At 47.6% G+C, this 209905-nt stretch overlaps 5 protein-coding genes, 1 long non-coding RNA gene and 1 pseudogene across 19 annotated transcripts; 5 read left to right on the forward strand and 2 right to left on the reverse strand.

Moving 5' to 3' along the window:
* The first annotated feature begins 1561 nt into the window (after positions 1–1561).
* Positions 1562–2499, forward strand: LOC146396208 (UDP-glucuronosyltransferase 1A10-like). Its single transcript, XM_084999115.1, has one exon. It carries the CDS (start codon positions 1618–1620, stop codon positions 2497–2499), a length of 882 nt encoding a protein of 293 aa, XP_084855241.1. The 5' UTR covers positions 1562–1617.
* Positions 2500–14033: 11534 nt separating this feature from the next.
* On the forward strand, positions 14034–86972 carry UGT1A6 (UDP glucuronosyltransferase 1 family, polypeptide A6). 3 transcript variants are annotated; one of them, XM_005672294.4, is made up of 5 exons: positions 14034–14984; positions 82749–82880; positions 83486–83573; positions 83859–84078; positions 85773–86972. In XM_005672294.4, the coding sequence occupies exons 1-5, from the start codon at positions 14124–14126 to the stop codon at positions 86068–86070; spliced, it is 1599 nt and encodes a 532-aa protein (XP_005672351.2). In that variant the 5' UTR covers positions 14034–14123; the 3' UTR covers positions 86071–86972.
* LOC146396209 (UDP-glucuronosyltransferase 1A3 pseudogene) lies at positions 35900–36971 on the forward strand (annotated as a pseudogene).
* On the reverse strand, positions 49650–66198 carry LOC100739088 (dnaJ homolog subfamily B member 3). Of its 3 annotated transcripts, none has more exons than XM_084999116.1 (2): positions 65359–66194; positions 49650–50022 (listed from the first exon to the last, which is right to left on the reverse strand). In XM_084999116.1, exons 1-2 carry the CDS (start codon positions 66078–66080, stop codon positions 49980–49982), a joined length of 765 nt encoding a protein of 254 aa, XP_084855242.1. In that variant the 5' UTR covers positions 66081–66194; the 3' UTR covers positions 49650–49979. The 3 variants fall into 3 exon arrangements, with proteins under 3 accessions (XP_084855242.1, XP_084855243.1, XP_020930379.2); XM_084999117.1 differs by lacking the exon at positions 49650–50022 and adding an exon at positions 63311–63685 and having other exon boundaries at positions 65359–66185; XM_021074720.2 differs by lacking the exon at positions 49650–50022 and having other exon boundaries at positions 65095–66198.
* A 2661-nt stretch (positions 86973–89633) lies between the features above and the next one.
* On the forward strand, positions 89634–140679 carry MROH2A (maestro heat like repeat family member 2A). 9 transcript variants are annotated; one of them, XM_084999119.1, is made up of 44 exons: positions 89644–89918; positions 90509–90645; positions 91749–91917; positions 92760–92855; positions 93088–93269; positions 95350–95481; positions 95937–96099; positions 98183–98281; positions 98876–99027; positions 99553–99696; positions 101244–101336; positions 101565–101643; positions 101773–101886; positions 104888–104964; positions 105870–105989; positions 106272–106382; positions 108743–108890; positions 110539–110579; positions 111131–111272; positions 111523–111575; positions 111941–112048; positions 116952–117071; positions 117207–117329; positions 117989–118141; positions 119312–119434; positions 120480–120559; positions 122394–122502; positions 123295–123390; positions 125937–126041; positions 127454–127577; positions 128136–128254; positions 129035–129187; positions 130073–130227; positions 131379–131538; positions 131610–131797; positions 132211–132348; positions 133091–133217; positions 134612–134758; positions 134879–135061; positions 136701–136856; positions 138768–138899; positions 139505–139607; positions 139863–139928; positions 140457–140679. In XM_084999119.1, the coding sequence occupies exons 3-44, from the start codon at positions 91842–91844 to the stop codon at positions 140576–140578; spliced, it is 5112 nt and encodes a 1703-aa protein (XP_084855245.1). In that variant the 5' UTR covers positions 89644–89918; positions 90509–90645; positions 91749–91841; the 3' UTR covers positions 140579–140679. The 9 variants fall into 9 exon arrangements, 8 of the variants coding, with proteins under 8 accessions (XP_084855245.1, XP_084855244.1, XP_013840068.3 ...); XM_084999118.1 differs by having other exon boundaries at positions 89667–89833; positions 108743–108914; positions 133091–133205; XM_013984614.3 differs by having other exon boundaries at positions 89667–89833; positions 133091–133205.
* A 3516-nt stretch (positions 140680–144195) lies between these two features.
* HJURP (Holliday junction recognition protein) lies at positions 144196–160415 on the reverse strand. The gene is made up of 9 exons (XM_001925725.6): positions 160277–160415; positions 160033–160099; positions 157031–157086; positions 153969–154062; positions 151693–151757; positions 150186–150278; positions 148611–148689; positions 145954–147533; positions 144196–144484 (listed from the first exon to the last, which is right to left on the reverse strand). The coding sequence occupies exons 1-9, from the start codon at positions 160370–160372 to the stop codon at positions 144443–144445; spliced, it is 2172 nt and encodes a 723-aa protein (XP_001925760.3). The 5' UTR covers positions 160373–160415; the 3' UTR covers positions 144196–144442.
* A 173-nt stretch (positions 160416–160588) lies between these two features.
* Positions 160589–179525, forward strand: LOC146396210 (uncharacterized). Of its 2 annotated transcripts, XR_014829334.1 has the most exons (4): positions 160641–160768; positions 162852–163055; positions 176358–176558; positions 177295–179525. It is a non-coding gene; the product is annotated as an uncharacterized LOC146396210 (long non-coding RNA). The 2 variants fall into 2 exon arrangements; XR_014829335.1 differs by lacking the exon at positions 162852–163055 and having other exon boundaries at positions 160589–160768.
* Positions 179526–209905: the final 30380 nt, after the last annotated feature.

Consider the following 209905-nt stretch of genomic DNA (forward strand, 5'->3'; position numbering starts at 1 on the left):
CCATAATCAGATACACGAGAGATGCTCAGAAAAACAAAGTTTATTATACTCACAGGTCCTAGAGACAAGGCCATGGCCCAACCACCCAGGGCCACATGGGGGAAGCATGAGAAGGCCATAGACTGGGTGGCTTATGAACAACAGAAATTTATTTCTCATGATTCTAGAGGGTGGAAGTCCAAGGTCAGGTTGTCTTTCTCCATGTGAGGCATAGTGTGGGTACTGTGGGCGGAGGGTACCAACATGAAGGCAACGTATCCCCTGACCTCAAGGAGTGCTTGGGAGAGGGTGAGAGACAGATACAGAGGTTCCTGAAGGAGGGCACCAGGCCCACTGGGGTGAGGCCACAGCAGAGGTGTAAACAGAGGACTGTGGAGGTGGAAGGAAAAGAGAGGGGGGTTGCAGCAGAGTGCTTTGGGCAAGCACTGGGCAGGTGGCCACCCACAGTTTGTGACGTATCTAGAGAAAGCGCCATCCCATCCCATCTCTAGAATAGTCCATGTAGGTTGGACTGTCAATCATATGTCAACCTTCCAGGGGCCTTAGAGAGTTCAGAAATGGAATAAGACGAGCATAATGCCAGGGACTGCAGACACGCCTGTGGACCTCAAGTCCACTGCCAGTGAGGAGGTCAGGGACAAGGGGCTTCGCACCTTTCCTTGGACCCTGGGATGTCAATTACCCTCTAGGCAGAGAGTCTTTGGTAGTCTGAAGAGAAAATCCAAAAGGTCCTTCGGGAAACCTGCAAAAATACCATCTTTATTAACATTTACTTTCTTTTTTTTGTCTTTTTGCTATTTCTTGGGCCGCTCCCACGGCATATGGAGGTTCCCAGGCTAGGGGTCCAATCAGAGCTGTAGCCACCGGCCTATGCCAGAGCCACAGCAACGCGGGATCCGAGCCGTGTCTGCGACCTACACTACAGCTCACGGCAACGCCGGATCGTTAACCCACTGAGCAAGGGCAGGGACCGAACCCGCAACCTCATGGTTCCCAGTCGGATTCATTAACCACTGTGCCACGAAGGGAACTCCCACTTTCTTTTATATCTTTCTGAGTCCTCAGCTCCCAAAACTTTGCCTAGTAATTCTGTTTCTAAAAGGTTATTGCGGGGAGTTCCCATCGTGGCGCAGCAGAAACGAATCTGACTAGGAACCGTGAGGATGTGGGTTCAATCCCTGACCCCGGTCAGTGGGTTAAGGATCCGGGGTTGCTGTGAGCTGTGGTGTAGGTCACAGAGGCAGCTTGGATTTGGTGTTGCTGTGGCTGTGGTATAGGCTGGCAGCTGTAGCTCCGATTTGACCCCTAGCCTGGGAATGTCCATACGTTGCAGGTGTGGCCCTAAAAAAGCAATATATATATATATAAAAGGTAATTGCAATTGATCTCAAAGTCCATGCTCTCTGCCCGAGTCTCATGAGTCACTAGGTGTTTCAGTAAGTGTTATTCATTCATTATTGTTCTTATGAGTAAATCATTGGCAGTGAGTGCAGTTTTCTTTCCCACTGTATGTGTAACACCCTCTTCCGGGGCAGGTTTTGTGCCTGTATTTCTGTGGATCATATTACACTAGCTTAGAATCCAGGCAGCCGAATTGCTCCGGGCAGCGGTTATCTGATGGCTCCTGTGGTTTTAACCCGCTTCCTTCCTCTCTGTGTGTGTCTGCTGCTGTCCCCTGGTTTTGCCGAGGCAGGCAAGCTGCTGGTAGTACCCATGGATGGGAGCCACTGGTTTACCATGCGTTCGGTTGTGGAGAAACTCATCCACAGAGGACATGAGGTGGTCTTGGTCACACCAGAGGTGAGTTGGCAACTGACAAATTCATTCAATATGACAGTGAAGACTTACTCCACCACGTACACTCTGGAGGATTTGAATCGTGAGTTCCAGATCTTCTCTGATTTCCAGTGGAAAGCCCGGCAAATGAGTATGTTTTCTATGTTAATGAGTGAATCCACCAAATTTTTTGACTACTTTTTTTCACATTGTGGGAGTCTGTTTAATGACACCAAGCTGGTCAAATACATAGAAGAGAGTTCTTTCGATGCCGTGTTTCTAGATCCTTTTGATATGTGTGGCTTAATTGTAGCCAAGTATTTTTCCCTCCCGGCTGTGGTCTTCACCAGGGGACCATTTTGCCATCATCTGGAAGAGAGCACTCAGTGTCCCATGCCTCTTTCTTACGTTCCAAGAGAACTCTCAGCGTTCTCGGATGTCATGACTTTTGGGGAGCGATTGCGGAATCACATCTGGCACTTGGAGGAACGTTTGTTTTGCCACTATTTTGTAAAGAGAGCTTTAGAAATTGCCTCTGAGATTTTCCAGACGAAGGTCACAGCATACGATCTCTATAGCCAAGCATCAGTTTGGTTGCTGCGGACTGACTTTGTCTTGGACTATCCCAAACCCGTGATGCCCAACATGATCTTCATCGGAGGCATCAACTGCCACGAGGGAAAGCCATTGCCAAAGGTACGTTACTCTCCTGCCGCCTATTAAGAACAATCTGGGAGTTTCCGTCTCGGTGCAGCAGAAATGAATCCTGCTAGGAACCATGAGGTCGCGGGTGGGATCCCTGGCCTCGCTCAGTGGGTCAAGGACCCGGCATTGCTGTGAGCTGTGGTGCAGGTCACAGATGCGGCTCGGATCAGGTGTTGCTGTGGCTCTGGTGTAGGCCGGCAGCTACAGCTCCTATTCCACCCCTAGCCTGGGAACCTCCATAGGCCGTGGGCCTAAAAAGCAAAAAAAAAAAAAAAAAAAAAAAAAAAAAAAAAAAAAAAAAAAAAAAATCCGTTACAGTGGCTGGGTCACTGTGGAGATATGGGTTCCATCCCTAGCCCTGCACACTGGTTTAAAGGATCCGGCATTTCTGTAGGTGTGGTGTCAGTTGCAGCTGTGGCTTGGATTTTATCCCTGTTCTGGGAAATTCCCTATGCCGTGGTTGTGGCCATTAAGAAAATAATAATTATCTGGCTATGGACATTAAAAAAAGATTTCTAACTAAGCTGTTATTTGTCATTTATATCCTTGGCATTTGTAATTTTTTTTTTTCTGGTCGAACAACTTATTTTGTGCCAGTTCATTTAATTGTGTGTCATCAAATTTTATAAATCCGTCCTCTTTGATACGTATGTGTATACAATTGATGTGATTGTATATAACCTCCAGGCTGCATTTTTTAATACTGTTTTTGAAAAACACAGTAAGAAATGAAACTTGGGGAATTCCCATTGTGGTGCAGAGGAAACGAATCCAACTAACATCTTTGAGGTTGCTGGTTTGACCCCTGGCCAAATGCTCAGTGGGTTGAGGATCTGGCGTTGCCATGAGCTGTGGTGTAGGTCGCAGATACGGCTCGGACCTGGTGTTGCTGTGGCTGTGGTGTAGGCTGGTGGCCACAGCTCCAATTAGACCCCTAGTCTGGGAACCTCCACATGCCACGAGTGCAGCCCTAAAAAAAGAAAAAAATAATAATAAATAAAACATTGAAAAAACAAAAACACCAAAGGCTGTTGGATACAGCATAACTACAAAAGCAGATTTTCATCCAAAGACCCGTGGACCCTGTATGTATCTCCTGCCTTGTTTCAGGTGGACAGGCTTTCCCTTGGTAAAGTGCCCAGTTTGCTTGAGAACAGGAGTCGTAGTCTGAATTTCGTCTGTCTGATGGGAAGGAAACTCTATCGCTTGATGATAGAGTGTGTGTTGTACCTGTGTGTATGTGGGTGCGTGTAGGTGTGTGTGTGTGTGGGGGGGGTGGTGGCTGTGTCTTGGGTTCCACAGGGGGTTTTCTTAAGAATCCTCTATCACAGAATCTCCTTCAGTCCGTGCAGGGGGAGTCTAGGTCCCATTTGTTTATTTTTGTTTTTATTGTCCTAACTCTAAGAGGTGGATCTGAGAAGATGTTGCTGTTGTTTATGTTGGAGAGTGTTTGGCCTGTGTTTTCCTCTAAGAGTTTTATAGCGTCTGGTCTTATATCTAGGTCTTTGGTCCATTTTGAGTTTATTTTTGTATATGGTGTTAGGGAGTGTTCTAATTTCATTCTTTTCCATGTGGCTGTCCAGTTTTCCCAGCACTACTTATTGAACAGTGGTGTTCTCCATTGTATATTCTTGCATCCTTTGTCATAGATTAGTTGACTGTAGGTGTGTGGGTTTAATTCTGGGCTTTCTATCCTGTTCCACTGATCTATATTTCTGTCTTTGTGCCAATACCATACAGTTTTGATGACTGTTGCAGGGGGAGTCTATTCTGGGATGTAATAAATTCGTTAACCAGGATGGCAGGTCATCATTCAGGAGAACGTTAATGTAGTTTTTTTTTTTTTTTTGTCTTTTGTTGTTGTTGTTGCTATTTCTTGGGCCGCTCCCTCGGCATATGGAGGTTCCCAGGCTAGGGGTTGAATTGGAGCTGTAGCCACCGGCCTACGCCAAAGGCACAGCAACGCAGGATCCGAGCCGCGTCTGCAACCTACACCACAGCTCACGGCAACGCCGGATCCTTAACCCACTGAGCAAAGGCAGGGACCGAACCCGCAACCTCATGGTTCCTAGTCGGATTCGTTAACCACTGCGCCACGATGGGAACTCCAAATGTAGTTTTGAAGGGGAAAAAAAGAAATTGCTTTCAGTCCTTTTCAATTTTCAGTTGAGTCCCACCAGAATTGATTGTTGAGTCCAACTAGAAAGAATCCAGTTTCGGTTTCTGCATCTCAGGGCATTGTGCCAGCTCTGGGGAACTGGAGGCTGGATGAGTTTGCACAGCAGTAAAAGATGCCCTCTTCCTTATTGCTCTCAGGTTCTGGCTCCACTCCAAAATTCACATTGATCTGGTAGTGGGGGAAACCAATGTCTCCTACCAAGACTGTTTATTTCAACTTTTCATTATCAAAGTGTTCAAACATGCACAAAAGGATATATTTAGGGTAATGGACCTCCTATACACATCCTCAGCTTAAATAATTTTCACTATTTTGCTGTGCTTTTTTATCTATCTCTCTTTTCTCTTTATTAAAAACTGACTATCATTTTTAAAAGGAAGTTCTTGATTTGGTACTCCATTCCTAAATACTTCACAAAACATAAAAATTAGAAAAATTTGCTACTCATCCATATCATCATTATCATACCTAATTTTCTCTATCTTTTTAGGGTCGGCATATAGAGGTTCCCAGGCTAGGGGTCGGAGCTATAGCCCCTGGCCTATGCCACAACCACAGCAAGGCCATGCGACCTACACCACAGCTGATAGCAACACTGGATCCTTAACCCACTGAACGAGGCCAGGGATTGACCCTGTGTCCTCATGGATACTAGTCAGATTCATTTCTGCTGAGCCACAATGGGAACTCTGATAAATTCTTCAATACTTTAAAATTCTAGTCTATGATTAAATTTCCCCAGTAGTCTCAAAAAAACCTGTCTTTTACATATAGGTGAGTAGATTAGAACTGAGAATCTAGACATATACATCTATGGCCAATTAATTCTTTTTTTTACGATGATTTTTATTTTTTTCCTTTATAGTTGATTTATAGCATTCTGTCAATTTTCTACTATATAGCATGGTGATCCAGTTACGCATGCATGTATACATTCTTTTTCCTCACATTATCATGCTCCATCATAAGTGGCTAGACAGTTTCCAGTGCTACAGAACAGGATCTCATTGCTAATCCATTCCAAAGGCAATAGTCTGCAACTATTAACCCCAAGTTCCTGATCCGTCCCACTCCCTCCCTATCCCAACCACAAGTCTATTCTCCAAGTCCATGATTTTCTTTTCTGTGGAAAGGTCCATTTGTGCTTTATATTAGATTCCAGATATAAGTGATCTCACATGGCATTTGTTTTTCTCTTTCTGACTTACTTCACTCAGTATGAGAGTCTCTAGTTCCATCCATGTTGATGCAAATGGCATTATTTTGTTCTTTTTTGTGGCTGAGTAGGATTCCATTGTGTATATATACCACATCTTCCGAATCCAATCATCTGTTGATGGACATTTGGGATGTTTCCATGTCTTGGCTATTGTGAATAGAGCTGCAATGAACATGCGGGTGCATGTGTCTTTTTAAAGGAAAGTTTTGTCCAGATAGATGCCCAAGAGTGGGATTCCTGGGTCATATTGGTAGTTCTATGCATAGATTTCTAAGGTACCTCCATACTGTTCTCCATAGTGGTTGTACCAACTTACATTCCCACCAACAATGCAGGAGGGTTCCCTTTTCTCCACACCCCCTCCAGTGCTTGTTATTTGTGGACTTATTCATGATGGCCATTCTGACTGGTGTGAAGTGGTATCTTGTGGTAGTTTTGATTTTCATTTCTCTACTAATCAGTGATGTTGAGCATTTTTTCATGTGCTTGTTGGCCATCTGTACACCTTCTTTGGAGAAATGTCTATTCAGGTCTTTTGCCCATTTTTCCATTGGGTTGTTGGCTTTTTTGCTGTTGAGTTGTATAAGTTGTTTATATATTTAGAGATTAAGCCCTTGTCAGTTGCATCATTTGAAACTATTTTCTCCCATTCTGTAAGTTGTCTTTTTGGTTTCCTTTGCTGTGCGAAAGCAGTTAATTCTTCATAAACCTGTGAAAATTGTTCAGTGGGGAAAGAATAATCTTTTCAACCAATGGTGCTGAGGCAACTGGATATGCACATGCAAAAGGATGAAGCTGGACCCTTACCTCACACCATATGTAGGAATTAACTTCAAATGGGTCAAATAGCAGAGCTTTCATGCCTGCCTGCTTGCATCTCTCACAAGCATCCTATACTAATAAATCTATTTCTTGCTTATCAAAAAAATGGGTCAAAGACTTAAATATAAAAATTATAACTCATAGAAGAATACATTGGAGTAAATCTTCATGACTTTGGGTTTGACAGTGGTTTCTTAGATATAAGAACAAAAGCACAAGAAACAAGCAAGAAATAGATAAATAAATTTCATCAAGATGAAAAACTTCTATAAGTCACAGAGTATTAGCAAGATAGTGCAAAGATAACCCACAGAATAGGAAAAAGTATTTTCAAGTCATATATTTGATTGATTGATTGATCGATTGATTTTGCTTTTAGGGCCACACCTGCAGCACATGGAGGTTCCCAGGCTATGGGTCCATTTGGAGCTACAGTTGCCAGTCTATACCACAGCTACTGCAATGTGGGATCCAAGCCTCGTCTGCAACCTACACCACAGCTCGCAGCAAAGCCAGATCCTTAATCCACTGAGTGAGGCCAGGGATCAAACCTGCGTCCTCATAGTTCCTAGTTGGAACCATGCACCATGATGGGAACTCCAAGTCATGTATCTGATAAGGTTCTAGTGTTCAAAGTAGATAAAGAACTCAAACAACCCAATTAAAAAATGAAGTCATGGCATTCTCCTGTGGTGCAGCAGGTTAAGGATCCAGCACAGTCACTGTATCTGCTTGGGTCCCTACTTTGGTGTGGGTTATGTCCCTGGCCTGGGAACTTCCACATGCTCCAGGCACCACCAATAAACAAACCAACCAACCAACAAATAAATAAATGCATAAATAAATAAAAATGAGCAATAGAATTTGAATAGAATTTTCTCCAAAGAAGCTATTGAAATGGCTAAGAAGCACATGAAAAGATGCTCAGTATCGTTAATTACCACAGAAATGAAAATAAATTCAATGATGAGATACCATTTCACACCTAATATGATAACTGTACTGAACAAACAAACAAGCAAAAAGGAAAATAACAAGTGGCAAGAATGTGGAGACTTTGGAACCTTAAGACACTCCTGGTGGGAATATAAAATGGTGCTGCTTTTGTGAAAAGTGATTTGACAAATCCTCTGTAAGTGCAACAAAGAACTACCATATGACTCAGCAATTCCACTGCTGGGCATATGCCTAAAGGATTGAAAACAGGTACTGAAAGAAGACATTGTACAGGAATGTTCATAGCAGCCCTACTCACAAGAGCCAAATACCCATCAACTGGGAATGGATGAACAAAATGTGGTCTATTTATACACTGAGATAGTAACCATCCATAAGAATGAATGAAATACTGACACCTGCTACAATGTGTTGAACACGTAATTCTAAGTGAAGGAACCCAGACACACAAGAGCACATGTTGCCTGATTCCATTTACCTGAGATATCCAGAATAGGCGAATCCACAGAAACGTAAAGCAGATTAGCAGTTGCCAAAGGCAGGGGGATAGCAGAATGGGGAGACAACGCTTGATGGGAAAGGGGTTTTTCTTTTGGGGTGATGAAAATGTCCTGGGGCTAGATAGTGCTGATGGTTGCATAGCATTGTGACTCCTCAATTCTACTGAATTGTACCCTTTAAACTTCACAATGGTGAATTTTAGGTCATGTGCATGTAACCAACATTTTTTTTAATGAGAAAAAAAAAAGCCTTTTAACAACTGATTTGTTTGAATCAGGACACAAACATGTTTTCCACGTTGCATCCTTTCTTTTATCTGTCAACTCTTTCCTCTCGTTTACAAATTGCTCTGACTTGTAGTAAGTTGTGTCAGCATCCTGTACAATGCTTCATGTTCTAGTTGTCTGATTACTCTCTCGCAGTGGTGTATGACTTGTTCCTGTATACTGGAATTTAGTATAGACAGGATTGATCCAGGTTCCACTCTTCCACTAAGCACATCGATAGTACTGTGTACTTGGTATTGCATCACAGAAGACAGCCCACCTCTGGCTGTTCTGCTTTTGATGATTCTGACATTGATCTTGAGTGCAGAGTCTGCTTTGGCTTCCCAGAAGTCCCCAGGGAACCAGGACCAGGTGATGAAAATAGGTGAGCTTTGACAAATTTTAACCTGCAGTCTTGGTTTGGAATTGGGGAGTAAAGACAAGACATCATTGACACAGTTGACACAGCTCTGTGACGTCTAGCCCCTGCCGGCCTGGCCAGCCACATCTTCTTCCCTTGGTATGTTTCCGCCCTGGTGCCCACTTGCAGTCTGCCACAACACCCCACTTTGGGACCCTCATACCTGCTGTCCCTCTCTCTGGAATTTTGTTTCTCCCAGTCACAGCTGAGACAAATCTGCTTATCCTTTTCATTTTTGGTTTCAGTGATGCTTCCTTTGGGAAACTTCCTGGGACCCCCAGGTAAAGTCAAACACTCCAGTTATGGATTCTCATGGGGCCCAATATCACCCCCTTAAAAAATCGTCTATCACAACGGCAATCAATGTGTTCTCCGACAACTCTGTAGAGTGGTTATTACACCTCCCTGTGCTGTACGCTCCAGGTGGGAACCACATTTGGCTTTTCTCTTGCCCAATCTCTAGCTCTCAGCCTGGTGCCAGAAGCACATTAGCTGGATGAATGAAAATCCAGTTGGAATAAGAGGGTGTGACAAACAGTCTTGGCCTCCGAAGGTTGTTAAAGAGGAAGAAAGGCGCCTGCTCCATGTCAGACTCCTCAGCCTGTGGATTTTGCCCCTCCCATGATGAGTACCAAGAGACTTGCAGGATGGGATAAGCGAAAGGATTTGCCTGTGTCCTAGATTTCAGCCCAGTTGCTTTTCAGAAATTTGCATCTACCCTCGGTGTTAGGGAAGCGGGCAGAGGAGACTGGTTGCTGTAAAAGGGTCACATCACAAGTGAGAAATCGCTGGTGGCTGAGAGGAGTTTTAGGAACAAGAGGGTCTTCTATGTGGCAAGTAGTTTCAGTGCTGCATTGATACAGCTCCCACCGTGGGGACGCTTGGCCTTGAAAGAGCCTGGCATTTGCAGTTGCTACAGGGGGTGGCATCAAGGGGTTGAGTCTTGTGTTTGATCTGATATAAAAAGACCCTTAGCTGGGAACTTCCATATGCTAAGGGTGCGGCCCTGAAAAAAAAGAGAAAGAAAGAAAGAAAAGAAATTTAATCAATCAATCAATCTATCTATCTATGTCTTATAGGTCCAAGACCTGTTAGTCATGAGTTGCAGGTAATTCAAAGCGTCAGCCTTTTTAAACTTCCCCCTTCTTATCATGACCCCCTGCACACACATATGTTTACACGTCCCCTCTACCCAAAACGTCAGGTGTCCTGCCTTTAATTTGAGGAAATCCGAGGTTCCATCCCAGGATCCATCGCCTCCTCCCCAGGTGTATGTCCCAAGCTCAGTCACCGGGTCTTCGGGAGTCCCTGAGAAGAGGTTAACTTTCCCCTGGGCCCTCAGTGATGCCCCAGGACACCCCAGGCCCCGCAGTACCACCCAGGGCAGGCCTGGCCCTCCAGGCAGCTCAGTTTTAGGATCTCCCCTCCCTGACCCTCTGCAACTGGAAGACACTCTAGATTCTTCTTCCCGTTGTCCTATGTGTGCCCCCTCACAACTGCACCTCCCCCCCTGCCAAGCCCCTTCTCCAAACTCTATAAAGAAAAACTGTAAGGTTTATAACATTCTTCTAAATGTTTCCGTCTTCGTTGGCAAGGTTCGCCTCTGGCGATGTTTTCTAAGTGGTGTCAGTTCCTTTCCTCCATCTCCTGACTCCAGTGGATGTCCCTTGGGGCCTGCTGGGAAGAAGCACAGGCCCCATAGCCCAGCTTCCTATTTAGCAACTCCAAGCTCAGAGCAAGGCTCTGCCAGGAACCTCCGCAGAACGGGGCCTAGGCTGTAGGGTTTTTCACACACCTTGCTTCTCCCACCTCCACACCCTTGCCTTAGCCTTTCTCCCTCCAGGACTACAGTTCTTAGAAAGGACCTGCCCAGCCTCTGCCTACCGGGAGGGGTGGACCTGCCCCGTGCTCCCCTGGTGACCCTCTGGGGCTCTTTGTACCATCTAGATGGTCCCAGACCAAGAGGTTGCCCCCTCCTGTCTCTGATCACTGTGAGTGGGAGCCCCCGGGAGGCTGCATGCACATGCCTCTTGGCTGCATTTCTGGGGCCAGCCCTGGCAGTGCTGGGGTGACCCTTTTCATGCCATTCCCCCGTCCTCTTCTTTTCCGAGTCCCAACATGCTTCCCAAGCCCGTGGTGAGGGGGTGCCCCCTTTCATGCTGTTCCCCAGTCTTCTTCTTTTCCGAGTCCCAACATGCTTCCCGAGCCCACGGGCCCGGGTTAGGACAGGGCCTTGCATGCCTGTTCAGCTGTGCGTGACTAGCTCTGGGCGAGTCCGTTCCAGCCATGCTAGGCTCCACCTCTCACCACCTCTCACTGCCTTTAGCCCCTTGGACCTCCCTTGGCAAGGCGACAAATCAGGCCGAATTGGCGTGATCTCCCTGGGTATCAGGGAGGGTTGAGAAACCTGAAATTCCTGAATGGATCACATCCTTGGCTGATGGGTGGCAGGGCTAGAAGCCAAGTCCAAGCTCCCTGACTCCGAATCCAGGGCCCTCACCACGTGTTAGGTCCCACAGAGATGGGTGCACGTGAAATGGTGCATTTAAAGAACCATGCACTCTTTGGGGGGAAAAAGCTGGTCAGTGACACTAAGACTGTAATCTGTCACTTGCAAAGAATGTAAAACCATGTCACTTTCCTGACAAATTTTTTTTTTTTTTTTTGGTTCGGAGAAATAGAGCTATTTTTCTTTAAAGATGTTATCTATATTAACTTGTAACGGGTTTATTCTTGTTATGTGAAATAAATTGACTAGGAATGTATTTTTTTTAAATGTCAGTCAGTTTCTAAAATATCTCATTTGGGTAGATATAAGCCACTTAAAGAAATGTTTAGGGAGTTCCTGTCCTGGCTCAGTGGAAACGATTCTGACTAGGAACCATGAGGTTGTGGGTTCGATCCCTGGTCTCGTTCAGTGGGTTAAGGATCCGGCATTGCCATGAGCTGTGGTGTAGGTTGCAGACGCGGCTTGGATCCCGTGTTGCTGTGGCTGTGGTGTAGGCTGGTGGCTACGGCTCCGATTAGACCCCAAGCCTGGGAACCTCCATATGCCGAGGGAGTGGCCCCAGAAAAGGTAAAAAGACGAAAAAAAAAAAAAAAAAGAAAAGGAAAAAGAAAAAAGAAAAGAAAAGTTTAGGGGTCTTCAAACATTGTTGAGCATGTAAAGGAGTAAGTTAAGGATCTGGCATTGCTGCAGCAGCTATGTAGGTTTCAGGTGTGGCTCGGATGTGATCCCTGGCCTGAGAACTTCCCTATGCCACAAGTGCAGCTGAAAAAGAAAATGAAAAGAGTTTAAAGGAACCTCGAGGCTGAAAGGTCCAAGAACAGCTGATCTAGATGTGGCCAATTCTATTTTCCCCTCCGAAGCTGCAGAAGTTACCAAAAATATGTCCTGTCCATAGGCAGCAAGTCTCAAGTTTCTCACCTGGAGGAGGATGGTCAGACCTGCACCTGGAGTTTCACAGTTGCCTAAGATGATGTTGCAGGTCAAACTGTGTTCTCCCCAAAGATATGATGAGGTCCTAACACCTAGGCCCTCAGAATACGACCTTATTTGGAAATATGGTTGTTTGTTCAAATAAGATCTTTGGAGGGAGGGGTCTGGCCTAATATGGCTGGTGTCCTTATATAAAAGCGACATTTGCATGCCCACACATGCGCACGCGCAGACACACACACACACACACACACACACACACACACACACACACGCAGGGAGAAGGTGAGATAAGGTGAACATTAAGGCAGAGATGGGGAGTGGTGCTTGTTTGTGCCTACTGATGGCAAAGTTTGCCCGGAAACCATAAGAAGCTAGGCGGGAGCACGGAACACATTGTTCCTTGGCATCTCCAGAAGGAATTAACCTGGCTCCTTCTCAGGCATCCAGCCTCCCAGGAAGGGCAGAGGCCACCCTGTTCGTGGTCTTTGTTGCAGGGCCCTCAGGAGTGGAAAATTCCCTAAGACCTTGGGAAAGTATTTTCTAAACCAGAAAGTGCGGTGTGGTGTCTGGGGTCCCGAGGCGTCTGGGGTCCCGAGAATAGAGCCACATTTTTGTTTCAAGGGCTGGCTGATCCAAGTTACTGCCATCAAATTCCTGTCACCCAACGCTTTCTCTTGGTTTTCTATTTCTACATTTTCTTCTCTTTGAAAGTGTTTCCACCTCCTCTTCTGCCCACTTTCCTCCTGCTTTTATTTACCCCTTCTTGAATCCACGTGGCAGGGGCAGGAGTTTTCACTCCTTGAGGCTTTTGGAGGAGCTACTTTTTGCCCAGTGGAGTGGCCTTCAGTTCATGCATACAGATCCCAGCTGCCTGATCTGATCCAGAGGGTCCTGCCCCTGAGCACTCATGCTTGCAGATTAGTGGATTAACTCGCACATTCTCATGCCCCCCTACCCTCACCCTGGGAGGTGCAGATGCAACCCTACATGACAGATGTGGCCATTCAGATGCAGAGTGATGGGGTCGCACTCTTTGGAAGAGGCAGACAGACTCCAGAATTCCTTTTTTTTTTTTTTTTAAATAGTTATTTCCCCTTTTTACTTTTCATTTTTTTTTTTCATAATTCCTCTTCTTAACCACAAAGTGGGCACTGTGGTCTTAGAGCACAAATGCATTAGGGTGATTTTTTTGTCTCCTGATATAACAGGGAATCCCCCCTCCCCCGCCCCAGTAGCAGGGATGGTAGATCAGACTTCTCCATGCTGTGAAGCTTCCTGCAGTGCTCCCCCCGCCCCAGCCCCCAACTCCAACCCTCACTGTGGTAACCACGTAACCGTAACCGGGATATGGAGTGACTAGCTCCATTGTGTTGTTTTAAGCCATGAACTTGGCACCTGTTAACGCTTCCTTTTGGCGCTGAGAAAAGTTGACAAGTAAGTGGACAAGCAGTGACAGGTATTTATCCACAGATGGCATCACCGAGGCCACAGAATCTAGAGAGCTCAGGGTAGAGGGCTGCAGGGGGCCTCCAGGCACCCTCCGAGTTGTCCCCCAGTGGGAGAGGGAGAGACAGTTTGGTGGGGACGCAGAGAAATATAAACTCAGAAGCTTAGGCGAAAGCTGACACGGGGTGTGGTTACTGCAAGTTAGCCGTATGCTTTGAAAAGGTTAAATATTAATTTGGGTTCTTTTACAGAAAAGGACAATTCAGGGCAAGGAGAGGTAGGCTGGGTCTATGAAAATCACTGATTAGTTGAGGGAAAAGTTGCCAGGAGCTGTGTGGTTTGGAGCACGTAAACTGCTTATTCTTGTGACTACCTGTACAAGTTCCAGCATGGCCTGCCTTCTCCGGGCGTTTTGGGCAGTTTCTGCAGCGGTTCTCCTCTCAGCACTTTGGGGCACGGTTGCAGGGGACAGGCTGCTGGTGGTCCCTCAGGATGGAAGCCACTGGCTCAGCATGAAGGACATCGTTGTGCGGCTCAGTGAGAAAGGGCACGAGATCGTGGTGGTGGCGCCGGAAATCAACCTGCTTCTCACAGAATCCAAATACTACACCAGGAAGATCTATCCGGTGCCCTACGACCAGGAGGAGCTGGAGGGCCGTTACCGGTCTTTTGGAAGAAACCACTTTTCGGAGCGATGGTTGCTGAACGCCGCTCAGGTGGAGTACAGGAATAACATGATTGTGATCAACATGTACTTCCTCACCTGCCAGAGCCTCCTGAGGGACGCCGCCACCCTGAGCTTCCTCCGGGAGGCCAAGTTCGATGCCCTGTTCACAGACCCGGCCTTACCCTGCGGGGTGATCCTGGCCGAGTACCTGGGCCTGCCGTCCGTGTACCTCTTCAGGGGCTTCCCGTGCTCCCTGGAGAACACGTTCACCAGGACCCCAAGCCCCACGTCCTACGTCCCCAGGTACTACACTGCGTTCTCCGACCGGATGACTTTCCCCCAACGGGTGGCCAACTTCCTTACTAGGATCTTGGAGAATATCCTCCTTGACCTGCTGTATACTAAGTACGAAGACCTCGCACGTGATATCCTCAAGATAGAGGTGGACCTACCCGCCTTATATCGCAAGGCTGACATTTGGCTGATGAGATACGACTTTGTCTTTGAGTTTCCCCGACCTGTCATGCCCAACATGGTCTTCATTGGAGGGACCAACTGCAAGAAAGTGGGCGTCCTGTCTCAGGTGGGTGGTCTTCTTTCTTTCGGATGGACTGCCCTGGTTTTTCCTGGGCAGACATGGTTCTTACAGGCTCCGTTTTCCTCCTGTGTTTGGCTCCTGAGAGGGCTGCTGGAAGAAGGGAGGCCGGGCTGTTGGAGGGGCTTGTGGGAGGTCCGAGGGTGAGGTTTTGCATGATGCTGAGGCTTGGGATGAAGACAGGGGTCATGTCTGGCAATAGCAGGAGGTATCTTTAGCAAGGTGATCTGGACATGGTCACAGAGTCATAGAATGGGTCTTAGAAGTTTCCAGTCCAAATCCTACACTTACCTGTTGAAGAAGCAGGTAAGGCTAAGTCAAAAGGACACAGAGTTAAAAGGCCAGTCTGGATCGAAACCCATTCTCCCACCTCTGTGCATTGCTATTCCCTGGGGCCCTAAACCAGGGGTTAATACAGCATAGCCAGGGACCGCATCTGCCCAGAGGGCCTAGTTTCATGCTGCCCAGAGCGAAGAATGATCTTTAAAGGGATTTAAAAAACTTTTTTTTTATTAGAGTTGATTTACAACATTTTCTCAATTTCTGCTATACATCCAAGTGATCCAGTCATACATATGCATACATTCCTTCTCTCACGTTATCTTCTATCATGTTCTACCCCAAGCGATCAGCTTCCCGTGCTCTACAGCAGGACTAAAGGGATGTCATAAACAAAACAACAGCAATAAAAAGAACAAAGAATATGTGACAGAGAGATGTGGTCTGCTAACCTCTATCCAGTCCTTTACAGAAAAAGTGTGTTGACCTCTGACCTAAGGCAAGTGTCCTTAGACACCCTCTTGACAAATGGGGAAGAGGGCCCAGGTGCTACTCTAGAAAATAAAAGCTTCTGAGGTTTTTCTGGGTTTTTCGTTTTTGTTTCAAGTTAATAAATAATGCAATTCACTTTTGGTTATCAAAGCAACAATATTTACACTTTGGAAAGACTTCAGTTTCCACTTTCATATTAGAATTCCCTCTTTTTAAATGCACCTTGCATCAGAAAGAAAGCCTGGGAAGAAGTCCCAAAGACACCCCCCCCCCCCTCCCCGGCCTGACTTCGTTAACATCTGCTGATTTCTTTGTTGGTTGCAGCTACAGCAGCTGGCAGGGCCAGGGGAGATGAGCTTAATGAGACGGGTTTCGGGAAGCACAGGGCATGACATGGAAATTCTGAGTATTAGGAAAAGTTACCCAAGAAGGTAATCAACAAAAGTGTACTAAGAAACATTTGGCATATGAAGGAAAAAAAGTCATTTCTGGTACCTTGATACCGTTCATCCTATTTTTGCAAAAAGAGTTGTATTTAGCCATATTGGAAAACTGGTTCTCTTTCTCCTTCTGTCTGTCTATCTCTCTCCACCCCCATCACCTCCTGGAGCCCACCCATGCTTTCTCTGCTCGTATCTTCCCTCTTCATAAACACTTTATTTGTCTCACTCAAAAACAAACAAAACCCAAAAAACCTAAACTGGAAAAAAGGTGTTCTTTTTGAGCCCTGCAAGCTTTTATCTGGTATTCAGCTTACATTTGTATCTGAATTGTTATCACACGATGGCACCAAAGAGAACAGTCTTTACCACAAAACGTCATTGTCACCTTGTATTTCCAAGTATTAGGGATTAAAGAGATGGACGTCCATTTATTTTTTGACAAAGGATCAACCCACTTCAACACTGAAAAAATGTGTACTTGGGAGCGATGTTTTGCAACCGTAAGAAGGTAGTGGCCGTACAACATTGTGAATGTACTAGATGCCACTGAATTATTCACTTTGAAATGGTTAATTTGGTTATGTGACTTCATCTCAATAAATTATTTTTTAAAAAAAGATACATATGGCTCAGCGGTAACAAACCTGACTAGTAACCATGAGGATGCGAATTCGATCCCTGGCCTCATTCCGTGGGTTAAGGCTCCAGTATTGCTGTGAGCTGTGGGGTAGGTTGCAGAACCACCTTGGAGCCTGCTTTATGTGGCTGTGGTGTAGGCTGCCAGCTGCAGCACTGTTTGACCCCTAGCCTGGGAACTTCCATATGCTGTGGGAGTGGCCCTAAAAAAAAAAAAAAAAAACCCAGAAGATCCATATAGATCAGAAAAAAAAAAAAAGGGCCTGATTTATAGCTTAAAAAACAAAACAAAACAAACAAAAAAACAACAAAACACTCCTTAGTAGGCAAATAATGTGATCAGGCAATATATAAACACAGCACAAATAGCCCAGAAAAGTTTGAAAATACACTTGACTTCAGAAGTAATACAAAATTCAAGTTAATAAATAATGCAATTCACTTTTGCTTATCAAAGCAAGGCGTGTTTTACAGGTAACTATAAGCTGTTTTAAGCTGGCCCAGCTTAAAACGAATCCTCACATATTACTTTAAAACAGGTGCAGCAAAATCTTTGGGAAATCAGAGCTTGGTGGACCGTCCTTGCATAATGCTGTGATTTACAATCTAGGAAAGTGGGCCCAGACTGAGGGTACCTGGGGGCTCCCAGCCTCCCCCATGTGGGATCCTCCCCCTTCTGCCCACATTGGGATGACTTTGATCTCAGACCCTACTGCCCCCTCTGCCCAAGGAGGGACTCAGCTACCTCAGAGGGCTCCCCCATTGTTTCTGCCCAAGATGCTTTAGAAAAGCCCCTGGGCCACCTGGCTGGTGGTTCCCACTGGGAGACCCTCAGAGTCTGGGGGCAGCCCCAGATCTTCTGAAGGCACTTGTCCCGTCCCTGCCCAGGGCCTCTACTCCAGCCTTGTAGGCCTTGACACCTGACACCTGCTCTGCTACACTCTCTCAGGTGGCTCTCCCTCTGCCCAGAGAGGCTCTGATTCATGCCAGATGCTGGAACCCTCTCTCCATTGTCCTTCTTGCTTCTTAGCTGAGACCAGTCTATTCTTTGGTTAACCTCTTTTCCTATTGGGAGGCTCAGGTTTCAAAGGTCTCCATCCTAGAGGAGACTTCAGCTCTACACTTCATTATTAGAGGAGCTATTGGATCTGAAAAAGAATGGGTATATATGTATACGTATGGCTGATTCACTTTGCTGTCCGCCTGAAACCAACACAACATTTTAAGTTACCTATACTCCAATAAAATTTGTTTTTTAAAAATAGAAGTTCCCATTGTGGCTCAGCGGTATGAACCTGACTAGTATCCATGAGGATGTGGGTTTGATCCCTGGCCCCGCTCAGTGGGTTAAGGATCCAGTGTTGCTGTGAGCTGTGGTGTGTAAGCTGGCAGCTACAGCTCTGATTCGACCCCTAGCCTTGGAATTTCCATATGCTGTGGATGTGGCCATTAAACAAACAAACAAACAAACAAACAAAAAAACCCAACCATCTAACCACCCAAACAAAAAACAAAGTCCTACAAAGCACTTACCCACCTATTTTCCCAACAAGGAATCATTTGGCCCCAAGTAGCAAGCATGCTGAAGTCGATAAACACTGATCTGAATAAATTCCAAGTGAGTTTCAGTGACTTCTTTCCAGCAGGACCCTCAGCTGGGTGATGAGGGGCAGCAAAGATGCTTTGCCCACTCCCTGAGCTCATCTTGTCCCCCTAGAAGGGGTCTCTACAAGTAATACTTGCTCAGGCTTCCTGGTTGAACTGAAGATTGAATTTTAGGTAAGTCAGGAGAACAAAGCCCCAAAATGCCCAGTCATTCTTAGTAGGCACTTTTAAAAATCTTAGGCCAATGTCTAAAATGATTTAATGGTTTGGTTCTCTTCCAAAATCCCGTGTTTATCTTTATGACTGGTTATCTCAGAGGTTAATAGACACGTGGTATATTTTAACACTACTCTTTCTATTAATAAGTAATGTATAAAGAGTGGTTAAATGCTAGAATGAATTGGCATTAAAAAAGAGAGTATTCAGCATGAATATCTGAAAAACTAGAAGCTTTGTCAAAGAGATAATTCTAGAAGAGTGAGAAAAAGTGGGCTTAAAAAAGAAACTTTATTGAGTTGTGATTCATAAGCTATATGATTCATCACTTAAAGTTCAGTGGTTTTGGAGTATACTCGTAGATTTGTGCAAACATCACTACAACCAATTTTAGGACATTTTTCTCTTTCTTTCTTTCTTTCTTTCTCTCTCTCTCTTTCTTTTCTTTCTTTCTCCCTTTCTTTCTTTCTCTTTCTTTCTTTCTTTCTTTCTTTCTTTCTTTCTTTCTTTCTTTCTTTCTTTCTTTCTTTCTTTCTTCCTTCCTTCCTTCCTTCCTTCCTTCCTTCCTTCCTTCCTTCCTTCCTTCCTTCTTTCCTTCCTTCCTTTTTAGGGCCACACTCATGGCATATGGAAGTTCCCAGTCTAGGGGTGGAATCAGAGCTGCAGCCAGATCCAAATCATGTCTACGACCTACACTACAACTCATGGCAACACCAGATCCCTTAACTCAATGAGCGAGGCTGGGATTGAACCCACATCCTCATGGATACTTATTGGGTTCATTTCTGCTGAGCCCCAATGGGAACTCCTAGGACATTTTTCAATTACCATCAAAATGACCCTTTAGCATCCATGGTTACTCCCTAATCTCCCCTCTCCAAGCTCCTGGCAACCATTCCTTTCCCATCTCTATGGATTTGTTTATTCTGATCCTTTAATACAAATGGAATATGTAATAAATATGTGGCTGATTTTTTTCACGTAGCATATCTTCCAAGCTCATCCATGTTGTGACATTACTTTTGTTGTTGTTGTTAGATTAAGGAATTCCAGTGTTGTCACTTATTTTTAATGTTAATTTTTATTTTACATTGGAGTATAGTTGACTTGCAATGTTGTGTTCATTTCAAGTGTACAGGAAAGTGATTCAGTTATATACATATATCTATCTATCCTTTTTCAGATTCTTTTCTACATAGGTTATTATAGAATATTGAATCAAGTTCCTTGCACTACAAGTAGGTCTTTGTTGATTACTTGTTTTATATGTAGTAATGTGTATATGTTAATCCCAAACTCCTCATTTATCCCTCCCCCAACTCTCCTCTTTGGTAACCATAAATTTGTTTTCTAAGTCAGTGAGTCTGTTTCCATTTTATAAGTTGGTTCATTTGTATCATTTTTAAAGATTCCACATACGTGATATCAATGATATTTGTCTTTCTCTGTCTGACTTACGTCACTTAGTATGATAATCTCTAGGTCCATCCATGTTGCTGCAAATGGCCTTATTTCATTCTTTTTTGTGGGTGAGTAATATTCCATTGTATATATGTACCACATTTATACAGTTCCTCTTTATCCATTCTTCTCTTGATGTAGCATTATTTTTTATTGCTGAATAATATTTTGTTCTCTGGCTATACCAGAGAACTCTATATATTCTATACATGTACTTCTCAGTTGACAGACTTTTGAGTTATTTCCACTTTTTGGCTATTCTGAATAATACTGCTGTGAACATTTGTGTACAAGTTTTGTGTGGACATATGTTTTCACTTCTCTTGGGTATATACCTAGGAATGGAATTGCTGGATTGTATGAACTATATGTTTCATTTCTGAGGAACTTTTTTCAAGGTGGATGCACCAGTTTTGGGTATTGTGGTAAAATACACATAAAATAAAAATTACCAGGAGTTCCTGTCATAGCTCAGCAGAAATGAATCTGACTAGCATCCATGAGGATGCAGGTTCAATCCCTGGCCTCGCTCAGTGGGTTAAGGATCCCGCATTGCTGTGAGCTGTGGTATAGGTCACAGACATGGCTTGGATCTGATGCTGCTGTGGCTGTGGTGTAGGCTGGCAGCTATAGTTCTGATTTGACCCGTAGCCTGGGAAACGTCATATGCCATAGCCCTTAAAGACAAAAAATAAAAATAAAAAATTACCATTTTAAAGAGTGCATTCAGTGGCATTTAGTACATCCTTGATGTTTGTTTTATTTTTTTTTTATCTTTTTGCCTTTTCTAGGGCTGCTCCCTCAGCATATGGAGGTTCCCAGGCTAGGGGTCTAATTGGAGCTGTAGCCTCTGGCCTACACCACAGCCACAGAAACGCGGGATTTGAGCCACGTCTGCAACCTACACCACAGCTCACGGCAACGCCAGATCCTTAACCCACTGAGCAAGGCCAGGGATTGAACCCACAACCTCATGGTTGTAGTCGGATTTGTTAACCCCTGTGCCACGATGGGAACTCCAAGTACATCCTCGATGTTTTACGCCACCACCACTACCTAGTTCCAGAACATTTTCATCACCCCAAAGGGAAGCCACTTCTTCATCCATAGTCACTCCCCATTCACCCTCCCTGTGGCCTTTGGCCACCACTAAGCCACTTTCTGTGTCTATGGATTTTCCTGTTCTGCATATTCCGTAGAAATGGAATTATGAAATAGGTGGCCTTTTGTATCTGGCTTCTTAGCTTAATGTTTCGAGGTTCATCTATGTTGATAATAACCAGTAATAACCATCGTAGAAATGCATCATATTTTGTTTATCCATTCATCAGCTGAGGGACATTTGGGTTTGTACCTTTTGCTCTTGTGAAGAGTGCTGCTGTGGCATTTGTGTATAAGTGTGGACAAGTGTTTTCAATTATTTTGAGTATACACTCAGGAGTGGAATTGTTGGGTCACATGATGATTCTTGTTTAACTGATGGAGAGTTTTTTTCCCCAAAGTGGCTGCACCACTTTTTTCCCCACCAGCAATGTATGAATCAGCTGAGGATCTAATGGGCAGCCTGGTTAACTATAGTTAATAATATTGTATTATATACTTGAACTTTCTAAGAGAGTAGATATGAATGTTATCACAACAAAAAGAAATGATAATTAGGTGATGTGATGGAGCTGTTAACCAACCCAGTGTGCTCATCCTTTTGTAACATACACGTGTATCGAAGAATCATGTTGTTACACTTTATACCTACACATAAAAGGCTAATGCTTATTGTTTACTACACGCCAAGAACAATAAGGGTCCTCCTGCAAGTGCTGTTTTTAATTCACCAGTTTTCTGCAAGCTCTGTACATGGTAGTGCATGTATGTTTCTTTCACTCCATGAAACAGCACTGTGTGAATGCACCACTGTTCTTTTTTTTTATTATTAAAGCCCTTAATTTATTTTTTCATTTTTAAAAATTTTATTGAAGTACAGTTGATTTATAATGTTGTGATAATGTTTGTGTGCCGTATTTTAGATTCCACATATAAGTGATATCATACGGTATTTATCTTTCTCTTTCTGACTTACTTCACTTAGTATGAGACTCTCTAAGTCGGTCCATGTTGCTACAAGTGGCATTATTTTATTCCTTTTTTATGAATGAGCAGTATTCCATTGTGTATATGAACCACACACACCACTGCTCATTTAACCCCATTCTTATTCATGAGCATTTAATTTGTCCCTTTTCCTTTTTAACCTTAATATGCTTTAAAGTTCTCAGAATCTGGGTCTTCTCCATAGTCTGTCTCCCCTACTTCCCACAAACATAAGAGTTGAGTTATCCAAGAACCAGTCCATCTGTCTTGCCCAGGAGGCCTCTCCTTCCAGGACAGACCACAAGCCCAGTTTCTCTGGGTACAACTCCTCCAGGGCAGTGACCATGTCTTGAGCATCTTTGTACATCTAGCCAGTGCCTGGCTCATGGGAGGCAGTCAATAAATACACTTGAGCTGTTTTGAACACCAGACTATGTGCTGTTCCCAGACAACCCCAAGGATCCTTTGCTTAAGTTGGTTCTTCTATTGGTCCTTCCCCAAACAGGTTCCCTTCACTTGCGTATCGTTAACAGTTTACTCATGTTTTTAGCAGACCACGTCTTGTTGCACTTAAATGATTGTATTTATTTTCCCTTAAAGGCAAAGAACAGATCCTGTGTTCCTCCATATCCTTGGTACCTGGCATTGCACCTGTCCCACATTTGTGGAATTAAATGAACACAGAAGTGTCTGTGAGAACTGTTTCTTACTTTTTAAGAACTAGAAAAATAGAACACACAGAAAGGTACATCAAATATATATGCGCATTTTAACAGATCTGACATGAGTATCCTGTAACAATCACTCCTGTCAAGAAATAGAGGCTGTCGGTGCCGACACCTATCCTGGGTACCTGCCCTCCATCATACCTATTCTATCCTTGTTCGGACTTCTATAATGATTACTTCCTTGTTTTCTTTATGGTTTTGCTGTCCAACTGTGCAACTCTAAATAATATAGATGAGTTTCATTTGTTCGGGTATTTTACATAAATAGAATCATACTGGATTTTTTTCTTGCTTCTCTTGCTCAACTTTATGTTTGAGAGATTCGTGTTATGTGTTCTGTCAAGCTATAGTTTGTGCATTTTCAGTACTGAGTAATATTCCACTATATGAACATGCCGCAATCCTATTTATCCATGCTGCCGTTGATGGACTTGGGCTCTATCCAGCTTTTGACTACTGTGGACAATGCTACAATGAACATTGCTTTACACTGCGTGGACTTCTTTAGAAGACATACCTAGAGGTGGAGCTGCTGTGTTTTAGGGTATATATAACTTTCATTTGAAAAGATAGAGAAACATTTTCCAAAGTGGTTGTGTCAAATTAAATTCCCCACCCACCTTGTAGGAGAGTTCCTGTTGCCTTTTATCCTTGCCCTCACTTAGCATTGTCAAGTTTTGAAATTTTTGCTAATCTGGTGAGTGTGTAATGATAGCTCGTAGTTTCACTTGGCATTTCCCTGAGTACTCAAAGTATTGGTTATCTATACAACTAACAAGTTTGAGGATCTTTTCGCATGTTTATTAGTCACTTAGATTCCTCTTCTGCCCATGCAAATCTCTCTTGCCCATTTTCACACAGGGCTATTCATCTTCTTGTAGAAGTTATTCATGTAATCTGGATGCTAATTCTTTAGCAGTTATTAGTGTTGCAAATACATTCTTTCACTCCGCATCTTGCTTTTTACTTTTATTTGAACAAACTACAATAAGCATCCTTGAACATGCCTCCTTGTGCCCTGTATGGGCATTTCCATATGGTAGATGCCGGGAAGTGGACTTGTTCCATCATGTAAATTTTAAATGTTAATAAGTATTAGCAATGATTTCTCCCTCCGGCACTGTGTCAGTGTAGACTTTTCTTCACATCCTCGCCCATACTTGTCCTCAGAGGTTAGGTTTTTGCCAACCCAATAGTTGAAAAGTTATCTTGAGTTCATTTTAACTTGTATTTCCCTCACTAATTGTTTATCTTTAAAAAAAAATTAAATCGTTTGACTAATGAAGACAAGAGCTGGAGTTGACCTCCCTCACTTAATAGAACTGATGCACCCTCAGATCACTAAGCTCTTTGGGCAACCCCACCATATTCAGGACTCAGTGTATTTGTTGGAAGCCTTTTTTTGTTGCTTGCAGTTTTATTGGCTCAAATACTGAGACATCTCAGGACATGCTGGTCAGGTGTGACTTGCTCCAGGGATCAAACCATGACACCAGGGCTCCTTTTTCATCTTTAATTCTTATGTTTGCTTCCTTGGTGACGATGTGCTTCTCAGGGTCATGATATCCAAGCATCTGGGGCTAGAGGCTGAGTCCTTTTCCCAGGATTCCTAGTGAAGTCCTCCTGCCTCATTGGCTCTCACGAAGTCACATGTCCATCTCTGCACTAATCACTGTGGCCAAAGGAATGAGATGTGCTAATTCAGGACTACCTTCCGTGTTCTACCCTGGAGCAGCTAGTGGAGCCTTATGTGAAGTACATATGAAAGTCTAGGAGAGGCCACTGGCAGGAGTCACTTCCTAATGACTTTCCACACCGGGCCCCCTCAAGATGTTTTCAATTTAGATGTCATATTTTTCAGGACTAGTTTATCTTAGAAATCTATTATTGTAGCGATTTCTCTGTGTCCTAATTTAAGTTTCTTTTTTAGAAATGTGGGTGGGCACTAAATAGAAATATCCCCAGGGATGGATGATCTGTCAACTTTTAAGTCAATCATTTTGGGTTTATCAACATTTTGTATTTGGACTTTCTGACTTTTGTTCTCTTTTAGGTATTTTTTCCCCCAATTGTGACACTTGTAGATACTTTTAAATTTAAACTTGAAATTTAAAAATTTTACCAGTATGCAAAAGAAATATTATCACATATGGGTCTTTCTCTATGAAGGTTTCTTAGATTAGATAGACTTTTCCATGGTTGATTTTGGTCTTTAATAGGTAAAGAAAGTTTTATTCTTTCATGAGTGAATTATATCTTTTCAATTTGTGCTATTTTTTTCAAAAAATTAATGCTATTGAGGTATTTTTTACATGTGATAAAATGCATCATTTTGATTGTATATTTCTGAGTTATAATAATTTTATATGCCCATGTAACTAACACCACAGTCAAGATACGGGACACATCCGCCACCCCAATAACTGGCCTTGTGTTCTATCCCAGTCAACCAACAATTCCTTAGGCATCAGGCAACCACTGAGCTGATATCTGCCTCTGAGATTAGAATCATCTTTTCTAGAGTTTCATCTGAATGGGATTATACAACTATGAATGGAAAAAAGCTGCTGTGAATAGTTAAGTACATGTGTTTGTGTGAATAAATGGTTTCACATTCCTTGTGTGAATACTTAGAAGTAGGATTGCTGGGTTGTATGGGAAGATATGTATAACTTTACAAGAAAAAGCCAAACTGTTTTCTAAAGTGACTGAATTATTTTACATTCCTGCCAATAATGTCATAGAATTCCAGTTGTCCCACATTCTTGCTGACACTTGATACTGTCCTTCAAAAAACATTTTAACCACCCCTATGTAGTAGAATGTCATCGTGGTTTTAATTTGCATTTCTTTAAGACTGATGAGGATGACTATCTTTTTATGTGCTTATTGATTGCATGCTTATCTTTTTTAAAAAAGTGCCCCTTCAAGGCTTCCTCTTACTATTATTGGGGTATTTGTCCTCCTATTTTTGAGTTGTAAGCGTTCCTCATATGTTCCATATACAAGTCCTTTGTCAGATGTATATATTTGCTGCTGTTTTATCCTGGTGTGTGGTTTATATTTTTATATTTTAAAAATAATATATTTCAAAGAGTGAAAGTTTTAGAAATTCCCACTGTGGTGCTGGGGGTTAAGGACCAGTGTTGCACAGTGTGGCTCAGATTCTCTCCCTGGTCTGGGAACTTCTATATGTTGCAGGTATGGAAGAAAAAAAAAAAAAAAAAGCAAAAGTTTTAAATTTTGATGAAGGTCCATTCATCTACTTTTATTAGTTTGTATTTTTTGTGTCCTAAGAAACTTTTGCCCACCCTAAGGTGTGAAGGTTTGGTCCTATGTCTTCTTCGAAAAGTTGAATAAGTTGAGTTTAGTTTTTTTGTTTGTTTGTTTTTGCTTTGGCCATGCCTGTGGCATGCGGAAGAACCTGGGCCAGGGATCGAACCCATGTGACCTGAGCCCCAGCAGGGACAACACCAGAGCCTCCATCCACTGAGCTAGCAGCGAACTCCTAAGGTCTTTGGTCTTTACGTTCCGCTTTAGGAGCGTGGCGGTGGGGACCACCACCTCTCGGGGAGCAGGCGCGAGAGCTGCCTCTTTGTACTTCTGGCCTTTCTTTCAATCGCCACCGTAAGCTGATGGTTCCAAGTCCGTCCGTGGAGTCCAGACCCCTCCTCTGCTCCAGACGCGTGAAGCCAACTGCCTCCAGCATATCCCCCTGCTGGTTCACAGGCACCAGGAACACATCCTCGCCCCCCACAGCCCTGCTTCTCCCCAGGGCCGCCGTCTCCGCGAAGGTCCAGAGGCCCAGCTCTCCCCAGGGGCTCCGGGTTCCAGAAGTGCAGATGGAGACCAGCTGACCCCAGTGTCTAAAGAAGATGCCACTGCACTGAGATGGGAGAGAGGCCCTCTGCAGGCCTGTTCCTGCCCTCCCCCAACCCTCATCCACATTTCAATGGGTTTGGGGGACGAGTCTGGGGGCCGAAGAGTTTCGCCCATCGCTAAGGACCCTTCTCGAGCGCCCTGTCTATGCACAGCTCCCCAGCCCAGACCATCCTCCCCTGGGCGGTGAGGGATGCCCCCTGCTGCCCTGCCACCTCCTTCTCTGGGCCCATCCTTTGCGTGCTGCACCCTTGCCGTGTGCGCCCCCTTGTGGATGCGTCCCGAACTGCGTCTCACATCTGTTCTGCCTCCAGGGTGGCTCTGCAGGTTTTTTTGTTTTTTCTTTTTTTTTCCTTTTCTTTTTTCTTTTTTATGGCTGCACCCACAGCATATAGAAGTTCCCAGGCTAGGGGTCGCATTGGAGCTACATCTGCTGGCCTTCGCCATGGCCACAGCGACGTGGGATCTGGGCCATGTCTGTGAACTACACCACAGCTCGTGGCAATGCCGGATCCCTGACTCACTGATCAAGGCCGGGGATCAAACCCACATCCTCATGGGTGCTAGCTGGGTTCATTTCTGCTACACCACAATGGGAACTCCAGCTGCTCTGCCCTTTGATTCAGGCCCTCGCCTCACACAGCCGCGAATAGGACAACTGGGGGTCCGGGCTGACCCCTCCGAATTATTCCCTACTTCTTTGCAAAAGGGATTTTGAAAGAAACACAAACGTGGCCAAGCCACACCAACTTCGGTGGCTGTCCCAGGCTTCAGGATGAAGCTCAGGCCTCCACCTAGCAGGCGAGGTCCCTGGAGAGCTGGTCCCTGTTGTAGGTTGACTTGTGCCCCATCAAAAATAACCATAAAAAAAAAATTAAAAAAAAGGTCTGCTGACGTTCTGACCCCCAGCCTCTCAGAATGTGAGCATGTATGGACATAGGGCATTTACAGAGGTAGTCCAGTTGAACGAGGTCCCTTGGGTGGGCCCTAATTCAATACGCCTGGTGTCCTTATGAAAAGGAGAGATTTGGCCCCAGCGATGGACATGCACAGAAGCAAGACAGGGGAAAGGCCCACAGAGGAAAGAGGGGCAAAGAGGGGTGCATCTCTGAGGCAAGGGGGACCAAGGGTGCAGGCAAACACCAGACGCTGGGAGAAGCAGGGGCAGATTCTCCTTGAGAGGCTTCAGAGGGACCGCGGCCTCACTGGCACTTGGATGTGGACTCTGCCTCCAGCAGGTGGGACAGTGAATCCCTGTAGCTCTAAGTCGCCCGGTGTGGGGTGCTTTGTTACAGCAGCCCTAGAGGTGAATGCAACCCTCCCCGCTGTCATCTCCTGCTCGCACAGGCTCCGTGAGGGTCCCAGGTGTACCCTCTCTCACCGGTAGGAGTGCCTCCTGCCATGTCCGTGCTTCTGGGCGGCGGCAGGTGGGGGCCACCAAAGCCCCAAGTGTGGCTCGCCCTCTTGCAAACAGTCATAAAAACGGGTGTGCAGGCTCAGGCATGCAGCGTTTCGCCCCTCGCTTGGCAGCATAAAATGGGCCTTGGACTTGGACCTCTTCCTGATCCAGAGCCACCTCGCCTATGCCAGCATCATCGCCTTGTGTGGGAATACGCCTCCCTGTTTCAGGTTCAGAAACTGCTCTTTCGCCCTTGATTGAAGTGTGGGCATCGTGTGGCCCTTGGCCTACCGTAGCGTTCAATTTGTCCTCTGCGGGGAGGGGATGGGGTGTTTCTACTGCTGCACAGGAGGGATGCAGGTAGACCAGTCGCCCTCCCTGGGCCATCAGGGGAGAGGGACTGGCCGTGGAGGACCAGCGCCCACTAGTGCAGTTGATCTTGCTCTTGCTCAGCCCCACTGCCCCCTGGGGTGGTGCTGGCTTCCTGGGGGTGATGGGCTGACTGAGTTGCCGGCCATTGTCTGGCCACATGGGCACAAATGTGACGCGGATAATCTCCCTGGTAAGAGGGAGGAGCTGGGGCAATGGGCAAGAGCAGCGTAGGAGGGTGGGTGCTAAAAGGGTGGGGAAATTCTCCCTGGTCCTTGGCCAGCTAGGGCTTCCATGCCATCCGCTGTCTCCTTCATCCCTTTCAGCCTCTGCTGCTTTGGCTGGCTCTCCAGTGTCTTCAGATAGCCTGAAAAAGGCCTCGCAAGGGGTTGTGATCCTTCTGTGTAGGAATGCTGGCCTGAGAGGAGCCACTCCTCTATCAGCAGCCAGAACTACTTCCAGGTGAATTAAAAACCATTTTGGGGGGTCCTATTACAAATCCCCGTGAGATTTTGCTTGGCTTTGCTTTAACTGTGCAGCTGAATTTGGGGCAAGATCAAGATTCTTACAGTGTTAAATATTCCCACCCAGGAGGTATGCCTCTGCATGCATTTATTCTGGCCTAGATTTGTATCTCTAATTGGAACAGAGAAAACACCACCAGGCTTTCCAGTCCCCTCAGTGCAGAAATGATAGGATTTAACCTGGGATGGTGTTGCAGGATTCTTGTACAGAGAGGCGGGATACTGAGGCTTTTTGCCAGGAAGCAGCGATTATTCGTGCCGGCACTGGCTCAGCAAATTGATATCCAAAGGCTGAACCCCGAATGCAGTGGGGCGTGGTCATTTGCACCCTCGCTTATCTTTTTCTTTTACACTTTGGTCCCTTTGTCCCCCTTAGAAGAGGACCTACATTCTGCAGTTCTGGTTGGATGGTCTGTGTTACAAAGTTGCACATGGATACTGATGACGTCTTGCTGCGGCAGAGGTACACACGTGCACACAGATGCTGGTTAGGCCATGTTGCCTTCCCTGTGTTCTGGGAGGGCCCTCACCCCATTCCCCCCTTTGATGCTTGGACCCCCCCTTTGGGGTCAGAGAGCCTCCTCTTGGTTTAGGGGCTTATAGTTCCACCACATCATTACATGTGTGGCAGTTTTTCTTTCAACCATGGCCTCAATGAGGCTGGAGACAGACCTTATAACTAGGGAGGCTAGACAGGATAGGATCAGGCCAGCCCCCCAAATTAAAAACACAACACGCATGAGGGTTTTGAATCCCCCAGAAGTTGAACCCCATCCCCCAAATAACTTTTTAAGAACCGCCTGTAACCTGATGATGTGGTCTAACATATAGATGGGAGTACGGTATCCGTAAGGCCCTTCCTCTGCCCAGGTGGCTGGCCCATCGTCATGGACTAGATGTTTAGGAGGCCATTCGTCATCTTTCCAGTTGCCAACTTGGAGGGCACCCCGTTTTCTCTGGGTCTCCCCATCCTCCTGTACTTGGATTCCCACGTGGTCCCCTGTGGCAAGTGGGAGCAGGAAGAAGGATGGACGAATAATCCCAGCACACAAGATCCTGACCAGTTTCGGGGAGGCGGGCTGTTCCCCCACAGTGTAGTCCAGCCAGGGCCCGCCATTCTGTGTCTGCATCGCCCTCACCCCAGGCCTTTTGCTACCTTTTCAGTCGGCCCGAGCGGCTTCCGCCAACCCTACGGCAAAGATTAAGGCGAGGATCCCAACAGCAGGCAGGGACAAGGGGTGACAGTGCATCACAGTAAGAACTGCAGTAGCAAACAAACCAGTCTATTCATCCCGTCGGGTGGCCCACCCCTCAAGCTTCTGCCTTGTGCAGATTAGTCAGCCTCCGGAGTGACTCAAGCAGGGCGGCCATCCTCAACGATCTCTGGAGTCCCAATTCACTTGCTCCAGATGGTCAGCTTGCATGGTGTAGATGGATCCGAAGTGCATCTTCAGCCTTGGGAAGCCGGTTTCACGCTGCTGTGGTGAATCCAAGGGACCACCTCAGCTACCTTCACTGCAGTGGGGGTGGATAAAATGACAGTGAATGGACCCTCGGGAGGGGCTTCAGGGGTTGGACATTCTACTTTTTTTTCTCCCCATGCAGCATCTCCTGGTTTAAAGGGGTGGGCGTCTGTGGTCAAGCTCGCAGGTGGGTGTTCCCTAGCCCAATGCTGTATGGTGGTTAGGGTTGAGCCAAGCGCTTGTATCTGCTGCTTCATGGTAGTACTGCCCAGTTCCTTCAGATCACCTGGCATGCCCCTGATAATGGGAGGGGGGCATCTGCAAAGCATCTCATAAGGGGAGAACCCTGGCTGTCTGGTAGGGCTGGACCTAATTCTCAGCAGAGCCGTTGGCAACAGTGGGTCCCAGTGTGGTGGGTCTCCTGAGACAGGTTACCTGGTTGCAGTGTCAGAGTTCAGTTCATTCGCTCCACCTTCCCGGAGCTCTGGGGACGACATGTCCTGTGAAACTGCCAGGTGATCTTCGCCCCCTTGCCATCAATCGCACCACCGTAGCCATGAACGCTGGCCCATTATCCGATCCCATGGTGATTAGCATTCCAAATCGGGGAACGATTTCCTTTAGGAGAAATCAGGCCACGTTGTGTGCCTTCTCCGTGCGAGTAGGGCAGGCCTCTACCCAGCCTGAGGCTGTACACACAAAGGCTAGCAGATATTTACAGTCTCGGACTCGGGAAGCTCAGGGAAGGTCACAGCTCTATTTTTAAATGGGGCCCCTCCAACACGCTAAACTTCAGAGGTGGCCTTAGGTCTCTGCCATGGCCTCTCTAGGACTGTAGAGGCACCACTCTTCTTCTTGGGGGACCATGAGAGTCATGAGTTTTGCTCCTGGTGTTCCTAGGGTTAGGGCTGCTTGGCTGTGGGAGCCGAAAGTTATCTGGGCCTGTAGTTTTCCCAATAAGTCCCGATGCATCAAAGCCACAGGACCGTCAGGGAGGCATAGGAATTCATGAGCGACTTCCTGGCGGCCTAAGTTGCATCGTCGGGGCAGTAAGAAAGGAGGAGGGGTTTGGTCACCAGTGGCTCCCAAATAGTGGCTTGTCTCTGTGAGAGGGGGGCCCACGGGTTGGGTCGCCATAGAAAGTTCTGCCCCAGGGTCTACCATAAAGTCAGTGGGCCGGCCCCATGTGGTCATTTGGATCATGGGCTTCTTTTTATTTTATTTTATTTTTATTATTTGTAGAACTGCACCCAGGGCATATGGAGGTTCCCAGGCTAGGGGTCCAATTGGAGCTGTAGCCGCCAGCCTATACCAGAGCCACAACAAGCGGGATCCGAGCCACATCTTTGACTTACATCACAGTGCATGATGTAACCCACTGAGCGGGGCCAGGAATGGAACCCACAACCTCATGGTTCCTCATAGGATTCCTTAACCACTGAGCCACGACGGGAACTCCCTGGACCATGGGCTTCTGGGGACCTAACAGTACAGAGCCCCGTCTGTCCTAGTCTTCCTCATAGTTTCCCATGGCAGCCAGACCAACAAGGTTGTCTTCAGGGGCCTCGTATGGTCGCTGCACTGGTTGGTATCTTCCTTCAATCACCCGGCCCCTCCTCTTTCACCAGGGAGCTGGGTAATAATTCTCTGACCACTGGGGGCACTCGTTCTTCCAGTGACCTTCCGGGCGGAAGTGAGCACATTGATTTTGTGCCACTCTCATCCCTGGGCGAGGTGGCCCCTCTTGTTGGTTTCTTCTCTAACCTTGGCCCTGGCCCCTTGGGGCACCTCTCTGGGAGTGTCCCGATTGATCCATCAGGGCGGCGGTAAGCAGATCTGCCTTCTTTTTCATTTTCTGGTCTGCTTCTCATCATGCCTCTTGGTCTCAGTTGACAATATCTTCGTTGCAACCTCCAACAGTTGGCCGGCATTCATTCCAGCGAAGCCCTCCAGCTTTTGTAGCTCATGTCAGGGGTCTCCCTGGGCCTGGCCAATAAAGGCTGCATTAACCATCCATTGCTTCTCTGCGGCTTCTGGGTCGAAGGGAGTGTTAAGGCAGAACACTCTGCATAATCTCTCATAAAATTGGCTTGGGCTCCCTTCTGGTCCCTGGAGCACCTTGGAGGTTTGCTCATGTTCATAGCCTTTTTCCCTCCCTCTTTCATGCTGCTTAAAAGAGCCTCTTGGTGGAGTTCCCGTCGTGGCGCAGTGGTTAACGAATCCGACTAGGAACCATGAGGTTGCGGGTTCGGTCCCTGCCCTTGCTCAGTGGGTTAACGATCTGGCGTTGCCGTGAGCTGTGGTGTAGGTTGCAGACGCGGCTCAGATCCCGTGTGGCTGTGGCTCTGGCGTAGGCCGGTGGCTACAGCTCCGATTCAACCCCTAGCCTGGGAACCTCCATATGCCGCGGGAGCGGCCCAAGAACCAAGAGATAGCAACAACAACAACAACAAAAAGACAAAAGGACAAAAAAAAAAGAGCCTCTTGGTAGCGCTCGACCATTTGAAATTCCCGGGGATCATTGGGTCTGGTTGGGGATTTTTCTCTGGGACCTTGCTCTGGGCAGAAGCCTGTGCAGTCACTGTCCCTGCCAGGGCGTGTTTCTCCTCACTATTTTAAAGTGGCCTGAGGAATTTGGTGGCTTTCTTCAGTGCTAAACAGAGTCAAGAGTAGCTGGCCGCAATCAGTCCAGGTGGGCTTGCGGGGCTAGATGATGGATGGCATTAGATCAGTCATAGCCTGAGCTTTCTCCATGAATGAGGGAGTATGGGTCTTCTAGTTCAGGGGCTCAGTGATGGTAAAAGGCTGATATATGCAGGTATGTTGGCCCTCTTGTATTTGACCTTTCTGATCATAGTAGAGGGGCCCCCAAGTTTCCCTCAGTGGCATTTGTAAGGCACCTCGGTGCCTGTGAGGAGGGGGACTGCCAGCCGGGTCCTCCTGGTACCTCTTAGCACTGGTGGGATGGTAAAAACCCCAACGTCAGGTCAGGATCTCTCCAAAGAGAGCCACCGTAAGCCATATGAGGATTGCCATGGAACTGCGGGTCAGAACTCCACACGCGCTTCGGCCCTTGGTCGAGTCCGACCTCTCCTGTTGTCGGTCTCATTCACTCACAGTCACACAATGTCTCCAACCCGCTGGCCAGCGCCTTAGAGTTGTGGTTTTGTCTCCTGTGAGACGACCTGGGCAACTCTGGGAGGGGATCAGGCTCTCCTTCTGCCTTTCAGGGCCAGCTGACTAAACTGAACCAAGGTCCTTACCAGTCTGGCGGACGGTGCTCCCTTGATGGGTCCTGGGCCTTGCCGGATTCCGCTGTGCTCTCAGGGTCCTTGCCCCAGCACGCCGGGAGGGCTAGTCCACTATGGATCAATTGGTCCACTGGTGCCAGGCAAGGTCACCTCTCCTGGAAACCCAGGGGTCATATCCTAGCAACAAGGGAGGTGAAACCACTGTCTCTGAATCCTGGCCTAACCCCCAAGAAATGTTGCAGGATTCTCATACCGAGAGATGGGACACCGAGGCTTTTTGCCAGGAAGCAGCATTTATTTGTGCTGGCACTGGCTCAGTGGATTCACGTCCAAATGCTGAACCCTGAATGCAGTGGGGTGCTGTTGTATACACCCTTGGTTATTTTTTTCTTTTACACTTTGGTCCCTTTGTCCCCCTTAGAAGAGAACATACATTCTGCAGTTCTGGTTGGATGGTCTGTGTTACAAAGTTGCACATGGATACTGATGACGTCTTGCTGCGGCAGAGGTACACACGTGCACACAGATGCTGGTTAGGCCATGTTGCCTTCCCTTTGCTCTGGGAGGGCCCTTCCCACAGCAGAGGACAGAAACTGAGCCTTGAGGAAACCATGCAGTTATGTGGCCAGGGCAGAAAGCAGATCCAGAAAAAGAGGGCACAGATGTTGCTGTGGGAGAACCAGGATCCCGGGCTCACGGCCTATGAGGATGGTGAAACCAAGTGCTCCCTTGCACAGTGGCAGCTGGTGGGACACAGGCAGCATCTCAGCACACACGCACTTGCCCAGTGGTGGTGTCTGTGGTCAGTGTGGATCCTTAAGGGGGTAACTTTCTCCCAAAGGGAAACCTCAGCCTTGCCAGTCATGTGGCCCAGGACCGGATACCGCTCTGGCGGAAGCCATGGGTGCAGAAGGGAGTGTGCTCAGCGAGAGAGACAGCTGGGCAGCCCAGGAGCCCTCCCACATGGTGCCCAGGGCAGACAGGCTGGGGAGATATCAGCATCTTGCTGAGCACACATGGTCATGGGCATCACTCTCTGAAGCAGGGCCAGTCTCACAAGCACATGCAACCCAAGCAGTTGCGCAGGACTCTGCTGTTGAAGGGTCCTACAAGCCACGTGGCCCCACTGCTCTGCAAGAATCTGTCCTTATCAGGATGTAGGACTCTACGTGACTTTGGAGAAAAATCTGAACAGAAACTCTAGGTTCCTGTAAGGGCCCAGATTAATGTACACCCCGGTCCCTACACAGAGTAGCAGAAGACTGGAGCCTTTAGCATTCAGAAGAGGAATTCAGAGAGCCTGCTCTGAGGCCAGGGATGGCTCCCTCCCGTCCCATGGTGAGCAGGCCCTGGGGGATGGTGCACTCTGACCCCGCCGTGTCCTTGCTGAGGGTTTCCTTGCCCATTGATGCTTTTGATGACAGCAATTCTTCTTCCATGAGGTAGACAGGGATTCTCAACCACCCCTTCTGCTGTCTTCATCAAGGATCCTTCCAGATAGTTCCCCATCGGACACCTGCTTCCATAGACCCTCCCATGCACACTGGAAGAGCTGCCCTGGTGTGGAACAGGAACACAATGGACAGGGGGCCTCCCCTCCCTGCTGAGAGAAGCATGTTGGAGCAATGTCATATACCTTCCTGACAGTGCCCCGTGCTTACCTGTGAATGAGGGGAAGGAGTTTTAAGAGTTATCAGATAAGGTCCCAGCCAGCAGAGAGGTCCTGGTTGGGGACTGGGGTATAGGTAAGCCATCCGAGTTCAGTCACAGCCCCAGAGATCAGAGCTCATTCCAGGGTAGGAAGTGATCCAAGGGCATAAGCATGCAGAGCCTTGCTTTGGAGTTGGATACAAACCAAGAGAGTGAACTAGAATGCTCTCTGGAGGGAGCAGCAGAGTCAAATGAGTTCTTTGAAGATAAAGGGGACTGGTCTTTTCCCTGGGTGAAAGCAGACATAATGAAACATAGGGATGGATTTATCCTGTAATGATTAATGTAAGGAGGGCACACTGCCTGCCAATTACGTGCCGTTTTGCTTAAGTGCCTTAACGATAAGATAAGAAAGAAAAGACATATAGAAGGCACAGGCTGACCTGGAAGCCAGTTGTTTGCGGCTTCTGCTGAGATGGCCATGGGATTCCAGGCTCCCCTGCCGATGCTCGCTGGACTGCTGCTCTGCCTGTGCGTGGTCGTACCCTGGGCCGAGGGTGGGAAGGTGCTCGTGGTCCCCATGGAGGGCAGCCACTGGCTCAGCATGAGGAAGGCCGTGCAGGAGCTCCATGCCAGAGGCCACCAAGCAGTGGTCCTTTCGCCAGAGGTGAACATGCACATCAAGGCAGAGGACTTTTTCACTGTGCAAAGCTATGCCATTCCCTACACCCAGGACGAATTTGATGACCTCATGGTGGGCCATTTTCATCTGCTTTTTGAAAAAGTAAATTTTCTAACAATGTTTTGGACGACGATGGTATCTTTGAAAAAAGTGTTTTTGATGTTTGAAAGGTCTTGTGAGGAGCTATTAAATAACAAGGACCTGATCAGGGACCTGAACGCCAGTTCCTTCGACGTGGTTTTAACGGATCCTGTCTACCCCTGCGGGGCCGTGCTGGCTAAGTACCTGTCCATTCCTGCTGTGTTCTTTTTGCGCTCTCTTCCGTGTGACATAGATTTTGAGGGCACAGCATGCCCAAACCCTTTCTCGTATGTTCCGAGATTATTAACGATGAATTCAGACCACATGACATTCTTTCAAAGGGTCAAGAACATGCTCTACCCTCTGGCCCTGAGGTACATTTGCCATGTTTCTTTCACTCCTTATGGACAAATGGCTTCCAAGCTTCTGCAGAGAGAGGTGTCGCTGGTGGATGTCTTGAGCTCTGCATCCGTGTGGCTCTTCAGAGGAGACTTTGTGATGGATTACCCCCGGCCAATCATGCCCAACATGGTCTTCATTGGGGGTATAAACTGTGCCAACAGGAAGCCATTGTCTCAGGTCCGTATTGATGCGTTTCTTCGGTCAGTGTTTCAAGTGGGACACATTCAAAACCCCCTTACTTCCAGGTGCTTACTTATCTACTGAGATTTCTAAAAATTTCTGCCTCTCATTCTCCTTCTAAGAGCCTTTGGTGAGATGAATTGTTAAAGTGCCTGCAGCAGTGTAGTAAAGGTTTCCAATGGCCATGGAGAGGAATGACAGTCGGGGTTGAAGGTCTGTAATCGGACTAACAAGGAAAGGTGCCATTCTACCAAGACTGTCCTTTTGCACCGGTTGTAGGATTTTCTCCAGCTAGGTAGGAGCAGAGAACTTGATCTGTGAGCCCAGCCCTCAGGGGTTTTTACTTGAGGGTGTTCATTGGAGGGATGAAAGACCGAGGTAATTAATTGCATTGGTTGACCCGAATGTGCTGAGTGATCTTGTGTTGGAAGGGATTGAGGTGTGGTCACAGGAGACCTACCACGCAAAGGAAGCAGAAGTTTCAGGGAGGTCGATTAAATTAAGTGGAAGTGAGACACTTCTGGAGAGAGAAGCTGGGGTCTCTGTGATGAGAGAAGGAAATAATTGAGTGCAGCTTTTCAGAGAAGGAGTTGTGCTGATGAGAAATCTTCTGACCAGGAGTTGGTGTCTGGAGTATGCTGTAGGGCTGTAGCAGAGTTGGATGGCATGTCAGATGGGTCTTCTACGTGGGACACGGAAGGCATCAAATGATGGTAGTGTGAGCTAGAGAGGTGATGCAACGGAGCCCATCAATGCAGTGAAGGTGGGGGCAGTGACCGTGAGAAGTGGGTCTCAAAGAGGAAAGTTTTGTAGGAGAGGCTGCCTACATTAGCAAACCTACCCCACCAGGAGCCACCACACCCCAAGTTTCCACGATGGGAACTACTGCTTTCCTCACCATTTCAGAGTCTTCTCACATTGAGCCTGAATATTTGGGTCCAATTGAAGTAGGCCTCCTAGGGACAGGATTTGTTTCGTAATCCACTAAGGGAGCCATCGTTTTTGCCCAGATAGGTCATATTCGCTGAATTTATATTAAATTCTATGACCTTAGATTTCATAGTTTTTACATCCTTACTTTTATATCTCTCTTTGTTAATATGTGTGTATGATGGCAAAGGACTCAAGCTTTTCAATTTTCTTTTTGGTTCACCCCACAAGGGATCTATTTTCCTCGGTTTTCTTCTTTCTTTATGCAACTCAGTTGTCCAATTATAAACTACACATGTTATCTGTTAGGTTTGTAAATAGTGAAAAGAAGGAAGGCATTTAAAAAGTAATCAGAACCCTTTTTTAGTTTTGCATGTGACTGTCCTCTGTAGAGTGAGCTGTGTTGGTTCGAGTCGTCACATCCATTTTTCTCGCTGAATGTCATTGGGTGGGTGATCTAACCACTCTGGCCTTGATAAATCACAGCGAAGACCCAATAGATATTGTCTATTTTCCTTACGTTGAAAGTGCGGAGCAGGACAAGGTTTGTCACCTAGAGGCACTCAGTTGTGTTTGTGCCAATTTATTTATTACAGGGAATGTGATGTACATGGAAATCCTCCAGTATTATACGTGATAAGCACACCATTATCATTTCTGTTCCACTAAATTGTGTTTTACTTTGGAATTTTGTCACTCTTATTTATTTGGTTTGGTTTACCCTTGGATGCGACTCCGTTAAGCATTTATGGCACATTTTCTCAAAGCATGAGACATTAAAGTCTAAATCTTTTAGATGTTTGTTTCTTCTCCTTCTTAAGATTTATGACAGGTGGAATCATTGTTTGGTCTTCTCAAAGAAATAAGTTTTGTACGGGCTTATTCTTTTTTATTGCTTCCATTTTCGATTTCATTGATTCAGCTTATTTTTTTTAATTAGTGGTTTCATCTTTCCTTTGGAGTTTTGATAATTGTTTTTCTACTTTCCTTAGGTAGACATTAAGCTCCTTTCTCTTTTCTTAACAAGGAAGACTTGAAGGTCATAAACAAAACATCTTCTAGATGTCTTAGGTTTGGGTATAAATCACTCCCATTTTCTTTCCTTTTTTGAATGTCACTCCAGACTTGTTTTCACTCACCACCATGTGCTGAGGGTTGCAAGTCCATCTGTGCAGTCCAGACCCCTCCTCTGCTCCGGACTTGTCAAGTCATCTGCCTTGAACACATCTCCCTGGTGTTTCACAGGCACCAGGAACACATGCTCCTCCCTCCCCACAGCCCCACTTCTCCCCAGGGCTCTGGTCTCCGTGAAGCTAACACCATCCTCCCAGAGGTGCAGCTCTCCCCAAGGGTTCCAGGTTCCAAGTACATATGTTGTAGCCTAACACATGATCTATCCTGGACTCTGAAGGAATGTGTAGGCTACTACTTTTGGGTGGAATGTTCTGTTAAGTCTAATAGGTCTAATGTGTTGTTTAGGGTCAGGGTTTCCATAGTTTTCTGTCTGAAGGACATGTCCATTCATGTATGTGGGGTTCAAAAGTACCCTACTATTGTTGTTTACTGATTACTGTCCACTTCTCCTTTCGTGTGTGCTAATATTTTCTTTTTATATTTAGGTGCTCCTATGTTGGGGCCATATATTTTTACAATGGTTACATTTTATTCCTGGATTGATCCCTCGATCATTAGGGAGTGTCCTTCTTTGTCTTTTGTCATGGTCTTTTTCTCAAAGTCTGTTTGGTCTGGTGTAAGAGTACAACCCCAGCTTTTTGATTTCTGTTTGCACGGAATACTTTTTCCATCCCTCCACTTTCAGTCTGCATGTGTCTTTAGATCTGAAGTGAAGACATGTCTAGGTCCTGTTTTTGTATCATTTTAGCTACTCTGTGTCTTTCTGTTGTAGCATTTAGTCCATGTACATTAACAGTAACTATTGATAGATGCATTCTCATCACCATTTTATTTGGAGTTTTTGTTAATAGTTCTTTTTTGTTCCTTCTCCTTTTGCTTTTCTCTAGTCATTTGAAGACTGACTTTGGTGTTATGGATGGGTTTCTTTCTCTTTTTCCGTATCACAGATTTTTGGTTTGTGGTTACCATGAGGATTCTATATAGCAGTCTGTATATATGTGATGGTCAGTTGTTGATCTCCTAAGGTCAGACACATGTTAACAACACTGTATGTTTACTCTCCGTCCACAATTTATTGTTTTGACATCGTACTTCACATATTTTTTGTTTTGTGTATCCCTTAAATACTTACCGTGGATGTAGATGATGTTTTACAACTTTTGTCTTTTAATCTTTTTGTTCACTCAATACATGGTTGATATGTATAGTATGTATTTGCCTTTACCAATGAAATTTTTCCTCTTGTAATTTTGATATTTCTAGTTGTGCACGTTTCCACTTAGAGGCCACCCTTTCACATTTCTCATAAAGCTGGTTTTGTGGTGCTCAACTCTTAGCTTTCCCTTGTCTGCAAAACTTTTAGTCTCTCCTTTGACTCAATCTGAGTGAAAGCCTTGCCAGCTAGAGCACTTTTGGCTGTAGGTTTTTCGCTTTCATCCTTTAGATACACAGGGCCACTCCCTTCTGGCCTGTCGAGTTTCTGCCAAAAAATCAGCTGATAAACTTATGAGTTGGTTGTGGGGCCGGGAGTGTCCCAAAGCCTGTGCTGTCCTGCTGGGAGGTGGGACAAGGGCCCATGGGATCTCTGGGCTAGTGCTGGCGCACTGGTAGGTGGGCCTGGGTCCTGGGCCTTCTGGTGGACAAGCCAGGTCTTGGGCCTTCTGGTGGATGGGGCCAGACCCCAGGTGACTGGGGACTCAGGGGATCCTAAGGCAGTTGGCCATGGGTGCGTCTCTGTTCCTACTCAGCTAGCTCCTTGGCCTGGGGTATCCCAGTACTGGTGTTCACAGGTTGGTATTACTAGGGCTGATAAATAAGCAAGAGGGAGAGTCCAAAATGGCGCTTTCTAGCACCAGAGTCATCAGAGTAGAGTGGAGCTCCCCAAATGGCTCTTGCCAGTGTCGATATCCCCAGGATGACCTCCAGTTGCCTCGTGGCTCTCAGGGAGGCTCCCCGAGGTCAGCAGGTGGATCTGACCCAAGCTCCTTTCAGACTATGCCTTGTGCCCTGGGCCCAGGAATGTACAGTATTTTGTGTGCATCTTTTCAGAGTGAAGTCCCCTTAGATAGCTCCATCCTAACAAGGCTTATTTCTGATTGGGACACAAGTTGCATAGTAATGGGAGGAACGAGTTTTATAAGTAACTAGTGAGTCCAAAATTCAGCTGTATAGGCTAAAGATGGAGAGGATCCTATTTCGTTGATGAGGTCTTGGACTATTTCCCAGAGTGTAGTCTATGAGATTGCTGACTATAGTGATTGGTGGCAGTTGAAATCATCCTGAAAAGGGTTACAGAAGAGTGGGAGCAGAGGAGATGAATCTGTGTTTGCTGAGCAAGTAGGATGAAAAAGTGGAATTAGACATTCCTAAAGAGGCAAGGATTTGGGTGAGTGACTTTCCAGGATGAAAAAGGACTTCCTCCCTGGAGACAGAAGAGTGGACTCCTGGGGGAAAGAAGGCTGATTCTTGATGGTTATTTGAAGAAAGTACTCTCTCTTCTGAAGGCTGCTGTATGCGATAAGGTAGCGTAAAAACTGTTAAGAGTGGAGCTGTAGCGGGAAGGTGCTTGGCTATTTGGATTCTCCTGCGATGACCACAGGTCTGCAGGTCTCTTGGGGCTCACAGCAACAGGCCTCTCCCTGCTTGGTGTTTTCAGTGGGAATTCCATGGAGGGAATCCGGTGCAAGGGACTTCAGATGGTCATTTTTGCCCCAGAGGAAATAGATTTCTTCCGCTCTGAGAGTCCATTCTACATTGTCCCAGGAAGGAGGAATGCTGATAAACAGGCCAACCAACAGCCGTGTGACTTTTTTGAGCCAAGACATTGAAAAAAGAGTTTCCAATTTTGGAAAGTCTTTACAGAAAGTATGTTTCATTTCTGGAAAAGGGAAATTTCCCACTTAGCAGTACTAACCTAGAATACATCAGAACTGAATGCCGTCTTTGCCGTCAACCATGATCACTACCCAGAGCGGTCAACGACCCATGGCTTTTTTTTTTTTTTAGTTTTCCCACTGTACAGCAAGGGGGTCAGGTTATCCTTACATGTATACATTGCAATTACAGTTTTTCCCCCATCCTTTCTTCTGTTGCAACATGAGTATCTAGACATTGTTCTCAGTGCTATTCAGCAGGATCTCCTTGTAAATCTATTCTAGGTTGTGTCTGATAAGCCCAAGCTCCGGATCCCTCCCACTCCCTCCCCCTCCCATCAGGCAACCACAAGTCTCTTCTCCAAGTCCATGATTTTCTTTTCCGAGGAGATGTTCATTTGTGCTGGATATTAGATTCCAGTTATAAGTGATATCATATGGTATTTGTCTTTGTCTTTCTGGCTCATTTCACTCAGGATGAGATTCTCTAGTTCCATCCATGTTGCTGCAAATGGCATTATGTCATCCTTTTTTATGGCTGAGTAGTATTCCATTGTGTATATATACCACATCTTCCGAATCCAATCCTCTGTCGATGGACATTTGGATTGTTTCCATGTCCTGGCTATTGTGAATAGTGCTGCAGTGAACATGCGGGTGCATGTGTCTCTTTTAAGTAGAGCTTTGTCCGGATAGATGCCCAAGAGTGGGATTGCAGGGTCATATGGAAGTTCTATGTATAGATTTCTAAGGTATCTCCAAACTGTTCTCCATATTGGCTGTACCAGTTTACATTCCCACCAGCAGTGCAGGAGGGTTCCCTTTTCTCCACAGCCCCTCCAGCACTTGTTATTTGTGGATTTAGTAATGATGGCCATTCTGACTGGTGTGAGGTGGTATCTCATGGTAGTTTTGATTTGCATTTCTCTTCTAATCAGCGATGTTGAGCATTTTTTCATGTGTTTGCTGGCCATCTGTATATCTTCTTTGGAGAAATGTCTATTTAGGTCTTTTGCCCATTTTTCCATTGAGTGATTGGTTTTTTTGCTGTTGAGTTGTATAAGTTGCTTATATATTCTAGAGATTAAGCCCTTGTCAGTTGCATCATTTGAAACTATTTTCTCCCATTCTGTAATTGTCTTTTTGTTTTCTTTTTGTTTTCCTTTGCTGTGCAAAAGCTTGTCAGTTTGATGAGGTCCCATGGGTTTATTTTTGCTCTAATTTGGGGAGACTGACCTGAGAAAATATTCATGATGTTGATGTCAGAGAGTGTTTTGCCTATGTTTTCTTCTAGGAGTTTGATGGTGTCCTGTCGTATATTTAAGTCTTTCAGCCATTTGGAGTTTATTTTTGTGCATGGTGTGAGGGTGTGTTCTAGTTTCATTGCTTTGCATGCAGCTGTCCAGGTTTCCCAGCAATGCTTGCTGAATAGACTTTCTTTTTCCCATGTTATGTTCTTGCCTCCCTTGTCAAAGATTAATTGACCATAGGTGTCAGGGTTTATTTCTGGATTCTCTATTCTGTTCCATTGGTCTGTCTGTCTGTTTTGATACTGGTACCACACTGTTTTGATGACTGTGGCTTTGTAGTATTTCTTGAAGTCTGGGAGAGTTATGCCTCCTGCTTGGTTTTTGTTTCTCAGGATTGCTTTGGCGATTCTGGGTCTTTTGTTGTTCCATATAAATGTTTGGATTGTTTATTCTAGTTCTGTGAAAAATGTCATGGGTAATTGGATAGGGATTGCATTGAATCTGTAGATTGCTTCGGGTAGTATGGCCATTTTCACAATATTGATTTTCCCAATCCAGGAACATGGAATATCTTTCCATTTCTTTACATCTTCTTTGATTTCTTTGATTAAAGTTTTAGAGTTCTCGGCATATAGGTCCTTTACCTCCTTGGTCAGGTGTATTCCGAGGTATTTGATTTTGTGAGGTACAATTTTAAAAGGTATCGTATTTTTGTATTCCTTTTCTAATGTTTCATTGCTGGTATACAGAAATGCAACTGACTTCTGAATGTTAATCTTATATCCTGCCACTTTGCTGAATTTATTAATCAGTTCAAGTAGTTTTGGGGTTGAGTCCTTAGGGTTTTCTAGGTATAGTATCATGTCATCTGCATACAGTGACAGTTTGATCACTTCTCTTCCTATATGGATAACTTTTATTTCTTTTGTTTGTCGAATTGCTGTGGCTAAGACTTCCAAAACGATGTTGAAGAGCAGTGGTGAGAGTGGGCATCCCTGTCTTGTTCCAGATTTGAGTGAGAAGGCTTTCAGTTTTTCCCCATTGAGGATTATATTTGCTGTGGGTTTCTCATAAATGGCTTTGATTATATTCAGGAATGTTCCCTCTATACCCACTTTGGCGAGGGTCTTGATCATGAATGGATGTTGGACTTTGTCAGATGCTTTTTCTGCATCTATTGAGATGATCATACGATTTTTGACTTTTTTTTTGTTAATGTGGTGTATGATGCTGATTGATTTGCGTATGTTGAACCATCCTTGTGAACCTGGGATGAACCCAACCTGGTCATGGTGTATAATTTTTTTGGTATGTTGTTGGATTCGGTTGGCTAAGATTTTGTTGAGAATTTTTGCATCTATCTTCATCAATGATATTGGCCGATAGTTTTCTTTTTTGGTGGTATCTCTGTCTGGTTTTGGAATGAGGGTGATGGTGGCCTCATAGAATGTCTTTGGGAGTATTCCTTCTTCTTCAACCTTTTGAAAGAGTTTAAGGAGGATGGGCCCCAATTCCTCTTTATATGTTTGATAAAATTCACCTGTGAAGCCATCTGGTCCTGGACTTTTATTTGTAGGGAGTGATTTTATGACCTCTTCAATTTCATTTCTAGTGATGGGTCTGTTCAGTTGGTCTGTTTCTGCTTGATTCAGTTTTGACAGGCTGTAAGATTCTAGAAAATTGTCCATTTCTTCCAGATTGTCAAACTTGTTGCCATACAGTTGTTCATAGTATTCTCTTATGGTTTTTTGTATTTCTGCTGTATCCGTTGTGATTTCTCCTTTTTCATTTCTAATTTTGGTTATTTGGGTTCTTTCTCTCCTCTTTTTAGTGAGTCTGGCCAGGGGTTTGTCAATTTTGTTCACCTTTTCAAAGAACCAGCTCTTGGTTTTATTAATTTTCTCTATTGTTTTTTGAGTCTCTATTTTATTGATTTCTTCTTTGATCTTTATAATTTCCTTCCTTCTGCTGACTTTAGGACTTTTTTGTTCTTCTTTTTCTAATTCGTTTAGGTGGAGGGTTAAGTTGTCACTTTGGGATCTTTCTTCTTTTTTGAGAAAGGCCTGGATTGCTATAAATTTCCCTCTGAGCACTGCTTTCGCAGCATCCCATAGATTTTGAGAGGTTGTGTCTTCATTATCATTTGTTTCAAGGTAGTTTTTAATTTCCTTCTTGATTTCCTCGTTGACCCATTGGTTTTTTAGTAGCATGTTGTTTAGTCTCCATGGAGTAGGTTTTTTCTCTTTGCTTTTCCCATGGTTGATTTCTAATTTCATGGCATTGTGGTCAGAGAAGATACTTGAGATAATTTCTACGCTCCAAAATTTATTGAGATTCGCTTTGTGTCCCAATATGTGGTCGATTCTTGAAAATGTTCCATGAGCATTTGAGAAGAATGTGTATTCTGATTTTTTTGGATGTAGTGTCCTGAAGATATCAATTAAGTCTAACTTTTCTATTGTTTCCTTTAGGATCTCTGTTGCTTTATTGGTTTTCTGTCTAGAGGATCTGTCCATTGATGTGAGGGGGGTATTTAGGTCTCCTACTATGATTGTATTCTCATCAATATCTCCCTTTATGTCTGTTAATATTTGTTGTATGTATCTGGGTGCTCCTATATTTGGGGCATATATGTTGACGATAGTAACATCCTCTCCTTGGATGGATCCCTTAATCATTAAATAGTGTCCTTCTTTGTCTTTCTTTATGTCTTTTGTTTTAAAGTCTATTTTGTCTGATATGAGTGTTGCGACGCCTGCTTTTCTGTCATGTCTATTGGCGTGAAATATTTTTCCCCACCCTTTCGCTTTCAATCTATATGTATCTTTTGTCCTAAGGTGAGTTTCTTGTAGGCAGCATATTGAAGGTTTTTGCCTTTTTATCCACTCAGCCACTCTGTGTCTTTTGATTGGGGCATTCAGTCCATTGACATTTAAGGTGATAATTGATAGATGATTATTTATTGCCATTTGAACCTCGTGTTCCAGTTGATTCTGTGGTTCTCCATTCTTCCTTTCTTTCTTCTTTTTTTTTTTTTTTTTGGTTGGATGATCTCCTGTTATTATCTGCTTGAGTGTATTTCTTTTTGCAAATGCAATATTTGGTTTTGGCTTGTGGTTGCCCTGTTTTTTAAGTATGCTAACCCCTTCCCATAATTGTGTGTTTTAGCCTGATGGTCCTGTAAGTTCAAACCCTTCATTACTATATTAAAATTAAGAAGAGAGACATACATACAAACAAAAAGGGTTATTTACCTCCTAACATCCCTTGCCCACATTTTATGGTTTTGATGACTCTTTTTTATTTTTTCTTTTTAATTTTATTTTGTTTGAAGCATGCTCATGATTAAATCTGTATGCTGGCTTATTTGAGTGACTGCTCTCTGATTGCGGTTTCCTCAGTCCTAGTTCTTCCTCTTCTTCTTCTTTTTTTTTTCTTTTCTTTTTTCTTCCCTTTCCTTCCTTTCTTTTTGGTTTAGAGAAGCCCTTTCAATATTTCCTTTAACCTGGGTTTTGTGTTGCTGTATTCTTTAAGTTTTTGTTTGTTGGGAAAAATTTTTATTTCCCCTTCTATTTTAAATGATATTCTTGCTGGATAGAGTATTCTAGGTTGCATATTTTTTCCTTTGAGCACTTTAAATATCTCTTGCCATTCCCTCCTGGCCTGTAGTGTTTCTGTAGAGAAATCAGCTGATATTCTTATGGGGGTTCCCTTGTAGGTAACATTCTGTTTTTCTCTTGCTGCCTTGAGGATCCTCTCTTTATCACTAACTTTTGCCATTTTTATTATGATGTGTCTTGGTGTGGGTCTGTTTGGGTTCAGTTTGTTTGGGGCCCTCTGTGCTTCTTGTATCTTGAATCCAGTATCCTTTAGACTTGGGAAGTTTCCAGCAATAATTTCTTTAAATATATTTTCCATTCCCTTATCTTTTTCTACTCCTTCTGGAATTCCTATTATGCGTAGATTGGCCCGCTTTATATTATCCCATAGGTCTCTTATATTGCTTTCCAGTTTTTTGATTCGGTTTTCTGTCTGTTGACCAGATTGAGTGATTTCCATTATTCTATCTTCCATATCACTGATTCGTTCTTCTGCATTATTCATTCTGGTTTTTACTGCCCCTAGTTCAGTTTGCATCTCTGCAAATGAATGTTCTAGTTTTTCTTGGCTCCTCCTTATAATTTCTAGTTCCTTTCTGAGGGTATCTGCATTACTGTTCATATCTTCTCTTAATTCCTTCAGTATTTTCACTATTTCTCTTTTGAACTCCAGGTCTGTCTGACTGCAGAGATCTGTTTCATTGTTGACTGTTTTAGGTGAGTTCTCCCTTTGGTTTGACTGGGGGTGGTTTCTCAGATTCTTCATCTTGCTTGTTGTTTTCTTTCTCCTGAGGGAGTTGTACTCTCCGTTATCGGGCAGTGTTTGCCTTGTCACTGCCGTGGAATATTTCCTGAGGGCTGGTGTTGTTGGTCAATCTTTTTTGAGGCAGTGTGGCTTTTCTGGAGTGTTGATGGGGCTAACAGTGTTTCTTTGAAGCAAAGGAGGACTTCCTGAGGGCAGACAGGACTGGGAGGGCCACACCACGATGGTAGCAGATTTCACTTGGTCATGCAGAGCTTGCTCTGGTGTTTTTAGGCTGTGGGGTTCTTGCAAGGGGTTGGCGGTGTTGGGCAACTGCTCTTCAGGGGTGCATCACCCCCTGGGGGCTGGAGCAGCTATCTGGGTCACTGAGAACCTAAGAGGCTCTTCCCTAGGGCAGCCCAACTCAGAAGGACAGCTTGAGAATGTAGGCGGATCTTTTCACAGTCTGGCCGAGCTTGTTGCAGCTTTTCTGGGCTGCAGGGGCTCTTCCAGGGGGCTGGTGGTGCTGAGCAGCTATTCCTCGGGAGTGGGGCACCCCCTGGGGGCTTGGGCGGGTAGCAGGGCCGTTGGAAACTGAAGAGGCTCCTCCCCGGGGCAACCCGACTCAGAAAAACCGTCTGAGATCTTTTCCCGACTCGGCCAGGCTTGTTGCAGCTTTTTTGGGCTGCAGGGGGTCCTGCCTGGAGCTGGCAGTCCTATGCAGCTGGTCCACTAGAGCATCCCCTGGGGGCTTGGGCGGGTAGCAGGGCCGTTGGAAACCTAAGAGGTTCCTCCCCGGGGCAACCCGACTCAGAAAAACCTTCCGAGAATTAGGCCGATCTATTCACAGCCTGGCTAAGCTTGTTCTAGCTTTTCTGGGCTGCAGGCCTTTTCTCGGGGTCTGGTGGTGTTTGGTGCTGCTCTGCGGAAGTGTAGCCCCTCCAAAGGGCAAGCAGGCCTGTGCAGGGACAGCCCCTGCGGTGGTAGGCTTCAGGCAATTGTTGAGGCCAGCCCTCCTGGATGGCAGGCAGCCCCAGGTCCGGTGAGAGCGTAGGGCATGGCGGGGGTGGGGGGAGGGGATGCACTGGGAAGCACAGCTTTCAGCTAGCTAGCGGGCCTGTAAGCTTGCTGTGGCGTGGGGGGTATTCTATGGGGACCCACCCCTTCTTCTCTCCCCTCCCCAGCACGGGCGCAGACCAGGCACTTCTCCCAGGTTCCCTCTGATGCGGCTTTCCACTTCCCCGCTCCTAGAGTATTGCTCCCTTCCTCTGCGACAGCTTTGTTTTCCAGTCTCCCAGGCAGTCTCTGCCCTGTCAAATGGTTTCTAGACCTCCCAAGCAGTTTCCACTCTGCCCCGCCCCTCTAGCCCAGGGACTAATCTCTGGAGCCGAGGTCTCGGTGCCCAGCCCCCCCCCAGGCGTCCCCCGGCCCTTTCCCGGGGACTAACCTCTGGAGCCGAGGATTTGGTTCCCAGCCCCCACCCAGGCGTCTCAATTTTTGGTGACTGTGCCCGTAGTTCAGATGGTCCGTAGGGTTCTTGATCGGCTTTTCCGACTCCAACTTACTGCTACACTCTTCTCTGCATCTGGGGATTCCTCCGGTTCGTTTGATCTTTCGCCCGGTAGGTGACTTTCCAGGGTGCGGGATCCCTTTCTTCTCCGCAGTTCCCTTTCGGGAGCGCCCGTCCTGCTCGGATTCACCTTCTCTCACTCTCCTCTTTTCTCCCGTTCTGCCCAGTAATGTCACGAACTTCTTGCCGTTATTGGAGTTTAGGTTCCTCTGCCAGCGATTGGTTGCTGTTCTGTGCGAGTCATTTATTCTGTAGATGTGCTTTTTCTGTTGTGTTTGTGGGAGAGGGCGAGCGTGTCCCCCTACTCCTCCGCCATCTTGTCCTCTCTCCACCCATGGCTTCTAAGTCATGCTGGATTGCCAGACTCTTACCAGACTCAGCTGGAGACTTAGCTGACCCCTGAACGACGGGGACTTATTTTAACCAATTGTATAGATTCCAATGCACTTATTCTGCCGTATCCAGTGACATCATTTTCAATTTGTAATTAGCATAAGCACCATGAAACTGTGCACGCTCCTTCTTATCCCTTCAAAGCTCCCAATACCCCTTCTCTCTGCCTGCTCCCCACCCCTCCCGGCCCCCTCCACCACTATGAGTGTCTCCACTGGTGTGCGTTCCCTTGTCTGGCAAGCACGTGAACTCATTTTTGAAAAGCCCTAGTAGTCCTTGTGTTCTGACACTTCCCGTACAGAGTACATAAACAGCACTGCCCAGGCACCTCAGCACTGCCCAAGGACTTTATTTGATACGGTTTTGCCAGATTCTGTGTGCCCCTGCGGAAGAGTGGTAGCAGAATGTCTTTTCCTGCTGTGTGCTGCTTGCCTGTCGTTCCAGGTGGATTGGCTTTTCAAGGACCACAGGGTACCCAAACTCGATCTCAAAGATTCTCAGTTTGTGAACAATGTGCTCAGGCCACATGAGTTTTCTGTAAAGGACTTAGAACTTGCTTCATTTTCAGTCTGTCCAGTTTTTTTGTTTTTCCTTTTCTGCTTGCATGCCTTATACACACCTTTCCTTGGCGATGACCAAGGTGGATGGCACATTTGCGAATGGATTATCTTAAGGCGACCATGCTCAAAAAGACTTTAAGGCAGAACCTGTACCAAAAGAAAGCTACCCTCTTAGACCTGTGTGTGTTGCATTACTCAATCGCTATTCCAAACTTGCCATTATTCCAAGCCTTCCAATATTTCTGGCTTTTGTTCACCTATTTTGAAACGAGCTACATCCTGCACATGGCAATGGGACAGTGTCGTGTAGCCTTATGGAAACGGTTTTTCCATTTCCAGCAGTCCCAGTTGTAGCACCAATTTGAGTACAGGCTAGCCATGAGATTTGCATTATGGTTTTGACTCATCAGCACCAGTGTTCTTTTTTTTTAATTGGTTAAGTCAAGCGATCTGAATAGCGTCCTAAGATTGTTATTAACAAATTGTGTTACCATGAGGATTTCACCTAAGTATTTTGCACAAACCTTTGATTTATTTTATTTTATTTCATTTTATTTTCGTTTTTTTAGGGCTGCCCTGGGGGCATATGGAGGTTCCCAGGCCAGGGGTCAAATTGGAGCTGTAGCCACTGGCCTACACCAGAGCCACGGAACAGAGGATTCTAGCCTTGTCTGTGACCTACAGCACAGCTCACGGCAACGCCAGATCCTTAACCCAGCGAGCCACGCCCGGGATGGAACCTGCGTCCTCATGGATGCTGGTCAGGGTCATTACCCACTGAGCCACGATGGGACCCTCTGCCCAAGCCTTTGGAGGGACCCTGTTCCCGGCTAACACCGACATCAGTTCACTGAAACCAATTTTAGACTTTTGAACTCCAGATCTTTAAGAGAATAAATATGCATTGTTTCATGCCACCAAGTTTGTGGTAATTTGTTAAGAGCAGCCACAGGAAATGAAGACATCACCTTTTCCTGTTTCCCTGCTTTAAACAAGCCTCAGCTTAACACTATACCTAAATGGTTAACTCTTACTATGTCATCAGCACTTACGTGGAACTCAAACCCATCTTTAAGCCAGAAGTGCCATTAATGTATTCATATCTCTGACTACTTTGTGCTAAGAAAAATTTAAGTAAAACTGATTTAAAATGTAAGTAAACTTCAGGAGTTCCCCAGAGTTTGCTCAGAGGAAACAAATCTGACAAAGCACCCGTGAGGATGCAGGTTTGATCCGTAACCTTCCTCAGTGGGTTAAGCATCTGGCATTGCTGGTGAGCTGTGGTGTAGGTGACAGAAGCAGCTTGGATCCCGAGTTGCCATAGCTGTGTTGTAGGCTGGCAGCTACAGCTCTGATTTGACCCCTAGCCTGGGAACTTCCAAAGGCTGCAGGTGTGGCCCTAAAAAGACCAAAAAATACAATACAATACAATACAATACAATACAATACAATACAATACAATGCAATACAATGCAATACAATGCAATATGACAATAAATAAATAAAATGTAAGTAAACTTCAGAGCAAACCACTTGGCTCACTTCACACGAAATGGAAAGGCAAGGTTTGAGGTGCTATGGGGAACATTTTGTCTTAGTGCCATAATATAATCTCTGTGTGCCTCAGGATTATGTTTAATAGCAAAGTGCACAAAGACATTTATAACAGTTTCAAAGCAGAACAGAAGTCCTATTCTGTGGTCCCAACTGTAACAGCAAATAGGCCCTGTCGTGAACCATTCATAAATTCTTGAGTACAGTTGTTTTGAAAGCAAAGTTCACCTGCAATTGTGGGAAAAAAAAAAAAAGAGCAAAAGTTTTAAATTTTGATGAAGGTCCATTCATCTATTTTTAATAGTTTGTATTTTTTGTGTCCTAAGAAACTTTTGCCCACCCTAAGGTGTGAAGGTTTGGTCCTATGTCTTCTTCGAAAAGTTGAATAATTTGAGTTTAGTTTTTTTGTTTGTTTGTTTTTGCTTTGGCCATGCCTGTGGCATGCGGAAGAACCTGGGCCAGGGATCGAACCCATGTGACCTGAGCCCCAGCAGGGACAACACCAGAGCCTCCATCCACTGAGCTAGCAGCGAACTCCTAAGGTCTTTGGTCTTTACGTTCCGCTTTAGGAGCGTGGCGGTGGGGACCACCACCTCTCGGGGAGCAGGCGCGAGAGCTGCCTCTTTGTACTTCTGGCCTTTCTTTCAATCGCCACCGTAAGCTGATGGTTCCAAGTCCGTCCGTGGAGTCCAGACCCCTCCTCTGCTCCAGACGCGTGAAGCCAACTGCCTCCAGCATATCCCCCTGCTGGTTCACAGGCACCAGGAACACATCCTCGCCCCCCACAGCCCTGCTTCTCCCCAGGGCCGCCGTCTCCGCGAAGGTCCAGAGGCCCAGCTCTCCCCAGGGGCTCCGGGTTCCAGAAGTGCAGATGGAGACCAGCTGACCCCAGTGTCTAAAGAAGATGCCACTGCACTGAGATGGGAGAGAGGCCCTCTGCAGGCCTGTTCCTGCCCTCCCCCAACCCTCATCCACATTTCAATGGGTTTGGGGGACGAGTCTGGGGGCCGAAGAGTTTCGCCCATCGCTAAGGACCCTTCTCGAGCGCCCTGTCTATGCACAGCTCCCCAGCCCAGACCATCCTCCCCTGGGCGGTGAGGGATGCCCCCTGCTGCCCTGCCACCTCCTTCTCTGGGCCCATCCTTTGTGTGCTGCACCCTTGCCGTGTGCGCCCCCTTGTGGATGCGTCCCGAACTGCGTCTCACATCTGTTCTGCCTCCAGGGTGGCTCTGCAGGTTTTTTTGTTTTTTCTTTTTTTTTTCCTTTTCTTTTTTCTTTTTTAAGGCTGCACCCACAGCATATAGAAGTTCCCAGGCTAGGGGTCGCATTGGAGCTACATCTGCTGGCCTTCGCCATGGCCACAGCGACGTGGGATCTGGGCCATGTCTGTGAACTACACCACAGCTCGTGGCAATGCCGGATCCCTGACTCACTGATCAAGGCCGGGGATCAAACCCACATCCTCATGGGTGCTAGCTGGGTTCATTTCTGCTACACCACAATGGGAACTCCAGCTGCTCTGCCCTTTGATTCAGGCCCTCGCCTCACACAGCCGCGAATAGGACAACTGGGGGTCCGGGCTGACCCCTCTGAATTATTCCCTACTTCTTTGCAAAAGGGATTTTGAAAGAAACACAAACGTGGCCAAGCCACACCAACTTCGGTGGCTGTCCCAGGCTTCAGGATGAAGCTCAGGCCTCCACCTAGCAGGCGAGGTCCCTGGAGAGCTGGTCCCTGTTGTAGGTTGACTTGTGCCCCATCAAAAATAACCATAAAAAAAAAATTAAAAAAAAGGTCTGCTGACGTTCTGACCCCCAGCCTCTCAGAATGTGAGCATGTATGGACATAGGGCATTTACAGAAGTAGTCCAGTTGAACGAGGTGCCTTGGGTGGGCCCTAATTCAATACGCCTGGTGTCCTTATGAAAAGGAGAGATTTGGCCCCAGCGATGGACATGCACAGAAGCAAGACAGGGGAAAGGCCCACAGAGGGAAGAGGGGCAAAGAGGGGTGCATCTCTGACCCAAAGGGGACCAAGGGTGCAGGCAAACACCAGACGCTGGGAGAAGCAGGGGCAGATTCTCCTTGAGAGGCTTCAGAGGGACCGCGGCCTCACTGGCACTTGGATGTGGACTCTGCCTCCAGCAGGTGGGACAGTGAATCCCTGTAGCTCTAAGTCGCCCGGTGTTGGGTGCTTTGTTACAGCAGCCCTAGAGGTGAATGCAACCCTCCCCACTGTCATCTCCTGCTCGCACAGGCTCCGTGAGGGTCCCAGGTGTACCCTCTCTCACCGGTAGGAGTGCCTCCTGCCATGTCCGTGCTTCTGGGCGGCGGCAGGTGGGGGCCACCAAAGCCCCAAGTGTGGCTCGCCCTCTTGCAAACAGTCATAAAAACGGGTGTGCAGGCTCAGGCATGCAGCGTTTCGCCCCTCGCTTGGCAGCATAAAATGGGCCTTGGACTTGGACCTCTTCCTGATCCAGAGCCACCTCGCCTATGCCAGCATCATCGCCTTGTGTGGGAATACGCCTCCCTGTTTCAGGTTCAAAAACTGCTCTTTCGCCCTTGATTGAAGTGTGGGCATCGTGTGGCCCTTGGCCTACCGTAGCGTTCAATTTGTCCTCTGCGGGGAGGGGATGGGGTGTTTCTACTGCTGCACAGGAGGGATGCAGGTAGACCAGTCGCCCTCCCTGGGCCATCAGGGGAGAGGGACTGGCCGTGGAGGACCAGCGCCCACTAGTGCAGTTGATCTTGCTCTTGCTCAGCCCCACTGCCCCCTGGGGTGGTGCTGGCTTCCTGGGGGTGATGGGCTGACTGAGTTGCCGGCCATTGTCTGGCCACATGGGCACAAATGTGACGCGGATAATCTCCCTGGTAAGAGGGAGGAGCTGGGGCAATGGGCAAGAGCAGCGTAGGAGGGTGGGTGCTAAAAGGGTGGGGAAATTCTCCCTGGTCCTTGGCCAGCTAGGGCTTTCATGCCATCCGCTGTCTCCTTCATCCCTTTCAGCCTCTGCTGCTTTGGCTGGCTCTCCAGTGTCTTCAAATAGCCTGAAAAAGGCCTCGCAAGGGATTGTGATCCTTCTGTGTAGGAATGCTGGCCTGAGAGGAGCCACTCCTCTATCAGCAGCCAGAACTACTTCCAGGTGAATTAAAAACTATTTTGGGGGGTCCTATTACAAATCCCCGTGAGATTTTGCTTGGCTTTGCTTTAACTGTGCAGCTGAATTTGGGGCAAGATCAAGATTCTTACAGTGTTAACTATTCCCACCCAGGAGGTATGCCTCTGCATGCATTTATTCTGGCCTAGATTTGTATCTCTAATTGGAACAGAGAAAACACCACCAGGCTTTCCAGTCCCCTCAGTGCAGAAATGATAGGATTTAACCTGGGATGGTGTTGCAGGATTCTTGTACAGAGAGGCGGGATACTGAGGCTTTTTGCCAGGAAGCAGCGTTTATTTGGGCTGGCACTGGCTCAGCAAATTGATATCCAAAGGCGGAACCCCAAACACAGTGGGGTGCTGTTGTATACACCCTCGCTTATCTTTTTTTTTTTTACACTTTGGTCCCTTTGTCCCCCTTAGAAGAGGACCTACATTCTGCAGTTCTGGTTGGATGGTCTGTGTTACAAAGTTGCACATGGATACTGATGACGTCTTGCTGCGGCAGAGGTACACACGTGCACACAGATGCTGGTTAGGCCATGTTGCCTTCCCTTTGCTCTGGGAGGGCCCTTCCCACAGCAGAGGACAGGAACTGAGCCTTGAGGAAAACATGCAGTTATGTGGCCAGGGCAGAAAGCAGATCCAGAAAAAGAGGGCACAGATGTTGCTGTGGGAGAACCAGGATCCCGGGCTCACGGCCTATGAGGATGGTGAAACCAAGTGCTCCCTTGCACAGTGGCAGCTGGTGGGACACAGGCAGCATCTCAGCACACACGCACTTGCCCAGTGGTGGTGTCTGTGGTCAGTGTGGATCCTTAAGGGGGTAACTTTCTCCCAAAGGGAAACCTCAGCCTTGCCAGTCATGTGGCCCAGGACCGGATACCGCTCTGGCGGAAGCCATGGGTGCAGAAGGGAGTGTGCTCAGCGAGAGAGACAGCTGGGCAGCCCAGGAGCCCTCCCACATGGTGCCCAGGGCAGACAGGCTGGGGAGATATCAGCATCTTGCTGAGCACACATGGTCATGGGCATCACTCTCTGAAGCAGGGCCAGTCTCACAAGCACATGCAACCCAAGGTGTCACATAGGACTCCACTGCCAAAGGGTTCTCCAAGCCACATGGTCCCCCTGCTCTGCAGGAATCTGTCCTTATCAGGATGTAGGACTCTACGTGACTTTGGAGAAAAATCTGAACAGAAACTCTAGGTTCCTGTAAGGGCCCAGATTAATGTACACCCCGGTCCCTACACAGAGTAGCAGAAGACTGGAGCCTTTAGCATTCAGAAGAGGAATTCAGAGAGCCTGCTCTGAGGCCAGGGATGGCTCCCTCCCGTCCCATGGTGAGCAGGCCCTGGGGGATGGTGCACTCTGACCCCGCCGTGTCCTTGCTGAGGGTTTCCTTGCCCATTGATGCTTTTGATGACAGCAATTCTTCTTCCATGAGGTAGACAGGGATTCTCAACCACCCCTTCTGCTGTCTTCATCAAGGATCCTTCCAGATAGTTCCCCATCGGACACCTGCTTCCATAGACTCTCCCATGCACACTGGAAGAGCTGCCCTGGTGTGGAACAGGAACACAGTGGACAGGGGGCCTCCCCTCCCTGCTGAGAGAAGCACGTTGGAGCAATGTCATATACCTTCCTGACAGTGCCCCGTGCTTACCTGTGAATGAGGGGAAGGAGTTTTAAGAGTTATCAGATAAGGTCCCAGCCAGCAGAGAGGTCCTGGTTGGGGACTGGGGTATAGGTAAGTCATCCGAGTTCAGTCACAGCCCCAGAGATCAGAGCTCATTCCAGGGTAGGAAGTGATCCAAGGGCATAAGCATGCAGAGCCTTGCTTTGGAGTTGGATACAAACCAAGAGAGTGAACTGGGATGCTCCCCAGAGGGAGCAGCAGAGTCAAATGAGTTTTTTGAAGATAAAGGGGACTGGTCTTTTCCCTGGGTGAAAGCAGACATGATGAAACATAGGGATGGATTTATCCTGTAATGATTAATGTAAGGAGGGCACACTGCCTGCCAATTACGTGCCGTTTTGCTTATTTGTGCCTTCACGACAAGAAAGAAAACAAATATAGAAGGCACAGGCTGACCTGGAAGCCAGTTGTTTGCGGCTTCTGCTGAGATGGCCATGGGATTCCAGGCTCCCCTGCCGATGCTCGCTGGACTGCTGCTCTGCCTGTGCGTGGTCGTACCCTGGGCCGAGGGTGGGAAGGTGCTCGTGGTCCCCATGGAGGGCAGCCACTGGCTCAGCATGAGGAAGGCCGTGCAGGAGCTCCATGCCAGAGGCCACCAAGCAGTGGTCCTTTCGCCAGAGGTGAACATGCACATCAAGGCAGAGGACTTTTTCACTGTGAAAAGCTATGCCACTCCCTACACCCAGGACGAATTTGATGACCTCATGGTGGGCCATTTTCATCTGCTTTTTGAAAAAGTAAATTTTCTAACAATGTTTTGGACGACGATGGTATCTTTGAAAAAAGTGTTTTTGATGTTTGAAAGGTCTTGTGAGGAGCTATTAAATAACAAGGACCTGATCAGGGACCTGAACGCCAGTTCCTTCGACGTGGTTTTAACGGATCCTGTCTACCCCTGCGGGGCCGTGCTGGCTAAGTACCTGTCCATTCCTGCTGTGTTCTTTTTGCGCTCTCTTCCGTGTGACTTAGACTTTGAGGGCACAGCATGCCCAAACCCTTTCTCGTATGTTCCTAAATTATTAACGATGAATTCAGACCACATGACATTCTTTCAAAGGGTCAAGAACATGCTCTACCCTCTGGCCCTGAAGTACATTTGCCATGTTTTTGTCACTCCTTATGCCCAAATGGCTTCCAAGCTTCTGCAGAGAGAGGTGTCGCTGGTGGATGTCTTGAGCTCTGCATCCGTGTGGCTCTTCAGAGGAGACTTTGTGATGGATTACCCCCGGCCAATCATGCCCAACATGGTCTTCATTGGGGGTATAAACTGTGCCAACAGGAAGCCATTGTCTCAGGTCCGTATTGATGCGTTTCTTCGGTCAATGTTTCAAGTGGGACACATTCAAAACCCCCTTACTTCCAGGTGCTTACTTATCTACTGAGATTTCTAAAAATTTCTGCCTCTCATTCTCCTTCGAACAGCCTTTGGTGAGGTGAATTGTTAAAGTGCCTGCAGCAGTGTAGTAAAGGTTTCCAATGGCCACGGAGAGGAATGACAGTCGGGGTTGAAGGTCTGTAATCGGACTAACAAGCAAAGGTGCCATTCTACCAAGACTGTCCTTTTGCACCGGTTGTAGGATTTTCTCCAGCTAGGTAGGAGCAGAGAACTTGATCTGTGAGCCCAGCCCTCAGGGGTTTTTACTTGAGGGTGTTCATTGGAGGGATGAAAGACCGAGGTAATTAATTGCATTGGTTGACCCGAATGTGCTGAGTGATCTTGTGTTGGAAGGGATTGAGGTGTGGTCACAGGAGACCTACCACGCAAAGGAAGCAGAAGTTTCAGGGAGGTCGATTAAATTAAGTGGAAGTGAGACACTTCTGGAGAGAGAAGCTGGGGTCTCTGTGATGAGAGAAGGAAATAATTGAGTGCAGCTTTTCAGAGAAGGAGTTGTGCTGATGAGAAATCTTCTGACCAGGAGTTGGTGTCTGGAGTATGATGCAGAGTTGGATGGCATGTCAGATGGGTCTTCTACGTGGGACACGGAAGCCATCAAAAGATGGTGGTGTGGTCTAGAGAGGAGATGCAACGGAGCCCATCAATGCAGTGAAGGTAGGGGCAGTGACCGTGAGAAGTGGGTCTCAAAGAGGAAAGTTTTGTAGGAGAGGCTGCCTACATTAGCAAACCTACCCCACCAGGAGCCACCACACCCCAAGTTTCCACGATGGGAACTACTGCTTTCCTCACCATTTCAGAGTCTTCTCACATTGAGCCTGAATATTTGGGTCCAATTGAAGTAGGCCTCTTAGGGACAGGATTTGTTTCGTAATCCATTAAGGGAGCCATCTTTTTTGCCCAGATAGGTCATCTTCGCTGAATTTATATTAAATTCTATGACCTTAGATTTCATAGTTTTCATATTCTTACTTTTATATCTCTCTTTGTTAATGTGTGTGTATGATGGCAAAGGACTCAAGCTTTTCAATTTTCTTTTTGGTTCACCCCACAAGGGATCTATTTTCCTTGGTTTTCTTTTTTCTTTATGCAACTCATTTGTCCAATTATAAACTACACATGTTATCTATTAGGTTGGTAAAAAGTGAAAAGAAGGAAGGCATTTAAAAAGTAATCGGAACCCTTTTTAGTTTTTGTATGTGACTATAGTCTGTAGAGTGAGCTGTGTTGGTTCGAGTCGTCACATCCATTTTTCTCGCTGAATGTCATTGGGAGGGTGACCTAACCACTCTGGCCTTGATAAATCACAGCGAAGACCCAATAGATATTGTCTATTTTCCTTACGTTGAAAGTGCGGAGCAGGACAAGGTATGTCACCTAGAGGCACTCAGTTGTGTTTGTGCCAATTTATTTATTACAGGGAATGTGATGTACACGGAAATCCTCCAGTATTATACGTGATAAGCACACCATTATCATTTCTGTTCCACTAAATTGTGTTTTACTTTGGAATTTTGTCACTCTCATTTATTTGGTTTGGGTTACCCTTGGATGCGACTCAGTTAAGCATTTATGGCACATTTTCTCAAAGCATGAGACATTAAAGTCTAAATCTTTTAGATGTTTGTTTCTTCTCCTTCTTAAGATTTCTGACAGGTGGAATCATTGTTTGGTCTTCTCAAAGAAATAAGTTATGTATGGGCTTATTCTTTTTTACTGTTTCCATTTTCGATTTCATTGATTCAGCTTATTTTTTATTTTATTTATTTATTTATTTATTTATTTATTTATTTATTTATTTATTTATTTATTTATTTTTGTCTTTTTGCTATTTCGTGGGGTGTTCTCGCGGCATATGGAGGTTCCCAAGCTAGGGGCTGAATCGGAGCTATAGCTTCCAGCCTATGCCAGAGCCACAGCAACGCAGGATCCGAGCGGCGTCTGCAACCTACACCAGAGCTCACGGCAACACCGGATCGTTAACCCACTGAGCAAGGGCAGGGATCCAACCCACAACCTCATGGTTCCTAGTCTGACTCGTTAACCACTGCGCCAGGACTCCACAGTTTATTTTTTTAAGTTAGTGGTATCATCTTTCCTTTGGAGTTTTGATAATTGTTTTTCTACTTTCCTTAGGTAGACATTAAGCTCCTTTCTGTTTTCTTAACAAGGAAGACTTGAAGGTCATAAACAAAACATCTTCTAGATGTCTTAGGTTTGGGTATAAATCACTCCCATTTTCTTTCCTTTTTTGAATGTCACTCCAGACTTGTTTTCACTCACCACCATGTGCTGAGGGTTGCAAGTCCATCTGTGCAGTCCAGACCCCTCCTCTGCTCCGGACTTGTCAAGTCATCTGCCTTGAACAATCTCCCTGGTGTTTCACAGGCACCAGGAACACATGCTCCTCCCTCCCCACAGCCCCACTTCTCCCCAGGGCTCCGGTCTCCGTGAAGCTAACACCATCCTCCCAGAGGTGCAGCTCTCCCCAGGGGTTCCAGGTTCCAAGTACCTATGTTGTAGCCTAACACATGATCTATCCTGGACTCTGTCCCATGTGCACGTGAAGGAATGTGTAGGCTACTAGTTTTGGGTGGAATGTTCTGTTAAGTCTAAGAGGTCTAATGTGTTGGTTAGGGTCAGGGTTTCCATAGTTTTCTGTCTGAAGGACATGTCCATTCACGTATGTGGGGTTCAAAAGTACCCTACTATTGTTGTTTACTGATTACTGTCCACTTCTCCTTTCGTGTGTGCTAATATTTTCTTTTTGTATTTAGGTGCTCCTACGTTGGGGCCATATATTTTTACAATGGTTACATTTTATTCCTGGATTGATCCCTTGATCATTAGGGAGTGTCCTTCTTTGTCTTCTGTCATGGTCTTTTTCTCAAAGTCTGTTTGGTCTGGTGTAAGAGTACAACCCCGGCTTTTTGATTTCTGTTTGCACGGAATACTTTTTCCATCCCTCCACTTTCAGTCTGCATGTGTCTTTAGATCTGAAGTGAAGACATGTCTAGGTCCTGTTTTTGTATCATTTTAGCTACTCTGTGTCTTTCTGTTGAAGCATTTAGTCCATGTACAGTTAATGTAACTACTTGGAGTTTTTGTTAATAGTTCTTTTTTGTTCCTTCTCCTTTTGCTTTTCTCTAGTCATTTGAAGACTGACTTTGGTGTTATGGATGGGTTTCTTTCTCTTTTTCCGTATCACAGATTTTTGGTTTGTGGTTACCATGAGGTTTCTATATAGCAGTCTGTATATATGTGATGGTCAGTTGTTGATCTCCTAAGGTCAGACACATGTTAACAACACTGTATGTTTACTCTCCATCCACAATTTATTGTTTTGACATCGTATTTCACATATTTTTTATTTTGTGTATCCCTTAAATACTTACCGCAGATATAGATGATGTTTTACAACTTTTGTCTTTTAATCTTATTGCTCACTCGATACATGGTTGATATGTGTACTATATAGTTGCCTTTACCAATGAAATTTTTCCTCTTGTAATTTTGATATTTCTAGCTGTGTACATTTCCACTTAGAGGCTACCCTCTCACATTTCTCATAAAGCTGGTTTTGTGGTGCTCAACTCTTAGCTTTCCCTTGTCTGCAAAACTTTTAGTCTCTCCTTTGACTCAATCTGAGTGAAAGCCTTGCCAGCTAGAGCACTTTTGGCTGTAGGGTTTTCGCTTTCATCCTTTAGATACACAGGGCCACTCCTTTCTGGCCTGCAGAGTTGCTGCCAAAAAATCAGCTGATAAACTTATGAGTTGGTTGTGGGGCCAGGGGTGTCCCAATGCTTGTGCTGTCCTGCTGGGAGATGGGACAAGGGCCCATGGGATCTCTGGGCTAGTGCTGGCGCACTGGTAGGTGGGCCTGGGTCCTGGGCCTTCTGGTGGACAAGCCAGGTCTTGGGCCTTCTGGTGGATGGGGCCAGACCCCAGGTGACTGGGGACTCAGGGGATCCTAAGGCAGTTGGCCATGGGTGCGTCTCTGTTCCTACTCAGCTAGCTCCTTGGCCTGGGGTATCCCAGTACTGGTGTTCACAGGTTGGTATTACTAGGGCTGATAAATAAGCAAGAGGGAGAGTCCAAAATGGCGCTTTCTAGCACCAGAGTCATCAGAGTAGAGTGGAGCTCCCCAAATGGCTCTTGCCAGTGTCGATATCCCCAGGATGACCTCCAGTTGCCTCGTGGCTCTCAGGGAGGCTCCCCGAGGTCAGCAGGTGGATCTGACCCAAGCTCCTTTCAGACTACGCCTTGTGCCCTGGGCCCAGGAATGTACAATATTTTGTGTGCATCTTTTCAGAGTGAAGTCCCCTTAGATAGCTCCATCCTAACAAGGCTTATTTCTGATTGGGACACAAGTTGCATAGTAATGGGAGGAACGAGTTTTATAAGTAACTAGTGAGTCCAAAATTCAGCTGTATAGGCTAAAGATGGAGAGGATCCTATTTCGTTGATGAGGTCTTGGACTATTTCCCAGAGTGTAGTCTATGAGATTGCTGACTATAGTGATTGGTGGCAGTTGAAATCATCCTGAAAAGGGTTACAGAAGAGTGGGAGCAGAGGAGATGAATCTGTGTTTGCTGAGCAAGTAGGATGAAAAAGTGGAATTAGACATTCCTAAAGAGGCAAGGATTTGGGTGAGTGACTTTCCAGGATGAAAAAGGACTTCCTCCCTGGAGACAGAAGAGTGGACTCCTGGGGGAAAGAAGGCTGATTCTTGATGGTTATTTGAAGAAAGTACTCTCTCTTCTGAAGGCTGCTGTATGCGATAAGGTAGCGTAAAAACTGTTAAGAGTGGAGCTGTAGCGGGAAGGTGCTTGGCTATTTGGATTCTCCTGCGATGACCACAGGTCTGCAGGTCTCTTGGGGCTCACAGCAACAGGCCTCTCCCTGCTTGGTGTTTTCAGTGGGAATTCCATGGAGGGATCCGGTGCAAGGGACTTCAGATGGTCATTTTTGCCCCAGAGGAAATAGATTTCTTCCGCTCTGAGAGTCCATTCTACATTGTCCCAGGAAGGAGGAATGCTGATAAACAGGCCAACCAACAGCAGTGTGACTTTTCTGAGCCAAGACATTGAAAAAAGAGTTTCCAATTTTGGAAAGTCTTTACAGAAACTATGTTTCATTTCTGGAAAAGGGAAATTTCCCACTTAGCAGTACTAACCTAGAATACATCAGAACTGAAGGCCGTCTTTGCCGTCAACCATGATCACTACCCAGAGCGGTCAAAGACCCATGGCTTCTAAGTCATGCTGGATTGCCAGACTCTTACCAGACTCAGCTGGAGACTTAGCTGACCCCTGAACGACGGGGACTTATTTTAACCAATTGTATAGAGTCCAATGCACTTATTCTGCCATATCCAGTGACATCATTTTCAACTTGTAATTAGCATAAGCACCATGAAACTGTGCATGCTCCTTCTTATCCCTTCAAAGCTCCCAATACCCCTTCTCTCCCTGCTCCCCACCCCTCCCGGCCCCCTCCACCACCACGAATGTCTCCACTGGTGTGCGTTCCCTTGTCTGGCAAGCACGTGAACTCATTTTTGAAAAGCCCTAGTAGTCCTTGTGTTCTGACACTTCCCGTACAGAGTACATAAACAGCACTGCCCAGGCACCTCAGCACTGCCCAAGGACTTTATTTGATACGGTTTTGCCAGATTCTGTGTGCCCCTGCGGAAGAGTGGTAGCAGAATGTCTTTTCCTGCTGTGTGCTGCTTGCCTGTCGTTCCAGGTGGATTGGCTTTTCAAGGACCACAGGGTACCCAAACTCGATCTCAAAGATTCTCAGTTTGTGAACAATGTGCTCAGGCCACATGAGTTTTCTGTAAAGGACTTAGAACTTGCTCCATTTTCAGTCTGTCCAGTTTTATTGTTTTTCCTTTTCTGCTTGCATGCCTTATACACACCTTTCCTTGGCGATGACCAAGGTGGATGGCACATTTGCGAATGGATTATCTTAAGGCGACCATGCTCAAAAAGACTTTAAGGCAGAACCTGTACCAAAAGAAAGCTACCCTCTTAGACCTGTGTGTGTTGCATTACTCAATCGCTATTCCAAACTTGCCATTATTCCAAGCCTTCCAATATTTCTGGCTTTTGTTCACCTGTTTTGAAATGAGCTACATCCTGCACATGGCAATGGGACAGTGTCGTGTAGCCTTATGGAAACGGTTTTTCCATTTCCAGCAGTCCCAGTTGTAGCACCAATTTGAGTACAGGCTAGCCATGAGATTTGCATTATGGTTTTGACTCATCAGCACCAGTTTTTTTATGTTTTTAATTGGTTAAGTCAAGCGATCTGAATAGCGTCCTAAGAATGCTATTCACCAATTGTGTTACCATGAGGAATTCACTTAAGTATTTTGCCAAAGCCTTTGATTTATTTTATTTTTGTCTTTTAGGGCTGCCCTGGGGGCACATGGATGTTCCCAGGCCAGGGGTCAAATTGGAGCTGTAGCCGCTGGCCTACGCCAGAGCCATGGCAACAGGGGATTCTAGCCATGTCTGTGACCTACAGCACAGCTCACAGCAACGCCAGATCCTTAACCCAGCGAGCCACGCCCGGGATGGAACCTGCGTCCTCATGGATGCTGGTCAGGGTCATTACCCACTGAGCCACGATGGGACCCTCTGCCCAAGCCTTTGGAGGGACCCTGTTCCCGGCTAACACCGACATCAGTCCAGTGAAACCAATTTTAGACTTTTGAACTCCAGATCTTTAAGAGAATAAATATGCATTGTTTCATGCCACCAAGTTTGTGGTAATTTGTTAAGAGCAGCCACAGGAAATGAAGACATCACCTTTTCCTGTTTCCCTGCTTTAAACAAGCCTCAGCTTAACACTATACCTAAATGGTTAACTCTTACTATGTCATCAGCATTTACGTGGAACTCAAACCCATCTTTAAGCCAGAAGTGCCATTAATATACTCATATCTCTGACTACTTTGTGCTAAGAAAAATTTAAGTAAAACTGATTTAAAATGTAAGTAAACTTCAGGAGTTCCCCTCATGGCTCAGAGGAAACAAATCTGACTAGCACCCATGAGGACACAGGTTTGAAGCCTAGCGTTGGTCAGTGGGTTAAGCATCTGGCATTGCTGTGAGCTGTGGTGTAGGTGACAGAAGCAGCTCGGATCCCAAGTTGCCATAGCTGTGGTGTAGGCTGGCAGCTACAGCTCCGATTTGACCCCTAGCCTGGGAACTTCCAAAGGCTGCAGGTGTGGCCCTAAAAAGACAAATAAAATAAAATAAAAAATAAAATAAAATAAAATAAATAAAATAAAATAAATGTAAGTAAACTTCAGAGCAAACTACTTGGCTCACTTCAAATGAAATGGAAAGGCAAGGTTTAAGGTGATATGGTGAACATTTTGTCTTAGCACTATAATATAATCACTGTCTGCCTCAGGGTTATGTTTAGTAAATAGCAAAACGCACAAAGTTATTTATAACAGTTTTAAAGTAAAACAGAAGTCTTATTCTGTGGTCCCAACTGTAACAACAAATAGGCCTTGTCATGAACGGTTTATAAACTCTTGAGTACAGTTGTTTTGAAAGTAAAGTTCACCTGCTATCGTCAAAAAAAAAAAAAAAAAAAAAAAGAGAGAGAGAACATCCTTCTATTCCTCGAAATGTGCTGGAATTTAAATGTGGATCGGAATCACCTGGGGTCAATGCGCAGCAGCTCCTCTTTGCCATTTATTATCAGGGACTTTAACTCTCCGTCTTCGTCCACTTCTACCCTCTCTTGGCCATTCTCAATGGTTCGCTTGGTGGTGATCTTTTTGCCATTAATGATTTCGGTGGAAGTCGACACGGATTTAAAGGTGCCCCTCCCACCACCGCCACCACCACAAGACATGGAGAAGGAAGAAAGGCCCCCATTCCCCAAGGAAGCAAAGGAAGTAAATCCTGTATCAAAAGAAGAAACACCACCTCTGAATGCTGGAAATTCACTGAAGGTGGAGAAAAGGGGTGCAGACCCTCTGTTTCTGCTCACTCGGGAGCTCCTCCGACCCCCCATAATGTTCTCAAGAGGGTCTGGGAAGAAGTCAAAGGAAAACGGGTCCCAGCCCCCGAAGAACTCCCTGAAGACCTCGGCCGGGTCGCGGAAGCTGAAGACGCCCTCAGAGGGGCGTTCGAAGGGCCTGCCGCCGCCGCGGCCCTCCACTCCCGCCGTGCCGCAGCGGTCGTAGACGTCCCTTTTCTTGGCGTCGGACAAGACCTCGTAGGCCTGGGCCACCTGTTTGAACCTCCTCTCCGCCTCCTCCTTGTTCTCAGGGTTTTTGTCCGGGTGCCACTTGAGGGCCAGCTTGCGGTAGGCCTTCTTGATGGCCTCGGACGAGGCCTGGCGGGGCACGCCCAGCACCTCGTAGTAGTCCACCATGCCGGGCGGCCAGGCTCGGCCCAGGGGCCTCCGGCAACGCGAGCGCGGCGCCGGCAGCTGGGGGCGCGGGCAGGCCGGGCCGCCCGCGAGGAGCGCGCCTTGTGACGAAGCCCGAGTCTCATTGGCCGAGGCCGCGCGCCCAGAACGCAAAACGCACGTCCCAGGGCGAGGCCCCGCCCACTCGCCCCGCCCCGCCCACTCGCCCCGCCCACTTACTCGCCCCCACCCACTCGCTCCGCCCACTCACCCGCTCCGCCCACTCGCCCCACCCGCTCGCCCCGCCCACTCACTCGCTCCGCCCACTCGCTCCGCCCACTCGCCCGCCCCGCCCACTCACTCGCTCCGCCCACTCGCCCCCACCCACCCACTCGCTCCGCCCGCTCGGATACGGGCGGTGGCTCTGGCTGCTCAGGGAAAAAAATGCCGAGAAGGAGGCTTTACATCAGGCGTTCCTTCAGCCTGAGGTAGAGCTAGAGGAATAGGAATGAGTTTAGTCCCGCCGTGGGCTGAAGGACAGCCACATCGTTTGTCTAGGACAACGTTTCTCCAACTTTCTGGCCCTTAGGACCCTTTTGTTTTTGTTTGTGTGGGTTATATCTAGCAATACTTACTCCATTACATATTAAAATAATCAGTCAACCTAATAAACGTAAATGCATTACATGCTTATATATATGTGTATATATATATATAGTCTCTCGTCTTTTTAGGGCTGCACCTGTGGCATATGAAGGTTCCCAGGCTAGGGGTCGAATCGGAGCTGTAGCCGCCAGTCTGCACCACAGGCACAGCAACGCCAGATCCAAGGCTCAGCTGTGACCTACACCACAGCTCATGACAACGCGGCATCCTTAACCCGCTGAGCGAGGCCAGGGATCCAACTGCAGTCCTCATGGATCCTAGTCGGGTTTGTTAACCACTGAGCCACGGCAGGAATTCCATAAATTATATTAAAAAAATAAATTCAATGAAGAGTGGCATTTTAAACAATTTTTCCTACATGTATTTCTCTGGTTTAGTAGAAGCGCTACATTTCTCTATCTGCTCCTGCATCCAGTCTGCTGCTACACCACATGTCCTGTAGCCATGGGAAATACCACTGTACATGTAAGTGAGAATGAGAGGGGAAAAGTCAAATAGCATTATTATGGAAATAGTTTTAGCTTTGAAAAATTCTCTGAAGAATTCTTGGGGCTCCCCCAGTGCTCTAGTTTGTGAACTCTTGGTCTAGTATGCCAAAATGATTAAAACTTGTTGGCCATGTTAACATCGCTGTGGATAAACTTGGGGCATAGCGATTATTTCTACTAAAACTGCTCTATCCCAACCATGATTTTCTTTTTGGCATTTGTGACATCTGACTTCTGTCCACTTTCTCCTCATTCTCTGACCTCGTATTCTTTGCTTTGATAAATGAGGCAACACCAATAAAGGTCATTTAGTTCTAAGAGGAAATGATTAACCAATGAACTCTCAGCATTTCATCATAAAGGGTAACAGATCTAAAAGGGTGCACCATTTCACCAGGACAAAGTGCTCTCATATCACCTCCAGAGGCTGAAGCCCTGAACTTGGAACTTGGTAAGCATGTGATAAACGGTAGTAGGCAGCAGATTGGGAGTAGAGTCCAGTGTGAACAAAGCAGTATGGAAAAGTACAAGGTGTCTTTTGGCAGAGTTAGGTGACCCAGAATGGCAAAAGGGAAAGGGGCTGACAGAGGGGTCAGGCAGAGGGGCTAGAGATGAAGAATGAGTTTGGGCGGGTGGGCTGGGGTCCACGCCAAGGAGTTCTGAGGGCGAGGCTGAGAAGTCAGTTCTATCCTGGGCCCTAGAATCTGTTCACCAAGGTTTTAGGGGTGGTGGTGGCATGGGGCTGTTCTGGGAACAGCTGATGCAGAGAATTAAAAGGGGTAGGTAGGGATTAGGGGAAATTGAGAGCCCAGGCTGTAAAGCAGGACCCTGGTGGCTGGGTCTGAGAAACAGTGGTAGAATCATCTGGATTCAGCACTTGTTTGCTTGGATATGGGCCCTAGAACAAAAGGAGAAGGGATGTCACATCCTTACAGAAACATTTGAGTCTTACTGTCTGCAAAACTGTGGACAGCCACCTGAGGGAGAGTGATTCCAAACCTGAAACTGCACCTGTAGACGTGTGTGCGCGCGCACGTTTGTGAATATTTATCTCTCTGCAGATACAGGCAGAGACAGAGAGTCTTGTGACAGAGACAAATAGGCAAACTGCTAAAGAGTACGAGGCAGAATAAAGCAAAATTCTATAGAATATCAAGGATTTGTTTTCCCCTAGGAGGTCCCGCAAATTATCCAGAGGGCAGTGGAATAGTTCATGAACGTTTTAGTTTCGTAACAAGCAGATTCAATCTGATTCCATCAGAGGGGCTTGGAGTGTGTGGAGTGGTGGGTTTCTTGGTTATTGGCTTCAGCTTTAAAAGAAATCACCTTCCAGTCGGTTCCAAGAATGCTCTTGCGGATGCCCCACTTTTCAGCAGCCCCAAAGCTGGACCACATCGCCGTTCCACTCTGTATTTCCTTGGCTACTCATGTTCCTGCACCAGGGCACATCTTACCCTGCCCGGTAATTGCCTGTTTTTTGGTCCACCAGCACCCTCTTGGCAGGCACAGACCGTTTTCGATTTGGATTTCTGGCCCCAGCTCCTCACATCATCCTGGGAAGGCCAAGACTTCCCATAAATATTTGATGAGTGGGGGAATTAACAATGACTTTTGAGGGTCAGGTTTGCTCAGGTTTCAGGGCAGGAGCTTTGTTGAATTTCTTTGTAGTGGTTCTTGGTTGTAATTCTTGAGCGGTGGGTGTGGATTGCCTGCGATTCACATAAGTAAAGAACATTTCCTGGTCGCGGGCAGGATCATGATCCTAAACCATCCAAGTGCACAGAGATCTCACAAAGTTCAGAGGCTCTGTGTGATGCAGGAAAGCCATAAAATCATTACAGTCGTGATTGTGTATTTACAGCCCCATCGCCCTGTGTAATATGCAGATGAACTCTCACGACACGGAGACTTCAGAAGAGTCACTGCCCTTCACGTTTAAATCGGACTGTGAATTTCAGAACGGCAGATGAGTGCATCCTCGTGAGCCAAAGCATTGCTACCTCTTTTCTGCTCACTCAGAATCTCGGTCCTGGAGAACTGCTGAGTGCTTGGGGCAGGGCATGGAGGAGAGGGAGCTTCAGAGTGCATGGGTGTGGGCCTGTGCACAGGTGTGCACCCTTAATGAACACACACTAGACTGGAGGTCCGCAGAGGAAGGATGGTGGTACAGGGAGAAGGGACGCTAAGTACCTACTCTAAATGCCGGAAGGAGGGGGGCCCACATGACATCACAGCTTTAGTTTAGCAGTTTCTCCTCGAACTCCTAACAGATGCCCAGGTCTGGGTGGCCGGTGAGCTCCATGGTCATGTGAACTCTGTGTTTTCGTCCTTGGCTTGTACAAAATGATGATTGACCCCAAAAGGAAAGAGTGAGGTGCTTAGTTCTATCTGCCCCCCGATTTGCCCTTTCTTGGGAGGGGCATTTCCATTCAGCAACTACCATACTTGCTCCCCGACCCTTCTCCTGATGTTTTTTGAGCACTACCCAGTGCTGGGTGTTGCTGTTTGAGTACATTCTACTTAATCCCAAAGTCCTGCCATCCGCCATCTCTGTTCACTTTGACAGGGGGGGACTCACAGCTCTTCTTCCAACTTCCGGTTGGTTGTGTGTTTCCATCTCAGCCCTAATACCATTTTTCTGGGCCCTGCTAGAGGCCACGGGCCATTGTGGTTAAGAGGCAGGGCTTTCAGGCTTTCACACCCAGGGCCTGGGGCTCAGCTCTCCTGCTTAGGAAATGCAGGACACTGGCACATTACTTCGAGTCTCTGAGCTTGGCTGTCTTTGTTTGTAAAATAGGGATAAGCGTGTCAACCTGTGCGCGTAGTTCTGGAGGATCATGTAAGACGTGTTGTAAGGGACTTAGCACCGTACCGGGCACGTAGCACAGGCTCAGCCAATACAGACTCTTCTTTTGCCTTTGTTCATCTCGCCCCTTTGCCTTCAACCGATTATCAGAATTTCTCACAGTGCCTTCTTTCCCCGGACCTTGGGTCTGTGTGATGCGCACAGCTTACCTTTTGTTGCCTGATCTATTTTTTCTTCTTTATAGAATGTGCTTCTACTGCCTCCCTGAATGAATACAGGTCTGTCCTGAGAAAGGCCTTCCATAGGCATGGACTCAAGTTGGTCTTCCTTTCCCATCATTCTCTATTCCAGCAGTCTTCATTCCCACCTTCGCCTGTTAAGACACCATTCCAGTGTGTCTGTTCATCTGTTTAAATGGTCAGTTTGTCTCTCTAGAGGGACCATGAAATCCTGGGAGGTTGGAGACACATCTTCGTGGTCTCTGCTGGAGTTTCTAGGCCCTGGGTTGTGCCGGCATCATAGATATTGGCTGGAGGAATGAATCAGAAAATGATGCGGTGGCTGGGTGGAGCCTGGAGTGAGCTACAGAGAAGGATGTCCTTAAAACTTTCCGTGGGACAAAGGAGGCCTTAAAAATGCCATGTTCTTTCCCTTCTGAAAGGCATATTCAGCCTTCTAGTTCATTTCTGGAAAGGAAGTCTACCTCGTCATCTCATAGCCTCTTTTCTGCTCAGGTAACACTCTCTTGGTCCATGGAAATAGTAATCTAATGGATTTGAAAGTTCTTGGAGATGGTGAAGGAGGCTGAAAGGAAGTTCCCGGTGTGGCTCAGTGGTTAACAAACCCAACTCGCATCCATGAGGATGTGGGTTTGATCCTTGGCCTTGCTCAGTGGGTTAGGGATCTGGCGTTGCCGTGAGCTGTGCTGTAGGTTGCAGATGCGGCTCGAATCCTGCATTGCTGTGGCTGAGGTGTAAGCCAGCGGCTACAGCTCTGATTGGAACCCTAGCCTGGGAACCTCCATATGCCATGGGTGTGGCCCTAGAAAGAGAGAATAAATAAATAAATAAATAAATAGGCTGAAAGATACCTTCTGTATTTACTGAAGAATGTGATTTGGGAGTTCCCAACATGGCTCAGTGGTTAACGAACCCGACTAGGGACCATGAGGTTGCAGTTTCGATCCCTGGCCTCGCTTAGTGGGTTAGAGATCTGGCATTGCCGTGAGCTGTGGTGTAGGTCCCAGATGAGGCTCAGATCCCGTGTTGCTATGGCTGTGTAGGCCAGTAGCTACAGTTCCTATTCAACCCCTATTCAACCCCTAGCCTGGGAACCTCCATATGCCATGGGTGCGGCTCTAAAAAGACAAAAATAAATAAATACATACATACATACATACATAAGGGAGTTCCCCAGTGGTCTAGTGGTTAGAATTCAGTGCTTTTGCCACTGCAGCTGGGGTTCATTCCTTCATCTGGGAACTGAAATACCATCTCAAGCTGCTGCTTGCCACAGCAAAAAAAAAAAAAAAAAAAAAAAAAAAAGTGATTTTGTGGTTTGGGTGGTTGATAAAGAATTCCAGCCAGTTGAACTGTTCTTGCTTATGAAGAGACCCAGTAAAGTTCAGCCCTCTTTATCTCTAAAAGTAAACTTCCCGCTCCCTCTAGCTGACGGACAGCTGTAGTCATGTGACATAATCAAACATTAACTTGGTGGTACAATTTAGTTCTTGCGTTGTGTAAGTGGGTGAGGCAGACCTCCGGCAGGTGACAGTCTTGGTAGCCACGGCAGAGGCACCATGACAGCGGGGTCCCGGGGTCTACGACCACTCATCCTGGGCCTGCTACTGTGTGCGCTTGGCCCCACTGTGTCCTGGGGCGGGAAGCTCTTGGTGATCCCGGTTGAAGGCAGCCACTGGCTGAGCATGGTGGGCGTCATCCAGCAGCTGCAACAGAAGGGACACGACACAGTGGTCGTAGCGCCTGACGCCACCATGTACATTAAAGAAGGAGCATTTTACACCTTGAAGACGTACCCCGTGCCGTTCCGAAAGGAGGACCTGCGAGAGGCTTTTGTCAGCCTGGGGCATACCATTTTTGAGAATGATCCTTTCCTGCAACGCATGCTCAAAATATACAAGAAAGTCAAAAAGGACTCGGCTCTGCTTTTGTCCGCCTGCTCCCACTTACTGCACAACAAGGAGCTCATGGCCTCCCTGGCAGCAAGCGGCTTCGATGCCGTGTTCACAGACCCTTTCCTTCCCTGCGGCCCCATCGTGGCCCAGTACCTGGGTCTGCCTGCTGTGTTCTTCCTGAATGGATTGCCTTGCCAACTGGACTTTCAGGGTACCCAGTGCCCCAACCCACTGTCCTATGTGCCCAGGCCTCTGTCTGGTAACTCAGATCACATGACCTTCCTGGAGCGGGTGAAGAACATGCTTGTTGCCTTGTCAGAGGGCTTCCTCTGCAGTGCGGTTTACTCCCCGTATGCGCCCCTTGCCTCGGAAGTCCTTCAGAGAGACGTGACTGTCCAGGACCTTATGAGCTCTGCTTCTGTCTGGCTGATCAGAAATGACTTTGTGAATAATTACCCGAGGCCCATCATGCCCAATACAGTGTTTATTGGTGGGATCAACTGCGCTAGCAAAACCCCACTATCCCAGGTGTGTATTGAGTGGGAACTGTATAGCCTACATTCTTGCAAATCCTTTAGATGACCTTGCAGCAGGTGTGCTGAGGGCGCACTCTGGGGTAGTCTCAGACGCCCTCTCTTGTTCACCTCTATCTTCAAGTCTCCTAGGTCTGAGCACTAATTTATAACTATCTTTGGCAACATCTTCTGGGTGTTTTCATTTATTGGATACTTGAGGAAGGTGTACTTTGGCCGTTTTATTCTTTGTGTTCCAGTGGGTAGTAATCGATCAGGGGCAACATGTGTGAGATGCCTGGGCGCTGGGTTCAGCCTTCCTTGCAGAGAAGGAAATTGTGCAGTATCCACTTTGCTCATGATTGGGTCAGGCTCACAAGATTCAAGATTGCTGAATAATTCTTTGACATCTATAGACCCAGCAGGGAAAATTGCTTTCATGTTCCTGGTTAAAGTCCAGATATTCTGATAGGAAGCTGAATCCTGTTGTTCTGTTCCCTCTCATAAGCAAATAACCAGCCAGCCAGGTTCTGACAGTGGGCAGAAAGTTCATGCATCTCTCTCTCTTCGATGCTTATGGGTTAATTTTTTCCCCTACTGTATTGGAAGTATGCAAAGAAAAAAATATTATTCACATCCTCTTCCAAATCTCGAAGGAATCAGGGGGTCTCCTTCAAATGGGGATTTGGGAAGGAGTCTTCGAGAAGGTAATGTGTCAGTGGGCGTTCATTTATTTATTCTTTAAGTATGGGTTGAGGATCCACTGGGAGCCTAGGCACTTTCCAGGGCTTGGGTCTGTCTCCCACTAAGGGGCTGTCATCACTTTTGGAGAGCGATGAATCTTATTTCCAGTGGAACTCCAGAATGATTCATATTTTATTTTTTTATTATTTTTTAATGTCTTTTTTATTACTTAATAATTTTTATTACATTTATAGATGTACAACAATCATCACAACCAAATTTTACAGCATGTCCATCCCAAACCTTCAGTACATCCCCCCACCCCCAACCTGTCTCATTTGGAAACCCTAAGTTTTTCAGTCTGTGAGTCAGTATCCGTTCTGCAAAGAAGTTCACTGTGTCCTTTTTTAGATTCCACATGTAAAAGTGATAGCATTTGATGTTTGTGTCTCATTGTCTGACTGACTTAGCATGATAATTTCTAGGTCCATCCATGTTGCTGCAAATGCTGTTATTTCTCTCCTTTTAATGGCTGAGTAATATTCCATTGTGTATAACTACCACCTCTGCTTGATCCACTCCTCTGTCGATAGATACTTAGGTTGTTTCCATGTCTTGGCTATTGCATAGAGTGCTGCAATGAACACTGGAGTACAAGTGTCTTTTCGAGTCATAGTTTTCTCTGGATAGATGCCCAGGAGTGGGATTGCTGGATCAAATGATAGTTCTATTTTTAGTTTTCTGAGGAATCTCCATATTGTTTTTCACAGGGGTTGCACCAATTTACATTCCCACCAACAGTGTAATAGGGTTCCTTTTTCTCCACTGGGTTTTTTTTTTTAACCTATTTAAGAGTCTTTATCATTTCAAAGGGGATTTCAACAAATTCACATCTACCGTGATAAGTTTATATTTGATTTACTTCCATCATTTCTATTTACTATTTCTTTTTGCCTTTTTATTTTTTTTTGTTTTTTTATTACTCAAGTGAATTTATCACATCTGTAGTTGTATTGCCTTTTTTTTTTTTTTTTTTTAAGGGCGGTATCCATGGCATATCGAGGTTCCCAGGCTAGGGGTCGAATCAGAGCTGTAGCTGCCGGACTACGCCACAGCCACAGCAACTTGGGATCTGAGCTGCATCTGCAACCTACAGCACAGCTTACAACAATGCCGGATCCTTAACCCATGAGTGAGGCTGGGGGTTGAACCTGTGTCCTCATGGATGCTAGTCAGATGCATTTCCATTGAGCCATGACGGGAACTCTCATATCTGTTTACTATTAATTGCATTTATTGCTAACGCATTTATTTTTATTCACTCCTTCTTGCTGTATTAATAAAATCTAAAATTCTATTTTTCCTACTAATTAAAAATTTTTATTCTACATTAACTTTGCTCATAATTACCTATTTTTAAATCATGAAAAGTCCATATATTTCCATTAAAAAATAATATGACTTTATGCCATCCTGTTATCCAGCCACTTTCCCTTTGGTTACTGTACTGGACTTGGTTCTGTGCTACCCAGATCCCCCCTCAAGGAGGGGAGGTTGCTCATCATTACAAGCGTGGTCCGCAGACACCTCTGGCTTCCAGCCCTTTCAGGGTCTGCCTCTGCAGAGAGCTACCTCACCCTGGGCCCTGGCCTCCCTGGGGCTGCACACAGCCCATGAATGAGTGATGGGCTAGCTTCTCACTGAGTTGGCCTGGGATTTGGGAGTCCTTCAGAGAAGTCTGAGTTCTTCCTTTACTTGCCAGATTGTGCTTCCTCTTCCCTCCTCTCAAAAGTTGTGTTAGTCTCTAAACTGCCTGGCTTAAAATGACAGAAATTTATCCTCTCACAGTTTTGCAGGCTAAGAGTCCAGATCAACATATTGGCAGAGCCCTGCTCCCTCAAGGCTCTGGACTGCGTTCTTTCTTTCCTCCTCCTGGCTTCTGATGGTGGCCCTTGTATCCTTTAAATACAGCTGCCTCACTCCAGTCTCTGCCTCTGTCATCCCCCCATGCATTTCTGTTTCCACGGGCCATTTTCCTTTTATATGAATACCTGTCATGTTGGATCAGAGTCCAACCCAGTGACCTTAGTTCAATTACCTCTGCTAAGAGTCTATTTACAAATAAGGTCATGTTCACAGGTACTGGGTGTTAGGACTTCATATCTTTTTGTGGGACACATTTCAGCACCTAACATGGGTACTGACTCCTAAAAACATCTTGCACCCCAAATTCTGTCCCAGTGCCTGCTTCCTGAGAGCCCAAACAAGGACATCTCTTCCTCATCCCCAAGAGGAGATACAGGGAATATTTTTATTCTCTCACTGACTGTTCCATCATGAGCCACTAAATATCTCCTCTTAGGTGACATGGCTCTTCTTATTGATCAATGGATAGTTCATGGTCACATTATCATTGGACTTGACTGTAAGTATTATAAGGTTTGCTGCTCATCATCATTTCTTTAGCTCTTCATCTCCTCCCATCTGAACACCTTTGTGCTGACTCAATTTTCATTCAGTTGAAACCCTTCTCAAGTAGTTTCCTCAGAAGTGGCACATGGATAGTCTACTTTGCATCATTCACATTTTAAATGACCACATAAAGGTCATAGCAAGCAGAAACTTTGGGGAGCAAGAAGAGCACCAGATGAGAAATCAGATGCCCCAATCCATGCATCTACCTCACTGCTGTGAGACCGGGTTCCCCTGTGCGGCTCTGATTCCTCCCCTGTAAAGTGGACAGAGAGATCTCAAAGATCTCGTGGCAATGAGATTCTGATACCCCATGGCCCATTGGACCCATTTGGGTTTGGTGGGGTGGTCTGGTGAAGAAAGAAGGAGATGCTGATTTTCTGAAAGTAAGATGAGAAAACCTAGCTGTATAGAAAACCATCAGTGTGTCTCTTTTAGACAGAGGAAAAGGAAGGGGCAAAATATCATAAAACCAATGGGCATATCTCAGGGCAAAGGAAAGAAAACTGCCAGCACTTCCAAGGAGATTTTCGTTTCATCACTTTGCATTATGTTTGCTATTTTATTTTAATTTTTTTTTTTGTTTGGCCCACGGTCTTTATTTAAATGATTTCCTTCTTTATTTAGGATGTTAAATGGGATAGGCTACATCAACTACCTTTCTTGATATCATTTTTACGTCATTAAGTGATATATTGTTTCCCTTTTGTGAATGACTACATGTTGGTTGCTGCCTTGTTTGGGGCAAAGAAGCTTAGGTGTGAGAATGTCCCAGTAATTTTACCTGATAGTGGCTCTCTTTGTTCTATTTATTTATTTAGTCTTTTTTAGGACCGCACCCTCAGCATATGGAGTTCCCAGGCTAGGGGTCCAATTAGAGCTGTAGCCTCTGGCCTACACCACAGCCACAGCAAGGCAGGATCTGAGCCACGTCTGCAACCTACACCACATCTCACAGCGATGCCAGGTCTTTAATCCACTGAGCAAGGCCAGGGATCAAACCTGTGTCCTCATGGATACTAGTCAGGTTGGTTAACTGCTGAGCCATGAGGGGAACTCCTCTTTGTTCTATTTAAAATGCTTTTAATTTGAAATTTCACTTTTTTGGATCTTAATATCACCAATGCTGTATAGTTTTTGTTTACATTTCCCTAGTGCCTCTTCAGTACTCCATATCTTCAAGTTTTCTTCTTTTTATTTAAATACATGGAACCAACATTCATAATTGGGTCAGGCAGATTCCTTTGATAGTTGAATTTTGCTTGTTTGCACTTAACAATCAATAGATTTGATTATACTCTTCCAGTTTATTTTTATTTTGCATTGTCATCTGCCCCCTTTTTGAGTTTGGCTGGTCTGTCACGTTGCTATTATCTTTCCTCCCCTTTATTAATTAAAGAAAGCTACTCTGCAGCTCCCTTTCTCTAGAAGGGACCACCCCCTTTCCAATGATCTTGGTAAAAGTCCTGAGCTTTTCAAGAACAAAGATAAACAAATTTATTTGGCCATGGGAGTCTGTGGACAACCTTTGGGATGCCTGAATGAATAAAGACGGCAGAACAGCCTGGAGGGCCAAGGCCTAGAACTCAAGAATTTCAAGATGTTAATCTTCTATCAGGGTGGGGGACCATTTTTGGGGACATGTAGACATTCAGAGATACTATCCATGTATACGTGTTGGGTGTGAGGAGCAGAGCCCAACAGAGAATAGACTTGAAGTGATGAGGAGAAGAAAGAGTGGTGAGCAAGAAGGCTTTCAATGTTCGTAAGTGGCTCTGTGTGTAGAAAGATAAGCAACATGTTTCCAGCATACTAATGAGGCTTCTTGCAAAACAAAATGCATTGGGAAGGGAAAATCTAATAAAAGCTTGGAACTAAAAATACTAAGCTGTCTGCAAAAGTCAGGACTTATATTAAAAGTCTACTTGGAATGGGCAAGTATTTTCACTTGGGGGGAGGAGTCATATTTTTGGAACAGGATCAGGGTGGGGGATCAAGATTTATTTCATTTAACACGTTGCTTTGCTCTTTGGCCAATCCAGAGACTGTGAAGTCAGGGAAAGGTGAAGGGGAAGTTTTGCCAAGTAGGGATGACCTCCCCTTTACTGAATCCCATAAGAGCTGGCCCGGACTCCACACTGGCCAAGATAACACAATCTCTGTAGTTTGCCCTACTGTGATCTGTAGATGAACTTGCCCTTGAAACTCCAGCCAAGGGCTATTATTTATCTCTGGGTATTTTTGGCCCGGTTCCTTTTGCATGAATCACATCCTGCTGGTTGTTGAGTGGGTGTGGAAGGGTGTGCAAAGGAGGGAAACTGGACTTGGCCCTTTCTGGAGACAAGCTTAAAGTAAGAGTGGGCTTTAGGAAGGAGAGGAGGTCCTGGGAAGTTTAGGCAAGCTGTTTATCCTCACTCAGGAGAAGGAACCTGGTGCTGAGCTGTCTCTCCCCAAGAAAGAGGGAGGTGGTGTAGATCGTAGGGAGGAAGGATGTTGGGAAAACCACACTGGGGATGTTCTGGCCACAAACCAGAAATGCAGTGTGGCGGTGGGGAGGGTGATAGTGGCCTCACTGACCTTTCAGATGATCCTGACGGGAAAGGCACATTTTCTTTCCCATCAGAAAAATTATGGCTTTTCACATGCTGCTGGGCTTATTGTGCAGCCCTTGGTCTGTTCTTCCTTCCTCACTCCTTGGGTCGTATGGCCCAGAAGTTTCTTCAGAAAGTCCTATTGCCCCATCTTGAGCTTTGTCCTTAAGCAGCCAAGGCTGGAATGCCCGCAGGTGAGCTTTGCTGGATGCCCCCCTGAGACAATGGAGCAGCCTTAGAGTGGCAGCCTTCCCTGGATGACAGTGAGGGCATACTGATACAAGGACACAGCTACTATGAGCCAGAGATCTCAAAGGTGCGGGTGGACTACACTGTGGGGAGCCTGGGAGTAAGGCTGGTCAGTATTCGGGCTTTACAGGTCATGCTCAGCACCAAGCTTGTCAGGTATCTCTGAAAATCATGTGTGTGGAAACTTGGAGGAAGTCCCCTATCCCACACCCATGGTGGTCAGCATCTGGGGGTTTGTCCAGGACTGTAGTGGTTTTAACATGGAAAGTCCCAGAAAACCCCACAGTTCTAGGCAAACCCTACCATATTCCACAGCCAGCCTCACCAATGTCCTTGGCATTCTTTGGAGACATATAAAACCATTTGGAGACTATCAGGGAGTTAATTAGATCATTGATAACTGATGGTTGGGGGAAAATCGCCCTATTAAGCCTTGCTCTATTTCCTTTCATTGGCTTCCCCTGTGTATGTGCCCCTGCAGGTGGGTGCATGCAGGTGTGCCTGTGTGTTTCCTGAAGCCTGGAGCGCTCTGTACTTGGCTCTGAAGTTTGGGAACAGATCAGGCTGAGCTAAGATTACTAGGGTCAAGGGCTGCATGGATGGGCTTCCGTACTCTCTTCCTGAGACTCACCCCCCTACTCATCACCAGGTTCTCCTGTTCCAACCCTGTGGCTAAAGCAGCTGTTCTTCTGACTGAATTATTTTTGTTGCATCCTTTTCAGAGCTTTTGTTTGATGTCCATCCCTAAGTCTATTCCTTATTACTTTGGGGAGGAGGCTTCACCAGGTTGTAAACTGTAATGTGTATTTACTGGTTGGGATCCCTGCCAGCTCTGGTTCTCACCCCTGTACACATAGATATTTTCTAAAAGCCCATCTTCCTGCTTCATTCAAGGGAACCACAGATTGTTCATGTCCTAGCAGTTGTAAGATTTGTTGTTGACTGGAAAATCCATCACAGTTTACAATTCAAATACATCCAAACTCATTTGATTAAAAAACATTACTCCTTGATAAAAATGTTGACTTAATAGCAGTAGGATTCTGTTAGCAAAGGGAAGGACCTTGAATCCATTCAGCCCCCAGTTTTCTAACGACGCTGTTTCCTGTGCAGCCAGGGAACAACAGGCTGGTGTAATCTGCAGAGGGCTTGTCATGCAGCCGTCTGTCTGTTCTTCCTTCCTTATTCCTTGGGTCGGCTAGCCCAGAAGTTTCTTTGGAAAACCCCACTGCCTCATCTTGAGTTTTGTCCTTAAGAAGCCAAGGCTGGAATGCCTGCAGGTGAGCTTTGCCAGAGGCCCCGGGACAATGGAGCAGCCTTAGAGTGGCAGCCTTCCCTGGATGACATACTAATGTTAAGGAATCAGCTTCTGTGAAGGTTGAATGCTGGGTGGGTGAAGATTCTGCCTGTTCCTCCTTCCCACCAAGAGGCTTTGGTAGTCCGAGTTTCTTCCCAAGCCCTTGACCCGCTCTGAACTCCACGGAATGGGCTCAGATCACTGGCATATACTTGGCAAGGGTTTCCATCCCCTCTTGTATCATTCATGCCTAAGGAGGAATAGTTCGCTTTTTACAGTACATTATGGAACCAGCAAAAAAGATTCACACATATGTACGTCCTTCTTGCTAAAGCAGGCAGGTTGACTTAATGCTCTTTAGTAACTCCTCCCCAGGAAAGGTGGAATACATGGTTGACTGGTTAAATTTCAGCACTGAGTTGACATTGATATGATCTTCAATCAGCCAAGTGTATTGGCTGCCACATGGGAAACTCTTTAGGTTGCAGGGAAGCAAGAGTTGTCGAAGGATGTTCAATGCTCTTTGAAGTTTTTTCTTAATCGTGAGTCTAATCCTTAAACTCCCAACAGTTGCGTGCTTTGACTCCGTTCATTCTTTCACCATAAAAAGAACATTCAATGGTTAACAAAGGGGACATGTCGGGGATGGGAGGATGGACTGGGGATTTGGGATTGGCATATGCAGACTGAGGTATAGGGAATGATTGGCCAGCGGGGGCCTGCGGTACAGCATAAAGAACCCTACCCACTGTCTCCTGGGACTCTCCTACTCATTGCTTGCCTGTGCGTTGCAGCCACTGGTGGCATTTGTAGTTCCTCAACATTAACTGGGAACTGCGCATGGCTTCATGCAGTCCGTTCAGAATCTTGGGTCAGCAGTCATTTCCATCATTGCCAGCATGATATTGGATACGCAGGGATATTTGTTTTCAGACGTGTTCTTCATTGCCTGTGTTTCTTTGTCACTTTTATCTGCGATCTTACTCTAGTTGGGGACTCGTGGGCAAGGTGGGATGCTAAATTATTCTGCAAGACAAAGGAAAGAAATAAAACTTTCCAATGCAGAATGAGAAGTTTAAAGGACTGTGTCATGAGAATGGGCTGCACACAGCATTGGTTTGAAAACCTCCAATGTTTTTTTAAATTTAAAGTTTAGTCATTAGGGAAAAATAATAGTCTGGAGAGTTATTATATTTATATTTTGAAACGACCTATTTTAAAGTATAATGATAAGGACTATTTTAGCCTGTGTCTCTGTATTACTGAAGAATTCTGCTTTGAAATGGCCTAATTAATGACGAAGTTTAGAAAATTGCAACTGGTACATGCAGGTGATCGTAAACACAGCCAATAACAGAAATCTCTGCATCTGGCATTGAGATAATTTTCACAAAGTGTATCATAGGGGATATGGCCTTTTCTTTTTCTTAAAGCCAAAAACCAAAAAACAAAAAACTTTTGAGAGTGTAGAAGGGATTTTTTATATAGAATAAACAATGGCGTTTTAATAGGCAATCCCTTTTATAATAGGGAATATTTGAAAGACATTTTTATGAAGTCTCATTTTCACAAAAAGCAGGGTGTGTTCTGCTTTCTTTAGTGACGAGAGGTTACTGAGCAGTGACCCTCTTGAGCTTCTTTGACTCTTTGTTACCGAGTACTCTAATCCCTTAGGGACATGATTTTGTGGTAAAAACTTTCTGTACAGTTTTTCTTAAGAGTCCAGCTAATGCCTACAGTGTCCTGGAAATTGTAACTGCATATCTACAAAGGTAAATAAAAATGCTGCAAGAGGAATCCTTGATGTCTTTTAACTTTTGATTTAAAAAATATTAGAACATTGATTTTAAGTCTTATTTATGTGGAAAATTATCTCTGTAAGGAAATCTAAGTTGAAATAAAGAAAATTTGCCTAATTATAGTCATTGAAAGATTATGAGAGTAGTTTTTCTCCAGAGTAGGACCTTAAATAACATTTATGGGGTTTTTCGCATTAAATAAAATATGGACATGAAATTTCTCTGACCAAAAAACACCCCAAAACAAAACTCTACCTCATATTCTGTGATCATCCATGTGGGAAAAAAATCTGAGAGAGAATGGATATGTGCATACATACGACTGGGTCACTTTATTGTACAGCAGAAGTAATCACAACCTTGTAAATTAACTTCAACAAAACTTAAAGAAGAACATTCTAGAAGCCTTGAAAAGTCACACAGGTCTTCATCGTGGACTTCCTTGGAGCAGCAGTGCAGGAGCTTTAGAGTTGATAGAAAGCATTCTGAAATCCTCTTCGGACAGCTTTCCTCTCCTCCAGTGTTTCTTTCACTGAATCTGCTCTCTCCAAGTCGCCTTTCACCTTTCACCTTTCCCCCTTCCTTCCTTACTGCCTTTGGCTTTCTCCTCTAGCCGCTTCCCCCTCCCCCAAAGCCTTCTTTCTTCCAAGACTTTCTCAGCTGCGTGAAGCCCTGGGGAAGTGGATCTGGTCTTAACTCTGATTTCCATTCTTTTGGAAACTCAGCCCCTGGATTCAGCATCTCAAAGAAGAACCCAAGTGATAACTCTCTAAGGTAGGAGGCTTCCTCCTTGGGGATGGAAAGGAGTTAGGGATGGAGGGATGCCAAAACGCACAGTAATATTTTGTGTCTCTATAACACACACACACACACACACACACACACCCCTTTAATCACATTCTTAAGAGGAAGATACCTGATTCATCTCAAATGTATGCCGTCACCAAAGAACATGAGAAAAAAAATTAACTGGAAATTTCTCTTCTGCTTCTAGGAATTTGAAGCCTATGTAAATGCGTCTGGAGAACATGGAATTGTGGTTTTCTCTTTGGGGTCAATGGTCTCAGAGATTCCGGAGCAGAAAGCTATGGAAATTGCTGATGCTTTGGGCAAAATACCTCAGACAGTAAGACGATTCTTCTTTATCTTCATAAGAGTTCTAACCCCAGGTTTTAGTGTCTAAATTAATTCTCTGAGTTGGGCTTTAGTCTTGGGTTCCCCTGCCACTTCCCCATGATTAATCCAAAGTTGTTCTTCTTCATAATTTCACTCTCAACAACTCTGTTAAACCATGGTCCACTTCATGAGAAGGTCCCTTTCTCTCTAAATGACTCAATAGTATATTAAATAGAATTTTTTAAAGAGGAAAATGAACAAGATAATGTTTCTTCATATTGCATAAGAATATTTCTCTAAAAATCTGTTGGTTAGGACAATGGATTCATTTCTTATATTTCTACTTCTGTAGCTCTATACCCACTCATTAAGTAAACTTTCCTTTGATGTGCAGAAAACTGCAAAAATCATAAATGTGTAGATTGATGCATTTTTCCAAATTCACAAAGTGGAGGCACTCATGGACTCAAGCCTCTGGGACAAGACACAGAATGTTACCTGTCCCCCAGAAGCCTTGCCAAGGTTATATTCATTCAGAGGACTCCACTTTCTAGCAAATGCCTTGTTTTAAGAATCCTACTGTATTCCTAAACTCTGTTCTTTTGCTTCTGCAAGGTCCTCTGGCGCTACACTGGGCCTGCACCACCGAATCTTGCCAAGAATACAAAACTCGTCAAGTGGCTGCCCCAAAATGATCTGCTTGGTATGTGAGGAGGGTTTGATGTATAGCTCAAACCGAAGTTCAGTTAAGAAAGTGGCTTAGGCAGGGCTGTTCTAAAGGATCGTTTAGCTGGAAAACATCATGGCCAATGTGTCTCACACGGCTTTTTACCCAGTGGGGCATCTCAACTCACATTTTCATCTGCACACTTTTGCCAGGGTCACATATGGGTGGCAGGGGGTCCTTCGAGTACTTTAAGAACCTAGACGGTGCCCGATGTGAAACTCGGTGACTTGACCGCTGGCATCCCTCTGTTTTGCTCCTCAGGTCACCCAAAGGCTCGTGCCTTTATCACGCATTCCGGCTCCCATGGTATTTATGAAGGAATATGCAATGGTGTTCCCATGGTGATGATGCCCTTGTTTGGGGATCAGATGGATAATGCCAAGCGCATGGAGACCCGGGGAGCTGGAGTGACCTTGAACGTCCTGGAGATGACTTCTAAAGATTTGGAAAATGCCCTGAATACTGTCATCAAAGACAAAAGGTAAGGGAGAAGGTACCAAAATACTACTTGTATTTTGATCATAGCTTCACAAGAAATATTCAAATGTGAAAACAAATGCATTAAAATCTAATGTATAGGTAAGAAGATTTGGGGGTTATTATTATTCATTTTATAAAAAGGTGCTTTAATTCCTATATAATTTATCAGAGGAATGATTTTAAATATTATTTCCCCTGGTATACTTAAAACTCCAATGTATAAAAAAAAAGATGTCTGATCAATAAGTTCCTGCAAAGAGAGAAGTATTCCATTACAAGAAGCATAGTGCCCATAAGATTAAAAACAAACCAGGTCTGGAGTTCCCTTCATGGCTCAGTGGTTAACAAATCTGACTAGTATCCATGAGGTTGAGGGTTCAATCCCTGGCCTTGCTCAGTGGGTTAAGGAGCTGGCATTGCCATGAGCTGTGGTGTAGGTCACAGATGTGGCTCAGATCTGGCATTGCTGTGGCTGTGGTGTAGGCCGGCAGCTGTAGTTCCAATTCAAGCCCTAGCCTGGGAACCTCCATATGATATGGGTGCAGCCCTTTAAAAAATAAAAAGGCAAAACAAAACAAAACAAATGACTTGGTAGAGGTTCTCCAGTACATTATTATTTTAAAAAAGCTAATGAATCAGATTAAGCTATGAACTAATTTCATCTATGCATTTCTGAGCCACCTCTATCTGAATGTGAATCTCCATGTTCTAAGCTGGGACTGTACCTACACAAAATAAAGAGAAGTGGAAAAATATCCAACATCAGATTTTACAACCAGGCCATAATGAGTGCTCAATAAATATTGACTGAATGAATTAAAGTCCAAGAAGATCTATTTTGTATAAAAGAAGGTTTCTATAAAAGCAAGATATTTAACAGGATTTATGGCCAAATATTAATGGTACATTATAACGCTGTTTCCAAGTCAAATGATGGACGTGTTGAAGGATGGCAAGATCATAACTGCTCCTGCATAAGTGTCTTGCTTCTGTCTTTCTTCTTTTCTTTCTCTTTCCTTCTCCTCCCCCCCTTCTCCTCATCCTTCTCTTCATCCTCCTTCTCTTTCTTCTTCCAATGCATTCATATTAACGGTTGAAGCATCTTACTCATTTTGGATTTGAATGTTCTGACTCAGCTATTGACACAGTCCAAAATAAACAAGAATCCATTTTGCTTTAACAGGCTGTATAGACACTGCCTCATGCAAAATTTAGCACGTAAATGGTTTGATGTCTCAACAGTTGAATCAAAAGTATACCACCATCTTGGAGATGGCACTTAAGATGTATTTTACTTTGGTTAGATGTGATTGTTTGCAATCTTACTGAATGGGAAATCAGTAATAATTTCTGACATGACCTTTTCCTTTATTTCTTTATCTTGTTACCCAAAAAGTATGACCAAATTTCCTACAAAGTTATCATTAAAAAGAAAAGAAGAAAAGTAGGAAGCAGGTTTCAAATAATTTGAAGTTATGATTTTGGCTTCCAGTCTTCTTTCTTTATCTCTCTTTTTATTTTTTAGAGATAAAGTAGTGTGTGTGTGTGTGTGTGTGTGTGTGTGTTTCTGGTTACAATAGAAACTGCCAAGTTTGGAAAATCTGGTCGCGTTGCTAAAGCGGTAGCAAGCTTAGAAGGAGGGTAGTTCACTACTGCTGGTGTCCTAGGCACTCACACGACTGCCTTTGTATTTAGCTATAAGGAAAACATCATGCGCCTCTCCAGCCTTCACAAGGACCGCCCCATTGAGCCTCTAGACCTGGCTGTCTTCTGGGTGGAGTTCGTGATGAGGCACAAGGGGGCGCCCCATCTTCGCCCTGCGGCCCACGACCTCACCTGGTACCAGTACCACTCTTTGGATGTGATCGGCTTCCTCCTGGCGGTTGGACTGACGGTCGTCTTCATCGCCTTTAAGTGTTGTGTCTTCGCGTACCGGAAATGCTTTGGGAAAAAAGGGCGAGTGAAGAAATCTCACAAATCCAAGACACACTGAGAGGTTATAGCCATGCTATGTTTACTGAACCTTGCCATAAAGTGACACCTCAGAATGTTTTTAAAAAATGAAAATGATCTAATTGCTCGCCTATATAGAAAGAGATATTTAAATATCTTTTCTGCCCCCTCCAATATCTTTAATCTGGACCACACTTGTCATCTTTCAAATGACTCCATAGGAGAGCTGGGTAGGACCCTCTTTCAATCTGCAATACCTTTCCTACTTAGAAATGGGATCCATAGCTGCCCCCACCTAGGATGGCAACTCTAACCTCACCTTCTGGCATCTACAAATGATTATGATAGATTCCTTCACCAACAATGGTGGGTTAGAGGGAGTTCCCACTGTGGTTCATCAGTAACGAACCCAACTAGTATCCATGAGGATATGGGTTTGATCCCTGGCCTCGCTCAGTGGGTTAAGGATCTGGTATTGCCATGACCTGTGGTGTAGGTCACAGATGCAATTCAGATCCTGAATTGCTGTGGCTGTGGTGTAGACTGGCAGTTGCAGCTCCAATTCAACCCCTAGCCTGGGAACCTCCATATGCCATGCGTGTGGCTGTAAAAAGGGAAAAAAGAAAAAACAATTGTTGGTTCTAAATTATGATCATGCTTCACAGATAGTACTTTGTGCTTTTAAAGAAGGAAAAGTTTATTCTGTTTATGTGCTATTATATGAATGAACGGTACAGATTTTCCTGTATAGTGTGTACTTTGTGCCTTCGAGGGGAAAGAATGATGTGTAAAATCGGTGGGTGCTGTGTCTAAATCGATAATTATTGCTTGTACCCAATGGGTCTGAATTTGAAAAAAGCCCAAAGTATACTGTCTGGCAAATATGTTTTCTCTGATGTCTCCCATAATTAAAAACATATTAATAAATTCATATAAATTATATTTCTCAGATGGTCTCTTCATTGGTGTTGCATTTACTTATTGTTAAATCATATTTTCTCATTACAAAAGTCATGCTTGATTGTCATAGAAAATCTGAAAAATATAGAGGAGTGCACAACCACACAGAGGAAGTGAAATTCATCACGAATCATGTTGTCCAGAAATAACCACAGTTACTCTTTTGGCAAACACATACATTTATAAAGTATTTCAAATCTACCAAATCCACCTAGTGTTTTCTAACATTCTTTTTTTCATTCTATTGTGAATGTTCTCTCCAGGTCTTTATACAACATTTGACTTGTTTCTAGTGTCCAAGGAGTATTCTATTGCATGAAGAATATACCAGGAATATTTAACAACTGCTTCTGGGTGGACTCACGTTTATTTTCCTTTCTAAAAGAGATCTCACTGACTATCCTAGTAGCTAAGTCTTGGCACATATTCATGACTATTTCTGTGGGAACGAATCTTCAAGAAATCATGGTTGTCTCAGTTTCGGGTCCCTGAAGGTGAGGTTTCATGGGCATGTCGTGTATTTGGGAAGCGAAGGAAACCCTGAAGGGTGGTGGGGAGGGGGATGGGAGTGATCCAGTAAGGTGGCTCTCCCTGGGTGATTGGAGCTGAATACTGCTGGTCGATGCTGGAAGCCAGTGCAGAAAAGACACTAGACTTATCCCACCCAAGAGGCAAGGCCCTTGGGGATCTGAGCTCTTGTCCCTGTCAGTGATTGGCTGCTCCCAGCTGGTTTTAATTCTCTGCACTTCCAGCCATCCACGAGGGCAGGTAAGAGGGGTTTAAGATCCAGAGAGAGACAGAGAGAGGGAGAGAGAGAGAGTGCCCATGGGAGAGAAACGCAGGTGCGGTATTGGAGGTCTGGCCCTGTGCCCTGAGAGAGAAGAACACAGGGATGTGGGTGGGGCATGGGTGCATGGCTACACTGGGCAAATGGTCTAAGATACTCCCAATCTGCACCCAGAGAGGCTCCACCAGTGTTGAGAAAGCCAGATTCCCACTCCTCTTCAGTATAAAATAATACCTTGATTTAAAAAAATTATTTATTATTTAAAAAATTTATTTATTTATTTATTAGAGTGTAGTTGATTTATTGTGTTGTCTCAATGTCTATTGTACAGCATTAAAAAAAAAAAGAAACAGACTCACAGACCTTGAAGAACTTATGGTTACCAAAAGGGGCAGGAGGGAAGAGGGGAGAGAAGGACTGAAGGTATGGGATTGGCATATGCTCACTGAGGTATATGGATGACTGGCCAAATGGCACCTGCCATCTAGTACAGAAAACTCTACCCAGTATTCTGTGATAATTTGTGTGGGAAAGGAATCTGAAAGAGAATGGATGAGTGTATGTGTATAACCGAATCACTTTGTTGTATAGCAGAAATGACCACGTTATAAATCAGGAGTTCCTGTTGCGGCTCAGCAGTAATGAACCCGACTAGTATCTATGAGGATGCAGGTTCGATCCCTGGCCCCGCTCAGTGGGTTAAGGATCTGATGTTGCCATGAGCTGTGGTGTAGATGGGCAGCTGCAGCTCTGACTTGCCCCCCCTAGCCTGGGAATTTCCATGTGCCGCAGGTGCGGCACTAAAGAGACAAAAAAAAAAAAGAAACAAAAAAAACCATTATAAATCAATGACACTTAGAGAAAATTAAAAGAAAACATGGGAGTTAGATAGCAGTTGGATAATATTCAAAGTGCTGAGGAGGGGTGGAAATGCTACCTTGAAAAAAGGTATCAGGGAGTTTCTGTAGTGGTGCAGCAGAAAGGAATCCAAGACTAGGAAACATGAGGTTGCGGGTTTGATCCCTGGTGTCGCTCAGTGGGTTGAGGATCTGGCGTTGCCCTGAGTTGTGGGGTAGGTTGTAGATGTGGCTTGGATCCTGTGTTGCTGTGGCTGTGGTGTAGGCAGGCAGCTGTAGCCTGGGTATGGCCCTAAAAAGCAAAAAAAAAAAAAAAAAGTTATCAGTTTGATTGGTAAAAGTGGGATTTTGTTTTGTGTTATTATTATTATTGATTGAATTTTTTTCAAGCTTTGGAGCCATTTGTATATCTCTTCTGGAGAATAACTTTTCCTGTTTTCCTGTGGGGTATATTACCCTGAGGATTTGATAGGAGCACTTAACTGCATCACTGAGAATATGGCCTCTGCCCCATGTGTTTTTTTCCCCCCCACTTGTGCTTTGCCTTTAATTTTGTCCATATTTTTCCTGGTTGGTTGGTTTGCTTTGGGTTACACGTAGGAGTTTCAAGTGTGTGGGCTTCAAATTGGAGGTAGGCTCCTGGCTAAGCTAAGCTGTCTCTCACAGACCCATTTAGTCTTTCCCTAGGTGGCTTTTGCAACCCAAGCTACTCACACCAGTTCCCTCCCACCCCTCTGAACCCCAAGGTGTGGTGAGAACCCAACTTGGGATATCTTAAGCTAAAAAGATATCTGTTTGTAGAGCCTCCCTGGCCCCTCCCACCTGTGTGCCCTCTGGGTGCCCGCTTTACACCTCCTCCTCCGCAGCCATTCTCTCCTCAGTCCTGCGGATCCTCAACCCCCAGGCGCCGCAGGAGATGGACTGGATTCCCTCTTGCCGAGAGCCGAACTCCTGGGAGAAAGAACCTGATTGGTCTAGCTGGAACAGGTGGCCACTCCTTGTCCAATCAGAAGTGGCAGGGGGAGGGATTATAGACGGAAACCATGGCCGCCAGGAGCATGTAACTGGGGACTTAGTGGGTCAGGGAAGATGGAGCCTTATCAGCTGGGAGGTGCCCTCAAATATGTCTGCTACCTATATACAGTATTTCCATTTCACCCACTTTCTGCCTTGGCCCTTTCGTACATTTAAAGCCACAGGTGTCTATGAATAATATTTTCTTATTTTCAGGGTAGTTCCCATAGAAGCAGAGGTGGGAAGCTCAGTAGAGTGGTAGCACTAATGGTGGGTGAGTTTATGAATGTGAGTCTTATATTACTGTCATATTCAGAAAAATAATCTCATTTTCATTTTGGAAAACCAAGCAGATCCCTAAAACCAAAAAACATTCATTATAGGTCAATGCTACTGGGATCTCCCCAATCTCATCTTCCCGTGTCCTCTCTAGATAACATGTTCAGGGGCATCTCACTTTTAACCATTGATTATACTCATCATGTATGTAATTGTTTTAAAAAGGCCCCTTCCTCCACCCCTCCTGATAGCCACACCAGGCACAATGTGACTTTGCAGCTCTTCTAGCAAGAGTTGGAATCTAAATTCCCACCCCTTAAGTCTGGACTCATCTGTGACTGCCCTCAGTTGATAGAATGTGGTAGAGGTGATGGGTTCAGTTCAAGTCGACACCCTGAGAGGCCTTTGTGTGTCTGCCTGCTCTTCTGGAAACCTGCCCAGATGCTCTGACAACAACCTGGGCCAGCCCTACTGCTTGATGAGAGACACATGTCCTGATCACCCTAGTCACTTCAGCTGATAGCTAGCCTATAGCCAGGCATGTGTGAGAGGCCATCCCAGACCAGCCAACCCTCATCTAGCCCCCTGGCTGACCACAGATGCATGAATGAGTCTGGGTGTGCTTTGCTGGACATATCCCAGATCAACAGAACCACCCAGGTGACCCATAGACTTGTGAACAACAATCAACCGTTATTTCCAGTCATGAAGTTTTGAGGTAATTTTTTACACAGCAACGGCTAACCAATACATTCACTTTTGGCTCCAAGTCCATGATCTTTCATGTGTCAGGTATTCAGACTCTCAGAGGACAAAGGTGTGTCCCACCCACCTCTATTTCCACCACAACCTAGAGAGCCACACAGCAGGCACACAGTTGGGGTCTGTGGGGTGGAATTGCAACCATGTCACTTGAGCAATCTTTGACAAGGAGGCCTGGAACGGAGTGGGTAGAGGTAGGGCAGAGGGGGCTGTGAAAGAAGAGGCATGTGATAACTGCCTTCTGGTTTCTGTTCCATCGTGCTTAACATGTCTCAAAAGGGCAGACTGAGGAACAGTGTGTGAATTTTGTGGGAATAAATGTTTGGCACTAGATAGAGGAAGCTTGTTTTCTAACTTTCTGGATTCGGTGAAGTGGAAATGGGCTACTGAGATCATGAGCTCCTTGGTGTGAGAGGTGAAAAGCAGAGGCTGAGGCGGGCAGGACCGACATTGAATGGGAATTTTAATTACGCAGTCTTGGACCTAGGTGGCTCTAGGTCTTGTTCTGTTGCCCTGTAATGAATAGAAATTCATCATTCGATTGCTCAAACTTTTGATCTGGACCATCTCTCACAGTTACAAGTCACAGGGAATTTCTCTGGGCCGCACTTTTGGTTTAAGGAAAAAGGGTCACTGCCCTTTTACTAGGTGATGAATTTCTTTATCTTCTACATATTCCCATGATGGGACCACTCCACCCCATCCTGCAAACAGTCGGGTCCTTGGGGGAGAGGCGTCCCCTTCCTAGGACCCCTGTGTTGCCCCCATTCCCTCAAGCTGCCCTGACCACATCTCTCCACCTTGGGCTCCTAGGAGATTTGGCTCTGAATCACCCCATCCCTCCAATTTCCTTTCTACAAACAGGCCGCCATATCTCACCACACTCTCGAGTGACAGAAATGCTGAATGACAAAATAATACGGGTTTTTAAACACACATGGTGCTGTGCACTCCTCAAGGCCTTGGGTTCATAGAGCTCAAGGAGGCAGTTGACCTGAGAGTTCCAAGGGCCTAGGACCCAACGGTGATGATTCTAGTGAAACCCTCCCACCCTGCCAGGGGACCCGTAACTCCCCTTCTGAGTTACGACTGAGGAGCCCAAAGTTCTCATTTCTTGGTCAACCCATCCCACCTGTGTCCATATTCCCATTGATGCGTATCAAGCAGAGAACAGAGCTTTTTCTTGTGGTGTGTTTTTGTTCCATCCAGGAAAGGATTCTGAAAAAAGGTGAGTACTGAGGTCTCAGACTGGCTCCTTAAAGGATTTCCAAGCGGAAGGGAGCACAGGGTGGTGAAGGGCACTGGGATGGCGTTTGAGGACCTGGGACGAGGGGAGAAAGGATCTGGGAGCTCTTCATCCTCCATGGTGACATCTGTGTTTGTTAGCCCTTCCCAAACTACTGATGTTGAGAGAGCCCCTTGAGAAGAGTGATGAGAACTGCTGAGGTTGATTTCTCATTAATCATTAGTTTTCAGTGGCCAAAAAAAGGGGGAGGAAAGGTACTTCTTAGTCGAGTAGTTGTCTATCACCTTATGACAAACTACCAAACATAGTGGCTTAAAACAATACCCATTTATCATCTCACAGTTTGCAAGGTCAGGAGTCCGGGCACAGCTTAACAGGGTCATTTGCTTAGGGTCTCCTAGGTTACACTCAAGAGGTTGGCTAGGCTGTGTCCCTTCTGGAGCGCTGTCCTCTTCAAAGCTCATGTGGTTGTTGGCAGCATCCAGTTCCTTGTGGCTGTGGGACTGGGGCCCTCAGTTCCTTCCAACATGGCCCCCTCCATTGGCAGTTTACATCATGGCTGCTTACTTTCCAAGACCAGCATGAGAATCTCTCTCTAGTGTGCACAGATGGAGTCTTAAATGACACAGTGTGACCTTGGCAGTCATCCATCATGGGAGGTTCCCATCACATTTGTTTTATTCTGTTGGATAGAATATGGGGTTAACCAAGCCATGGGTTCTTCCCACACTCCAGGGGGTGCAGTTATGCAGGGTATGACTCCTTGGGGGTCATCTTAGGTTGTGTCAACACACCAGGAACTTTATAAATCTTATTTTCAAAAGAGTTTGAGGAAGAGATGGCAGAAGCAGCCATAGAATCAAGTGAGGACCCATCAGAGGAAACAGAGGAACTAGAACCTCTGGAACCAGAAGACAATGGTAAGAAAGTCACCCCCTTCCCTGCTCTCCTGCGTCATTTTAACCATTGACTCCTGGAGGGCAAGTCCCAGCCAAGGTCTCAGTCCCTCCATCTGTACAGTGGACAGTAAGTTCCTGCCCAGTCATGCCACAGGTGGAGCTAGAGCCGGGCAGGGGTCAGGATGACCAGGGCACAAGGGTCACCCCTTTTACTGGTCACCTTGGTATCACCCCTGTGCCATCTTTGTCCCAGGTACCTTTCAACAGGTCTCAAACCTCCTCAACATCATGGATGGCGAATCAGTGAAAACAGACACTGCTGGGGCAGGACTTGACATGCGGAAGATGCTGGCCTCGGTGATCATCACGGAGAAGGCCACCACCGAGCCCTCTGTGGTGATGAACGCTCTTATCCGCTGCCTGCAGGTGCCCGAGGTGAGGCCTCCTCCCCCCACAGCTGCTCCTATGAGCCCGGCCACCTGTGACTGCTTATGTGTCCACCCACTGCTCAGCACATGTTCGTGGATGTGGGGTGAGGTGCTGGGGTACAGAGATGGGCAAGACTGTGAGGTTCCCATTTCTCGAGGACTAGCTGGGGTCTGGGGCTCTCACGTGGTCTCCACGATCCTCTGTGTTCTGACAGTGGGCTTGGGAGTCATGGCCCTAGAGCAGGTGAGCTGAGTTATAAGGATGTGGAGCAGGTAGATGTGGGGCAGGGCAGAGACACACCAGACACAGGGTGCAGGGGCGCTTGGCCAGTGGGGAGACTCTTTACTGGGGCAGAGGCTGCAGTAGAGGGTGTTGACGGGAGTGATGGACAGGTAACTGAGATTGTGGTGGACCTTGTAGGACAGGGTAGAGTTTGGACCAGAGCATCAGCACCCTCTGAGCGCTTGTTAAAACTCAGATCTGGGGACCATGGTGAGAATTTCTGATTCAGTAGGTATGGGGCAGGGCCCAGGGGTCAGCATTTCTAGATGAGCTTCTGGGAGTGCTGCTGCTACTCCTCCACTGGAGACCACTCTTCCAGATCTCCTGAACTGTAGAATATCTTTTAGACTTTGGGGGTGGGTAGCAAAGGGGTTCCTTGTAGGAATTCTTTATGACAAGCTTTATTTTATAGAAAGATATGTGACAGCCACGAGGAAAGTGTGTTGGAGTCTGGGAGCAGAGGCAAGGGATTTGCAAAACAGACTTTTTAAATGTAGGCTCTGCTATTAGTCAGGTATAGTGAGACCAACAGCCCAGGAGGTGAAAAGAGAGTTTGTTACTAACTCACAGATGCCAAGAGGCAGGGGCTGCCATGCCGAGCAGTCACATAAGGAAGCACCAGGATTAGGAGGGAGGCAGAGGGTGTGAGGGGGAAATGTGAGCAGGAGTGTTGATTGTGGCTTCTCTGGGGGTGGATCGGGGGGACCCTGTGCTGACTGCCTGATACCCGCCTCTCTGAGTACGCTGGGCTGAAAATAATGAGAAGAGGGTGGATTCGCAGGCCACCCTGCAGGGCCAGCTGAATGAGCTGGACGGGAGGAGGAGAGGGGGAGGAGGTGGAGGTGGTGGAGTTGGGGTCAGAGTCTTGGGCGGTTTAAGGATGGTGGCTGCACCTGCCAGATGGGGTATTCATCATTCTGCATCCAATTGCAATGTGTGGGTTTTTTCCGCTACACCGTCAAGTCATTCTCCGACACCAGCTGGGTGTTGTCCAGTTCACCTCAATTCTGACACTGTCTGCGTGGAGATAGTGTCAGATCCCACAGGTTAAGGGCTCCGCCTGTTAAGAGCCCTCCCTTCTGGCCCCACTTCAGATGCCAATCGTAAGTCTGGCCAACTGGCTATAGATTGGAGTCCTCATGATCCTTTCCTTGGGGTCCATTAATTTCCTAGAGCGGCTCACAGAATGCAGAGAAACGTTTTATTTACTGGATCTCCAGTTTATTGTAAGAGGATTTAACTCAGGTACACCCAGATGGAAGAGATGCAGAGGGCAAGGGTGATGGGAAATGGCACGAAGCTTCCATGCTGTCTCCGGGCACCCCACTCTCCCCGCATCTCTGTGTGCACCAACCTGGAAGCTCTAGGAACCCCGTCCTTTTGGGTATTTATGGAGGAGGCCTCATTACAGAGGTACAGTTGGTTAAATCACTGGCCATTGGCTATCAATTCAACTTCCAGCCCCTCTCTCCTCGGTGAAGGTCAAGTGGTGGGAAAGAACGTTCCAGCCCTCTAATCCCATGATTGGTTCTCCTGCCCAGCAGTCCCCTTTCTTTGGTGTGGCCCAAAATTCATCTCATTAATGTAACAAAAGGCACCTTTGTCCCTCTTATCACTTAGTGGCTCTGTGCCAGAAATTGGACGAAGACCAGATTCCCATTAAAAATCACAATCTCACCAGTATCTAGGAGGAGGGCCGGTGGGAGGGAGAAGGGGGTGGGTTTGCGTGCTCAGGCAGGGCTGGCTCCGTCCCAGCCGTGCTGTCCCCGCCAGGACCCTCCCTCCCGCCATGCTTGTTTCCCAGATTTCTACTCAGCGCAAAATCAACATTTACAGCATCCTGCAGGAGATCATCCAGCAGGAGGGGGAGCTGGAGGAGCGCTGCGTCCAGAGGCTGGTGGCCATCGCGTCCAGGGAGATGAGGGACATCCTGGAGGTAGAAGAGCCCTGGGCTGGTGCCCTGCTCTGCCAACCCAGGGGCTGGGTCTTGGTCAGCGAGGCCCTTGTCCGGTTACCTCAAGGGTAGGCTGAGTGGCGTTCCCATCGCCGTTCGGATGTTAATGAACCCAATTAGCATCCATGAGGACACAGGTTCAGTCCCTGGCCTCGCTCAGTGGGTTGGGGATACAGCGTAGACGTGAGCTGTGGTGTAGATTGCAGATGCAGCTTGGATCCTGTGTTGCTGTGGCTGTGGTGTAGGCCGGGGGCCACAGCTCTGATTAGATCCCTAGCCTGGGAACCTCCATATGCCACAGGTGTGGCCCTAAAAAGACAAAAAAAAAAAAAAAAAAAAAAAAGGCTGAGCGTGTCTGAGGGGACCCAGGGGTAATGGAGCAGCTGGGGAGCAGCAGCTGCTGGTGACACCACATGTCCCTCACCTGCCCCCTGCAGATGGAGGGCTACCTGAGGGCAGAGGTGGCCAGTGACACCCTGGTGGCCCTGTCCCGGAACCACTTCAGCCTGGTCATGTATGAGCTGCAGCACCACCTCAAGCCCCTCAGCCTCACGGATGAATTTGTCATCCTCACCCTGGCAAAGCTGGCCAATGGCAACGGTAGGCACCGGGGGCCTCAGCCCTGAGTCTGGCCGGTTCAGGCTGCCCTCTGCTCCCACTGGGCCTTTGTCCTTGTCTCTGCCCCTATCCCCTTCCACGCATCTCTCTTCTTTTTTTAAATGGGAGTTCCCGGGCCGGGGATCGAACAGGTGCCTTTATAGAGACAAGCAGGATCATTAACCCGCAGCGCCACAGCCCCACAGCCGGAACTCGTACTCCTCTCTCTTCTTATCTTTCTCGGCCTTCCTCCTTTTCACGTCTGTGTGTCTCTGTCTCTCTCAGCTGCTAAGACTCTCTCTGTGTTTCTGCCTTCATTCCGATGTCTTCATTCCCGTCTTCTCCTCCACACCTCTCCCCTCCTCTGCTCTGGCTGCCTTGTCCTCTGTCTGCTCAGCCCCCCTTCTCCCTCCCTCTCTTTCATTCCACGAACCTGTGCTGAGCACCTGCTCCAGGCAGGCCTTGCAGGGGCTGCTGGACCACAGGTGAGAAAAACACTGGGAACCAGGAAACAAGAAAACAGATCATCCTAAAATGAGGTGGTAGTTATGGAGAGAGGAGACAGGCGGCTGTTTGAGATCAAGAAGTGGGGAGGGGACCTCATCTCTGTGGGGCCCTCACGGCGGTGGCGATACTTCCGCTCTGACCTGAAGGATCCAGTGAGGAGTATTTCTGTGAAGCAGAAATGAGGAAAGACATTCTGCACAGAGTGTGCAAAGGCCCTGCGGCAGGAGAAAGCTTGGTTCCTCTGGAGAACTGAGACGTCACCGTGGCTGGAGTTAGTGAGGGGAGATAGGCGGAAGAGGGGGTCCGAGAGCTAGGCGGAGCCTAGTGGTCGTGGTGAAGGGTCTGGACTTGGTTTGAGGGCCCCCAGGGAGCTGTGGAAGGATTTGAAGCTGCAGAGTTGCCTGATGAAACTTCCAGAAAGGCCATCCTTGCTGCTGTGAGGATGGAGAGGACATGGGAGGTGTGAAAGGTGACGGTGGCTCAGCCTGGGGACTCATTTGATGGACAGAAGTGGGCAACAAGACAGGGCCGTGGTCAGTGGACTCGCTGATGGCTTGGGTGTGAGAGGTAAAGGGACTGCCGGCTTTCAGGTCTGAGCAGCTGCGTGTACGGCGTGTTCCGTCTCCCGAGACAGGAAACACTGGGGAGAGAGAACTTGGGGCTCAAATGTTTCCTCTCGTGTGTGATGAGTTCGCATCCCCTGTGAGATGTCCAAGTGCAGAGTCAAGGGGCACTGGATGCGTGATGCTGAGGTCAGAGGGCAGGTCTGGGCTCATCCTCCAGGGGGGGCCCTCAGAGTGTTGCCCATGGTAGTTGACCCCAACGGAGTGAAAGCAGAGAGAGGAGGGAAAGGGCCAGCCTCCAGCCAGGAGAAGCCCCGAATCGGAGAAGACTTCTCCGGGGAACCGAATCAGGGGTGAGATGAGGACCACGTGGTGTCCTGGGGCCTTTGAGAAAGGGAGGGACTCGGGAGGGGCACAGGGGCCATTGTGGCCCGTCCTCTGGGGCACCTGAGAAGGCGGCTTGCAGGGGATGCGGGAGAGGTGGTGAGGACCCGAGGTGGGGGAGAGAAATGAGGGGCTCGGGTCAAGGGGGGGCGGCCTGTGTGCACCGAAGCCACAGCCTGAAGAGCGGCAGCGGTGGCAGGGGATGGGGTCCAGCCCGGAGGGGACTCTGAAAAGAGGAGCTGGCGGGGCCAGGGCCGGAGGCTAGGATGGTCTGTCACTGGACACCGCCTCTTTTTTCTCTCCCATCTCCCAGTTTCCTTCCTTCTTTGCTCTCTTCTTCTGCTGCCTGTGGCCTTTGTTGACTTCCTCACGCCCAATCTCTCTGTTTCTTATTTTTTATCCCAGAACTTTGGGGACACCCGTAGAGCCGGAGGCTTCTAGGGGAGCCCACATCCCGTCTCCCCTTCTCTTCCTCCTCCCTCCCCTCCCCTTTCCCCTCCTGCCCTCTGGCCCACCTCCTTCCCCTCTCATCTGCTTCAGGCTGCCCACACAAAGGGGGTTCCCTGGCTCTGTGCGGGGTGGGGGCGGCTGGAGGTGCGGGCTCATCCTCCACCCGTGCCCCCATCCCACAGTGTTTGAGTTCATGCCCTACATGGGCATCACGCTGGCCACCGTGTTCACGATGCTGAGGCTCGCCAACGAAGCCAAGATGCGTCAGGCGATCTGCAGTGGTACGTTTCCCACCTGGGCCTGCAGGTCTGGCCCATCCAGGTGTTGGGAGAGGAGGGAGGGGTGAACAGGTGGAGACAGAAGGCAATGGGAATAACAGGAGAGGGAGACCAGGAAAGTGTCTCCAGGTTGGGCTTGACTCGGGCAGGTTTTCGATGCCGTTTACATTGGACCACGTGGCCCCAGATTTTGATGACAATGTTTTTGTAGCTCAAACCTCCAATACTTGAGAAAAATAGGGCAAATGTCTTTGCTGCCCTCTGCCCTGGAATCTCCAGGATGTGAGTGAAAAGAGTCTTTTTCCAGGTCCTACCCTTGACCTAAGACTCAAGGGCAGGGTCCAGTCATACCTGTGCTCCTCCTTGGAGTGGGTCTGTCACACACGGACACACAGGGTAAAAATTAGGGAACCATGAAGGGGTTGGAAGAGCAGAGAGGGAGGGACGCAGGTGGAGATTTTTCCAGCAGCGTCTTTGGCCATCTCAGAAACCAGCTAGTTATAGAAGTGCATGAGCCCTCCATCCCGAGACGGTGGCCTGGGAAGGCGTTGTCTCGCCTCTGGCCCCTCTGGGCTCATTGCACATCCCCACGGGCAGCCATGGAGACCTTCTGCGAGACGGTGCAGTTTTACCTGCGGCACCTGGAGGACAGTGTGTACCCCGTGATGACCGAGGAGCAGTTTGCCATGAAGCTGTTCCCCATGTATCGCTATTTCGTGACCGTGTGGCTGAGGAACCACAACCTCGAGGTGAGACGTGTCCTGCCCAGGAGAGCTCCTGGGTCTCCTGTCGAGGTTCCCCAGCCTGCGGGGCTGGCAGGGCTGAGACGCCCCTGGACCCAGGGAGATGGTGGCCTGATTAATGGCAGAGCCGGGAGCTTGTGATACTGAACCACGTGGGCCCTGGTGCCTTGGGAGGCGACTTGATAAAGGCCCCAGGAATTGCTAGACGAGGGTCTTTGTTGGGTCCCTGCTACATGTGTGCTGGGTGCTGTCCGAGCAGTTTACCTGTGGGACCGATTTCCAGGCTGACTCTAGGCTGCTGGACTGTTTCATAAATGAGGAACCTGAGGCACACACAGAAAGCTTCAGTATCTGCCCAAGGTCACCTAAGTGACAGAACCAGGACTTGGGGGACAGTCTGGGCTCGCTGCCCACCTGGGGGTCCCCTGGACTTTACCTCTCAGGTCCCTTCTGCCACGCGTCCTGAATTCAGAGGCTAGGGTTGCCGGGGGTCCTGGGCCAAGGTGTCTGGAGACCCTGCTCCCGTGGTAGGTGAAGCTGGGGGTCATCAAGTCCCTGAAGCCCATGCTGAGCCTCCTCCTGCCCAACGATGACCTGCGGGAGCAGGTGTACGACTACATCCCCCTGCTGCTGGCGGAGTACCAGGGCAGCCTGGAGGCGCTCTTCATCACGCAGGTGAGGGGCTGGGTGGGCGGCCGCATGGGCTGGAGGCTGGGGGTATTTGGGATTCCCATGCATCCCGGGGGGGGGTGCATCTGGGGGGAGCCATGGGGCCTGGCTTTGATTGGCCCTCCAAGAAATGGATGCTGCCATTGCAGGTGGAAAGAACGAGATCCCGAAGGGTCTGGGAGGCCACGGTGAGGGCATGGGCTTTGTACCCATTTCCTAGGGCTGCGTAACAAAGACCCGTGAGGCAGGTGGCTTAAAACAACAGAAATTTGGGGTCTGGTGGTTCTGGAGGCCAGAAGTCCAAAATCAAGGTGTTGCAGAGTTCCTGTCTTGGGCTCAGCGGAAATGAATCTGACCAGTATCCATGAGGACACAGGTTCAATCCCTGGCCTTGATCAGTGGGTTAAGGATCTGGTATTGCCATGAGCTGTGGTGTAGCATACAGATCTAGCTCGGATCCCATGTTGCTGTGGTGGTGGTGTAGGCTGGCAGCTGCAGCTCCAATTCGACCCCTAGCCTGGGAACTTCCATATGCCGTGGGTGCGACAACAACAACAAAAATTCAAGGTCTTGGCAGGCGGTGCTCCTTCTGAAGGCTCTGGGGCAGAATCTGGCATCTTCCAGCTTCTGGTGGCTCCAGGCATTGTGTCACTGCAGTCTCCCCTCTGTCTTCACAAGCCTTTTTTGTGTTGCTCTCTGTGTCCTCGTCTCATAAGGACACCTGTCATTGGATTTAAGGCCAGCCTTAAACCCAGGGTGATCTCACCTCCAGATTCTTAACTAGTTATAGCACAAAGACCCCCTTTCCAAGTCAGGTCACACTCTGAGGTTCTGGGTGGACATGAATTTGGGGGGGACACCATTCAACCCCTGCCAGTCTCAAACCTGGGTGAGATGGAGCCTTTGCGAGGTTCTGAGTGGCGGCATGGCCCAGGCTGACATGGACCGTGAAAGGGTCTCACCGACAGACCAGGTGTGGCTCTTTGCTGTAAAGCTAGGAGCAGAAATGAGTGTGATGGAGCCACGTGTAGATCCTTCTGTCTAAAGATGGGGTTCACCTCCAGGTGAATAGGAGAGAAAGGGGAGAGGGGCCTTGAGTGCCATGCTCAGTAGCCCTGGCTCAGCACTGCCCAAGCTTTGCTGTGCACAGGAGTCACCTGGGGGCTGGTTGAAGCAGAGTTGGATTCAGAGGTCTGGGCAGCGCCTGAACGGCTGTGTTCCTCCCCTCCTTCCTCCCTTCCTTCCTTCCTTCCTTTCCACCCCACGGTATATGGAATTCCTGGGCCAGGGATCAAATCTAAGTCACAGTTGCAAACGACACCGTAGCTATGGCAACGCCAGATCCTTTAACCCACTGTGCTGGGCCAGGATTGAACCTGCATCATGGTGCTGCAGATATGCTGCTGATCCCATTGCGCCACAGTGGGTTCCATTTCTAACTAGCTCCCAGAGGATGCTGATAGATTCAGATCATGGAAAACACTGAGTAGCAAAAGTCTAGAGTTTGACCTTGAGTCGGTAGAAGGTCACCTGCCATTTCCCTCTTGCTGCAGGTCTTGAGGCAGATCCTGGAAATGTCGGTCACCACCAACACCCCTATCCCCCCAATGCAGCTGCACACCATCTTCACGGAGCTGCACGTCCAGGTGAGGCCAGCAGGCTCTGCCGGGTGTGGCATTCTTGGGGTGGGTCAGTGGGAATTGGGCTGCGGCTGGTGACGGGACGGGCCAGGGCCAAGGGTGAGATGATGGTGGAGCCCCTGTCTCGCTCCCGCCCACCTGCTTCCCGCTGGGTGCGAGGCAGTGGTGCTCCTGCACCTGCATCCCCTGCCCAGCTGCCTTCTGGCTCACCCTCCCTGCATGTCGCCTCCCCAGGTGTGCTCCAGGGCCCCCACCCAGCAGCAGTACAGCAGCCAGAACCTGACGGAGATTGTACACTGCTTCATAGCCCTTGGTGAGGTTCCCCCAGGGTCCCCTGGGAGCCCCCGCGGGAGTCCCATCCCCTCTGAGCACGGGGACAGGGCTGCCTGGTCCTGCTGCTCTGGCTCAGTGGGAGTGACTAAAGCCATCCTTCCGCCTGCAGCCCGCTCCTACCCCAAGGAGCTGATGAAGTTCTTCCTCAGCCAAATGGAGATGAGCAAGGAGGCCATCCGTGTGGGGACCCTGAACCTGATTAGGGCGGTGGTGAGCGCAGATGGTGAGCATGGCCAGGAGGGTGCGCAGGGGTCAGGGGAGGCCCTGGGTCACCCACGTCTGGACCTGCTTCATTTCCTCTTCCACAGACACTGCTGGGTGGGCCAAGGACTCACAGGTCTCAGCTGCTTCATGTTTTCTATCCTTGAACTTAAGCAACACTGCGTCCCACCCTCCACACCCTCGCCCCTCTCCATAAGCCTGAACCCCAGCTTCCACCTGGGTCTGAACTGCAAACTGTTTATCTGAATCCTAGTATAACCCCCAAAGCTAAATCAAAGCCTGACTATAAAGCCTACCATATAGACGTAGCCCTAAAGCCCCATTGACCATGTGGAAGCTGAGTCTGAAGCCCTGATTCTAAATCCCTAAGCCCAAACCCTAAACCTGGCCTTAATATCCAAAGGGAAATACTGTACCCAACAGCAGCAGCTCAGGGAACACCTTTGTGTGAATTTGACCAAGATGCCCCCTACTGGCAGCATGTGGTCATGCATGACTTACAAAGAGTGGGTGGCTTCAGTTCAGCCCTTCAACTGAGCGTCCTTGTGCAGTGTACAAACTGGACAACTGAATGTGAAGACACATCTGTTGACATTAAACCTCTCTCTTAAAGAAATGCAAATTTAAGAAACAGGGAGACCCTTCTTACTTATGGCCAGAGATGATAAAGATAATGTTTAGAATTGGCCTTGCCATTTTTTTGTAAGAGGCCAGATAACAAAAATACATTCAGCTTTGTAGGCCACGCGGTCTATGACAATTATGCAATTTGTATGCATAATTGTGCAATTTGTAGAGCAAAAGCAGTCATAGACTGCAGAGTGTGGCTGTGTTCTAATAAAATTTATCTACAAAAACAGGCTTTGGGCTGGGTTTAGCCTTAAGGCTATACTTTGCTATCTGCTGGTCTATTTTTATTATTTATTTTTTTGCTTTTTAGGGCTGCACCTGCAGCATATGGAAATTCCCAGGCTAGGGGTCAAATCAGAGCTACAGCTGCCAACCTACACCACAGCCACAGCAACGAAGGATCTGAACCGCATCTGCGACCTACACCACAGCTTGTGGCAATACTGGATCCTCAACCCACTGAGCGAGGCCAGAGATCAAACCCGAATCCTCATGGATCCTATTCGGGTTTGTTACCGCTCAGCCATGATGAACTCCTATCTGCTGGTCTAGAACACAAGAAACCAGCCCCTACTTCCTTGACAGGGGTGTAAACTGATAAACCATTTTGGGTGCTCAGTTGGATGGGGCCCAAAACATGGGCTCAACAACCTAACATTTTGTTAACTGTCTGGAGACAGATGGATAAAGATTCATGTTTTTGCGGAATTTGTGGAATTAATGATAATACTGCCACACAATGGAATATTATACCACCTAAACTTTTTCATGGAAAAGCTGCCCTCTATAAATTATAACAGTGTAGTAGGGGACAGCATATGTTGCATGACCTTCGTTATATGAGAGAAATCTTGGTGTTGATTTATGCATACAAGGGTTTAGAAGGTCACACCTAAACTGTTAGGAGTGGTTATCTTTTATTTTAATTTTGCAATGAACATATACTATTTTTATTTATTGATTGATTGATTGATTTACTTATTGCCCACAGCATGCAGTGGCTTGATGTGGGATTTCAGTTCCCAGACCAGAGACTGTATCCCAGGCTGCAGCAGTGAAAGCACTAAATCCTAACCACTAGACCACCAGGGAACTCCCTATGGTGTTTTTTTGTTTGTTTTTCTCTTTAGGGTCACACCTGTGGGATATGGAGGTTCCCAGGCTAGGGGTTGAATCAGAGCTGTAGTTGCTGGCCTACGCCACAGGCACAGCAACACCAGATCCAAGTCCCATCTGTGATCTACACCACAGCTCACAGCAATGCCAGATCCTTAACCCACGGAGTGAGGCCAGGGATCAAACCTGCATCCTCAGGATGCTAGTCAGATTCATTTCCACTGAGCCTATATAGGAACTCCCCTATACAGTTTTTATAATCAGAAAGAAAGGTTTCCATTTTGGAGATAAAAACTCTAAATTGTAATATTCTCCCTTGGGGTCTGAATACCTGCCACTTTATACCCTGAGCTCATTTCTTATTTTTCTGCCACCAGAATTGACTTCTAGTAACATCTAGCCTTGAGCATAGCATCAGCACAAGTGCCTAACTGTGATTCCATCCACACTGACCTCTCCAGAACTTTCTCTCTGCTCTTTTTAACCTCCCTTTATCTTCCTCCTTCAATCGAGCACAGAGGGGTTAGGTAATTTAGCCAAAGTCACACAGCTGGGATGTGCTGGAGCGAGAGTTTGAACCTGGGCTGCTTGGCCCTGGAGCTGTGCTTTGCAGCCCCCATGTGTCCGCTCTGTGTCTAGCACTGTGTGTCCAGCTGAGGAGACTAAAGCATTCTTAGGGGGAGACCCCGCCCTCAAAAAGAGTCACTAGGTTTAAAAGAGACACACAGAGAATTTCCCGTTGTGGCTCAGCGGTAACAAACCCGACTAGGATCCATGAGGACATGGGTTCGATATCTGGCATTGCTCAGTGGGTTAAGGATCTGGCATTGCCCTGAGCCATGGTGTAGGTTGCAGACAAGGCTTGGAGCCAGCGTTGCTGTGGCTGTGGTGTAGGCCAGCAGCTGTAGCTCTGATTTGACCCCCAGCCTGGGAACTTTCATATGCCACAGGTGCAGCTCCAAAAAGCAAAAAAAAAAAAAAAAAAAAAAAAAAAAGAGAGAGAGAGAGACACACACACACAGAGCAGAAGCCAGGGGAGTGAAGCATAATAAAAACTACATCCCCCTGTGCTGGGCTGGGCTGGGTGTTGAGAGCACAGAGATATGGGCAGGGCGGCTTCTGACGGAAGTGCCCCTGAGTTTGCGGGCCTGAGTCAGGCTCTCGGGAGGCCTGATGTGGACCAGGACCTCATGGAAGGTGGCTGGTGTGGCCTCGCCACCCCGGCCGGCAGATCTCCAGGCAGTTTCCTCTTTCAGAGCCCAGAATGAGTATCAGGACCATCTACCTGGCCACCCGGGTGGTCAAGAACACACTCTCTGATACCCGCTCCAAGGTAACAGGGCGGGCGCCCAGGAGAGGATGCACGTCAGGGCCTCTGCGGGGGGCAGGTGGGGGGCACGGGGGGGGCCCTTCTCCCACTAGCGGCACCCCTCCCTCCCCTCATCTCTGTGGGTGGAGCCCCTGGCCGCCTCCTCAAGCCAAGTCCTTTGATGACAAGCCCAGCGTCCCCGCCAGCCCTGTAGGGGAGCCTGAGGCCCTTGGAAGCTGTGGACCTGCTCCCGAGACCCTGACTAGGACCTGAAGTTTTCCAGTGAAGGGTTTCAGACACCACCCTGGAAGGAGGAGAGGCTGAGCAAACCCAGCTTCCGCTCAAGCTGCTTGGCTGGCGAGGGGTTTTATGAGGTCTTTCCCACATTAGAAAAAGCAAGTCTCCAAATCTGGGCTAAAAACCACAGTTCCAGCTCCTTGGCAGCCGGGGCTGCCTGAGTTTAGCTCCGCTTCTGGACGTGGACCCTGGGGAAATGCTGTTGAGCCCTCGGGTCTCAGGAAGGGGTGATCCGGGACGGGGGTCTGCACAGGGCTGGAGACGGGGGCAGAGCTGCCTTCAGTACCTGGAGGACCTCAAGGGAAGAGGGACACCCCCACGTATGAGCCCCTGGGTGCCTAGAATAAGAGGCTGGTTGTCCCCACTCAGGGACACCAGGTTAGAGCAGCCTACAGAGAAACAGGCGTGCTAGTGTCTCTGTCAGAGGGCTCAGACGAGGCTCCTGGGTGGGCGTGCTGCGGAGTGGGACCCCTGGATGAGGGCGGATGGTGGACAGAGAGGGCAGTAGCCAGGGGGTCCCTGAGGCCCCTTCCAGACCAGAGCACCCTCAATTCCAGCTGTCTCGTGTGGCAGGATTGGGTGTCGGATGCCGGACCGCTAAGTCCCGCCGTGTCTGCCCTCTGTCCCTTCAGGTGAGAATGGCTATCCTCCGAATCATCAGTCAGTTGGCCCTGTCTGGCTTCCAGGACAGGATCAAAGGCTGGGGCCTGAAGTATGTGTCCGTGCAGCTGACCTTATCCACCTACAAACTGGTGAGTGGCCCTGCCGGGCAGACCATGGAGCAGCTGGACTTTGGAAAGGCACCTGGTGGTGCAGAGGAGAGAATACTGCTCAGGGTGCCCAGTGCAAGCCCACGTGCGTGTCCATTCGCTTGAGTACCTGGACACACACAGCAAGGTGTAGGAGTCTAGGAAATACTGAAACACGTGCACAGCCCTGGGCTTCCTGGAGAGTCAGCCTCCAGGCATCGGGCCTCATGGGGGTGAGGAACCCACAGCCAGGACCACGACAAGCCCCTCGGTTCTGTGTTCCAGACAAATCACCGGGAAAGCTGTTACCAGAGGGACCTGGAGGAGAAGATGGTCCACAAGGTCACCATGGACACCGTGAGGGTCATCACCTCCTCTGTCAGTGGGATGACCAATGTGAGTGAGCCCCGCCCACCTGCCCCCGGGCCTGTGCTGATGGCTGGAGCCCATGCCTCGAGTCCACACTGCGCTGGGCTCGGGGACATGGTGCTGGCTCAGAATTCAGCAGCCTTGCTTCTCCCATTCTCACTACCTGGAATGGCAGGGGGGCCCTGATCTTCCAATTACCTGAGCTCTTGTCTTTCAAGATCTAGGCCCTTGATGGGAAATCAGTGCCCTCAGATGCCAGCACAAGGCACACGGTAGACCTAATAAGTATCAGTTGACTTATTGACCTAATAAGTTGACTTATCAAAGGTACTGTTGATCTGTCAACACATTTAAGGTAATGTGTTCATTATCTTAAAGCCCATTCAGTCTAGGGGTGTGTGTGTGTGTGCATGTGTGTGTGTGTGTAAATAAGTGATTTTAGTGGTTTAATTCCACAAATATTCAGTGAGTTCCTACAATGTGAAAGACACCAGGGCATACCCTGGGAGGGCTCAGTATGACCCTAAGATTTTCCATAGGCTTTAGGGGAAACACATGTGTCAACTTTTAATTGTAACACAATGTGACATAGCAATAAGAGAGGAAAAATTTACCATGACAGCATAAGGAGGGAGTCATGGTCTGTTAAGTGAGGCCATGGTCTAGATGGCCCCCATCCAGTGGCAGCTTATATTAATTACAGCAATAATAATAATAATATTAATAATAATACTACAATCCATTGGGCACCTACAGGTAGCAAGTGCTATACTAGATGTGCAATATGTAGAATCTCATTTAATTATCCCAACAACCCTGTGAGGTAAGGTCTATTATTACTACCCTGCTTTTGTAGATGAGAAAACTGGCTCTCCAAGGGACTCAGTAAGTTGCTCAAGAGTCTAAGTTGGTAAACAGTGGAGCCAGGATTAAAATTCTCTTTCTAGTTCACCATGCTGTCTCCCTGGGGTACCCCAGGAGCTAGGGATTCTAGTCCTGGTGGCTAGAACAAGTCAAACAATTTCAATTGTTAGCACAGGAGCTCACCCCAAAGAGTTAGGGGTGGGAATGGGGCTGAGTGGAACCAGGATTACCTGGGGGTGTTCCGTGATCACATGAGGAGATGGGAGATGGGAGGGTGAAGTTGGAGGCTAGAGATGCAGCTCTAAGGATCTGTCAAGAAATAGAACCAGGAGAGAGAGGCATATCGTTTGCTTTATTTCCAGGAATTGGCTTGTGCAATTGTGAAGGTTGGCAAGTCTGAAATCTATTTTTTATTTTTTATTCTTTTAATTACTCAATGAATTTTTATTACATTTATAGTTGTACAACAGTCATCACAACCAAATTTTATAGCATTTCCATCCCAAACTTTTAGTGCATCCCCCCACCCCCCCAATCTCTCTCCTTTGGAAACCATAAGGTTTTCTAAGTCTGTGAGTCAGTATCTGTTCTGCAAAGAAGTTCATTGTGTCCTTTTTCCAGAGTCCACATGTAAGTGATAACATTTGATGTTGGTACCTCATTGTCTGACTGACTTCACTTAGCATGATAATTTCTAGGGCCATCCATGTTGCTGCAAATGCTGTTATTTCATTCCCTTCAATGGCTGAGTAATATTCCATTGTGTATGTACCACATCTTCTTTATCCACTCCTCTGTCTCTGGACATTTAGGTTGTTTCCATGTCTTGCCTATTGTATATAGTGCTGCCATGAACATTGGAGTACATGCATCTTCTTGAGTCATGGTTTTCTCTGGACAGATGCCAAGTCTAAAATTTAGAGGGCAGGCTGGTGACCTGGAGACTCATGCAGCAGCTGAGGCTGCAGCCTCGAGGCAATCTGCTTCCTCAGGGAAACCTGTTTTTTGCTCTCAACTGATCGGATGAAGTCCACTGGTGTTGTCCAGATTAATCCCCTTTCTACATTCTGGACTTGCATCAGATTTACCAGACACCTTCATGGCCACATCTAGATTAGTGTTTGATGGATAACTGGGTACCTTCACTTGCCAAGCTGACACATGAATTGATCATGACAATTGACAAACATGGCTGGGTTTTCTGCCCGAGGTGCCCTCTAGAGGATTTGGGGTTGGAGGGCGGATCCAAGAGGTCAAAGAGGATGTGATGGGTGTGGGTTTGGGGTGAGGCCAGCAGGCACAGAGTGGGGGGTGCCCATGACTAGCTGACTCTTCCGGCCGTGTCTGGTGGGTACCGCTGGGATGGTTTTGACAGAGCCAGTCAGGGCTGTGGCAGTCACTGGGTCCGGGTGCGGTTCTGGAGAAGTGGGGGTGATGTGACACTGTAGGAGGAGCCTGACCCATCCCCTCAGGTGGCCACTGAATGCCTGGGCTAATTCTGCACCCACCCACCACCCCTGCAGGAGTTCTGGGTGAGGCTCCTGTGCTACATCATGGAGACAGACTACACAGAGGCCTTGACCCCCATCTGCATCAGCCTCACAAACCTGGCAGAACGCCAGCTTCACACCAAGGACGTGGAGGCCAATGCGACCAGCAAGGGCAGGCATGGTGGGCAGCATCCTTGGGCGGCAGGTGGGGCTGGGCAGCTGGGCCGCTCCATGCCTTGGGACCTTCCCACTTCTCTGGGGAGCACTGCAGGGTCCAAGTAGCCAGGCTGAAGGCCGCCCTCGCCATGTAGGAGGAGGTTAAGATCGTACAAACTTCTGGAGTTCCCATGTGGCTCAGCATAACAAACCCAACTAGTATCCATAAGGATGTGGGTTCAATCCTTGGCCCTGCTCAGTGGGTTAAGGATCTGGTGCTATCGTGAGCTGTGGTGTAGGTTGCAGATGCGGCTCGGATCCCCTGTGGCTGTGGCTGTGGTGTAGGCTGGCAGCTGCAGCTCTGATTAGACCCCTAGCCTGGGAACCTCCATATGCCGAGAGTGTGGCCCTAAAAAGACAAACACCACCACCACCAACAACAAAATTATACAATCTTCCTCTGGCAGCTGCCTGCCTCACATCTACCCACCCCCCCACCCTGCCCTGGGCTCACACCCCCTGCCCAGGCCTCACCTGCAGGGATCCTGGCTCAGGTCTTCTCCAGGTGTGAGCTCTCTGGGCCCCTGTGAGCCAGCTGGAGGAACTAGAGCCATCGCATCCAGTTCCTCCAGATTGAAATTTCAGAGCCCTTTCAGTCCTCTGAAATCACCCCCCACTGCCCTGCCCCCACAAAGGAGCATCATTAACACTGTATATGCAAGAAAGCAGCTAGGCTGAGCCACTTCCGGTGACACTGCTGTCCCAAGGAAGTTGCTCTCACGGGCCTGGGGCTTTGTAGATGGGCACAACCAGCGACCAGAGGTGACCGGGACCATTGCAGGACCTGGGGGCGGCAAAGGGCAGAGCCTGCTCGGAGCAGCCAGCTAGGCCACCCCGATGTCTTCCTCAGCCTCCACCCTGCCTCTGGGGCTGGGTGCTCCCCTGGGCTCCACCCCCCGCAGCTTCTCAGCAGGCCAGGCCCTCCCTCGCCCACTGGTCCCAGTGCTGTGAGTTTGCTTCTCATGGGCTCATTGCCTCCCAAAGCTTGCAGAGGGCTGTGAAGTGAGAGGAGTGGGTGTTCGACTTATTGTTGGCTCAACAAGATTCAGAGCAGGAGGAAAGCACCCTCACTGCGGTCCTGGTGTCTGCTACACGGTGGGCGTGTCCTGAAAACAGCATCTTCTAAGACCCAGGCCCCTAGGGCTCCCCTCTTCCCTTAAGCCAATTATAATGATGTTCTTTTTTTTTTTTCTTTTTTTCTTTTTGTCTTTTTGCCATTTCTTGGGCCGCTCCCACAGCATATGGAGATTCCCAGGCTAGGGCTTGAATCGGAGCTGTAGCTGCCAGCCTACGCCAGAGCCACAGCAACTCGGGATCCGAGCCGTGTCTGCAATCTACACCACAGCTCACAGCAATGCCGGATTGTTAACCCACTGAGCAAGGGCAGGGACCGAACCCGCAACCTCATGGTTCCTAGTCGGATTCGTTAACCACTGCGCCACGACGGGAACTCCAATATAATGATGTTCTTTATGGAACGTCCTCCCGCCTGGCCCATCTTCCATTCTGGGGGGCAAGTGGACACTGCTGGGAAAGCACCTTGCAGGGCAAAGTTTCTCCAGGGGCTCGGGAGCGGGGCCGCTTCAGCTGGGGTCGCATCTTCTTCTCCTCAGTGGACCTGCCTGCACCGCAGAAGCTGCTGGCCCGTCTCCTGGTGAGTGGCTCACATGGGCTGTCCCCTGGCCTGGCCAAGGCTGTGTCCTGTCACGTCTGTCCTTTGAGCTCCTAATTCCCAGAGTCTCCAGGGAGAGGAGGGAGCTGGATGCTCGGCAGGACAGAGCTTTCCAGGTCCCTGTTGTCCCTCTTGGGTAGATGTGGAGGGGCAACATGCTCCAAGATTTCTCTGTTGGGCCTTGAAAGGCCCCAAAGCACCTCTAGGACACTGCCAATAGCCTGCCCGTCCCTGGGGGTCCAGCTCAGTCCTATACCCATGGATCCTCCTCCTTGTGACCCTGGACACTAACCCAGGCTCCATGGCATCCGGGATCGGGGGAGCTCACAGTCTTGCCCCTCATCCTCTTCCTCCTGCAGCATCCTTTGCAGGGATGTTCTGCTCCCAGGGATCCTCGGAGCTCTGTTTGAAAACCACCCATCCCGTCCAGCTCTCCCTTTATGAGCATGGACAGCAAGGCTCCAGGGTGGGGAGTGAGGGGCCTGGGGCTGCCTAGCAGGGCAGGGTCCCACTGGAGTTGCCCTGCCCTCCAGGTGCTCATGTCCTCCCCATACAAGGGGGAGGGTCGCGGGATTGCCATGCTCAACCTTCTGCGGACCCTGAGCCAGAGCATCGCACCCTCCATGGCTGATATGTGGGAGCTGGAGATCCCGCTGCTGGTCAAGTACCTGGAAGGTGAGGGCCCCGGGGCGTGTTCCTGAACCAGCCCTCCTCAGTGTTTATGCCGGGTACCGACCGCATGGTCTGGACAGCAGGAGCGAGGCTCCGCGTGGCTGGCACAGCCTCTTGGGAAGGTGGGGAGGGAAAAGCATCACGTGGTGAGCCCATCCTGGGAGGGGCTCTGATGCGGGGCTGAGGAGGAGGCCCCGGGGTGGGGGGCGTGGAGAGCAGAAGCGACCAGCCCATGTGGCCCTTTTTTCTGCAGAACATACTGAGTTTACTTGGAATCAGAAGACTTGGGAGGATAAGCTGATTCAGGTAGAGGTGATCCCTCCTGCTGAGGCCAGTGGGGGTCGGGGGCGGGGCGGGGGGGGCAGAGACAGGGAGGTGGGGGAGGGCTCTAGGCGGGGTTGGCGGCCCTAAGGGGCGTGTTTTCCTTTTATCAGAAGATGTGGGGAGTAGAAGCGTGACCACAACAGGAAGGAGAGAGCCTTTTCTGGGGAACTGAGACCCAGGAAAGCAGCACCGGGCGACGCCCCTCCCCAGCAGCTCCCCAAGCCCACAGAACATAGCCTTGTGGGTGGAGTGATCTAGAGACTGGGGGCGGGGCCAGGGAGGGTCAGCAGTGCCCAAGGTCACACCCCCTTCCTGGAGCACCGCCCACTCACCCTCTTCCTCCCCAGTTTCTGAGAAACTCCCTCAAGAAGACTCGGGGTTCCAACTGGAGCCTGCGTCTGAGCAAAGAGCTAAACAACCAGATTGAGAGCTTCGACAGCCCCTCCCTGGAGAAGGTTGGTCCCCAGGGGCAGGGCCGTCCAGACAGGGAGGGGAACGCCGGGGATCGTCCACGGGAGAGGGTCACAGCTGGGTGTGACACCAGTTGTGCCTGTGGCTGTCTACAGGGTCCCGGGAGGAGAGATGGCTGGTCTAGACCAGTGGGTCTGCCTACGTTGTTTTGCTTTGTTTCCCCTTAGGGGCCTGCTTTGTTGGAGCTGGGCGTCTCTCCTCCACCACCAGCTCCCCATTCTTCCCACTTCACTCCCCACCCGAAGCCTTGTCATAATTGAGCCAACAGGTGGAAGGAGACGTCGGAACAGATTTTTGGTGGATAGTGAAAGGGATGAGGACATGACTAAACCACAGAAGGCCAAAGAGGGGAAGACGATAAGGCTCCGAGGTGAAAATAAGAGTGGGCAAGCTGGGGTGTGGAGCTCGACCCCCAAGTTCTAGAAAGGATGCCTTCTGCCAAACCCTGCTGCACACCTGTCCCCTCCCCCATGCCCATCTCACTGATTAGTTTTTCGCCCCTGGGTCATCCAGCTTCTGGCTCATGACACCTCATGTGCATATTTCATGGTGAAGGGGTCTTTAAAAAACTGTAAACATCGTTGAAAGTCAGAGGTCTCAATCAGTGGAAAACATTCACGTTCATGGACAGGAAGACAAAATAGTTAAGCTGTGACCCTCTCCAGTTTCTCTACAGATTCAGTATGACCCCTACCATCATCCTATTTGACTTTTTTTCCCTCCTGAGGTGGCCAAGGTGGTCCTAAAATTCATCTGGAAATGTAAGGGGCCCAGAAGAACCAATACAGTTATGGTTTAAAAATGAACCACGTTGGAGGGCCCAGGTTTTGTAGCTTCAAGAATTCTTATACAATTGCAGTAAATGAGACAGTGTGATACTGGCACTGGGATAGATAACAGATTGATGGAATAGAGTTGAGAGTCTGGAAATAAACCTCGCATTTACTGTCAATTGATTTTCAGCAAGAGTGCCAAGACTATTCATTGCGGAAAGTGTAGTCTTTTAAACAAATGATGCTGGGAAAACTGCAGAGCCATTTACGAAAGGATGAAGTTGGACCTGTTCCTCAAAACATACACAAAAATTAACTCAAAATGGATCATGGATCCAAACACGAAAGCTAAAACCATAAAATTCTTAGAACAAAGTGTAGGAGGAAATTTTCATAACCTTGGCTTGGGCAAAGCCTTCTGAGATAGGACACCAAAAGCACAAGTGATGAGAGAAAAAATAGAGAAAGTGAGCATCATCAAAACTAAAACATCTGGGAGTTCCTGTTGTGGGAGTTCAGCGGTAACCAAGACGATTAGAATCCATGAGGATGCTAGTTCAATCCCTGGCCTTGCTCAGTGGGTTAAGGATCTGGCGTTGCCCTGAGCTGTGGTGTAGGTCGCAGACGTGGCTCGGGTCCAGTGTTGCTGTGGCTGTGGTGTAGTATGGGAGCTGTAGCTCTGACTTGACCCCTAGCCTGGGAGCTTCCATATGCTGCAGGTGTGGCCCTAAAAAGACAAAAAACCAAACCAAACCAAACTAGTAAAAAATCCTATGCTGAAAACAGTACCATCGAGAAAGAGAGAAGAGGAGTTCCAGTCACGGCTCAGTGGTTAACGAATCTGACTAGGAACCATGAGGTTGCAGGTTCGATCCCTGGGCTTGCTCAGCGGGTTAAGGATCCAGCGTTGCTGTGAGCTATGGTGCAGATTGCAGACACAGCTCGGATCCCGAGTTGCTGTGGTTCTGGCGTAGGCCGGCAGCAACAGCTCCAATTAGACCCCTAGCCTGGGAACCTCCATATACCACGGGTGCAGCCCTAGAAAAGACAAAAAAAAAAAAAAAAGTGAGAAAACAGCCTAAAGAATGAGAGGCAGTATTTGCAAATCTAGTCCCCGATAAGGGACTTGTATCTAGAACATATAAAGAACTAAAATTCAATAATAAAATGACAAATAAGCCAATGTAAAAATGGGCAAACGGTCTGAATAGACATTTCTTCAAAAAAGATACACTAATGGCAAGTAATCAGATGAAAAAATATTCAATACTGTTACCGCTAGGGAAATGCAAAACAAAACCACAATAAGATATTACTCCATACCCACAAGAATGGCTAAAGACTGAATATAACAAGGGCTGGCATGAATATGGGAAAATTGGAACCCTTATATATTCTTGGAGTGAATACAAAATGGGGCAGCGTTTTTGAAAAACAGTTTGGCATTTCCTTGAAATATGAAATATGGAGTTACCGTATGACCTAGCGATTGCACTCTTAACTATGTATGCCTAAGAGAAATAAAAATACATGTCCGCACAAGATCTTGCACGTACGTGTTCACAGCAGTGTTATTCATATAGCCAAAAAGTGGAAAAAACTCAGATGTTCATCAATGGATGAATGGATAAACAAAATGTGTTATAGCCATACAATGGAATATTATTCTGCCATGAAACGGAATGAAATACTAATACATGGTACATAAAAGATGATCCTTGAGAACATTTTGCGAAGTGAAAGGAACACCGATGCAAAGAAATACAAAGTGAGTTTCCCGTCATGGCTCAGTGGAAACGAATCTGACTAGTATCCATGAGGACGCAGGTTCGATCCCAGGCCTCACTCAGTGGGTTAAGGATCCGGTGTTGCGGTGAGCTGGGGTGTAGGTTGCTGATGTGGCTCGGATCTGGCGTGGCTGTGGCTGTGACGGAGGCCAGCAGCTACAGCTCTGATTGGACCCCTAGCCTGGGAACCTCCATGTGCCGTGGGTGTGGCCCTAAAAAGGCAAACTAAAAAACAAACAAACAAATAACCAAAGGAACGCAAAGGACCACATATGGTATGATTCTAGTTGTTTGAAATCTCCCGAATGGGCAAATCTGTAGAGACAGAAGGTAGATGAATGGTTGCCAGGGACCCGGGGGGTGTGGAGGGACTGCCAGTGGGTGCGGGGTTTCTTTTGGGGGTGATGAAAGTGTTCTCAACTAGACTGTGAGCATGGCTGCCCAATTTTGTGAACATGCCACTGCATTTGTCAACTTTAAGTGGGTTAATGGAACAGCATACGAATTATATCTCAATAAAGATGTTTAAAACAAGATCTTTACAGGTGTCAACTGAATTTTGCATTTGTTCAGATATGTGCCCCTTATAGTTGCGGATGTAAAATAATGAATAACAAAGTAGATCTTCTGTAGCTAAACGCTATAGATTTGTGGGTGTAAGGTCTTATCAGGTGCCCACTTTAAAGAAACGTGTATATGGTACATAATATGCAAGTGCGTTTAATTCAACCATATTGTAATCACTCATCTAGCTTAACGGAAGTAAGTAAATGGCCCAGATAACTTAAAAAATCAATGTTGGACCCAGTGGCTGAAGGAATTTCATCAGGGCTCTTCCAGTTTCTTCATCACTCAGACTGGCATCCTCCAGGTGGGGGCAAAAGGGCTGACGCATCCTCCAGATTTATGAACTCCAAGAAAAGAGGCATTCTTTTCCAAAATGTATACGCAGAAATCATGATCTTTCCTATATGAACATAAACAAAAAAAATACAATATAATGAAAAAAGATCTCTTCCAAGTAGCAATACAAGGTAAAATATATAATCCCGTAAGATAGTGAATATATAATGCAGAGAACACCGCCCAATATTCTGTCATCATCTGTGTGGGAAAAGAATCGGAAAGAAAACGGACGTGTGCACATGTATTAACTGAATCACTTTGTTGGGCCGCAGAAAAGGATCACGAGCTTGTAACGCAACTTTGCTTCAATCAAAATTGAAAAAATGAAAACATAAAAGAAAATACGTGGAACCAAAGCGGAGAACTCCAAACTGCAAGGAGAAGCAGAAAGGCTGAAACAAACCTGGATAGGAAATAGACACAATCTCTGGCTCTTGGGTAGAAAGGCTCAGTGTTGTTTAGGGCCTCTTTTTTCTCAAGTTAATCTGCAATCCACTTTACTCCTAAATTCCCAAAAGGAGTTACTGTGAGAATTTGACAGTTTTATGGAATTTAAGACTATGTCCAGGTTCATCTGAGTGAACAAATTGTAAGCGAATAGCTGAGAGCACATTGAAAAAGAAGCACAGCAAAGAAGGATGTCTTCTCCCGGAAGAGATCAAAGCTGTACACGTACCAAATGAGATACAACCACGGAACAGCGGGAGGGGTATATTGATGTGTATTTTTAGAGTCTTAACGTGGAATAAGCCTTCATATGCATCCAAAGAAACCAAGACAGACCAAAGGCAAGAAAGGAGCTGTACTCTGTGAAAATGGAAATTTTCTGTGTGGACAAACGAAACGGCTATGAATAGAATCAAAGGGGAAATGAGACCTTGGGGAAGGAGACAACTGAGAGCGATCACCAGCTGGGGCTTCTGCCACACGGCGGCAGATTGATTCAGCTTACGCAAGAGAGAAATATGGCACCTGCTATTTGTAATATTCCTGCTCTTATAACCTGAATACTTATTTTTATTTTTATTTTATTTTATTTTTTTGCTTTTTAGGGCCGCACTCACGGCATATGGAGGTTCACAGGCTAGGGGTCTCATTGGCGCTGCAGCTGCCAGCCTACACCACAGCCACAGCAATGCAGGATCCCAGCCGCATCTGCGACCTACACCACAGCTCCCAGCAGCACTGGATCCTTAACCCACTGAGCGAGGCCAGGGATCGAACCTACAACCTCATGGTTCCTAGTCGGATTCGTTTCCGCTGCGCCATGATGGGGAACTCCTGAATACTTATTTTTAAAAATATACAAAATATCCTTTTTTTTAAAATGGAGAGGGATGAGCAGCGAAATCCCCCACGGCAGTGACTGCAAAGGACAGAGTGGGAGGCCTGAAGCTCCCTTTGTCCCTCTGCCTCTCCAGGGCTTCCTGTACCGGGCCTTGGGTCTCACCTTGGCCATGGGCCTGGAGGCTGACAAGGTGGAAGTGCTGCTGCTGGAGCTGCTGTACAGGACAGACTACAGCAACGACTTCGACCGTGAGGTGAAGGCGCCCTGCAGTCCCCTCTGGACCCTCGGGGGATGTGGTATGGGCACACCTGCGGTTGTGAGGAGGGGCGTCCCCGCCTGGCCCCCCTGGCCCGCCGCCCTCCCCCAGCCTGGCCGCCTGTCCCCGCAGGGCGTGATTCTGTGCTTCGGCCTGTGCGCCCGGGGCCAGGTAAAGACGGTGCTAAATGTGCTGCACGACTTTGAGGAGAGGATCCAGGAGTCGGAGCAGTCCTGGCAGATCGGCGCCTGGCGGGTAAGTCGCCCTGGCTCCACAATCAGGCCCCCAGGGGCCCCTCAGAACAGTGCTCTCAGGCCCCAACCCGGGCTCCTACCAGGCCACAGGAAGAAGCTCCCCTCTGTGTCTCCTTCAACACGTGAAGGGGGCCATTGGACCCAGGCAGCCGAAGGCCGGCCTCTGGAGGCTGCCTCTCCAGGGCCGGGGCAGCAGGGCGTGGTGCCCCAGGCTGCCGGAGCTCCAGGGAGCAACCCTCTGGATTCACCAATGCCTCAGGGTTTGGCCTTGACTCTTGGCCCTCCCTCCCCCGTGGGTTTGATGGCCTCTAACACCTCCTCCCCAAGAGCAGGTGCCCGGCAGGTGAAGATATGAAGGAGGGCACAGCATCTGCTGTTTGGTTAGAGTTAGGGTCAGGGTTAGGGGTTAGGGCTAGGGCTAGGGCTAGGGTTAGGGGTTAGGCTTAGGGTTAGGGTTAGGCCCTGGTCTGGCTTGCTCACCCCTGTACACCCAGGGCCTGCCATGTAGTAAGTGCTTGGTAAAGACGTGTTGGATGAATGAATAAATGAGTGAGCTTTTCAGGCACCCAGGAAACAATCAGCAGAAGGAACAGACCCGCCCTCCTCTCCGCGCCCCCCCCCCCCCCCCCCCCCCGGTTCTTCTTCCGGTCGGCCTCACAGAAGGACCATCCCTGGAGGCGGGAGACAGTGAAGGGCGCCCTCATGGTGCTGTACAGCTGTGTGGCCTCCTACTGCCACCCGCAGATGCTCCTCTCCTACGTGGACAACCCCATCACCACCAAGATCATTCACCACTACTCCAGCAGCTGCCAGGTAACCTCGTGACGTCAGGGAGCCCCACCACTCCTGGGAGATGCCCTCCTGAGCCAGGCCGGCAGAGAGTCACTGCATCGTTATCAGGGTCCCTCCTCCCCCCTCCCAGGGGACACCCAGGAGTCTCACCTGACACCCAGCATTTGGAAAGCCCGTTGCCCTAATCTGTGCTGTTCTCTGATGTGGGGTGCGGGGGTGGGCAGCCCTTCCCAAGGGCTGGGCAGAGTGAGGGTGCCTAAAGGCACAGGATGAGGCCCCCTACTCTTCCCAGCCTCTCTCACGCCCTCTACCCTCACCTCCACCCCCCCCCACCCCGACATTTGACCCAAGCCCTTACCTGAGGGACAAGAAGGGGGTTGTCTTCAGAGCTGCAAGGGGAATGGTTACTTTCTTAGAAAGGCAAGGAGGAGTAACCCCAGAGAATAAAGCAAAACATGACTTATTATTACCGTTTTGGGAAGTGCGGTAAAGTACACGTGATATGAAATTTGCCGTCACAGCCCTTGCTGAGCTCCCAGTTCACTGGTGTTAAGTACATTCAGACTATTGTGTGGTCATCACCACCATCAGTTTCCAGAACTCTCCATCTTCCTCAGCTGGAACTCGGTCCCCACGAGCACCAACTCCCCATTTCTCCTCCCCTCCCCGGCAACCGCCTTCGACTTCCCGTTGCTGTGAACCTGACGCTCCAGGTATCACGTGTAACTGGAAGCCTACAACAGCCATGCTTTTGCGACTGGCTCGTTTATTCAGCGTAATGTGCTCCAGGTTCATCCGCGCCTTAAGAGCAAAGATGATTTTATCTCCATCACTTGTTCTGCCTCTGCGGTGATGCCCGGGCTGGGAGCCCCTGTAAATGCCCACTGATGAGCATTGCTGTTCTTGGGCATAGAGTTGGGGGGTGGGGGGGTGGGGGTGGGGGAGGCAGCCCCTCTGCGGGGCACTGGAAGGCTGTGTCCTGTCCAGCGCCTGGCCCACATCCCCGCCAGGTGGCTGAAGGACAGAATGGGGTGGGGGGGCTGTCTCTCAGCGCCCCGCCATGGACTCTTCTTCAGTGTGGGGAGAAGTGTCCTATGCGGCCGTGGGGTGCGGGAGTGCAGACCGGGGCTTGGAGGCTTTGGGGTCACTCCCAGCATACTCCTCCCTGTCCCTTGTCTTGTCTGAGCACAGGACGTCTGCCTCAAGATAGCCTTCATGAAGAGTGTGGTACAGGTCACTGGTGCTGTCAGAAACATCAAGGACCTGGAGGACTTTCCATTTGCCCACAAGGCCACTCTCACTGGCATTATAATGGTGAGTCGGGTCAGGGGTTTCCTCCATCCTGGGGACTTTGGGGGGCTCACTGGCTTCCCCCAGTTAGAGGTCCTGGGAAGGGGGCCAGCAGCAGGGGTCCCTGAGCCCCACCTGTCTCAATTCTGCTTTGATCCAACCGTAGGAGTTCTGGGTGTGACATTCTTGTATCTGAACAAGGGTGTCATGGCTGGGAACCATTCCAGAAACCAGGGCTGAAGACCCTGGACCTCTTGGGTTCTGTGATGCTCTGGGGTGCCTGGCTCAGCCCAGATGTAGCCCTAGTGTTTCTCCGTAGGTGGGACCAGGATACAGGGCTCTGCTGCCAGCTTAGACTTAAAGCTATGTTTTGCCCAGAACTTTGGTGTTTTTTTTTTTGGCACTTGCAGCGTATGGAGGTTCCCAGGCTAGGGGTCAAATCAGAGCTGCAGCTGCCGGCCTACACCACAGCCCCAGAACTTTGTTAAAATCTAGGAAGTGTCAACTGTCCAAAGACAAGAGATGGTGTCGGGGGCTGATGAGTTCGTGGGGCAGCCGCTGTCCCTCTTTCCCAGACCACCACGCCTGGGCCCCGGGAGCTGCTCCAGCTGCCTTGGAAGCAGCTGGGGGGAATGAGATGTGGGTGGAACCGGAGGCCTGAGAAGGCCACACAATTTCATTAGGGTCCCGCTTGGGGTGGAAAGCTCTATGTGTGCAGTTTCACCCTGGCCTGGCCCAGCGCTGGGGAACAGACACCTGAGTCCTCGTCTCGTGGAAGCGGTTTGCCCAAGGACACACAGCCAGTAAGTGGCAGACTGGAGCAAAAGGCGTCTCAGCCCCACTCCTTTTGCCAGATTTTGCTGTCTCCCCCAAGATGTCGTAGGTCACTGTGGAAAAAGAATGAAAGCAGGATGGGGTGTGGGGGTGCATGGTGGGATGTCAGGTCTTCCTGGCTCCAACCATTTGGGTGCTGCTGCCATCATGGTCACTGTCAGCCCACGCCCATTCCCCCTGCCTGTCCTGGGCCCCTGGGCGGCTTGGCCACTCACTGCCCTGCTCTCAATGACAGGCAATCATCAAGGCAGAACCGCCCGACAGCCTGGTTTCTCCCGTGCGGACAATGGCCATGGATGCTCTTTCGTACCTGAGGTGAGCTGGGCCCAAGCGCTTCCCCTTGGTGGGAATAGAGTCTGAGACCACTGCTCTTTGCTTTTTCGGGGACTCCCATTTGCCCTCTGTTGCCCCCGTAGCCGGAGTCTTAGGTGGCAACTCCTGGGCCAGGGGCCTTCCGCCAGCTCTTTTTTATGATTCTCAGCAATATTTCAAGTTGGGCTCTTCTTGCATCGGGAGGTGAATGGCAGATGGGGGAGCTATTCTTTGATCCATTAGGGGATGTTTCGATCTAGAAATCACACAGTGACACATAACACAGCCGAGAGATGGCATCTTCCCAGTTGGGTAGGGCTTAATCAAGACATTTACTTATTGATGTGGTACTGATGCAGTTAAGACAGAGTAATAATATGCCTGAGGCTTGCCTTCCTGGAATGGTCCATCCACTGGTGGGACAGGGAGAGCGGGAAGAAGTTAGGGGTTTGGATAATTCATATTGAAAGTGACCAGGTCATCTCTAGAGATTCTTCACCTGCTAGAGCAGATTCATCATTTAGGCTCACAGCAGAACTGTATGTTATTTTAGAGGGGACGCATAGGCAGACTTTAAATGAAGTTCACAAACATCCCTTCAGGGACTTGGAGAGAAGAAACACGTACATGAGGTGTTACAGGTCAGAGCTGAATATTAGTAGGTGAACCACAAAGGAGTAAAATTTAAGACCAAAAAAGAACGCGACTAACGAGATGCGACTCAGTGGATTATAACAGGGCTGCCAAAGGACTTGGTGTGGGAGTTGGCTTTTGGCTTTTGACCTGGGCTGGAACAAAGTTATTGGGTTTGGGTGGGAGCGGGAGGGTCCTGGCAGGACCCCTTTGGGGGCAGGAGTTTAAAGTTTGAGTGGATGGCGGCTCCCATTCTGGAGGCACAAGAGAGCCCGTGGGGAACTTGTGACAATACTGATACTCTATCCCACTGCAGATCTTTAAATAAGAATCCCTGGGGACTGACATGGCCCTTGGGGCCCTTTAAGAGTTTTCCTATGATTCTTATTATTTTATTTATTTATTTTTTATTTTTTGTCCTTTTAGGGCCACACCTGTGGCACATGGAGCTTCCCAGGCTAGGGGTCTAATCAGAGCTGTAGCTGCCCGCCTATGCTACAGCCATAGCCATGCCAGACCCAAGCCGTGTCTGCGACCTACACCACAGCTCACGGCAATGCCAGATCCTTAACCCAGTGAGCAAGGCCAGGGATCAAACCCGCAACCTCATGGTTCCTAGTCGGATTCATTTCTGCTGCGCCACAACAGGAACTCCAGTTCTCCTATGATTCTAAGATGCACCTAGGCTTGAGATCTATGAAAAGGTCAGAAAGAGAATGAGCTAATGTGTATCAAGTAGCCAGCTCCCACCCCAGGAGGTTTATTAAAACACAGATGGCTGGGCTCACTCCAGAGTTTTTGATTTGGCAGCTCTGAGGTGGAGCCATAGAATTTGCATTTCTAATAAGCTCCGGGGTGACACTGCTGCTGCTGGTCCAGGTATTACAGTGGAAAACCCCTGGGCCAGGACCGGCCTGGGAGGCAGAGTTCACGGTTGAGGTCAGGGAGGAGCAATGGCATGTTTCTGAAGAGGAGAGGGGCGGGCTCAGAAGAGGAAACGAGTGGAGGGGTGGCCTTGGACCCCTGAGGCTCCCCCTCAATCACAGACCATCATTACACTGGTGGGTGGGGGGAGTCAGGGCCCTTGGGGAGGGAGGAATGCCTGAACCCCTAACCAGAGAAGCTGGCCTCTCCCTCATTCTGTGACACACCTCCACTGCCCAGACTGGCCACTGACCACTCCTCTGGTCACTTCTTTCCCCAGCAAACTGAGGCCTTACTACTCCACAGAGGAAAATAGTGAGCTGATGGATATCGGTATACATTCTGTAATTTCTCTCCAACCTCCAGGAGAGAACAATGAGTCCATTAAGGTAGGTCCCTCTGGGCCCCTTTGTTTTCTGGGTCAGGGCTTGGAAGTTCACATGAGCCCACCATCCGGAACCCCCTGTGAGTGATCAGAGGCAGCAAACTGCAGCAGGCTCTATCAGTAAGGGTAAGGTCATGTTAGCTGATGTAAGAAATAAACCCCGAAATCTTTGTGGTTTAACAAGATGAAAGGTTATTTCTCACTCAAATAAGGTTCAATTGGCAGCAGAGATGGAGATGGGTCTGCTTCATGCAGTTATTCATGGACCTGGGCTGACAAAGTCCCTACCCACCATCTTCAAGGCATGGCTAACATCTTCCAGGTGCATGTGGGTACTGATATATCCATCTTGAGAGGTAAAGAGTCTTGAGAGATAGAGAGTCTGGAGGACTTATGAACTGCTTTGCCCAACTCCCATTGGCTAGAACTCAGTCACGTGGCTCCATCTGAATGCAAGGGGTCCTGGGATCTGTGGTCCCGGACTGGAGGGCTGTTTCCCAAATGCGGTGGGAAAGGAGGACAAATCTTTGGTGGACAGGTAGCCTTCTGTGCCTCAAAGCCCTGGCCCAGGATAAGGGATCAGGAGAACTGGGCTCTAGGAGGTCAGTTTCCACCTTTGCAAAATGGGTTCCTCTTGAGGTTGTTTTCTACATCATATGAGAGGCTAAGTAAAAAGAACTCAATCTGGGCAGAAGTTGAAGGGTGGTGATCAGACCCTGGTGTGGATCTGCACAGAGTCCTGGCGGGTGGCTGGGCGCCCCCATTGGTGCCCAGCTCTCCCCTCTCTTGGCCGCAGACCCTGTATGTGAACGCCTTGCATGCCCTGGAGCAGCTGATGGAGGGGCTCATGCAGAGACAGCTGGACCCCAAGGGCCTGCAGGAGATGGTGCATGTGAGTTGCCTGGACGGCCAGGAGGGATGGTCACACTTCCCAGAAGGCCAGCCTAAGGGTCAGACTCTTGCTGGGAAATGGGGTGTGCGTTAAGAATTGACTTGGCAATTTTTTTAGATAAAACTTGACTAAAAAAGTTTCAAGAACAGTACAAAGAATTCATGTATATCTTTTGCCCAGATCCAAGATTCTTAATATCTTGTGACATTTTCTTTTTCTTTTTCTCATTATACACACCACACACACGCACACACACACTACTTTTGCGTCATGGAGAGTTGCAGACATTAAGAACGAGAACGTTCTTTGATACAGCAACAATGATGAAAATCAGGACATTTAATATTGATACAATGCATATTCTAATATACATGCCATATTTATGTTTCACTACTTGTCCCATTAATGTCCTTTATAGGTATTTTCCCTGTAGACCCAGGATCTAATCTGGATTATGAGTTGCATTTAATCATCATGTCTCTTTAGTTTCTCTCCTTCAGTCTGGCACAATTCCTCAGACTGTTTTTGTCCTTCATCATCTTGGTATTTTTGAGGGGTCCTGGCAGGCTTCTGTTCACTTTCTTATTACTGAGTTTTCAGAGGTTTTATATATTCTGTAAACGAGTCCTTTATTAGATATGTGATTTTCAGATATATCGTTCTGGTCTGTGAGTTGTTTTTTCATTAATTTCACAGTGTGTTTTGAACAGCAGAAGTTTTTAATTTTGCTGAAGTCTAACTTATTTTTTCTTTTATGGATCATGATTTTGGTGTCAGATCTAAGAGATTTTTTGCCTAGCCCAAGGTCACAAAGATTTTCTCCTAGATTTTCTTCTAGAACTTGGTAGTTTCAGATTTTACAATTAAGGGTATGATATGTTTTTTTTTAAGTTTTAAAATATGGATCAAAGTTTATTTTAATTTTTTTTTACACATGGGTAACCAATTGTTTCAGCACTATTAGTTGGGAAGGCTGTCTTTTCTCCATTGAGTTACTTTTGCATCTTTATTAAAGAATTAATAATTCCTTTATTAAGAAGTTAATTGGGAATTCCTGCTGTGGCACGGGGGAAACAGCAGGGGAATCTGACTAGTATCCATGAGGATGCAGGTTCAGTCCTTGGCCTTGCTCAGTGGGTTGGGTATCTGGCATTGCAGGGAGCTGTGGTATAGGTCGAAGATGTGGCTTGGATACCATATTGCTGTGACTGTGGTGTAGGCCAGTAGCTGCAGCTCCCATTCAACCCCTAGCCTGGGAACTTCTACATGCCTTGGGTGCAGCCTTAAAAAAAGGAAAAAATCAGAGTTCCCATCATGGCTTATTGGTTAATGAATCCGACTAGTATCCATGAAGACACGGGTTCGATCCCTGGCCTTGCTCAGTGGGTTAAGGATCCGGTGTTGCCGTGAGCTGTGGTATAGGTCACAGATGCAGCTCAGATCCCAAGTTGCTGTGGCTGTGATGTAGGCCGGCAGCTGCAGCTCCGATTCTAGCCCAGGAACCTCCATTTGTCATGGGTGCGGTCCTAAAAAAAAAAAAAAAAAAGCAAGCAACCAACCAACCAAAATCTCAATTGACTACTTACGTGTGCATCTGTTCCTAGATATCTGTCCTGCTCCCGTGATGTATTGTCTGTGTTTACACTGATGTCATCCTGTCTTGATACCACAGTGTTACAGTGAGTCTTGAAACTGGGAGCAGCTAGTACAAGCCCATCACTTTTGCTTTTTGCTGCTCCCTTCCACTCATCCTGATATGTTGCTTTCCAATTTTCATTTTCATGCAAAATGCAGCTTAACTTCTCTTTTGACTTTTCCTTTGACTCATGGGCCATCTAGAAAATTCCATATATTTGACAGTTTTTCAGAGATCTTTTTGGTTTGGATCCTTAATTTAACTCCATTGTAGTCTGAAGACTTGCTTTGTTTAATTCAAATCCTTTTTAATCACATGAGACCTGTTTTGTTGCCCAGGCAAAGCCGATCTTGGTGAATGTTCTGTGAGTTCTTGGAGAGTATTCCACTGCACTGGGTGGAGGGTTCAGACATATCAGTTAGGCCTGGTTGGTTGCCAGAGTTGTCCAGATTTTCTACATCCTTCCTGATTTCGTCTTCTTGATGATCAGTTACTGAGAAAGAGGTACTGAAATCTCTATCATTGTGGATTGGTTTATTTTTCCTTTTAGTTCCCGAGTTTTAGTTCGTGTTTTAAGCTCTGCCCTTGGGCACATGACCGCTTAGACCTTGGAGTGCAGGGGGGCTGTGCTCCTGGCTCTTTCTCCTGCAGCCAAACCTTTGGAACAAGGCCAAACACATCAGCCAAGCACCTTCCTGGTGAGGAGCCCGGGGCCGCTCTCTGCTCACAGCCTCATCGCCCTCGTGGTGCCCACCCCCGCCCCCCACGAAGGAACCAGAAGTATCTGGAACCACCTAGAGCTTTGAAAGTGGGACCCTGAGTGGGAGAGACGAGGAGAGCCGTAATGGCCAGGAAAGAGCTGGCCTCAGGATTTTAATGTTCCCTCCTGTGTTCTGGGCTCCACCTGCAGCTCCTGGAAAAGTGGATCTTGTCCGAGAGAGAATGGGAGCGGGAGAAAGCGATGAACCTTCATCTCCATCTCATGCAGATCTATGTCCAAAGCGTCGGTGTCTGCGTGAGTCGGGGAGACCCCAGCGCCCCAGTCTGCCACTCTCACATCCACAGAGCAAGGAGAGGAAATGATTTTGGAATCAAGATCTGCCCCTTGAAGAGCCCCCTGGGAGGAGCTGGCCTGGGGGCTCTGGGGGTGCTGAGGGATAGGACGGGCTGGGCGTGGTGTAGCCCCGGGTTTTGTGAGGCCTGAGGTTCACCCAGAGGTGAAGGCCCTCTTTAGGAAAAAGGAATGCATGGAGTTCCCATCATGGCTCAGCGGTAATGAACCTGACTAGTATCCATGAGGACGTGGGTTTGATTCCTGGCCCTGCTCAGTGGGTTAAGGATCCTGTGTTGCCTTGAGCTGTGGTGTAGGTCACAGATGTGGCTCGGATCCTGTGTTGCTGTGGCCGTGGTGTAGGCTGGCAGCTGCATCTTTCATTCAACCCCTAGCCTGGCAACTTCCATGCGCCATGAGTGTGGCCCTAAAAAGACAAAACCAAAAAAAAAAAAAAAAAAAAAAAAAAGAAAAAGAAAAAGAAAGGGATACACAATTATGAATACCACATTCATTAGGAAAGTGAGTGTTTACTAAGAATGAGAAAATACATCACCAAAAACCATGAATTTTACAAAGCTTAGCAAATACTACAGACATCACAAAATCTAGAAAGCAACAACTTTTTGGTTCATCAAGCATCTGACAGTATTGGCACTAGGACGATGGGGGTTCTGTCCCTCATATCTTGGGGTCGATGCACATTGAGAACAAGGTGTGCAGGACCCCCGTCCTGGAGCACCATCCAGGTGGGACCCAGGCCCAGCGAAGCGAGGCTGGAGCCAAGTGGAGTTCCCTGGTGACCTAGTCGGTTAAGGACCCAGCATGATCATGGCAGCAGCTCTGGTCACTGCTGTAGCATGCGCATTCAATCTCAGGCCCTGGAACTCCTGCATGCATGCCGTGGGCATGGCCAGGAAAAAACAGTAAAAGACTACTGCTAGGTAACATTTGAGGCCAGGTGCCCTGCAGAATGCATCACCTTCATTCCCGTGGTGTTGATGCTCCCTAAAAGAAGAGGCCCCATTATCATCTCTGATTTTCAGATGAGGAGCACGAGGGCCTGAGGCTAAATACCCACCCAAGTCACAGAGCTAGTGAGTAGGGAAGTTAAGATTTGAAGCCAGGGATCAGTTATAGAAACAAGGCAGGTGCTCAGACAAGGGGTGCATTCTGAGCAGGCTCCTCGGATCCTGGCTGCTCAGCCTCCAGTGGCCCAGTGGTGGGGCTTGGGGCCGGAAGCTCGGGCTTCCCAGATGGCGGTGCTTTGAGAGCGGGGCCCATCCTCTCTGACTGCTGGTTGCAGTGCCCTTGGGTAGCACCCGATGTGCTCGGTGGGTCAGAGGGTGTGAGCCTTGTGGTCTCCTGTCCCTCAGATCCCCCTGAAGCTGGGGCAGTTTGGCTCCCTGGTCGGACTCATCGCCCCATGCACCTGTGACTCCCACAGAAGAACCCGCCTGGCCTCCATGGATGTCCTGTCCAGCCTGCTGGATCTTCACGGTATGGGGAAGGCGGTCATCAAGATCAGCCTCTCCAGGCCAGGAGGGAGGGCTGACCTCAGGGGTGTTGGTTGTGGGGCTGTCCTGGGGGAGGCAGTGTGGCCTCTCTGTGTAGACAAACAAGAGCGACGGGCAGGGATGGCGGGGGGGTGGGGGTTGCAGAGTTCACTGAGAGGCTGTGGTGGCTTCTGGAGGGAGAGGCTCATTGGTTTAGCTGACTCACTGAGGGCATGTCCTGGGCACTGAGGGGCCCTGGTGGGACAGGGTCATCTCACAGATAGCAAGGATGCAGCAGAACTGGCCAGAGATGGGCTCAGAGGGAGGGCGGTGGGGGGACCTTCACAGGGGGAGAGTTTGCCTCTGGCTTGGCAGCTGATAGAGTGTCCCTCTAAGCCTCCATAAAGGTGGTCTGAGGGGCGAGGCAAGAAGGGAGGGACATCCAGAGGCTGCGGGGCTCTACAGTCCCGTGGAACCAAGGCCTCCAGGGCCGGGGCAGGAGGCCGCCATGATGCTGGCCCTCTGTCCAGGCTGACTGTGTCTGAAATTGTATTCCCACCAGCAAGCCAGACCTGCTCCTCCTGGGGTGCTTCCAAGGAGCTGGAGCTTGAGAAATGTAAGGAGGACCTGCAGGGCTCGGACACGGAGAAGTTGGTCAGTGCATCCTCCAGAATCGCCAAGGTGATGAAGCCCAGAAGGCTGTGTGGGCCGTGGCCTGCGGGCGCCTGGGCCACCTTGGGAGGCCGGGCCTTGCACGACGCCCATCCCCCTCTGGAGGTCAGGGTTTCCCTTGGTCCAATCATGGGCCATCCTGGGTGTTAAAATGGCCTGTGATGTGTAAGCTCGCCTCCGTGGGGCCCGGCACATGGAAGGCGCTTAACAGCCCTCAGCTGTCTTCTCTTTGTCCCCATCATGTGCTGCACGGAGGGGTCCCAGAAGGACTGAGTCAGAGGCCCTGCATGCAGGCGGGAGGATGGCATATTAGTGAGAGAAAGTGCCCATAGCCGCCCAAACTCTGGGGGCCGCAGAGGGGCAAGGTCCCTTCTGCCTCAGGGGGCAGAGGAGGCTCTGCGGAGCACGGGGGCTTGTGCATGGGCAGGACAGGTCAAGGGCATGAGGGCTCAGGGCACACCCCGAGGGAAGGCTGCAGGACAGTAAGGTCAGGACAGGGAGGGTTTGGGGAGACGCTTCCTGTCTGGGGTTCAGTGGGGTGGGCCAAGCCATAGGAAGAGGGAGAGCTTGGGGTGCCTCCCCGAGGCTTTGCAGTTGGGTGACAACGAGCAGGCCGGTGATTGAGAGGCTGGGTGGCGAGGCTGGAGGAGGCTGTGCCATGGTTGGAGAGAGGATGGGGGCCTGGGCTGGGGCTGTGATAAAGGAGCAGAGTTGTCCGCGGAGACAGGAGGGCCCAGGGTCTTCGGGGCTTGGTTGTCGGACCCCGGAAACAGGCTGCTCTGGTTTTAGGTGGCCTGCTTGCAGTTTAATTGCGATGAGGTGGTCGCGCTTATCCAGAAGCTCTGTGAGAACATCGGGGCCATGGACCTCCAGCATGACAAGGCCTCCGTCACCTGGATCGGCATCTTCCTCCAGATGCGGGTCAAGGAGCTGGAGGACAAGGTGACAGCACGCTGGCTGCATCACCTGGGGCCCGGGGCTGCCCGTGCACACAGTCTACAGGGACGGCAAGGGCCCAGCCTTGCTTGCTGAGCATTCCCTATGCCCTGCCACCCTCCCACCCCCCAAGTCCATGGTTATGAAGAAGAGGAGGAAGTAGGGTTCTAGAACAAGAAGGAATATGTTGGGAGTTCCCTGGTGGTCTAATGGTTAGGATTTGGTGCTTTCCCTGCTGCAGATGGGGTTTAATCCCTGGTCTGGGAACTGAGATCCTACATTGCTGCACGCTATGGCCAAAAAAAGTTGTGATTTCATTGGTATGTGTGTTGCCAAAACTAGAAAGGATCCAGTAGTTCATGCCGAAGGTGGAATTGTACATGGCCATTCAAATCAAATATTAAGAAAAAGAGGAGTTCCCGTCGTGGCGCAGTGGTTAACGAATCTGACCAGGAACCATGAGGTTGCAGGTTCCATCTCTGGCCTTGCTTAGTGGGTTAAGGATCTGGCATTGCTGTGGCTCTGGCATAGGCCAGCGGCTACAGCTCCGATTTGACCCTTAGCCTGGGAACCTGCCTATGCCGCAGTGCAGCCCTGGAAAAGGCAAAAAGCCAAAAAAAAAAAAAAAAAAAAAAAAAGAACATGTTGAAGATGGCTTATCAGTAAGTGGACGGTGGTCTGGAGGCCTGAGCTCTCTCTCTTAGAGCAGCACACCGCCTCCCATGAGGAAAACCTGATAAAATCTAGGCCGAGACCAGAAGGTGTGTGGGAAGGAGTGCTGGCAGTTATCCTACCCACTGTCCAGCTGGGCAAGAAGAGGGGTGTGCAGTGGGATGAGGGCAGGTGGTCCACAGGGGCCAGGCTGCCTGGTGATGCCCCAGCCCCTCCCAGGTGGCCGAGATCCTGGGCGCCATCCTGGTCCACCTGCCGGTGGTGGACCAGCCGGAGGTGCGGCGCCTCCTCATCGAGGGCATCCTGCTGCTGGCGCATCACCACCAGGAGACCGTGCTCACATCGCTCCTGCGGCAGCCGCTGCCCATGGAGAGGTGGGTGCCCTGGGGGTGGGGCCCTCTGTGCCACCCAGACCATGCCGGACTCACCCCAGGAGGCTAGGGCCTTGACTGGCACCTTGTCCAACCCCCGGGCGGGTCAAACCCTCTCCTTGCATCTCCGGGGGTGGTACAGCCTCTGGGAACCTGGACTCAGAGCCTGGATGTTACAGCACCATCCTCTCAAGCTGGAGTCCCGACCCCACAGTGCCTCACGTGTCCTGGTCCCCCCCTCGGGGCTCTTCCCTGGGCAGCCCTTTCCTTCCCCTGGAGGACAGAGCTCCGGGCTGGATCAACCACAGGACGTGGCCCCCAAGGGCTGAGCAGGCCTCTGGAGAAGCCCCACTCTGTCCTCCTTCCCCTAAATGGGGCCCTGAGAGGGAAGTGACTAGTCCAGTGCCCAAAGATAAAGTGACAGAGCCCCAGGCCACTCAGGTGGCCTCAAGGTAAAGCGACACAAACCCTGTGATCTTGACAAATGGTACCCAGACCCTGCGTCTCTATCACAGTGTTGCACAAGCAGCTGGTACCATCTCACCAGTTTGAGGAGTGATTGTGTCGGGATGGTGCTGGAGTTCTCTGAGGAGGGCCCAGAAAGAGGGGGGGCAGGTGTCCTCAGAGCAGTGGAAACTGAGGAGCAAAGGGCAGCCTTGAGACTTGGTGGAGAGAGACGCGGCAGATACTGCAGAAGATGCTGGATGCAGAGACTAATTTTGAGCACAGGCGTCAGATCCAGAACCTCCTGGGCTGCCCCATGTGAAAGGATGGACTGGCTCCGCCCTGGAGGTGCTTCTCAGAAGGGCAGCCCTGCCCCAGGTGCAGCTCAGAGGGCAGTGCAGGTGGCTTGATTTAAGGAGATTAACCCCTCTCTGAGCCGTGCTGGGCTGAGGCCACTGGCTGGCTGGCTTACACTGCATGAGTTAGCTATCACCATGTAACAAATTGCACCGACTTGGAAGCTTGGAACTGCAGGCATTTATCATCTCTTGGTTTGCATGGGTTAAGAGCTGGGGCTCGGCCTCCCTGAGATCCAGCCTCCAGAGTCCTGCCCCTACTCAGGGGTCTGCCTGCCTGGGGGTCCACAGGGGCTCTGACCTGCTAGGGCACATGACCCCAAACACACAGTTTCATCCCCTGTCTTTGGCTAGCCACCTGACGGAGGTGTGGCTGGCTGTGGCGGAGAATGTGCCTTTTGCCCGGACGATGCTGCATGGGCTGATGGGCCGGCTGCAGTCGAGGTTCACGCCCAGGGTCAATGCCACCTCCAAGGCTGACATCTGGCGCCTGGCCGCGGTGGACCCTCTGATGGTGAGTCACGGGGCAGGTGCTCCTTGGGGGCTCAGTAGGAGCCCCGACACCTCTGGCCCTCCTCTCTGCAGACGCTCTGCACCATCCACCTTCTCATTGAAAAGATGGACGACGAGCTCCCGGACCTCTTCCCGGAGCTCATCTACACCCTCCTGCTGCAGCTCAGCAGCAGCCAGGGGCCGGAGGCTGTGTCGCCCGTCCTGAAGACATGGAGACTCGTCCACAAGGGGACCCTCCCCGAGGAGATCAACCCTCAAAGGTGCTCTCGGGGAGGGGTGGGGGGTGTGTAAGGCAGTGGGCCTGGGCTGGATGCAGCCTCTTAGAAGTCACTGGACTCCAACTGTCACCTCCACTGAGAGGCCCTCATTGTCCCCTCCCGGTGGGAGAAGTTTCTGGAAGCTGATCTGACTCATGACCCTCCCGCCCATGAGTCCTGTACAGTGTGATTTTCAGTTTGCAGACTCACGTCTCCCACCATCACTCTTGGCCCCTTGAGCAAGGCCCTGCCCGTGTTGGGTGGCCTATTCACAGACCTGGGTGCAGAGCTTTGCCCATCGGAGGCAGGGCAGGTGCTCATGGCAGGGCAGCCACGTCGTGACACAGCCCATCGGAGGCAGGGCAGGTGCTCATGGCAGGGCAGCCACGTCGTGACACAGCCCCGCCTTCTTCCAGGGTGGCAATCAAATCCATGCAGCTCTTGTTCAGGAGACTCAGAGGCGACCTGCTGCTTTACATCCTGGAAGAGCAGGATGTGTGGACGCTCCTGGAAAGCAGCTCAACGTTCCTACAAGGAGTCAGCTTGCTGGCCAGGTGGGCACCCGGCTCTGTGGGGCGGGGACAGAGGCATCTTCTTGCTGGGAGGTCTGGGTCGTGGCTGAATGCCTCGCTCTGAGAGACTGCCATGTCCCACATCCCATACTCTGGGTGGCGGGAGGGGGCAGGGCCAAGGGAAGCTTTTCTTGCAGCCCTTCCTGCTCCAAGGCAAGAAAGTAAGGTCTGAGCTACGTGTGGTGTGTCTGAGGCCACGTAGGGCTTCTGAGCTGGGCCAGGACTGCAGGACTAGGAGTTCCTTCCCAGGTCCTGAGCTCTCTCTCTCTCTCTCTCTCTCTCTCTCTTTTTTTTTCCTTCTGCTTTTTAAGGCCACCTCCTAGGCATATGGAGGTTCCCAGGCTAGGGGTTGAATCGGAGCTACAGCTATCGGCCTACAGCATAGCCACAGCAACTCAGGATCTGAGCCACGTCTGTGACCTACACCACAGCTCACGGCAATGCCAGATCCTTAACCCACTGAGCAAGGCCGGGGGTTGAACTATATCCTCATGGATGCTAGTTGGGTTTGTTACTGCTGAGCCACGATGGGAACTCCCTGAGCGCTCTTGACTAGCCCTTGTTCTGGTCCCTTTTTATAAAAAGGAGATGGAGTGTCAGTACTTCGGGGACCTCCTGACCTAGGTGATCCAGCCCTGGGCGCCCTGCTGCAGAGCACTGTGCCCGGCAGGAGCTGAGGTGCCCCCTCACCCCCACCCCCGACCATGGTGCTGTCCCCCTACAGGCTGTGCCTGCGGAACGCCGAGGGCTACCAGCAGAGGCTGTCGGAGCTGGTGCTCAGGGGCATGGCCTCGGAGGTCCTGAGCTGCCGCATCAGCAGCACAGCGGTCTGCGTGGAAGTATGGCTGCGGGTGGGCGAGGGGGGCTGGAGGGCTGGGGTGCAGGAAGGGGGTGGTCGATCCCCTGGGCTCTCCTGGGGGCCCATCTCAGGGAGGTGCCCAGGGCTGAGGCGCACCTGAGTCCAGGGGAGGGAGCAGGCGAACATCCCCCGTTTGTGTGTTCATTCACTCCTTCACGCCAGTGGTCTGGGGTGGGTACTGTGGCGAAAGGGGCTGAGACATGGCCTGTGCCCTGAAGCATAGCAGCCACGTGATGTGTGATGATGTGTGACGTGGTGAGTGCCAGCAGTGCCCGGGCCGGAGCAGGGCTTCCTTGGGGAAGGTTTGGCAGGAGGGCCTGGCCAGTAGGAAGGCCAGGAGAGAGGGCCCAGTACCCTTCCTCCATGCACTCAGGACTTTGGGAAGAAGTGGCCGGAAAGCTTTTAGGAGAAATTCTGTTGGCTGCCCGATGCCCAGGATGCTGTAGGACCCAACCGTTGACCTAAAACGAGACAGTGAACTTGATCTATAAAGGGCCAGAGTAGGAGTTCCCATTCGTGGCTTGGTTAACGAATCTGACTAGAAACCATGAGGTTGCAGGTTCGATCCCTGGCCTTGCTCAGTGGGTTAAGGATCCAGCGTTGCCGTGAGCTGTGGTGTAGGTCGCAGATGCTGCTCGGATCCCGAGTTGCTGTGACTGTGGTGTAGGCCTGTGGCTACAGCTCCTATTCGACCCCTAGCCTGGGAACCTCCATATGCCACAGGAGTGGCCCAAGAAAATGGCAAAAAGACAAAAAAAAAAGGGGGGGGGGGCAGAATAATTCATTCTTCAATTTTGGGGTCTCCCATTCGGTGTCTAGTTTAAGGTTCATAAATCACATCCATGTGTGCACACACACTGACACCCCTGCACACACGCATGCCAGAGCAGAGGGTCCTGAGGTCCCGGCGTTTTGAGTGCTAGGCCTGCCCTGACTCTGAATCTCAGAAGAGTGGAATCCATCCTTGGGGTACATTTCTGCTCAGACACCGTGGGCGCCACGGCGCCTGCACACGGTGGCTGCCTCCCTCCCGTTAACTGAAGGAATGACTAAGGAATGAGGCTGTTCATACAGGTAAGGGGCTTGCCTAGGATTTCCCACGCGTTTTTTGCATTTCCAAACTGTCACAGCGTCCCCGTGAGGCAAGTGCTGGTATTGCCCCCTTTTAGCCGATGAGAAAACCGGCTGGGAGGGGTGGCGGGACGTACCAGGGTCCCACGGCTGGCAGGCGGAGGGGCCAAGAGCGGGTCCTGGGCGCTGGGGTTCAGAGTCCGCTCCCATTCACAGAGAGACGGTGCTGCACGTCGAGCTTCCCCCACACGTCCTGTCCTGTGGCTGAGACGTGCGCTGATCTTGGGGGTGACTGTAAAAAGCTCTCCTTTCCAGTTCATGAGAGACCCGATCCTCTACCGGGAGAAGCTGCTGAAGCCGGCGGTGCTGATGCTGGAGAAGGGTGTGGACCAGGAGGACGAGGCCCTGCGGGTGCTCTCTCTGCGCGCCCTCGGGAACATGGCCCTCGGTGCCCCCAGGAAGGTCTGTGCCCAACCCTGAGCTCAGGGCCCTGGGGTGCAGTGCCCGGGGGCTTGAGGGACCAGGGCTGGAGTGTCTCGGTCCGTGGTGGGGGTGGGGGCTGACGGCTCCCCTTCCCCCCAGGTGAGGCAGTACCGGAAGCTCTTACTGGAGAAGTGCCTGTGCTCCCTGAGGGGGCCGGTGAGCCCCAGCGTGACCTCCGAGGGCATGGAGGCCCTGGCCAAGGTCCTGGCGGAACTGCGGGAGGGGGACGTGGGGTCTGCTTTCGACGCCATCTCTGAGCAGTGCAGAACCTTCTTTGACAATGTGAGTCCACGTGGGAGCCTTGCCCCGCCCCGCCCTGGCTCTGGTGGGGGCCCCACAAATGGCTGCTGAGGAGAGGAGTGGGCACTTCTAGTCCCCAGAGAAGAGATGTGCTGTGAAGCAGGAAGGGCTCAGGTGCAACTCGGCACTGATGTGTTGGTTGACTGATCATGACATTTGGAAAAAATAAAAAATCTTGTTCTAGGGAGTTCCCATTGTGGCTCAGCGGTAACAAACCTGACTAGTATCCATGAGGATGTGGGTTCGATCCCTGGCCTCACTCAGTGGGTTACAGATCCAGCCTTGCTGTGATCTGTGGTGTAGGTCGCAGATGCGTCTTGGATCCAGCCTGTGGAAGTTCCATATGCCGTGGGTGTGGCACTAAAAAAAAAATCTTGTTCTAGGGCCCATGGGACCCTCCTCTCCTACTCCCTCCCCCCGTTTTTTGGACCACTCCAAGGCACATGGAGTTGCTGGACCCGGGATAAGATCCAAGCAGCAGTTGTGATCTATGTCATAGCAGCACTGGATCCTTTAGCCTACTGCGCCAGGCCGGGGAGCAAACCCGAGTCTTGGTGCTGTAGAAACACTGCCCATCCTGTTGCACCACAGCAGAAACTCCCCTCTTCCCCTGCTTTTTTTTTTTTCTTTTTAGGGCCGCACCTGTATCATATGGAGGTTCCCAAGTTAGGTGTTGAATCAGAGCTACAGCTGCCGGCCTACGCTACAGCCACAGCAACGTGGGATCCGACCTGCCTCTGCAAACCTACACCACAGTTAATGACAATATCAGATCCCCGACCCACTGAGCAAGGCCAGGGTTTGAACCTGCATCCTCATGGATGCTAGACAGGTTTGTTACCTGTGAGCCACAATAGGAACTCCTCTCCTGTTTTTTTAAAAGAAATTATTTTAGGAGTTCCTGTCATGGCACAGTGGTTAACAAATCTGACTAGAAACCATGAGGTTGCAGGTTCGATCCCTGGCCTTGCTTAGTGGGTTGAGGATCCGGCGTTGCTGTGAGCTGTGGTGTAGGTTGCAGACACGGCTCAGATCCTGAGGTGCTGTGGCTCTGGCGTAGGCTGGCGGATACAGCTCCGATTAGACCCCTAGCCTGGGAATCTCTATATGCTGTGGGAGCAGTCCTAGAAAAGGCAAAAAGACAAAAAAAAAAAAAAAGAAGAAAAAAAAAGAAAGAAATTATTTTATTGAAGTTTAGTTGATTTACAATTTTGTGTTCATTTCTGGTGTACAGCAAAGTGATTTGGTTATACATGTATATATTCTTTTTCATTTTCTTTCCTATTATGGTTTATTGCAGGGCATTGAATATAGTTTCCTTGCTATGCAGTAGGACTTTGTGGCTGATCCATTCCCCTGCTGTTTATTCCTCGCAACACAAATACTTCCTGGGCGGCTGTGTGTTGGGGTGGGGACTCTGCTAGGCAGTGATGTGTGCAGGTCACAAACACCAGAATCCTGCCCAGTCCTGAGCCCACAGGGGAGACTCCATCCTGATGGAAGGACCCAGAAGGCTTCTCAGGGGCCAAGGCATTTAAAAGAGTCCACGGAGGATGGCTGGGGTTTTGCTGGACTCTTTGCTTCTCAAATTTCAGAACTTGTCTGTTCATCTCGGCTGCAGGAGAGTGAGCTGCTGCGTTTAAAAGCCTTCGTCCTCTTTGGGAAGCTGGCAAAAGTGGTCGGGATTTCCAAGAAGCATTTCTTCAAAGAGGAAGTGAAGAAAGCCTGGGTGCCCCTCATGCTGCACTGCCAGGACCCCTGCTCTGACGCAGCCCAGGTAAGACAGCCCTCAGCTTTGCATCCAAAGCCCAGGGCCCGCAGTCTCCAGCAGGAACCCATGCTTGGGGTCTGCGGGCTCAGCTGGCCAGGCATCCCCCGCTGCCCTGTCTTTCCAAAAGCCCAGAGGCCACAGTCTGCTGATTCCTCCTGCCAGGCCGGGAATGGGCGGGTCAAGAAGACCTGCAAACCGGCTTAATGAGGAGTCTCGGCTCTGTGGGGGAAACGCAGCTTAATTTCCTTCTCCTGATGTCACCTGCAGGCGCCTTCACCAATCACCTTCTTCTGCCGGTTTCTAGAAGTTGCCATCACTTTTAGAAATTATGGCTCCATTGTGTTTAATGCTCAGGCTCACCTTGGACGTTCCTGCTGTGGCTCAGTGGGTTAAGAACCCAATTAGTATCCATGAGGACGCGGGTTTGATCCCTGGCCTCGCTCAGCAGGTTAAGGATCCGGTGTTGCTGTGAGCTGTGGTGTAGCTTGCAGCTGAGGCTGGGATCTGGCGTTGCCGTGGCTGTGGTGTAGGCCGGCAGCTGCAGCTCCAATTGGACCCCTAGCCTGGGAACTTCCATATGCCATGAGTGCGGCCCTAGAAAGAAAAAGCAAAACAAAACCAAAGCCACCTTAAACCTCTCCTCCCTGGAGCCCGTGGGGTGGGCTTGCACCGGGGCTGCCGGGCCCTCCAACCATGTTCCCCCCTCCCAAGGCCCAGCTCCTCCATGGCTTTGGGGTGCGAGGAGGGAGGGGGAGCCCCACGCCCCTCACTTAGCTGCTGCCTCTCAGGCTAACACTGCCTGGCTGGGGACACACGTGTGTGGAACCCTTCACCCCACACGCCACCTGTGACCCTGACTTCTGTCTTCTCTGCCCCCTGTCTCCTCACAGGGACTGTGGAGGGCGTGGTGGGGAAGTGGCTGAGATTAGGGGTGGGTCTGCCACCTCCCAGTGAGACGTGGGGTTACAGCTGGCCCAAGTGCGGGGTCCTCAACACAGCACCTGCAGCTAGTGCCTTAGCCCCAGTTCTGGGCCACATGTCCCCCCAGTCCTGCTGCTGAGGGCTGAGGCTTCCACGTGGGGGCAGAGGTTCAGGTGGCAGCCTCAGGGCAACACGCTCCCAACCCGAGGTTGCCCCGCACTGCGCCCTGGTCCTATCTCCCTGCCCAGGCTCTGCCTCGGGGACCCTGGTGGTCCAGGGCACAAAGTGTCACCTCTCAGAGATGCCTTTCCTCACACATCCTCACTGCCCTGAACAGCACACACTCCTTTCATGTTTTATCAGCATCTGTCTGGGGTGGGCAGGGCTTCAGAGAGGGAGGTGACAGCTCATCCAGGAGGGTAACCAAGAGCATTGAATGAAGGAGCCATAAAGAGGAGAGACCAACATGGGATGGCACCGGCCCAGTGGGTGCTGAGGCCACTCGTACTCCTGGGGACCAGATAGCCAACCTCTCTTGCTCTGTCTGATCAGTATCGCCCTAACCCACTGGCCAGAGGCCAGGGACCTGGCTGCTGCAAGGCAAGGGACGGGAAGGGCTGAGTGGAGGGGATCTGGGGGAACCAGAAAGCTCACCCCCATCCTGCCAATCTCAACCAGGCCCCAGACCCCCAGTCTCTAGAGGGGCGGGTGCCCAGCAGGGCTACTGATGGTGCCAAGGTGCCAGTTGATGGCTGAGGGGTCAGTGGGGCTGCATCTGCCCCTAAGAGCCTTTTTAATAGGTATGCACACAGGCTGGTGGGCTCGGGTCCCAGGCCCCTCCCAGGGCCACCAGCTGGCCCTTCTTTGGCTTCTGACACTTTCAGGGGCCGCCCTCTAGCTTGCTGATGGAACCCCAGCCTGCCGGCCCCACCCCACGTGTGAACCCCCTGGGTCTGCCTGACGCCTCCCCTGCTGTCCGGTCCTGTGTCCCTCCAGGCCTGTGTGGCTACCATGTTTCAGTGTGTGCAGTTCTGGGGCTGGAAGGCCCTGGAGGGCTCCTTGGACCAAAGCAACGCCATTGAAGCCAAGGAGATGACCGTTTTCCAGATAACGCTGTGCTCCCTGCTGGTGAGGAAGCCCGTGGAACGTGGCCCCAGGGGGACTGGAGCTCCCTTTCGTGACTTTGCATTCACCTTCTAGACATGAGGGCTTGAGATCCGCTCTGTCCAGCAGGGAGAACACGCAAGCCCCGTAGCCCGTTTAACCTTTCTAGTAGCCACACTGAGAAAAGTGCACAGAGGTGAACCCAATTTAATAACAGATTTTATTTAGCCCGAGACATCCAGATCATTGTCATTTCAACATTCAATCAATAGAAAGTGAAGAAATGTAATGGTTTGCCTTTGGGGCTCTGTCTTCAGCGGCCAGGAGTTACTTTACACTGATTCAGACCGGCCGCATTTCAGGTGCTCGAGGACCATGTGCGGCCAGTGGCTTCCAGCTCAGGTTGGGGGCAAATGGTGTCTTTCTGAGCCAGACAAGGATAATGCTGTGGGAGTGGGCATTGAAGGTTCTGAAGTGGCCCAGCTAGTATTTTGCTGTGTGACTCCGCGGTGTGCACCTGCCCTCTCTGGGCAGTCCCTCCAGCATCAGACAGACGGGAATATTCTTGGGAGCAGCCCGTCTCCAGGACTTCATCCTCCACGGCTCTGTGTGTCACCTGTTTTCTGCAGACTCAGAAAAAGCCTGCCGTTCTCTACCGCTTCCTGCTAGAAACAATGACATATGTTCGAAGTAACTTGTCAAGAATCAGAATCGCTGCATGTAACCTGGCAGGTGAGCGGACAGGTGTCTCCTGATGCAGGAGGGACCTTGAAGGCCATCAGGTCAGACCCTGGTCTGGAGGGGGGCAGACAGGGGTTGGACCCTGGGCTCAGGAGGAAGCCCTCTATGTCCCACTGCGTTTTCTATCTGCCCGGTTCTCAACTAGGCATCCTCAACTGAACCCTTAACAGGGACCCTTGTAAGGTGAAACCAGATCTCTTGCTGACCTAATATTTGTGTGATGAGCATTTCCTGCTATCATTTTAGGGATCATTATGAATCATATGACTGCACATTACCTGAAAAAGCTGGACTTCCCATCGTTACGGAATTGTAAGGAGGGGAGACTCGAGTTTGATTCAAAAATGAGTCCGCTGAGCTCATTAGGGAGCTTAGTGAAACCGCCCGAGAGGAGAGTCAGCTGACCCTGGTCGAATCTGGGGGTGGGCTGTAGCCAGGGCACAGAGACGGATGAACCTGCGGTGGGCTTTCCAGGAAGACGGCTGTGATGGCTGGAGCCCGTTTGCTCTCTCTGCTTTCCGCACCCTCCCCGTCACACGCATGGGTGAAATAACTCACCCCGACTCCTTTGGCCGATCCACACAGCCACTGGGTCCTGTGAATGATCTTTCTGTCCCTGTTGAAGTCACAGAAGCCCCCAGAGATGGGAGATGTGTGGGGACACGGCGGCATCTGCCGTCTTCTGCAGTCACATGCAGGGGCTTCAAGTCCACAGCCCTTGGGAGCCCCTGGCCCTGCAGTCAGCTTCCCGGGCCTTCCATCAGCAGGCACAGCCCAGGGTGGGCGGAGGGCACGGGCCTGGCCTCGAGGGTCCCCATCGTGTCCTGTTTCTGCTCTCAGCTCTCCAGGAGCTACAGCTGGACTCGGATCCTGGGGTCTGGAAGGCGGCCCTGGAGACTCTCAAAATCTTGGATAGCTGTAGTCAGCATCGGCTTTTGGCTTCACCCAAAGGAACTTCCTAGGTGATCCCCATGCAAGATGTGCCTGCCTTGCCCCGGAGGACCACACCCCACTGCAGTGAGGCAAACCGCTCTTAGTGTATAAGAAAAGCATTGTTCTCAAATAACCGGTGCCCTTTCTTTCTCCGGTTGAAATACCCGCCCCCCCCTTTCTATTTGGGGAGCAGATTCCTGACTGTAAGGTGATGACGTCCCGGAGCCAGGACAGTGGGGCAAAGGGGAACTTCAGTTTCATCCTGAGCCCCCCGAATATGTGTGTGTCAGGCAGCCCCCCTCAGCCCAGAGGATCTGGAGCCCCCTTGGTGGTGTCTTCCCTGCACTTCAGTTCCACCCACAGGGATGGTGTGTCCACTGCCTGGCCCTGTACTGGCCTCTGTTTTTAGGGACCCCTCTCTTAAAGGGAAAGGAGGTGTCTCCCAACGACTATGATACACACCAGGGTGAGAGGAAGGTGGGTGCCAGTGGAGTGGGGGGCGTCTCCACAGCCAGGAACCTATCCAGGCGGGCCTCAGGGAGGAAGTGACACTGGACCATCTGCTCATACCCTTTCCACTTTGGAACCTGCTGGGCCAGGTTGGGGGGACCCAGGGAAGTCTGGAGCAGAACCCAGCTGAGGGTCAAAGAGGAGGAATTAGGAGTTCCCGTCGTGGCACAGTGGTTAACAAATCTAAGAACCATGAGGTTGAAGGTTTGATCCCTGGCCTTGCTCAGTGGGTTAAGGATCTGGTGTTGCCGTGGGCTGTGGTGTAGGTCGCAGATGCGGCTCGGATCTGGCGTTGCTGTGGCTCTGGCGTGGGCCGTGGCTACAGCTCCAATTAGACCCCTAGCCTGGGAACCTCCATATGCTGCGGGTGTAGCCCCAGAAAATACAAAAAGACCAAAAAGAAAAAAAAAAAAAAAGGAGTAATTAGCTCCAAGTTCAAAAAACAGGCGGGGGAGGAGAGCAGGGAGACTCTTCCTGCACTCGGGTCATCAACAGAGCAGTCTCTGGTGGTCCCCAGAGCCGGGGAAGGTGGGATTTCCAAACTCGTCCCACTGCAACTGCCCAAGGCTGTCATCACCCGGGGCCCCGTAGGTGGGAGGGCTACGGAGCAGTCCAGGAAACTAACCTGCATCAGAGGCTTCCTAGAAGGGTCTCGAACTGTTTGGCGGCTCCCGTGGAATAGACAGTGAAGTTACTTCCTGCCACGTGATGAAGAGCATTGCTGCTGGAAGTCTTAGGTACCACTGACACAGCTGGAAAGGGATGAGCCCTTCAGCACAGGCCCTGGGGGAAGCCGTGTGCTGGTACAGTCAGGACTCTGCTCAGTTCCCTTCACGCCCCTGCACACCCTTCCGGGTGGTTTATAGACCTAAATTCAGAAAGTGGAAACTTAAGGCAATAGAGTATTTTCGGTCCCAAGAGTCGGGGAGGTTTTCTTTCAATAGGAATAGGATTGAGCGCTTGGGGTTAATAGGTACAGACTATTGCTTCTGGAATGGATTAGCAATGAGATGATGCTTCTGTGTAGCCCTGGGAACTATGTCTGGTCACTTATGGTGGAGCATGATAAGGTGAGAAAAAAGTTATACACGTATGTGTAACTGGGTCACCATGCTGTCCAGTAGAAAAAAAATTGTATCGGGAAAATAACAATTAAAAAAGGTAAAGAAAAATAAAAGGAATAGGAGATGCCAGTAAAAATAAAGGGTTAACTTTTCTAAGTTAAAACAGAACTTCTGTACAAGAAAATATCATAGTTAAATGACAAGTCACAGAGGAAAGACATTACTCGCAATTTATATAAAACAAGATTCATTCATCTAACTGGATTGGCATCCAGAATACACCCAGATCAGTAATATAGCAAAGTGAAAAAAGAATGCTTGAAAAGTCACCACCCACCCCCAGAAAGGTGTGTAAACATCAGTGCCATGCACTTCACACCCACAGGTGGCTCTGGCTGGTGGTGGCAATGGGGGGGGATGGGACCTTTTATATTGCTAGATGGAGTGCACATGGGATTAGGCACTGGGAGAGCAGTTCGGCTATAATAACGGAAGACAAAGACACACCCCCTCAGGACGAGGTGGAGCTGCAGGTAGACCCGCAGGCAGGCACATGGATGGAGGTGTTCTTAGCAGCAAACACTGGGGGACAATGTGACACAGCAGCTACCCTACACCACGCGCATCAGCTCCAGTGAAATGGGAACAGCTCTTGGTGAAACAAAGCTGCATAATACACACAGCGCCATTATTTTTTAAAAAATGAAAGTTAAAAACAGACCATTCTGTAGTTTTGGGGGTCCTTTAATGGCAGCTCCTATAACCTGGCTAAAGCTCATGCCCAAACCCTTCTGCCACACCCTCCTCTGCTAGATGGCAAAGCATCAAAACTTCCGTTTTCCAGCCTCCCTGGCAGCTGGGTCTGGCCTGGCCGGCAAGTCAGTGCATCTGCTCTTAGGGGGTGATGGAGGGAGGTCAGGTGCGAAGGTGGTCGTTTTCCTGATGAAGATGCGATTGTGCTTCTCTTAGGAAGCCGCAGGCAGGAGGGAAATGTCTAGAATTGTGCCCCCGCCCTCCTCCTGGCCCAGTCTGAGCCTGAGCCAGCAGTCCCCTGCCCCTGTGCTGAGGAAGGGTGAGCCTCCTGCCAGGTGTGGGGCTCTCGGCTCCCAGCAGCACAGGCCCTCCCAGTTCACAGGGCTCTGCATCAAACTTGCCCCCCCAGAAGCACACGTGGAAGCCCTAACCCTCAGTGTGACGGTGGCTGAGATGGGAGGTAGTTGGGTTAGGATGAGGTCATGAGGGTGGGGCCCCCATGACGGGATTAGTGCTCTTATAAGAGACCCCAGGGAGCTCCTGCTTGCTCCCTGTGACAGTGAGGTGGCCAAAAAGCAGGTCCTCCCAGAGCCAGGCCGTGCTAGCTCCCTGATCTCAGGCGTCCAGCCTCCAGAACAAACTCCTGATAAATACCCAGACCTTGGTATTTTGTTACAGTAGCCAGAGCTGACTAAAACCGGCAGGAAACGTGGGTGCCGTGTGAAGGTGTGGGTGGAAAAGGCACATCCACACAGGGAGAGTGGCCGCCTAGGGCGGCAGGGTGGGAAGACAAGGTGGGTAGTTCCGTCTTACCGCCAACCTTTTATTTAACAAGAATCCATCACACACAGCAGTATATGAACAACTATTTGCTCAGGATGGTTGGACCTTGGATTTTATCACTGAGCTTTGAATATTTGAAATATTTTATTTAAAAAAGTCTCTGTGATATCCTAGGATAAACAGTTCCTATAAAACCGAGACATCACTTGCTGAGTGGCTGGAGTGTTTTGGGACCGTCTCAATATAGCAAGTTTTTATCTAAAAACATTATGATGTGAGGAATTACTTTTTATGTGAGTTGTACAATGATTCCATCTGCTGCCTCCTGATAAGGAAGATCGCAAGTCCCGTGGGTCTGAATTTAAGACTAAGCAGCCATGTTTTCCTTCCAGGATCACTGGATCCAGGGATTGAACTTAGGCTTTATACCAGACAATTAAGGAAATGGGAAAATGTAAGAGAGCATTCTCTGGACATGCCTAAAATGTAACGAAGAAAATAGGAAAATATTAGGCCTAGAAAGGATAATGCTAAACTTTTTAATTGAGCCACTTTATTCAAATAATTTCTATACTAAGAACTAGAGTCATCTCAGTGGAATTGATTTCATGGACATTTGCTTTGACGGGCAGATAAGTGAAGCGAGTTCTTACATAGTCTTGAGAATTAAAAAAAAAAAAAAAAAAAAAAAAAACACAAAAATCAGAGAGTGAGGGGGAAGAGGAAATACTCCGAACTAACTTGGCTGCAGATTTTTCAGCTTTGAGTTTTTCTACCCCAGAATCACTTTTCTCTTCCATCTTGAAAGATGTGTTGTTCTTTCCTCTAGAAAATAAAAAAAAGACAAAGAAAATGATTTCAGTACAATTCCACTAGAATTCCCAAGGCCAGCCCCCAACACTTAACTGTTGTGTATTATTCCATTGATTATGTATAAGCACTTGAGAGTCAATATAGGAAATGCTACTTTGCTTAAGAAATACCCTAAGGAACAGCAATCAATCAATCAATCAATCAATCAATCAATCAAAGTAATGGTAACCCCTCAAGCAGGCAGGGCAACCTGGCGGCTAAGACCTCAGCTTTTCAAATCCTAGCCCAGCCCTGCAACTGCCTGGGTGGATTCAGGAGTTAAGACTCAAGCCACAATTCCTTATTTATCGAAAGAAGAGCTAGCACCTGCCTATCGGACAGAACCTATCCAACCAAAGGGTTCCTGTGGGGATTAAGGAAGGAAGGTGTAAAAAGGTTCAGAGGTCCTGGCACATGCACAGCACTCAGATGTTGGCCATTCAATTCCCTGCGTAGTCACAGCACACGAAGTCTCGGTCCCTTTCCTCAAGAAATGTATAATGTAAGCAAAGAAGGAAAATACAGAAAAGGGTTAGGTGTGTTTATGCCGTAGCTCCAGAAGAAGCTGGCTAAACCCAATGGGATCAGACCCCATCAGCCTGCGGACGAGGGATGGTGGCATCTGAGTCCCAGCTGCAATGCAGGCTGGGAAATGTCCTCGCCTGCGAAAGCTTCGCCACTCTCAGTGACTTGTCCCACCCCCTTCTCTCAAACTGTCTTGGGAGAGATTAAAGCGGTGTGCGCTCTCGCTAAAGCTTCAACTTAAGTGACCTGCACAGGCTCGGGTGTGACCTCATCGCGGAGGGCGGGAGCCTGTGGGCTGAGCAGGGACCTGTGTGATGCTGCACGCAGGGGCTCTCCCAGGGCCGACTCAGCTCTGTCCCCACTAGGGAATCCAGAAGCGATTCCAGTTGTTACTTCTGGATCAGTTTCACGTCTCAATACCTATTTTCTGAGTGTGAGATGAAGAGGGTGGAAATGACAGTTGGTCAAAAGTGGATGGCTTACCCTAAGTGAGGCTTTTTAGAAACCCCCCCTAGATGCATTCCAAGGGAAAAAGTGTGAAAATGCCTATTTTATTTTATTATTATTATTTTTGCTTTTTTGTCTTGCACCTGCAGCATATGGAAGTTCCCAGGCTAGGGGTCAAATTGGAACTGCAGCTGCCAGCCTACACCACAGCCACAGCCACAATGCTGGAGCCGAGCCACGTCTGCAACCTACACCAGTTCTCCGCCACACCAGATCTTAACCCACTGAGCAAGGCCAGAGATCAAACCTGCATCCTCATGGATACTAGTCGGGTTTGTTACTGCTGAGCCACAACAGGAACTCCAAAATGCTGATTTTAGAAGAATGAAAAGAATTTGGGAGAAAGTTTGGAAAATTAACATATAAAAATCCCATCATAAAACCCCCATATCCAACAAACAGAAACGTACCTGCTTTTTTTCCCAGTCGGACTGTGAAGCGCCAACCTCTTCCCCGGGCCTCAGGGTGGTTCTGTCCACAGGTGAGAAATCCCAGGGTATGGACCAGCGTCTGCCCTCCAGAGGCTCTGATAATCGGCGTCGCTTTGTGGGAACCTCGTGGCGCCCCCTGGTGGCGAGAGCAAAGCCCGCAGATGGAGGGGCCTCCATTGCGATTGAGCCCAGAGGACTTTTTATGTTCCACTGGGGTGATGGTGATGGCTTTTGGGGACCGTGGGAACCAGAGTCTGGGTCGAATTTTCCTAAGAATTCTTTTTGATACTGAACTCCCACACTCGCTTCACCTGGAGCTGCTCCGGGACTTGAAGGCACCTGCGTCCGCTGAGGCGATTTGGGGCAATACTTTTGATGAAGCTTGTCGAATTTTTCTTTAATATCATCGTAACGATCCTTGGCGCAGCCTGGAGGTTGTACCCTGGGTACTGAAATGGCTTTGCTGGGTGATACTGACCGCAAGCGACCCAGATCCTGCCCTCGACACACAAGGTCAGCCGTGTGCTCCGAGCGGCCCGGGCTGTGCGTGGGGTCGGTCTTTGAAAGGGGGGGAAAGGCACTGCTCTTGGGCGGGCAGCTCCCTGCTTTGATAGATCTTTGGCCCAGGTTTTCAAAAGCCTCACTTAACCTCTTAGCTTTTGCTCTGAGGAGGGGGCTACTCAGCCTGCAAGCTTCTAAGCCCCAGGGCCCCCCCGGCGGTGCCGGACGCCCCCTGTACACGTCCACGGCGGAGGAGCTGGGGAGCTTGGTCAGGCCCGGCTGCTTCTGGGGACTCGAGCAGTACTCCTGGTGCAGCTTGTCGAATTTGAGTTCAATCTCCCTGTATCTATTCCGTCCCTGGCCCTGCAGTATTCTTGGTCTGGAAGTTATTTTTACAGGAGAAATCAACCACCTTAATGTCATAAATCTGTTTTCCTGATCGAGATGATACACAGCATTGGAGTCTAAGTAGGTCAACGAGGAAAGCTTTGGGGGCGTCCTCTGCAGCCCCTTCCAACTTGGAGCGAATGCACGGGGGTGGGGTTTGCTGACGCCAAGAAAAGACGGTCCTTCCTCTAAACCCGTCTTACGGCCAGAAACATCCAGCAAGTTCTCGCAGTCTCTTAACACTGCCGTGTGCTTCCCGGGCTCAGAGGCGGGGGGACGACTCTCCCGGGGGCTCCTCCGAGAACGCCCGCCTCCCCTGCAGCTTGTCCTGTTCATTCTGCTCTTACACCGGTGCCTCCGCCGCGAGCTCCAGTTCTGGCCGATGAACGTCTTGGTGGAGATGATGCAGCAGGGCCTGGCGCCCAGCAGCCGGCTCATGGAGTGCAGCATGCCCGCGTACAGGTCGCTGAGCGTCGCGTTGCAGATGTCCTCAGCCTCGGAGCACCGGCTGCTTGAGAAGCTGCCGCCGCTGGTGCCCGGGAAGGAGATGCTGTCACTTCTTGGCACCAAGGCCACACTGGCTGGGAGAGGGCGCAAAGCACTGCCTTCTCGGGGAGATGAAGGTGGCTGAACAGGGCCATCGAGGCTCTCTTCAGAGACACCGCAGTTTCCTGGAGAAACACACACCAGGCAAAGCCGGGTAACTGTTTACAACTGTCCACAGGCAGAGATGAGGGTTGGAGGTTGGATCATGACTAATTTTTTTTTTTTTTTTTTTTTTTTTTTTTTTTTTTTTACTTTTTTAGGGCCAAACCTGTGGCATATGGTAGTTCCCAGCCTAGGGGTCGAGTCAGAGCTGCAGCTGTGGGAGTACACCACAGCTCATAGCAATGCCGGATCTGAACCGCATCCATAACCTATGCTGCAGTTGGCAGCAATGCTGGATCCTTAATCCACTGAGCGAGGCCAGGGATCAAGCCTGCATCCTCATGGATACCATGTTGGGTTCTTAACACACTGAGCCACACCCACGGCATATGGAGGTCCCAGGCTAAGGGTTGAATTGAGCTACAGCTGCTGGCCTATACCACAGCCACAGCAACTTGGGATCTGAGTCACTGCTTTGACCTACACTGCAGCTCACGGCAAAGTCGGAGCCTTAACCCACTGAGTAAGACCAGGGATCGAACCTGCGTCCTCATGGATACTGGTCAGGTTCATTAACCACTGAGCCACGACGGGAACTCCAATAACTCCCTGCTTTTAAATTATAATTTTTTAATTGAGATATAATCAACACACAACATTATGTTAGTTTCAGAAGTATAACATAGCATCTTTTTTTTATTTTTAAATTTTTTTTAGGGCCGCAGATGTAGCATATGGAGGTTTGCAGGCTAGGGGTCAAATTGGAGCTGCAGCTGCCAGCCTACACCACAGCCACAGCAATGTGGGAGCTGAACCAAATATGCCACCTACACCATAGCTCTTGGCAATGTTGAATCCTTAACCCACTAAGTGAGGCCAGGGTTCGAACCTGCATTCTCATGGATACTATGTTGGGTCTTTAACCTGCTGAGTCACCAACGGGAACTCCGAGCACTTGGTTTAACACGTAATAATTTGCTTCCAATGTGCACGTGTCTCTAAGAGTTCACGGTGATGAACATGTGGCGGTGCCCAGCTAAGGGGCACCCTGGCTGCACCAGAAGTTTCTGGTCTGTACAAACTTTCTACGTCACACTCACCATGGGCAGACCTGGTGGGCGAAGCCAGTGAAGCGACCGGGGTCACACAGGTGTCCCTGCCCTCTCCGGAACCGGCACCCTGAAAATCAAAGCAAATGACTTTAACAAAGAAGTTGCGAGGTGTGGGCTCGGGCGCACTAAGATGGCCCCCCCAATGCCAAGGCTGCAGGAACTGCCTCCCCAGCCGCAGACGTGCATCTGCACAGCTGCAGGGGTGACAGGTGTGGCCACTATGACAGTGGCTGCTTGGGTCTCCAGCGATGGGTGGGAAGAGCTGTCTTCATCAAATCCAGCTCTGTCCACATGGTCTCCAGGTCCCCCTCCCCACCAGCCCCCTCAGGCCACCACTGCCACGCGTCTGCCAGGAGCGCTCTTGCAAGGGCTGGTGGCTTTTCTTCCTCTGCTGTCACCCTCCAACAGCAAGAACACCCAAGGGCAGGTGGGTGGAGGGAAGAACACCCACCACTGAGACAAGACAGCCAGTCCCAGCCCTGGTCCCCTCTCCTGACCGACAGGGCAACCAGGAGGACAGGCTTGCTGCTTCTGGACTCAGGAAAAAGGCATTTCTGGCATAACCACTAATCCAGACACATGGGTCAGCAGCACAGGAAGAAAATAGCCACACTGCTGGTTAAGTCTGCTGCCTCTGAGATGGAGTACTCATTTCACAACACACACTTCCTAGTTATTTAGTATTAAAATGGCCTTTGTTTTAGATGATACTGCCAGAACTTGGAAAACCAAGTACTGGCATCTCCCTCTTTTTTTTCTTTTTTTTTTGATTTTTTTTTTTTTTTTTTTTTTTTTTAGGGCTGCACCCATGGCATATGGAAGTTCCCAGGCTAGGGGTTGAACTGGAGCTATAGCTGCCGGCCTACACCACAGCCACAGCCACGCCAGATCCGAGCTGCACCTGCAAGCTACATCACAGCTCATGGCAACGCTGGATCCTTAACCCACTGAGTGAGGCCAGGGGTCGAACCCACATTCTCATGGATGCCAGTTGGGTTCGTGACAGTTGAGCCACGACGGGAACTCCAGAGCTAGCATCCCTACATGAGCTTCATTTTTAGTTTTTGATCTTCAGGCAAAGGGAAGGACTCGCTGGGAAACTGGCTGTCACCGAAGGCGGGGCCCAGGCCTGGGCAAGGGGCTGGTGAGGCTGCCCACCTCCCATGGGCTTCCCTGCAGCCCCCTATCCCTCTTTACCCCAGTGTCATGGCCGGAGTAAGGGGACAGGCATCTTGCTGCCCAGGCCAGCTGAGATCTCAGCAGGGAAAGGAGACGGGGGCCACGGCGTCCCTGCTCCTGCAGCTTCAAAACCCTCTGCCCTACGAGGTCCCGAGAGCTGCCCCAGAGCACGGGGTGGTGGGGCAGCCGATCACGCTGCCCTGGGGGACCTGGGACATTTACTCGAGAGGAGCAGGCGTCGAGGAACGTGTGAACGAAGCAGTTTGGAAGCAATTGCTTCCATGCTCTTTGCAGGCTCTGTAGCGAATGAACCGGTCAGGACAGCAGCACGGCTCAACGTGTCTCTCGTTTACAGTTCGCAAGGGTACCCCGAAAACAGATTACCTCCAGACACCCTTCTTCCCGCAGCAGTACATCCACCTGCGTCAAGTACTTCCTTCTTAGCTCGTCTTTCAAAGGACTCCGAGGCACTGCGGGCTGACACCAAAGAGCAGGCAGGACTGGTCAGGGACACACTGGCAGGCTCGTTCGTGGACATGTCTTTAAATGAAATTCCCCAGAGCCTCTCTTGCACCCCCTGCTGTTTGCAGTGCAAAGTGGTCCAGCCCCTCTGAACATCTCCCTGACCCAGGAATCCCGACGTTAGGGAATTGACCCGTGGTGACAATGCAAAGAAAATCAAAAGACAAGGAAATACACATTTGGAGAGGTTTATGACATGACCAGAACAAGAAAAGAATAAAATTAAAATCGAAGTCAGTATTCTTAGGTGAGTTCAGGATTCAACTATTAGAATTGGCCCCAACCAGTATGTTTACAAGAAAGGAGGTGCGGTGTCCATCTCAGGGGCAGGAATGGTCGCCTCTGCTGTCCCTCATCTGCTGGACACTGGGAACGGGGGCTCTCAGCCTCCACTGTGCGCCTGGGTGGGGCTGAGTCAGGGACCAGGGCTGCGGATGGCGGGTGCTGGGAGGGGTGACACCTCGGCTCTTTACTGTTGGGGCCGCCTGCTCTCCGGCACAACACCTTCAAAAGCACCCTCTTCTCCCCCAGGGCCGCCACCTGATTCTGGTTAGAACTACAAGTCACAGCCGGGCCTATGGACAAACAAACCTCTGCACAAAAGCAGCAATAATATTTTATTTCTTTTTTTTTTTTTAGGGCTGCACCCACGGCATATGGAAGTTCCCAGGCTAGAAGTTGGCTCCAGGCTGCAGCTGCCGGCCTACACCACAGCCACAGCAACGTGGGATCCAAGTTGTGTCTGCGACCGACACCACAGCTCTCAGCAATGCTGGATCCTTAACCCACTGGGCAAGGCCAGGGAGGGAACCTGCATCCTTGTGGATACTAGTTGGGTTCATTACCTCTGAGCCACAGTGGGAACTCTCCAAAAGGAAGAACTATTCCAGCCTCTGACATAGAGGGTGGGCCAGAGGCTCTAGTGGATTTGGTCCTGTGTGTTCTTATCCATCCAGAGGACTGACCTGAAAACTGTCCTTAGACTGCCTCCCCTCTGTCACTGTCTCCACAGGGAAAGACCGACTCAGAACCCAGCTCTCGACACTGCGAGGTCGGTCAAGGCCAGCGGCACCCTCTGAACCATCACTGGGGCTGTTGTGTTTGCAGAGGGAACATCAGCTGACATTTACGTAAGTTCAGGAAGTCAGGCTTGAACGGGAAGGGGGTGTGTGTGGGGGGAGACGGTAAGTGTGAAACTGAGAAGCAGCAACTTGCTGAGGGCATCTGAATGGGGGGACAGACACTTGTGTGGGGGGGTGTTAGCAGAGGGGGACTCAGAAGGGGACGTGGAGGAAGAGGCAGGTCGTGAGGATGTACACCTGCTCCCAAGCCCCAACAGTATCCCTTCACCACCAAGGGCAGGTCTTACCATTATGGACCCAGCAATAATATCTTCCTCGTAGAAAGTTGTAGCCACATCGCTGCTCTTTGAATCTAAAAGCATGAAAGGAGATGCCCATCAGGGTTGTTAAAGAAAGTTTGCATTTTGCTCGGAGGATAGTTTTTGCATCCCTTGAGCGGGCTCTGTGGTTCGAACTCCCAAAGCATCAAGCATGCCCCCTTCAACAGGGCCCCGGCCCTCAGTCGCTCTGCAGAAAACCATCGGCACTGCCAGAGGCCTCAGGTTGGGAAGAGCAGCTTTTGTATCATCTCTGACTCTTCCGTGGCCTCTGATCCCGGAAGCTGAGTCTCTTTAGGCCAGCACTGTCTGATAGAACTTTCTGTAATGATAGAATAGTCACAGTGGCTGTAGAACTCTCAGAATGTGGCCAGTGAAGCCAGGAAACTGAGTTTTAAATGTGACTTGATTTTCAATGAATTCCAATAGTCACAAAGGGCTAGTGGTCCCCACATGGGGCAGTTCAGCTCAAGAATAACTGTTCCTAATTATTTCAAGTGGTCCAGGCAATTCATGAATCTAAGGCTTTATGGAGCTAAAATTTGGATTAATACAGGTCAACAAATAACCCGCATCAGAAAACATCATCAGGGTCTTTGCCAAGGTCTTGGTCTGAAAGACACCGGTTTCCCCTGCAGGACGCAACCCGCATTCCTGACTGCCCAGTGCAGGCAAGATGCCAGGAGGGCCGGGCAGAGTGGACAAAGGCAGCGGAAGGCCAGTCCCATGGGAGACAGGTGTTCATGAACCGCTGCAAAGTCTGTAATGACACAGCTGTTGAGCTGCTGCAAGGGGAAGGGCCAGGTGTGGGGAGCCCAGGGAAAAGCGGGGGTGGGGTGGGTCTGATCTGGGCACCAGGGGGCTTCCTGGGGGGAGAGGGCCGTGAAACAACGGTGGGCAGGTCGGGTAAGGTCTGAATCTGCTCTTCATCTTCAGGGGAATGGGAAGCCATCGCAGTGCTTCAAGGAGAAGCCATGAGACCAGATTCGCACGTTCAAAGGTGCCAGCAGGTGGAGACCAGGTGGAGTCAGGAGCTGGCGCCATGAGGTGCCATGGGGACACGGGGCGGAGGGACAGAGAGACAGTGGAGGCACGGGCGAGGGACAGCGACGTCTGGGATGAGGAAGAGGGAGAGGCTGAGATGAAGAGGACGCTGGGCTTCTGGCTCTTTCGACAGGGAAGACAGTGGTGGCCTCGTGCCGAGGACAAGTCCCCTGGGTTGGCTTTTTGAGCTGATATGCAGCATTCAGACAAAGTATTCAGGGTGAGAGGCCGCCGGGATGTAAACACACCCCATCGGGGTCTGGGCTGGGGATTCCACCAGAGTGAGAAACAAAGAGGCCGGGCACGGATGCCCAAGTCTCGAGAAGGACCTCTGCAAAGATGGGCGGACAGAAAGGCTGAGAGGGAGGGAAAGCCCAGAGGACACAGGGGTGCCGAGGCCACGGCCAGACTTTTCAGAAGCTTCAAATGCTGCCAAGAGGGCAACGGGATAAAAATCAGGGAATGTCAACCGGATTCAGACAGAGGAGCCAGAAGCCTCACCAAGACTTGTGCTTTTGAGACAGAGCCTGAAGCCAGAAGGGGACCCGAGGTGTGTGGGCTCAGGAGGCTGGACCATCTGAGGCAGTCAAATGAGCCGCTGGTACAGAAGCTGAACGGGGGAGGCAGCCAGAAAGGGGCCTGAGTCCGGAAAGCAGAGATGCTGTCTGTGTGTTCAAGGTGAGACCTGATGGGCAGAGGGAGAGGCTGGGGAAAGGAAGGCAGGTGATGGACAGATGTGTGAGAAACCAGGGTGGCCAGGGGATCGGGCTGAGGAGGGCAAGGAGGCCCTACAGAACCAGGAGGCAGGAGAAAGGAGGGCTGCCAGCATGGAGGAGTTAGCAGTTCACACCCAACCTCCCAAGGGCAGATCCGAGTCCTGCTACATTCTTGAGATTAATTTTTTTTTTTTTTTTTTTGGCAAAAGGTTAAAACCAAACCAAAACAAAATGGGTGGGGAAGTGAGGGCTGGGTATCCATTATTCTAGAATATTTGAGAATTGTTTATGCATCAAGAACCACAGATGTAACTGGGAGCGAGACAGCCCCTTAGACGAGCTTAGAAGGAAGTAACAGGGCACTTTCCAAGGTTTTAGTTTCTCACATGGACTCTGGAAAAAGTCACAGGGAGGCATCTAAACTTGAAATGCTGTGACAGAGACCAGCATGTCCCCCGACCTGGCTTTCAGGCACTGCTCACTCACCCTCAACTCGTGTGCAGGGTGAGGACAGCTCCGGACCTCGGGTTGTGACCTGCAGGTGCCCGTTGTCCCCACCGTCCGCCTTCGCCGGGAAGCCCTGGAAATTGATCAGGTAGGCTTGTCACACATTTCAAGGCCGCTGTCAGTACCACACCCACGATCCCTCCTTCAGCGTATGAGAGAACAGGAAGTTTCTCGGATTTTTCTTCTAGAACATTCAGAATTTGTAGCAGAGAGTGGAGCTTAAACCTTGGAAAAGAAGCAGAGCTTTCTTCCTCTGATTGTGCCAAGGGCTGCTGCTCAACAACGCCTTGGATGGTGAGTGATGGAGCAGGGTAAGCGAGACAGGGCTGCGAGTCAACAGGCCTGACCGGGCGTGGATGGCAGGGTGGGAGGGGGACAGGGCAGAACTGTCACCAGATCCTCAGGCAGAGTCTGGAAATCCAAGAGGCTCCTGGGGGACTTTCTCTGACTTCTGAACAGTGAGTTTATCTCCACGTCGTGAGGATTATAGTTTCTTTAAAAGCTTCAGGGTGTGGGTGAGCCCTGTGCACAGGGAGCCACTTTCAACTGAGCTTACGGCCACCAGGCGGTCAGTTGTCCGGACCAGGACTCAGCCGGGGTGGGGGGCGGGCAGAGGAGGCCACGCTTCCCTCTCTGGAGCCTGGTCTGCACCAGTGGCCATGCTAATAACGGTCACAAAGCCCTAAGGAGACATTACCGCCCAGGTGCCTGGGAGTCCTGACTGGGGATGTCACGGCCTTTCCCCCAGGTGACGTGGGACCTGCGTATGTGTCTGGAGGCCTTGCAGAGCTTGACCTGAAAATCATGGGGAAGCAGCCAACAGGTACAAATGTCTAAGAATAGGCAGCTCTGGGGTCTACAAATAGCGCCCAGGCTGTGAGTCAGGACAAACCTGCTTGTGTCAACACACAGCCCCTGGGGCTTCCTCCTCCCACAGCCTCCAGGGCAGTGACCTGGGGGGCGGGGGGTGCTTGGACGCGTCACCCAAGGTGAGGTCACTGAGGCTGTGGACCTCAGCTGTCATCACAGACCACACCCAGTTTTCTAATCCCAGGAAAGAAGCTTAAAAGTTCTGTAGATTCCAGGCAGGGGTCCGCTTGATTTTAAGTAAAAACCTTAACTCAATATCCAGATGAGAACACTTTGCCACCAAGACTCCTCAAGCACTGGTCTGATCAATGTACAAATTATGTACAAATTTTTTTTTTTTTTTCTTTTTAGGCTGGGGGGTGAAATTGGAACTGCAGCTGTGGGCTTACACCACAGCCACAGCAACGTGGGATCCTTAACCTACTGAGTGAGGCCAGGGATGGAACCCGCATCCTCATGGATATTAGGTGGGTTCTAACTGGCTGAGCCACAACGGGAATGACACCGCCCCAGCCCCTGCTTTATGTGTGAGTGTGTGTGCATGTAATTCAAAGAGTGCATACCCTTTGAGCTGATGATCCCACTTTTGGCATTTACTGTACACGGGTGACAGCAGTGGGACAAGATAAGAACTGTTCATTCAGGACTATGTGTAACAGGGGTCTTATAAATAAAGTTTTATTGGAACACAGCTCTACAGGTCTGGTCACCTATCGTCCATGGCTGCTTCCCTCTTACAACACAGAGCTGAATGGCTGGGGCAGAGACCACAGGGGCAGCAAAGCCTAAAACATTTATCACCTACACCTCTGCAGGAAAAGTGTGCCGACCCTGACTTGTAATCAAGGAGAGTAAAAACAGCTAAATGCCTTTCAAGAAGAGAACAGATTTTTTTTTTAAAAAAAGGAAACTGAATTTTACAACAGATGTTGAAGGGGAGTGTTTACCAATATGTATAAATGGAAAAAAGAGGGTAAAAAAAAATGCGTTTATAAGAAGAAAGAGGGCAAAGAAATGTGTATTTATAAATACGTGTATTACAAACAGGAATCACATTACACTAAAATACTAGGGACTACCTCCACATACACAAGTCCCATTAATTTTAAGTATATGTATTTATATGTATATATATGTGTGTGTGTATGCGCACACACACACACACATATATATTTTTTTCTTTTTAGGGCCTCACCCGTAGCATAGGGAGGTTCCTAGGCAAGGGATCAAATCAGAGCTGTAGCTGCTGGCCAATACCACGGCCACGGCAACGCTGGATTTGAGCCGCATCTGTGACCTACATCATAGCTCACGGCAACGCAGGATCCTTAACCCACTGAGCGAGGCCAGAGATCGAACCCACAACCTCATGGTTCCTCGTCGGATTTGTTTCTGCTGTGCCACGATGGGAACTCCAGGTACATGTATTTCTAACATTTCTATGGAAATAATCCATCAGGAAGAAATCTGATCGCAGATTTGCCGTTAATTGCCATGTAAGCCTTTGCTGATGTTTTTCATTCTTGGGTTCAGGCTCCCCCACCGGCCTCGAGGAGGAACCACCTGGTGAGGAGCGGTGATTAAGAGAATACCAGATATCCTTCTACAGCCTCTATCAACAACAACAAAGAGACTCCCTGGGTCTCAAAGTCCGAAGGCCAGCCAGCCGTACAGGCACTGCTCCCTGCAACCCCAATGATGTAACAGATCACATAGCTGCCTTGAATGCAGATAAACTCGGGAAAAACACCCGGGTGTTTTGAAAGGTTGGGAGTGGCACCCCCTCCCTCATCTCTCCCCCTTCCTGTAAGGACCCAACCAAGCAAGCTCATGGCTGTGGCTCAAGCTGGGGCTGGGAGAGGAGGTCTATCCGGCTGGCCTGCTTTGCATGTGGGGTCATTGTCAGAGCCCCCCGGCCCACAGCAGGGGAAACACGGGGGACAGAAGGGGTACCAGCATCATAAGCGCCCCCTTGAACTTGACAAGCCACAGAAGACATATGTCTCAGCAAATCCTTAAACACAGGAAAACAGGGCAGGTGAGAAATCATGGCATGACACCCCGCAGAGGCTCCAGAAGCTCTGGGAGCAGTGACAACTCCTTCCCACTTTCTCTGCATCAACCTTTCTCCCTAGCAAGGCAGGCTGGTGAAAAAATTGAACATGAAATACCTGGATTTGTCCTGGGTTCCTTTCCTTTACTAATCCTCCGCCCCAAATCCGAAATCCTTAAGGAAAGAAAAAGGAAAAAGCAATGTTGAGTTTCTGTTCAATCTGCATTCACAGAAAACCACGCGACAGGCACAAGAAAGATCTAACGTAACCCAGACGGGACCAGCCATCCTTCTGACATTCTGCTGTTTCTCATCTTTGTGAGGTTGAAGGCTTTCTTTTTTCTTTCTTTATTTTGTCTTTTTAGGGCTGCACCTGCCGCATATGGAGGTTCCCAGGCTAGGGGTCGAATCAGAGCTGCAGCCGTTGGCCTACGCCACAACCACAGCCACGCCAGATCCGAGCCATGTCTGTGACCTACACCACAGCTCACAGCAACCCTGGATCCATAACCCACTGAGAGAGGCCAGGGATCGAACCTGGGTCCTCATGGATGCTAGTCAGATTCGTTTCCGCTGAGGCATGACAGGAACTCCCTTTTTCTTTTTTAAATCGAGACTAGACAAAAATTGGTCGTTAACAAAAAAATCTGTCATTAACCTCTCCTACCAAGCAGGAAGCTTGTTGAATTTGGTGCTGAGCCACAAAATAAATGGAAACAAGGAGCATCCGTATGACAAGTACTGTCCTCAAAATATACGTATATTGAGGGCAATTATATCCTCAGAGAGTAAGAAAGCTCTTTTTTTTTTCCATTTTTTTATTACTCAAATGAATTTATCACATCTGTAGTTGTATAATGATCATAACAATCAGAAAGCTCCTTTTGAAGGCAATCTCTTTACCCCAAGTTCAGAATAAGTAATTTTTCAGGGTAATCTACACACAGCAAGCCCTAGGCATGGGGTAAACCCTGAGTTTGGGAGTCCTGCACGGACTCACTAGCAGAATCTGGGCAAGATACTCAGTCTCTCCCTAAACCTCCATGGGCTTCCAGGTAAATTCAGGTTAACAAAGAAGGGACCGCTGGGTCGCGAGGCTTGAGATGGTTGCGGATGATGACAGCAGCAAAAATGTCCACAAGTGCTTACAGGGTTCGAGGCTCTAGTCCCCACCCTGTCCAAGGACACCTCCTTGAGCATCACGACAGCGCACACACAACACAGCGCAGCACTCCTAATGCCTCTGGGATAGGCACTCACCAAGTTCACTGTCAGGAGACAGAGGAGGAAAGGAGAAGGTCAAGTAATCAGCCCAGGCCACTTGCCCACGAGGCGCAGCCAAGGCTGTGACCCCAGGGGACTTAACCCTGGGCTTCTGACCACTGTGCTGTGCAGCCTTTCCAGAACAGTGATGCTTGAACAAAGGCTTTGCCACATTGGTTGAGTGACCTGGGGCAAGTTTGGGGACCCCTCTCTAACTGTATCCTCTGCTATGAAAAAACGATGACGCTGCCAACTGTGCTCCCTGGCAGGGTTGTTGAGAATGAGACACCTGAGACTCTTAGCCGTGTGGGCACACGCTTAGCTGTCAACATGTGTCAGTGACTATTACTGGCCTGCTGTCTTCATCTTAAACTGTGTGGTCCTTAGTTTCAATCTACCCCCTCTGGTGTGGCCTTAAGTTGGGAATCACCCTGCAAAGGTGGTCAGTGAGCATTTAATCGGAAAGGCCACTCCCTGAGCACCTCTCCAGGGGAACTGACAGGTCTGGGGGGCTGCTCTCCCATCAGCTAGGAGTGTGTTAAACACAGACCCACGTGGAGTCCACAGCCATCGTGGCCTGTGGCCCGTGTCCCCAGGAATCTGTTTCAATAAGCTCTCAGGAGGTTTTCCACATGCTAAAGTATCTGATGCTTTGACTACTGCTGTCATCAAACTGGAGTCCGAGATGAGTTTTCACTGGTGAAACTAGTGGTGTTCAAGATATGGGGTTTGACCAGAATATTCCAGACACCGCCCATCCTCGCACAGACAGGCCATGAGAACAGTGAAGCCTGCTGACAGCATGGTTAGGAAGGATTATGACACACTCCTGTGTCCTGCCCTGGGTTATATTTGTTCCTACCTGGCACAGGCCAGAGTAGCAGAGACCTGTCGGTGGAAGACCTTAGCTTCTGCCTGCATAAACTTTTAACCCAAGGTACAGCTGGGTCAGCTAAAAAAAAAGCAGAGCTAGGACTTCATTTATTTACGGTTTTGTGCCTGTCTGTCCAGGGCATGGCAGAACCAGGTCTCAGCATCTGAGAGTCACTTTTATTAGTAGGTGAGTCGTTAATAAGGCTGAAGAGCAGAAACTGGCCTCGCTCAGCACAGACTTTCTCCAGCTGTTTGCCAAAGAGAATCCATGAGATTTAAGTCTGCTGTCACATCAGCCATCAAACAGAATGGGTCCCTCCTCCAGGATTTAGGTCAAATTCCAAAGGGCTCAGAACTTTAAGTCAAAAAGGTCAAATAACAGTCAATTCAAGTGTTTACCATTGCCAGGCTCTGTTCCAAGAGCTTCGTCTCATGTCACTGTCATAGTATCCATGCCATGTAGACATGACTGTCATTACCTTTTCATGAAGAAACAGTCACAGCCTGGCTAAAGCAATGGCTATTAAGTGGCCAGCTGGGATGCCAACCTAGGCAGGGGCATTCTTAACCAGGATGCAAGAAACAGTCACAGCCTGGCTAAAGCAATGGCTATTAAGTGGCCAGCTGGGATGCCAACCTAGGCAGGGGCATTCTTAACCAGACTGTCATTACCTTTTCATGAAGAAACAGTCACAGCCTGGCTAAAGCAATGGCTATTAAGTGGCCAGCTGGGATGCCAACCTAGGCAGGGGCATTCTTAACCAGGATGCATCTAGGTGTCTTCAGAACTCTGTTTTAATAAGTAATTCTGTTAGAAATAAGTAAATTAAGTAATTTATAGGTTCAAGGGAACTTGTTTTAGTACCGACTAGGTGAACAAAGTTTATTTTCAAGAGAGACGGGACAGCATTTCACACTCTAGTGAGACATTATTCTAGTTACACTCTGGACCGTAAATATTCAGAAAGGGGGCCTGACTCGTACCTTGGGGCGTCTCGTAGGTCAGCGTGGACATCTGCACCACCGGGCCGTCCTCGAAGGGCTGGTCGTACTGCAGGAGACGAAGGGGCATCTCGTGAGATAGGAGGGCCGAGAGCAACCCCTGACTCTCCTTAAGAAGGCAGCAGTGCGAGGCTGCAAAACTGGGGGCCCTGAACCCTGCCTCTTTCTCCCATCCCGTCCCCCGCCCTCCTCCTCTACCCACCCCCTAGCCCCGCCACGGCCGCACCTTCTCTATCAGCTGCTGCATGCGCCTTTGAAAGCGGCGGCGGCTGTCCCTGAGCTTCTGCAGGAGCTCGTCCTCCCCGCAGACCTCCCCCTCCATGGCGCGCCGTTACCCAGGACCCAACTCTTGCAGTAAGCCGGGCAAGGGACAGGCTCCGCGCTGCCGTTCAAATAGCTACTCCCGCCCTTCCGGCCCGCCCCTCAGGTTTCCCATTGGCTAAACTGGAAAGGTCGGGCGCTGATTGGGCCTTTCAAACACGTTCGCTCGCCTTTCTCTCGGCCAATCCGTTGTTGAGGTTCTGGCCCCGCCCCGCCCGAAGCGCGCGCGCTGGGAGGAAAGGAGGGGTGGGAGCGCGCTGCCAAGCTTTGGAAGGAGGGTGACGCGGTCTTCCCTGCGGCCGTTTGCGTGCCTGTTATTCAGCAGTGCCACACGAGTATGATGTCCCCCGTCTTGCACCGGAGATGTCCGGGTGACTTATTCTGGGACTCGCGGCAGGTGAGGGTGGCCCCTTACCACAGGTGGGGTCTGGCCCCGCCCTGAGCCAGCTTCCTCTCCCCGCCCTTCTGGGCCCCTTGCTCAGTTAAGAAAGCCAGGGCCCAGAAAGACGCTAAGGACTTGCCAGTAGAAAAGAATAGAAAAAGGAGCATGAAAGTGAACACGCATTTAGAAAGGAGAAATAGCGTAAACGTCATGATTCAGGAAAATACACTGTGGTATTTTTTATTAACCTGGTGCACCTTTTCCGTACATATTGCATACTCTGCTCCATTGATATTAATTTTGTAATATTCGTAGGGATGGAGTAGGATAGTTATACTCCATAGTTAGTTGTAGAAGCCCCAATAACAGACCACACATAGAGAGGGAAATCCAGGGAAATTTGGGAAACCACTGTAAGTTAATTGCTCAAGAGGACCATCAGAAGGAAGCAGACTTGGGAATTCCCATCCTGGCGCAGCGGAAACAAATCCAACTAGGAACCATGAGGTTGCGGGTTCAATCCCTGGCCTTGCTCCGTGGGTTAAGGATCCGGTGTTGCCGTGGGCTGTGGCGTAGGTCGCAGACGTGGCTCGAATCCCACTGGCTCGGATCCCACGTGGCTGTGGCGTAGGCTTGGATTGCTGTGGCTCGGGATTGCTGTAGGCTGGTGGCTATAGATCTGATTAGACTCCTAGCCTGGGAACCTCCATATGCGGCGGATGCGGCCCTAAAAGGACAAAAGACAAAAAAAAAAAAAAAAAAAAAAAAAAAAGGAAGCAGGCTTGCTTGACTAGTGGAGGCACAAAATATGCCTCAGCTGATGGGGTGAGGCCTGCATTTAGGTTCAGGCTGGCAGCTGCAGCCCAGCCAGAGAACTTGCATATGCTGCACCTATGGCTGTAAAAAGAAAAAAAATAAAAGATTGCCTCAGTTGTAGAGAGCCCCTCACCCGAGGTCCTGCAACCCCAGGGCAGCCCAGATCCCTGAATGCTGGGCCACTTCAGTCAGTGGACAATCTGATGGGCTATTCCAATTCCTGAGCTCTGCATGGAATCAACTGAGGCAACCTGTCCAGTCTTTTCCTTCCTTTCATAGCTGCCAATCTGAGGGACACCCTTTAGCAAACCTCTTGCAGGTAACTGTCCCCCGTCAGCTCCCTGGAGAATCCAACCTGTAACAAGGATCTTGCAGCAAGCCACTGAATCTACACATCCAGTTTGTAGCTCTCCCAATTTTCACAAATAGGCTGTTTTCTGTCTCCTCCTCTGTTGGAAGTGCTCAAAATTTAACATACTGTCCCTTTGACTCAGGGTTTCCACATAAGTTAGTTTCAAGCATTTAACTCTTCACACTTAGAGACTTGAGATGTGCAAACTGGCCTCGCCTACGGCTTGGTCCCCACTCCTAGGAAACCACTCCCAGGTTTCAGGGCTTCCTTCCCTCCCTTGGATGTCTATCCAAGGATCCGCTTCTTCCCCAGGGCTCATGCCCAGCTTCAGGGCAATGATCTCTCAATCACAAGTTCACCTCTTTAACAGAAGGTCTGAAAACACCCACTTTGGCTCCCTCCCTTCTGAACCACCAAAGCCTGAGCTCTGGCCTGCTGGTCTCCCAGTCCTCTCTGACTGGCTTTTCTCATCCCGTGATCCAAAGAAGTGTCCTAGCTCAGGAAGAAGGAGCCATCCACGATGCTCCGAATTTGACGCTACCCCTACAAACATCACCCCCCCCCCACCACCACCACCTTAGCCACCTAAACACGTAACCTCAGGAACCGGACCAGCTACACAAACTCCTCTGCCACCACTTCTTACTTGCCATGTAGCAGGGAAGGATCTCAAGTCGGCTCCTTCCCAGGCAGCGGAACTGGCAGTGCCCCACCTCGAAGTCTCCCCCCACCCCCGGGATGTGCGTAGGCGGCAGCATCTCCGCCTCTGGCTGCATCTACACAGCGCCCTCTGCTGGCCTAGCCAGAATTTTCATTCCTCCAGGTACATATGGAAGAAATTCTAATTGGAATGATTTTATGTCAGCTCTCATAAAATATGCCTGAATTTTATACAATTTCATATAATAAACGAGGGTTTACTCTACACAGAGTGGCCGTGGACATGATTTCATGTTGGAAAGATGTGGAAATGCCATCACCTATGACATTTCTGTGATCGGAGAAGCAGGACTTTTGGCTGGTCCCGTCGTTGGCATAGAAACAGCTATGTAACAGCGAAAATGTCAGCGTGACTCTGCGATGAATTATCAACCCCAAGCATCAAGCCCCATCCGTTAGGCCGCCAAGAAAAGGGTTTGCTCTCCTCTGTTTTTCGAGGGCTGAGGGAGGCAAAGAGGCTGTTAAGAGCTGACAACAAACTGACTTTCCAAAAGGTGTCAGTCAAAGCTCACAAAACGTGTGTATTCTTTGATTTAATGTGCCTGCTTTTTGAGATCTATCCTAAGCAATTGAGGTTTTGGGCAGGGATTTAGTTGTAAGATCTTTAGTAAAGCCCTGTTTATAAAGTCCAATAACGGAAGGATGGTGGCGGTACGGTGACGGATACATGTCTGTGTTCTACTTAACCACGATTTTGAGAAACTGTATTCGTTGACATCTAAAATGTTACTTTTGGGGGGTTACAAACATCTGTATTATATACCCGCATTTTTACAAATAACTCATTATATATATTTTTTTTTCCTTTTTTTTTTTTAAGGGGCTCACCCGCAGCATATGGAAGTTCCCAGGCGAAGGGTCAAATTGGAGCTGCAGCTGCCAGCCTACATCACAGCCACAGCAACGTGGGAGCCACAATGGAAACTCCAACATGTTATAGTTTTAAAAGTTTGAGCATGTGTATGTCAAAATGTTTCCAGTGTTATCTCTGGATGCTGGTATTATGAATTATTTTTAAGATTAATTTTCCTTAGCTGCATTTTCTAGAGGGAACATTATTTTTGCCATTATGAGCATGCATTACTCAGCTAATGAAAAACATAGCAGAACCAATTGTATGGGGTTTCTTTGGGGTTTTTTTTTTGTTGTTGTTGTTGTTGTTTTTCCTTTTTAGGACCACACTCGAGGCACATGGAAGTTCCCAGGCTAGGGGTCAAATTAGAGCTACAGCTGCTGGCCTATGCCACAGCCGCAGCAATGTGGGATCTGAGCTGTGTCTGCAACAACCTATACCACAGCTTAAGGCAACATTGGATCCTTAACCCACCAAGTGAGGCCAAGGATGGAACCCACATCCTCATGGACACTAGTCGGGTTTTTTTTTTTTTTTTTTTTTTTTTTTTTTTTTTTTTTTTTTTTTTACAGCTGAGCCATGATGGAAACACCCAGTTGTATGTTTTTACCTTGGCTCTAGGAAATTATTTTTCCAAGTAAGATAAACCTGTCTCCAAATAATCTAAAACTGCTCTCATATAGCTGATACAACACAGAGCTGATAGCAATACACTCAGCTTGTTTCAGCTGTCGAGGGTGGTCTTATTCTGTGACAGCTCTGGAGTTTCTACTGAGGCTGTTTCAAGGGCCCTCACTTGGGAGAATTCTAGGGCATCCTCAGACCAACAGGCACACTCACTGGCTCCCCTGTGCCCAAACTCCATCTGTCCTTCATCTCTGCTGCCAGGTGAGTCTGCTCAGCAGCGATCTGAGTTCCAACTAGTTTCATTTAGCTTTTATTCCTGAATTTATTTTGTTATCCCAGAATTTGTAACCAAATGGGTCTTTGTATAAAGTAATTAGATCTAGGTCTGTGTATAAGATCCTTAAAACTTTGGTTTGGAGATGAAACTTTGGAAAATATTTGCTCATTCTCCAGCTGCTTCCCCCTCTCCCAATATATGTTTATATGTATGAAGTCTTAATTCAATTGTCTTTGTTTTGTCCTGGATTATCTTGTGTTCCACAAGAAACAAGTGGACATATAAGCTGATTATTCTGTGCTCCAATCCAATCCAGTCTTGAAGGCAAGTGATTAGAGGTCCAGCAGATGAGTAAAAAATTTGTGAAAAGGCAATTAGTCAAATTGAGCCTTGGCTGCCTATTAAAAAACTTCATGGTATCACTCATCTCCTTGTGAAAGAAGGTCTTTTGGTTCGGTCTATATTTTAGGGCAAACAATTATTGGGTCATTGATTGTACAGTCCCTTCCTAGCCTGCTTGGTCAAGGAACTAAGATACCATTCATGACCCCATACTGTGGAGTGACGGTACTGCCCCATCTTCTCTGTGTGTATTTGTCTAAGTAAACGTCTCAAACTTCAAGAAAGTCTTGTTCCTATACCATGTAATCTTAACTCTTACACTTTATTTTGGTGAGTGGCAAAGAATGGCAAAGAGAATGGCCAATTCAAGTGGGATATTAGTCGTAAAAAAAGAACGACATAATGCCATCTGCAGCAACATGGATGCAACTAGAGATTCTCATACTAAGTAAGTCAGAAAGAGAACAGGTGCTATATGGTATCATGTATATATGGAATCTAAAATATGGCATGAATGAACCTATCTACAGAAGAAAAACAGACTCACAGACATAGAGAGCAGACTTGTGGTTGCCAAGGGGGATGGGGAGGGAGTGGGATGGGCTGGGAGTTTGGGGTTAGTAGATGCGAACTCTCCTGTTTACAATGGATAAACAAGGAGGTCCTGTTGTGTAGCTCAGGGAACTGTATCCAGTCTCTTGGGATAGACCATGATGAAAGATGATATGAGAAAAAGGATGTATACACACACACACTGGGTCACTTTGTGGCACAGCGGAAATTAACATAGCATTGTAAATCAACAATAATTAAAAAAAAGAATGGCCATTTAAGAGAACGATGGCTGTGTCAAAATCAGTAAATTCATATACTTAAGAAGAACCCTAGGAAAATTAGGAGACAAAAAACCAACCCGTCAGTAGTTAGCTTGTGTGCTGGGGCCTAAACCATGATTTGCCCAAGGACGCTTGACTCTTGTGAGACCTGTCCTGCTTGGATCTGTGCTATTTGATGCACACTTCTCACTTATTCCTCTTCCATTCCTTCTGTTCTTTTCTCTGACCTTCTAACTGAGCTGTCATTTCCTCAGGAAAAGAACAGTCATGTAAACATCCAGACCACAAGGCAGATCTATAGCAACTGAAATAAAAACCTGTTCCAGAGCTGGGTTAAGGGCTTGTCTTAGTCAGCGTGGACCGTGACAAGTATCATAGACTCCGTGTGTGTGTGTGTGTGTGTGTGCGCGCTAAACACTAGGAATTTATTTCTCATGGTTTTGCAGGCCGGCAAGTCCAGATCAAGTTGCAGGCAAGGTATGTTTCATTCTGAGGCCTCTTCGTCAGGCTTGTAGGCAGCCGTCATCTTGTGCACACATAACTTCTCTGTGTGCAAAATGGGAGGGAGGGGGAGAGAGAGAGACGGGGAGAGAGGGAGGGAGGGAGGGAGGGAGGAAGGAGAAAGTTAGCTCTCTGGTATCTCTCTCTCTCTTTTTTCTTTCTTTTTTGGGGCCGCACCAGCAGCATACGGAAATTCCCAGGCCAGGGGTCAAATCAAAGTTGCAACTAAAACCTATGCCATAACCACGGGGCAACATCAGTTCCAAGCTGCATCTGTGACCCACACCACAGTTTACGGCAATGCCAGGATCCTTGACCCACTGAGTGAGGCCAGGGATCAAACCCATATCCTCAGAGAGACAGCGTTGGGTCTTTAACCTACTGAGCCAGAGCGAGAACTCCAGAACTCTGTCTCTTCTTACAAGAACCCTAATCCTGTGTGGCCAGGGCCCCACCCTTGTGACCTCATTTTAGCTTAGTAACTTCCCGAAGGTCATATTTCCAAATATAGTCCCATTGGGCTTTAGGATTTCAATATATAAACTTAGGAGGGACATAATTCGCTCCATAGCAGGGCTGTTAATAAGGATTTTATGGTGTTCCCTGATGGGTCAGCAGATTAGGGAGCTGGCAGTTGTCACTGTTGTGGTTCAGGTCACTGCTATGGCTTGGGTTGGATCCCTGGCCCCGGAACGTCCGCATACCACGGGCATGGTCTTAAAAAAAAAAAAAAAAAAGTAAGGATTTTCTTATATTTCAAGATGATGGACAGACACAGACACTGGAGTTTTGTTGCATGCTAGTATCTTGGGTGACCAGACATGCATAAACTGGTTAATTTTAGCCTCTCGGAAGGAAAAAGTGCTTAAAAGCAAGAGGATAGAAAAGAGCAGATTTAAATCCTCCATCTAGGAAAAAACCATATCTAAGTTTCTTGAAGACCATAACAAACCTCAGGAAACCTATTATATAAGGTCACTTTCAAAATGTTTCCCTTGAGAGTAGATTGGACCAACCATCAAAATTGTAATAAAATAAATATCACTCAATGGAAGGCTTTAAGACTTGACTTCAGGAAACTTTCAGGACCCTGTTACCTCAGCACTAACTGATTAGAAAAAAGTCATGTACTCCTATGACCCTCAACCCAAATGTTCCTTTAAAAATGCTTCCCTGAAATGGAGTGCCCATCATGGCTCAGTGGCTAATGAACCTGACTAGTATCCATGAGGATGCAGTTCAATCCCTGACCTTGCTCGGTGGGTTAAGGATCCAGCGTTGCCTTGAGCTGTGGTATAGGCTCCAGATGCATCTGTGTTCCTGTGGCTGTGGCCAGCAGCTACAGCTCCAATTCGACCCCTAACCTGGGAACATCCATGTGCCACAGGTGCAGCCCTAGAATGACAAACAAAATCCAAAAATGAAAAAAACCCTCTTCCCTGAAAAAGGAAAGAGTTTGGGTCTTTCGAGCATGAGCTGCCCATTCTCCTTGCTTGGCCCAGTGATAAACATGCCTCTGCTCTAAACTCCAATGTTTGGTTTGTGGTGCCTCACTATGTGTCAGGCACACAGACTTGGGTTCAACAACATCTTCATTATAATTTTGGCTTCCACTTAATTTCTAATGTGATTTATCCATGTATTCTGTGTCTCTTTTAAAAACTGAGATACAATGGATAGAGGACATTATATTAATTTCAGGCCTACAACTTAATGATTTCATGTAGGTATAGATTTTGCAAAATGATGACTGCCATAAGTCTAGTCAACCTCGGTCACCACATACTGTTATAGATCTTTTTTCTTGTGATGAGAATTTTTAAGATTTACTCTCAACTTTCAAATACACAATAGAGTGCTATTACCATGCTATATATTGCACCCCTGTGACTTACTTATTTTACATCTGGAAGTTTCTACCTTTTAACCTCCTTCATCCATTTTGCTCCCCCACCCACCTCCAGCTCTGGCAACCACCAATCTATTTTCTGTGGGTTTTTTTTTTTTTTTTTGGTTCTACATATAAGTGAGATCTTACATTATTTGTCTCTCTTACCTGATGTATTTAGCATAATATTCTCAAGGTACAGACATCATATCTTCTTTATCCACTCATCCACTGATGGACACTTAGGTTATAATGTTGCAATGAACATGAGATGCAGATATCTTTTCCAGGTAGTATTTGTGTTTGCTTTGAATAAATAACAAGCAGTGGAATTGCTAGGGCATATGAGAGTTTATTTTAAATTCTTTGAGAAACTTCCATTCTGTTTTCCTTTCAAAAAAATTAGTTAAGGCCATTCCCATCACCGCTCAGCAGTAACAAATCCAACTAGTATCTATGAGGACACGGGTTCCATCCCTGGCCTCACTCAGTGGGTTAGGGATCCAGCGTTACTGTGAGCTGTGGTGTAGGTTGAAGACGCGACTTTGGATCCCGCATTGCTGTGGCTGTGGTGCAGGCCGGCAGCTGCAGCTCTGATTGGACCCCTAGGCTGGGAAATTCCATATGCCACAAGCATGGCCCCAAAAAGAAGACAAAAAAAATTAGTTAGTTTTTTTTCTTCTCATTTATATTGTGGAAATATACTTGTCTTACTGACAAGTAGTGGAGACATATGAAATGAAGGGATTTCACTAAATTTTATGAATAAAAGTTGCTTTAAATGATTTGTACTATTCCCAATCATTATTAGCAATCATTAAAGTAGTTTTGTAATATAATAAGATTTTTTGTCATGAAAATCCAATATTGAAATAATTTGCTTTGGGGTCACTGGTGCTCTGCCTAACACCCAAAGACTCACCTGCACCTTGGTCCTCCTGGGTCCTGCCTTCTTTATCCAGATCATGCTCTGGTTTCCCATCTCCTACGAAGGGATGTGCCTCCAGGTCATTCTATTACTAACAGCGCAGAATTTGGTGGAAGATTTCAAGTCTGTGAAACACCATCCTTCCCCTATTCCATAACATTACATAAGCAAATTCTTGGACATGACTCTACAAATAAGGCCCAAATCATTTGCATGAATATCAAACATCCTAATTTTCTCCATGTTGACAGTTTATAAGTGGCCTCATCATCTTACTCTTCCTTTGATTAAGTAGCTTTCCTCCTCATTATCATATTTGCCTAAATGTAGTCTGCTGTCACCATGAGCTTTGAAGTCTAGGGTGTTTATTCACATTTTGAACGCCAGTGGTCGTTAGTACCTTGGATATTTCATTTTCTTATAGTTTTTGTCCAGTTTGGCTCTTCATTTCCTTTCATCATGTTTTTGTGGTTGCCGAGCTTAAGGATTTAGATTCAGAAATGCATGTTTATTTCATTATAAATGGCTTTACTCTTTCTCTTTTATATTAGCATTAGGATATTTAACAGACTTAAAGAGGTGTTGTATCTTTATATTATTGTGCAGTTTATAGAATGAAAGCTCTTTACATTATTCATGATCACGTTAGTACTACAAAGGGGTCAGGAAAGCCTTTGCAAGGATGGCAAAAGACAAAAGGTAAAGAAAAGAGTATTTTATTTTATTACTTTTTCTTTTTAGGACTGCATCCATGGCATATGGAAGTTCCCAGGCTAGGGGGCGAATTGGAACTGCAGCTGCCAGCCTATACCACAGCCACAGCAATGCAAGATCTGAACCATGTCTGCAACTTACACTGGAGCTCATGGCAATGCCAGATCCCTAACCCACTGAGTGGGGCCAGGGATCGAACCCACATCCTCATGGATACTAGTCAGATTCGTTGCCACTGAGCCACAAGAGGAACTCTCAAGAAAAGTATATTTTAAAAGAATGTTAATAGAAATGAAAATTATCTTAATGAAAAAATATCTAAGGTAAATTTAATGGGCAAACAACAAAATGGGAAATATCACTCCAGTATACATTATAAAGTGTTACTGATATTAAAATATAAAGAGGAACGCGAAAATCCCAAAAGAGAAAAGGACAAAGCTTATAAATGGCAATAAACTAATGATATAGTACAAAAGGCCCATAAACATATAATATGTCTTGTTCAAAAACCAAATTTGGAGTTCCCATTGTAGCTCAGTGGTTAACAAATCTGACTAGGAACCATGAGGTTGCAGGTTCAACCGCTGGCCTTGCTCAGTGGACTAAGGATCCGGCATTGCCGTGAGCTGTGGTGTAGGTCCCAGACGAGGCTCAGATCCCGCGTTGCTGTGGTTGGTGGTGAAGGCTGGCAGCTACAGCTCCAACTGGACCCCTAGCCTGGGAAAGTCCATATGCTGCGGATGTGGACCTAGGAAAGGCAAAAAGCCAAACAACAACAACAACAACAAACAACACCCCAAAAAAAAAACTCAAACAAACAAGAAAAATACACAAAAAAACAAATTTAATGCTTTGAATCATCATCTTAAACTATCAGGTTAGCAAAGGTAGAGAAAATAAAAAACTGAGGAGCATGTGAAGGGAATACTTTCTCATGCTTTGGGAGAATAGTAATTTGTACGCTGTGTCCTGAGGTCAGTTTGGTAGCTTGCTTATATAAAAGAGGCTCAAAACATGCTTACTCTTTGATTTAATCTGTCTAATTTTTGAAATTCATCCTAAGTAATTAAGGAGGTTGGCAAAGATTTCAATGTAGAATCTTCAGTGAGGCGGCTTTTATAAATTCCAGTACTAGAAGAGTAGCTGTGTAAATGTTGACACACACACCACCTGTGTTCCATTAACTGCAATTTTGGAGAACTGTATTTATTGGCATCTAAAATGTATATAATTTTTTTTCATAGTTTAAAAGTTAATAAACTTGTATTACATATCTGCATTTAAAATATATGCCTTATATGTTTTACAATTTTGAGTGTGTATATGTCAAAATGTTCCCACTGTTAATCTCTGGATAATGGTATTGTGGATTTTTATTATTTTATTTTTATTTTATTTTATTATTTTATGTTATGTTATGTTATGTTATTTTATTTTATTTTATTTTATTTTATTTTATTTTATTTTATTTATCTTTTTCTCCTTTTAGGGATGCACCCGTGGCATGTGGAGGTTCCCAGGTAGGGGTCCAATTGGAGCTGTAGCTGCCAGCCTACGCCAGAGCCAAAGCCACGCCAGAGCCAAAGCCACGCCAGATCCGAGCCGCATCTACGACCTGCACCACAGCTCAAGGCAACGCCGGATCCTTCACCCACTGAGCAAGGCCAGAGATTGAATCCACAACCTCATGGTTCCTAGTCGGATTCGTTTCCACTGCGCCATGACGGGAACTCCTGTGGATTATTTTAAATATTTGTTTTCCTTAGGTGAATTTTCTAGAATGAACATGTATTCTGCAATTCTGAGCGTGCATTACTCATGCAATAAAAAAACGCAGCAAACTAATCATGTGTTTTCAGCTTGCCCCTGTAAAAGTGTGTGTCTTCTTCTTTATTCGAAGAAGACACACACGGCTTCCAGATCTTTACAAACTGCTCTTATGTAGCTGCCAACATTCTCTCCTATGATGACACCTCACCTCCCGGCTTTTACCCAGAAGTGATTTTCCTGGGAAGAGAAGGGCTCCGGCACTCTTTCGCGATGTTCCCATTTCAGTTTCATGTGGTGGGAAATTGCTTTTTATTCTTCACCTTAGGCTTTTTTCAATACACATACACTCTTAGGGTCATGATTAATGTGTTTTAATGGGCTATCCATTTTAAAAATCAATGAAAAAAATTTACATTAAAAATAGAAGGCAATTAGATTGATTCGGATGACCTGTTTTTCATCAACCCCATTATTTATGGATCTGAACTCTCAGGATGACTTTCTCTGGAGCATTCCAGGAGCAGGTCTTCTCTGTTCCGATGTGTGAATAATTTTCCAAACAGGAGGCACCAGGTTAATTGACAATTGCTAAATACTTAAAAAAAAAAAGTCCTACCTTAGAAAATGCAAAGGTAAAATGTTCCAGAATTGCCTCTCCACCTTCTTCTTTTATCAGCCCACCACAGTTCCTTCTTACTCTCCCTCGTTGACTAGAGTATGTTTGAAAGGCCCAGAAGACACGCTGTTCCTTTTTTTTTCTTTTCCTTTTGACAGGTTTTAGGACATCCAGACTTGCTCAAAATGGGCTTTTTGATAGTAGTGTTACTTCATCTCTCCACCATCCTTTTTTCTATTCAACCACTGATACCTTTGCTTCTAAGGTTACTTCTTGCACGAAATGAAAATTATTTCTCTCTGTCTCATGTGTCACAGTTACTTCTTAATATCATTATAAAATGCACAGAATTGAGGTGTTTTAAAGGAATTCTCACTTGTTTTCTCATCTTCTGTATTTTACATGTCTTACTTATATCCTATATTTTTTTCTATTGCTGAATGGGCTGTGCATTTTAGAACTCTTCATGAATTTTCTCAAGTCTATAGTTTTGCAAGTATTCGACAGAGAAAAATAATAGCTCCCATTTCAGTACCCATTCCTTTCTATGGTCCATCAGTAGCATTTTTTTTTTTTTTGCTACATATTGAATTTATTTTGAAACATGGTGCTTTTTTCATTTGCAGTCATTCATCTGAAATTAATAATACAGTTTGCTAGTGTTCAGAGGAGAAGAAACTATGGAAACTAATGTCTCCTTTACCCAGAACATTCTGTAGTCATTTGCAATAAGTAAGTGCCATTGAACCTAAGCGTCCCCAAAGGACCTCTGAACTTATACCCTGAAGGTCCCTGGAGTTCAAGTTAGTGTGTTTAAGACTAGGGCCATCTGGCTACAACCAAGACCATGCTCGTTATTAAGGCAGTGATGGTGACAGCTTTCCCTCCCATGCAGCCCCAGCTAATACTTACTGTGGTTTTTGATTCACCAGGAAACTACAGGGGAATTGATAGGGTTAATGTTATGTGTCACCTTGACTAGGCCACTGAATAACCGGATATCTGGTTAAAAATGATTTCTCTGTGACAATATTTCCAGATGAGATGAGTATCTGAATTGGTACATGGGAGTAAAGCACCCTAATATCGGAGGGCCTCATCCGATCTGTTGAGGGCCCAAAAAACAGAGGACAGAGAGAATGTGTTCTGTCTGACTGTTTGAACCAGGAAATTGGTCTTCTGCTCTCAGACTGGAACTTACATCACTGGTCACTGATTCTCCAGTGCTCAGGCTCAGACTGGAGCTACGCACCACCAGCTTTCCTGGGTCTCCAGCTTGCAGAGGGCAGCTTCAATAATCATGTAATTACTAATTATATATGTATATAAAATACTGTATATATAATTGAATATGTAATATATACATTTGAATATAAAATAGTATATAATTCAGTATTATAATTGAATATAATATATAGATCCAAGTATGTTATCCCATATTCATTCCTCAAAAGTGGCATTTCAAAGTGTTAAGCATTGTTAAATATAAAATACCTGTCTGTTATACACTTAGCGCTGACCTCAGTCAAAGCAGTATGCCAATGATAAATAGTATAATCAAGTTTCAAACACCTTCGCAAACATTTTGAAAGGAAAGCACATAGACACATTTATTATACTGTGTGTGTGGGTGTGTGTGTGTGTGTGTGTGAGCGCGCGGAGGTGTGCTCCTCGGTGGCTCATGTGCCACTTGGCAGCAGCTGCAGGTGCCCTCCCTCAGCATCTTGGCGCGGCCCTGCTCATGTGCGGCGCATGCGCAGGGCTGCTGCTTCCCACGGTCCTTTCCGGGCACTTCCGGAGACAGAGTAAACAGCTTCCTCGCTCACTTAAAAAGATTAACTAAAATTCATTCTTTATTCAAATTTCCTGAGATTTTTCCTACTCTCTCTCTCTCTCTTTTTTGTTTTTTTCTGTCCCAGGATCCCATCCAGGATATCACATTGCATGTACTTCTTTGGTTCTTTTTGGCTGTGGTAATTTTTCAGACTTCCCTTGTTTTAATGACCTTGACAGTTTTGAAGGGCACGGCTCTGAGAGTCTGTAGAATGTTCCTCAACTGAGATTTGTCTGATATTTTACAAATGGTTTGACTTGGGTTAGGGGCTTTTGGGAGGAAGACCCTAGAGGTAAAGTGTCTTTTATCCCATCGGGTTTATCCCAAGGGTACGTGCTACCAACATGACTTAGTGCTTTTGGTGTTGACCTTGCTCACCTGCCTGAGGTAATGGTGTCAGGTTCCTCCACTGTAAAGTTACTTTCCTCTGGGGTTTTGTTTGTTTTTCCCTTCTCCTTTTCCCTCCTTTGCCCTTTGGAAGAAAGTCGCTGTGTGCAGCCTACTCTTAAGGGGGTGGAGAATTATTTTCTGTTTCCCTGATATACTCCTTAAAGAGTATCCGTGTTCTTCGCAGTTTTGTGTGGGAGATTTGTCTGTTCAACCCCATTTACTTATCATGTATGTAAAATACTATATATATTTATTTATTATCGCTTAGCAATAACAGGATGGACTCATGGCTACTTATTTTATACTATGGAGTATAGTCTAATACTGCCTCATTTTGTTGCTCACATTGCTCCAGCTTTGGCCACTGGATACTCCTTCAGTTGGCTTCGGTGTGGTGTCCCTTTGTCATACCCCCATCAGTGTGGCTTTTTTTTTGTTTTGTTTTGAGCACTTCCTAATTTTCTGGCACTCCAAGATGTTTTGAATCATGTATATTTCCTGCCCTAGTCCCAGAATCAAACATTTCTCTAAGGACCCCGGGTTCCTTTGTTGGAGGATGGTGTTAGAAACCAAGAGCTGGGCACTAGGTGTGCTTGTGGCGGTTGGAGTGCTACTTCTTTTCCACTCTCTCAGCTGATAGAGAAAATAAAAAGTAGGTGTATTATTGGTGCATTTATATATGCACATATTTATAAAAGTTTTCTGTGTGTAGCTCTCTGTGTCTATATTAAATTAAGCATGAGTACTTACCAATGTCTTCCATTCTAACCTATTATCACATGGATCATTCTAGCCTCTTCCTTTGCTTGTCTATAAATTTCCACCCTAATAGTGAGAAACCTGACTTCCCTTGTTCACCGTCTGTTTACTCAGTTGTTCAATTTCTGCATGTTGTGTAGGCGAATCGGAATTATTAACCCATACTCTCGTGAGCAACCATGTTATCAACTAGAGAACTTTGCTTATATAGAATTTATTGCGTCTTTAGTCTTAAAGATGCCGCTTAGTCCCATGGTTCTTAGGTCAGTACATTTTCCCACATCCCCTTCAGTGAGGCTGTTTCATATGTTTAAAATATGGCTAGATTGTTTTGTCAGACTATGCATGCCATCTTGTTATTCCCTGACTTCCTAATTTCTTTCTAAATTTGTTCATTTATTGTGGTGTAAAGTTCTGTGGGTTTTGACAAATGCATGTGGTCCTGTACCTACCATTATAGCATTATGATGAGAGTGGTATCATGGTCTTTAAAAACCCCCTGGGCTTCACTATCGATCCTTCCTTACCTCCTCGTGAACCCCTAGCAACCATTGTTCTTTTTGTGGTTCTCTATTGTTTTACCTGTAACTTCTTTTAATGTGAAGAAGATTGACATCTATATCAATCAAATATAACTTTTTGAAACTGGGGTTTGATGAAGTGGGTTTACTCTCTTCCTTAACAGAACTGTCACAAATGATCAAGCTGCCTCGTCCTTAGGAACAGAGTGTAGAATGCCAGGGTTTTGCAGAACAGCCCAAGTTTTGACATCTTCCCTTCACTGAACATATCCATTATTCCTTGGCAGTGGGAAGGCCCAGGACATGGGTTATGTTTTATCTGGCCTATTTTTCCCAGGTGAAAGAAGAATTGTCACATTGCAGTTGGTCTGCAGAGCAGGATTTTCCAAATGTCTCCTGGCACATTGATTAACTGATTAATCTCTCCTTTTTTTTTTCATTTGCTTATCTTACGCTCTGCTCACTGGATGGCCCAGATAGATGTCTGTGTGTTAGAAAATGTCAGGGGATGGGGATATAGATCCTGGGGCAACCCACCTCCTGCAGTAATAAAATTAGTAGTAATAATAACACTGTTCATTGAGCAGAGATTACACTAAGTGGTTGACATATAGTGTCCACTGATCATCTCAACAAAGGAAAGAAATGACCTGTCTTGGAGTCCCAGTTTTGCAATTTGTAACCAAGGCCACCTTGGGCTATTTATCTGAGCCCCAGTTATGTCTTCTGTAAAAGGGGGATATCTATTTCATGGAGTTATGGAGATTAAATAAAACAAGCTAGGTAAGAGCACTTGGCACAGCGCTTGGCATAAAGTGTAATGGTTGCTAAGAATGTAATTTCCTAATCCCATGCAGGCGTGGGGCTGGAGAACAAGCAGAAGAGAGGGGATGCTTCTGAATCACATCACAAACAACCTAAATGTCCAACAACAGATGAATGGATTAAGAAGATGTGGGACCTCATATACAATTAAATCCTACTCAGCGATACGAAAGAACAAAATAATGCTATTTTCAGCAACGTGGATGCAGTTAGAGGCTCTCATACTAAGTGAAGTAAGTCAGAAAGATATCAAATACCCTATGACACCTGTAGAATCTAAAATACGGCACAAAGGAACCTGTTTACAAAACAGAAACAGACTCACAGGCAAAGAGAACAGACTTGTGGTTGGTAAGGGGGAAGGGGAGGGGGAGGAAGTGGGATGGACTGGGAGTATGGGTTTGGTAGATGCAAACTATTCCATTTGCTTCATGAGGTCCTGCTGTATAGCATGGGGAACCATAACCAGCTCTTTGGGATAGAGCACAATGGAGGATAATGTGAGAAAAAGAATGTATGTATATGTATGACTGGATCACTATGCTGTACAGCAGAAATTGACACAACACTGTAAGTCAACTACACTCCAATAAAAATAAAATTAAAAAAATCACGTCATAATGCCATGAATGGCAGTGAGAGGAGTATGTCTATCCAAGATACATAGTCAGGAAAGAAAGCTGGGTGGAGACATCATTTTCCAATTGACATCCCAACTCTCACAATTCTGCTGAGGCCTAGAAGTAACTACCGACTTATTTTAGAGAAGAATACTTGGATCTAGCTTTCTTGTTTTAAAAAGCCAAATGGAAACCAAATAAGTATTAGGGCAAGTAAGAGGGCAGAGATTTCTAAATGGCTCTGGTTCAGAGACTTTAGCTAAATTACTTTCCTTCTCCTCTTTTTGGAGGGCAACCCCTCTGCCTTTTTCAGGTGTTCACTTTGTGCTTTCATTCTTGGCTTTTACAGGACACCTACTGTGCTGTGAATGGAGCCTAATGGATCAGTTGGCCCCAGAGAGGTCTGATGCTATCACGCTTCTTTGCTGCAGTTCTGAAATGACCGTGAGCAGGGGTTGTTGCCTCTCAGGCTGTGGCTTTCCTCCTTACCGGAGTGGAAGGCTTTTACTAACCTTTCTGATGGCTTTGAGGATTATGGTGAGGACACTTCTAAGCCACAGTGTCGTATTGGGCTGCATTTCCTCAAGCGGCTCTTATGTTGGTGAGATGAGGGTCAGTTCTCCGGCCATTGGTTGGAGACTCTTATATCCACCTGATGTCTACTTGCTCTTTAATGGAACACAAGTCTCAGAAAGGGGAGAGTGTCTATTAAGGTCACAGAGAGGGTCACTTGATGTGAAACTGATATCCTGGAAGTTGGGCTCATGCATCCCATTGCTGGGAAGAGCAGGTCACAGAAGGTCTGATTTCATCATTCATGGAAGTAATTAGACCTGCTGCGGTCACTCCATCATAGCACCTGAAAAAGCCCCCATCACTACTTACGTACACTAGTGTAAGCTACAGTCCCATCTCTCAGGAAACGTGGGTGAGAACAGTTGGGGCATAGTTTCCCCAGAGCTGCGGGGAAAACCATTCCTTCCTCCTGGTTATTGGACAGAATAACGGACAGTACTACCACTGCAATAGTAATAGTGACAATTGCGGTGACAGCAAGTGCTTTTTTTGGTTCAATCTCTTCTCTTTTGAATGTGAGATTGATCATTACAGAGCACTGCTTAATACATCCATGTACAGCTGAAGGAATACTCACAGGCAGACATCCCTGGAACCCACAAACATCAAGCAATAAGACATTGCCAGCACCCCCAGAAACTCACTCACTGTGTGCCCCCTCCCACTTAAGTGACCCATATTCTGACTTTTTGATAATGACATCCTCACCCCCCTTTAGTTTTGCAACATGTGAATGCATCCCTAAAGTTTGTTTTGGCCTATTTTTGAGCTGTGTATTCATGGATACGCACTATTTGGTTTCCTTTGTCATGTGCTACTGTCTTAGGTGGGTTTTCCAAGAATAGGACTCTGAGATGGAGTTTAGTGCAGGATGTTTATTTGAGGTGTACTTGGGACCAACCCCCCGTGAAAGGGAAGGGATGAAAAGGGAGCAGGCAGGAGTTGGCTCTGATGTAGACCCAGTGGCAGCCTGGCAAACCCCACAGGGACCCCGTGCTAGGTGGTTCTTCAGATTCTCCCGCACTGGACTAAGATGACCAGGACCTTCCATCTCTACCTTGATCAGTCATTGGACCTGGGCCTCAGGAAGGGGCCTGCCGTTGGGCCAGGTGGCTCTCCACAGCAAAAGCCATCCTGGAGGGGCAGCAGCTGAAGCCCTCTGCACACCCAACAGCTTGGGGCTGGCTTCTCCCTTGGCAGAGGAGGACAGAACTTAAGGATGCCATAGTTTTAGCAACATAACAATATTTTAATTTCTTTTCAAATTATAAGAAAAATGGAGAGAGAGCCCAGCCTGTATTATATTAATTTCCATACCAAGATAGACAAAAATATAATGTTTAGTATATTTACATATTTTTTAATGAAGGAAGAGGCCTACAAAGGTGACATTATTAGGACTCAGGCAAGTCACGATGCAGCCCTGATGAGTCCTTTGAGCAGTATAACACAGCATCCTCTAAAATCAGGGAGCATGGTGTTTGCTTTCGATACCAGAGAGTTCTTTTTATTCTATTCATAAAATGTCCTCACTCCCCTCTGCCCCACCCCGCATTGCACTTAACATTTTGATCTTTAATTTTGATCAACTGCCGTTTTGGCATCCATCAACCTGATTGTGTTGTTTTCACCTTTGCCCACCTCTTCATGAACAATCTTCATTAATTTCCCAGTGTTTTAACCCAATGTTAAATAATCCCAGAATATGCCCTACTTGGTCAAAGAGCTTAGTTCCTTCTCATGCTGCTGGAGTTTATTTTCATGGATCATTTAAGTGAACCTGATCCATAATTTTCTTTCTTTTCCTATCTTGTTCATGTTTTTTTGTGGTCTTAGCAACTCTTGCTGGTAGGGTAAATTGGGAAGCTTTCCATCTTGTATATGTGTTGTGAATGAGAGAGAGAGAGTATATTTTGAAGCAGTGTAAATAACATGAGAATTATTTATTTAGAATATTGGTAAAACTTCCTGGTAAAGCTTCTTTCCAGTAAAGATTTGAAACATGTTTACCGTGTAATAAATGTCTCCTGCTTAGCTCTTTTAAATTATAAGCCTACTTCAGTATTTTCCAAACTGTGTTTCATGGGAAACTTATTTTGAAAGATTAAAAAAAAAGTTTCCTGGTTGGAAACTCTGGTTTAAACTTAATTAAACCATGTCCTTGGAGTTCCCATCACGGTTCAGCAGTCAGTGAAACCAACTAGTATCCATGAGGACATGGGTTCAATCCCTGGCCTTGGTCGGTGGGTTAAGGATCCGGCATTGCCATGAGCTGTGGTGTAGGTTGCAGATGCAGCTTGGATCCCATCTTGCTGAGGCTGTGGTGCAGGCCAGCAGCTACAGTTCTGATTCAACCCCTAGCCTGGGAACCTCCATATGCTGTGGATGTAGCCCTAAAAAGACAAAAACAAACAAACAAACAAACAAAAAACAAGGAAACCCTGTCCTTTACCAGATTCTAAGAGCATTTATATGCCAATGGCATCTTCAACAGGGACTAACGTATTTATGACTTCTCAAACTTATAAGACCCATGTGTTCTGCAGAACACAACCTAAAGAATATTTTAAAATACTCATTTTTATTTCTTCTAATTTTTGCTTCTTGTTAGCATGTCAACTTCTGTCTCACATTTGTTTGGGGTGAGGGGGTGTATCCATGGTATATGGAGGTTCCCAGGCTAGGGGTCGAATCAGAGCTGCAGCTGCCAGCCTGCACCACAGCCACAGCAGGCCAGATCGGAGCCCTGTCTGTGACCTACCCCACAGCTCATAGGAGCACCCAGATCCTTAACCCACTGAGTGGGGCCAGGTATCAAACCTAAGTCCTCATGGATACTAGTTGGGTTGTTACTGCTGAGCCACAACAGGAACTCCCTCACATTTTAAAAATGTGACTTTCTTTTTTGTATTTGATGGACTGGAAACCATGTGACAAAACTTATTAGTCAAAATAATCCTGCATATGTTCTTTACAATCTCAGTGAGAGACTGGGGAAGCTTTTATGGGTAAAGTGGTTTCTCTACATACATTGAGTAACACACATTTTGGCTACGGAGGGATCACTTTTGCTTCTTCCTGGGTTCTTGGCTATTCTCCACTGTTCAGTACTTCTGCATATAGCTATGTGGGTATTAACGTTTAAATGAACTAAAATTAAATGAAAACTTCAGTTAGTCACATTAGCCACATTTAAAGTGCTCAGCAGTCAAATATGGCCAGCGGCTACTCTATCGGACAGAGCAGAGATGGAACAATCCATTGCCATAGGATGTTTAATCACACTGTGCTATTGTAGATAATTGATCACTGCAGATAACAGAGGAATCTTTTTTTTTTTCTTTCCCTTTTTAGGGCTGCAACCATGGCCTATGGAATTTCCCAGGCTAGGGGTGGAATTGGAGCTACAGCTGCCAGCCTATGCCACAGCTACAGCAACAAGGGATCTGAACTGCGTCTGTGACCTCCACCGTAGCTCATGGCAACGCCAGATCTTTAACCCACTGAGCAAGGCCAGGGATCGAACATGCATCCTCATGGGTACTAGTTGGGTTTCTTTACCACCGAGCCACAATGGGAACTCTGAGGAATCTGTATTTTAAACCAGGACTCATAACTTGATTTGGAAGGATATCTATTAATGATCTTATAACTAATATTATCCACACAGACATCCGCACGCGTGCGCGCGCGCGCGCACACACACACACACACACAATCTCATTTATTATCATGTGTCTAAAGAAGGATCTCCAAGTAGAAGAAGGGAGGCAGTGTTGCTCAGCCAGTGAGGGAGGACCTGCTTTACATTTCATAACGTTTGATGTGGGTGGTTCAGAGGCAGTAAGAACGTGCTTCCCAAACACCTCAGGAGTGTTCACTTTATCTCCCTGTGAGTCTGTGAGTGCCTCGTGGACAAGGACCACATCTTCATGCTCCAGAATGCTCCATAGTACTAATCTCAAGACTCATGTGATAGAAACTTGTTACCCTAATGATTTATTTTCAGATGATGGCATTCAGAGAGAAGAGTCAGCTCGTTGAGTCAGAGACAGCCTCTCACAATAGACTTTCAAGCAATGCCTTAGTTAATGACTATATGAATGGCAGCTCTGTTAATGTGCTGGCCCAAGTCATCATACAGACATGGTACCATGCTTTGCTTTAGCGATGAAAAGCCAGGATCCTAAACGTGGTCCATGAGACGCTGTGTGATCTGGATCTGCCTCGTCTCACACCCTCTTCTCTTTCTAGAATGCTCCAGTCATACTGGCCTTGAATGCAGATCCTTGAATGCCTGGCTTCTCCCTCTGATTCTAGTGGACAAGCTCAGCATCCTGCCCCTTTAGAATGGAATGTCATTCTGGTGGGCTCTCAGTCACATGGTCACATCTTCCCTGCTGCAGAGGTGAAGGTATGATTTAAGATGGACCGAGGGGGGACTTCCATTGTGGCTCAGAAGCAATAAACTTGACTAGTATCCATGAAGATTCGGGTTCCATCCCTGGCCTTGCTCAGTGCATTAAATATCCTGTGTTGCTGTGGTGTAGGTCACAGATGTGGCTCAGATCCTATGTTGCTGTGGCTGTGGTGTAGGCCAGCAGCTGCAGCTCTTATTCAGCCTCTAGCCTGGTAACATCCATATGCCATGGGTACGGACCTAAAAAGCCAAAAAAAAAAAAAAGGTACCAAGTAGATTCCTTTCAGAGATTTTATCTGAGGGCGGTGGGAGGGGGAAGTCCTATTTCTTCTGGGTTTGCCGGCTGCAAAGACAAATGCTGTCTGCAGCTCACCTGTCCCCTGGTTTCCCTCCTTACTGCATCTAGAAAGCCTTCAGCAGTAGGGGAGAGTGAGGGCATTTCTCAGAGAGAACCAAAGCTAAATGTGGAGAGTGTTGGTCGGGCAGTAGGGGGAGTGGATGGAGCAGAAGGGTTTCTTAACCCAAGCACAAAAAGTATTAACTGTAAAAAGAAATGGATACATTTGACTACATTGAAAATAAAGAACTATTCATTAAAAGACAACATGTGAAGCAAAGAAACAGTGAAGAAAGACATTTGCAATTAAAACTAAAACACAGTCTTTTGAATACATAATCATATAATTATAACATATGTACATATATGCATATATATATTCCAGGCCAATATGAATCAATCAATAAGACAAACAACACAATTTAAAAAATGGGGCAAAGATTGGAAAATACCATTCTCAACAATGGAACTATGAATGACCAGTAAACACGTGACAAAGCGTTCTGTATCATTAACAGTCAAGCAACTGGAAATTGGATACCCTGCTGATAAAAATGTAAATTGGCTCAACTATTTTGGGAAACATTTGGGCTTAATCTACACACTTTCTAACAATTACTCTACTTCTACCTACGAAGTCTATACCCCAGAGAAGTTCCCCTAGAGAAGCTTAGAAACAGGTGCACCAAGGAACACAGATGAGTGTGTCTACTGACATGCAGCCTGTTGGCTGTAACTGGACCTAAGTAAAAACAAAACCCAGTGGGGATGCACTGGGGCTGCTGAATTGCTGCAACACCAAGGCAGTACATTTGGGAAGGAGCCAGGAACCTACAAATGTGATGAGGAAGATTCCAGGAGACATGTGATGAGGAAGATTCCAGGAGACATGTTTTTGTGGGGCTACAGTTTAACCTACTGATAAGATGGGGTTTGGAACACTGTCCTGATGGGAGCCAGGCACAAAGTGGAGATCTAATTGCTGCTCCTTTTTCTGGTGGTGAACAGGATGACAGAGTGTTGGAAGGGAACTCATCAGTTGGTGCAGTGTTTCAGGTCATTGGGAAATACCTGTGAAGTAGCAGCTGTAAGAACAATGGAATTGAGTCACTAAGGTAAGCTAGGCATAGACAACAGAAAGCTGAGAGCAGGGCTTCCTTGTTTGCATAGAAAAGAGGCTCATATCCCGTAGGACGAAGGCAGAAGGGCTGAAGTTCCAGCCCAGGACTAAATGCTCAGTGTGGACCAGCTCTGGAGAAGGTGAAATCCTCAAACAAGGCAGGTTGACTGGTGTCCAGGTCAGGGTCCTGGCTGGAAAAGAACAGAACCCTGATACATGGGGTTGGAATGGCCAAGCTGGAATTGCCAGACCCTGGAGAAATAGCCCACCGCTCCTTCTAAGAGTTAGCATCCCTCCCCATTTTACTTGGAGACCATGCAGATAGTTTGTCCTTTCCAGACAAGACTCTGTCAGCGTCTGCTCCCCTGTCCCTCCCACCACCTGTTGGCTGTAACTGGACCTAAGTAAAAACAAAACCCAGTGGGGATGCACTGGGGCTACTGAATTGCTGCAACACCAAGGCAGTACATTTGGGAACCTACAAATGTGATGAGCCAGGAACCTACAAATGTGATGAGGAAGAAATAACAGAGGTATAACTGTTTAGGTTAGGAATAAGACAAGGATGCTTCTTAATAACACTCTAACTCTGTATTAATAAGAGCTGTCCAGTGTATTAAGTCTAAAAAAGAAAAGAGTTTGAACATTAGGAAAGAAAAGACAGATAACTTGCTGATGACGTGATAGTCTACTGGGAAAATTTAAGAGAGTAAATAAACTGGGAAATTGCAATCAATATTAAAAATTAATAGTGGGGTATTTTATATTTTTGATTTTCATGCTAAGCCTTTGAAATCTGGTGGGTATAAGGAGGACCTGCCACATTTGAAGTCTCAATAGCCACATGCAGTTAGAGGTTACACAAATGTCAAATACTAAAAATTAAAAGCCAAATGGCAACTTGGAAAGATGGCTGTTTATTTTATGTATGCAAATAGGTCTATTTATGAAAAGAGTTTACATTCTTAACATATAAAGAGTTCTTATGAATCAATAAAGATAGGCAAGCTGGCCAGTTGAAAAATGGGCCAAGCCTGAGAACAGGAATTTCACACAAAAGAATCAATAAACGTATAAAAATGTCCAGATACTAATCATCAAGTAATGCACATTAAAATACAATAAAATAGGTAGTTTTATCTATTACACTGTGAAATGTTACAAAACATATTCTAATTTCCTGTGTTAGTAAGAATATGATGAAATGGAAACTTAAAACTGCTGCTGCTGGGAATGTAAATAGGCACAACCTTTCTGGATGGAAATACGTATGTATCAAAAACCTTAATACATGTTCCCTTTGAAGTAGCAATTCTACGGTAGGAATTTTCCTGGGGAGGATTTTGCTAGGGCTGCTATAAAAAATTACCACATTGTGGGTGGCTTAAGAAACAGAAATGGGTTGTCTCACAGTTCTGGAGGTTAGAAGTCCAAGATCAAGGTATCAACAGGGTGAAGGAACATTCTATTCCATGTTCCATGCCCCTCTCCCAGCCTCTTGCTGTTTGCTAGCATCTTTGGCATATCTTGGTTTAAAGAAGCATCACCCGATCTCTGCCTTCATCTTTGCATGACCTTCTCCCTTGTGTACATGGCTGTCTCCAAATTTTGCCTTTTTAGAAGGGTGTTTTTCATTCTTTTTTCAAAGAGTATAGTTGATTTATACTGTTGTGCCAATTTCTGCTGTACAGCATAGTGACCCAGTTAAGCACGCGCGCGCGCGCGCGCGCGCACACAGACACACACACACACATATACATTCTTTTTCTCATACTGTCTTGCATCATGTTCTATCCCAAGAGATTGGATATAATCCCCTCTGTTGTACAGTAGGACCTCATCGTTTATCCACTGTAAATGTAATGGTTTGCAGGAGTTCCCATTGTGGCTCAGCAGTAGAAAACCTTACTATTATCCATGAAGATGTGGGCTCAATCCCTGGCCTCACTCAGTGGGTTAAGGATCTTGCATTGCTGTGACTGCGGCATAGGCCAGCAGCTGCAGCTCTGATAAGACCCCTGGGAACTTCCATATGCTGCAGGTGCAGCCCCCCTAAAAAAAGTTAAAAAAATAATAGTTCGCATCTACTAACCCCAAACTTGCAGTCCATCCCACTGCCTCCCCTTCCCCCATAAATTTGTTCTCTGTCTGTGATTCTGTTTCTCTTTTGTAGATTGGCTCATTTGTACCATATTTTAGATTCCACATATAAATGATATCATGCTATTTGCCTTTCTCTTTCTGACTGACTTCACTTAGTATAAGAGTCTCTAGTTGAATCCATGTTGCTACAAATGGCATTATTTTGTTCTTTTTTATGGCTGAGTAGTATTCTATTGTATATATGTGCTGTATCTTCTTAATCCATTCATCTGGACATTTAGGTTTTTTTCTGTGTCTTGGCTAGTGTGAATTGTGCTGCAATGAACATAGGGATGCATGTATATTTTTCAATGAAAGATTTGTCTGGATATATGCCAAAGAATGCGATTGCTGCATCATATGGTAGTTCTATATTTAGTTTTCTGAAGTACCTCCATACTGTTTTCCATAGTGCTTGTACCAGTTTACACTCTCACCAACAGTGAAGGAGGGTTTCCTTTTCTTCACACCTTCTCCAGCATTTGTTATTTGCAGACTTCTTAACGATGCCCATTCTGACTGGCGTGAGGTGATACCTCATTGTAGTGTTGATCTGCCATTTCTCTAATAACTAGTTATGTTGAGCATTTTTTCATGTGCATACTGGTTATCCATACGTCTTCTTTGGAGAAATGTCGGTTTAAGTCTTTTTCCGATTTTATAGGGATATTGATTATATTGAGCTGGGGACTCACCCTAGTTCAATATGACCTCATTCTAACTAATTACACCTGTAACAACTCTGTTTCCAAATAAGGTCACATTCTACTGTTCTGGAAGTTAGGACTTCAACATATGATTTTGTGTGTGTGGGGCGGGGGGAATGACACAATTCAACCCCTAATAGAAGGTAAAAATGTGAACAAAGATTTGGTTGTAAGAACCACTTCTCTCCATCTCCACCACTTTCCTACACTTGGCTAAACCACCATCGGATTTTGCAGTTGCCTTCCCTCTGCTCTCCATGTTTTATCCTTCCTACTGCCCTTTCTCCACAAGCAGCCAGGTTTTTTTTGTTTTGTTTTGTTTTATTTTGTTTTTGCTCCTTCTTTCCTCCTCCCTCCCTTCCTTCCTTTTTCTTTCTTTCTTCCTTCCTTTCTCTTTTTTCTTCCTCCCTCCCTTCCTTCCTCCCTCCCTCCCTCCCTCCTTCCCTCCCTCCCTCCCTCTCTCTCTCTCTTTCTTTCTTTCTTTCTTTCTTTCTTTCTTTCTTTCTTTCTTTCTTTCTTTCTTTCTTTCTTTCCTTCTTTCCTTCCTTCCTTCTTTCCTTCTTTCCTCCATTCTTTCCTTCCTCCCTCATTCCTTCCTCCCCCCTTTTCTATTTCATTTTTTTGGGGGGCACCTGCAGCATGTGGAAGTTTCCGGGCCAGGATCAAACTTGTGCCACAGCAGCAACCCGAACTGCAGCAGTGCCAAGATTGAGTCCTTAATCTGTTGAGCCACAGAAGAACTCCTAGGTTTTTTTTTTTTTAATTTTTAACACAACATAGCAAAGCAGCAATTAGGAAGAACACAACTCAGATTGTGTCCTGTCTCTGCTCAGAAATCTCCATGGCTCCCATCTTACCTGGAGTAAAAGCCCAAGTGCTGACCATGATCTCCAGTGTCCTGTGTCATCTGGTTCTCCATCATTCTGTCCCTTCTCTGCTCCACTCCAGGCACAAGGGTCCTCTTGGTGTAATTCTAACACCTGGGACCTTCACAGCATTATTCCTTCTTCCTGATGTTCTTCCCCAGGTACCCACTCGTCTCACTCCTCCTTAGCCCCTTCTCTGCTCAGGTGCCAACTCTTCCCTCAAGCCCCCAAATAACATACGGACCTCCCACCTGCCCTCATTAGGTTTTCCTTTTAGCCCTTGTAACCTTCCAACATAGTCTACATTTATTTGTTTACTGTCGTCCTTCCCCCTTTGGAAGGGCTGCAGGGATTTCTCTTGCTCCTGGCTGTGTCCTTACTGCTTTGAACCATGCTTGGCAAAAGGCAACACTCAGTAATGTTTGCTAAGTGAAAGAATGCATAAACACATTGAATAAGGGCTATTGCAATAATTTATGGTGTAAAGAAACTGGAAACAGCTTTTTTGTTCAAAGAAAGAGGAAGGATGGTTAAGGATATTATGGTGGTTTCTAAAATAGAATAATACATCTTAAGCAAGCTATTTACTTCATCAAAGATTCATAAATATTAAAGCAGAAAATGCAGATTATAAAACGTACATCTTGAATGTTACAATTTTGGAATCTATACGTGTTTCCTAAAATCTGGACATGTAGCCAACAGTATGTGAATAGTTTTTCTCAAGTGTGGCATTGGAGAAGCCTTACATGTGTTTTTGTATGTAGCTCATTTCTAATTTCTAATTACCTGTGTGCATTTTTAAAAGTTATTAAGGGAAAAGGAGCATGGGAAAGTATGCATCACGTTTTAAAGAGCTTTTCCACAAGAATAGCTAAAAATAAAGGCAAATCAGTAAAGGGGGAGTCAAAAGTCATCCTGAAGCCCCATCCTATGAAGGTGCAGGTAAACCAGTTGGAAACTGCACATCAAGTAATAATAACGGCGGCATATGCTGAACAATACATAGTGTGGGCCAGGTCCTGTGCTGAGTGATTTCCATCATTAACTTGGTGGACCCCAGTCCTGACTGCACATTAGAGTTGCATGAGGAACTTTCAAAAGAATGACATCTGGATTGCCAGGCCTTTGAACTCCGCTGCTATCATTGGTCTGGGGTGGCCCGGGCATTAGTGTTTTTAAAAGGCCTCCTTGTCAACTTCAATATGCAGCCCAGGTTAAGGACCACAGCATTAACTTATTTTATATCCCAAAGCAACCCTAACTGATAACTGGAGGAAGATTCAGTTATCATCTTCACTTTACGGAGAAGTTATGTAACTTGCCTAGGGTCACACTGTTAGTCGTGATGGATGTGATTGAACATAGGCAGTCTGGGTTTACAGCAGACCCTCTTGAATGTAAATTGATGCAGACACTATGGGAAGCAGTATGCAAGGTTTTTTTTGGGGAAGGGGTGCGCCAAAGGCATATGAAGGTTCAAAGGCTAGGGGTCAAATTGGAGCTATGGCTGCTGACCCACACCACAGCAACGCAGGATCTGAGCCATGTCTGCAACCTACGCCACAGCTCACAGCAATGCCGGATCCTTAACCCACTGAGCGAGGCCAGGGATCGAACCCACAACCTCATGGTTCCTAGTCAGATTTGTTTCTGCTGCGCCACAATGGGAACTCCTTGCAGGTTCTTTAAAAAACTCAAGGTGGAGTTGTCGTATAATCCAGCAATCCAACTCTCTGGCACATATCTGGAGAGAACTCGAATTTGAAAAGATTCATACACCCTTCTATTCACAGTAGCACTATTTTACATATATATATGCAATGGAATATTACTCAGCTGTAGAAAAGAATGAGATGATGCCATTTGCAGCAACATGGATGGACCTGGAGATTATTATACTAAATGAAGTAAGTCAGACAAATAAAGACAAATATCACATGATATCACTTATACGTGGAACCTAAAATACGACAAATGAACTTATTTACAAAACAGAAACAGGCTTACAGACATAGAAAACAAACTTACAGTTACCAAAAGGGAAAGAAGAGGGATAAATTAGAAATTGGGGATTAGCGGATACAAACAACTATATGTAAAACAGATAAGCAATGAGGTCTTATTTGTTATCTTACCCTGTTATAAACCATACAGGAAAAGAGTACGAAAATAATATGTATATATGCATAACTGAATCACTTTGCTCTACACCAGAACCTAATACAACATGGAAAATCAACTATACTTAAAAAAAGCAGACCCTCTTAAACACGATCTACATTACCCGTATACTACATTGAAATCCTGGACACCTAGGCTTAATTTTGTCTAGTCTATTATTTAACTGAAATGTGAGTAAATAAAAAGGCATGGTATATTCAAAAGTGTTTTACGATGGATAAGGAACTATTTAAACATGAGACATTATTATTTCTGGTTATATTATTTCCCATTTGCAATCTTATGCTTTTATTGAATGGAAACGCTGATCTGACCAACACTAGCTTCTTCATCCTTTTCTGTGAACGAGGTCTTCAAAGCCACTCTTCTTTTACTGGGTTATTTTTTACCAACTATTTAAATTTAAAATAAAATTGCAATTTAGGATGTTTGTAGAAGGCACCTAGTGTGTGAGTCATTTGGAAGGAAATAATTCAGATCTTGAGATTTGAAACCAAGGAGGCATTTCTGAGCTTGTCAACATGGAACAGATTCCCCCCCTAGGTAGGCCAAGAGGTGGCTGGTTTGCCAATTTTTGGTGAGCTTCATTAATTACACAGCACACACCAGGCACCCTCTAGCTGTTTGCTCCAAGAACATAAGAATGCTCTGAGACTACCAGGATGCAGAAGACATCATATTCATCCCCTCAGAAGTCACAACACAGTGGGAAGCCTGACAAATGAAGTGATATTTAGGGTCTTAGGACACAGGACTCGGGGAAGCCAAGGGCAGGAAGTGGATGGTGCCACCTGAGGAAGTTTCTTTTGTGTGTGTGTGTGCTTTTATTTTTTAGGGCTGCACCTGCAGCATATGGAGGTTCCTAGGCTACGGGTCCAATCAGAACTACAGCTGCTGGCCTATGCCAGAGTCACAGCAAGGCCAGATCCAAGCCGCATCTTCGATCTACACCACAGCTCATGGCAATGCCAGATCCTTAACTCACTGAGGGAGGCCAGGGATCGAACCTGCAACCTCATGATTCATAGTCGGATTCGTTTCTGCTGTGCCACAACGGGAACTCCAAAGGTTTCTTGAAATAGCAAGTTCTTGAGATGAGACTTCAAGCCTGAGTGTAGGAGTTAGCCAGGCAAAGAAGGCAGGAGAGAAAGTGTCCAGCTGAGAGAGGAGGCAACAGGCAAAGTATGGAGGGGAGAAAGCACACGAGGTGATGGACACTGATGATCGCTCAGCCTGCGGGGAGTGCGAGATCAAAGGCACATGTGAAAGAGGAGAGGTGCATCCATCAGCTTGCCTGGCATGCAGATAACAGCCAGGAGGCTGAAGGGAGATTGTGAGGTGGGTTAGAACTCAGTAAGTTTAGCAGGTCTGATGTAATTGTGTGGGTCTATGCAACTGAGTTCGTCTTGAAAGGTATAGAAATCTTCCCTAACGTCGCCAATGATACTGCTTCTACCATGGAGACATTGTCACCATTTTTTTTCTATTTCCTCTTCCCTGACATGAGGAAATTTCTGTTCTGTATAGAGCAGGCACCTTTATTATCATTAGAGATCCAAGAAGCAAAAACAGCACAATAGTAGAAAGGAAAGAAAATAAAACAGTCGTATGTGAATTATCATCAGCTGGACCTGAGTTCTGAGTTTGTGTTGCCCTGGAGGGTTGACCAAATGTCACTGAAGAAGCCTGGAAAAGGTCTGATCTTATAATCATGTGTGTGGCCACAACACCCAATGAGTCATCTAATCAGGAAGATATCTATGCTAGGACAATTCCTAAGATGCCCATCATGTTGGGTCACCAAGGATATTCTTAAGAATAGCATCATCCCTGTAATCGGAGAAGCTAGTGGCAAAAAATGTTGCAAAAATGCTCATCGTAACTTTAGGGGTGGTGGGTGAGGGAAGAAACCTCATTGTAAGGACCAGGTGAATCTGATCCCAACGGCATATTCTCCCTTTCCATGTCAGTCACAGGGGAAAAACAGCTTAAAGTGGAATCTATAATCTGTCCCTTTAAAGAACACATTAAAGCAGTCAGTCCTAAGTGGTTTTTAGCACACAGCATCATAGGACTTGATAAATAATTGATTTAAATTAATGGCCAATGAAAGAAACCTATCCTCACTGATCTATAATTACTGGAAGCAACCTCATATATTTTTCATAAAAGCGTCGTTTCATTGCAGGGTTTTTTTTTTTCTTTTCTCTAAAATTCCATGTATTTAGAATTTAAATTGCTTTCAATAATTGCTTTCAACTGCTTTCAGTGGCGGAGCATCTCTGTCAATGTGGGCATCAGAGGAGCCTGTCACTTGGTTGTTCCTTTCTTCCTTTCTTATTCTGCCTGACTCTCTGCCCTAGAATGGCAGTGGCACCAAAGACGGAGATTGGGATGGTCAGAGACACCTGTGGGCACACTTCAGCTGCCAGTCGCTCTGAACACGGCTCCCACTGAGCCTCAGGGAGAGTGCCATTGCTTCGGAAGTTTGTGGGAGCAGAAGCCAGGTCCACGGTTGGCATGAGAGCGAGTTTACAGCCTACTCAGTTGATGGCTCCGTTGGGTGCTGTGTAGACATATGATTCCACAATGAAATGAACCTTTTAGGCAAGTGATTGAGATTTCGGCTGGGGTTCTGAATTAATTTTGCCAAAGCAGTCATTCAGAGCAAACAATCACAACAAAAACCCAGTTCTGATCTGGGTTCTGGAGAAAGGAGTTGGACACACTCGTTTGATTCCTGGCTCTGACGCTGGATAGCTAAACTTGGGAACGTTACTTTGCATTTTTTTAAATTAATAAGTATTTATGTATGAAAATTAAGCTAAGTCACCAAATGAAAAGATCTCTCTGGAAATTACCACAAACACAGAATCAGCCTGGAGATTTGTAAATAGCCAGTGATATCATTGGAATACTACATAGTTTTGTGGACTTATTTCTTGACACTTGAATGACTTCAATTTTTTCAGCCATAATTTCCTCTTCTGTAACATGGCAGAATCATACCTATTCCATAGGGTGATTTAGAGGATTAAATGAACAAAAATATCTCAAGCTTTTGGTACAATGACTAAAAGTGAGTATTTGAGGATCAATAGAGACCATTGAAATTGGTAACAAGAAAAGATCTGTCCCCAAGGTGTGCAAGTGCCCACTGGTCCAGATGTGTCACAGGAGGAGAGCAATGAAAATCAAAAGTTCTCTTGAAAACTTGGCAAACCATGAAAAGACTACGGGATTTAGTAATCAAACTTGCCACTGAAGAACCTGTTCATTTAGTGTTTTTCTTTTGATGTGATTTTGAATATACAAGTTGCAAATTTTCTGTTAAGTATTGCACCTTAGAAAGTCCTATTTTCTATTAATAAAAATGATTCCTGACCTGTGAAGCCACGTGCTAGGCAACACCCAATAATTGTAACCTAAGCTTAAGAATTTGGCTAATGGTGAAACAAACAAGAATTCCAGAAAACAAGTATTTGGTGTATAAACTCACTTGTATTTCTTCTTGTCCTTCTTCCTTCTCCCCTGAACCCCTCACATTTTCTTCTTTTGTTCCTGACTGGCCCGGGAACCTGAATTTTTGCACCCTAGAATGAAAAAAGGAATTTTTCTTATTTTGATTTTGACATAAAACATTACATGTCTTTCTGAGGCCACTGAGATAAAGATCTAAGTGAATAAGACCTTTCATTTGCTTTATATCTTCTGTTAGAAACTGGCTTTTTTCCACGGGACCACCCCCTTTTCTTTTTTTTTCCTGGTCACACAGCTAGACCACATCTCCCAGGCTCCCTTCAAAGCAGGTATGTCTATGAGGCTGAGTTTTTTCCAGCAAAAAAGAAGGAGATAATGCCATGTGCAGAAGCATGGATGGACCTAGAGATGATTATGCTAAGTCAAATAAGTCAGAGAAAGAAAATATCATAAAATATCACTTCTATGTGGAATCTAACAAAAATGATACAAAATTACTTATTTACAAAACAGAAACAAACTCACAGGTTTCAAAACCTATCTTATGGTTACCACAGGGGAAACTGTCAGGAGGAGGGAGGTTTTGGGAGAGTGGGAATAATATATACACACTACTGTATGAAACAGATGATTAACAAGAACCTACTGTATAGCACAGGACAATCTACTCGATACTTTGTAATAACCTATGTGGGGAAAAAGGAATGGATATATTTACGTGTATAACTGATTCACTTTGCTGTACACCTGAAACTAATACAACACTGTAAGTAGACTATATTCTAAAAAAAAATTTTTTTTAAAAGAACCGATACTGGTCACTCACAGTCCCAACCTCGTGATTTCTCTTTTTCTGGGGGATTAAAAGGTGATCTTCTGGAGAACCCCAAGGGGATGCAGAGCCACAGGATGGAGGAGCCTGTTCCTTGAACACCACGTGGACAGCTGCCTCCTGAACAGCCACAATCAACTTGGACATGAGTAAGAAGTAGACTTTTTTTGCAAAAATCCTTGGAAGTAGAGTTTGCTTATCTCAGCAGTTAGCCTGCCCTCACTATTACAGAAATAGCCTCCAGGCACTTTTGCACACACCCATCCCCATTTTATCCTCCCTGTAGCCTGCTGAGGACTAGAGGTTTCCCTGAGGCCCATGGCAGATGTTTGATTAACATCAATCATGCCAATCCCCATAGACTCTGACAAAGATGTTACCTTTCATTTATTCAGTAGATCGCAGAACATAACTCAGCAGGCACTTTGCACAGCCTCTTTGTGTGAGGTGCTGTGCTGTGCACTGGGGACATAAAAGGCATGGACCCTCAAGGTTTATTTACTTTCACTATAATGGTATACATTACCATCTATAAGAGGGTCCAAAATCAACTCTCTACCAGGACCAGGCAGTGACATCCACATGTAAGGCAGGCTGAGCACAAGTAGGAGGATTTATAAAAACTTGGAGGGTGGAGGCATCAGACAAAGGTGTTAAAATATCTTCAAGCACCTTGCTGCCCTAACAAAACAGATATTTGGATTATGTCCAACCCACCAGCTCTCCTTCTGTGATCCCTGCTCTACCAGCCCCTGGGATGACCTGGGGAGGTGGGCTCAAGTCCATCAGTGAGTTGTATTCGCTGATGACAGTAATTGGTTAAGGTAAACTCACGACCTCCATCAGACCAGTCAGAACTCTGAAGATTCAAATCTGAGACTTCTGTGGGTGTGGCCTGGGCTGTGGGCAGTCTTTCCCTCTTCTCCTCACTCATGAGATGGTTAGCCTTAGCAACATCCTGCTATCATGAGTGGAAAAATATGCCTGAGAACAAAGCCCAGATGAAAAAGGCTGGAACCAAAAACTACAGAGGTAGGTCTGGTGAATAAAATTTCTCCAAGTCTTTACTACAATAGATATGCTACAGAGGGTGGAGCAAGATCCAGCAATTTCTGAGTCTGAGTATCAATGTTGGGCTCATTGGTTATACTGGAATTGCCAAGGATGGGATCCATTGGTGAAAGAGAAGCTATGAAAGGAGAATTAGGAAAGAGAGAGAGACAGAGGAGGAGAGAGACAGAGACTGACAGAGATAAAGACAGACACAGAGAGGAGGGAATATCCTATGAGGAAAAAGAATCACGTGCATTTTTGTTCCATCTTGCAGCAAGAATAGGATGGGACCTGTTGTGGGTCCACCTAGGAAAACTTTCTGTTACTTGACCTTAGAAATAGAGTTGTTTGCAGACAAGAGCCTCCTAATTAAGGAGACTTCTTACCTTCAGGTAGAGATTAAAAAAGGACTCAAGTTCCATAGGAAGTGGAAGCACAGGCAGGGGGCCTGGGTTTGTCCTACACATCACAGTGACCATTTGAAGTGGCCCTGGTCATACACAGATGACTCATTCAATCAATCAACCAATATTTCCTGGGCACTGGCAATGCCAGGAGCCACGGGAGGCACAGGTGTTATGCTGTCTCCCCCTCTCTAAGGCCTAAGGTTGTTTACATATGAGATATCACATCACACAGGAACTAACTTTCCATTTGTTTGTGGTTTATGATGAGAAGACAAAGAATGTATCCAAGACTGGATTATTTACCCCATTCCAGGATCAGGGAAAAGTCAGGGGCTGGAAAAGTCAAAGCTACACACCAATGAACCTACAGTTCCTAGGACTCCACGTTTATGTGGGCTCAGTCTTGCTTGTCATCAGAGCTGTACCTTTTTTTGGGTAAGTCCTGAAGCTGTATAGGTTGGAGTTATCCTAAACCCACTGTCTCCAATGGATGAAAGATAACATTTGAAAGGAAGTACAAGGCTTTCTTCCATTGTGGTTCGTGGCTCCAGCCTTCTTGATCCTGAGGGTCCTAGGTATGGGTTAAGGTACCATTGGCCCCCTTCCTCACCTTCTCTGATGCTCACTTGGAAAGCTGCCTGCTGGCTTGATTGATCACCACCATGAGCCAGGTGCTTTAGACCACAAACTCGGGCAACAGAATGACAACCCCAGGGAACAAAGAGAAACCAGGTGCATACAGGACATTTCCACACAGGAAAAACTGACTTCCGAGGCAGCCACATCCAGCCAGAGAGGCGTTACAGCTTCGGTCATTGTCAGAGCCGTTCTGAGACTCCCAGAGCAAGCGACAAAGCTGGTGCTCAGGCATGGGTTTTCTGACTTGTTCACCAGTGTGTTTTGACAAATCCATACCATTGCCAACAAAACAAAACTATGCTGCTCAGAATTCCACCACATTTTCCGCTTTTTCTCTGTTATGGTAATTAATGCAATAAAGACCAATAAAAGTGATAATAGCAGTCAATAAATAAATAGTACAGTGGAAGTGTTCTTAATTGGTCTCCACTTAGCTGAGTCACCAGATGCGACTGGTACTGTTAATCTGCTCTGTAAAATCTGCTGGATTTGGCCCAGGACACACCACATCCTTGCTGCTATTAAGTCACCTTTTAGAAGGCCTTTGAACTCCTCCTTTCACTGCTAAAGGGGGCTGATAAAACCAGCCTTGGATGTGTTTGTTCCCAAATACTGTTTCTGCCAGTTATGCCTGATGTTATAATGAGGTAAATTAATTAAATATGCCATAAAGAGATGAAAAAAAAAGAATGTGAAAATTGAGTTGATCTTTCTATGGAACTATTTTCATTTTCTATTGCTGCTGTGAACTTGGTGGATTAAATCAACATAAATTTCATATGTGACGATTCTGTATGTTGGAAGTCCAACACGGGTCTCATGGGGTTCAGTCAAGATGTTGGCCGGGCTGTGTCCCTTGCCGGAGGTTCTAAGGGAGAATCATTTCCTTGATTTTTCCAGCTTCCAGAGGCAGCCCACATGCCTTGACTTGGAGCACCTCTCTGTTCTCTTTGTCCCATCTCTTTCTCTGTCTCTCCTTAGAAAGGACTTGCAAGAGTTCCCATCGTGGCTCAGTGGTTAACGAGCCCAACTAGGAACCATGAGGTTGCGGGTTCAATCCCTGGCCTTGCTCAGTGGGTTAAGGATCCAGCGCTGCCTAGAACTGTGGTGTAGGTTTCAGACGCAGCTCGGATCCCACGTTGCTGTGGCTCTGGCATAGGCCGGTGGCTACAGCTCTGATTGGACCCCTAGCCTGGAAACCTCCATATGCTGTGGGAGCGGCCCAAGAAAGGACTTGTAATTAATTATATTACATGGACCTCCTTGGATAATCCAGGAAAATCTTCCCATTTTAAAATCAGCTGATTAGCAACCTTAATGCCTCTTCGTCATGTGACGTAACGTTTTCGTATGCTCTGGGCATTAGGATGTGGACATCTTTGGGTACCATGATTCTGTTTACCGTAGCATTTTTAAGTTGAATGCATCTCAAGAATCTTTAACTTCCTGCTGCTCTTTAAAAGAATTGCATTTCACTACCAGTTCTGATGGTGTTGGTAAGAGGGTTTCTACTGCAATTGCAAGGAACACACGGGTGATGAATTAGAAGTAAATGCATGGAACCCCCACAGGCACGACCTGGACATCGTGGTTGATTCCTCCTCTTTCTCATATCCTATTATCCAGACCTTCTAAGATTATAATACCCATTTCTCCTCTTCTCTTAAAAGTCTCCTCATCTCTTGTTGGTATCAAATTGTTTCTCTGTTTTCATTCTTAACTTGACCATTGGAGAGACTCAAGGATGATCTTCCTAAAACACAAAGCTGGAGAGGACCCTGAGGCAAAGCCCTTCAATGCCTACGTGCTCACAAGATAAATTCCAAATTCCAATGTCAGTCTCACCAAAGGCTCCTTCCCACCTGCTCAGTCTCCAAACTCCGGCCACACCCATCTGTTTGCCATGGGCATCCTGTGTTTGGATCTTGCTCCTATAGGAACATGGGGGAAGGGCAGGTTTTTTCTCATCCCCAAGGCTTTGTGGCTGCCCCTTCTGGTATTTCGGCCATCCATTTCTGCATCTTCATCCTTAAATCTACTGAGATGCTTACAAGTAAATAGCACGTTGTGCTAACCTTGGTGTCTTTGGTGCTCAGGGTTAGGCCAGTACCTGGATGGTTCTAAGTGAGTGTCAGGCTGATGAATGATGGATAAAGAATAAACCAGTGACTAAGGAGAGAGGGTAAATATGAGAGGGTGTGTCTGCCCTCACAGACCTAGGTAGATGTGCCACTGAACCACAGAAAGCACTGCTTGGATGGCGGCCACTTGGAACCTCAGAATGTCCTCACAATGCAATGTCAAGACCTCCCTTTAAGGTCTGAGGTGCAGGGATGGCTGGACACAAACTTGGGGGGCAGAATAACAACCCCAGGGTACAAAGAGTGACCTCTCACAAATGGAGCATTCCCACTCCATGAAAAATTGACTTCTGTCACTTACTTTGTTCAGCCTTATTGACTCCTAAGCTGTGCTGCGCTCTGTTCCAGGCCCTGGGAAAACGTTTGTGAAAACGACAAAGCTGCTGCCTCCCTGGGGAAGCTGAGTAAGTCCTGGAAGGGGAGAGAAGTGATCAACATTGTGCAGCAACACAATCTAATACCAGTGGTGATCAAGGCAGCGATGGAAAACTAGGCAGGGTGACCTGACAGAGTGATTGGCCTGGGAGATCAGAGGGGCCTTCTTGAATAGGGGGCAGTTGACCAGACACCTGGGAGAAGAGAATGCTGCTGAGACTAAAACAATGGTGGTGGTGAGCATTTCTGAATAACTTACTGGAAGTCAGGTACCATCGTGGCTGTGTGACAGGTACTAACAAAAACAATCTTCACAAAATACCTATGGAGATGGGGTAGTCATTATCGCCATGCTACACATGGGAAAATTTGGCCCAGAGAGAGAGGTCTAGTAGCTTGCCCAGAGTCATACAGCCACTAGGGGTAGCCTGACTCTCCAGATCCAAGCTCACAGTGGGTTTGCCAACCACCACCACCGTCATCACCATCATCTTCACAGTGAACTTGCCTGAGAAAGGCACTGCTCTCAGAGCTTCACATGGGTTGACTCAGTCCTCGTAAGAACCCTGAGCTGAAATTGCGGTTTTCTTCACCATTTTCTAGATGAAGAAACAGGCACAGAGAGGCTAAGGAACTTACTCAAGGTCACACAGATGACATGATGGAGGCAGTCCCGTTCTGGAGCCCGAGCTCTTAACCTCTACCCTCGGCATCCTTGAAGCAGCCACATGCTTGAAGATCTGGGAAAGAGGCCAACACCAAGAGGCTGAAGGGGTGGGGGGAGGGGGGAAGGCCACGGTGGCCCCAGGCCATTGCAGTTTTATCCTGTCTCCAACAGGAGGCAACCGGAGGCTGGTAAAGGGACTGATACAATCTGACAAGGGCTTTGACAGGATGGCTTTGGAAGAGAGGTGATGCTGGATCCTGGGAGCAAAGATGGATGCAGATCAGTTTCCAGGGGAGAGATGGCGGCGCCTTGGATGAAGGCGGTAGCTGCAGGGATCAGAGAAGGGGCTGGGGTTGGGCTCATAGAATTGAAATAGCAGGCAGAGCCGACAGGAATTGGGGGTGGATCGGGTCATTGCAGGGAAGGGAGAAGAGAAGGATCAGGGGATGACTCTGGGGGGTCACGAGCTGCTCCGGGGAAGGCGCAGGTTAAGGAAGTGGGGTGTCTAGAACTCTTTGGGACCTACTAAGTCTGATATATGCTTATTAGAACACAAGTGGGGATGTCAAGTATAATCCTTGGAAATTCCTAAAAACGTAACTTGTCCCACAAAAATTTGGCTGGAAAGGGCATCTGAAACTGCCTCGACCTTTCTTTATGTTTTGTTAGGGCCAACCTGCCTTCCTGTGCCCTCTGTGCAGGGTGACTGTGTGTGTGTGTATGTGTGTGTGTGTGTGTGTGTGTGTGTGTGTCTACGAACGTGTCTTACAGCAGAGAAGTCAGGCAGGAGGATGAGGAGAAGGCTGCAGTTGCCTTCGGCTAGATTCCACAGCTGGCTCCACCACCTGCTATAACTTCTGACAAGTTTCTTAAGTGGTCTGTGTCTCAGTTGTACTATCTGTAAAATGGGGGTGATGATCTTAGCAGCACCACCCTCCAGGTTTGCTGGGAGGTTCCATGAGTCAGCACATGAAAAGCACTGAGAAGTGTGCCTGACACAGAACAGGCTCTCCATAAATATGAACGATTGTCACAGGTGTACACATGTACAGGACTGTAGACAGAGTTTATGATGGCAAACCTGTTAAAAATTAGGCATTCTTTATTGGGTGAGTGGTCCAACACTTTCCTACTTGAGCTATCATTGTCAAGGATGGCTACAAAGAGAAAACTTAACGGAAAGCCTATTCTTGACCGTTGGATGGAATGCCTCAGCGAAACTGACCAGAATTCCACATCAGACACCAGTTTCTTCTGCATGATTCTAACTGGACTGAATTCCTTGTATCCAGCCTTTTCCTTCAATTTGTTTCAATGTGCAGCTTCTAGTCTGGATCTTGGCAGCCAGCCAATCTTGGGTTTGATGGATGAGGCTTCTAGGGGCCAGGAAACTGTGGCCACTCACCTTAGAAAATCTTTTTCCCGTCAGGTTACTTTTGGGGCAAATATTCAGTTATTATCTGGGGTCACTTGGCTATTTCTGTTTCTAACATTTGAACTCTTTTGCACTCAGGGACCACTCTGTGGGATGGTAAGACTTCTAATAATCCTAATTGTCCACTGTTTTCACATTCTTTTTTTCCATTACACTTCATCACCCGCAGCCATCGTGCTTTTAAGTAGCATAGAAGCAGTCTTCCTGTCTTGGGATGGGTTTTTCATCCCCCCAAAGAAGAAGGAAGATGAGGCAGTTCTGCTAACCCAAGTGGGCCTGGAAGGTGTTGTTCTTCTCATGCTGTTACCACATAAAAGTGCTCAGAAATCACTCAGAATTTATTTTGTTTTCTGAAGAAAAGTTTCGATAATTTGGGTAAAAGGCAGGCAAATGGGTTCTCATTGCCCATAGCTCTAAAATGGGATGGAGCATGGGACCTCTCATCGTGGCTCAGCAGTGATGAACCTGATTAGTATCCATGAGGATGAGGGTTCGATCCCTGGCCTCGCTCAGTGGGTTAAGTATCCGGTGTTACCATGAGCTGTGGTGTAGGTCAAAGATGTGTCTCGGATCCCAAGTTGCTGCGGCTATGGTGTAGGCTGGTGGCTGCAGCTCTGATTCAACCCCTAGCCTGGTAACTTCCATATGCTGTTGGTGCAGCCCTAAAAAGACAATAAATAAATAAATAAATAAATAAATAAATAAATAAATAAACAAAATGGGATGAAGCAGGGTCATATAGGTCAAATGGACCACTGTGTGAGTTTTTTTCCTTCCTTTTTTCCTTCCTTCCTTCCTTCCTTCCTTCCTTCCTTCCTTCCTTCCTTCCTTCCTTCCTTCTTTCCTTCCCTCCCTCCCTTTCTTCCTTTCTCTTCTTTTCTTTTCTTTTTGTCTTTTTAGGGCCACACATGAGGCATATGGAGGTTCACAGGCTAGGGGTAGAATTAGAGCTACAGCTACCAGCCTACACCACAGCCACAGCAATGGGAGATCTGAGCTGCATCTGCTTCCTACACCACAGCTCATGGAAACGGTGGATCCTTAACCCACTGAGCAAAGTCAGGGATTGAACCCGTGTTCTCATGGATACTAGTCGGGTTCATTACCACTGTGCCACAACAGGAACTCCTCAAATTGCAGATTTTTAAGTGTCGTTTCCTCTGCAGCTCTTTGACATGATCTGCTTTAATGATCTATCTTCTTTCTCTCATTCATCAACTTTGTTGACAAGCTGGTCTGATAGTCTCGGGTGTTAATGTGCTTCTTTCAGGAGAGCACTGTCGTGTGTAAGGATCTTAACTCTCTCAGCAGCACTGCACATTCACCAACTCTACTCTGCATCGTGGTACCTGGGCTGAGAGCTTTACAGGTGGTGAGAGAGGGGAGGAACAAGGCTCAGAGAGGTCGGAGACTTTGCCCGAGTTTGCCCTGGACGCTGGGCTTTAATCCAGACCTGTCTCCCAGAGGTTGAGTGCTTGGTGGCTACAGTATTCTGCCTGATTCTGAAAGATTTTCTGTAAAAGCTGAAGGCAAATTGTCATTGTTTACATTTATGCTGGTGAATATCAAATACTTGATCCCCGAGTCTGAGTTGTTCTTGGTCCTTTTCGCTTTGGTACCTCTGTCTCCATCTCTGTCTTTCTCTACTTCCATCCTCATCCCCATCCACACCCCTCATCCTATCATCTCCAGCTCCATCATCTCCATCTCTCTATCTGTTTCTATCTCTATTTTTTTTTGTCCGTGTGTTTTTAGGGCTGCACCAGTGGCATATGGAAGTCCCCAGGCTAGGGGTTGAATTGGAGCTACAGCTGCCAGGCTACACCATAGCCACAGCAATACCAGGTTCAAGCCTATCTGTGACCTACACCACGGCTCATGGTAACACAGGATCCTTAACCCACTGAGCAAGGCCAGGAATCGAACCTGCATCCTCATGGATATTGGTTGGGTTCTTAGCCTGCTGAGCGGCAATGGAACACCTCTATCTCTGTTTTTGTCTCCATCTCTATTTCTGTCTGTAGCAACAACTGTTCACACTTGTTTCTAGTCCCAGTGTGGGTTCTTATATCAGGAACAACTTGGCTGACATAGAAAAATAATTAAGGAGCTTCATTTAACCCCTTATGCCTGGCATAACTGAAGGAAGCTAGCCATGAGCCCTGAAAGAGTTTTAAGCTCCTACCAAACCACTCAATAAAACCTTGATCTCTAAAGAGATGTCAAGGCCCACAGTTTCCTTGTTGGGTCATCCACAGTGGAATTGGGAAGGGGGGAGATTTAAGTGACCCAGGGCAAGTCAGCCTGAGATGGGACAATGCTCAAATACCTTAAATTCACAGCTAGAACAGGAGTTTCTCACCTGAGACCAGAGAAGAGACTGGAGCCTTAGTAAGCCTACTACATCTGATCCTGTAGCGGGAGCAGAGCTCAGGGGCTGGGGAGAAGTCTGAAGCTCACCAGATCCAAAGGGATCCCTTTATTTTAGGCAGAAGTGGTTCCTGATGGAGCATGTTCCTGTGGGCAACATTTTATCTTGACCACGTTTCTGTCCAATCTTTCTCATTGCTGCTGGTCTTGGTGCTGACCATGGTGCTGGCAGGAATCTGGTTCTTTCTGTTAGAAATGTAACATCTTCAGTCTTACCTTCTATCTGCTGAACCAGAATCTGCATTTAAAAGATCCTCAGGTGATTGATGTATACATGAAGGTTTGAGAAGTGCTTCTTTTATTACTCTAATGTAGAACCCCTGGAGATGAGAACTGGAAGGCTAACGGCAGGAAGGCATTGTGGAAGATGCTGTAGATGCATGGATTTGGTTCACATTAGGATTGACACTTGAGGGGGCTTAAGAAGGGTTCCATAAGAGTTCCCATCGTGGCTCAGTGGAAATGGATCTGACTGGCATCCATGAGGACCCAGGTTCAATCCCTGGCCTCTCTCAGTAGGTTAAGGATCGGGGGTTGCTATGAACTGTGGTGTAGGTCACAGACACAGCTTGGATCTGGTGTTGCTGTGGCTGTGGCGTAGGCTGGCAGCTACAGCTCTAATTCTACCCCTAGCCTGGGAACCTCCATATGCCATGAATGTGGCTGTAAAAATAAAGAAGAAGTGTTCTATTTTTTTTGCACAAGTGGGTGATGCAAGTTGGAAGGCACAGTTATGTTAGGAGTTCCCCAGCAGATTATTGCTTCTGGGGCCTGTAAATGCATTCCTTTGTACTGTTCACTAGTGTGCTAGAGGGTACTGGGCATTCTCTGTTGGCCAGAAATTCCTCCAGGTGCAAAACTGTTGTGGTTCAAAGAAGGAGTTGGTGTGGAAGCCACAGTTCCTACAGAATGGTACATTCTTGGTGGGGGAGTTGCCTAAGTCCTAAGCACTTCTGAGCTGGTGAGATAGTGGACCAGTCCTGCTGATGTGGGAAGTATAGCCAAGGATTTCATTTTGCTTTGATTATTAGTGTAAAAGTCAAGTGGATCAAGGTCATGTCAGTGGCGGAGCGCTTTCTGGAATCTGGACGGTGAAATAAGGGCTTCGTTCAGAAAGATCTGGCTACATTTTTTGGGGGGTTAGTACACAATTTTGATGAAAGCCATGAATGGGCTTGGTGGTACTGCACTCTAGAGGGTATAACAAGCAAGGAATTAGGGAGGCCTGACCACCCAGAGACCAAGAGGGTGTAACCATGGAGGGGAGTTACTCAGACACAGGGACCTTTAGGCAGTGCACATGTGCTCCAAAGCTGAAGGGCATTGTGCTGGATGTGGTGCTACCAGCCTCCTCCCGGGCCATGGCCATGCCTTGCAGCCTATCCAGGCTTCCCACCAAAGCAGGCATCCATGTGCAGGCTTCCTCCATCGGCCACACTGGGGGAGCAGATCCCCCTCTGTTTCTGCTCTCAGAGCTTTCCCCAGTGACTCTGGGGAGCCAGGAGCCAGTGAGGGTGGCCCATGGGTTTGGAGTGAAGACACTCACTGGAAGGACTCAGGTCTTGGCACCCGATCTATTGCATATATGCACTTCTGGTGCCACGGTGACCTTTCCCCTTCTTAATGAGCCACGCATATTTCAAAGTTCATAAAGAGTCAGTGGCAGGAATGGCTGAAGGATGCAGTTGTGTGGAAGCCATGGAGCCTGAAGAAGTGAGGGGCAAGCTCTTAGTTCTCCTGGAGAAGGTGGGATCTTGGGTCTCCTGTAAGGAGAGGCCAGGAGATGGAGGCAACAGGAACACCCCTCTGTGGGCTGATGGGTCTCCCACTTGGTGTGTTCATCCCTACACCTGCCTCCTGCACAAGACCTCATATAAAAGATGCCCAGTGCCATTGAACAACCAGAGTTCTAACTCGGGGCCTGGTGCCTGCCTCTAATAGTTGCTACCAGTGTGTACAGTCCTCTCCTCTGCTTGGCTGGGCCTAAGATTCAGTGGGAGGAGCAGGGGAGCCCTGCCGATCTCTCCTCTAAATGTCAGTTTGGGGTTTCTGGCAGCGGGAAGCAGCATCTTCCTATAGTGGGGCCAGCCGCCCCTGGGCAGTGTGCCCACTCAATTGGCACACTGCTGTCTCTCACTCAGACCTCGGGGGAATCTTGGGCTCCCAGTCAGGAGTCAGGGCCAGGGCCTGCCTGGGAGGCCAGCTTCATGCAAATGGTCAGGGGAGAGGCAAGATCAAGAAAAGTTTCAAGTGTATAGTTGGACTTTTCTCGTAATACCCAAGTGGGCCTTCATGCCCTGGGCCAGAGGCCCTGCCCTTCCAACCAGCTCCAGTGGAGCAAACTCAGGCAGAGGGCAGGGCTGCCTGTGCCCAGGCTTCAGGGGAGGGGAGAGCCAGCCCAAGTGCCTGGGGAGGAGGTGACCCCGGAGGCACAGGGAGCCAAGAGTTTAGAGAGGGAGTAGGCTGGGGAGATGGAAGGAGCCAGGGCGAGGCCCTTGCACACCTGCTGATGTCTGAGCCCCATCTCATGACCTGTGTGGGTCTCCTGCAGGGAGCCCATTGCCACAGGGAGGTAGGAGATCCCTGCTTTCTAGAGGGTTTTTTTTAGGGGCACTAGTGGCCAAGAAATCTCTTCCATGACCAACAGTAGCTGAGAGCCAGTATTCAGTATATACTGTATATATTCTCAATATGTCTGTATGTGTGCATGGGCTACTTATCACACCATACTGTGTATATAGTGCAGTATGTATACTGCACTGTACATATAGTACACACACGTGTAGCGTTCACAGCATGGTCCACAGCATACAGTAAGTATACAGACAGTAGAGCAGAGAGACCCAAGCTCTGGGTGAAAAGTGCTTGACTTTTTCCTTCCCTTGTAGACAATGAGCCTTGGGGGTGCCCCATGGAATGTGACCACTTCTCTGTGTGGTTGCCCAGCTCCCACCGGCTGTGTTTTTACCCCTTTCTCCCTGGTGATGGCATTTCTTCTGCTGGCACTTGTTTCTTCTGAGCTGCAATTGTCTAACTCTACTGAACTGGAGAAACATCAGACTCCTGGTTCATTATGTCTAGGGTGGAGCCTGGAGCATCATGTGGCCCTGAAGGGCTGATGCAGGTGGTCATGGACCATGAGGGGAAACACCAGTGGATGCACCTGGGGGCTGGTCTTTCTCTTTCAATGGGTGCTGGGCGCCCTCTACCTTCCACACCTGCAAAGTGGAGCCCCAGACACGTGGACCTGAGCTGGGGACAAAAGAAGTCGGAGGGAGGGGAGGATGCTTACATGGTTGATGCATCTGTCCTTTCAGGATCTCAGCGAATCCTGATACAGCCTGAGATGCAGGCATTAGGATCCCACATGGCTGAGAAGGGCTGGGACTCGGGGGTTGAGTAGCTTTTCTGAGCTCCCACACATAGCAAAACCTCAGAGCCAGTTTCATTCAATATTTTAAAAATTATTTTTCATTGTAAAATACACGTAAAATCTACCATCATCCCATGTTTTGGTTCAGTGGCATTCATTATGTGCATTGTTGTGCCAGCACCACCACAGTCTGCTTCCAGTTATTCTATTTTGACATGTTTTCTCACAGCCCAGAAAATAGGGAGGCAAAGCTGAGCATCTGGTCTACACACTGAGGTGATGGACTCTGCTTATTGTCATGGGGGCAAAGAGGGCTCTGGAGGGACATTCCAAGCCAACATCATTATTTACTTTTGAAATCTGCTTCTGGGATAAAGGTGGATGGTGGTGTCTCTCCTGCAGCCATGGAATTTGCTCAGAGAAGCCACCTTCTGGCATGAAAAGATAATGCAGCCACCTAGAGTTTAAACATTCTTTAAAAACCATGTTTGCCTCTGCAGAGGAATTTGGGCATTTTGTTAAGCATTGGGTAAAATGGCAAATCTGTAGGTTATATACCTATATCTATACATGTATATTCTATATATCCCTGTACTTCTGTATTTACACCTATACCTCTCTGTCTATACCTATACCTACCTCTCTACTTAGACATTTCCATCTCCACCTCCATTGCATCTCTGTCTCTACCTTCATCTCCATCTCATCTTCATCTCCACCTCTATTTCATCTCCATCTTCACCTCCATCTCCACCTCTGTGTCTGCCTCCATCTCCACCTACACCTCCGCCTCTACTCACCTCCTCCTCCACCTCCACCTCTGTCTCCACTTTGTCTCTGCCTTCACCTCCACCTCTATCTCGTTTTCAAATCCATCTCTTCTCCACCTCTACCTCCAACTCCACCTCCACCTCTGCCTCTACTCCCCTCCACCTCTACCTCCATCTCATTTTCATCTCCACCTCCATTTCATCTCCATCTTTACCTCTATGTCTACCTCCATCTCTGCCTCTGCCTCCACTCACCTCTACCTCCATCTCTTCTTAAGCTCCATCTCCATCTCCACCTCCATCTCCATTTCCACCTCTACCTCCACCTCCATTTTCACCTCCATCTCCATCTTCACCTCTGTGTCTGCCTCCATCTCCACCTCTGCACCCACTCACCTCCACCTCCATCTCATCTGCATCTCCATTTCCACCTCTATCTTCACCTGCATCTCCATCTCCACTTCCATCTTCACCTCCACCTCTGCCTCTATCTTCATTTCCATCTCTGTCTCTAACTCCTATTGTGCAATGGTGTTTCCTGACAAGGTACACTCCTTTAAAACATTCAAGTTGTACGGAAAACCTTAGACTAGAACTTGTTTAGGCCAGGTGATACTATATTTGTTGCAGACACAAGTTTGGAATTATAATGAAAATTGGGATAGAACAAAGAACTTGATAGTTTAATGAAACCAGAAAATGAAGGAGAAAAGTCCATTCTAGCTTAATTAATCTCACTTTGGGACCAGGACAGGGTTACTCAGTTCCCAATATTCCTATCAGTTATAATAAAAGCCCATTTTGCCTCTCCTCAGAAGGATATGCTTGCTCTGCAGCTGAAGGTGGAGGCCTGGGGGTGGGGGTGGGGCATGTGCCAAAGGCATCCATGGGAATTCTCTGTTCTTCCCATGGGTATCTGTGGCTGTCTTGGTTGTCGCCAGGGGAAGGTTGAAAACTCCTACACCCAGCTTGTATGAGTATGCTGGGGCTGCCCTAACAAAATGCTACAGACTGGGGGGCTTAAATGACAGAAATTTGTTTCCTTAGAATCCTGGAGGCTGGAAGTCCAAGATCAAATCTTCAGGTTTGGTTTCATCTGAGGGCTTTCTCCTTGGCTTTTCTCCCCTTGTCTTCACATGGTTTTCCCTTTATGTACATTTGTGTCCTAATCTCCTCTTCTTATAAAGACACCATTCATGTTAGCTCAGGGTCCACCCTAATGACCTCATTTTAACTTGGTTAATTCTATGGAGACCCTGTTTCCAGGATTTGGAGGGCAGGGCTGAGCTGTGGGGGCAGGAGGCATACAGTAGGCACAGCATCCAGGACCATCCTGTCCTCTTCATGCTCAGGGAGACCACTTGCCTGAGACCCCGCAGGGGCTGTCTCACCTGGGGACTGTCCTCCCCAGGTCACAAGCCCTCCAGCTCTGCCTGCTGTGACTCCTGCCGTCACTATCCAGGACCTCCAGGGGATCACCCAGCAAACCGAATCTAAGTCCCCCAGCCTGGTACTCAGAGCCCTGGTCATCTTTTATTGCTCAGGACCAGGACACCCCTTCAGTCCTGGCTGGGATCCTCCCCAACCAGGTCCCTCTCCTTCATGCCTCCAGCCAGCCTCCTTCTCCTTTGGGTCTTCCTCCCTTGGTATATTTTAAACCCAAGATGAAATTGTATGCCTTGTTTTGTAACCCACACCCACCATCTGACAACGTGTATTTTGCATCTTCCCTGTAAACACAGCTCTAAATCACCAGGTATAATGGCTCTATGACGTCCACCCAATGAGAGCAGCCCCCTTCTCCCCACCTCTCTCACCCCTGCCTCCGTGCTCATCTTCCTTCTGCTCTCACCATTCCTTCTACCAGCCTGAGATCACTGCCCTGTCACCTTCCATAGGGAGTATTCCTCCATAGCAGATCCGTATGCATGTGGTACTTCAGTTTCTGTAATTATCTTTCTTGCCCTTTTCGGCTCATATTTTGGCTTTCGAACTGAAACTTAGGCTCCGTTTTCCACTTCCTTTGTATCTTTGAAAATACTTTGAAGGACGTTGTGTAGATTGTAGGCTAAGGACAGAGAGGACTGGATCCCTGGCCCTATCTGCATGTGCATGGGTTTGGGGTGGTGTTGGGAAGGAAAGTGTAGGGGGTAAGCATAGTTTTTAGTCCTAGGATCCATATCCAGGGTGATTTTGAGATTTCTCTGACTCTCTGTTTCTGGTTAGAGCTCTTCACAAACAGGTCCTCATTCAGACACAACACCAGATATTTCCAATTTTCCACAGTCCTTACCCTGCCCTATTGCCTCGCATGTCATCACTCCATTCATTTTCATTACTGGTCTGACCCTTGGAGTATTTGAGTTTGTGATCCTACCTTAAGTTTTTTCTTGCAGATTTACTTTGTCAAGGGGTTTTTCTCCCTGAATTGAATAGGCTTTCCGTAAGAGTTACATCTTATCTCTCTTTACAGATCTTGATCAAATTCCTCTGCCTTTACAAAATTGGCCCTTGACTCTCATTATGTTTAGTCTCCAATCTCTTTGCATTTGTTTGACTGCATAAGCAAAATTAAAATTACACTGTCCCTTTTCTCCTTGCCTTAAGCATATACTTCATATACGAATAATTAATAGAAACAATAGCTAACACTTAAGGAGTCTTAAACTATAACAAAACTACTTAAGTGATGTTTGTAATACATCATTTAAATAAAATGACTAAAAATTGCCCACTAACAATGATTATTTCTTCTAGTGTAATTTCCACGGAGTATAGTTTAAAAGGGGCATGGACTATTTCCTTTGTGGCTCAGCAAGTTAAGGATCTGGCTTTGTCACTGCTGTGGCACAGGTTGGATACCTGGCCTGGAAACTTCTTCATGCCATGGGCACAGTCAGAAATAAAAACAAAAAATAAAAAAAGGGGGCATGGAAATAATTATAAATTAATAAAGCAGCCTTGCTGTTTTCAAGCCACCCCCCAGTCACTCTCTATCCCTGCCTA

Source organism: Sus scrofa, chromosome 15 (genome assembly GCF_054392235.1).
Source record: "Sus scrofa isolate SSC_HxYL_T2T_F1_AM1 chromosome 15, Sscrofa_HxYL_maternal_Yorkshire_Landrace_v2.0, whole genome shotgun sequence".
Taxonomy (NCBI): domain Eukaryota; kingdom Metazoa; phylum Chordata; class Mammalia; order Artiodactyla; family Suidae; genus Sus; species Sus scrofa.

What these genes read in the sequence shown, in the direction of transcription:
- HJURP (XM_001925725.6), bottom strand. Translation starts at nt 160,372, where the DNA reads ATGGAGGGGGAGGTCTGCGGGGAGGACGAGCTCCTGCAGAAGCTCAGG. An exon ending in GGAACCCAGGACAAATCCAG is followed by an intron (nt 154,063 to 157,030) that starts GTATTTCATGTT and finishes ATCAATTTCCAG; the next exon opens with GGCTTCCCGGCGAAGGCGGA. An exon ending in ACCCTGCACACGAGTTGAGG is followed by an intron (nt 151,758 to 153,968) that starts GTGAGTGAGCAG and finishes TCATGCTTTTAG; the next exon opens with ATTCAAAGAGCAGCGATGTG.
- MROH2A (XM_084999118.1), top strand. Translation starts at nt 91,842, where the DNA reads ATGCGTATCAAGCAGAGAACAGAGCTTTTTCTTGTGGTGTGTTTTTGT. An exon ending in CCGCGGTGGACCCTCTGATG is followed by an intron (nt 131,539 to 131,609) that starts GTGAGTCACGGG and finishes TCCTCTCTGCAG; the next exon opens with ACGCTCTGCACCATCCACCT. An exon ending in GCAGAACCTTCTTTGACAAT is followed by an intron (nt 135,062 to 136,700) that starts GTGAGTCCACGT and finishes TCTCGGCTGCAG; the next exon opens with GAGAGTGAGCTGCTGCGTTT.
- UGT1A6 (XM_005672293.3), top strand. Translation starts at nt 56,710, where the DNA reads ATGGCCATGGGATTCCAGGCTCCCCTGCCGATGCTCGCTGGACTGCTG. An exon ending in GCCCCAAAATGATCTGCTTG is followed by an intron (nt 83,574 to 83,858) that starts GTATGTGAGGAG and finishes TTTGCTCCTCAG; the next exon opens with GTCACCCAAAGGCTCGTGCC. An exon ending in ACTGTCATCAAAGACAAAAG is followed by an intron (nt 84,079 to 85,772) that starts GTAAGGGAGAAG and finishes CTTTGTATTTAG; the next exon opens with CTATAAGGAAAACATCATGC.
- LOC146396208 (XM_084999115.1), top strand. Translation starts at nt 1,618, where the DNA reads ATGGCTCCTGTGGTTTTAACCCGCTTCCTTCCTCTCTGTGTGTGTCTG.
- LOC100739088 (XM_084999116.1), bottom strand. Translation starts at nt 66,080, where the DNA reads ATGGTGGACTACTACGAGGTGCTGGGCGTGCCCCGCCAGGCCTCGTCC. An exon ending in CTGCTGCGCATTGACCCCAG is followed by an intron (nt 50,023 to 65,358) that starts GTGATTCCGATC and finishes CTTTTGGTACAG; the next exon opens with GTTCTGCCTTAAAGTCTTTT.